Genomic DNA, 274,337 nt, shown 5'->3' on the forward strand with positions numbered 1-274,337 from the left:
GCTGAGGTGGGAGGATCACTTGAGCCCAGGAGGCTAATGCTGCAGTGAGCTGTGATCGCACCACTGCACTCCATCCTGAGCAACACAGTGAGACCTTGTCTCTAATAAAAATTTCTCTTGGCAGGTATGTATGAAGGATAAGGCCATTTTGAGCAATAACAAGTGTTGAACACAATGTAAGACACATAGTAAGAAGTTTGGCCGGACGCAGTGGCTCAATGCCTATAATCCCAGCACTTTGGGAGGCCAAGGCAGGAGGATCACTTGAGCCCAGGAGTTTGAGACCAACCTGGGCAACCCAGGGAGACCCCATGTCTCAAAAAATATAAAAATTAGTCCCAGCGCAGTGGCTCACACCTGTAATCCCAGCACTTTGGGAGGCCGAGGTGGACGTATCACTTGAGGTCAGGAGTTCAAGCCCAGCCTGATCAACATGGTGAAACCCCATCTCTACGAAAAATACAAAAAATTAGCCAGGAGTGCTGGCGCATGTCTATAATCCTAGCTACCTGAGAGGCTGAGGCACAAGAATTGCTTGAACCCGGGAGGTGGAGGTTGCAGTGAGCCGAGATCATACCACTGTGCTCCAGCCTGGGTGACAGAGTGAAACTCGTCTGAAACAAAAAAAAAAAGAAAGAAAAGAAAAAGAGCAATTAGCCAGGCATGGTGATGTGCACCAGTGATCCCAGCTGGGAGGCTGAGGCAAAAAGCTTGCTTGTGCCCAGGAGTTTCAGGTTGCACAGAGCTACGATAATCATGACACTGGATTCCAGGCTGGGCAACAAACTAAGAGATCATGTCTCAAAAAAAAAAAAAAGAAAGAAAGAAAGAAAAATAATAAGTCAGCTGTGGTGGCTCACACCTATAATCCCAGCACTTTGGGAGGCCAAGGCAGGCAGATCACTTGAGGTCAGGAGTTTCAGACCAGCCTGGCCAACATGGCGAAACCAATCTCTACTAAAAATACAAAAAAAAAAAAAAAAAAAAATTAGCTGGGTGTCATGGCACATACCTGTAATCCCAGCTACTCAGGAGGCTGTGTCAGGAGAATCGCTTGAACCCAGGAAGCAGAGATTGCGGTGAGCTGAGATCATGCCACTGCGCTCCAGGCTGGGCAATAGAGTGAGACTCCGTCTCAAAAATAAATAAAGACAATAAAAAATAAGTTAGCTGGACATGGTGGTGCATGCCTGTAGTTCCAGCTACTCAGAAAGCTGAGGCAGGACTGCTTGATCCCATGAGATGGAGGCTACAGTGAGCTATGATCACACCACTATACTCCAGCCTGAGTGATAGAGCAAGACACCATCTGAAATATACATAAGTAGTGATTTTTCACCTACAAGGGTATCCTGTGGGCTATTTGGTGCAGGACTATCCTGCACATTGTAGATTGGTAAGTATCCCTAGTCTTCCCCCAATACCAGCAGCATCCCCGCCCCCACCTAGCATTGTCACAGCCAGAAGAAATAGCCCTCACAAACTTCCATAGGGCCATACCATCCCCACTGAGAAACACTGATCTAAATCAAATTTTGTAAACTTAGGTAAACTTAGTTTTGGGTAAAAACAATCTCTGTAATAAAGCAATCTGATAAGGAAAATCCTTATCTCTTTACAACGAATGGAGAGAAAGGCTAGAGAGAAATTCTGTCATGGAAACTACAGTCCCGTCAAATTTACTTATGAGACCTTTTCCTAAGTTAATTGTATCAATTTACCTGTGGTTTACTAGGTCACTGTAGCAGGTTTATTAATGGCCTCCAAAGATGTTAGGTCCTAATCCCTGGAACTTGTGAATGTTACTTTATGTGGCAAAGTCTCTGAAGATGTGATTAAATCAATGGCCCTTGCTAAGAAGAGATTATCCTGGATTACTCTGGTGGTGTTAAATGCAATCACATATATCCTTGTAAGACGGAGGCAGAAGGAGACTTGACACAAATACACGGAGGAAAAGGCCATGGGAAGACAGAGCAGACTGAGTGGATGGTGCTGGCCTCGAAGATTGGAGTGAGATTCGGCCACAAGCCAAGGAATGCCAGCGGCCACACAAAGCTGGAAGAGGCCAGGAAGGGATGTTTCCCTATAGTTTCTGGAGGAAGCAAGCTCTTGTCCACACCTTGATTTCGGCCCAGTGATACTAAGTTTGTACTTCTGGCCTCCAGAACTGTGAGAATTGTTGTTGTTTTAAGCCACAGTTTGTGGTACTTTGTTACAGCTGCCACTGTTACAAAGGAAACTGATTACAGGAAACTAATATGAGTTAGTAACAACACAGATAAAGACATTTTCACAGCTGACTTTCATTATTCCATTGCATAGGTGTTCTTTTCTGTTAGAAAGGAGCTTTTCCCTTTTTGGTCTCCTTCCTTCCAGCTTTCCACCCTATCATGTGAATGTGTGACAATGGGAGGGTTGGTGCTGTGGTAATCACCCTCGCCACCAAAAGGGGAGAGGGGACATGAAGAGAAACACACACTTCATGATGACAGTATCCTGACGTTCCCACACCACTGGACCAGCTCTGAATCCTCATATCTCCAGACTGTTGATCTGGTGACATAATTAAATGTTTTAATTGCTTTGGCCACTATTAGGACTGTGTTACTTACTGCAGAATTCATCCTAATATAGAATTCCACAGACAATATCAAGACTGAAAATAAGAAACAATGACACAGTCATGTTATTTAAAAATATGGAGGTATAGGCCGGGTGTGGTGGCTCACACCTGTAATCCCAGCACTTTGGGAGGCCGAGGCAGGCGGATCACGAGGTCAGGAGATGGAGACCAACCTGGCTAACATGGTGAAAACCCATCTTTACTAAAAATACAAAAAATTAGCCGGGCGTGGTGGCATGCACCTTTCTTTAGTCCCAGCTACTCGGGATGCTGAAGCAGGAGAATCGCTTGAACCCAGGAGGTGGAGGTTGCAGTGAGCCAAGATCACCCCACTGCACTCCAGCCTGGGCAACAAGAGAGAAACTCCATCTCTGAAAAAAAAAAATTTTTTTTTTCAGAGATGGGGTTCTTGCTATGTTGCCCAAGTTGGTCTCGAACTCCTGGCCTCAAGTAATCTTCCCATCTTGGACTCAAATTTTCCTTTTCGTTTGTTGATTTATTTTTGAGACAGGGTCACACTCTGTCCCCCAGGCTGGAGGGCAGTGGCACAATCACGGCTCACTGCAACCTTGACCTCCTGGGATCAAGCAGTCCTCCCATCTTGGCCCCCTAAACTGCTGGGATTAAAGGCCTCTTTTTTAAAAAATTACTTTTTTTTTTTAGAGACAAGGTCTTACTCTCTCAACCAGGCTGCAGCAGAGTGGCATGACCGTGGCTCACTGCAGCTGCACACTCCTAGGCACAAGCAATCCTCCTGCCTCAGCCTCCTAAGTAGCTGGGACCATAGGCCTGTGCCACCACACTCAGCTGATTTTTAAGTAATTATCATTATTATTATTATTTTGAGACAGTCTTGCTCTCTCACCCAGGCTGGAGTGCAGTGGTGGGATCTCCGCTTACTGCAAGCTCCACCTCCCGGGTTCACACCATTCTCCTGCCTCAGCCTCCTGAGTAGCTGGGACTACAGGCACGTGCTACCACACCCAGCTAATTTTTTGTATTTTTAGTAGAGATGGGTTTTCACTATGTTAGCCAGGATGGTCTTGAGCTCCTGACCTCGTGATCTGCCCACCTCGGCCTCCCAAAGTGCTGGGATTACAGGCGAGAGCCATGGCACCCGGCCTTTTAAATTATTTTTTGTAGAGACAGGGTCTTGCTTTCTTGGCTAGTCTGGTTTCTAACTGGCTTCAAGCAGTCCTCCTGCCCTGGCCTCCCAAAGTGCTGGGATTACAGGCATGAGCCACTGTTCCTGGCCAAAACGGAGCATCTTTGCCTGCAGTTACACTTCTGCTTTGCAGATGAGGCTTCAAGATGTTTGAACAGTGTCCTGTGATTTAAAAATAAACTTTGAAAAACCACAAGCCAGAAGTTCAGAAGAAAAGCTAATGAGGATGTTTATCTTTTTTTTTTTTTTTTGAGACAGAGTCTCGCTCTATCGCCCAGGCTGGAGTGCAGTGGCGCCATCTCGGCTCACTGCAAGCTCCACCTCCCGGGTTCACGCCATTCTCCTGCCTCAGCCTCCCAAGTAACTGGGACTACAGGTGCCCCCCACCACACCCGGCTAAGTTTTTGTATTTTTAGTAGAGACAGCGTTTCACCGTGTTAGCCAGGATGGTCTCCATCTACAGACCTTGTGATCCGCCCGCCTTGCCCTCTCAAAGTGCTGGGATTACAGGTGTGAGCCACCACGCCTGGCCGATCTGCTTTTTTTTTTGAGATAAGAGTCTGGCTCTGTCACCCAGGCTGGAGTGCAGTGGTGTGATCTCGGTTCACTGCAACCTCTGCCTCCTGGGTTCAAGCAATTCTCCTGTCTCAGCCTCATGAGTAGCTGGGATTTCAGGCACTGTAATCCCACTACACCTGGCTAACTTTTGTATTTTTAGTAGAGATGGGGTTTCGCCATGTTGGCCAGGCTGGTCTCGAACTCCTGACCTCAAGTGATCCACCCGCCTCGGCCTCCCAAAGTGCTGGTATTACAGGCGTGAGTCACTGCACCCAGCCTGCAGTGAATCTTGATTGCACCACTGCACTCCAGCCTGGGCAACAGAGTGAAACTCTGTCACAAAAAAAGGAAAAAAAAAAAAAAAAAGAGGCTAATAGAGTCGTGTCATGGTGAACCATTTAGGCTTAAAAAGGTTAAAACCCAGACATCATTCCAGAATGGAGGTGAGAGGATGTCAGGGGTTAGCTGTGGGCAGAATCCAGGATGAGTTTCTGCAATGACCTGGAAGTGGGGAAAGACAGCCTGAGTCTGGGCTTAAAAGGGTTTGGCTCCCAGCAACCACAGGGAGCTGGAAAACAACCAGCATAGGTTTGGCAAGAAAGAGCAGAGTCCAAGGGTTGGGGCTAGAGGTGGAACCCACCCACAGCCTTGAAAGGGAAAACAGACAGGGACTGGGGAATGGGATCCGAGCCAGGGGCTCTGCCTCGAAGCCAAGGACAACTAACTGCGAAACCACCCACCCAGTTCCAAGCAGGCAGTGTAGGGACAATGTCTGTAGTCTGCCAGCTTGGGGCAAAGTTTGTAGTCTGCCAGCTTACCCTATCATAAAAGCAGCTTTGTCAAAGATGAGCAAGGCACCCCATGGGGGTGGGGGTACAGGGAAATAATAGATGAGTAGGGAGGCTCTGAACCTGAGGCCCCACAAACTGTTCCCTGGTTAGCAGCTCATCCAACCATAGGAAAGGGGAGCTTGGCTAGGGCTACCTCCAAGGGTCCCACGCAGCCTCAGAATCATAGCTGCTGCTCCCTTAACTTTATATGACGGGCTCTGTGCCAAGCACTTCACTTATTATGTTAATTAATAATTTTTACTTATGACTAAAAGAAATAAAGTCAGGTGTTTTTTTTTGTTTTTGTTTTTGTTTTTGTTTTGAGATGGAGTCTTGCTCTGTTGCCCAGGCTGGAATGCAGTGGCGTGATCATGGTTCACTGCAGCCTCAACCTCCCAGGCTCAAGCGATCCTCCCACCTCAGCCTCCCAAATAGCTGGGACCACAAGCATGCACCATCGTGCCCAGCTAATTAAATTTTTTTTTTTTGTAGAGACGGGGTCTTACTCTGTTCCCCCGGCTGGTCTCAAACTCCTGGGCTCAAGAGATCCTCCTGCCTTGGCCTTCCGAAGTACTGGGATTACAGGTGTGAGCTACCGTGCCTAGCCTCAAGCCAGATTATCTTAACAGGGGGATGCAATAGATAGATTCAGGAGCATCTCTTCAATCCCAGGCAGGAGGCAGCTGGCCTCCCGAAAGGCTCAGAGAGGGGACTCCAGAGTGACTGGGATTCTCCAGCAACTATTAGATTCTCCCTGCCTCATTCTTCCTCCTTAGCTGACTGGCTTTTTCTGATGCTCAGTCAATAAGGCAGGGAGAAGAGGGCCACCAAAACTTCCCATATTCCCATGTTATGGGTCCAACCACAGGAAAAAACTAAAGCTGGATCTGCTCTGATTTCTCAGGGAAAGCATGGGCCACCATGGGTCAGGTGTCCATTTTGGTTCCAATCAGCCATGGTGAGGGGTGGGGGCAGGCCACAAACAGAAATTTGACTGTACTGGCTCTTCATTATGGCTCCAAGGAGGAAGATGGGGACTTCGGTGTGTGTGTAGGTTTGAATTCAGGTTTGTTTGGCTCCAATGCTAAGGGGTGGCCCTGATACAAAGGGCAGAGGCAGAGCTATGTTCAGCAAGCCCATAAGGGGCATGGAGACAAGCACAAAACACCAAGTCCCAAACGAAAATAAAACTTTCATTTGCCAAGGGAACACCACAGCAGCTCCTGCCCTGTACTGAGCTCTCCAAAGACTGGGCAGGCAAAGTCCCTCTGGCCCCCTCTGGAAGTGGAAAGTGCTCGCCCTGGAGGACAGCAACAGAGTCAAGGTGAGGTCCTGCTCAAAGGTGGGCAGGGGGCTGGGCCGACTCCTTTCGGCCCTTGCCAGCGATGGGCCGGCCTCGCTCTTCCCAGATGGTGAGGCCATCGCAAGAGCAGATCTGCTTGGGGTTCTGGAAGAGGCCAGCGGAGCGTGCGATGATGCCACAGGCCAACCTGCAGAAGAATGTGTGGTCAGGGGTGGGTACTTGTTTGGCCCCCACCCCTGGGTTCTTCATGCACCATCCACAGAGCACAGCCTCCTGCAGGGGCCGACACCACTCACCTCTCCCCGGAGTTCCCTGTGATCTTGGATAAGGGATGGCCTCCCCGGCCCAGGTCATCTTCTCCCTCATCAATAATCAGGCTGCGGCCAATCACATCCCACACCTTTGAGGGGAGACAACAGCCTCAGATGATGGACCCTGTTAGGAAGGGTGCCCACCTTCTTTTCCACCTTACCTTCAGCTGCTCATCCTCCATTCTGAAGATGGCGCGGCCGTCAGCATCAGCACGGACATTGCCCAGGTCTCCACGGTGCTGGAATGAGATCCAGTGTGTGTATAGGAGATGTGTGCCACGTGGTGCCAAGCTGCTATCTTCTGACTTCCTGATTGCGATGCCTCTTCCTGCTTCCCTAAAGTACCCATTTCCTCCTGTGGGTACCAGTCTGGTAGGATCTGAGCTCCCCAAGGACTGGGCAGGCAAGGTCTTCTTGGCCCTGTCTGGAAGTGGAAAGTGGTCCAGGAAGTCCTGGACCATCTGAACACTGCCTCCCTGGAAATGAAATCCTGGGCGGGATCACAGTGGGCTGAAAAGAGCCAGTGGAAGTTTCCCCTGCCTGTGCAGTCATTCCCATTGGACCAGACTGTTTTTCTGGCGAGGCAATTGCCCAGCTCTGCTTCTCAGCCTCCAGTTAGCTCAGTTGTGCAGCCTCCTGATGGCTCTGTGAGCCCTTGGCTGTCTTCAATTCCCATAGGCTTAAGTTGGCCAAGCCTGGCTTCCCTGACCATCATAGGCAGCCAATGTCATTTCCCTGACTCCCAGATTCCAGGAACAGAAGGAAATGCAAGGGGCAAAGGGCCTGTCCTAGCCCCTAGAAGCTGGCTCTGCCCTCCTTCTCCTTTGAAGGTAATAAAAATTGTCATAACACACCTATGAGCACCCCCCAGGTCAGACACACTACCCAACATGGCAGGGAGTATGCAGGTCACCATCCTCAAGGGACTCAGAACATGGTGGGGGCCCAGATACAGAACAGACTAGGGGTGATGACACACAGGGTGAATAAAACAGTTGGTGTGTTTTGGGGTGACAAGGCCTTACTAGTGAGCCACAGAAACCCGCATCTGTGCAAATAAATTGTCCCCAACCTGACATTTTGGGCAGAAACAAGTGCCTGTGCCAGTGCAGGTGGGCTCCCATGACCTTGCTGCTGAGTAACCAGGCATCTCACTGTGCCACCAACTGATAGGCAGGAGGAAGCGCCAGTTCTGCTTTATCTCGTTTTCCAGAGGGATATCTGCTGCCTGCACCTGGTACTTTTTTTTACGCCCTGCGTTGGAGATTTGAACAGTAGAAAGATCAAGAAGGGGGAGGGGATACAGAGCCCTGAAGAGCAGTTTTTTGGCTTGTTTTGTTTTGTTTTGTTTTGATACGAAGTCTCATTGCAATGCCCAGGCTGGAATGCAATGGTGTGATCTCGGCTCACTGCAATCTCTGCTTCCCGGGTTCAAGCAATTCTCCTGCCTCAGCCTCCCGACTAGCTGGGATTACAGGCATGCACCACTACGCCTGGCTAGTTTTTGTATTTCTTTTAATTAATTAATTTATTTATTTATTAATTTATTGAGACAGAGTCTCGCTCTGTTGCCTAGGCTGGAGTGCAGTGGCACAATCTGGGCTCACTGCAACCTCCACCTCCCAGGTTCAAGCAATTCTCTTGTTTCAGCCTCCCGAGTAGCTGTGACTACAGATGCATGCCACCATGCCTGGCTAACTTTTGTTTTGTTTTGTTTTGTTTTTTGAGATGGAGTCTTGCTCTGTCGCCCAGGCTGGAGTGCAGTGGCGCAACCTCGGCTCACTGCAAGCTCCGCCTCCCAGGTTCACGCTATTCTCCTGCCTCAACCTCCTGAGTAGCTGGGACTACAGGCGCCTGCCACCACGCCTGGCTAATTTTTTGTATTTTTAGTAGAGACGGGGTTTCACCATGTTAGCCAGGATGGTCTCAATCTCCTGACCTTGTGATCTGCCCGCCTCGGCCTCCCAAAGTGCTGGGATTACAGGCGTGAGCTACCGCGCCCGGCCCAACTTTTATATTTTTAATAGAGACAGGGTTTCACCATGTTGGTCAGGCTGATCTCAAACTCCTGACGTCAAGTGACCCATCCACCTCAGCCTCCCAAAGTGCTGGGATTACAGGCATGAGCCATTGCACCTGGCCTAATTTTTGTATTTTTAGTAGAGACAGCGTTTCACCATATTGGCCAGCCTGGTCTCGAACTCCTGACCTCAAGTGATCCGTCTGCCTTGGCCTCCCAAAGTGCTGGGATTGCAGGCATGAGCCACCGCGCCCGGCTTGAGGAGCAGCCTCAAGGCAGGCGGCAGCCTGGACAGTGTGGCTGGAGGCATGACCCAGCAGGAGTTCAGGGAAAGGCAGCCTTTCGGGGCTGTTTCCTCAGCACACAGGCAGGGGCAATAGGCCGGGGGAGTGGGGCATTGAATGTCCACACCAAGAAGCTAGGCCCAGCTTGTACTCTCAGGCACTGGGAGCCAAGACAAGTTTCAGGCAGGGGCATGGCCTGGTTACTCCAGGCTTCAGAACAATCCTTCTAGTGCAGTCTATGAAAAGTAAGGACTGGAGCAGGGTGAGGAGAGAACAGAAGGGAGCTTAGAGATCAGTTAGGAGATGTGCAAGGGACAACCAGGCTTGGATGCAAATTCCCACATGGAATTCTCTTCCACCTGAGAAAAGCAGATGCTAAAACCCAACAGCAACTTGCCAGTCACCGTGGCCTTGGCTGGTCAGCTCCTGCTCAGTTCTTCCTTGTCTAAGTTAAGGGACTGGGTGAGGCACAGCTGCTGATGCCAGCCCCTTCTGATTCCCTGACCCACCTGGGGCCCAGGAAGACAACACAGGTCACAAGGCAGTCTCCTGCCCTTCAGAAACACTCCCTGCCATTCCATGCCTCGAGGGCTTTGCCCGGGCAGTTTCTTTTGCTGGGCTTGCCAATCCCACTCTTACCCTCTTCAATGCCTACTTCCTGCCCGTCATCTTTCAAGGCTGCATGAGGCGAATGGCCTCTATGATGCGCCTCCCTTGAGTGTGGTGGGCTGGACCTAGTGTCACTTCTAAGATTAGGTTACAAAAAGAATGTGGCTTGAATCTTGGACACCCTCTCTCAATCTCAATCTCTCTCTCTCTCGCTCATTCACTCTGAAAGAAGCCAACTGCTGTGTTGTGAGCTGCCCTAGGGAGAGATCCACGTGGCAAAGAACTGATGTCTCTGGCCAACAGCCAGGGAGGACCTGGGGCCTGCCAACAGCAACATCAGCAAACCTGGAAGCAGATTCTCCCCACGTGAGGCCCTGAGATGACTGCAGCCCCGAGAGAGACCCTGAGCTGCAAGCACCCAGCTAAGTCACACACAAATTCCTGCCCCAGAGACAGTATATGTTTGTTGTTTTAAACTCCTAACTTTGGAGTCATTTGATTTGCAGCAGCAGATTACTAATCACTAAGCATAAGCATGGCACTGTGCAATGGACTCTATAGAAATGCCTCTCCAATTTCCCAGAACAGGGAGTAAAAACTTTTGATCATTAGAAATGTGACAGAGTGGTCGGGCGCAGTGGCTCACGCCTGTAATCCCAGCACTTTGGGAGGCCAAGGCAGGTGGATCACTTGAGGTTGGGACTTCAAGACCAGCCCGGCCAACATGGCAAAACCTCGTTTCTACTAAAAATACAAAAAAGAAAAAGAAAAAGAAAAAAAGAAATGTGACAGAGGCCAGGCATGCTGGCTTATGCTCATAATCCTAACACTGGGAGGCCGAGGAGGGAGGACTGCTCAAGCCCAGCAGTTTGAGACCAGCCTGAGGAATATAGTGACACCCTATTTCTACCACCAAAAAAAAAAAAAAAAAAAAAAATTAGCTGGGCATAATGGTACACGCTTGTGGTCCCAGCTATCAGGTGAGGTGGGAGGATTGCTTGAGCCCACGAGTTCAAGGCTATAGTGAGCCATGATTGCAGCACTGCACTCCAGCATGGGCAATAGAGTGAGATCCTATCTCGGAAAGGAGAAGGGAGGGGAGGGGAGGGGAGAAAGGAAAAGGAAAAGAAACAGAAGAAAAGAAAAGCATGATAGGTAACAGAGCTGTGAAAAGTCCAAAAAATCAGTAACATGCATTAAGCAACACATACCATGGTTTCATTTGTTTTGTGGCACAAGGTTGCAAACCCATCAAGATAGAAAATAGCACAGTCAGAGCCGGGCATAGTGGCTCACGCCTGTAATCCCAGCACTTTGGGAGGCTGAGGTGGGTGGAGCACTTGAGGTCAGGAGTTCAAGACTGCCTGGCCAACCTGGTGAAACCCTATCTCTACTAAAAATACAAAAATTAGCCGGGTGTGGTGGTGTGCACCTGTAGTCCCAGCTGCTAGGGAGGCTGAGGCAGGAGAATCGTTTGAACTTGGGAGGCGGAGGTTGCAATGAGCTGGGACCGCGCCATTGCACTCTAGCCTGGGCAATAAGAACAAAACTCCATCTCAGAAAATAAAATAAAAAAACCAAATGATTGAGTAACTAACAATACAATTAGTACTCAGATAAGACAAAAATCATTACGGCAACACGCAATTCCCTGAAGACTGGGAAATGATTCTCTGCTGAAAAATGAAACTCCAGGACCGGGGTGTTAGGGAACGCCAGGGACAGCCTTTTCAGTTTAGGTAAAACCCTCAACTTCCGTATTTCACTTCCTCCCACTGCCCCTGCCCCTCAGGCAGATGAACTATTCACCGTGGGCTCCAGGACCTCTTGCAGGCTCCTGCAAGGATTATCTCACTGCCTGGAAACCATGGAATTCAGTAATCTCCCCCAGAGACTGTGTGCTCCTTGGGTCAGGCACTGGGGCTGTAATCTATTGTATCCTCTCAGAAAGTGTCAACAAATGTTTCCAAACTCAGCAAAATAAAATGAGAGGAAAAAACTCCACCAAAAAGGAATCACACTGTTAGGATCCCAAGAGCTGCCTGCCCTGCCTCTGAGACTTTGGGTTCTCTCTCAGCCCAAGCCCAAACCCAGACAGACACTTACCCGGTCGGAGTCCTGGGGGCCCCCATGAGATGCTCCATCAGGGTTAAAGTGGTTCCCACAGCTAAGAAAGAAAGGAAACAGGTGGGCAGGAAAGCAGCTCAAAGGCCAGGTGCTCTACCCTCTCATCTATTTATATTTGCTTCATTCATTCATTCATTCATTCATTCATTCAACAAACAGGCCTACTCTGTGCTGGGCTTTGGGTAGAGGGCACCGAGAAGAATCAGACATGGGTCCTGTCCTCAATAAGCTTCTGGCTCAGGGGATTCACAGATGAGTAAATAACTAGTTATATCACAGCATGACAAACACCATGGCATGGGGACCCTTCCTTTGCTGTGTCCAGAAGTCCCCTTCCATCTCAGAGGTAGTAAGGTGGTTATAAGTAGGACCTTCAAGATCAGATTTTTTTTTTTCTTGAGACAGTTTTGCCCTGTCACCCCTGAGCTGGAGTGCCGTGGTGCAATCTCAGCTAACCACAACCTCCACCTCCTGAGTTCAAGTGATTCTCCTGCCTCAGGAGATTACGGGCCTCCCCAGTAGCTGGGATTACAGGCACGTGCCACTGCACCTGGCTAATTTTTTTTTGTATTGTTAGTAGAGATGGGGTTTCACCATGTTGGCCAGGCTGGTCTTGAACTCCTGACCTCAGGTGATCCGCCCACCTCGGCCTCCCAAAGTGCTAGGATTACAGGTGTGAGCTACTGTGCCCAGCCAAGGTCAGATCTTGACTCAAATCCCAACTCTACCTTTTACCTGCTCTGGACCTTTGGCAAGTCATTTAACCTCTGTGAGCCTCAGTTTCCTCATCTGGAGGTTATGCCTGTGTGTATGTGCCTCACAGAGTATTGGTGAGGGCCAAGTGTGAAAATGTGTAGCTGAGAATGCTACTGGGGAGACTTCAGACAACTCACCTGTTGCAGTTGTTTGTGAGGTCCCCATACTGATGGACGTGGAGTCCATGCAGCCCAGGCTCCAGGCCGTCAATAGTTCCCTCGATGAGGCAGCGCTCAGGGGTCAGCTGTAGGAAGCGCACCACCCCCTGCACGGTGCCAGGCCCCCCCAGGATGGCCACTGCTGCCCCCAGATTCTCTGCAAGGTATTAGACACTTGGGCTGGGTTGCCACCTCACCCAGCACACCTTTTCAGTAGCTCGGGAAGGGCAGGGAGTCTCACATAATTTTCACACCTTCCTCAAAGCCACTCCAACCCAGAGCCCGAGAATCCTATGGTTAGATTTGTACCAGCTCTGAGCCACCTCCCTCCCAGGGGGGCCAAGGCCACCGTGGTCACTCACGCAACTGGCCGCTGCCCATGCCCTTGAGTACCGCCTGCCGCCCCGTGCCTTCCAGGAGAGCTTGCACCTCCTGGCTGGGCAGAGTGGTGTGTACCAAGACCATCTGGTCCTCCAAGTGCACCTCCACATCCTGGACACCTGGCGAGAGAGAGGGAAGAGGGCAACAGAGGCTGGCACCCAGTGCTGGCAGCAGGGAACAGAGAAACAGACAGCAATTCTCCATCCCCATTTCCACCAAACTTCCCATGGTCAGAGGCAAGCTACTTTTTAACTGTGTAACCCTGAGTAAGCCTCTTCACTTCTGAGTCTGTTTCTTTTCATATAAATGGGGATAATGCCACCTTGCCCCCAGGATTTCTGTGAGTTCTAATACACGCCAGGCATTATTTATAACTTTGGAAACATACATAATTCTTTTTAAAGCAGTGTTTTTTTTTTTTTAAGTGGGCTATCCATAGCGGCATTATTCACAATAGCCAAAAGATAAAAATAACCCAAATGCCCATCAACTAATGAACAGATAAAATGTGGTATCCATAAATGAAATACTATTCAGGAACGAAGTGCTGATACGTGCTACAACACGGACGGACCTTGAAACATTATGCTACGAGAAAGCCAGTCACAAAGCCACATATATAATGCCATGTATATTAGATGTCTAGAATAGGCAAATCCACAGACAGAAAATATTCTTCTTGTAGGAGATAGCTTAAAAAAAAATTTTTTTTTTTTTTGAAACAGAGTCTCTCTCTGTTGCTCAGGCTGGAGTGCAGTGGCACGATCTTGGCTCACTGCAACCTCCACCTGCCAGATTCAAGCAATTCTCCTGCCTCAGCCTCCCGAGTAGCTGGGACTACAGGCATGCACCACCATGCCCGGCTAATTTTTTTATTTTTAGTAGAGATGGGGTTTCACCATGTTGGCCAGGCTGGTCTCGAACCCCTGGCCTCAGGTAATCCACCCACCTCGGCCTCCCAAAGTGCTAGGATTACAGGCGTGAGCCACCATGCCAATGCACTCCAGCCTGGGTGACAGAGCAAGACTCCGATACGGAATAAAACAAACAAACAAAAAGAACAAAATAGGCCAGGTGCGGTGGCTCACGCCTGTAATCCCAGCAGTTTGGGAGGGCGAGGTGGGTGGATCACCTGAGGTCAGGAGTTTGAGACCAGCCTGGCCAACATGGTGAAACCCTGTCTCTACCAAAAATATAAAAATTTGCCAGACAAGGGGGTGCGCACCTGTAGTCCCAGCTACTCGGGAGGCTGAGGCACAAGAACTGCTTGAACCCAGGAGGCGGAGGTTGCAGTAAGCCGAGATTTCACCACTGCACTCCAGACTAGGTGAAAAAGTGAGACTCCGTCTCTAAAATAAAATAAAATAAAAGGAAAGGAAATCCTATATCCCTTAGCTATCACCCTCCTATTATCCTACCCCTGCCACCAATCTATTTTCTGTCTCTATTTTTTTAATTTATTTTTTTATTTTTTTGAGATGGAGTGTCGCTCTGTCACCCAGGCTGGAGTGCAGTGGCACAATCTCAGCTCACTGAAACCTCCACCTCCTGGGTTCAAGCGATTCTCCTGCCTTAGCCTCCCGAGTAGCAGGGACTACAGGTACACACCACCACCATGCCCAGCTAATTTTTTTGGATTTTTTTCTTTTAATAGACATGGGGTTTCACTATGTTGGCCAGGCTGCTCTCGAACTCCTGACCTCAGGTCATCTGCCTGCCTCGGTCTCCCAAAGTACTGAGATTACAGGCATGAGCCATCACGCCTGGCTGTGGCCTAGGATTTCTTTATGAAGTGATAAAAATGTAAAACTGACAGTGGAGAGATGGTTGCACAACTCTGAAAATACTACAAACAGATGAACTGTATCCTTTAAATGGGTGATTTTTTTTTTCTTTTTTTTTTGAGACAGAGTCTCGCTCTGTCACCCAGGCTGGAGTGTAATGGCACAATCTCGGCTCACTGCAACCTCAGCCTCCCAAACTGTTGGGACTACAGGCGTGAGCCACTGCGCCTGGCCTAAATGGGTGATTTTTATAGTACATGAATTATATCTTTTTTTATTTTCGAGATGGAGTCTCACTTTGTCACCTAGGCTGGAGAGCAGTGGCATGATCTTGGCTCACTGCAACCTCTGCCTCCTGGGTTCAAGCAAGCCTCCTAAAGTGCTGGAATTACAGGCGTGAGCCACTGTGCCTAGCTGCCCAGACTATGCATTACATCTTTTTTTTTTTTTTGAGACAGAGTCTCGCTCTGTTGCCCAGGCTGGAATGCAGTGGCGCCATCTGGGCTCACTGCAAGCTCCGCTTCCTGGGTTCACGCCATTCTCCTGCCTCAGCCTCCCGAGTAGCTGGGACTACAGGCACCCACCACCAAGCCCGGCTAATTTTTTGTATTTTTAGTAAAGACGGGGTTTCACCGGATTAGCCAGGATGGTCTCAATCTCCTGACCTCGTGATCTGCCCGCCTTGGCCTCCCAAAGTGCTGGGAACACAGGCATGAGCCACCACACCCGGCCTTTTTTTTTTTTTTGAAATGGAGTCTCGCTCTGTCGCCCAGGCTGGAGTGCAGTGGCGCAATCTCGGCTCACTGCAAGCTCCACCTCCTGGGTTCTAGCCATTCTCCTGCCTCAGCCTCCCAAGTAGCTGGGACTACAGGTGCCCGCCATCACTCCCAGCTAATTTTTTGTGTTTTTAGTAGAGACAGGGTTTCACCGTGTTAGCGAGAATGGTCTCGATCTCCTCACCTCGTGATCTGCCTGCCTCAGCCTCCCAAAGTGCTGGAATTACAGGTGTGAGCCACTGCGCCCGGCCGAATTATATCTTAATAAAGCTATTACACACATAAAAGGCAGGGACTATTGCCATCATTAGTAGAGCTAACCCTTACTGGGCATGGACGGTGAGCGAATCCTGTGTCTTACCTGTCTTAACATATTTGGTACTCCTACTAAGCCTCTAAGTTAGGTACAATGATCCCCATTTTACAGATGAGAAAACAGGCACAGAAAGATGAAGAAACTTGCTCAAAGTCGCACTGTAGTAAGTTGTGCAACTGGACCTCTGACCATGCAGCCTAGCTCCAGAGCCCCAACACTTAACCCAGATATTGTACTCACCCTAGGAAGCAGCCCCTAGGCTCCAAGCTGGGTTAGGACCACACCCCTTGTGGTCCTGTAGCAGCTCACACTCCCCCTCCTGTAATTCACATTGCACTGACTACAGTCCTCTGTTTCACTCCTAGGCCGCCAGCTCTGTGAGGGCAGGAGCTCTGTGAGGTCCACAAGGGTCAAGTTCAAAAGTCAGTTGTCGGCCGGGTGCGGTGGCTCACGCCTGTAATCTCAGCACTTTGGGAGGCCGAGGCAGGCGGATCACGAGGTCAGGAGATCAAGACCACAGTGAAACCCCGTCTCTACTAAAAATACAAAAAATTAGCGGGGCGTGATGGTGGGCGCCTGTAGTCCCAGCTACTGGGAAGGCTGAGGCAGGAGAATGGCGTGCACCCGAGAGGAGGAGCATGCAGTGAGCCGAGATCGCGCCACTGCACTCCAGCCTGGGCGACAGAGCGAGACTCCGTCTCAAAAAAAAAAAAAAAAAAGTCAGTTGTCAGCCGGGCATGGTGGCTCATGCCTGTAATCCCAGCACTTTGGAAGGCCGAGGTGGGCGGATCACAAGGTCAGGAGATCGAGACCATCCTGGCTAACACAGTGAAACCCCGTCTCTACTAAAAATACGAAAAAGTTAGCCGGGCGTGGTGGCGGGCGCCTGTAGTCCCAGCTAGTCAGGAGGCTGAAGCAGGAGAATGGTGTGAACCCGGGAGGCCGGAGCTTGCAGTGAGCTGAGATTGCGCCACTGCACTCCAGCCTGGGCAACAGAGCAAGATTCCGTCTCAAAAAAAAAAAAAAAAAAAAAGTCAGTTGTCAGATGGCCAGGCGTGGTGGCACACACCTATAATCCCAGCACTTTGGGAGGTTGAGGCACGTGGATCACGAGGCCAGCAGTTCGATACCAGCCTTGCCAACATGGCAAAACTCCATTTTTAGTAAAAGTAAAAAAATTAGCCAGGCATGGTGGTGCACACCTGTAATCCCAGCTACTCGGGAGGCTGAGGTGGGAGAATCAAATGAACTGGGAGGTGGAGGTTGCAGTGAGCTGAGATGGTGCCACTGCACTCCAGCCTGGGCAACAGAGCAGAACAAGATCCTGGCTTTTATGTGCAAAAGCTATTAGAGGGGGCAACAGAAGCAATGGGGAATCCATCAAAGGATGAGGTTCTTACACAGGCTAGGGAGAGGCAGGGTGGTGGCCTGGAGCAGTGTGGAGGCCTAAGTATGTTTTGGACACATAGCAGATAAGATATCCTGATGACAGGCCTCAGCATAGGAGAGTTCCCAGACCCTCAGGTCTCCAGAGAAGAGCTGATTCTCTGCTCCTGAAGTGGGAAGCTCCTTGTCACTATGCACCTCCTGAATTCTTGACTGAGTCTAAACCAAGAGGGAGGCTGGTACCTTAGCTAAGCAGCCATTCAGTTTGCTCCTTGAGTTAAGACTGGTAGACCTTGGAACGTAGCCAGGCCCACCCTTCGTTGGCTCAGAGCCTAGTGAGAGAGAAAACAGAAGGCCACAGAGAACACCAGGGCAAGTGATAGAGATTCAAGGGGGTGAGCCTTGGGCTGGGGGCTCCTCCTGCTTACCTCCTGAGAAGGCCTTCCCCCAGGCCTCCTGAGATGGCAACTCTCTTTCTCTGTGTGTGTGCATTCTAGAAAACTACAACTTCCCTGCCTGGCCCCATGAGAAAGCCAAGCCAGACCAGAAAACACAGAGTCACCAGAAGTCTTTATCTGGTGCCTAAGAAACCTGCTGAGGGCTGAAAACTGCTCCGGGTCCAAGAGAAAGGCCAGCTGTCTGCTCTCCTGGCAAGCAAGTTGTACAGGAAGTGGAGGGCTCACTCACCACTCAAAACGCATAGTCTAAGCAAACCCAGCTTCAACATTGTCCCCTCCAGCCTCCTTCCAACCAGATCACCACCTGTAAGCCCTTCCTCTCATAATCCCCTAGGATTTACTAGGCTGTTACTACATGCCAAAGACTTTTCTAAATGCTTTTTTTGTATTAACTCGGTTACTCTTCAGGACAATCCTCCAGAGTAGCTTCTATTATCATCCCCCATTTAACACGGAACAAACAGAGACACAAAAAGTAACATGCATGAAGTCTTAGTGCCATTAAGTGGCAAAGAGGGGGTTTGAACTCTAGAGCTCATACCCCTAATCACTTTACAGAGTCCACCACTACCAGGGTCCCAGCTTCAGAAGCCATCTCATCTCATCCCTCTCACCATTGCTCTTTCCACAGAGCATTCTGTGAATGCCATCCAGGCAACGCTTGCATGCTCATTTCCACCTGAGTGCAGGGGATGTGCCTGATACCCATGTGAACTCTTCTCCCTAAAAAGCCCCAGTGTCTGGTCCATACCTGCCGAATGACTGGGTGAACTTTTTTTTTCTTTTTGAGATGGGGTCTCACTCTGTCACCCGGCCTGGAGTGCCGTGGAGCGATCCAACTCACTGCAGCCTCCACCTCCTGGGCTCAAGCAATCCTCCTGCCTCGGCCTCCCCAGTAGCTGGGACTATACAGGCACGCACCATGATGCCCAGCTAATTTCTGTATATTTTATAGAGAAGGGTTTTCGCCATGTTGCTCAGGCTGCTCTCAAACTCCTGGACTTGAGCAATCCACCCACTTCGGTGTCCCAAAGTGCTGGGATTACAGGCGTGAGCCACTGAGCCTGGCCTGGATGAACACTTAACAGAATCAAAGGAAGCCATTTCCCAGAGCCATGCTGGTGGCTCTACCTTTCCAGACCTTTCTCATTGTGCCAGGTCACCTCCAGACCAGCTGGCCTTTTATTTATTATGATTTTTTTTTGAGACGGAGTCTCGCTCTGTTGCCCAGGCTAGAGTGCAGTGGCGTGATCTCGGCTCACTGCAAGCTCCGCCTCCCGGGTTCACGCCATTCTCCTGCCTCGGCCTTCCAAGTAGCTGGGACTACAGGCGCCCACCACCACGCCCGGCTAATTTTTTGTATTTTTTAATAGAGACGGGGTTTCACTGTGTTAGCCAGGATGGTCTCGATCTCCTGACCTCGTGATCCACCCACCTCGGCCTCCCAAAGTGCTGGGATTACAGGCATGAGCCACCGCGCCCGGTGGTATAGGAAGCTACCCAGGATGGTATAGGGCCTGCGCTGCTGTTTTCTTTGTCAAGATTATGTTGTTTCCCAAGCAAAAACTGCCTGTTTTCCAAGGAACTCCCTCAGCCTAGCTCCTCAGTCTCTGGGGCACCTGAGGTTCAGGACAACAAGACAGGCAGTTAGAACCTGTCAGGGCAAGCTGGACAGCTGTACTCTAGGCTCTGCCTCCAGGTCTGTGTGTAACTCTGAGAACATTCCTTTCACTCTCTGGGGTTCAGTTTCTGCATCTGTAAAATGGGAGTAGGGTTCACCTAATAGATTCGCCTGGTCCCTCCCAGAGGCTTCTGGACTGTCTGCAGAAAAGTTTACCCTGTTCTTACCTGCCACCCCTTGCAGGGACTTGCGCACCGCGTCCACACAGCTCTGACAGGTCATCTGCACCGTGAACTCCAACTGCAAGGGCGGCAGGGACCAGCCGATGATCGCTGGGGAAGTGCCTTGGTATGACTTTGTTTCACCACCTACCCTATGACCACCGCAAGGGTCTGGGAACAAGCCCCACGTAACCCCTCTTCAAGCACCTTCTTTATGATCACTCATGACCATTCCAGGACCATGGGAGTCACCCCCCAACACTCACGCAGGGCCCCTGCTACCCTCGCACCCTAGTTTCATTCCGTGGCCCCAGGCCTCAACCCAAGTGCCCACCCCCCTCTTCCCAAGGTAACGATCACCCCAGGGGCTGAGGCTCTCTGCCCGGCGAGGCTCCACACGAAGCCTCGACCCTCACCGTGCAGAGGGTCCCCTGGTTCCCCGAGTCCGAAGCCATTCTGGACCCAGTCACCAGCCCGAGACGCAGAACTCCTCCGGCACAGGAGCGCCAATCAGCACGGCGTCGCGGGGACTGAGCCTCTGAAGCCACCCTTAACTCCGCCTCCTAGTGCGTGCGCACGCAAGGCCCTGCCCCGTCAGCCACCGGGTGGCGGCCGCGCAGGCGCACTCGGGCCGTCGGGCTCCTGGTTGCCTTAGTAACCACCCGGCTTTCTGTTCCCGTGGCGGCCGCCGGCTCTAAGATGGAGCCCCCGAAGCCCGAGCCTGAGCTCCAGAGGTTTTACCACCGGTTGCTGCGTCCGCTGTCGCTCTTCCCCACTAGGACGACGTCCCCAGAGCCTCAGAAGTGCCCCCCGCAGGAGGGCCGGATTCTGCAGTCCTTCTCTCTCGCGAAGCTGACGGTGGCGTCGCTGTGCAGCCAGGTGGCCAACCTGCTGGCCAGCAGCGGCATAGCAGCGCGAGTGCCTCCTGAGGCCCGACTACGTCTCATCAAGGTCATCCTGGACGAGCTGAAGTGCAGCTGGCGGGAGCCGCCCGCCGAACTTAGTCTGAGCCACAAAAACAACCAGAAGCTGCGGAAGCGGCTCGAGGCCTACGTGCTGCTGAGCAGCGAGCAGCTCTTCTTGCGCTACCTGCACCTGCTAGTGACCATGTCGACCCCCAGGGGGGTCTTCACTGAATCAGCCACCCTCACCCGGTTGGCCGCCAGCCTCGCCAGGGACTGCACACTCTTCCTTACTAGTCCCGACGTCTACCGTGGCCTTCTCGCCGACTTCCAGGCCCTGCTGAGGGCAGAGCAGGCCTCTGGAGATGTGGACAAGCTGCGCCCTGTCTGCCCTGCTGGGACGTTCAAGCTGTGCCCTATCCCCTGGCCTCACAGCACTGGCTTCGCCCAAGTGCAGTGCTCTAACCTCAACCTGAACTACCTCATCCAACTCAGCCGTCCACCAGAGTTTCTCAATGAGCCAGGAAGAATGGATCCAGTGAAGGAATTGAAGTCCATCCCTCGGTTGAAGAGGAAAAAGCCTCTCCACTGGCTGCCCTCCATAGGAAAGAAGAGAGAAATCGACATCAGTTCCTCACAGATGGTGTCGCTGCTCAGCTATCCTGTGGCCCCCGCCAGCAGGGCTTCCCCCTCGCCTTTCTACTCTGAGCTCCGGAGAGGCCAATCCATGCCCTCCCTGCGTGAGGGCTGGAGGCTGGCAGATGAGTTGGGTCTTCCTCCACTCCCATCTCGCCCCTTAACCCCGCTGGTCTTGGCTACAGAGAGCAAACCAGAGCTGACTGGGCACATCGTGGCTGAGGATCTGAAGCAGTTGATAAAGAAGATGAAGTTGGAGGGGACTCGCTACCCACCACTGGACTCAGGCCTGCCTCCTCTCCTGGGGGTTGTGACCCGTCACCCAGCTGCAGGGCATCGCCTGGAGGAGCTGGAGAAGATGTTGAGGAACCTCCAGGAGGAAGAAGCCTCTGGGCAGTGGGACCCCCAGCCCCCCAAATCCTTTCCACTTCACCCACAGCCAGTGACCATTACTTTGAAGCTTAGAAATAAGGTCGTGGTCCAGGCGGCTGCCGTACGGGTCTCTGATAGAAACTTCTTAGACTCTTTCCACATTGAGGGGGCTGGAGCCCTGTATAACCATCTGGCTGGTGAACTGGATCCCAAAGCCATTGAAAAAATGGATATTGATAACTTTGTTGGCAGTACTACCAGGGAGGTCTACAAGGAGTTGATGAGCCATATCTCTTCTGACCACTTACATTTTGATCAAGGGCCCCTAGTTGAGCCTGCAGCAGATAAAGACTGGCCCACCTTCCTGTCCTCAGCCTTTCTACGTCAAGAAAAACAGTCTCAAATCATCAACCCTGAGCTGGTTGGACTTTACTCCCAGAAAGCAAACACTTTACAGTCCAATACTGAGAAGATGCCCTCCCTCCCATTACTCCAAGCTACCAAAAGCTGGGAGAAGTGGTCAAACAGGGCCTCCTTGATGAACTCGTGGAAAACCACCTTGTCTGTGGATGGCTACTTCAAGTACCTCACCAACCATGAAACAGATTTCCTTCATGTCATCTTTCAAATGCATGAAGAAGAGGTTCCTGTGGAGATTGTGGCCCCTGTCCGAGAGTCCCTAGAGATTCAGCACCCTCCCCCATTGCTAGAAGATGAAGAACCAGACTTTGTGCCAGGAGAGTGGGATTGGAACACTGTGCTAGAGCACAGGCTAGAAGCTGGGAAGACACCCCACCTAGGAGAACCCCACAAAATTCTGAGCCTGCAGAAGCGTCTGGAACAACTGTGGTCCGTGCTTGAGGTCCCCGACAAGGACCAGGTGGACATGGCCATTAAATATAGCTCCAAAGCCCGCCTGAGGCAGCTGCCTTCATTGGTGAATGCCTGGGAGCGGGCCCTGAAGCCCATTCAGCTGCGGGAGGCGTTGCTGGCGAGACTAGAGTGGTTTGAGGGACAAGCTTCTAACCCCAACCGCTTCTTCAAAAAGACCAACTTGAGCTCCAGTCACTTCCTGGAGGAGAATCAGATCCGAAGCCATCTCCACAGGAAGCTCAACTTAATGGAGTCTTCTTTGGCTTCCCTCCTGGAGGAGATAGAGTTAATCTTTGGCGAGCCAGTGATCTTCAAGGGGCGGCGCTACCTGGACAAGATGAAGAGCGACAAAGTGGAGATGCTCTATTGGCTGCAACAGCAGCGGCGGGTTCGCCACCTGGTCTCGGCCCTGAAGGATCCCCACCAGTCAACCCTGTTCAGGAGCTCAGCAGCCAGCCTTTAGTAGCTCCTGGGAATACCCCTATTATGCCTTGACCAGGTCCAGTGCCCTCAAATGCCTCCGTCACCCCTAAATGGCCAACAGCTCATCTAGACCTCTTTACTGCTTTGGAAGAAGAAATATTTGTCTATATCTGGGAGTGGAGGGTTCAGGAACATTATGCTTCCAACTATGAAGGGATTGAGACTAAAACTATTGTTTTCTTAGTGAAATTCTCATAAAAGAATCTCCAAGCCTAGTAGTCCCATTATGTCAAGCCTTGCACAATACAACCCAAATCTCCTATATCAAAAGAACTGAGACCTTGGAGTTAATTGTAGTGGGAAAGGTCAGAGGCAAAGTTGATCTTTGGAACAACTCACTTTAGCATTCCTATCACACTACATTAAATTGTCACCTCTTTTAGTTCTCAAACACTATTAGGAAGACGAAAATTAATTTTTACCAGTTACGTGCACATGGTACAAAGTATACCAGGATGTGTACTGAAAAGTAAGCCTTCCCATACCCACCTCCAATATCTGTTTTGTGCTGTGGGGATAAGTGTTACAGTTTTTAAATTTAATTTAATTTTTATTTATTTATTTATTTATTTTTTGAGACAGAGTCTCACTCTGTTGCCCAGGCTGGAGTGCAGTGGTGTGATCTCAGCTCACTGCAACATCTGCCTCCCTGGTTCAAGCGATTCTCCTGCCTCAGCCTCCTGAGTAGCTGGGATGACAGGCGCCTGCCACCACGCCTGGCTCATTTTTGTATTTTTAGTAGAGACGGGGTATCACCATGTTGGCCAGGCTGGTCTCAAACTCCTGAGCTCAGGCGATCCACCTGCCTCAGCCTCCAAAAGTGCTGGGATTACAGGTATGAGCCACAGCACCTGGATTTTTTTTTTTTTTTCAATTTTAGAGACGGGGTCTTGCTCTGTTGCCCAAGCTGGAGTGCAGTGGCCTAATCATAGCTCAGTGCAGATTGAACTCTTGGGCTCAAGCAGTCCTCCTGCCTCAGCCTCCTAAGTAGTTGGGACTATAGCTGCTCACCACTGCACCTGGCTAATTTTTTGAGGTTCTTTAAAAAAAATATATATATATATATATGTATATACACATACACATACACACACATATATGTGTGTATATATGTGTATGTGTATATATGTGTGTGTGTGTATATATATATATATTTTTTTTTTCTTTGAGAGGGAGTCTCGCTCTGTTGCCCAGGTGGAGTACAGTGGCGCAATCGGCTCACTGCAAGTTCCGCCTCCCGGGTTCATGCCATTCTCCTGCCTCAGCCCCCTGAATAGCTGGGACTACAGGCACCCACCATCACGGCCAGCTAATTTTTTGTATTTTTAGTAGAGACGGGGGTTTCACTGTGTTAGCCAGGATGGTCTTGATCTCCTGACCTCGTGGTCCGCCCACCTCGGCCTCCCAAAGTGCTGGGATTACACGCGTGAGCCACCGTGCCTGGCCCCAAATATATATATATATATATATTTTTTTTTTTTTTTTGAGCTAGGATCTTGCTCTGTTGCTCAGGCTGGAGTGCAGCCTTGGGTGGGGGATTTCATTTCCTTTTCATTCATTCATTCATCCATCATATATTTGATGTACATTGTCTATGGGTGTGGCACTGTGCTAGGCACTGAAGAAGCAGGAATCAGGAAAGCTGAGAAATCTCTGCCCTCAAGGAGTAGGTTCAGACAGAGCCAATAAACACATACAGTGGAAATAATGGGGGAAAGAGGCATGGGGAGGCCTGTGGATCACCCATGACCTGCAGCCTCAGAGACATTCCCTTCCTCCCACGAGAGTCTCAGCTAAGTATAGATTCTACCTGAGCCTAACCAAGCCCTGTGATCTGGGCTTTGTGTTTCTCACCTCATTATAGTTTTATCCTATACCTAGAAGACATCATCATGCTCACTTCACAGGTGAGAAATGCTCAGAGAAGCAGAGCAATTTGCTCAAAATCTTAGAGACCAGGTCCTTCTCTGTCATCCAGGCTGGAATGCAGTGGTGCAATCATAGCTCTCTGCAGCCTGGAACTCTTGAGCTCAAGCCATCGTCCCACTTTGCCCTCCCAAAGTGCTGGGATTACAGGTGTGAGCCACTGCATCAGGCCTGCTCAGGTCTTATAGTTAATAAGTGATAGATCAAAATGTAAAACTTGTGCTTCCATGGACACCATCAAGAAAGTGAAAGACACAGAATAGGAGAAAATATCTGTGATCATAAACCTGATAAAGGAATCGTATCTAGAATATATAAATCTTAACAATTAAGAAAGGCAAATAACTCAGTTTTTACATTGGTGAAGGATTTGAATAGACGTTTCTCCAAAGAAGATATACAAATGGCCAATAAACACATAAAAAGATGCTCAATATCATATTTACTAAAGACATGCAAATCAAAACCACAATAAGATACCACTGCACACACACTATGATAGCAATAGTCATAATAAAAAGGACAACATGGAGGCCGGGTGCCGTGGCTCACAGCTGTAATCCCAGCACTTTGGGAGGCTGAGGCTGGCGGATCACCTGATGTCAGGAGTTTGAGACCAGCCTGGTCCACATGGTGAAACCCCATCTCTACCAAAAATACAAAAATTATCTGGGTGTGGTGGTGCACGTCTGTCCCAGCTACTTAGAAGGCTAAGGCAGGAGGATCCCTTGAACCTGGAAGGCAGGGGTTGCAGTGAGCAGAGATTGCACCACTGCACTCCAGCCTGGACAACAGAGCAAGACTCCATCTCAAACAAAACAAAACAAAAAAACAAAAAAAATCATGCGGAATGAAAGACACCAGACACAAAAGATCACATACTGGATGATTCCATTTATATGAAATATCCAGAATAGGCAAATTCATATAAATAAAAATTAGATTAATGGTTACCAGGGGCTGGGGGAGGTTGGGGGAAATGAGAGTGACTGCTAACAGGTATGGGGTTTATTTTAGGGGTGATGAAAATATTCTAAAATTGATTGTGGTGGCCGGGCGCAGTGGCTCACACCTATAATCCTAACACTTTGGGAGGCTGAGTTAGGCGGATCACTTGAGCTCAGGAGTTCGAGACCAGCCTGGGCATGAGCTGGTAGATTTCAGGGGTCTTTGTGGGCATTAATGAGAGGAGGTATGGGAAACCCCCTGCTGGGCACAGTGATTGGGCTGCTCAGCACATAGCAGTTGCCCAATTTGTTTTTTCTTTTTCTTTCCTCCCAGGCCAGTGGCCTAGTCTCTTAGCTGAGTTCATGGTTAAAAGCTGACAACAATTAGGAGTCTACAGGACAGAAGACTTTAATGGTTGGGGCAAAGTGGGGCAGTGGGGCTCTATGAATAGGCAGTGAGCACAGGGCCACAGCAGAAGATGAGATAAAACCAATGTCAAAAAGGACCTCCTGGCCGGGCGCGGTGGCTCACACCTGTAATCCCAGCATTTTGTGAGGCCGAGGCGGGTGGATCACCAGAAGTCAGGAATTCAAGACCAGCCTGGGCAACATGGCGAAACCCCATCTCTACTAAAAATACAAAAATTAGCTGGGCGTGGTGGCGCACACCTGTAATCCTAGCTATTCGGGAGGCTGAGGCAGGAGAATTGCTTGAACCTGGGAGGCAGAGGTTGCAGTGAGCCAAGATCGCGCCACTGCACTCTAGCCTGGGCAACAGAGCAAGATTTTGTCTCAAAAAAAGGACCTCCTGGTGCCTTGTTCTCCCTTATCCCCATGGTAGCAGAAAGACACAGGCTTTGGAGTCACCCAATTTCTACTATTTATTTATTTATTTATTTATTTATTTATTTATTTTTGAGATGGAGTTTTGCTCTTGTTGCCCAGGCTGGAGTGCAATGGCACGATCTTGGCTCACTGCAACCTCTGCCTCCTGGGTTCAGGCGATTCTCCTGCCTCCACCTCCCGAGTAGCTGGGATTACAAGCATGCGCCACCACTCCCGGCTAATTTTGTATTTTTTTAGTAAAGACGGGGTTTCTCTATGTTGATCAAGCCGGTCTCCAACTCCTGACCTCAGGCAATCTGCCCACCTCAGCCTCCCAAAGTGCTGGGATTACAAGTGTGAGCCACCGCGCCTGGTGAGATTTCTTTTTAAAAATATTTTTCTTGTTTCTGAGACAGAGTTGCGTACTCTGTCAGCCATGCTGGAGTGCAATGGCATGATCTGGGCGCACTGCAATCTCCACCTCCTGGGTTCAAGTGATTATTGTGCCTCAGACCCTTCAGTAGCTGGGATTACAGGCATGTCCCACCATGCCTGACTAATTTTTGTATTATTAGTAGAGATGGGGTTTCACCATGTTGCCCAGACTGGTCTTGAACTCCTAAGCTCAAGTAATCCACCCGCCTCCCAAAAGTGCTGGGATTACAGGCATGGACCGTTGTGCCCAGCCCTTGAGATTCTTTTAAATTATTATTATTATTATTTTTTTTTAAATGGAGACGGAGGCCGGGCGCAGTGACTCATGCCTGTAATCCCAGCACTTTGGGAGGCCAAGGAGGGTGGATCCCAAGATCGAGACCATCCTGGCTAACATGGTGAAACCCTGTCTCTACTAAAAATACAAAAAATTAGCTGGGCTTGGTGGTGGGCGCCTGTAGTCCCAGCTACTTGGGAGGCTGAGGCAGGAGAATAGCATGAACTCGGGAGGCAGAGCTTGCAGTGAGCCAAGATCATGCCATTGCACTCCAGCCTGGGCAACAGAGCGAGACTCCATCTCAAAAAAAAAAAAAAAAAAAAAAAAGGAGATAGAGTCTCTGTCTCTACGAAAAAAGAAAAAGAGAGGGAGAGACAGAGAGAAATATGTTGCAGGTGCAACTGGCTGGAGCCAGTGTTGTGGGCAGTCAAAGAATTTACAAAGACAATCATGGGGAAAGAAAGGCAGATTTATCAGAGGGAAAGTATGTTGCAAGGAAGCAATGGGCAGCACAGCAGAGAAGGGGCTGTCTGCAAAGAGGCAGGGGCTGGAGGGAAGTTTTACAGGGTCGTCCTGGAGGGGCTACATGCGAAGTGAGGTACTGGGGAACAGAAATTGTGCCAGTGACTTGTCTGTGATTAACTGTCTCTTGGAACAATTGTTCTCCCCCACCTGGGACTCCTCTCTTGTTGCTTACTGATTTTATCAGTGTAAAAAGTAAAGTAGAGATTCCTCTTCAAAGAGATTTTCCTCCTTGTCTAATTAGGAATAAATAGTAACTTCTCTTAGAAGCAAAATGTATTCAAATATCTGTGCTAGCATTCTTAGATATCTGCTAGCTGTAATAAAAAAAAATCAATGTGCTTTGTGTTCTTAGCTCCCACAATTTAGCCTAAATACTTGCCCTGGCATGCTTATACTGGTGCAAGCAAGCATAGGTCATAGCCTGTTCCTCCTCCCTATTTGGAGGTGTTTTTACCTTTCTCAGCATTCCACAACTTACTTCCTCCTTCCTTTGTTCTCTGCCTTTGCCTCTTTTAGAAAGTTCTAAGTTGCTAGCCAATCAGGACAAATACAGAATGTGAGGTCCTCTTCCAGCCAATGGAAACTGGACACAGCAGTAGGGTGGACCCATCAGGTTATAAACAACCCAGTCTCCTTTGTTTGGTGCACTCTCATGGCAAAACTGCTGGCGAGTATACCCTTTCTGCAGGAAGTAAAAATGGCCTTGCTGAGAAAATTAAATTTATGTTCAAGTGCTATCTCTTTGTGGCACTGGGGAAGAAGCATTTCTAACATCAGGACTCCACAGATATGGCAAAAACAGAGAGAGAGAATTTATAATTTTTCCATTTTCTTTAAGAAAATGTTTTTGGGCCAGGTGTGGTGGCTCACACCTGTAATCCCAGCACTTTGAGAGGCCGAGGCAGGTGGATCATAGGTCAGGAGATCAAGACCATCCTGGCTAACACGGTGAAACCCCGTCTCTACTAAAAATACAAAAAATTAGTCGGGTGTGGTGGTGGGCGCCTGTAGTCCCAGCTAATCGGGAGGCTGAGGCAGGAGAATTGCGTGAACCCGGGAGGCAGAGCTTGCAGTGAGCTGAGATCGTGCCACTGCACTCCAGCCTGGGCAACAGAGCGAGACTCCGTCTCAAAAAAAAAAAAAAAATACTTTTTTTGTAGGCTGGGCACAATGTCTCAGGCCCATAATCCCAGCACTTTGCAAGGCTGAGGTGGGGTGGATCACTTGAGGTCAGGAGTTTGAGACCAGCATGGGCAACATGGTGAAACTCCATCTCTGCTAAAAATACAAAAATTAGGGGGGGGGTGCAGTGGTTCACACCTGTAAACCCAGCACTTTGGGAGGCCGAGGCAGGTGGATCACTTGAGGTCAGGAGTTCGAGACCAGCATGGCCAACATGGTGAAACCCTGTCTCTACTAAAAACACAAAAAATTAGCCAGGTGTAGTGATGCGCGCCTATAGTCCCAGCTACTCGGGAGGCTGAGGCAGGACAATTGCTTGAACCCAGGAGGCGGAGGTTGCAGTTAGCCGAGATCGCACCACTGCACTCCAGCCTGGGTGACAGAGTGAGACTCTGTCTAAAAAAAAAAAAAAGAGAAAAATTAGCCAGGCATGGTGGCTCATGCCTATAATCCCAGCTACTCCAGAGGCTGAGGCAGGAGTATCGCTTGAACCTGAGAGGCGGAGGTTGAGTGAGCTGAGATTGCACCACTGCACTCCAGCCTGGGTGACAGAGTGAGACTTTAATCTCAAAAAGAAAAAAAAATTTTTTTGTAGAGACAGAGTCTCACTCTGTTGCCCAGCATGGCCTCAAACCCCTGACCTCAAGCAATCCTCCCACCTTGGCCTTCCAAAGTGCTGGGATTACAGGCATGGGCCCCCCCACACCCAGCCCAAACAGATTTCTTGCAGCTCTTGCATCACAGGCTTCCACACTTGTCCCCCACCCCCATCCCACAGATGGTGGTATTACTCCAGGTGTGTGTCTAGTTTCAGGTTTTAAATCAGTATACGTAAATCTGACCAAACCTCCAAATGATGACTTGCCAGCTGGTTAAGGCAGGGATTTAATTGTTAAGATGTCATGGCCTCCTAGGTCTGCAGGCCTCAGACCACCTAAGATGACCTTTTTAAATTAAAAGATAATTCCTGAGAAGGATTTAGCACTGAGCCCAAAGCAAGCACTAGCTGAGTATTATTATGATTGCTGTTGAATGTCTCCTCTGAGTTATGCAAAGGTGAGGTGAGTTAGAGGTCATTCTGGGATTAGGGTGTAACAGGAAGCTTTTGGAAAGCTCTGTAGTGCTATAGCCTGAGATCTTGGCAAAGAAAGTAGTGAGGAGGATGTGAATCCATTTGTGTATGAAGCCCTGGGGCCTTTAGGGGTGGGAGTGGAGGTGGGGAAAGTCAGTATCCCAATCTAACTCTTGACGTGATTCAGCAGGAAGATCTGGAGGTGGATCAGAGCTGCCCACGCAAGGCTGAGGGACAGTCCCTGAGATGAATTCAGTCCAGGAAAGAAGGCTGGTCTCAAAACACGAGGCCCATGGCCGGGCGCGGTGGCTCACAGCTGTAATCCCAGCACTCTGGGAGGCCGAAGTGGGCGGATCACAAGGTCAGAAGATTGAGACCATCCTGGGTAACACAGTGAAACCCCAACTCTACTAAAAATACAAAAAATTAGCCATGCATGGTGGTGGGCGCCTGTAGTCCCAGCTACTCGGGAGGCTGAGGCAGGAGAATCGCTTGAACCTGGGAGGCAGAGGTTGCAGTGAGCCGAGATCGCGCCACTGCACTCCAGCCTGGGGCCTGGAATGTCTATCCTTCTATCGATCCATCCATCCATTCTATCCATTTATATGCCCATCCATCCATCCATCCATTCATTCTACAAATATTCGGGGAAACCAACTAAGGGCCAAGCCGTGCCATTTTTTCACCCTTGTTGACCTTAGTCCCTCTTGGGAGCCCCAACCTTATCATACTTGATCAAATTCACCTATATCCCATCTTAAGTAATGTGATATTGTAATTTTTTTTTTTTTTTTGAGATAGAGTCTCGCTCTGTCGCCCAGGCTGGAGTGCAGTGGCATGATTTCGGCTCTCTGCAACCTCTCCCTCCCGGCTTCAAGCGATTCTTCTGCCTCAGCCTCCCAAGTAGCCGAGATTACAGGCACCCTCCACCATGCCCAGCTAATTTTTTGTATTTTTAGTAGAGACGGGGTTTCACTATGTTGGCCAGGCTGGTCTCAAACTCCTGACCTCGTGATCCGCCCACCTCAGCCTCCCAAAGTGCTAGGATTTCAGGAGTGAGCCACCGTGCCTGGCAGTTGTTGTTTTTGAGGCAGAGTTTTGCTCTCTTGCGCAGGCTGGAGTGCAGTGGCAGGATCTCCCCTCACTGCAACCTCTGCTTCCCGGGTTCAAGCAATTCTCCTGCCTCAGCCTCCCCAGTAGCTGGGAGTAGAGGTGTGCGCCACCATGCCCAGCTAATTTTTGTATTTTTAGTAGGGATAGGGTTTCACCATGTTGGCCAGGCTGGCCTTGAACTGCTGACCTCAGGTGATCCACCTGCCTTGACCTCCCAAAGCGCTGGGATTACAGGCGTGAGCCACTGTGCCCGGCCAGTTTATGTTTAAGGAGGTCGCTCCAGCTGTGGCCTGCAGAGGAGCTTGTTGGAGGCAGGAGTGGATTCAGTCAGGCAAGCAATAGTGAGGGCTTGGCCATAAGCGGCGGCTGCAGGAATGGGGAGAAGTGGACAGATTGGAGAGATATTGGGGGGAGGGCTGGACTCCAGGGCACTTGGAGATGGGCTAGACGTGCGGCATGAAGGCAAAGGAAGAATCAATGACATTTCCAATTCTCTGGACTGAAGAGCTGGGGGAATAGTGATGCCATATGCTGGAATGGGAGATTCCTGAGGATGAAAACAATACGCAGCTCTGGCTAAGTTTGACATCCAGGCGTTGATGCTATGTAGGTGGTGTGAAGCACAGGGCCCAGATCTCTCCATTTTAACTTTTAGCCGCACGTAGGGGATGTAAATTAAGGCTGATTTTTATCCGGTGATGCCAAACTCCTCTCTGGCCCTGCCTCCCTGCCTCAGTGGTTGCGCTTCGCAGTGCAGTGGCTGCGTGGGAGGTGAGAAGCCTGCAACTTCTTCCAGGGCTCCTGACACTCGGGAATGCGCAGGACCGAGCCTCAACAGCGCCACCGTGTGTCGCTAGTCATGACCGCCGTGGACCCCCGACTCCAGTTGCTCCGCTAGCACCCTCAGAAACCAGTCCTCCCTCACTCCCCTGCTCTTTCGGACGAATAAATCACTGTGGATTCTGGAACGCTTAGAGGTGGGAAGAAGGGGTGGCCTCAAAAGAAAGACGTAGGCCGGGCGCGGTGGCGCACGCCTGTAATCCCAGCACTTTGGGAGGCCGAGGCAGCGGATCGCTTGAGCCCAGGAGTTGGACACCCGCCTTGGCAACATGGCAAAACTCCATCTCTACTAAAATAATAATAATAAATAATAACAATAATAATATAATAGTGAAATATTGGCCGGCCTCAGTGGCACACGCCTGTAATCCCAGCATTTTGGGAAGTTGAAGCACGTGGATCACTTGAGGTGGAGAGTTCCAGACCAGCCTGGCCAATATGGTAAAACACCATCTCTACTAAAAATACAAAAATTAGCCATGTGTGGTGATGCCGCACACCTGTAATCCCAACTACTAGGGAGTCTGAGGCAGAAGAATCACTTGAACCTGGGACGTGGAGGTTGCAGCAAGCAGAGATCGCGCCATTGTACTCCAGCCTGGGTGACAGAACAAGACTCCATCTCAAGAAAAAAAGAAAGAAAGAAATCTACATTTCCATATGCACAGGCTTGGTCAGGATCACACTAGAAGACATCTGAAATGGTCATTGTGAAGTGGGACTGTTCTCTTTTTTGTTTTCTCTTCCTTCCTTCCTTTTTTCTTCTTTCTTTCCTTTTTTCAGATAGAATCTCATTATTCTTCCCAGGCTGGTCTTGAACTCCTGGCCTCAAGTGATCCTCCCTCTTTGGCCTCCCAAGCAGCTGTGATTACAGGTGTGAGCCTGGCCTGGGACCCCTCTTAAATACAGACTGATACGGGCATGTTAACTTCAGAGACATGATCTTGTGAATGGTGAATGACTCCTTGTAAAGATCTGAACTCATGTAAGGAAAATTCTTCCTTTGATTTACATTTAGCTACATTCCTGGAAAATTCAGTATATACTAAAACTGTGTATATAATATAATATGTTTACATAACTAACAGAGTTAGGGTTTTCAGCTCATAACTATAAACAGGTTTTCCACTCATGTAAATAACTTATAGGACATTAGAAAGTTGTGCAGGACATGGAACAATGATCTGTTTTGCAGGACTGTCCCAAACACTGCAGGGTGTCCAGCATGCCTGGCTCATGTCTACTAAAGATCAGAAGAGCCTGATCAGGCCAGGTGCTCTTTCTATTTGTACAAATAGGCTCCAAAAACAAAGTAACTTGCTCATGGTCACATAGTCAATTTGAAGAGGCAGAACCAGAATTAGAACCCAGGTTGGTCAGTCTGACTCCAAAGGCTGTGATTTTACCCTCTTTTTAAATTTTTTATTTAAGAGAGATGCAGGTTTCTCTGTGTTGCCTAGGTTGGACTTGTGGGCTCAAGCAATCCTCCTGCCTCAGCCTCCCAAGTAGCTGGGATTAGAGGCACCCACCACCACACCTGGCAACTTTTTTTTTTTGAGACAAAGTCTTGCTCCATCTCCCAGGCTGGAGTGCAGTGGTGCAATCTCGGCTCACTGCAACCTCTGCTTCCTGGGTTCAAGTGATTCTCCTGCCTCAGCCTTCTGAATAGCTGGGGTTACAGGCGCATGCCACCATCCCTGGCTAATTTTTGTATTTTTAGTAGACACAGGGTTTGCCATCTTGGCCAGGCTGGTCTCGAACTCCTGGTTCCACCTGGTGATCCACCCGCCTCGGCCTCCCAAAGTGCTGGGATTATAAGCATGAGCCACTGTGCTTGGCAAGACCCTTTCTTAAAAAAAAAAAAAAAAAAAAAAAAAAAAAAGGCCGGGTATGGTGGCTCACACCTGTAATCCCTGAACTTTGGGAGGCCGAGGCGAGCGGATCACGAGGTCAGGAGATCGAGACCATTTTGGCTAACACGCTGAAACCCTGTTTCTACTAAAAAAATACAAAAAATTAGCCAGGCGTGGTGGTGGGCGCCTGTAGTCCCAGCTACTCAGGAGGCTGAGGCAGGAGAATGGCGTAAACTAGCGAGACTCCGTCTCAAAAAAAAAAGAGAGAGAGAGAAAGAAAAAGAAAATAAATTAAAAATAAACTTTACTCCCATGTAAGAGTCTCATGTTCTAACGACTGAGCTTGCTGGGCCCTCCACTCTCTTGTAAAAATTGCTGCAAACCCTTTTGTTTTTTTGAGACAGTCTCGCTCTGTCGCCCAGGCTGGAGTGCAGTGGCACGATCTCGGCTCACTGCAACCTCTGATTTCCGGGTTCATGCCATTCTCCTGCCTCAGCCTCCTGAGTAGCTGGGAATACAGGCAACCGCCACCACGCCTGGCTAATTTTTTGTATTTTTAGTAGAGACGGGGTTTCACCGTGTTAGCCAGGATGGTCTCGATTTCCTGACCTCGTGATCTGCCCACTTTGGCCTCCCAAAGTGCTGGGATTACAGGCGTGAGCCACTGCACCCAGCCCATCTGTCGTTCTTCTCTCTAGACTGTGAGCTCAAAGAATGCAGCACTATGCGTGTAATGCATCTGTGCATGCTTTCCCTTGGTAGACCCTGGAACACAGCAGGTGAATGCGTGAAGGGACGGTCTCAACCCTGTGCACCCTGCCTTAGTGGTTACTGAATGCTTGCATGATTGCATTTGAGCCTCACAACAGCCTGAGACGCTGCTGGCACTCAAAAAATTACCTGCCATCTAGCTGTTGAGAAGAGAGGCCTGAAAGAGGCGATCAAGCTGCAAACCCAGGCTCAGAAGCCAACTGCCTGGGTTTAAGTTCAGCTCAATTCCTTATCAGATATTTGGCAAGCCACTTAATCTCTCTCTCTCTCTGAGACGGAGTTTTGCTCTTGTCACCTAGACTGGAGTGCAATGGTGCGATCTCAGCTCACTGCAACCTCTGCCTCCTGGGTTCAAATGATTCTCCTGGCTCAGCCTCCCAAGTAGCTGGGATTACAGGCGCCCACCACCACGCCCAGCTCATTTTTGTATTTTTAGTAGACACAGGGTTTCACCACGTGTGCCAGGCTGGTCTCAAACTCCTGACCTCAGGTGATCCACCCGCCTTGGCCTCCTAAAGTGCTGGGATTACAGGCGTTAGTCACAGAGCCCGGCCACGCCATTTAATCTCTCCAAGCCTCGTTTCCTCCACTGTACGATGGGGATAGCACCTACTTCAGAGACTGCTACGCAGAATAAAAGGAGCTGGCATATCATGCCTAACATACAACAAGCACGTGACAGAGGTTAGTGACTAGCTTTAGCCTCAGGCCAGCAGCCTCCGGCTCTCCCTACCCCGCGCGCCCCACGTGCCTCCTGTAAACAAGAGAGCGCGCAGGCGCCCCAAACCAGCGCCCATTGGTCGGCGCGCGGTCGCCCCGCTGGAGGGAGGACTCAGGCCCTGCTGGCCGCGGGCTCGGTACCCGGTCGGTGGGTGGCGCGTCTGTTGGGTCCGCGCGTCCGGGCCGCCGGCTTCGCCCTCGCCATGGCACCCTGGCTGCAGCTCCTGTCGCTGCTGGGGCTGCTCCCGGGCGCAGTGGCCGCCCCCGCCCAGCCCCGAGCCGCCAGCTTTCAGGCCTGGGGGCCGCCGTCCCCGGAGCTGCTGGCGCCCGCCCGCTTCGCGCTGGAGATGTTCAACCGCGGCCGGGCTGCGGGGACGCGGGCCGTGCTGGGCCTTGTGCGCGGCCGCGTCCGCCGGGTGAGGACGCGCCGGGGGCGGGGGCGCCGGGCCCGGGTCCAAGGGATAGGAGCTTTGACCTAAGATTGGGATGGGGCCTGCCCGCCGGACGAACCGATCTCTGGTGATGGGGAATGGGCAGCGCCGCACGGGCGGGGCCTTGGGCCCCGTCAAGGGCCGACCGTGCCCGCCTCACCTACTCCTCTCTCCAGGCGGGCCAGGGGTCGCTGTACTCCCTGGAGGCCACCCTGGAGGAGCCACCCTGCAACGACCCCACGGTGTGCCGGCTGCCCGTGTCCAAGAAAACCCTGGTGAGTGATGAGGCTCTTGGGGTTCCCCGCCCCCAGGCTGAGTAAGGCGGCAGTTGGATGATGACGGGTCAGGTCAAGACGCAGGGATCTGAGGCAGCTGCTGCCCCACCTTGAGCCACTTCCCAGGCCCCGAGGGCTGGAAACCAAGATGCTATGAAGGGGAGGATGCCCCGGTGCAGGCCGTGCCTCACTGTCCACTGTGATGGGGTGATTGCCTTAGGGGTGGCTCTCATCTCAGGAGCCTCCAGCTCCATCTTGCCCAGATCTTGCTCCCCAGATCGAGATCCAGGCCCCCAGAGCAGCTTCTTCCTCTTCCTCCAGCTCTGCAGCTTCGAAGTCCTGGATGAGCTCGGAAAACACGTGTTGCTGCGGAGGGAGTGTGACCCGGTGGACACCAAGGTTCCAGGTGCTGGGAGAGCCCAAGGCTGCTGGGGAGCCCAAGTCAGCCTTCACTCAGGGCTCAGCCATGATTTCTTCTCTGTCCCAACCCCATCCAGACAACAGAAATGAGACTTTCAGCTCAGTCATTTCCCTGTTGAATGAGGATCCCCTGCCCCAGGTGAGGAGCCCGTAGCTTGGGGAGCCAGCCGCTGCCTCATCGCCCTTCTCCCTTCCCTCTGGAGTGGGTTTCTCTGGTCAGCCTAAAGACTGGTCTGCCTATCCAGGACTTGCCTGTGAAGATGGCTTCAATCTTCAAGAACTTTGTCATTACCTATAACCGGACATATGAGTCAAAGGAAGGTGAGGACCCAGCCTTGGCTGTACCTGTTCCTATCAGAACAGGACTTTCCCCCCAACTTGGTACCTTGGTGTGGGGGAGGAGAAAGACAAGAGGCAGTGCACCTGTTCAAGGACCCTGTAATTCCTGAGCTCTCCCTAAGCCTTCCCAGCCTGGCAGCCACCCTGAGTACCTGGCCCCTTCTCCCACCTTATCTTCCCACTCAGAAGCCATGGGTCTTGGCCGGGCGCAGTGGCTCACGTCTGTAATTGCAGTACTTTGGGAGGCTGAGGTGGGCAGATTACCTGAGGTCAGGAGTTCAAGACCAGCCTGGCCAACATGGTGAAACCCCATCTCTACCAAAAAAAAAAGTACAAAAATTAGCCAGGTGTGGTGGTGCACGCCTGTGTATCAGCTACTCGGGAGGCTGAGGCAGGAAAATCACTTGAACCTGGGAGGCGGAGGTTGCAGTGAGCGAAGATTGCGCCACTACACTCCAGCATGGGTGACAAGCGAAAACTCCGTCTCAAAAAAAAAAAAAAAAAAGGAAGCTATGCGTCTCCATCAGTCTGGCAGGGTGGGATGGGGCAGAGGCTGGATTTTTTTGTGCTGGAGAGTCCTTGACAACATGGCCTTTCCCCACAACCTCTTGTGGGTGGTGTCCTTTAGACCCCATTTACTGCTTTTGCACCTGGGAAGTCATCACTTCAGTTTGGCCCTAAAAGTTGATCAGACCTCCCACTCCATCACTTGCATGTCTGGTCCCCACCCCTACCTGCTTCCCGGGGAAACCCCTGCCTGCTAGCCCCAGTTGCCCTTCCTTTTATCTGCCTGGGGTCAAACCCCTCCTCTTCTGCTCCTTGGTCCTCAGAAGCCCGGTGGCGCCTGTCCATCTTTGTCAATAACATGGTGCGAGCACAGAAGATCCAGGCCCTGGACCGTGGCACAGCTCAGTATGGAGTCACCAAGTTCAGTGATCTCACAGGTAGGGACAGTGGCCAGAGTCCTCATTGGGCCAGGAAGAGATAGGACCTTGCTCGCAAGGCCTCTGGTCAGGTCTGGCTTAGAACACTCTTCCTCCCCATGCCCTGCCCACCTTTGCCCGCAGAGGAGGAGTTCCGCACTATCTACCTGAATCCTCTCCTGAGAGAAGAGCCTAGCAACAAGATGAAGCAAGCCAAGTCTGTGGGTGACCTCGCCCCACCTGAATGGGACTGGAGGAGTAAGGGGGCTGTCACAAAAGTCAAAGACCAGGTTGGACCCCTAGAAGTGAGGGTGGGACATGGGCACTGCACTGGGGCTGACGAAGGGATCCAGCTCTGACTCCACCCGTCTCTTGTAGGGCATGTGTGGCTCCTGCTGGGCCTTCTCAGTCACAGGCAATGTGGAAGGCCAGTGGTTTCTGAACCAGGGGACCCTACTCTCCCTCTCTGAACAGGGTGAGCATCTCGCTCTATCCCTGTGTCCTCAGCCTAGCCCCTCAGGAGGGCTTCTTGGGACCAGCCTTCTGTCTCCTAGAGCTCTTGGACTGTGACAAGATGGACAAGGCCTGCATGGGCGGCTTGCCCTCCAACGCCTACTCGGCCATAAAGAATTTGGGTATGCATTAATGGGGTCAGGAGGGGCAAGCGGAGCCACTTCTCCCTGTGCAAGAAGTTACTTTATAATGGGGGGAGACATGAGCGTGAGAGTCACACAGAACTGGGTTCAAGTCTTAATGCTGACCCAGCCAGGCGTGGTGGCTCATGCATGTAATTCCAACACTTTGGGAGGCCAACTTGGGAAGATCACTTAAGGCCAGAAGTTCAGGACCAGGTTGGGCAACATAGCAAGACCCCATCTCTACAAAACATTAAAAACATTAGCCAGGCATGGTGGCTTGCATCTGTAGTCTCAGCTACTTGGGAGGCTGAGGCAGGAGGATCACTTGAGCCCAGGAGGTTGAGGCTGTAGTGAGGCATGTTTGTGCCACTGTACTCCAGCCTGGGTGAAAGACTGCTTGGATGAGCCCTTGGTGAGGACTCAGAAGTTGGAGTTGAGTTCTGTCTCTGCCACTTTTCTTGCTGGCTACTGGTCCCTCCTCCCCATCTCTCCCAGCCTCAGATGTGTCATTTCTAGAATGAAGACATTCTTCAGAAGGGATGGCCTGTGGCCTGGGGTGGACGAGGAATGTGAAACCTCGTGTAGAGGGCTTAGTCCATTTCTGGCTGTGAATGGCAAATGGGAGCCTGCCCTTCTCTACTCACCCCCACCGTTCCCCAGGAGGGCTGGAGACAGAGGATGACTACAGCTACCAGGGTCACATGCAGTCCTGCAACTTCTCAGCAGAGAAGGCCAAGGTCTACATCAATGACTCCGTGGAGCTGAGCCAGAATGAGCAGAGTGAGTGAGGGGCGGGGTGAGGTGAGGTGAGGTGAGGTGGGGCCGGGGCCTGGGTGCCTACTGATGCCACCCCTTCCCATCTCAGAGCTGGCAGCCTGGCTGGCCAAGAGAGGCCCAATCTCCGTGGCCATCAATGCCTTTGGCATGCAGGTGAGGCCCTAGCCCCACTGCCCCTGCCCCATCTCTTGTTGACCTCCCCGACCTCTTCTTGGAGTCGATCCCCTACTCCTTCTCCACCTCCAGTTTTACCGCCATGGGATCTCCCGCCCTCTCCGGCCCCTCTGCAGCCCTTGGCTCATTGACCACGCGGTGTTGCTTGTGGGCTACGGCAACCGTGAGTTCCGCTGCCTGTCCTGCATCCTGCCAGGCCACAGGCAGGGGTGGGATCACAGCATCTCAGGTCCTCTAGAGGGGAAATAGGGGGAATGCCTAGGAACCCTGTCCTTACCCACTGCCTGGGCCATGACCAGGTGGGCATCATCTGTCCTCTCTATGGAAGGGAAGCTGAGCTGTGGGAGGGTAAATACTGATGGCCCAATAACCTGCAAGAGGCGGGTGGGTGGGTGCTTCCTCCCTCCCCCAGGGCTTCTCCCTGAGGCTGGTAGGCGGGCCCCTCGCTTTCTGCTCTTTTCCTAGTCCCTGTCACACAGTAGGCCCAGTGCAAGTATTTGAAGGGTGCAAAGTGATTAAGGCTCTGCCTGGAGAATTAAGGACCCTCATCCTTGTGCTCTGCACTGCACCCCAGGCTCTGACGTTCCCTTTTGGGCCATCAAGAACAGCTGGGGCACTGACTGGGGCGAGAAGGTGAGTCTTGCCGGCTTGGCCCCTGGCCCTCCAGCCGCCATCCTACACCGGTGCCCTCACCAGCTCCCCCTCTCCCCCAGGGTTACTACTACTTGCATCGCGGGTCCGGGGCCTGTGGTGTGAACACCATGGCCAGCTCAGCGGTGGTGGACTGAAGAGGGGCCCCCAGCTCAGGACCTGGTGCTGATCAGAGTGGCCGCTGCCCCAGCCTGACGTGTCCAGGCCCCTCCCCGGGAGGTACAGCTGGCAGAGGGACAGGCACTGGGTACCTCAGGGTGAGCAGAGGCACTGGGTGGGGCACAGCCCCTGCTTCCCTGCACCCCACTCCCACCCTGAAGTTCTGCACCTGCACCTGCACCTTTGTTGAATTGTGGTAGCTTAGGAGGATGTCAGGGTGAAGGGTGGTATCTTGGCAGTTGAAGCTGGGGCAAGAACTCTGGGCTCGGGTAATGAGCAGGAAGAAAATGTTCTGATCTTAAGCCCCAGCTCTGTTCTGCCCCGCTTTCCTCTGTTTGATACTATAAATTTTCTGGTTCCCTTGGATTTAGGGATAGTATCCCCCTCCATGTCCAGGAAACTTGTAACTACCCTTTTCTAACAGCAATAAAGAGGTGTCCTTGTCTCCAGTGTGGTACAAATGCTCAGTCCCCAGGGGTGAGGAGGGATGGCAGGGACTCCTGGCGGGTCAAGGTGGGATAGCTGGTTCTGCCCAGGAGCCTGAGGGGCCAGCTTCTGCTTCAGGAACCAAAAGGAGATGGGGAGAGACCCACAGAGGGATCTTTATTCAGAAGCACTTGGCTGGCTGTTCTCTCAGGCCCTTGCTCCGAGGGACGGATGGGATCAGCCACAGGGTGCACCCTCTCTCCATCTTGCATACAGAACCTCAGTGGTTGGGGTCAGAGGTCGCTTTCCCCATAGAGGGCACTGGAGAAGGCCACGTAGTCCAGGGCTCCAGCCGGGGCCCCGGATCCCTTGAAGGGCACCATACGGCGGATGCAGTACTCGGCCTGCTCGGCAGGGAGCTCCCGCCGCAGCTCCTCGGGGGTGATGTAGTTCTGGGGAGAAGAGGCGTTGAGGACCCACAGGTCCCGTGCCCTGCCCCAGCCCACCAGCCCCTCCACCACCTGGGACTCACCTTATCTCCTGCCAAGATCTTGAAGGAGGCTACAACTTGCTCAGTCGTGTCAGTCTCGGCTGTCTCTCGGGTCATGAAGTCTATGAAGGCCTGGAAGGTCACCACCCCGGCTGCGTTGGGGTCCACCATGGTCATGATGCGAGCAAACTCCACTTCCCCCTGCAGAGATAGAGGCCAGGCACTATGCCCATGAGCACTAAAGCCAGGAGGGCTCCCGGTGTCCCCTCCTGGGGACTGTCCAGCCTCAGCTAGCAGAGCCCCAGTAACAAGGGTGTTCCCTTCCTCCAGAGACCTTAGCCCTGGCTATAGGAAGTCCTTTATGGTAGGCTGAAATCTGCATCCTACCCACAGCAGGAAGCAGATTTGCTCCCTGGTCCTGACTTTTTTTCCAGGGCCACACCCGTTTCTGTAGTGCTGTTTCCCTACAGGTAAAAATGTTGCAAACTCAGACTTTGGGTCCACACAGAACTGGGTCCAAGTGAGTTTACCTCCCTGAGTCTTGCTAGCCCCTGTGTGGATGTAATGAAGATGCAGGGGATGGTGTATGTGAAGATGGGAGGCGCACAATAGGTGATCAGCACAGAGGAGGGGGTACTTTGGGACTCCTGGGAAGGAGCTGGGGAGCTCTCACCAGGTCATAGCCCATGGAGATGAGGCAAGCTCGGAAGTCATCAGGCTCCATCATCCCGTTCCGCTTCTGTAGGGGGTGAGTGGATATCAGGCTTGGTCTCCAGCCTCTACCAGCCCCCAAGTGTCTTACCCCACAGGGCCAGGCCCCTGCTGACCCGGTCAAAGTGGTTGAAGGATGCTCGGAACTCATTGAGCTGCTCCTGGCTCAGCCCCTTGGCGTCTCGGGTCAGTACCTGGTTCTCCACTTCGTTGATGGTGCGGGCAATGGAGGTGAGCAGCTGCTCCCAGCCCACGCGGATGTGCTGGCGGTCAGGGGACAGGCCACTGTCAGTGGGCAGCCAGTGCCTGGCCACTGGCTCTAGCTCCACATCCAGTCCACTGAATGACCCTGGGCAAGTCCTCCCCCTCACTGGGCCTCCATCCCCATCTGGAGCCTCCACTGAGTAACCCACCCCCACCTCAGCAGTCCTTCCTGTCTTGATAACCAGCTATGACCAATCCTGGCCTGGTTTTGGACTGCTTTGTGACTCTGGAAGGGTCAGTTTCCATCGCTGGGTCTTAAGGGACCTGGCCAAGCTGAAGTGGGGACCCTGCTGGGACACATATGCTCTGTCCAGCTGTGATCTCCCTGGGCCTCCTCAGCCAGTGCTGCCTCCCCTCTCTCCTGAGAGGGTGTGATCCCACCTCCATGCTGTAGACGGTGTGCTTATTGTCGAACACCAGGCTCTCCTGCAGCAGCTGGTGGTCACCCTCCAGCCGGTCAATGTTAGTCTTGTAGTTGATAATGTTCTGCTCCTGCTGCCGTAGCCCAGCCATCTGCTCCTCCAGAGAGCCGGCTAGCCCTGCTGCCAGCCGCCCCACTTCCTGCAGGGGTTCCCAGGCAGCATGAGGGCTCCCAACTCCCTGTGGCCCAGCCCTGGCCCCATCCCCCCAGGTTGGACCCACTATCCCAGCCCTTACCTCCACCTTTGCCTGGATCCAGGGTCCAACGGCATTGGCCTGGGCCGCAAACTGTCGCCGGAGCCTCTCGTTTACCTGCTGCCGTGCCAGCTCCTCCTGCAGTGTCTGGTCACGGCTGGGCACCAGCTTTCGGACCTGGGAGGAGGGCGGTTATGCCAGAGCCAGCTCTGGGGGCTAGGAAATGGCTTTAGGGAAGATGGGCTCCAGCCCCTCAAACCTCAGCCCCTGTTGCTTTGAGCCAACTTGTCTGGGATATATGAGAAAGCTCTTGGGCAAGTCACTAACCCATGTGGGCTACAGTTTTCTCATCTGCAAAATGGGGCTGATGGCATCATTTATAACTAATATGGGTGGATTTATAAAAGATGTCCACACACAAGGCTTAATTCTACTTCACATCAGTCCTGACAGGAGAATGCTGCTGTTACAGCTCATCATATACAGATGAGCCCAAGACAGACAAGGCGATTTATCCAATCCCACGTGGAGTCTGTGGCAGACCCCATATCTGCAGATGGACTTTATTCTCCATATCTTGGGCCACTCGAGGTTTCAGGGTGGTCAGAGTATGCAGGAGGGGGTGGGAGGAAGGCTGCAGGTGGCACTGACCATATCCCACTTGGTGTTGATGTCCTGCGGGCTGAGGGTGATGTAGGGATTGGTGGAGCAGGGCCGCAGCCCATACGTCTGGCAGATCTTCTGGATCTCACCCTGGATGCCCATGATAGCACCTCGCTCTCGGTCAGCCTCGGGCAACGTTGCCTTGAATTGATCGTGTGCTGTCAGCAGGCTCTGGGGATGACAGGAAGTGTCAGCTGGTGTCCCCCACTTACCACAGGCAACAGAAAGGGCAGCAGTGTGCCCCGGGCCACCCACCGGTCCTGGGCAGTCCTGACACAAGAACCCCAGCCTCCTGTCTTCCAGCCCAGCACTCGGGAACTGGGGTTTTCCTCCCATCCCTGTGCCCCAGGAGCCTAAAGTTGTGGGTGGCAGAATTTGGGGTCAGCTTTCCTGTCATCCTATCCATCCCCTGCAACCCTGGCACCCACCTGGGTCTCCTCCACAGAGTGTACCAGCCACACGTCCTGCAGGTCCTCCACGGCACCATCCAGCCAGTTGTTGAAGGGCGCGGCCCGCCGGGCAAACTCCAGTTGCAGCTGGTCGATGGTCTCCAGGAGCTTCTCCATCCGCTGGAGGTGGGGGTCGTAGTGGGTCAGCAGCCTGCCTGGCAGACCTGGCCTCACCCACCTACCCATCCCCCAGCTCCCCTGTCCCCAGCCCCACCTCTAGCGCATCCCGCCTCTTCTGGGTCAGGGTGCCCAGGTTGTCCCACTGATCACAGATGGCCTGGCAGCGGCTGTTCACTGAGGCCGCCTCGTGGTAGTCCAGCTCACTGGGAGCAAGAAGTAGGGCCAGTGTAGGGCCAGCCCCAGCCCAGATGTCCTAACTGCACTCCCGGGTCTGGAACCCGCGCCCCGGGTGGGGGTGAAGGCGTGCGGGAGCCAGGGCAGGTGGTGGGTAAAGCTGGGTGCTTTCCAAGAGGGGGGTCCCGGCGCATCCCTCTGGGCAGGTGGGCGCCTGCAGGTCCTTAGCTGCAGTCCATGGAGGTGCTTGGGTGGAGGGGCGGGGTTACGCGAGAAGGGGCGGGTTCATGGGAGGGGGTGGCCAGGCCAAGGTCGATGGGGAGGGTTTGGGGCAGTAAGCCGGGTGAAGAGAGCGGGCAGATTAGAGGGCAGGTCACGGAGTGGGGCAGGTCAAGCGCCAGTGGGAAAAGTGTGGGCAGCAGAGCGGGGTCCGGAGGTGGGGGTGGGGTTCCAGGAGGGGGCGGAGCGAATGGGACCTGGGTACCACGGCGGGGTTACAGAACCCGGGAGAGCCTAGGGTCTTGAGAAGGGCAATGGGGATCAGGGCGGGGCTCGCCGCCGGGGGCGGGGCCAGGGGGGTGTTGGGGCGGGCCCCGCGAGGCCCCGCCTACTTGAGCTCCTGGGCCAGCGCGGCGATGTGCTCCACGCGGTCCTGGTGCGCTGCCAGGTCGCTCTCAAAGGCCTCGTGGCGCCGCAGCAACGCCCGAACCTCCTGTAGCGAAGCCGAATCGTAGTCGCGCGAGCTCAGCATCTCCTCCTTCCCTGCTCAAAGAGAGGCCGGCTCCGGTCACCCAGTGGCGGCAGGGGCAGGGGTGCGGGCCGGGCTGTGTGACCGTGAAGCCTCATCTGCTAAGGTGGCGATCGCGCCGGCCTAGCCCGTCCTAGGGGTTTGCTCTGCGGCGTCGGTATAATAACGTAGGTGAAACTCCTCTTCCGTGGCGTGATCCGTAAATGACATCAGCGTCCCCTGAGCGAGCTACGTCCAGGGGGCCCTTGGTACAGTTTTAGCATAATTTGACCTTAAAATAGCTCTCAACGATTCTGTAACCCCCATGAGCCCTTGACCCGGCTTCCTTTGTTCACTACTAAAATCCTTGACAGAACACCGAGTGGATGTTTCTATCCAGAGTAATATGTTTGACTCGTGCAATATTTTAGCGTCAGTATACTTTGAGTATGACATAAGTGATGTTAGGGTGAGGAATGGACTCACCTTTGAACACCTGATACATATAAAATAAAATGCTAAATGATGAATTAATCAGAGCAGATCTACAGAAGACCAGAGCAGGGCTGGGGGGTGAGGAGGAAGGCTGAATTTATAGATAAATAGGCAGATGTGCGGTGGCTCGGGCCTGTAATCCCAGCACTTTGGGAGGCTGAGGTGGGTGGATCGCTTGAGTCCAGGAGTTTGAGACCAGCCTGGGCAACAAAGTGAGAACCCATCTCTACAAAAATTCAAAAAGTTACCGGGCGTGGTGATGCACGCTTGTGGTCCCAGCTACTTGGGCAGCTGAGGCAGGAGGATCGCTTGAGCCTGGGAGGCAGAGACTGTAGTGAGCCGAGATTGTAGTAGCCTGGGCAATAGAGCAAGACTCTGTCTCAAAAAACAAAACAAACAAACTGTGGCCCACAGAGGGGCAGTGGCCAAAAGAGAGGCCCAGGTTGCACCACAGCAAGTCAGGGTGGGACTAGAAATCCAGTCTCCGGCTTTCCTGAAAAGCACCTACCCTTGTCCTGTGCATTTTGCCAAGAACCTCCCCTCCTGCCCCTGCACACCAATCTCCACCCCAGGAGACAGTCCAGCCCCGTGAGGTAGGTGTACCTACCCCGGGTCCAGGCTTCGTGCAGGGAGGCCTTCTGCCGGAACTTCTCAGCCAGGTGCTGGAGTCGCTGCAGGCGCCGGATCTCCGAGAGCAGCCAGTCCTCATAGCCCTTTTCCACCTGCTCCAGCCCCCGCCAGGCGTTGGCGATGTCCTGTGGAGCCGGCAGGGGTGCGCTCCATCACGGTTTGCCCATTGTACAGATGGGGATATGGACCCCAAGGTCACCTAGGGAATGTGTGTAGAGCTCACCGAGACCAGCTTGCCCTCGGAGGGCATGAAGGCAGGCCGGTGGCTGAGCCGCAACTTGGTCTGCAGTGTGTTGAAGTTGATCTCCAGCTGGCACTTTTCCTGAACGCGGGGCGGCTTGTGCAGACGCCGATAGTCCCGAAAGTCCTCTAGCTTGCGCTGCATGGCACTCATGCTAGGCTCACCCACACGGTTCTCCAGCCATGGGACAGTGCGGTGGATCCACTCCAGCAGCTGACAGGGCCAGGCAGGGGCAAGGCAGAGAGCTCTGAGCTGACCTGCCCAGTTCACCCACCCCTCTCCACCCACATCCAGGCTGTGGCCAGAGTGTAGGTGGGGGTGACTTTCACAACTACGAAAGCAGAATGGGGTAGTCCCCACGAGTCAGAGAAGAAGTGGGATGGTTAATTTCTGAGTCCAGGGGCTAGTATAGGTTGGCACAGAGCAAAGGGCCATGTGACTACCTAAATACAAGTGAATGGATCAATGCAGGAGTAAACGGATGAATGATGAGTGAATCAATGACTGACCAGGAGCTTGGGTTGGCAGAAGGGCAAGTGATGGTTGGGGATGGACAAGAGGAGGCTGGGAGGAAGCCAGGGCTACTCTGAGCAGAGGGAGGCTCTGTAGGCCCACGCTTGGGGTTAGCAGGGTTGGGAGAGGACGTTGGGAGCCCAGCCTCACCTCACTGGCAAGCTTCTCATACTCCTCCATCAGCTTCTCGTTTTCCTGGTTCACTGCCAGCACCTTGCAGATCCTGTTGGCAGCTGTCTCTGCCTGTGGGGGGAGTGGGCAGAGGGCTGGCATTAAAGCAAGCTGCTTCTGTAAAGCCCTTAAAACCCAGAGCCCTGCCAGGCACGGTGGTTCACGCCTGTAATCCCAGCACTTTGGGGGGCCAAGGCGGACGGATCATGAGGTCAGGAGATCGAAACCATCCTGGCTAACAGGGTGAAACCCCGTCTCTACTAAAAATACAAAAAAATTGGCCAGGCGTGGTGGTGGGCGCCTGTAGTCCCAGCTACCCAGGAGGCTGAGGCAGGAGAATGGCTTGAGCCTGGGAGGCGGAGCTGGCAGTGAGCCGAGATGGCACCACTGCACTCCAGCCTGGGCAACAGAGCGAGACTCTGTCTAAAAAAAAAAACAGCTGGGCGTGGTGGCTCACGCCTGTAATCCCAACACTTTGGGAGGCTGAGGTGGGTGAGTTACTTGAGTCCAGGAGTTCGAGACCAGCCTGGGCAACGTGATGAAACACCATCTCTACAAAAAATACAAAAATGAGTTTGGTGTGGTAGCACGTGCCTGTAGTCCCAGCTACTGGGGAGGCTGAGGCAGGAGGCTGAGGTCAAGGCAGCAATGAGCCGTGGTCACACCACTTCACTCCAGCCTGGGTGACAGAGTGAGACTCTGTCTCAAAAAACAAACAAACAAAGAATGGAGCCCCTGCAAATAGGGAAAGGGATGGGGGAAGCACGGCTCTTAGGTAGGGAGGGAGTTTCCAAACCAGGGTCCTCTGCTCTTGCTGAAGACTGAGTGTGTGCAGCTGGCACAGTGGCACTCCAACCTCCGTGGGCTGGCGCCTCCAATGTTGGACTACAGCCAAGGTTGGGCCCTTGAGTCCACAAGCCCAGGCAGCAGCAGTTGGGCTGCCTTACCTGCTCAGCCCCGGCAAAGGCATGGTAGAAGCAGGATACATAGGTCATGATGGCCTTCTCATCCGGCTTTGGGGTGTTCACAATGTCTAGGGGAGGACAGCACGGTGTCTACTGGCCAAAGCCAGGGGTCCCTCCCCAGGCAGAGAACTCCCTCTGGGTGGGAGGGCTGGAAGCATCCGGTCATGGCCACCAGCAGGCAGCCACCCAAGCCCAGTGTCTTCTCTTCCTTACCCCAGGGCTCAGCAACTTCCCCACCTCCCCACCTTGGGGTGAGCAAAGTGTGAGGGAGTGGGTGGGTGAGTGTGAGTGGGCAGCCACTGTGGCCCTCGTGAGGGACTGGTCCACGCTGCCTCATGCGTTGAACTGTCCTATACCTCGCTCTGTCTGTCTGTCTGTCCCCCAAGTCCACAAGCTCCTCAGGGCAAGAAAAAGTTCTTCTCCAGCGGTGCCCACACAGCCAGGGCATCACGCATAGTAGATGCTCAGAAAGTGTTTGCTGCTTCAGTTGACTATTGCCTTGCCTAGGCATGGGGACCACAGGCACGACGTGCCCCAGGGGAGCTGCCAGTCTTGGGGGACCCACATTATCCCAGGTAACCCAGGTAACTGGGATGTGAGGCAGAAGGTAGGGTCATTACATAGGGGAGAGGTGGGAGAGGCTGTTCCTCTTTGGGGGATGGGGCAGGGGACAAGACAGAGGACTCCTGGAGAAGGGGGACTGTGACCAGGGAGTGGGGTGGGGGCGGTCGGAGCATCTCAGGAGGAGGAAAGGGCCGTGCAAAGGTGTGGAGGTTGTACCAGGCCCAGTGGCGAGAATGTGGGGTCCTCCCCTGGGCTAGCTCACTCTCACCTTCCGCATCCAACATCTTGGGGATGTCCAGGTATTTCTCTGCCACCTCAAAGGCAGTGTTCAGGTTTCCGATGGGGTCATCCTAGATGGGTGTAAGGGAGGAGGGTGAAAGGTCAGCTGCAGGCAGAGGCCTTGGGCTGGGGTGGCGGGGGCCTCTACCTTTCGCAGTTTGGCGTAGTCGATGAGGTCAGGGCGGTGTCGGTGGATGAGGGCACAGAGGGCCAGGCCATCCTTCCAGCTGGACAGAGAGAAGAGGGGGGTCAGGCCTGGGTTCAAGCTGGGGCCCCGTTCTCCCCTCGGCCCAGGAGCACCCCCGAGAAGGACGGCCTCATCTGTAAAATGGAGTAAAGTACAAATCCCTGAGCTTGGCATTTGAGGCTCTTCATGACCAGATCTGGACCATCTCCTGCTAGCTCATCACGATTCCGTCACACACCCACGCTTAGGTCCGACCAGTTTCTAGAAGTTTTTGGCCTCCAGCTTCCCTCTGGCTTGAATGGCCTTCCAGGGAAGTCTCAAACACTCCCTCCTCCAGGAGTTCCTGGAACCCTCCTGGATTCAATTCCATTCCACTCAACAGTTACTGAGCCCTCTTTTCAGACACGGTTCCAGGAACTGTACTGTGACCTTTTTCTTCCCTGTGGCTTGTGACAGGGACCAGCTCAGTGCCCTTCACTGACCAGGGAGGGCTCCTCTCTATGCCCCACAGAGGCCCAGACACATTTGATAACCAGCTGACAGACCTGGTGTGGAAGTTCTGCACGTTGACGTTGCGGTACGGTGCTGTCTTCCTCTGGCACCACAGGAGCAAGCCTTCCTTGGCTGAGGTTTCTGGGTGGGGAGGAGGTGGGATAATTCATTGGGAAGGGGTCCAGGTCAGCCTTCTCACCCTACTTTTTTTTTTTTTTTTTTTTTTGAGACAGGGTCTTGCTATGTCATCCAACTGGAGTGCAGTGACACGATCATGGCTCACCGCAGCCTCAACCTCCCAGGCTCAAGCGATCTTCCTACCTCAGCCTCCCTAGTATCTGAGACTATAGGCACATGCCACCATGGCCAGCTTTTTTTTATTTTTTTTATTTATTTTTTGTAGAGATGGGGTTTCACCATGTTGTCCAGGCTGGTCTTGAACTCCTGGGCGATCCTTCAAGTGGTCTGCCCGCCTCGACCTCCCAAACTGTGGGGATTACAGGCCCCAGCCACTGCACCTGTCCCCGACCTCCTTTCCCATTGCTCACCTTCCACAGAGATGTCCTGGATGGCGAAGCGAAGGATGATGGTCCAGATCATGCCCAGGGTCATCTTCTGGTTCCCGTCGACGATCTCTGCGGGGCAGGGGTCAGGGGACAGATTTGCCTGGCATTCAAGATCTGTGCTATCTGGCCTCAGCCTACCTTCCCCTCTGATCAGCCCTCTGGCCCTTGTCTCCCATTTCAGGGCTGGCACCCAGTAGGTGAGCACCTAGCAGGTGCTCAGTAAGCATCTCTCTTTCTTTTCTTTCTTTTTTTTTTGAGATGGAGTCTCCGCTCACTGCAAGCTCCGCCTCCCAGGTTCATGCCATTCTCCTGCCTCAGCCTCCTGAGTAGCTGGGACTACAGGCGCTCGCCACCACGCCCGGCTAATTTTTTGTATTTTTAGTAGAGAAGGGGTTTCACCGTGTTAGCCAGGATGGTCTCAATCTCCTGACCTCGTGATCCGCCCACCTCGGCCACCCAAAGTGCTGGGATTACAGGCATGAGCCACCATGCCCGACCTCTTTTTCTTTTCTTTTCTTTTTTTTATTATTATTTTTTCTGATGGAGTCTCCCTCTTTGCCCTGGCTGGAGTGCAGTGGTGCGATCTCGGCTCACTGCAACCTCCGCCTCCTGGGTTCAAGTGATTCTCCTTCCTCAGCCTCCCTAGTAGCTGGGACTACAGGCGTGCACCACCAAACCTGGCTAATTTTTTTGTATTTTTAGTAGAGATGGAGTTTCACCATGTTGGCCAGGCTGGTCTTGAATTCCTGACCTCAAATGATCTGCCCACCTCAGCCTCCCAAAGTGCTGGGATTACAGGTGTGAGCCACTGCACCCAGCTGCATCTATTTTTTTTGGGGGGTGACAGAGTCTTGCTCTGTCGCCCAGGCTGCAGTACAGTGGCGTGATCTCAGCTCACTGCAACCTCTGCCTCCCAGGTTCAAGCAATTCTTCTGCCTCAGCTTCCCGAGTAGCTGGGAGTACAGGTGCATGCCACCATGCTCAGCTAATTTTTGTATTTTTAGTAGAGATGGATTTCACTGTATTGGCCAAGCTGGTCTCGAACTCCTGACCTCATGATCTGCTTGCCTTGGCCTCCCAAAGTGCTAGGGTTACAGATGTAAGCCATCACCCCTGGCCCGCATCTATTTTTTTGTTTAGTTGGTTGGTTTTGGGAATTTTTTGAGATGGAGTTTTCTCTGTCTGTGTGTGTGTGTGTGTGTGTGTGTGTGAGACAGAGTCTCTCTTGTCACCCAGGCTGGAGTGCAATGGTGCAGTCTTGGTTCACTGCAACCTCCACCTCCCAGGTTCAAGGGATTCTCCTGCCTCAGCCTCCCAGGTAGCTGGAATTACAGGCGTGCACCACCATGCCCAGCCAATTTTTGTGTTTTCAGTACAGACAGGCTTTCACTATGTTGGCCAGGATGGTCTTGAACTCCTGACCTCAGGGTGATCCATTTGCCTTGGCCTCCCAAAGTGTGAGAATACAGGCATGAGCCACTGTGCCTGGCCAAGATGGAGTTTTGCTATGTTGCCCAGGCTGATCTCCAACTCCCGGGCTCAAACAATCCCTCTGCCTCAGTCTCCCAAGTAGCTGAGACTACAGTGCTACCATGCCTGGCTTGTTATTTAGAAATTATGTCACTGAACTCTTACTAGGGTTCAGGGGCTGCGCTGGCACTTTGGGTATATTGGCTTTTCTTTCTTTTTTTTTGAGATGGAGTCTAGCTCTGTCACCCAGGCTGGAGTACAGTGGCAAGATCTTGGCTCACTGCAACCTCCACCTCCTGGGTTCAAGTGATTCTCTTGCCTTAGCCTCCCAAGTAGCTGGATTACAGCCACACGCCGCCACACCCAGCGTATTTTTAGTAGAGACAGGGTTTTACCATGTTGGCCAGGATGGTCTTGATCTCCTGACCTCGTGAGCCCCACACCTCGGCCTCCCAAAGTGCTGGGATTACAGGTGTGAGCCACCAGGCCTGGCCGGCATTTTTGTTTTCTCTTTCAGACGGAGTCTCTCGCTCTGTCGCTCAGGCTGGAGTGCAGTGGTGTGATCTCGGCTCACTGCAACCTCCACCTCCCAGGTTCATTCGATTCTTGTGCCTCAGCCTCCCAAGTAGCTGGGATTACAGGTGTGCGCCATCACACCCAGCTGATTTTTGTATTTTTAGTAAAAATAGGGTTTTGCCATGTTGGCCAGGCTGGTCTCAAACTCCTAGCCTCAAGCAGTCTACTGGCCTCGGCCTCCCAAAGTGCCGAGATTACAGGCGTAAGCCACCGTGCCTGGCTGGTACATTGGCTCTTTACAGGCTCTCTTGCGAGGCAGGGATTGTTCTCATTGCTGAGATGAGGAAACTGAGGCTCACAGAGGTGATTTGCTGATGTCAAGAGAGGCCCCCGTGCCCTGCCCAAGACCCTTCCTGCCACCTCCTCACCTTCAGCACCAATGGACACCAGCTTAACCCCCTTGCTGGCAATGAAATCCAGGGCCTTGTTAACGTTGGCGATTTTGTGGAAGCGCATCTTGCCTTTATCTGGCCTAGGCAGCCTCTCACCTGGGTATAAGAGGACAGGCCAAGGGCCAAAGGTCATGAGAGGCAGCTGAAGCTATTGCCCGCAAACCCTCCCCTCCCCACCAAGTCCCGTCCAACACTCCGCCACCCTATTCCCCCTGCTGTCCACATGTTCCTGGGTCCTGGGGCCCAGGTGCACTGATTTGCCATCCTCACCTGAAATGACCTCCAGGAGCAGCATGAGTTTGAGGCCATTGCGGAAATCTTCCTCGATGTTCTCGATCTGGGTGCCTGCCTTGCGCAGGTGTGAGTTGCACCAGGCAGTGAAGGTCTGGGGGCAGAGGACAGCACTCAAACCCTACAACTGGCTCTGGGGGATGTGGGGCACAGTCCTGTCTCATCAGTCAGGGTAGGTCTCAGAGCCTTGTATTTCTGGATTCAAGGCTCAGCTCAGCCACTGACTTGCTGTGCATCCTGGGCCAGTCCCTTTCCCTCTCTGAGCTTTAGTTTTCCTGAGAGGGGAGAAATGGGGTCTGCGACCCATGCAAGTCCCAGTTCAGACTTGGGGCACCCGGCCACCAGCACCCCAGCCTTGGGGGTCTTAAACACTGGAGGGCCCTTAACACATTCAAAGTGTGGGGCCTTCTGAGGTTTTGAACCACAGGAGCCAGTGCAGGGTGATATTGCCTTTCTGAAATCTGAACACTCCTGGACTGAAGCACATCTGGCCCTCAGGGTTTTGCCTAAGGGACTGTCTCTGTGTTTCTATTTTTTCAGTTCCACTGACCTTCTAGGATTGTTGTAAATTGGCCTCCAAGTAGACCCTAAGTGTGCAAGGACTCTGTGGGCTGTTGGCCTGTCAGCTGGCACTCAGGCCCAGCCTGATCTCATTTTGTTTTTTTAGAGAGAGATAGGTTCTTACTATGTTGCTCAGGCTTGTCTCAAGCTCCTGGCCTCAAGTGATACTTCTGCCTCGGTCTTATTATGTTGCCCAGACTGGTCTCAAGCTCCTGGGCTCAAGTGACCCTCCTGCCTTGGCTTCCCAAAGTGTTGGGATTACAGGCAAGAGCCGCCATGCCTGGTCTGATCTCATTTCTGGGGGTGACTGCCCACCCCTTCCCCAAGAGTCAGCCTCAGCCTCAGCCTCCTTCTGAGATGGGAGGGATGGTACAGGGCTGTGTGTCTGTTGGGGATAGGGGTGACATGACCCTTGGTACACAAGTTTCTGCCAACCTACCGCCCTTCAGATCCTGAATTCTGCTTTTCCATGGACTACTTGGTAGAGTCAGGGTGGGCTCCAAGGCCAACTGAGTCACTCATGCTCTGTGATCTAGGGTCAGCCCCTTTCCCTCTTCGGGGCTTGGTCTTCCCATTTGTGTAATTAAAGGGTCAGAATCTATGATGTCTCAGGTCTTTCTTCTTCCAACCTGGCAGAATTCTTGGATTCAGAGCATCCCCACACCACAAAGCAGATAGTCCTGGGAGGTCCTGGGAGCTATTTGGAATTCTTCCCCTCAGCCACCTTTCCTTCCTCAGACCAGCTTGCCAGATGCCCTGGGAGCTGGACATGGAAGATGATGTGTTAAATACTTGAGGGGCTCTCATTGCTAAGGGAAGGGAGTGAGCTTCCCATCACTGGAGGTATGTAAGTAGACACTGAGTACAACTTGATGGGAACTCAAGCACTGAATAGGGCAGTTAGATTTCCCGCAGTTCCCTCCAACCCTGGAGTCTAAGATGCTTTGAGTCTGGAAAGGGCAGGGGGACAGGCAGGGCTGGGTGGTGCCAAACATGACTCTTTTTTTTTTTTGAGACAGAGTTTTGCTCTTGTTGCCCAGGCTGGAGTGCAATGGTACGATCTCGGCTCACTGCAACCTCTGCCTCCCTGGTTGAAGCGATTCTCCTGCCTCAGCCTCCCAGGTAGCTGGGATTACATGCATGCGCCGCCACACCCTGCTAATTTTGTATTTTTAGTAGAGATGGGGTTTCTCCATATTGGTCAGGCTGGTCTCGAACTCCCAACCTCAGGTGATCCGCCCGCCTCGGTCTCCCAAAGTGCTGGGATTACAGGCATAAGCCACCACTCCCAGCCCAAACAAGACTCTTAATGAGATGTGGTTCCTGCCCTAAGGGAGCTCACAGTCCATCCAAGAGTCACGTTGGTCTGAGAAGTGCTGTAAGAGGTTGCCGAGGAATTTATGGGAGGGACGCTGCGGATCAGGGCGGGGACCTCTTGGGGAAGGTGAGTATTTGATCAGAGCTGTGATGGGCAGGAATTATTCAGGAAGGGAAGGGTAGGCAAGGGCATTTCAGGCAGGGGCTGCCATGAGGGCAAGTGCTCGGTGGCTGTGAGAAACAGTTGCTATGTTTGTCAGACTACAAGGATCTGGCCACTGCTGGAATGGAGCTGGGGTTGTTGGGGTATAAGTGGTGAGAGGCGGGCCGGAGGGGCAGCAGGGGCCAGGTCATGCTCAATCTTGGGTGCTAAGCTGGGGAGTTAAAATTTGATCCGGAGGGCAACAGGGAGTCAGGGAAGCCTCAGGCAGGAGGGAGGTGGGCAGAACTGTCCATGCTGGTTGCAGAGTGGAGATGAATGGCTTGGCGCGGCAGAAGGCAGAAGTGAGGAGGCAGTCACTGGGATCAGGGCAAGAGAGGAAGGGTGTCAGTGTGGGGGACAAGGCAGGATCGGATGGATGAGACAGAAATGTTGGAATGTAAGCTCCCATGGCAGGGGCTTTATTTTGTCTGCTGCCGAATCCCAGCACCTGAAACAGTGCTGGCACATGGTAAGACATCAGGTGGGAGGAGGCAGCGTGCTGCTCCAAGACTGTGTGAAGAAAGCCCTTGGATGGAGGAGTCACTGGGGAGAAAGGGAGCATAGAGGAACAGGGAGGGGTCAGGGCTAAAGCTGAGCACAAGGATGTTTATTGCCACCTTGCGATAAACAACGCTGGACGAGAAAGAAATGAGCCAAATGTCCAACTACAAGGGATGCTGATTGATTTTCAGAGCCTCTATGCTGTGCAGCCGTTGAATGAGTGGATGAGATGGTGACTGCAAGTTGGGATGAGCAGATGTTCCTGATAATTTGTTAGGTGACAAAGGCAAGTTACAGACTGGCACGTGTCATATGAGGGGCATGCAGACCTGGATCTCGGAGAGGCCCAGGTGGGTGGGGGTAGGGATAGGCGATGTTGCAGAACAGGTGGCAGCTGGAGCCAAGGATAGGGATGACATCACCGGGAAATTACCGAACCTGGGACTGCAGCCGTGCTTGGAGACAGGTGCAGGGGGAGCCTAAGGGGAGGCCTGTCACCCGGGACACCCCAGCCGAGTCAGCGGAGCCTCTTGGCCCTTGGGGTCATCTCCTGTCATCTAACCCAACAGAAGTGCTCTGATTCTAAATTCTAGGACTCTCAGATCCTTCAAATTCCACTGAGTACCCCAGTACCCTGCCCTTTCCTGGAGTCATACAGTGTTGGCACACGCTGAGCAGGGTCCAATGGCTTCATAGTGCCTTCCTGTTACCCCTGGCCTGCCACTCTCCAAAGTATTCTCCCCCTGGCCCGGATCATTTTCCCTTTGGGAACCCAGGTGTCCTGCGCCCTCTACTTGGGAAAGTCTGGGAGTGAAAATAGCTCAGGGAGGGAGGGGCCCTGAGTGCCCAACGGGCTGGGCCTGGGCAGCAGCTGCCCCTGTGCCCCTCTTCAGCACCCCCGAGGTGCTGCCTCAGCACTACGTGTCCATCTGGCTGGAGAGTCAGGTTACTGCGTAAGGGGACCCAGGTCTCCCCTCCTCCCCGACCTATGGCCTTTTCAGCAGACTCAGGGCCCCATGCCTGGGGTATCTTGGGAAAGAATGGGGGTGGGGAAAAGGGTAAAGATCCTCAGGTTGCAGGGATCCTGATGTCTGACAGTCTGTGATTCGGGGCCTGTCTGTGCTCCTTTCTGGGCTTCAGTTTCTTCAATTGTTAAATGAGATACGGCGACTACGGACCCCACCCTGGAGACGAGGTGGGGTGGCGTCTGAGAGGACCCTTCTCACCACCCCCACACTCCCAAGTCCACTAGTTGCCTGGCTGCAAGCCCTCAGGGTGGGGTCTGGGAACATTTAACTAGAAGAAGATTCTTCCTGAACTCCCTAACTTGGATCTCCTGGGGTTTGCCCAGCCTGTTTTCAGCAGAAGTGGGGCAGTGGGCCCAGGGGAATGAACGCTGGGGGAGGTGGGGAGCCCAAAACTCTCTTGACATTTTAAACCCCTCTTGAGGGCTCCCAGCCCTCTCCTCCAGCCCTGGGGACAGCAGGCAGCTGATGGGCAGAGCCTGGGCTGGGGATTAGCACTCTAGGTTAAAGACAAGCTCTGCCCCTGCCCTGCTGAGATGCCCAGGACAAACCGCCCGGCCTCTCAGGCCTCGGTTTTGCTGTCAGGAAATGGGCGAGCACTCACCTTCCGCTGCTGCTTCTCCCAGGCCGGGTCCAGCAGCAGGTCGCGGTCCCAGTCCTCCTCCTGTTCCATGTACTCGCCGCCCCCGCCGCCGCCCGCGAAGCGCCCCTCCCCGGCCCCCAGACCCTCGGGCTGCATAACCATCATCATCTCGATCGGGCTCCTGGCTTCGCTCCGCTCGGCGCTCTCTCGGACACCCGGGCCCGGTTAAGTAGGGCCCAGCCCAGCCCCAGATCGAATTCGCACTAAATATGGGGGAGGAGGGAGGGGCCGGATGGGGGTGAAGGAGCTCGGGTTGGACCTGGCAAGGGGTTATCCTGAAGCCGGGGACTGCGGAACTCGGGGACGCCGGGGTGGATCTCGCGGCGGAGATCCTGGGTTTGCATTCCCGCTCCGCTGCTGGGGCACTGTGTGACCTTGAGAAATCCACGGGACCTCTCTGAGTCTGTTTCCTCCTCTCCACAATAGAAAGGCCGATAATAATAGTGGCCGCGGGCCGCCCTAGAGGCTGCCCTCTGGAGCTCCTCGTGAGCCTCTTCCAGCACCTCGCTGGTGGGACACAGAGCCCTATCCCCATTTCACAGTCAGGAACACAGAGGCGCCGAGCTGTTTTGCATGTTTTCTGGGGTGATGAAGGGAGACACCCGGGCATGGGGAACGGCTCTGAGCCAGCTGGATGGGCTGCGGCAGGGCTATTAATATCGGGGCGTCTGGGGGGAGTAGGGGAGAATGTGCTGAGCCGGGAAACCCCGACACCACTCCGGCTGCAACTCAATCCCCCGGGCACTCCTGGCCCCGGCGCCAGCGGGCGGGGCTCCGGCGGGAGGGGAGGGGCCTCCAGGGTGGGCGGGTCAATCACTCAGCGGCGTCATCCGGGCTCCAGCGCCGTGGGATTCCCAGCGCCTCCACTGCTGGTCCGTCGGCCCGATCAACTCGTCGCGTGGGCCGGCCGTTCCCTGAGAGTCTGAGCGCTCGCCGCATCCCCTTCCGAGCTTCTATTGGCCGTGGCAGACGTCCGTCTACCGCTATCTCCGCCCCAATACGGAAGCGGCCTAGTCCTCCGGCTCCGACAGCTGGGTGTCCAGGCCATGGGGCAGCCCTGGACGGCTGGGAGCGCGGACGGGGCACCCGCGCAGCTGCCTCTCGTGCTCACCGCGCTGTGGGCCGCGGCCGTGGGCCTGGAGCTGGCTTACGTGCTGGTGCTCGGTCCCGGGCCGCCGCCGCTGGGACCCCTGGCCCAGGCCTTGCAGCTGGCGCTGGCCGCCTTCCAGCTGCTCAACCTGCTGGGCAACGTGGGGCTCTTCCTGCGCTCGGATCCCAGCATCCGGGGTGTGATGCTGGCCGGCCGCGGTCTGGGCCAGGGCTGGGCGTGAGTGGGGTGCGGGATCGGGGGGGAGAAGTGGGAGCCTTGGACGGGGGGAGGGGCCTCAAGACCTGAGATGTTAGAACCGGGTTACATTAGGATCCAGACTGTTAGAGCCAGAAATTTTTTTAGAACCTGGGATGGAAGAGCTAGAATCGAGTGTTATTTATTCACTCGCAAATACTTATTGGGCACCTACTAGGTGCAAGGTTTTGTTACAGGGACGAAGGGTACAATAGAACAAATTCCTGATTTGAGGTGGGGGCAGATGAGAAACTAGAGGAATAATAAGCAAATCATATAGAATGCTAGAAGGTGATAGTAGTTTGGAAACAAGAAGTAGAGCAGGGTTAAGGCGTTGCAAGTTTCAATATTAAATAGGTGGTTAGGCCGGGTGCGTTGGCTCACACCTGTAATCCTAGCACTTTGGGAGGCGGAGGCCGGCGGATCACTTAAGGTCGGAAGTTTACCAGCCTAGCCAACGTGGTGAAGCCCCGTCTCTACTAAAAATATAAAAAAAAATTAGTCGGGCATGGCGGCACGTGCCTGTAATCTCAGCTACTGGCGAGGCTGAAGCAAGAGAATTGTTTGAACCTGGGAGGCGGAGGTTGCAGTGAGCCGAGATCAAGCCACGGCACTCCAGCCTGGGTGACAGAGCGAGACTCCGTCTCAAATAAATAAATACATAAATACATAAATAAACAGGTGGTAAATTCTCATCACAAAAATGAGTGCTAGAGGTAATGGCTATCGTAATTAGCTTGATTTATTCCAAGCTGTACTGATAAATCATAACATCACTCGGTATCCCATAAGTATATACAACTGGAATTTGTCAATTTATAATTAGAAAAAAAAATTACACCAGGTACAGGCTCTACACACACATTTTATGCCAGGCACAGGCTTTCGCCTGTAGTCCCAGCTACTCGAGAAACTGAGGCTGTAGTGTTCTATGATCACACCTGTGAACAACCACTACACTCCAGCCTGGGTAACGTAGCGAGACTCTTGTCCCTAAAAAATTTTTTAAATTAATGTTTTTTTATTTTTTTTGAGACGAGTGTCCCTCTGTCCCCCAGGCTGGAGTGCAGTGGCGTGATCTTGGCTCACTGCAAGCTCCGCCTCCTGGGTTCACGCCATTCTCCTGCCTCAGCCTCCCAAGTAGCTGGGACTATAGGCGCCCACCACCACGCCCGGCTATTTTTTTGTATTTTTAGTAGAGACGAGGTTTCACCGTGTTAGCCAGAATGGTCTCGATCTCCTGACCTCGTGATCCACCCGTCTCGGCCTCCCAAAGTGCTAGGATTACAGGTGTGAGCCACCGCGCCCAGTCTTAAATTAATTTTTAAAATAATATACATAAATATGTGGTCAAGGTAGACCTCATAGAGAAGGAGGCATTTGAGCAAAAAACTTGGAGGGGGTGGGGGGCGGTTAGCCATGTGGGAATCTGAGGGAAAGGTGTTCCAGGCAGAGGTAACAAGTGGTGCAAAGGCTCTGAGGCAGTTGTGTACCCAGCATGTATGTTCCCAGAACAGCAAGAAGGCCAGTGTGACTGGAGTGCAGTAAGAGAGGGGAAGAGATGTCACAGATAGAAGGATGTTGTAGGACACTGAAGGCTTTGCTTTTTACTAGAAATAATTTGGAGAACCACAGGAGGGTTTTAAGCAGAGGAGGGTCAGTTTGGTTGCTGGGCTGAGACTGTACGAGGTGGGGCACAGGTGGAATCAGAGATCAGTCAAGAGGTTATTGCAGTAATCCAGAGAGTTCCTAGTGACCTGGACAAAGGGGTGACGGTGGAGGAAGGGAGAGATTTGCTGCTGGATGTCAGTGGCTTGAGAGAGGTCTCAGGACTGGGGATGTTAGGGCTGGAAGAGACCTCAGACCTGTAGTGCTAGAACTAGAAGGGCCTGGGACATCTTGTTTAGCCTGCATTTACTTGTAAAGAAATTGAGGCTTAACCAGGGCAAATGGCTGTTGCCACTTCTGCAGGATGGGCTCTGGGGCAGCCCTGTGCACAATATGGGGCACCTGAGCTGCTGGGGGAACTGACCCTGTGGTTCCTTCCTGCAGTTACTGCTACCAGTGCCAAAGCCAGGTGCCGCCACGCAGCGGACACTGCTCTGCCTGCCGCGTCTGCATCCTGCGTCGGGACCACCACTGCCGCCTGCTGGGCCGCTGCGTGGGCTTCGGCAACTACCGGCCCTTCCTGTGCCTGCTGCTTCATGCCACCGGCGTCCTGCTCCACGTCTCTGTGCTGCTGGGCCCTGCACTGTCGGCCCTGCTGCGAGCCCACACGCCCCTCCACATGGCTGCCCTCCTCCTGCTTCCCTGGCTCATGTTGCTCACAGGTGGGGAGCCTGGGAGGCCTCTGCACGGAGGAAGGGGCCCTGGTATTGGGCTGGGGAGTACAGCCCATTCTGGTGGGAGACGGGCTTTCTGGCCTGGGGGACCCAGCCCCAGTGTCAGTAATGGCCAGTAAGGGCAGCTTGGTATTCACCCAGGGGTGCAGTACGGAAACTGGTGCGTTGAGACAAGTGCAGTGTTCTGGCCGGAGAATCGGGAGATTCCGGGAGTTGTTGAGACAGGAGAAGGACTCGTGGGAGTCTCTGCATGGCACGATGTGGAAGCACATTCTAGGAGCATTTCTAAGTGAGAGAAGCAGTAGGAACAAAGGCTTGGACAGTGGGCAGGGAATTGTGAGAATTAAGGCCAGATTGGTAGGGGAGGCCTGGCTGGTGGGGTCCTGAGAACTGGTGTGAGGAGATGGCTCCTATTTGACCGGACAGCGGGGAGCCAGTGAAAGTGACAGGCAGGGGAAGGCCCAGTTATGGGAAGCTGAGGAGGGCAGACTTGGATCAGCAGGCTGCCTGAGATGCCATGTTCTAGACGACACATATGTTCCTCTTACCCCATCTACAGACAGAAGCCTCGCTGGTCCTTTTTACTCTCTGTTCTCTACCCCCAGAATGCTTTGGCCTTTCTCACCCCCATTCCTTCCTCCTGACCTTTCCGTGGTTCCCTCTGTCACTTTGATCTGTGGTGAGGAACCTCCCCGGCTACTCCGGGTAGTCACTGTGCCTCCTCATCCTATCCAAGCCCAGCTCTGTGCATGGACCCCACCTACAGCCCAGGGGAGGCCTCGGGAAGCGGCCCACTGGGGTTATCAGAGTCTTCATCTGCCCACACCAGCTTCCCAATGGGTCCTCCTCTACCCTCCTCAATGATCCCTCCGTGCATGAGTCCCAGCCCTCCAGACGCACGGCCCTACCACCTTGTAGTCAACACTCACTCCCCTCAGTCACGGAAGACTCTGGCTCCAGTCACAGACTTTCTCAGCCCTGGGCCCTGTGGAAATCAGGGGTGTCTGGAAGTTTGCATGAACAGCCCCCTCAATGCCTGGATGGCTTAGCTCTTGGCCTCCTCCTCCATTTTTCCTTCCTTCCCTCCTCCCATGTCCACACCCCAGTCCTGGTCAGAATCCAAAAATGAGTCACCCCCACAAACCACCCATCTTCCTCGTTCTGCTCCCCACTTCCTCTCCTCTCCGTCTTTTACTCCTCCACGCCCTGGCACCTGCTCCATGAGCCCGCAGGCTCGTGGCCCCCACCACCCGTCTGTGCCTTTCCACCTTTGCCACCGACGTCCAGCTCAGAGCTCATCCTTCCCACCATTCTCCTGCCAGCGTCGCAAACTTCCTCCCTCATCTTCCTTCCACAGTGCCTTCCTGGTTTCTCTGTGTCTGCCTCTGGCTGCTGAGAGCCAGAGGCATTGGCGGTCTGTGGCAGGTTGATGCCATGCCATGTTCACGGCTGCTGACCTCAGCAGGCCCTTGGCTATGCCTGGCCTTCCCGTTTGCTTGTAAGCTTGCTACCCCCAGTGACAGCAGCTCAAACCTTCCCTGCTCTCCCACACTTCAAGCTCCGGCACTGAGAAAGTGAGACATCAGCTGGCACATCCCAAATTGTGCTGTCCTCAACTCCCCGAGCCCAGCTGACTGCCCCCAGCTTCTTGTATTTGGTGCCTACCTCCCTGCTTGGAGGCCTCAGGCTGTGGCGTCTGCCTCTCCTGCAGGCCAGGCCACCTCTACCCTCATGGTTTGCCACCTTGGACAAACCCTCCCTTGCCCTCATATCCTCCTCCAGCGCTTGCCCTGCTCTAAGCTTCCCGAGGGACTTGCCCAGGCTCATGGCTGCTCATTCCCTGCCTGCTCCGGCCTGGCTTCTGCAACCACCACTCACCCAGGGATCTGTCTCCACACACTCCAGGACCCACTTGTGTTCTCGCTTTATGAGACCTTTTAGACTCATGACACTGCTGGCCCCCAGCCCCCATGAAGCATTCTCCGCCTGGCATCACCGATGGCTGAGACCTTGGTGCATTCACCTTCCTTTCTGGTTGCCCTTTCTCATCTTTTATCTGATCCCCAAGAACCGATTTCCCCGTGCTCCTGTCTAGGCACCATTCCCCCCTCACTCTACACACTTTGGCAGGTCTAGCTGCGCCCACAGTCTCAGGGCTGCCTTGCACCCCCTACTCGCAGAATTGTTTGTCCAGCGTGGGCTTCTCCCTGTGCTTGCAGACCTGCAGACTGTCCACCCGCTTGTCTCACAGGTGCCTCTGGCCTGCCTCAGGACCTTCAAACAGAATGGTTTTTTTTTGAGACGGAGTTTCGCTCTTGTTGCCCAGGCTGGAGTGCAATGGCGCAATCTCGGCTCACCGCAACCTCCGCCTCCCAGGTTCAAGTGATTCTCTTGCCTCAGCCTCCCGAGTAGCTGGGATTACAGGCATGCGCCACCACCCCCGACTAATTTTTTGTATTTTTAGTACAGACGGAGTTTCTCCATGTTGGCCAGGCTGGTCTGGAACTCCTGACCTCAGGTGATCCACCTGCCTCGGCCTCATAAAGTGCTGGGATTACAGGCATGAGCCACCGCACCTGGCCCATTTTAACTATTTTAAAATGTACAATTCAGTGGCTTTTAGTACATTCATGATGTAGTGCAACCATCACCACTGTCTAATTCCAGAACATTTTCACCCTAAAAAGAAACCCCGTACCCATTAGTGGTCCCTCCATGTTCCTCCCTAATCCCCTTAGCCCCTGGCAACCGCTAATCTTTGTCTCTGTGGACTTGCCTATTCAGGATGTTTCACATAAGTGGGATGATAAACATGTGACCTTTGGTGCCTGGCTTCTCTCACTTAGCGTAACATTTCATGGGCTCTCGTAGTCCGTTAGTTCAGCAGGTACTTGTTGCTGACTGTGGGCCAGGATGGCACAGGATGGATACTGGCTTTTCTGTGGCTGCACACATTAAGTAACTGAGAATGGCTTTTTTTTTTTTTTTTCCTCACTCTGTCACCCAGGCTGGAGTGCAATGGCGCAATCTCGGCTCACTGCAACCTCCACCTCCCGGGTTCAAGCGATTATCCTGCCTTAGCCTCCTGAGTAGCTGGGATTACAGGCGTGCGCAACCACACCCGGTTAATTTTTGTATTTTTAGTAGACCTCACCATGTTGGTCAGGCTGGTCTGGAACTCCTGACCTCGTGATCCACCCGCCTCGGCCTCCCAAAATACTGGGATTACAGGCGTGAGCCACCGCGCCCGGCCTTTTTTTTTTTTTTTTGAGATGGAGTCTCGCTCTGTCGCCCATGCTGGAGTGCAGTGGCGCAATCTCAGCTCACTGCAATCTCCGCCTCCCAGGTTAAAGCGTTCTCCTGCCTGAGCCCCCCAGCCTCCCGAGGAGGCGGGATTACAGGCGCCTGCCACCAGGTCCGGCTAATTTTTGTATTTTTTAGTAGAGACGGGGTTTTACCGTGTTGTCAAGGCTGGTCTCGAATTCCTGACCTCAGGTGATCTACCTGCTTTGGCCTCCCAAAGTGCTGGGATTACAGGTGTGAGCCACCGCATCCAGCCAAGAATGGCCTCTTTAATGTCTGTGAGCTCCCCAAGGGCAGAGACACCCTCTAGTGCCTGGCACGGCCTCCAGGGCTGAGGAGGTGCTCACCAAGTCTGTGATGCAGGAATGAAGCCGTATCCCAAGCAGGGGGCTGCGTCTGCCCAGTTTACCAGTGCCCAGTTTACCACTTTACCAGTTTACCACTGCCCAGTTTACCAGTGCGTTCTTGTCACCCAGCATGGGCTGGCCAGCGAGTACCGACACAGGGTTTGCTGAGTGGAGGAATGAGCCCTGCTTTGTGGTGGAGGGGAGCGGGTGGAAGGAAAGCTGGGCCCCACTGCCCCTCCCTGACCCTCTCTGCTCTTTTATTGCAGGCAGAGTGTCTCTGGCACAGTTTGCCTTGGCCTTCGTGACGGACACGTGCGTGGCGGGTGCACTGCTGTGCGGGGCTGGGCTGCTCTTCCATGGGATGCTGCTGCTGCGGGGCCAGACCACATGGGAGTGGGCTCGGGGCCAGCACTCCTATGACCTGGGTCCCTGCCACAACCTGCAGGCAGCCCTGGGGCCCCGCTGGGCCCTCATCTGGCTCTGGCCCTTCCTGGCCTCCCCATTGCCTGGGGATGGGATCACCTTCCCGACCACGGCAGATGTGGGACACACAGCCTCCTGACTCCAGGAAGAGCCAGAGCTGTACAAGGAGGAAGTGGTGAGAGGGGGGCCCCCACCCCTAGACTCAGTAAGGAAGTCGGGTTGGACCTTAACATCTGCACTGGACAACTCCACCCCTTCCTTGGCCTTGCCCCTGCCCGCCTACACTCCAGGGCTTGGGCCGTGACTTAGGCAGAGGAGTGCAGAAGAGGGTCTGGCAGGGGCTGCTCAGGCTGCCTAGCTGCCCCTTTGCCAGGTTAATAAAGCACTGACTTGCTTCTCAGCCTCCCTCCATCTTTGCACAGTTTCTGGCCCCTCACTTTGTTGCTGGGGCTGTTTCTGGGACCCTCTGTAGGGCCTGGAAACCGCAGGATGCCTGAGGGTCTCAGGGGCTGGGGCTCTACCTCCCCTGGCCTGGGTGACTTGGGGGTGGGGCACCAGCAGGCCAAGGCAGTGTGGTACTGATCCAGGCTATAAGAATCCAAACATTCTTTCCCAGGTTTGGCATTTTATAGTTAGAAGCATTTCTGCAACCGCAGTTTCATGGAACCTCTCTTAGCTAACCTGGTCCATGGGGCAGCAGTTACGCTCTGAGAATCCATGTGGTAAGATCATGGTGTGGCACATGGAGGCAGGGTTCCAACCCAGGTCTTTGTGCTTTTGCCTTTACCCTTGCACAGCTGGAGGAAATGAGTAGGAAAGAAATCAACGTAAAGAAATGCGCTGGGGCTGTTTGGGCACCTGTGGAGGGTGGTGCTGAGAGGGCTAGGCCTGCACCTCTCTGGACTCCGCAAGAGCTGCTTGTTAAATGTTTCTGTGTAAATAGAGTGAATAGAGACCGCCATTTCCACATGGCAGGCCTAAACACATGTGTTTGTCTCAGTTTTCTCTTAGGATCTCTCTAAGATGATAGTAAAGAAAACCAAAAATATATACAAAGGGAAAGAAAACAGGAGGGAAGACAGTAGAACACAGAGCCTGACCACATTTTTCTTTTTCTCACTCTGTTGCCGGGGCTGGAGTGCAGTGGCAGGATCTTGGTTCACTGCAACCTCCACCTCCCGGGTTCAAGTGATTCAGCCTCCTGAGTTGCTGGGATTACAGACACCCGCCACCATGCCCAGCTATTTTTTTTTTTCTTTTTTGAGACGGAGTTTTGCTCTTGTTGCTCAGGCAGGAGTGCAATGGCACTATCTCGGCTCACTGCAACCTCCGCCTCCTGGGTTCAAGCGATTCTCCTGCCTCAGCCTCCCAAGTAGCTGGGATTACAGGTGCCCGCCACCATGCCTGGCTAATTTTTTGTATTTTTAGTAGAGACGGGGTTTCACCGTGTTGGCCAGGCTGGTCTCAAACTCCTGACCTTGTGATCCACATGCCTCGGCCTCCCAAAGTGCTGGAATTACAGGTGTGAGCCACTGCGCCTGGCCATGCCCAGCTAATTTTTTTGTATTTTTAGTATAGACGGGGTTTCACCATGTTGGCCAGGCTGAACTTGAATTCCTGGCACCTGCCTCCACCTCTGTCTCCCAAAGTGCTAGGATTACAGCGTGAGCTACCGTGCCTGGCTGACATTTTCTTTTCTTTTTTTTTTTTTTTTGAGACAGACTCTTGCTCTGTTGCCAGGCTGGAGTGCAGTGGCACGATCTCGGCTCACTGCAAGCTCCGCCTTCCGGGTTCATGCTATTCTCCTGCCTCAGCCTCTCAAGTAGCTGGGACTACAGGTGCCTGCCACCACGCCCAGCTAATTTTTTGTATTTTTAGTAGAGACGAGGTTTCACCGTGTTAGCCAGGATGGTCTCAATCTCCTGACCTCGTGATTCGCCCGCCTCGGCCTCCCAAAGTGCTGGGATTACAGGTGTGCGCCACTGTGCCCGGCCGCCTGGCTGACATTTTCAAAGATGGAAAGTGGATGGAGAATTAAGAGCTGAAATTATGTGTTCCGAAAAGGTGGGGCCAAGAGGCAAGTGGAATTACCTGCCAGAGCCCTGGAGAGGCTCAGGAACTCCACCAGGACCACGGAGGGTGAGGTGAGGCTTCAGCCAACAATGGGGACCGATGGGAAGTCTATGTAAGGATCAGTGGGGTGCCGCTTCCCCATGTCCCACCCACACCCCACCCACGCCATGTAGCCAGCAGCTACACCTCTGGGTGGGGTGGGGTGGGGTGGGGTGGTGTGACGTGAGGATTATTTGAAGGATAAATGGAACCAGAGAGGCTTCGGGTCTTAGGCGTACTGGGGAGGGGTGGGTGAGGGGCTAGACCAAAAAATGGGGTTAAGTGAAAGTCCATAGATACTGCTGGGGGGTCCTCCCATGAAAGAACATGCTTGACCCCCAAGAACCTTCAGAGAAACCCACCCTCTGACAGGCTTTGCCCATACCCACAAAGATTTGAGCTGCTTGGCTGGTTGTTTTTGTAACAGGCATGCTCTGTTGCTATTTTTTAATGACAGGAGGAACTCGGTGTGCCTGGCACTTTGGGCTGCAGACGCATTAGCAGACTCACCTTGTCCTGTTTCATCCCTCACCCTCCACAATTTCTTATTTTCTTTCTTCCTCTTTTTTTTTTTTTTTTTGAGACGGAGTTTCACTCTTGTTACCCAGGCTGGAGTGCAATGGTGCGATCTCGGTTCACCAAAACCTCCGCCTCCTGGGTTCAAGCGATTCTCCTGCCGCAGCCTCTCGGTAGCTGGGATTACAGGCATGCGCCACCATGCCCGGCTAATTGTTTTTGTATTTTTAGTAGAGACGGGGTTTCTCCATGTTGGTCAGGCTGGTCTGGAACTCCTGACCTCAGGTGATCCACCTGCCTCGGCCTCCCAAAGTGCTGGGATTACAGGCGTGAGCCACTGTGCCCAGCCCACAATATCTTATTTTCATGTTTTTTTGTGTGTTTTATTTTTTGAGATGGAGTCTCTCCGTCACCCAAGCTGGAGTGCAATGGCGTGATCTTGGCTCACCGCAACCTCTGCCTCCTGGGTTCAAGCGATTCTCCTGCCTTAGCCTCCCAAGTAACTGGGATTGCAGGCACCCGCCATCATGCCCTGCTAATTTTTGTATTTTTGTAGAGATGGGGTTTCACCATGTTGGTCAGGCTGGTCTTGAACTGCTGACCTCAGGTGATCTGCCCACCTTGGCCTCCCAAAGTGCTGGGATTACAGGCGTGAGCCACCGTGCCTGGACTCATATTGTTGTTGTTGTTTTCTTTAATTAGTGAGGCGCTACAAGAACACATTTATAAAATTAAGAGGAAACAACAGCCCCCACTGCATTTGAGAAGGTTACCATTTCCTTCGAAGTTTCTGCTGTTGCCCCTCCCTGGTGGGGGAGACACTGTCCTGTTTCAGTCATTCTGCTGCTTTGCTTTATAGTTTTATTAATGTGTTTGTGTTGGCTTTGCATGTTTTCAAATATATGAATGAAATCATGCCGAGTTTATTCTTTTACAGTTTGCCTTTTCACTTGATTATGTTCCTGAGATGTATCCAGATTATTGTGTGTAGCTGTATGGCATTCCTTTTCCCTGCTGCCTAGTGATCCATTGAAAATACCACAATTGATTTTTCTATGTGGTTCCACTGGTCATTTTTTCTGCCCCTGTGCCCTTTGGGAATCATCTCCTAAACTCTAGTCTTGGCCCTTGCTCTTCAATGTAACCTTGAGAATCAGCTTGTCAAATTCCCCCAAAAAACCCCTTGAGATGTAGAATGGAACCCAGCTGAATCCATAGATCAGTCTGGATAAAATCAGCATCTGTGTAAAACTGAATTTTTCCGTTCATGAGCAGGGTTTATTTCTGCACTCAATGTTTTCAATAAAGTTGTATACCTTTTCCCATAAAGATCATGCCTTTTTAAATTGGATTAATTCTTAAGTATCTGACATTTTATGCTATTATACATGCACTATCAAAATACACTGTGAGCCTGGACAACATAGTGAGACCCTGTCTCTACAAAATACAAAATTAGTGGGGGCTGGGCACTGTAATCCCACACTTTGGGAGGCTGAGGCCGGAGGATCACTTGAGGCCTGGAGTTTGAGACAAGCCTGGACAACATAGCGAGACCCTGTGTCTTAAAAAAAAAAAAAAAAAAAAAGCCTTGTGTGGTAGTGCGTCTGTAGTGTGGGGGATGGGGGTGGGCTGAGGTGGGAGGATGGCTTGAGCTCAGCAGGTCAAGGCTGCAGTGAGGTGTGATTGTGCTTCTGCACTCCAGCCTGGGTGACAAGAGCTAGACTCCGTCTCAAAAAAACTAAAACAAAAACAAAGTTGTGTCCAGGCCAGGCGTGGTGGCTCACACCTGTAATCCCAGCACTTTGGGAGGCTGAGGCAGGAGGATCACCTGAGGTCAGGAGTTCAAGGCCAGCTTGGCCAACATGGTGAAACCCTGTCTCTACTAAAAATACAAAAATTAGCCAGGTGCAGTGGTGCATGCCTGTAATCCCAGCTACTCAGGAGTCTGATGGAGGAGAATCACTTGAGCCCGGGAGGCAGAGGTTGCAGTGAGCCAAGATCACGCCAGCACACTCCAGCAGATCATGAGGTGAGGAGATTGAGACCATTCTGGCAAACACAGTAAAACACTGTTTCTACTAAAAATACGAAAAATTAGCCGGGCGTGGTGGCGGGCGCCCGTAGTCCCAGCTACTCGGGAGGCTGAGGCAGGGGAATGGTGTGAACCCGGGAGGTGGAGCTTGCAGTGAGCCGAGATCGTGCCACTGCACTCCAGCCTGGGAGACAGAGCGAGACTCCGTCTCAAAAAATAATAAAATAAAATAAAATAAAATAAAATAAAATAAAATAAATGAAAAAAATCTTTAAAAACTCTAATGATTTTTTTTTTTTTTTTTTTTTTTTGGTAGGGACAGGGTCTCACCATGTTGCACAGGCTGGTCTCCAGCTTATGGGTTCAAGTGATCCTCCTGCCTTGGCCTCTCAAAGGGCTGGGATTACCAGTGTGAAGCACTATACCCGGCCTCTAGTGACTTTTTTTTTTCTTTTCTTTTGAGACAGAGTTTCGCTTTTTTTTTTTTTTTTTTTTTTTTTGAGACAGAGTTTCGCTCTTGCCCAGGCTAGAGTGGTTTAGTGGCGCGATCTTGGCTCACTGCAACCTCCGCCTTCCTGTTTCAAGCAATTCTCCTGCCTCAGCCTTCCAAGTAGCTGGGATTACATGCGCCTGCCACCATGCCTGGCTAGTTTTTGTATTTTTAGTAGAGATGGGGTTTCACCATGTTGGCCAGGCTGGTCTCGAACTCCTGGCCTTGTGATCTGCCTGCCTCGGCCTCCCAAAGTGCTGGGATTACACGTGTGAGCTACCACGCCCAGCCAGTTTTGCTCTTTTTGCCCAGGCTGGAGTGCAATGGCACAATCTCAGCTCAGTGCAACCTCCGCCTCCTGGGTTCAAGCGGTTCTCCTGCCTCAGCCTCCCAAGTAGCTGGAACTACAGGTGTCTGCCACCACGCCTGGCTAATTTTTGTATTTTTAGTAGAGACAGGGTTTCACCATGTTGGCTGGGCTGGTCTCAAACTCCTGACCTCAGGTGGTCCGCCTGCCCCGGCCTCCCAAAATGCTGGGATTACAGGCGTGAGCCACAGCGCCCAGCCTTCTGGCCACGACTTTTTAAAGAAGATATTTGAGGCTATGTTTCACCAAATGAGCGTGAACTGAGAAATAGGAAGCCATCAGGCCCAGGAATCAGGATCTAGCCCAGGAGAGAGGAAAAGGGAATTTACCTGGAGAACAAACAGTCCTCAGTGAAGCAGGGGATGAAGGGAAGTGTCTAGAAAAAAAGAGGAGCTGTCAGATGGTGGGGGAAGAATTAGCAATTGGTCCATCAGAAAACAAAGTAAATGAGAAACTCAGAGCAACTCATTAACTCCATTAAAAAGAAAGTACAAGGAAGGTAATTTAATTATAGTCCAACTCTTGGCTCCGCAGTTAATAACTTTCACATAGTAATAGAAATAGTAATCCGAGTATTTTTTAACCTAATAACTAGGGATGGGGGAGGGGTGCTGACAAAAGAGAGCTAAAGCCTCATGTATGACAATAGGGAGTCAACGGGTAATGTCTAAGATTGATATATCAAGCAAGAGTCATATAAGCACATTTAAAAAAATAGCTGAATGAACTGGAAGTGACTGCTGGGTAGGGGAGCAGTACTAGAGAATGGGAGAGACTGTTTTCTTGTTACAAACTGTGTAATTCCACATTAGTAAGTGGGTACATGTTTTTAAATAAGTATGTTTTAGAAAGACACCAATTCTCCTTGTCCTTAATGTTCACAATTTCTCTCTAGTGTGTGCACTGGGCACCCTGCACTGTTTCTTGCTTCATGTTGCTTTATGAACACTTACTGTCCACATGGTGCGGTTCATGTGTTTCTTAGTGGTAGGTACATAGTATTACATTATATAAATTTACATCAGGTGCTGGGCATATGTCTCCCATTTCATCCTCAGAAATAGCTATGACGAGAAAGGCCCCGCCTTTCCTGCTAATTCTCACGATGTGGCCACTGCCCTGGGAACTTCCCACCCCACATGACTGATTTGGGCTCCAGGACATAGAAGGGCATCTATATGGGCAGTTCTGGACTTCTGCCTCCCGTGGCACTTCCCCGGAGCCCCAGAAACGCCTCTCCTGGTGCGCCTGGCCCTGGCTCTGCTCTGTCGCACTCTGCCTTCCTCTCCTGGGCTTGCTTTCTGGGCATGAGCATCCCTGTCAGGAGCAGCTGCTGTGTGATCTTTAGGAGCTCTAGTGGGGCTGGAGCCACCAGCTCCCTGCGGGGCACCCTCTGCCTCCTGCACCCCCTTCTCCCTGAACAACCTTTGTGTGGCATCGTAGGCCTAAGACTGGCTAAGTCTAAGATTTCAGAGAAGTTTCCTGGGGAGAGGAGGGCTATTCCCTGGGTTTGCTCAGCTGACAAGGAGAGAGGAGAGCACGTATTTTGCCTGCAAGCTGAGTGGGCTGCAGCCCAGCCTCCGGAACTCCAGGAAGCAACAGGAATTCTTCTCACCCAAGAAGAGCTTGTGATTTCCCTGGCCAGGACTAGCCCAATTCTGGCCTTGGCCCGCAGCAGGAGATGAGTGATGCGCATGAGGGACGTGGCAGTGGAGAAAGGCTGGGCCTGTCCTGCTCAGCTCACTTTGACCGCTTCGGAGCTTTGATCCGAGCCTGGTACAGTTTCTGGAAAAGGCTGGGGAGGGGAAGGCGTAGTAGGACTTCAGTGGGACCATGCTTGGTTGGTGCTGTGGGAGGAGGAGTTGAGCCGCTCTAGGTACTCACTAACCTGCTACTATAGGCCCAACAGTGGGGGTGGTGAGGAAGGGGGTGCTTAAGAGAGGGGAGATGAGCTGCCGCCCCAGCACACTGCTGCATGAGTGGGCCTGGGGCCACTGAACCTGCCCAGTTCTCCCTGGCTGATTGCGCAGGGGCTTTCACAGCAGCCCAGGGCTCAGGCGGCCGCCAGCCCCTCGTTCCCAGGCATGTTGACGTGGGCGCTCAGCAGGGGTGCACTTTGGCCTTCTCGAAGCACCAGCACCTATGGAGGAGTGGCCATGGCAGCAGGGGGCATGCACCCCTGACCCCTTGCCTGGTCTGCGCTGACCCTAATGACAGGCCACAGGGCTCCGCTATGCAGATACCCCCACCCCCACCCAGGAGCCCCCCCAAGGTCTTTGTTGGCACTCACCCTTACTGTCCTCCCCAGGGTCCTGCTCACCTTCCATGTGGTACAAGTGTGGGGCCTACCTTGATGATATCTGAGATGCCCTTGTTACTGAGACTCTCCACAAAGGTCTCCAGGGGGTAGTTGAGCCCTGGCACCAGCAAGGGTACCTAAGTTTGGGGACAAAGAAGTAAGGAAACCAGCCCTCGTGCCAGTGTTTGGCATATTCCAGTGCATTCAGGCCTGCAGTCTCTGCTGAGCCTCAGCACCCCTACAGGGTGGGCAGGACAACTGCTGGGTGGAGGAGGATGCAGGTGTGGTGGGGAAGTGAATGGCCCCGGGCCACATGGTGAGTGATGAAACCTAGACCTCTGGACTCCCACCAAGTCTGGGGCTGTTTATTGCATATTCCAGCCTTTCGCAGTTTCTGGTCCTCCCAACTTGGGGTCAGACCTGGGCCCTGGGGGAAAACCAGGCCCTTCACTCTGTGGGCGATGCTCTTTGAGGCACAGAGGCTCCTGTTCCTGTTGCGGGAGTAGCTGGGCAGCAGGGTGGGCTCTGGGGTCCCCCAGACCCCAAAAGGCTTCTGGGAGGTGTAGGTGGGGTTCAGGCTCTAGCAGTTTCCCCAGCACCTTCTGTATGGCTCATGTATGGCAGCCTCACAGGCTGCAAGAAAAGCAGCAGAGGCGGGGCTTGGGGCTCCCTCCAGAGGCCCCTAGTGGGGGCCTTGGCCTGGTCTGTGATGGGAGAGTAGGTCTGCTGGCCACCTGGCAGCCACCGCAGCTCTGACCCTGACCTGGCGGGGTTCTGTGGGCATCTCATCAGGCCCCTGCCCTGGCCTTTTCCACTCCATATCTAACTGAGGAGCATCCAGTACCTTGAAGAAGGCCCGGGGCAGGGAATAGAGCGCCTCGTTGTACAGGAAGCAGACCAGCAGCCCCAGGACAGGACGGGTTGTTGAGGTGTTCTGCAGGTGAAGTGTGAGCTTAAAGGTGGGGCCAAGGCCCTGAACCTATGGAGGGGGTGGGTGGAGAAAGCCCTCAGGACCTGGCGGCCTTGGGCACAGAGTACAGTGTGCTCTGCCTGCCTTCCACCAATGCCCTCATGTTCCCTCCTCCTACTCAATCTGCCTCCCAGCAGACACAGAAGACCAGAAGGGGCAGAGGGATCAGAAGAGGCCAGAGAGGGCAAAAGCCTGAGGGAGGCCAGGCAGCAAGTCAGAGGCAGAGCTGGCCTGGGACTGCAGGCCCCGACTCTCACTTTAGCCCCTCACCCCCACCCCCTGCCTGTTCCACCTCCCACTCTCATCCTAGGGTAGCCTTGATCAGTTCTTTTTCTCTTGCTTCACCGGAGTTGCCTTGTAGCCTCTTCCTCCTCTGCATCTATCCACTCTTTAGGAAAACTCAGAACCTGATTGGGTCAGATACCACACCTCAGGGACGCATTTAGAGCTGGTCGGAGCCCTGCTGACCCTAAGCTCATTTGCGTCTGAGCCTTGCAGGGTTCCTCCTTTTGCCCGTGCTGGTCTCGGTGCTTGCGGGTGAGGCCGGTATGGCCCCTTCCCTGTACCCAGAAGTCCTAACACGTTGGGCTGCCCACGGTTACCAAAGTGACAGCCTTCTTCCCTGTACCATAGCTGTAAGGCTCCCTTCAGGTTCTTGGGAAGAAATGTCCCAATATGACTACTCTGGGGGCCTATCTGAGCTGGAGAGTGTCCCACGGCATGGCCAGCCGAGGGGAGAGGTGGCACAGGAGGGTGGGAAGGTGAGGGCTGCTCTCACAAAGGAGGACATGAGACTTGGTACCCAGGTCTGCGGGAAGGTGATGGGGAGCACAAGCTGAGTTGGCTTGGAATTGGCTCTGGGGCTTAGCTGTGTGGCAGAGGGGTTCCTGCGCATCCTGGCCTCTGCCCCTCTGGCCCTGACTCTGCCCTCACCCAGATGCTCACCACAGCGTGCAGCTTGAGTGGCTCTCGGGCTGTCGCGGACATGGGGCTCAGGCTGGACTCGAGGGCCTGCAGGTAGGTGCGGGCAGCACGTAGGCGCAGCAGGTATAGGTCTGTCTGGAAGGCCCGGTGCATGGCTGTGGAGAAGGGTCCCAGAGGCTGACGGTGGAAGTGGGGGGTGGCAGGGAGGAGGCAGCAATGGGGCACTCCTGCTCAGGTTGGTGTGGGGAGGGTGCAAGAGGAGGGTGCTGCGGGAGGAGTCTGCAGGAGCTGGGGAGGAGGGAAAGAGCCCAGCCTTCTGGCAAAACTCAACGCCGTGGCCTCGCCCTGCCTCTTCTCACTCTCTTACCACCTCCCTGCCCGCACTATCTAGCTCCTTCACTGGCTCCTCTGTCCGGCCCTAGAGGCTGGTGTTCTCCTGAGTCTGGTCCATGGTCCTCTTCTCATCCTCTGTGTGCTCCAAAAGCTCTTTGCAGAAACCCCTTCTACACCTGATCACGAAGTTGGCCCCAGGTAGACTGAGTTCCTAAGGTAGGGACTATTCTTTATTCTTTTTTTTTTTTTTTTTGAGACAGAGTCTCGCTCTGTCACCCAGGCTGGAGTGCAGTGGCACGATCTTGGCTCACTGCAACCTCTGCCTCCTGGGTTTAAGCGATTCTTCTGCCTCAGCCTCCCAAGTAGCTGGGACTACAGGCGCATGCCAACACGCCTGGCTAATTTTTGTATTTTTAGTAGAGACAGGGTTTCACCATATTGGCCAAGCTGGTCTTGAACTCCTGACCTCATGATCTGCCCATCTCGGCCTCCCAAAGTGGCGGGATTACAGGCATCAGCCACCGCACCTGGCCCAAGGTAGGGACTATTCTAATTAAAGGCACCTGGCACAAGGCCTGGTGTAATCATAGGTACTGAATGAATGAATGAATGAACGATGAATGAATGAACAAATAAATAAATGGGCAGGAAAAACTGGACAAGAAGACACTGGTCAAATTCTACTTTTCTCTTTCTCTCTCTCTTTTTTTTGAGAAAGAAGTATCATTATGTTACCCAGGTAGGTCTTGAACTCCTCGGCTCATGCTGTCCTCCCATCTCTGCCTCTCTAAGTGTTGGGATTACAGGCGTGACCCACTATGCCCAGTCAAAATTCTGCTTTCCTCATGAGAATTCCTGCGTTTGGAAGTGACTGCTCCCTTCCCTGAATTCTAAGGGCTCTTGCTGTCACCCAAAGCACCTTCCAGCCTGAGGAACAGTGATTTGCAGGCAACGTGTACCTCCTAGGCTGTCCCTGGATTTGCAGAGGTGAGTGGCCTACCTAGCTGGCCGAGATCTCCTCCCAGTGCATAGGGAGGCTGGGCAGCATTCCCCCAGCTTTGCTGTGTAGGAGCAATGGAGGAGGAAGAAGGGAAAGGACCCAGTCTGAGGCTCACCGGTGCCAGCCTCCCGCTCTCGCAGTGTCTGATCCACGTAAAGCCGGGTCTTTCGGGGCACATTGAGTTTCATGGCCTGGGCTGGTGGGGGACCCACCTCACTTCCTCCCTCTACAAACACTGCTGTACGCTTCAGGATCTTGATGATCAGGCCACCACCTAGGGAAGTGGACAGTGGAAATGGATTTGTCCTCCCCAGTTCTACTCACATTCCCATTCTTTCTTCCCCAAACAATCTGCCTCCTATAGAGTTGCTTCTGTACACATCTGTTTTCCAGACAAGACTGTTTCTGGAAGTAACAAAGTGCATCTTAATAGTCTCCCATCATTAATTCATTAATCCACTTAGCAGTTATTTGTGGAGTACTGTGATGTTGCTGGCATTGTGGCAGGCACTGGGGATGCTGGGTGAACTAGAAAGATCGAATCCAGCCCAGGACCCAGCCCCTGGGCTGTTCCAGTAGAGGCCTAGCTCCAGAAGGACACATCTGTAGGCCTTGCTTTCCACACCCAGGTCCACCCATGCTTCATTCCCACCTCCTCCTCTTTCCCCAGAAGCAGGCCTGTCCCTTCACTCCCGACTTCAAAGCCCTTGCCAGGTCTGACTCCACTCACCTCGAGTGGTCATGATGAGGGTGTTGTCCTCCCGCCCATAGCGGCCAAAGCAAAGGCTGGTCACTGCATCCTATGTGGAGACGTCAGAGTTTAGTTGGGGAAATATCTTGGAGAGGAAAGCAAGACAGGGGATGGGTAGCGGAGGCCCCAGATATAATAGGTGAGAAGTGATACAGACAGGCCTGGGGAATCGCTGCCGCTGAAATATTTCCTATATTTCTCATCTCCCCTCCAATCTCACTACCTCAGTTCCAGACCAAATATCACTGGCCCTAACTTTTGGGGTCAACCTCCTAATAGGTCTCTCAGACTTGTCTTTCAGGTCTTTCTCGCCAGTCTGTCCTTCACAATGCTGCCTTTGCTACCTTTCAAAAACACAAATATGTCTGGTCTCTGATAGAAAACCTCCAATGGCTTTTGTTCTCTTTCTTAGGACACTGAAGGCCTTCCACATTTGACTCCAACCCACCTTTTCTGTCAGTTCTCTCCTCTTTACCCTTCTTTCAACGAGCATACCACCGGCCCTCCCAGCACCTATGGCCCAAGCCAGTTGTTTGCAAATTTTATACTGTGACACAGGACAATTTACACACACATGGGCGCACACATGCACATACACAGTTTCACTTGTGACATACTTTTTTTTTGAGATGGAGTCTCACTTCATCGCCCAGGCTGGAGTGCAGTGGCGCAATCTCCAGCTCACTGCAACCTCCACCTCCTGGGTTCAAGTGATTCTGCCTCAGCCTTCCCAGTAGATGCGATTATAGGCATGCACAGCCATGCTTGGCTAATTTTTCTATTTGTATTTGTAACTATTTATTTATTTTTGTTGTTTTTTTTGTTTTGAGACAGTCTTGCTCTGTGGCCCAGGCTGGAGTGTGGTGGCGCGATCTCAGTTCACTGCAACCTTTGCCTCCCAGGTTCAAGTGATTCTCCTGCCTCAGCCTCCCAAGTAGCTGGGATTACAGGCGTGTGCCATCACACCCGGTTTTTTTTTTTTTTTTTTTTTTTTTTTTTGAGATGGAGTCTCGCTCTGTCACCCAGGCTGGAGTGTAGTGGTGCAATCTCGGCTCACTGCAAGCTCCGCCTCCCGGGTTCACGCCATTCTCCTGCCTCAGTCACCTGAGTAGCTGGGACTACAGGCACCTGCCACCATGCCCGGCTAATTTTTTGTATTTTTAGTAGAGACGGGGTTTCACCGTGTTAGCCAGGACGGTCTCAATCTCCTGACCTTGTGATCCACCTGCCTCGGCCTCCCAAAGTGCTGGGATTACAGGCATGAGCCACCACACCCGGCCCGTACCCGGCTAATTTGTTTATTTTTAGTAGAGATGGGGTTTCACCATGTCGGCCAGGCTGTTCTAGAACTGTGATCGCCTGCCTCGGCCTTCCAAAGTGCTGGGATTACAGGTGTGAGCCAATGTGCCTGGCCCTCACTTGTGACATACTTTGAATTTACTATTCTATTTTTTAAAATGTTGCTGGTTGTGATCTACGAAACTGAATTAATGATTCACAACTTAGAGTCTGAAAACCTCTGGTCCAAACTCATCAAATGACCTGGGTTCCTTAATCAAGAGCCTTCATACTTCTCAGGCTTTGTGCATGCTATTCTCTGTGCAGAATGTTCTTCCTCCATTTGTCCACCTGACAAACTGTTCTGAGGCCCAGGTGAACTGTCACTTGTTCTGTGAAGTGTCCCATGGAGTCCATCCCCATTTATCTCACCCCTCTACCCTTGTCACTCAGCCCCCTCTGCGCTTTTTAGCACTTTGCTCTGCTTCAGTCGGCCCTGCTTTTAAATTTGCTGTGTCTCTGGCTGGCTGTTACCTTAGACTGTAAGCCTCCTGAAAACAAGGACTTAGTCATCATTTTACCCCACCCCCCCACCAGTATGGTGACTTGTACATATGAGGTGTACACCAATGAGGTGACTTGTACGTATGAGGTGTACACCAGTGACGTGACTTGTACATATGAGGTGCTCAACACATTTTTTTTTTTTAAGATGGTATCTCGCTCTGTTGTCCAGGCTGGAGTGCCGTGGTGTGATCTCGGCTCACTGCAACCTCCGCCTCCCAGGTTCAAGCGATTCTCCTACTTCAACCTCCTGAGTAGCTGGGATTACAGGTACGCGCCACCATGCTCGGCTAATTTTTGTATTTTTAGTAGCAAGGGGGTTATGTCATGTTGGCCAGGCTGGTTTTGAACTCCTTACCTCAGGTGATCTGCCCACCTTGGCCTCCCAAAGTGCTGGGATTACAGGCGTGAGCCACTGCGCCTGGCCTCAACAAATGTTTTTGAAATGCATCAACGTGTGGTCGGAAGAGGCAGCTAAGAAGCCCCAGAGGTGAGACCAGGGCGAGGAGGAGTGAGCGGCAGATGCCAGAGATGGGGCTCACCGGGGTGTGGATGATGTTGAGCAGGGCCTTGTCGCGATAAATGCGGACCTCTCCATTGGCCAGTGCAGCCATGACGGCCTGCAGGCCCCGGGAGTGCTGCTCCAGGAGGTTCATGGTCAGGATGGCTGCAGGCATCTGCACTGTCCACAGCTTCTTCCCCTGGCAGGGAACAGCCAGTGTCTGTGGAGGGCTCAGGACTTACAGTGGAAAGAAGGGTTTCTGGGGTGGGGAAGCCAGAGGGCTCTCTTGCCAAGTGGGGGCTAGGGACACAGGCATGGAGGGGCTGCTGCTTGCTGGGGGCCGCACCTTGTGGGTGAAGCCATGCAGGCTGTCTTGGGTGCTGCCCACTACTAGGACCTTGTGTACCCAGATAAGTCCCACAGGCTGGGCGGTCAGCTCGATGCAGTACTTGGGGTGCTTGGAGTCTCTGTGGAATAAATGACACACTGTCTGGCCCCAGAGAAATCCTCTCCACTTCTATGGCTGACCCTCCTCTGTCTAAACCCCATGGACTCACCTGGGAGGAACACTGGCCCCAAAGCAGATGACCCTGGGATTATTTCCACTTCTGCCACCCTAGTAAATGTGTGGCCTTGGAAAACATCAAGTGTGTCTTCCGCCCACCTTCACTATGGTGTCTTGTCTTCCGCCCACCTTCACTATGGTGGCTTGTATGATCATCTGGCATTTAACAGAGTTTTCAGTGAGTTTATCTTTGGCTGGACTAGCCAGGACAAGTGGACTTAGGCACCTTATTATGAGAAAAGGATGAAGAGCTTTGCCCTTTGTCAATGCAGTTTTTAGTTTACTGGCCTCTCAATTTTAGTTTCCCTTTCCAGAAAGTACAGTTAGTTCCTCCCTATTCGAGGAGCACACGCCAATGTCTTTCCCGCTTTGAGTTAGCTTACAACACTCTTCCCCACTTTCTCAACAACTGGTTCCTTCTTAACTTTCAAGCCATCTCCACAGAGAAGTGTTCCTGATCACCATTACCCGTTATTTTTCCCCATTGAGCTTGTATTTTTTCTCCATAGCACTCATCCAATTTGTAGTAATATCTTGGTTTCTTTACTTTAATATATGTCTTCGCCATGAGGACAGGGACCATATTTATCTTGTTCATCAATATATCCCTAATACCACACAATGCATAATGCATAGTAGGTGCTCAATAAATATTTATTGAATTAAAATAATGCATGTTAGGCCGGGTGTGGTGGCTTATGACTGTAATCCCGGCACTTTGGGAGGCCGAGGCGGGTGGATCACAAGGTCAGGCGTTCGAGACCAGCCTGGCCAATATGGTGAAACCCCGTCTCTACTAAAAATACAAAAATTAGCTGGGTGTGGTGACGCACACCTGTAGTCCCAGCTACTTGGGAGGCTGAGGCAGGAGAATCGCTTGAACCCAGGAGGCAGAGGTTGCAGTGAGCCGAGATCATGCCACTGCACTCCAGCCTGGGTGACAGAGTGAGACTGTCTCACAAAAAAAAAAAAAAAAAAAAAAAAAAAAAAAAAAAAAGCATGTTATATGGAATATTAAACTAATGCATAAACAAATGTCATGTCATGTATCCTGGAAAGTAACAAATATGGAAAATTTTTTTTTATTTCTTCCCATCTGTTTTCTTTTCTTTTTTTTTGAGACAGAGTCTCGCTCTGTGCCCAGGCTGGAATGCAGTGGCGCAATCTTGGCTCACTGCAAGCTCCACCTCCTGGGTTCACGCCATTCTCCTGCCTCAGCCTCCCGAGTAGCTGGGACTACAGGCACCTGCCACCATGCCCGGCTAATTTTTTGTATTTTTAGTAGAGACGGAGTTTCATTGTGTTAGCCAGGATGGTCTCGATCTCCTGACCTCATGATCCACCCGCCTCGGCCTCCCAAAGTGTTGGGATTACAGGTGTGAGGCAATGCACCTAGCACCCCCCCGCTTTTTTTTTTTTTTGAGACGGAGTCTTGCTCCGTTACCCAGGCTGGAGTGCAGTGGTGTGATCTTGGCTCACTGCAACCTCCGCCTCCTGGGTTCAAGCGATTCTCCTACCTTAGCCTCCTGAGTAGCTGGGGCTAGAGGCATGCGCCACCACGCCCAGCTAATTTTGTATTTTTAGTAGAGATGGGGTTTCACCATGTTGGCCAGGCTGGTCTTGAACTCCTGACCTCAGGTGATCCACTTGCTTTGGCTTCCCAAAGTGCTGGGATTACAGGCATGAGCCACCGCGCCCAGCCTGTCCTCTCATTTCTGATCACTCCTGTACTATAGCCACCCAGCCTAGTCTCTCACTGTGCCAGCCCCTATCTCACAAGCCTCCAGGTATCCTCCCCTGTGTTTGTGGGCTCAGCTCCTTTATGAAGTTCTCAGCTCTTTGCATTTCCAAATTCCAGCCTTAAAGCCCACTCTCATCTTGCAAGCCTCTGAAGCCACCAGCTTTCTGAGACGTTCCTCCCGGCCCCGGAGACCACAGATGTGGCTACCTTCTCAGAATATAGATGTTTCCATTGCGGCAGGCTGCAGCAAGCCGGAACTCAACATCAAACTGGCCGGAAACCTCTAGGAAGACGGGGACGCTGGGAAGACTCATCTGCAAAGAAGAGGCGCAAACATTCCAATTTCTCTGGAGCCCCTGTTCCTCCCTGCCCTGTCAGTAACTCCTCTGAGTGAGTGCCTGGTCTAAAGTCCCAATCTCCTCACTTACACCCAGTTTAAACTCATACAGTTTTTCAGGAGGGAAACTTGGGGCAACATTTAGCAAAAGCCTTTTAGTCTGTGCCTTTTGACTAAATGATGCCACTTCTAGGACTGCATCCTAAGGATGTACTTAAACAACCATGCAGCTGGGTGTGGTGGCCCACGCCTGTAATCCCAGCACTTTGAGAGGCTGAGGCGGATGGATCGCTTGAGCTCAGGAGTTCGAGACCAGCCTGTCCAACATGGCAAAACTTTGTCTCTACCAAAAGTACAAAACTTAGCTGGGCGTGGTGGTCCCACAGATGAGAAGATGAGGTGAGAGGACTGCTTGAGCCCAGGTGGCATAGGTTGCAGTAAGCTGAGATTGTACCACTGCACTTCAGCCTGGGCGAGAGAGCAAGACTGTCTCAAAAACAAACAAACAAGCATGCAAGGATATTTGGGTAAAAAGGTCTATGGCATTGGTATTAATAGCAAAAAATGAAAAACAGTTTAAATGTACAATAGGTGGCACGGTAAATAAATTATGGTACCTCAATATGATGGATATTGCGTGGTCTTTAAAAAGGCCGATGTGGGGTCAGGCACGGTGGCTCACGCCTGTAATCCCAGCACTTTGGGAGGCTGAGATGCAGAGATCACTTGAAGTAAGGAATTTGAGACCAGCCTGGCCAACATGGTGATACCCCATCTCTATTAAAAATACAAAAATTAGCCGGGCGTGGTGGTACATGCCTGCAAGTCCCAGCTACTCAGGTGGCTGAAGCATGAGAATTGCTTGAATTCGGGAGGTGGAAGCTGCAATGAGCTGAGATAGAGCCACTATACTCCAGCCTGGGTAACACAGCAAGATTCTGCCTCAAAAACAAAAAATAAAACCAAAGAAAACAAAAGGCTGATGTGGTTTTATAGATATAGAAAGACACTGATGATATACTGCTACATGAAAAGAACAGGTTACATGATCCTCCTGCTTTTATTTATTTATTTACTTATTGTTTTTAGAGACAGGGTCTTACTCTGTCACCCAGGCTGGAGTGCAGTGCCACAATCATAGCTCACTGCAGCCTCAAACTCTTGGGCTCAAGCCATCCTCCTGCCTCGGCCTCCCAAAGCACTAGGGTTAGAGGCATGGGCCACCACACCCAGCGAATCCTGTTTTTATAAAGAGAAATATTTACATAAAGTTATATATCTATGTCTAAATATGAAAATGTCTAGAAAGACCTATACCTCAACTTTAACAGTATATATCCATGGGTGGTAGGATTTTTGGATATATATCTTTTTTTATGCTTATCTAGTTTCTAATTTTTCTACAAGGAACATATATATTACCCAGAACTAACTGTGGAGCATGGGGAGAGAATGCAGCCTGGGCCTCCAGTGTGCCCAGGGCCAGACCTGACACTGACCTTGGCTAAAATGGTGAAGGCTTCGGGGTCAAGGACCAGGAGCTCCTTGTTCTCGGTGCCCAGCACCAGGCAAGACACAGCATCCTCGTCAGCCAGGTTCTTCTTCAAGGTGGTCATGGTGGTGATGACTGTCTACAGAAGGACTCCAGGGGTCACCCAGGGAACCTCCACACACCACCCCCAAGATACTCCCAGAATGCCACACGAGGGAAGAAAGAGGGCAAATGAGGATGAGGAGGAAATATCAGAGATGTGACAGAAGATTTAAGTACAAAGGTGTTTATTGCAACAAATCTAACTTTCTAACAAAAGAGGATTGTCTAAGTCAATTATGAGCTATCTATATGATCAAAAACTATGCAGTCTTTTTTTTTTTTTTTTTTTTTCTTGAGACAGGGTCTCACTCTGTTGCCCAGGCAGGAGTGCAGTGGTACAATCTCGGCTCACTGCAACCTCTGCCTCGCAGGTTCAAGCAATTCTCCTGCCTCAGCCTCCCAACAAGCTGGGATTATAGGCACACGCCACCATGCCCAGCTACTTTTTGTATTTTTAGTTTCACCACGTTGCCCAGGTTGGTCTTGAACTCCTGACCTTGTGATCCACCTGCCTCAGCCCCCTAAAGTGCTGGGATTACATGCATGAGCCACCATGCCCAGCTGCAGTCATTTCTTAAAAGTCATATTTTAAAAGAATATTTGGGCCAGGCTCAGCGGATCATGCCTGTAATCCCAGCACTTTTGGGGACCAAGGCAGGTGGACTGCATGAGCCCAGGAGTCCAAGACCAGCTTGGGCAGCAAAGTGAGACCCCATCTCTACAAAAAATAAAAATAAAAAATCAGCCAGGTGCGATGGCGTGCACCTGTAGTCCCAGGTACTCAGGAGGCTGAGGCAGGAGGATCCCTTGAGCCCAGGAGTTTGATGCTCCAGTGAGCTATGATCCTGCCACTGCATTCCAGCCTGACTGACAGAGTAAGACCCTGTCTTAAAAAAAAAAAAGAAAAGGGCTGGGCGTGGTGGCTTACACCTGTAAGCCCAGCACTCTGGGAGGCTGAAGTGGTCAGAAGTTCAAGACCAGCCTGGCCAACATGGTGAAACCCTGTCTCAGCCGGGTGCGGTGGCTCACCCCTGTAATCCCAGCACTTTGGGAAGCCGAGTCTGGTGGACCACCTGAGGTCTGGAGCTCAAGACCAGCCTGGCCAAAATGGTGAAACCCCATCTCTACCAAAAAATATGAAAATTAGCCAGGCATGGTGGCATGCACCTGTAATCCCAGCTACCCAGGAGGCTGAGGCAGGAGAATCGCTGAAACCCGGGAGGCGGAGGCTGCAGTGAGCCAAGATTGCACCACTGCACTCCAGCCTGGGTGACAGAGCAAGACTCCGTCTCAAAGAAAGAAAAGAAAAAAAAAAAGAAACCTCATCTCTACAGAAATACAAACATTAGCCAGGCATGATGGCGGGTGCCTGTAATCCCAGCTACTTGTGAGGCTGAGGCAGGAGAATTGCTTGGACCTGGGAAATGGAGGTTGCAGTGAGCTGAGATCGTGCCATTGCACTCCAGCCTGGGTGACAGAGTGAGACTCCATTTCAAAAATAAAGAAAAGAAAAGGCCGGGTGCGGTGGCTCACGCCTGTAATCCCAGCACTTTGGGAGGCAGAGGTGAGTGGATCACGTGAGGTTGGGAGTTCGAGACCAGCCTGACCAACAGGGAGAAACCCTATCTCTACTAAAAATACAAAATTAGCCAGGTGTGGTGGCGCATCCCTGTAATCCCATCTACTCAGGAGGCTGCGGCAGGAGAATCGCTTGAACCCGGGAGGCGGAGGTTGAGATGAGCTGAGATTGCGCCATTGCACTCCAGCCTGGGGAACAAGAGCAAAACTCCATCTCAAAGAAAAAAAAAAAAAAGAAAAAAAAAGTTACGTTAGTATAATCCTAGTTTTAAAAATATGTGAATATAGGCCAAATAAGGTGGCTTATGCCTGTAATCCCAGCACTTTGGGAGGCCCAGGTGGGAGGATCACTTTAGATCAGGAGTTTGAGACCAGTCTGGGCAACATGGTGAGTTTCCATCTCTTAAAAAAAAAAATAAATAAATAAAATAAGATGGGCGTGGTGGCTCACACCTGTAATCCCAGCATTTTGGGAGGCTGAGGCAGGTGGATCACGAGGTCAAGAGATCGAGACCATCCTGGCCAACATGGTGAAACGCCATCTCTACTAAAAATACAAAAATTAGTTGGGTGTGGTGGCGTGCGCCTGTAGTCTCAGCTACTTGGGAGGCTGAGGCAGGAGAATAGCTTGAACCCAGGTGGAGGTTGCAGTGAGCTGAGATCACACCACTGCACTCCAGCCTGGCGACAGAGCCAGACTCTGTCTCCAAAAAAAAAAAAAAAAGAACAAAAATTTCAAAATAAAAAATACATGAATGCAAAAACATGTGGAAGGCTAAACCCTTAAAGAAACACTAGTTATTGTTAGACAATGATATCACAAGTGATGTTTAATTTCCTCATGATGCCTTTCTATCATTTCTACAGTGGGCACATGTTTCTTTTGTAATTATAATTGGAGGGAAAACAAAAAAGATCCCCTTTGTAAGGAATTTCTCCTACAGAAATTAGCAGAAGCAAAATGTTTTTCTTTTTTTTTGTTGTTTTTTGTTTTTTTTTTTTGAGACAGAGTCTTGCTCTGTCGCCAAGGCTGGAGTGCAGTGGCGCGATCCCGGCTCACTGCAAGCTCCGCCTCCCGGGTTAACGCCATTATCCTGCCTCAGCCTCCTGAGTAGCTGGGACTACAGGCGCCCGCCACCACACCCAGCTAATTTTTTGTATTTTTAGTAGAGACGGAGTTTCACCACGTTAGCCATGATGGTCTCGATCTCCTAACCTCGTGATCTGCCCGCCTCGGCCTCCCAAAATGCTGGGATTACAGGCGTGAGCCACTGCACCCGGCCAAGATGTTTTTCTTTAGATAAAGGTGCTCATTGTGTGACTGTCATCAAGACTGAAAAAGACAGCTGGGCAGAGCAGCTCATTCCTGTAATAGCACCACTTTGGGAGGCTGAGGTGGGAGGACTGCTTGAGCTCAGGAGTTCGAGACTAGCCTGGGAAACATAGTGAGACTCCATCTCTACAAAAAATAAAAATAAAAAAAATTAGCTGGGCATGGTGGCATGCACTTGTAGTCCCAACTACTCAGGAGGTTGAAGGGGGAGGATCACTTGAACCCAGTAGTTTGAGGCTGTAGTGAGCCACAATCACACCACTGCACTCCAGCCTGGGTGACGGAGGAAGACCCAGCTCCCTACCCTTCCCCAAAAACGATTAAAAAAGAGGAATGATTTTCAGTGCCTAATGGAAGGAGAAAGCTTACAAAAATGTGGACAGATCTTAGTGGTAACTATTCCCATCCCAAATGTTAATGATAACTCAAAAATGTGAGTGGTTGGCCTGGCACGTTGGCTCACACCTGTAATCTGAGCACTTTGGGAGGCCAGGGTGAGCGGATCACCTGAGGTCAGGAGTTCGAGACCAGCCTGGCCAACATGGTGAAACCCCGTCTCTACTAAAAATACAAAAATTAGCTGGGCGTGTTGGTGCATGCCTGTAATCCCAGCTACTTGGGAGGCTGAGGCAGGAGAATCGCTTGAACCTGGGAAACAGAGGTTGGAGTGAGCTGAGATTGTGCCACTGTACTCCAGCCTGGGTGACAGAGCAAGACTGTCTCAAAAAAAAAAAAAACCTGTCACTACTAACTGGAATGTGGAAGGCACTGCAGTTTTATGACTACACACACATGGCATGGCTGGAAGGGATATAGCAAAGAGATACTGATTGGGTTTGCTTATAGAATTTACCACTGATGTTAAGTGGTCTTTTAAAAAAATGTAAATTTTTTTACAGGGAAATAAAAAGAGAAGGGGGTATTACCTGCCGCTTGATGGAGTTGGACTTGTGTTGGTTTACAAATGCCTCCATTTCAGTTAGCTCCAGCTGCAGAAACCTAGACACACAGAGAACTGGCATCTACAGGGCCCGGCCTCGCTGCCCTCCTCCATCATTCTGGCACATCCTGGCGGCTGCTTCCTCTCCCTGGAGCCTCCCAAACCCTGGCCCTCCACAGGGCCCTTACCTGAGTGACTGGATGGACAAAGGCTCCTCTGCCGTCTCCCTGCAAGGAAAGGGGCCAGCATGGCAGCCGAGTGGAAGAATGGGGCCCTGGGGCTCAGATGGGATGAAGGAGTGAGAGGGGGGATGAAGGGGAAGGCAGCCTCTCACCGGATGCTCTCCAGCATCTCCTTCAGGGTTAAGGGGTCGATTCGATCCTGTGACAATGTGGGAAGAAGAGAGCCTGTGAGCTCAAGCCAGGCAGGAAACCCAACGCCTACACCCCCAGACAGCTCCACACTTCTAGGGGTACCTCTTGGTCTCTGCCTCCCTGCCAGCCTACCTCTGCACTGAGCGCCAAGCTCACGCCCTTTATCTGAATCCAGTCTCAGGGCCACGTACATCATCCCTCCCCAAATCGATGCCTCCCCAAATTCCCCTCCTCTCTTGGTGTTTCCAGTCCTCCTTCTTCTCTGATAGGCCCCTACCTTCTTTGGTTTAATCTTCCTCAAATTTGGGCAGGGATGTGGCTAGTGCAGAGGAATTTTCTGGGTTCCACTCTCCAAGAGAACTGGCTCAGTGCCTCTCTGGGAGCCATGCTGAGTAGCCAAGCACAGCACCTTGTCCAGAAGTGCCACCACTAGGCTGGGCACAGTGGTTCATGCCTGTAATCCCAGCACTCTGGGAGGCCGAGGCGGGTAGATCATGTGAGGCCAGGAGTTCAAGACCAGCCTGGCCAACATGGCAAAACCTTGTCTCTACTAAAACATACAAAAAATTAGCCAGGCGTGGTTGCTGGTGCCTGCAATCCCAGCTACTCAGGAGGATGAGACAGAAGAATTGCTTTAACCTGGGAGCCAGAGGCTGCAGTGAAGCAAGATCACGTCATTGCACTCCAGTCTGGGCAACGAGAGTGAAACTCCGTCTCAAAAAAAAAAAAGTGCCATCACTGCTGCTGTCAGAGATGGACTATAGCTGACCTCCTGCCACCAGCCCACCTTCTTCCCAGGAGCCCAGCCCTCCTCACCAGTGGCTGCCATCTTTGCCTTCTGATTCCCAACTCCCATGTTATTTATTTACCTCTTTGGCCTGGTTCCAAAGGTCTTGTTCCAGAGGATTTGGAGGCAATTGGGGCAGGCTGAACTTGAAGTAGGGTCTGAGATTCTTATACACATAGACACAGGGGCCTGAAGCAAGTGCCAGAGCTGGGGTCCGGGGCTCATGTTGCTCCATGAGGAAGGTGGCAGCAGCAGCTGGCAGAGCAGGTAGCGGGCTTTCGGTCATCACCAGTGGTCCTTTGAGCACCTTCAGGCGGGGCTGCTGCCCACCAGGGCCAAGGTCCCCTACCACCAGCTGCAGGGAGAGGATGGCTCATTCTAGGCTCAGGGTCTGAAGACCTCTCCACTGACCCTCTTCTTGCCTTATTGCTGGTGCGCATTCATTCATTCCTGCACCAATAAAGGCTTTGCCCTCAGGCTTTCAAGCTGCCTGACCTTGGGAAAGTTGACTAACCTTTCTGAATCTCAGGTTTCCTGCTTGCAGAATGGTAATACTTTCATGGTATGTGGTGAAAATCAAGTGAGATAATGAGTTACAGAACCTGGTAAGTGCTACTGAGGAATAAGTGGCAGTTGATGTTTTTATTATTCATTCAGCAAACATTTCTTCCATGCCAGGCACTTCTAGAGAGACACTGGGACAGTGGTAGAGGTCAGTGCGGGAGGGGATGGGGACACCCATATCTGGGCTGCTGAAGCCTGGTTTCCAAATGCAGGACAGGATGTGCTCTGTGGACACACAGAGGGGAAACAAGCTCCTTGATCTCTCAGCTTTCCACCCTCCAATCCATCTTCCAAGCTGCTGGAGCTACCACACAAGCCCATTTCCCTGAATGAGGCCTGGAAGGCCTCTCTGATCTAGTTCCCAACTTGTTTCCTATCACCCTTCCTATTGCTGTGCTCCAGCCAGAAAGGGGGTACCTAAGAACGCCTGGATACTGAGCATGCAGTATATGCCAGGGACCACATCAGAAACTGCATGCATCCTTTCATTTAACCCTCTCAATAGTCTTATTATTTTTAAGAGACTGGGTCTTGCTCTGTCACCTAGGCTGGAGTGCAGTGGTGCGATCATGGCTCGCTGCAGCCTCAAACTCCTGGGCTTAAGCAGTCTTCCCACCTTAGCCTCCCAAGCAGCTGGGACTACAGGTGTGCGCCACTGCACCTGGTTTTCACCAATCTTATGAAGCAGGCACAATTAGCCTCATTTCTCAAATGAGGAAGCTGTGTCTTAGAGAAGTTAAGTAAAAGTCATGCTATTAAGTGGTAGAGCTAGGTCTGTCTGAATCCAAAGCCATAGTCTTAACTACTATTTTATGTGGTAGTTATTTTATATGGGCCTCAACTTTCTAACTTCACATTTATTCTTTCCAAATATGCTATGAACTTCTAAGCCTCTGTGCCTCTGCTTGTGCTGTTTCTTCTACCTGAAATGCCTTCCCCATCCTCTCATCCCTGACTTCTTGATAGACTTCATTCATCCTTCAATGCCCAGTTCACACATTACTACCTCCTGGTGCCTCCAGACAGAACCCATTGTTCTCATTGGCGCTCCCATAATGCTTTCCACATGTCCAATTTTAGCATCTACTCACTTCCCCACAAATATTTATCAAGTACCTACTTTGTGCCAGGTACTGGACTAGATGCTGGGACTCAATGGTGAATAAACTAGCCATTAAACATTCTATTATGTGAAGATATTTAACATTTCTTTTTTTTTTTTTTTTTGAGATGGAGTCTCGCTCTGTCACCCAGGCTGAAGTGCAGTGGCGTGATTTCGGCTCACTGCAACCTCCGCCTTCCAGTTTCAAGCCATTCTCCTGCCTCAGCCTCCCGAGTAGCTGGGATTACAGGCACCTGCCACCACGCCTGGCTGATTTTTATATTTTTAGTACAGACAGGGTTTCACCATGTTGTCCAGGCTGGTCTCAAACTCCTGACCTCGTGATCCACCCGCCTTGGCCTCCTCCTAAAGTGCTGGGATTACAGGCATGAGCCACTGTGCCTGGCTAACATTTTTTATTAGCTGCTGTGTCTGTGGTTTCTCTTCCCTCACTATTGTAAGCCCAGAGCCAAATACAAACTAGGCGTTCAATCAATATCATGGAATAACTGTTGACAGTGTATCTCCTCCTGACCACATGCTGATGCATTTCTGAGTGTAGTGTCTCCACAATGCCTGACACACAGTAGGGACTCACTATACACTTGCTGAATTACTGAATGCATTATGGATAGGAATTTGGGGGCAAAAACCACTGAGTCCTATTGCACTCTCTGTGTGGGGTGGGATTCCAGGACTATCTTCTAGCCACCCACATGATATATCCATTGTGGTGTCGTTGCCCATGGTGAGGGCTGAGCTATGGTAGAAAAAGCACAAAACTTGGAATCAAACAGACCCAGTTACAAATTCAGTAAACTTCACCTCTTTGAAACTATTTTCCCATTCACAAAATGGGAATAAATAAAATCTATGTTTATGTGCCTCCATGGAAGGTCTGGTCCAGAAATGGACACTGAATCCATGTTAACTTCCTTTCTTTTATCCCAATATATTTCTCTACCTTTAAAAAAACTTATGTCTTTTAAAATTTATTTACATTTTTATTTAAAATTAAACATATATATATATATATATATACACACATATATATATATATATATATTTTTTTTTAAACAAAGTCTCACTCCGTCATCCAGGCTGGAGTGTAGTGGCATGGTCTCGGCTCACTCAACCTCCACCTCCTGGGTTTGACCAATTCTCCTGCCTCAGCCTCCCAAGTAGCTGGGATTACAGGTGCCCACCGCCATGCCCGGCCAATTTTTGTATTTTTAGTAGAGATGGTGTTTCACCATGTTGGACAGGCTGGTCTCGAACGCCTAAGCTCAAGCGATCCACCCACCTCAGCCTCCCAAAGTGCTGGGATTGCTGGCCTTAAAATTAAATTTAAAATTTAACATTTTTACTATGGAACATTTTCATTCACATACAAAAGTAGAGAGACTCATATAATGAGTCCCCATATATCCCATTATCCAGCTTCAAAAATTGACAGCTCATGGCCAATCTTAAAATCTTTTGATAAACATCAAACGTCCAATTCCCTCCTTTTTACTTTCCCTCCAGATTCTAATGCCCACCCCCAACCAAGGGATTTGCCCTTCCAACAAGGAAATCAGGTTAACTAAATTAAGAGGCTTTGTCTTAGTAGAATCCCCAGAAATATTTGATCTGCTTTACTTTCTGCAGTCTATATTATGAAATCAATAAGTTCTCTTCACTTTCCACATAAAAACAAAATTTAACGCTAAATGTGCTTTTTCACAGTATATGTGAATTCCAGAGTATGCTGGGCCTATTTTCAGCCATCAGGAAATCTCATTTCTGGGTACACCCCCCTACCCTCAACTCTCCTGGCTAGGGTGATATGCTTACCTTGTATTCCCCATCCCCATGTAAATCTGCCAGCGCTGGAAAACAAAAGGGCCAAAACCAGGGTCTCAGAATCCCAGAGGCTTCACTACAGGACCATTGTCTGACTCCCCATCCCACTAGAACCCAGGGTTCCTGGTTCCAGAGACTCACCTAGGCAGGCAGAAAAGGTGTGGATATTGGCCATTGGGTCGTAATGTGCATCCAACCACTTCGAATTGGCCTCATTGCTGGAAGTGGGGGAAAGAGAGTTGGGGAGTGAGTCCCATGGGAGGGGAAAAAAAAACTTTGAGGAAGCTGGTACAGGTCACTCTGAACATAAGGTACAGAACGTCTGGGTACAAGTCCAGGCTCCGCCACTGGCTCACCGAGCGACCTCCAGACACACGTATGCACATCTTAGGCCTCGGTTTCCCTATCTGACCTCTAAGAGTCCTTCCAGACTGCCCGAGAACAGCAGGAGCCCAAAGCCCGGGGACCAAGGGACCCTCTTTCCACGGGTGGGAAAAGAGGCCTTGAGGAGCCCCGCCTTCACCTCTCAGCTCCGCAGGCGTCGGAATCCGATGAAGACGCAGCGGCCATCTTCGCAGGCGTCGTCCTGGCAACCGGCCCCGCCCCCGCCGCCGCGTAACGCCCAAAAGTTCCCGAGCACGGGGAAGCGCGAGTACAAAGGTTCCGGGCGCCAAGCTTTCCCACCCAGGCTCAGGAGGACGCGCTGGCCACCTTCCTGGGTTGAGAAATCTGTCTCAGCTTATTTATCTTTGCTCCTTCCCAGTCAGAGCCACCTTTCCAGACGTCTGGGTCCTACAATCTCTGGGTCAGCCACAGAGCCCTCTGGCTTCCAGGGTTGGAAAGGAGCCCCTTCTAGCATTTATGAGCAGCAAAAAGAACTCCTCCTGTCTCCATCTTCATGGTTACCCGGTTGAAAAGGACCATGTCCTGCCTTGCTGCCTTACTGTAGAGGTCCGGGCCCAGAGAAACAAAACACGAGGGTTATGGGGCAAATGCAGAGATTCTGAATGAAGTTGAGTTTGTAGGTTCCCAGAACTTTTTTTTTTTTTTTTTTTTTGAGATGGAGACTCGCTCTGTCGCGTGGGCTGGAGTGCAGTGGCGCGATTTCGGCTCACTGCAACGTCCACCTCCCGGGTTCCAGGGATTCTCCTGCCTCAGCCTCCCGAGTAGCTGGGATTACAGGTACGTGCCACCATGCCCAGCTAATATTTTTTAGTAGAGACGAGGTTTCACCATATTGCCCAGGCTGGTCTCGAACTCCTGACCTCGTGATCCGCTCGCCTCGGCCTCCCAAAGTGCTGGGATTACAGGCGTGAGCCACCGCGCCCGGCCCCAGAACATTTAAAAATGCAAGGAATGCCACAAAGGAGAGCTGCAAAAATTGTGCTATGTTCAGCTCTGTGACTGCGTAACCTCATCTAGAGATAATGTCGACATCCTGTTGTGGAAGGGAGGCTAAAAATGGCCCTCCTTGCCCCCTCCCCAGGCCTTGAGCCCATCACTCTGCTGGGAGCAAATGAGAAGACAGGCAAAGGCAAGGAGGAGCCACACACGCCGCAAAGATGGTGGTTGTCTCTAAATTTATTTGTCTGGTTATAAAATTAATATGTGAGGAGCATTGGATTTGGTGAGAACGTTTTGAACCCTAGCTGTCACGTGCCACCTGTGGGATCTAGACCAGTGACTTCTCAGAACTGCCATTTCCTCATCTGGTAGACAGGATGGTAAGCCCTGTCTTGCTCACTCCACATATGGCAGTGCAGATGAAATGAGATCACAGAGGGGAAGCAATTGGCAGGCTGGAAAGTGCTGACAAATGGAAGGGGTTGTGTCACCACCCTCAGCTGAGGTAGTACCAAGGTCCAAGCTCCTGCCCCTCCCCCTCCCCAGCCCCTAAATACACACACGAATGGAGGGCCACTTGCAGCCTTGGTTTGATGGAGTTGGGGGAGAGGCCACACATCTTCCTCAAGCTTGGCCAGATGGGGCCTCACTGGGGCCCTTCCAGAATCGGGCATCGGCTGTGGCCAGCTGTGTGAGGATCTCCTCCAGCTCGGGTCCATCCTCTGGGAAACGCTCGGAGAAGGATCGGATGAGGCCAGCAGCTGAGGCCTCGTATTCCAGAAGCTGCACATCTGAGCCTGGGGAGGAGATGGAGAGAAAACAGCAGCAGGGAAAGGTCTGAATAGGGAAACTGAATCATCATAATAATCTTAATAATCACAATTACAGCAGCAGCTGTTTCTTACTGAGCTCTGCCAAAAAAACCTGTGCTCTACGTTTTAGGTTAATTACTTAATTTACTCTTTACAGTAACCCTGTGAGGAAGGAAATACTACGGGGGAGTATTAAATGCATTGCTGCTTTCGTTCATTCAGTCAATCAAATAAAGATTTAGGCTGGGCATGGTGGCTCATGCCTGTAATCCCAGCACCTTGGTAGGCTGAGGCGGGAGGATCACCTGAGGTCAGGAGTTTGAGACCAGCTTGGCCAACATGATGAAACACTGTCTATACTAAACATACAAAAAAATTAGCTGGGCGTGGTGGCATGCGCCCGTAGTCCCAGGTACTTGGGAGGCTGAAGCTGGAGAATCACTTGAACCCGAGTGGCAGAGGTTGCAGTGAGCAGAGATTGTGCCACTGCACTCCAGCCTGGGTGACAGAGTGAGATTCCACCTCAAAAAATAAAAATAAAAATAAATAAATAATAAAAGACACCAGGTGCCACACTAGGTGAAACAGATACAGTCCTTGGTGTCCTGAAGCTCACAGTCCAGCAACGACTTCATCTGTCTACTGTGGGACCTGGGGCAAGTTTCCCAACCTCCCAAGCTTCAGTCTCCTCATCTGTAAGGGAGCTGCAGTGATGACATAGTCACACATCGAGGGGGTGCTCAACAAACGCTAGCCACCATGGCATCATTATCTCCGAACCTGTTTACTGATTTGTTAAATGGGCTGTTCTGAGGGTCCCCTGAATACTCCCGGGAAGCACTGCCCTCAAACACACTTCAACTGCTCTACCCTCTCTCTGCACCTTGTCGTGTTCCATGACATCACAAGCTGTACAGCAGCAAAGAGCACAAGCTCTGGAGTTGAAGTTCTGGCTCTGCCACCCAACAGCTGTGTGACCGCAGGCAAATACACAGCCCCTCTGTGCCTCATTTTCCAGATGAAAAATGAGGATAATAACCATTTCTCTCTGGGTTGTTAGGAGTTAAGCCGTAGAAAGCTTTTACAGTGACCTGGCTGCGTGTGGTGGCTCACACCTATAATCCCAGCACTTTGGGAGGCTGAGGCGGGTGGATCACTTGAGGTCAGGAGTTCGAGATTAGCCTGGCCAACATGGTGAAACCCCATCTCTACTAAAAATACAAAATTAGCCGGGCATGGTGGTGGGTGCCTGTAATCCCAGCTTTTCGGGAGGCTGAGGCCGGAGAATTGTTTGACTCGGGAGGTGGAGGTTGCAGTGAGCCGAGATCTCACCACTGCCTGCGGGACAGAGTGAGACTCCGCCTCAAAAAAAAAAAAAAAAGTTTTTACAGTGCACCACCATCACAGCCTTTGAAAATCCAACCTGTTCTTCAGATCTAGTGGGAACCACCACTTCCTCCCCAGAACGTTCCCGTATACTCTTGAAGATGGATGTGATCTTCCCTCCTCTAAGTGTTCAGAGTTCTGTTTATATGTTTTGGCCACTCATTAACACTTCCCTTGTATGATTATTATTATGATTATTATTATTATTATTTTTTGAGACGGAGTCTCACTCTGTCACCCAGGCTGGAGTGCAGTGGCGCGATCTTGGCTCACTGCAAACTCCGCCTCCCGGGTTCAGGCCATTCTCCTGCCTCAGTCTCCTAAGTAGCTGGGATTACAGGCGCCTGCAACCATGCCCGGCTAATTTTTTGTATTTTTAGTAGAGACAGGGTTTCACCGTGTTAGCCAGGACGGTCTCGATCTCCTGACCCTGTGATCTGCCTGCCTGGGCCTCCCAAAGTGCTGGGATTACAGGTGTGAGCCACTGCGCCCGGCCCCTTGTATGATTATTTATCTCCATATCTTATCATCCCCAGTGAGCTGTGATCACCTCCGGATCCCTAGTGGCTCCCCCATGGCTCGCACAGGGCTGGACATATCAAAGCAATTGATAGTACTGTCCATGTGGCTGGCATGATTTATTAATGCACTCATTTGACAGTCACTGAGCAACTCCAGTGTGCCAGGCTGTGCTGAGGCACGGGGGTATGCTGCTCCTCCCATCATGAGATGTGACCACCAAGAAAATGGGCAAGCGTGATGGGCGCTTGAAGAAAATGAAACTGGGTGGCAGAACAGAGAGGGACCGAAGCAGTTACTTTAGGTTGAGGGGTCAGAGACAACCTCTCTCACAGGGTGCCATTTTACAAGGAGCGGAAGGACAAAAAGAACCAGACAGGCAAAGATCTGGAGGAAGATCATCCAAGCAGCAAGAACAGCTTATTCAAAGGCTGTAGGAGTGGACCGAGCTCAGTGGGTAGAAGAAACAGAAAGGTCGGGAGCCTGGAGTACAGTGAGCCAGAGAAGAGGTGGTGAGGCTAACAAGGGTTGGGGCCAAATCCCAGGAAGCCTCTGGAGGGCATGGAAAAGCATCTAGAATGAGTGTCTTATAAATGCCTTTTCCGGCCGGGCACGGTGGCTCATTCCTGTAATCCCAGCACTTTGGGAGGCCGAGGAGGGTGGATCACCTGAGGTCAGGAGTTCGAGACCAGCCTGGCCAACATGGCAAAACCCTGTCTCTACTAAAAATACAAAAATTAGCCGGGCGTGGCGGCACGCACCTGTAATCCCAGCTACTCAGGAAGCTGAGGCAGGAGAATCGCTTGAACCTGGGAGGCAGAGATTGCTGTGGGCCAAGATCACGCCATTGCACTCCAGCCTGGGCAACAAGAGGGAAACTCCGTCTCAGAAATAAATAAATAAAATAAAATAAATGCTTTTTTCCACCAGGCATGGTGGCTTACACTGTAATCCCAGCACTTTGGGAGGCCAAGGAGGGTGGATCACTTTGAGTTCAGGAGTTTGAGAACAGGCAGGCCAATGTGGAGAAACCCCGTCTCTACAAAAAATACAAAACTTAGCCAGGTGTGTAGTCCCAGCTACTCGGGAGGCTGAGGCTGCAGAATTACTCGAGCCCGGGAAGCAGAGGTTGCAGTGAGCCAAGGTCGCGCCACTGTACTCCAGCCTGGGTGACAGAGTGAGACCCTGTCTCAAAAAATGAAAAAAATAAATAAAAGTAAAAATAAACAAATAAGGCTGGGTGTGGTGGTTCACACCTGTAATCCCAGCACTTTGTGAGGCTGACGTGGGAGGATCGCTTGAGGTTAGGAGTTCGAGACCAGCCTAGCCAACATAGTAAAACCCGGTCTCTACTAAAAAAAAATACAAAAATTAGCTGGGTGTGGTGGCAGGCGCCTGTTATCCCAGCTACTTGGGAGGCTGGGGCAGGAGAATCACTTGAACCTGGAGGCGGGGGTTGCAGTGAGCCGAGATTGTGCCACTACATTCCAGCCTGGGCGACAGAGTGAGACTCCATCTCAAAACAAACAAACAAACAAAAAACCCCACCTAAAAACCAAATAAATAAATGCTTTTTCCTCACCAATAATAGGTAATGACTTTTTACAAATATCATTCTATTTAACCCTCACGACTGGCCAGGACAATGCTTTTTTTTTTTTTTTTTTTTTTTTAAAGAGTTGAGGTCTTGCTCTGTAGCCTTGAACTCCTGGGCTCAAGCGATCCTCCTACCTCACTCTTTCAAGTAGCTGGGACTACAGGCAGGGGCCACCATGCCTGACTCAACCACTCTTAATTTGACTCTTGGCTCCTCCACTAAAAAGGCATAAGCCTTGTGCAAATTACTCTCTGTGCCTCAGTTTCCTTACCTGTAAAATGGGGATAACAACAATACCTACCTTATTGGGCTACTGCAAGGATTTAAAAGGTTAATCCCCAGAAAGCACTTAGAAACTCTAAGAAGGAATTCAGGTTCACTATAATATCAGCAAGCAGTCCACACTGGCTTTATGAATGAAGACACCAAAGTCTAGAAGTGTCAGGTGATTAGGCCAAGGTCACAGGGCGGTTCTGAAGCTGGTGCTCTAACCACTCCATAACACCACATTGTCTCAGGTGTCTCAAGTGACAAGTAGCAGGAAAGATGAGTCAAGGGGTGAGAGGAAAGTGAAGGCAGTAAGGGGCTGGAACCCCAGGGGGTTTGAATACGAAAGATACAAGTACCGTGTGGCCAGGGCTAGGCTCTGGAATTGTCGCTTGAGAAGGAAGCAGGATGATGCAACTGTTGATCACCATCCGGGACGTGACCAAGTCACACTGTCCCCTGGGTTTCACTAAGCTTGCTGGGTCCCAGCTCCCTCCTGACCTGACCCCCAGCCTGGGTACCCAACAGGTCTAATTCTTTGGTACGAACGCCTGGCTTCCCCCTAAGTCTGCATGTTCTGCTATCCCCTGCTCTGGTGGTCTTCTTCAAATCTTCTGTCACTGTCTTACAACTTGCATGACTGTGTGTGTGTCGGGGGGGTGGTGGGTGGTGACAGATACCAAGATTAGGGCCTGAGGTTTGGCATGGGAAGGACCCTGGCAGAAAGGGAAGGGCCATCCCAGGCTGCTCTCCCTGAGCCCTGGGATGGGTTCTTATTGCTTCCCAGAGGGCCCTGTGTGGTCCTCATCAAGGGAGCTCAAGAGTCCATTACCTTCAAGGCGAGTGTTGGGCTGAACAATGAGCTTCCGAGATTCCTTACGCAGCAGCACCGTGTCCCTGAGGGTGAGGAAGCACTCGGGGGGCGCATCAGTGACCGCCGCATACGCCTCGTACAGGGCCCGCCCTCCAGCCACATCCCCTGTGGACTTCAGCACCTGTGGGAAGGATGGAGTAAATGTCTAGGATGCGCACTTACTCGGTGTCCACAGGGCTCTGCCACAGGCCACAGCTCATTGTGGTCAGTCCTCGACAGTCTGTGCTATGGTTTGAATGTGTCCCCTCCAAAATTCTGGTGTTGAAACTTATGGTTAAGTTTCAACTTAACCATTAAGGCTCCTGCCTTGTGAATGGGATTAAGGCCCTTATAAAAGAGGCTTCAGGCTGGGTGTGGTGGCTCACACTTATAATCTTAGTACCTTGGGAGGAGGAGGCGGGGGATCACTTGAGCCCAGGAGTTTGAAGCCCAGGAGTTTGAAGCCAGCCTGGGCAATATGGCAAGACCCTATCTCTATGGGGGGGAAAAAAAAAAAAGCCCAGCCATGGTGACTCATGCCTGCAATCCTGGGCACTTGGGGAGGCCGAGGTGAGAGGATTGCTTGAGCTCAGGAGTTTGAGACCAGCCCGGCTAACATAGTGAGACCCCCGTCTCGTCTCTAAAAAAAAGGAAAAGAAAGAAAAAGGAAAACAGGCTTCATGCCTGTTTGGCCCTGTTGCCATTTTGCCTTCCACCATGTGAGGCCACAGCATTCCTCTCCTCCAAATAATTAAACAAGGTATCATCTTGGATGGAAGGGGAGAGCAGCCTTCACCAGAAAATGAACCAGCTGGTGCCTTGATCTTGGACTTCCCCACCTCCAGAACTGTCATAAATAAATTTGTGATCTTTTTTTTTTTTTGAGACAGAGTCTCACTCTGTCACCCAGCCTGGAGTGCAATGGCACGATCTTGGCTCACTGCAACCTCCGCCTCCTGGGTTCAAGCGATTCTCCTACCTCAGCCTCCTGAGTAGCTGGGACTACAGGTGCATGCCACCACGCCCGGCTAAATTTCTGTATTTTTAGTAGAGACGGGGTTTCACCGTGTTAGCCAGGATGGTCTCCATCCCCTGACCTCAAGATCCGCCCTACCCCGGCCTCCCAAAGTGCTGGGATTACAGGCGTGAGCCACCATGCCTGGCCAATTTCTGTTCTTTATAAATCACCCAGCCTCTGGTATTTTGGTGTTTTACAACAGCACGAAACAGACTAAGACACTCTGCAAAATGCTGGGCCCTGTCACTTACCGGCAGTGTAACCTCGGACAAGTTACTAAACCACTCTGAGCTGTTATCTCTAAACAGGAATAGTTCTGCTCTCTCACAGTGTTACTGTGCTGAATGAGTGAGAAACACAGATCAATGATTAGCATAGAGTAAATGCCCACAAAATTAAAGCTAATGTTTCTCGTTTGATTATCTCATTTGACATGTAGACAAGGCAGGTATGACCATTACCCTTTATAAAATAAAACATTTCTGGCTGGGCACGGTGGCTTACACCTGTAATCCCAGCGCTTTGGGAGGCTGAGGCAGGTAGATCACCTGAGGTCAGGAGTTCAAGACCAGCTTGGCCAACATGGTGAAACCCTGTCTCTACAAAAATACAAAAACTAGCCAGGTTTGATGGTAGTGCCTATAGTCCCAGCTATTCAGGAAGCTGAGGTGGGCAGAATCGCTTGAACCCAGGAGGTGAAGGTTGCACTGAGCCAAGTTTGGACCATTGCACTCGAGCCTGGGTGACAAAGTGAGACTCCATCTCAAAAAAATAATAAATAAATAAAATAAAAGTAAAATAAAACATTTCTTACACATACAAGATACAGTATGTATACCGTAAAGAACATTAAAACAGACACTCGGGCCGGGCGCGGTGGCTCACGCCTACAATCCCAGCACTTTGGGAGGACAAGGTGGACAGATCATGAGGTCAGTAGATCAAGACCATCCTGGCTAACACTGTGAAACCCCGTCTCTACTAAAAATACAAAAAATTTGGCTGGGCATGGTGGCTCACGCCTGTAATCCCAGCATTTTGGGAGGCTGAGGCGGGTGGATCACGAGGTCAGGAGATTGAGACCATCCTGGCTAACACAGTGAAACCCCATCTCTACTAAAAATACAAAAAATTAGCTGGGCGTGGTGGTGGGCACCTGTAGTCCCAGCTACTCTGGAGGCTGAGGCAGAAGAATGGAATGAACCTGGAAGGCGGAGCTTGCAGTGAGCCAAGATCATGCCATTGCACTCCAGGCTGGGTGACAGAGCGAGACTCAGTCTCAAAAAAAAAAAAAAAAAAAAAAACAAAAAATTAGCTGGGTCTGGTGGCACACGCCTGTAATCCCCGCTACTTGGGAGGCTGAGGCAGGAGAATCTCTTGAACTTGGGAGGCGGGGGCTGCAATAAGCCAAGAACTTGCCACTGCATTCCAGCCTGGGCAACAGAGAGAGACTCCATCTCAAAAAAAAAAACACACACACACAAAAAACAAAAAAAACCAGACACTCATACAACCCCCACCTCACCTCAGAGTTAGTTCAGCTGCTTCTGCTTGACTGCACTCTGAGGCTGCCCCCATCTAAGGAAACCACTATCCTTGATATGGTACTTTTTTTTTTTTTTGAGATGGAGTCTTGCTGTTGCCAGGCTGGAGTGCAGTGGCGCGATCTCGGCTCCCTGTAAACTCCACCTCCCAGGTTCAAGCAATTCTGCCTCAGCCTCCCAAGTAGCTGGGACTACAGGTGTGCACCACCACGCCCAGCTAATTTTTGTATTTTTAGTAGAGATGGGGTTTCACCATGTTGGCCAGGACGGTCTCAATCGTTTGACCTCATGATCTGCCCATCTTGGCCTCCCAAAGTGCTGGGATTACAGGCATGAGCCACTGTGCCCAGCCGATATTGTACTTTTTAAAAAATTCTCTTGCTTTCCCTGAGTTTTACTCTCAATCATGTATTAAGTTCTTGCCTGTTTTTTTTTTTTTTGAGACAGTGTCTCGGTCTGTTACCCAGGCTGGAGTGCAGTGGCAGAATATCAGCTCACTGAAACCTCCACCTCCCAGGTTCAAGTGATCCTCCTGCCTCAGCCTCCTCTGTAGCTAGGACTACAGGCACCCGCCACCATGCCCACCTAATTTTTGTATTTTTAGTAGATATGGGGTTTCACCATGTTGGACAGGCTGGTCTCGAACTCCTGACCTCAGGTGATCCTCCCGCCTCAGCCTCCGAAAGTGCTGGGATTACAGGGGTGAGCCACCGTGCCCGGCCAGTTTTTGAACTGTATACATTGTGATTTTCTTTTTCTGCTTGGATTATGTTTGAGATTCATTTGTGCTAAAACAAAAAAACAAAAAAAACCATACACTCATACAACCCCCACCTCACCTCAGAGTTAGTTCAGCTGCTTCTGCTTGACTGCACTCTGAGGCTGCCCCCATCTAAGGAAACCACTATCCTTGATATTGTACTTTTTTTTTTTTTTTGAGATGGCATCTCGCTGTTGCCAGGCTAAAACATTCAGCTATACTTCCCCTTCTCACTGCTGTGTATGTAGTCTTTTACTTATAAACACACAACTTCATCTCATCTACGGTTGATGTGTAATTTGGTGCCTTTTTTTTTTGAGACGTAATTTTCACTCTTGTTGCCCAGACTAGAGTGCAGTGGCACGATCTTGGCTCACTGCAATCCCCACCTTCTGGGTTCAAGTGATTCTCTTGTCTCAGCTTCCCGAGTAGCTTGGAGTACAGGATGCGCCACCACGCCTGGCTAATTTTTTTGCACTTTTTTTTTTTTTTTTTGAGACAGAGTCTCACTGTCGCTTGGGCTGGAGTTCAGTGGCATGATCTCGGCTCACTGCAACCTCCATCTCCTGGGTTCAAGCGATTCTCCTGCCTCAGCTTCCTGAGTAGCTGGGACTACAGGCACATGCCACCACACCCGGCTAATTTTTTATTTTTAGTAGAGAAGGGGTTTCACCATGTTGGCCAGGCTGGTCTTGAACTCCTAACCTCAGGTGATCTGCCCGCCTCGGCCTCCCAAAGTGCTGGGATTACAGGTGTGAGCCACCATGCCCAGCCTTTTTGTATTTTAGTAGAGATGGGGTTTCACCATGCTAACCAGGCTGGTCTGAAACTCCTGACCTCAGGTGATCTGCCCGCCTTGGCCTCCCAAAGTGCTGGGATTACAGGCATGAGCCACTGTGCCCGGCCGGTGCTTTTTGCTAATACTGCTGCTGTGAACATCCCTGTATGTCTCCTGATGAACAGATGCAAGTTTTTCTAGAACTGATTCTGCATCGGTGACAGGAGTGCTCAACTTTAAGAGATGACGCTGCTGTTTCTTAAAATTCGTATGTAATTCAGCCTTCCAAAAGCAGTGGATGGCAGTCCTCATTGCTCAGTCTACTAAGTGGATGCTGGCAGTTGTTAATTTCTGCCATGCTGAGGGATATCAATTGTAACTTATGCAGCTTAGGTTGAGGTTGCCTACTTACTAACAAGGTTGAGCATCTTCCCTTAGTTGGTCAAGGGCTATTCATTTTCCTCTTCTGTTCATTTTTGCTTATTTTCTGTTGGGTTATCTTTTCTCCTTCATTCTTTTAAAAAAGTTTTTCTTTCTTTATTTTTTGAAATGGAGTCTTGCTGTATTGCCCGCGATGGACTGCCATGGCATGATCTTGGCTCACTGCAACCTCCACCTTCCAGGTTTGAGCGATTCTCTTGCCTTAGCCTCCTGAGTAGCTGGGATTACAGGCACCTGCCAATACGCATGGCTAATTTTTTATGTTTTTGGTAGAGACGGGTTTCACCATGTTGGCCAGGCTGGTCTCGAACTCCTTACCTCAAATGATCTGTCTGCCTTGGCCTCAGTGCTGGGTTTACAGGTGTGAGCGACTGTGCTCGGCTGAAAAGTTCTTTATTTATTTTAGATACGAACCCTTCGTTAGTACAGTAGTCCCCACATATCCATGGAGTATATGCTCCAAGACCATGGAGTGGAGGCCTGAAGCCATAGACGTACAGGGCCCTATATATACACTGTTTTTTTTCACCATACATACACACCTATGAGAAAGTTTAATTTATAAATTAGGCACAGGAAGAGATTAACAATAACTACTAATAAAATAGAACACCTGTAACAAAATAATGCAATAAAAGTTAGGTGAATATAGCCTCTCTCTCAAAATATCTTTTTTTTTCTTTTTGAGGCAGTGTTTCGCTGTGTCACCCAAGCAGGAGGGCAGTGGCACAATCTTGGCTCACTGCAACCTCCAACTCCCAGATTCAAGCAATTCTCATGCCTCAGCCTCCTGAGTGGCTGGGATTACAGGTGCCTGCCACCATGCCCAGCTAATTTTTGTATTTTTAGTAGAGATACGGCTTCGCCATGTTGGCCAGGTTGTTTTTGAACTCCTGACCTCAGGTGATCAGCCCATCTGGGCCTCCCAAAGTGCTGGGATTACAGGCGTGAACCACCACACCCAGCCTAAAAATATCTTGTTGTATTTTACTGTGGCTAACCGCAGCCGCAGAAAGCAAAACTGTGGATAAGCGGGGCCTAACCATATGTGTTGTAAATATCCTATCCTAGTGTAAGACTTCTTTTTTTTTTTTGAGGCGGAGTTTTACTCTCATTGCCCAGGTTAGAGTGCAGTGGCACAATCTCGGCTCACTGCAACCTCCGCCTTCCGGTTTGAAGAGATTCTCCTGCCTCAGCCTCCCAAGTAGCTGGGATTACAGGCACCAGCCACCACGCCCAGCTAATTTTTTTGTATTTTTAGTAGAGACCAGGTTTCACCATGTTGGTCAGGCTGGTCTTGAACTGCTGACCTCGTGATCCACCCGCCTCGGCCTCCCAAAGTACTGGGATTACAGGCGTGAGCCACCGCACCCGGCGCCTAGTGTAAGACTTGACACCTTCTTTATGGTAACTTTTGATTAATATGTTATCTTTTCTTTTTCTTTTAGAGACAGAATCTAGCTCTGTCACCCAGGCTAGAGTGCAGTGGCGATCAGGGCTCATTGCAGCCTCTACCTCCCATGCTCAAGTGATCCTCCCATCTCAGCCTCCTGTGTGGCTGTGACCACAGGCGTGCATCACCACACTTGGCTATTTTTAAAAATTTTTTGTAGAGATGAGGTCTCACTATGTTGCCCAGGCTGGTCTTGAACTCCTAGACTCAAGGAATCTAGCCTCCCAAAGTTCTGGGATTACAGGCATGAGCCATCACGCCAGGCAAATTGAGCAGTTTTATTGCTGTACAAAGTTCATATTGTATATTTACTCTCAGCATCACTCAGCCATATTTCTTATGGCTTATCAAACCTTCTCTCTGGGGCTGTTTCTTTTTCCTAAATTATATCCTGTAGAAGTGTTGTTACTGAGGGTTTATTAATGGTAAACTGTTTTTGTTTGTCCAAAAATGTCCTTCATTCTTAAAAGATGTCCTGGCTGGGTGCAGTGCCTCACACCTGTAATCCCAGAACTTTGGGAGGTCAAGGCGGGTGGATCACCTGACATCAGGAGTTCGAGACAAGCCTGGCCAACATGGTGAAACCTTGTCTCTACTAAAAATACAAAAATTAGCCAGGCGTGGTGGCGGAAGCCTGTAATCCCAGCTACTCAGGAGGCTGAGGCAGGAGAATTGCTTGAACCCGGGAGAAGGAGGTTACAGTGAGCCGAGATCACGCCATTGCACTCCAGCCTGGGCAACAAGAGCAAAACTCTAATAAATAAATAAACAAACAAATAAATAAATAAAAGATGTCCTTATTCTTTTTTTTTTTTTTTTTTTTTTTTTAGAGATAGGGTCTCACTGTGTCACCCAGGCTGGAGTGTAGTGGTGCAATCATGGCTTACTGCAGCCTCGACCCCTCAGGCTCAAGTGATCCTCCCACTTCCGCCTCCGGAGTAGCTGGAACTACAGGTGCGCACTACCATGCCTGGCTAATTTTTGTATTTTTTGTAGAGACGAGGTTTTGCCATGTTTCCCAGGCTAGTCTCGAACTCCTGAGCTCAAGAGATCTGCCCTCCTCGGCCTCCCACAGTGCTGGGATCACAGGCAACAGTGCCTGTACATGAGGCACTTACAACAGTGCCCAGTACATGAGGCATCCGGTGCGCTTACATGTTTACTGGCTACCTTTCCTCACTGCAGCATAAGAAACTGCTCACAGCTTATTCTCTGTGCCTGGTAACACTCAGTGCCCCTGGAGAGGTTGGCAGGGGCCCATCCAGGCGAGAGGCCTTTGCTTACCTGAAGTCTCCGCAGGAAGCGCTCTAGAGCAGGCTTGCCCACAGACCGGATCTTGCTGCGGTCGAGGCGGACCCGGGCATCTGGGCGCCCATCGGAGCCTGTGATGGGAGTGATGGTAACGAGTCCCTCACCAGCCTCCAGCAAGACTCTCAGGATCACAAACCGGGCCTGCATATGGGCCTGCCAGGGCGAGGAAAAGACAGCATTTGTAGCCCGTATCAAGTGCTTGGTCCTAGGCTTGGTCCTTGGTCCCAGTTGCCCATTAACTGGCAATTGTTACTGTCATTCTCCCCCACCCTGCAGGTCCTTTTCTGCTTATTCTCCTCCCCTCAAATGCTTCCTCCTTCCTCTTCTCACAGAGAGGGCAGGCTGCCCTAGGAGACAGGGAGGCCATTTCCAGGCGGGACCTGGTGCCTATGCTCCCCATGTCACCCACCGTGATCCCTGCTGCTCCAGATCCCCCGCTGAGGACAGCAGCTACCCCCTCCAGGGTCCCCAAACATTTTCTCCTCTACAACCTTGTTTGTGCTCAAAAGGGGAACCAAGTAGGCATCATTATCCCCAGTTTACAGATGATAAAACAGAGGCCCAGAGAGGTAAGAGGGACTTCCTTAGGGGCACACAGCTAATAAAGGAAGAGCCAGGACTCAGACCCACATTTCTGGACCCTGTATGACGTCACATCACCCTCCTCAAACCACACCTATTTGATTTTGTCAAAAAGTTTCTGTTGCTGGTGGGGTGCAGTGGCTCAAGCCTGTAATCCCAGCACTTTGGGAGGCTGAGGTGGGTGGATCACGAGGTCAGGAGATCAAGACCATCCTGGCTAACACGGTGAAACCCTGTCTCTACTAAAAAAGTACAAAAAATCAGCCGGATGTGGTGGTGCGCCTATAGTCCCAGCTACTCGGGAAGCTGAGGCAGGAGAATTGCTTGAACCCTGGAGGCGGAGGTTGCAGTGAGCCGAGATCATGCCACTGCACTCCAGCCTGGTGACAGAGCGAGACTTCGTCTCGAAAAAACAAAAACAAACAAACAAAAAAGTTCCTATTGCTTGCCCCATATCCAAAGGACACATAACTGAGCCGTGGCACCGAATGGCCCTGGAGGCAATGCGAATCCTGGCTCTGCCACTTAGTGGCAAGTTGCTTCATCTCCTTGTGCCTCAACTTCCTCATCTCTAAAATGAGGGTAACAATAGCACCTACCTCCTGGGGTAGTTAATTCATGGAGGGTGCTTAGAATTGTGTGTGGCACAGAGTGCGTCAACTGCGAGGAGTCCTAATAAAGTCACCTCATCTGATTCACGTGAAATGGTGGCCGGGGAGAGTCCTACTCCCATTTCACAGAGAGGAACTCTGGGGCTCACAAGAGTGATGTGACTTACCCCCAAACAGTAGAGTCTGGCATTAAACCCAGTTCATCTGCCTTAAAGGTACAGTGGTCCCATCCTTGCACCCTGATCTTGGCACCTACTGCAGGCTCCCTTCCGCCTCCAGGGAGCGCTACCTAGGCCCTACCTGTCGCCAGTTGGAGGCCTCAGGTGTGTAGAACTCCAGAGCGAGCAGCCCGGCCCGAACCATGTTGAGCCAGTTCACGTAGATCACGTCCTCCGCATCAGCACCCTCAAAGCCAAAGATCCTGTGAGGGGGCAGGCAGGTGGCAGGATGGTCAGAGGCTGCCCTGTCCCCATCCCACCGGCCACCACCACCCACCCTCCATGCCCCCAGGGCTGGCCACTGCACCGGGACAGCCCGCCCCTCAGCCCTGCTGCTCTTACTCCAGCACTTGCGGGTGGAGACAGAGGTAGAGACCCACGCTCTCAGCCCGGCACTCTTCGTAGCTGGAGGCGATGGTGCTGAACTTGCTGTCCCAGGTCTCCCCACTCAGATACCAGCTCTGAATCTGGAAAAGGAGCTCCACTGTCAGGCTTAGGGTGGCCACTGCCCCACCTGTGCCCACCCTCCCAGCACCCTGGGGCCCCGCTGAGGCCTCCCTCACCTGCTCGCCCGTCTCTGGGTTGATCACTGTCTCCTGGTCAAAGTTGAATGATCCTTTTTCATCCTGCAGAACACAGGGTGGGTGAGGGAAAGGCGCCCCCAACTGGATCCAGGCCTCCCGCCCCAGAATGATGGGCCGGAAAGTGGCTCAGGAAGGCAAGCAGGAGCGCAGGAGCGGGCGGCGGGAGCGGTAGGTCCGTCCACACACTGACGCCTGCACAGCCCTGAACCCTGTGACACTGGGCTGCCTCCTCAGAGCCATCAGGAGCGTTCAGAAACAGAGCTGCCTACCCCACCACACAGAGAGGAAAACCAAGGACCAGACAGTGGAGGGACTTGCCCCAAGTCCTTTGAGGACCCAGATCTGGTGTCTCCAGACCCCAGTGGGAGATGCCCCAATGGGTAGGCCAGACAGCCCAGCTGTGCCCACCACGGGCTTCTGGCCCGGCTCCTGGCACTGCCAGAGGAGATCACGGCATCATTCTAACCCTCCCACTGCATGCCATGCGTCTTTCATGCAGCATCCTTTGTGTTTTTTTTTTTTTTTTTTTTTTTTGGGGATGGAGTCTGGCTCTGTTGCCCAGGCTGGAGTGCAGTGGCACAATCTCGGCTCACTGTAAGCTCCGCCTCCCGGGTTCACATCATTCTCCTGCCTCAAGTAGTTAGGACTACAGGCGCCATTCTCCTGCTTCCCAAGTAGTTGGGACTACAGGCACCCGCCACTACGCCCAGCTAATTTTTTGTATTTTTAGTAGAGACGGGGTTTCACCATGTTAGCCAGGATGGTCTCGATCTCCTGACCTCGTGATCCGCCTGCCTTGGCCTCCCAAAGTGCTGGGATTACAGGCATGAGCCACCGTGCCCAGCCTCATGCAGCATCCTTTTAATCCTCACAACCATCTTCCGAGGACAGTGCTACTATCACCCCACTTCACAGATGAGGAAACTGAGGCTCGGAGCCTAAGAGCCCCAAACTGGAGTCAGAGCACACAACCTCCGTGGACACTGTCTCTCAACACTAACACCTGTTTGCTGTCAGGGCTTACTGTGTGTCAGGGCTTACTGTCTTCACCTTTACTCCTCACAACAGCCCACACAGCAGGGGTCAGGAATCTCATTTTACAGATGGGCCAACTGAGGCTCGGTGAAGGTACTGACTTATCCAAGGCCACACACAGCCTGGATAAAGTCTGGACAAGGCATTTCGCCAGACTGCTGCCCCAGCAGCTGTTCTGTGCATCCTCCTGACCCCCGGGCCCAGTTCCAGCCCTTCCCCATCCAGGGAAGCAGCCCCACACCCTGAGAAGCAGGACCCACCCAGAACCCCGCCCTCGGATGGGAGGGGCCACACCTCACCCCACTTCTGGTCATCTTCATGCTGGGGGTCCACATCAGCTTTTCAGCCCCCCATAAAAGGTTGTCTGTGTTTCCATATTCCCTGGGTAGGTGTGGAGGGGGCTCCAGCCACTCTGGCCGGCTGGCAAGAAGGGGCTGCTCTGGGGAGAAGTGGCTCCCTACGATACCCAGAAAAGCCCAGGCTCCACGGAACAGCGGCGCAAACAAAGACAGCACTGCTGCCTCAGATGGGAGCACCCAGAGATGCCCTCTGCCCCAAGTGTCTGTCCTGGGGCTGCTGGAGCCATGCCCTTAGGGTGTGCTTCCTTAGCCTGAGCCAAACAATTCCTCCTTGTGCGGCGAACAGCAGCTGAACTGTCCCGAAGGGCCCTCTACACCCAGGCTCTACACCCAGGCATCTCAGCTCCTGGGACATCTTGAGGGAGGGCAAGACAGGGTCTTCTCTGCCTAAGGGGCCATTTTCCCCACCCAACCCATAGCCCCTGAAGGCAGAGGCTGGAGCAGCTTCACTGCTGGGTAGGGCAGGTTGTGGCGAGTGGAGCTGTAGGCTGGGGTGCCAGGGCTGGCCGCTGCCTTCTCACCTGTACAAAGAGCTTGCCGCTGCCATGGCCGAGCAGCTCGTGCAGACCCACCTGCACATCGAAGGAGGGCCCCTTCCAGAGGATGTACAGGTCCTGCCAAGACAAGCAGAGACCCGCGCTGTCCACTGGCCGGCCCCGGTTATACAGCCTGTCGGCCTCCCGCCCCTGGGCCATGGACCCATCTCAGTGCATGTGCTTGGTAAAGGCCAACTGTGCTCCACCCCACAGCCCATTTCATCCTTGCAACAACCCAGGAGGAAGGGAGGGATGCCTCCCTAGTGTGACCAGAGAGGAAACTGAGGCTCCAAAGTCCACACGGTCACGTGGTTGGGAAGTGGCAGAGCCAGGACTGAAGCTGTGTGCTTTCCTCTCTACTGCTCTGGGCTGTCTGCCTTCCCGAGTCCGCTGAGGAAGGTGAGGCCCAGCCCCGACCCTCTGACTGCTGGCGCCCACCTTGTCATCCTCCTCCAGAAAGGTGAGCTTCTCCCGCTGCGTGGCGTAGGCCACAGCCAGCACGTTCCCCAGCGACACGTTCTTAAAGCCTTCCGTCTGCCTCAGGTCATCATCTGGAGAAGGTGGAGAAGGATCAGAAAGAAGAGGTGAGGGTCAAAGGTAACAGACAAGAGGCACAGGGCAGTTTGTGGAGGGTGTGTGTGTGGAGAGGGAGGGACGACTCTAAAAGGCGGCTTCTGGGGCTTGGGGGCTGGGCCTGCGACACTCACAGTTGGGGATGTTGATGCCGGCAGGGATGCCGGAGCCAGCGAAGGTGAGAACATCCAGGGAGGTGAAGTCAGGGGTAAGGAACTTGTCCTTCTCAAAGGTTGGGGGCCAGGGCAGCTCCTTCAGCAGCTGCTCTGCGCTCGCCACCAGCCGCTCAAACTTGGCACTCATGGCTTTGTTCACCACAGCTACGAAACCTGCAGGGGAGGGAGGGGTTGTGGAACCCTTGGCAGGGTTCCAGGAGGGCTCCCACTTCACCCTACTCCAGCCATCACACATGTACTGAATGTGGGCATGTACTGTATGCAGTCACCCTGGGCTGGTGGCTGGGGATAGCAGTGACCCAGGCCTGGGCCCTACTGGGTCAGGACCTGGACAGGAAAGATGCAGCTGCACAAACCCGTCTCTCCCTCAGGCCCCTGGGCCGCCTGCTCCTTCTCCCTGGGCGTGGGTCTAGGGGCTCACCCCTGAGCCCCAGCAGGCTGTGTGCTCTCCTCCCAGGCTAATCTCTCCAGCTTTAGCAGGCAGATGCTCAGACTCTTCTAAATCCAGGGGCTGGGGAGGATTAGGGCAGTCAGAGAAGTGGCTGAATCCTCAGGCTGGATGCCCTGCCTTGCACAGGTGGGTCCCCTGGGGAAGGGGGTGGGGGCCGCGGCAGCCTGCCACCAGCCTGGGATGACAGCCCCGGGTCAGGTCCACAGTCACAATGTCCATCCTGCTTCCAGCCACTGAGTGCAGCAGTCTGCATCCTAATCGCATTGGTGCTCAGAGGCTGGGATTTGGCCCAAGGTCACACAGCCTGGGAGTGGTAAAGCTGGGCTTGGGAGGCACATGGCTACCTGGAGCCTGTGCCCTGACCAGACACCAGAGGCAGCACAGCAAAATAGCTCAGAGCCAGGGTTCCCGGGCCACCCCCCAACTGTGCCCCAGTGCCCACACCTGTTAAGTGAGGATAAACATCCTCATGGGATGATGGACTCTAAATTAGTTAATATAGCTAAGCTTCTTACAACAGTGCCCAGTACATTGTAAATGGGGTTTATTTACCATGGCTGTTCTTACTGTTACGGTTATGGCTGAGCGGGGGTGGGGAGAACCATCAGGGGACACTGGAAACGTGGACTTGGACGTGGGGGAAGGGACTGTGACTGACCTCCTCCCTGAGGAAGTTACCTTCAAATTCTCCTCGGGAACCAAAGGGGTCGCGGTAGCTCTCGATGAACCCGATGTAACTGGGGGAGAGAAGGGCAGAGGTGGACGAGGGGCAGGCAGGAGGGGGCGGGTGGGGTGGAGCTGGCGCCTCACCTCTCCACGATGGGGCCTTTGTCCTGGATCCAGAAGCGGGAGCCCCTCTTGTGGGCCTCGATGGAGCCCTGGGTGAAGCTCTCTATATACTGGGCCAGCATCTGCCCCTGGTGGCTGTTGGCTGCATACGCCTGAGGTGAGTGGGGCTCGGTCAGCCTCGGGCCACCCACCCACCTCCACACCCGCTCTGCTGCCCAGAGGGGTCCTCAGCCTGCACCCCTCAGCCCCCAGCCAGTCCAACCTTGGCTTTCTCCAGCTGCTCCACCACCTTCTGGAGGATGGGCGCGTAGTCCCCCCGGGTCACCTGGAAAGGGCTTCCCCGGAATTTGTAGCTCTTCAGCTTGGAAGTCACCTCGGAGTCCAGGGAAGGCTCTGGGGAAAGAAGGTGTCACTCAGAGAAAAGACCTGAGTAAGACACCTCAGCCAGCTTTTCCCCATAGCACTCTTTCACTCTAAGATTTTCAATGGCTCCCTGTAGCTAACAGACATGAGCATAAACTCTCATCTTCAAAAATATATATATCAGCCGGGCATGGTGGCTCACACCTGTAATCCCAGCACTTTGGGAGGCCGAGATGGGCGGATCGCCTGAGGTCTGGAGTTCGTGACCAGTCTGGCCAACATGGTGAAACCCCATCTCTACTCAAAATACAAAATTAGCCGGGCATGGTGGTAGATGCCTGTAATCCCAGCTACTCGGGAGGCTGAGGCAGGAGAATCGCTTGAACCCAGGAGACAGTGGTTGCAGTGAGCTGAGATCGTGCTGCTGCACTCCAGCCTGGGTAACAGAGGGAGACTCCATCTTAAAAAAAAAAAAAAAAAAAAAAAAAAACAACTAAAAACAAAAACAAAACCCAAAAACTAAAAAACAAAAATATATGTATCATATAACATGTGCTTTCTGTGTGTTAACTCCTTTAAGCCTCACTCCAACTCTGGGAGGAGGTGGAAATTATCATTTCCATTTCACTGATGGGAAACTAAGGCACCGAGAGCTTAAGTGGATAGCAAGTGGCAGATTGGATTTAAAAAGACAGCCACATCCCAAATGTAATCGACAGTCCCACGGGGAGACAAGAGGGTGACTGGGAGGAGGAGCTGTGACGATAGCAGAAGGGAGCTGGAGTGAAGTTGGGGGGCTGGGCAGCCTTCCAGAAGCTGGAAAAGGCAAGGGGGCAGGTTCTTCCTGAGACTCCAGAACGAATGCGGCCCAGTCTTGCTTTTAGACTCTGGACCTCCACAACTGTAATAGAATAAGTTTGTGTTGTTTTGTGCCACTAAATTTGTGGTAATTTGTTACAGAAGCAATGGGATGCTTACACACTACTGTATTTTCCTTGTTGTCTCTGATCAATAAAATATACTACAAGGCTATGTAAAAACAAACAAACAAGCAAAAATAGCCACAGTATTTCCTGTCTTACTGCTTTTTTTTTTTTTTTAATTTGAGGTAGGATCTCATAAGGTTGCCCAGTTGATCTCAGACTCCTGGGCTCAAGCGATCCTCCTGGCTCATCCTCCTGAGTAGCTGGGATTACAGGTGTGAGCCATCATATCCAGCTCAACTGTGACTTTGCCCATGGAGATGTGGGATCTGTGTTCCCTCCTCCTGAAGCCAGGAAGGCTGTGACTTCAGCAGCAGGGACACCATGCGCTTAGGCCAGGTCACACAAGGTGAGCAGGCTTCTGCCTGGCTCTCCTGGGATGCTCACTCTTGGAGCCCAGCTACCACGAACAATAGGAGGGTGCCACATGAGGTATTTTAGTCAACAGCCCAGCTGGGTTCCAGCCAGCAGCCAGCACCTGCATGTGAGCCAACAAGCCTGGGGATGCTTGCGGCCCCAAGCTGTCGTCTTCCCAGCTGAGGCCCCAGACGTGGTCACCCAGCGACCGGCTGTTCCCACTGTGCTCCTCCTGCATTCCTGACCCAGAGTCTGTGAGCATGAAAAGGCGGTTTTGTACCACTAAATTTGGGGAGCATTTGTTCCACAGCAATAGATAATGACCCACTCAGGCAGCCCGGCTCCAGGGCCACATTCAACCACTGCCCGAAACTGCATCTTGTACTGTAAGTATAGGCCCAGCTTATACTCCAGTGAGATCCACTCCTGTTCCTCTGAACCCACATCTGCCATCATCTCCCCAGTGGATGCTCAGATCCACCAAGCGCTAGGCACCAGGGAGACGACAGTGGATGAAACAAGACAGGCCCTCCTCTCGGGGAGCTTGTAGTCAGGGAAGCTACTGAATGTGCCGATAGGAAGAGAGAAGGGCATGGACTCAGTTATGGGAAGATAAGGAAAGGTCCTGGGGAAGGCAAGTCCATGCATGGCCTAGAGGATGGGGAGGAGGCAGCCAGGGGACAAGGAGAGGCTGGAGGGGGTTCCGCATGAGAAGTGGGGAATGGATTGTGCAAAGACCTGGACAGGGGCCAGGCGCGGTGGCTCACGCCTATAATCCAGAACATTGGGAGGCCGAGAGGCAGGCGGATCACCTGAGGTCAGGAGTTCAGAACCAGCCTGGCCAAATGGCAAAACCTCGTCTCTACTAAAAATACAAAAATTAGCCAGGTATGGTGATGGGCACCTGCAATCCCAGCTACTGGGGAGGCTGAGGCAGGAGAATCACTTGAACCCGGGAGGCAGAGGTTGCGGTGAACCAAGGTCGCACCACTGCACTCTAGCCTGGGCACTCCAGCCTGGGCGATACAGCGAGACTCTGTCTCAAAAAACAAAAACAAAAAGACCTAGAGAGGGTCCGTCAGAACTGGATGCTGTCGAGCATGGTCAGAGCACAGAGTCTGAGTGGGAGGATGTGGAGATGAAGCAGGGGCTGGGGTGCGAGTGGGGAACAAAGAGCCAGGTGGCAAAGGTCTTCATAAAGGCCTGGACACTTCTGTCCACACTATTTCCTCTCTCCTGGGAATGGACCCCAATTTCCCCTTGAGAATATCGCCCCAGGCCCCACTACTACTACGCCAAGTGCAGGTGGTTTGGGAAGGGCCAGCCTTTTTTTTTTTTTTTTTTTTTTTCTTGACCTGGAGCTTCGCTCTGTCACCTGGGCTGGAGTGCAGTGGTAAGATCTCGGCTCACTGCAACCTCTGCCTCCCGGGTTCAAGCGATTCTCCTGCTTCAGTCTCCCAAGTAGCTGGAATTACAGGCACATGCCATCACACCTGGCTAATTTCTGTATTTTTAGTAGAGATGGGGTTTCACCATGTTGGCCAGGCTGGTCTCGAACTCCTGACCTTAGGTGATTTGCCCACCTTGGCCTCCCAAAGTGCTGGGATTACAGGCGTGAGCCGCCATGCCCGGCCTGAAGGGCCAACCTCATCGCCTGACTCCAGGGTAGGCTTGAGACCAGGTTGAGTCAATCAGAGACCTGTCCCTTGCCAGCCCTCAGGGATTGGTTCACAGACAAATAGGGGACTGAGATGGAGAAACTGGAGCCATTCCCAGGCCTTATGTAGAAACTCCTGGGAGAGAAGGATGCTCTTTCTGCAGGAGTGGCAGGGTTGGCAGGACCTGAGCCACCCAGGTCTGGAAATGCCTGAGAGGGAGCAGTAGAGAAGCCTGGGGCTAAGCTCACCTGAACCAAGCACAGAAGCCAGCCGCACCTCGTAGTGGGGCTTCCCTTCTCCATCGACCTCTTTGAAGAGCCGGGTGTTGTAGGCACTGAGGTTCTAGAAGAGACCAGGGCAGGGGTTGAGAGTGAAGTCTGGAGAGGGCAGTGGGGTGGGAGGAAGGAAAATGGGTCACCCCCAGGGGAGAAGGCATGGAGGCAAAGCAGGCTGGGCCTTCTGGGTTGGCTGGGAGCAGGAGTGGGAGAGAGTGGGAGTGGGCAGCCCAGGACCGACCCTCCTGCTCTGCTCAGGACACTGTGCACTTCTACTAAGCACTGACTCCAACGACTGTGCCAGGCACTGCACGGCCTCTGCGAACCCAGGGCTACTGGAGGTGGGTACCACTTCACAGACATGGAAACTGATCACATGGCTGGTGAGTGGCTGAGCTGGCAGTGCCACTGACACATGGACCCCAGAGCCTCACACCCCTGTGACCTGAGGTCCTGGATCCTCGCCCTGCCCTGAGGCTGTCATTAGGCTCTACAGCCTGGGGTGGGCAGGGGTGGCGCCTTCCCTAGTACGCAGGGAGTAGTTAAGCAGAGACCCAGGAGTGGTCACCAGTTGTGAGGGGGCTGGGACTAGGAATCCCACCAAACCTCTGCTACCTTGAGCTCCCCTAACCCCAAACCTGTGAGTCCAGAAAGTCCTGGGCCAATTTGGCATCTTCCATGGTACAATTCCCAGAGAAATAAGTGGTGATTCCCTGTTGGGGAAGAGAGGGGACATGACAAGGAGGAGTTGCCGAGGTCAGGGCTGCAGGGATGTCATCTTCCCAGGCTTCCCGCCCTTCCCTCCTTCCAGCAGGCTCTACCCCTTACCCCTCCATCTACCTCCAGGGGAAAAAGTTATAAAACAAACAAACAGATGCTCATCTCCAGCGTTGCTGCAGCCCTGCCCGGGCCTCTTTCAGGCTGGCCCACCTCTAAGGCTTGCCAAGGTCCTCATCCCATGCAATGGATGCAGCCTCCAGAGGTGGGAAACCTGGGATCCCCCTCCTTCCCTGCCATCCCCTCCTCAGCTCCCTCCACCTCCAGCCTTCCTCTCCTTCCCTCTATCAGCACATGGCATCCTGTGTACAGAATGTCAGATCTGGGAGGGCATTCAGAAAGCATTTGACCCAACCTGCTTACCATTCTACAGATGACAAAACTGAGGCCTGCAGTGGGGAGCAGCATTGCCTCAGGAGTGTGAGGCAAAGCCCACCGCCTCCCCATCCCATGTCCTTCCCTCTTTACCAGGTGGCCTTGAAGGATTCCCTCTGCTCCGTGTCCCCTCGGGGGAGTCAGGGGCCTCACCTCCTTCCCCAGTCCGAGGTGGCGAAGCCTTGGCTCCAGAGAGAACATAAGCTCCCCGCAGGTCTGCCAGAGGCCCCTGACTTCTTCTGGGTGCTGCTGAGCAGCCTCACTCCCTAGGATCACCCGTTCCAACTTTTCCTGCAGGGAAAGGGAAGCCAATGGCCCAGTCACACCACCCAAACCTGCCTTCCAGAGCCTCCTATCCACTCCCAAGCTCTTCTCCTGTGGTCTAAGAGCTCTGGCTCGTTGTGTGGTCCATGGACCAGCAGCACGGGTAGGTCCTGAGAAATGTCAAGCCTCCATGTGTGGTGGCTGATGCCTATAATCCCAGCACTTTGGGAGGCAGAGGAGGGAGAGATGCTTGAGGCCAGAAGTTCAAGACAAGCCTGGGCAACATAGAGAGACTCCATCTCTACAAAGAATAAAAAAAATTAGGCCAGACACAGAGGCTCATGCCTGTAATCCTAGCATCTGGGGAGGCCAAGGTGTGAGGATTGCTTGAGCCCAGGAGTTCAAGACCAGCTTGGGTAACACAGTGGGATTCTGTCTCTACAAAAAATTTTTAAAAATTAGCCAGGCGTCGTGGTGGCAGGCATCTGTGGTACCAGCTACTCTGGAAGCTGAGGGGGATCACCTGAGCCTGGGAAGTTGAGGTTGCAGTGAGCTGTGCCCGTGCCACTACCCTCCAGCCTGAGTGACAGAGTGAGACCCTATCTCAAAAAAAGAAAAGAAAAGAAAATTTAGCTGGTGTGGTGCTGCATACCCACATTCCCAACTACTCGGGAGGCTAAGCCAGGAGGATCACTTGAGTCCAGGAGGTTGACGCTGAAGTGAGTCATAATCACACCACTGCACTTCAGCTTGGGTGACAGAGCAAGACCCTGTCTCAAAGAAAAAATGTCAAATCTTGGGTCCACCTCAGACCTGCTGAATCAGATGCTGCATGTCAGCATGACCGCCAGGTGACTTGTGTGCATATCGAAGTCCTGGCTCTTATACCTGCTGTTAAGAACCACCTCTGCCCTAGATAGGCTCAAGCCTCATAACCCTGGGAGGGATGCCCCCGGCCCAGTACTTCCCGCTGTTCCTGGTGATGACCAACAAGCTCCATTTCTGAGAGCACCTAAAAGTTCACAGAACACTTCCACGTCTCGCCCTTGTTCGGCCTGCAGATCAGCAGTCAGGGCGAGCTGTGCTTTCCCTTTATACACGAAGAGGCCGCAGCACCCAGTGAGGCTGGTGACACCCACAGTCATGCAGGGTGGAAGTGACAGGGTCCATGCTCTGCTCAGGGCTTCTGACACTCCAGCTGGGGCTCCTTCTACTGCATTCTCCACCCCTATCCCACCAGCCCCCATCCCGACCTTCCCCAACCCTCCCTCAGCTCACCTTGGGCAGGCTGGGAACAAACTTGGTGTCACCAAAGGACTTGTAGTTGCCCATGTTGGAGTAGACACCCGCGGCATAGACCAGGAATGCCTGAGGGGGAGGCAGGCATCAGAGACCCAGGAAGCACAGCCTCCCTGACCGCAGCAACACCTCCTCCTGAGATGCGAATGCCCCAGCAGAGCCAGTGTGAGTGAGGCTAGGAAATGTGTGGGCAGGACCCAGGTCCTGGGAAGCCCCAGTCTGTCCCACACTCACTTTCACAGACCCATTTTCACACCCCCGTTGTCTGGCCTAACTGATCTTCTGGGCAGTTCCCAAACACATCCAAGCATTCGTCTGCCTTTCCCTCCCCACCCCAGCACCCTCTCAGCCACCTGAGGCTACTGTGTCCTTTAAGGCCCAGTTCCGGCCAGGCGCGGTGGCTCATGCCTGTAATTTCAGCACTTTGGGAGGCCGAGGCGGACGGATCACAACGTCAGGAGATTGAGACCATCCTGGCTAACACGGTGAAACCCCGTCTCTACTAAAACTACAAAAAATTAGCCAGGCGTGGTGGCGGGCGCCTGGGGTCCCAGCTACTTGGGAGGCTGAGGCAAGAGAATGGTGTGAACCTGGGAGGCGGAGCTTGCAGTGAGCCAAGATCGTGCCACTGCACTCTAGCCTGGGCGACAGAGCAAGACTCCGTCTCAAAAAAAAAAAAAAAAAAAAAAGAAAGGTCCAGTTCCAGCACCACCTCCCTCTTTCTCCAGAGCCTGTCCTCAGCATCTGACCTGTCAGGCAGCTGGCCTCGGACGCATCACATGTTAGAGCCGGAGAGGCCTTAATCATCTATCTATTCTATGGCTTCTGCTGGCCCCAAATCTTCCTCTGACAAGACTTCAATCCTCCTTTTGTGGGTGGGACGGTGGGGGATCTCCCTTCCCCCAGCTCCAGGGGTGGGCATGTAACCTGGCTCAGCCAGTCTGAGAAACCACCATCCTTGGCTACAGGATGGACACAAGGCTCAAGCTGGCATAAGAGAGCTACCCAGGACATTTCCCATTGTCAAAGAGCCTCTGTACACCAGGGATCATCAGGCCTGGACCCCTGGAGCTCCCCTCCAGGAGTGAGAAAAGGAAGCAAGCTGAGAGATGAAAACTGCATCCCAGTGGTAGCACTGAGTCCCTGAGTCCAGCCATGCCTGAAACTTCCTCTAGACCTGGACTTTTCAATCATGTGACCCAACAATTCTCCTTTTCATGTAAGCCAATTTGAGCTGGGTTTCTGCCACTTGCAAACATATGAATTCCCCTGAATGGCCGGGCGTGGTGGCTCACGCCTGTAATCCCAAGCACTCTGGGAGGCCGAGGTGGGCAGATCACGAGGTCAGGAGATCGAGACCATCCTGGCCAACATGGTGAAACCCCATCTCTACTAAAAATACAAAAATTAGCTGGGCGTGGTGGCGCATGCCTGTAATACCAGCTACTCGGGAGGCTGAGCAGGAGAATCGCTGGAACCAGGGAGTCGGAGGTTGCAGTGAGCCGAGATTGTGCCACTGCACTCCAGCCTGGTGACAGAGAGAGACTTCGTCTCACAAAAAAAAAAAAAAAAAAAAAAGAATTTCCCTGAAAATAGTAACGCTTGGGTTGCACCTTTCCGTTTATAAACATTTCCACAGATATTAGCTCTTTTAATGAGTAAGCCAAGGCCTCAAGATGGAAAGTGAATGCCCAAAGTTCAAAAGAGGTAGAATAAACAGTACGTTAGCTCAGAGAGAAACAATCCAATCCCTTTATTTCACATATAGAAAAACAGGCCATATTCTTGTACATTCTTGGTGGGAATATAATGCAGTGAAGCTTTTTTAGAAGATGATTTAACAGAATCAGTCGACTGTAAATGTACAGAGCCTTTGACCCAGCAGTTTTCCTTCTAGAAATAGATCCTCCTCACATGTGTGCACAAGTATGCTCACCATGGCACTCTTTGTAAGAAAAATGGGACAAGCTAAATGTCCAGCAATGAAGATTAAATTGATTATAGTGTACACTGCTGTGGAATGCTTTACAGTCAATAAAAAAGAATGAGGTACATTTAAATGTAACCCATTCTCCAAGTTCTCCAAGACATGGCATTCAATGGAAAAAGCAGGACACAAAGCAGGAAAAGAACATTATCTCATTTCTGTAAAAGAGAAAATTAGGAACTGATTCACCATGCATATACACATAAAGGTATGTAATACACAGATGGGATTGAAAAGGCTGTAACCAAGGCCGGGCACGGTGGCTCACGCCTGTAATCCCAGCACTTTGGGAGGCTAAGGCAAGTGGATCACTTGAGGCCAGGAGTTCAAGACCAGCCTGGGCAACATGGTGAAAACCCAGCTCTACTAAAAATACAAAAATTAGCCCAGCGTGGTGGCACATACCTGTAGTTCCAGCTACTTGGGAGGCTGAGACATGAGAAGTGCTTGAACCTGGGAGGTAGGGGTTTGCAGTGAGCCAAGATTACACCACTGCACTCCAGCCTGGGTGACAGAACGAGACACTGTCACAAAAAAAAAAAAAAAAAAAAAAAAAGAGAAAGAAAAGGCTATACCAGCCTCAGTGGGTTACCTCTGAGGAGGGCACTGAGAATGAGTGATCTTTGTGTTTTCTTTTGTGTCTTTCTGCATTGCTGCAATGCACTAAGAATTTGTGTATTACTTGGTCAATACATCCAAAAACAAAAACCAAGGGACAGGCAGAACATTCTGCCCAGGGCCACACAGTGTGGTAGAGAAGAACTGGTTGTGAACTCAGACCTCCTGATACCTACTCTGGACTCCTTCTTCTGCCTTCCCTGAATCTCCACCACAGTTTCTTTTGTTATAATCACAGCAGCCATCATTTATCTTGGTCAGGCACTGTTCTAAGTGGGTCATCACAACACTAAGAGGTACAGACATCCCACATGCATATTTTACAGATGAGAAGACTGAGGCTCCAGAGAGGGGAAGTGCCTGAATTTGTAACCTTTGGTCTAATCCTCCACCTACCCCTTGAAAGAGACAGACATTTGCATCCTGGTCTTTCACACCCAGAAGCCACTCAGGAAATGCGGGTTGGCCCACCAAGAGAACTGACCTGATACTCCTCCTCGGTAAGGCCCTCAGCCAGGGCATGTTGGCGCAGCTGGTCGGGGTCCTGGGCGCGGAAGAGGTGGCTGAGCAGAGCATAGATGTAGGGGGCCTCGGGGGAGGTCTGAAGCAGCACAGCCAGGCCTCCGTACCAGGCGGCACGGGACAGGTGGTGGGCATAGAGGCGCTCTGTGGGTGACAGCAGGCGGAAGGCCTCCCGGCAGTCCAGGCTAGACACGCCGATGTCATTGGGCAGGATGTACTGGGTGTCCGCCATGGGCCCTGCTGAGAACTGTCACTGTCATCACAACTGTTGTTTACCCCATACCAATTGCATACCTGGCTCTGAACTCTTATCATCTCATTTAATTCTCCCAAAAGCCCATGTGGAAGGGAATACTATTGTACCCATTCACCAGATATGCTAACTGAGGCTTAGAGAAGGTGAGATGACTCACCCAAGGGGTCACAAAATACACTGGTGGACCATATTTGGTCTATAGTCCCTAAATCTTAAAGATTGACTCTAAGGTCAGGCATGGTGGCTCATGCCTGTAATCCCAGCACTTTGGGAGGCCGAGGTGGGTGGATCACCTGAGGTCAAGAGTTCAAGAGCAGCCTGACCAACATGGTGAAACCTCCTCTCTACTAAAAATACAAAAATTAGCCAGGCGTGGTGGCAGGCACCTGTAATCTCAGCTACTAGGAAGGCTGAGGCAGGAGAATCACTTGAACCCAGGAGGCAGAGGCTGCAGTGAGCTGAGATCGCACCATTGCACTCCAGCCTGGGTGACAGAGTAAGACTCCATCTCAAAAAAAAAAAAAAATTGATTGACTCTAACTACCTAGTATTACAGATTACAGATGGGGAAACTGAGGTTCAGAGAGGCTAAGAGCCTTGCCTAATCCCACAATGGAGACATCAGCAGCAGAGATCCTCATCTCTAGGCTCCCAGCCCAGGCCCTTCCCTGCTTCCTTGTTCAGTATTCTTTTTTTGAGACGGAGTCTCACTTCGTTGCCCAGGCTGGAGTACAGTGGCATGATCTTGACTCACTGCAACCTCCACCTCCCAGGTTCAAGCGATTTTCCTGCCTCAACCTCCAAAGTAGTTGGGACTACAGGCGTGCACCACCACACCCAGCTAATTTTTTGTATTTTTGATAGAGACGGGGTCTCACTATTTTGTCCAGGCTGGTCTCGAACTCCTGGCCTCAAGCGATCTGCTTGCCTTGGCCTCCCAAAGTGCTGGGATTACAGGCGTGAGCCACCGCGCCTGGCCTTTGTTCAGAATTCTTGACACTTTCCACTGTGCTCACAAGGATAAAGTGCCAGGCCACCAGCTGGAAGGCTCAGCCTTTAGCCAGGACTCGGCCCTAGACTCCTAAAAGTCAAGTCCATTGCTTCACTTTTCTGCACCTCCGTTTCCTCCTCTATAAAAGAGAGAATAACCCCAATATTACCAGGTGGGTGCGCTAATCAGATGAGGTCGCCCTGGACGGAAAGTATCCACAGCAATAAATGATTTTCCTTGAACCTGTCCCATTCTCATACCTCTAACTGCCTTTTTCTTGGCCCTCCATTCTCCTGCTCTCTCCCTGTGCTCCACTAGGGAAGCCACAGAAGTTCACAACCAGAAGAAAACCCATTTTACAGATAGGGAAACTGAGGCTTGGAAAGGCCAACAATTTACTGAAGGTCTGACAGCCCCGTTGGAACCCGGGGATTCCCCAACCCGGGGCATTCTCCCCGCCACGCCCCGTCCCGGCTGGGACAGAGTTTCCAGCCTCCCCGCCCTGCCCCGGACTCCAGAAGCTCCGCCCCGATAGCACAGCCTCAAGGTTCGGAAAGGGCTGTTAACTCTTTGCTCCCCGGAGCACTCCTTGGCCTCGAGGGCGGGGTGAATTTGGAGGGGGTACTGGAGAGTGGGCAGAAAGGGAATGATTTTGCGCTCGGTACAGATTCGCCTTGGTCCCCCGGGATGACACGCTTTGACCCCAAAAGCCCAGGCGCCGCGCCTCACCTGCAGCAGCTGCTCCGTTCGCAAACTCACTTCCTGCTTCCGGCTCCCCCATTCATTGGGGCTCTGAGAACCCCGCCCCCCTTGGCCAACTGCCTGGCCTCAAGGTCCGGATGGGCGTCAGTACCAGCCAATAGACGCGCCAAGACGAGCTTCTCGGCTCGCTGGCTCCCGCCCCCAGGCGCTACGGGGTGGCGCGCGGATTGGCCCTGCGGGCTCGGCCTTTCGTCCGCAGGCCGCACACGCGCCGGACCGGGTACCTCTGTGCCCGACCTGGCCGCGGCCTAGTCCCGGCAGACGGGACTGACGAGGTCACCAACACCAGGCCGAGACGGCGCGGGTGTCAGGGACTTGGGAATCCCCCTCCCCCAGTCCCGATCCCGCTTTCCTCTGGGGTGAAACCCCAGAGGACCCGACGTCACTCTTGCAGGTGGGAACCTACACAATAGGAGTAATGTGGCTCCACCTTCCTCTCGGGACTCGGGACCTGGAGGTGGAGACTTGGAAGCTGCAAAGCTCTCGGTGCCGGGAATCGGGGCTACGGTCGAGTGGGCTCGGGCCAGGGCTGAGGTGGTCCCACCCGTGTAGGGGCGCGGAGAAACGCCTCGAGTGCTTCACTGTACCACCACCCACCCGCCATGGGCCTGGAAGCAGCCGCTAAACATTCCCGAGCCTCAGTTTCCTTAGCACAAACAGGCTGGCAGTTTCCTGGTGCTTGCCAGATGCCTGATGGATGAGAAAGCCTCCTGCGGCCCCGAAAGGGAGTCCAGAGCAGAGGCGGGCCCGCGGTCCACTTTTTACAGGTCTGGACGGACTCACAAGACCACGGTCTGGGTGGGGCATGCGGAAGGGCCAAGGCCGAGTGGGAAGAAGTGGTGAGGACTCAGGGTCAGACTGGGGGGGTGGAGCGAGGTTGTCTGGGAGTCTTGGCTTTATGAACCGGAAAACCAGGCTAATAATTGAATCCAATCCAAGGGATATTATAAGTTGTGATGTGTTGACTGCAGTGCAGCTCCCTATAGTTGCGCAGGGTGAGGGGCGTTTGGGTACTGAAATCCCACACGGTCTCCTTGCCACGCCCATGTCTCGGCCAGACAGCGTCTGCCTACCATAGACACCAGTTTCTCATCCACAAAGGTGCCCAAGGCCCTGCTTGACACAACAGTGTTACAAGCTGTTAGCTTTGATGATGACTTGTTATATGGGGGAGTTCAACAAGTTGGTCAGTGTCCTTAGGAAAATCACCCCTCTTCTTTCCTGTGCCTCCGTTTTCATTGTCTTTAAAATGGGTATAAAGTTGGCTGACAGGTGAAGTTGAAATGTGCACAGGTAAGGGAGGTAGTGCTGCCCACTGCCAGCAGGGGGCAGCTCAGGCAAGGAAAAGATCCCAGTGCTCTCAGGACCCCTAACCAAGCTACGTGATCACATTTTTATGATCACAGATAACATGAGCATGTACTGAGGTCCCTTGCTAGCAGTTTGGCATGGAGGACCTCATTTAATTCTTGCAAAAATCCTGAGGTATCATCACTTTACCCATTGTACAGATAGGGAAACTGAGGCTAAGAGGTTCACCGACTCCTATAACACCACACAGTTCAGGTGTCCCCGGCCCCAACATACAGATACACACACACAGTCACTCACATGGAGCAGTCTATCACTGGAGTCATAACTCCCCAGCCTTGGCTCTTCCCCATGGGAATGCAAAAGGGGTCGGTGAGGAGCAACACTTACGAATCAACTGTGTTACAGGTGCTCTCCATATATTCACAACCACCTGGCGAGGTAGCGACTGTTATCCCCTTTAGCATTGAGGAAGCTGAGGCTCTAAGAGCTGGCAAAGGCAGAGCTGGGACAGGACCAGGGCTGTCTGACCCCCTCCACCAATACCTCTGAGTCCTCCCCAGCATCTAGTGTGGTGCCCTTTGCTGGTCTTTCCTTGTAGGGTCTGAGGTTCCCCACTGGAAGTGGGATCAGAATGTTCCCCTGCCTGGTTCCCAACAGGGTCAGAAGAGAGAACTTGGAAGAGTTGGATTTTGAGTGCTTTGTGTGTTGTGTGTATGTTGAGGGGAGAGAAGTTGGAATGCTCCCACACCTCCTGCAGCATCCCCACCCTCCCCTTCGCCCCCACTGCAGCAGTGCCATGCTCTGGAAGGAAGAATCTGATCACACCCTCCTCCTTCTCTCATCACATGCGGGTGCCTTCTGTCTTCTCAACAGCCCAGGTCTGATCTCCCTGGCCGCAACCAGCTGTGTGGCCTTGGTCAGGTCCATCTCTCCCCTTGGAATCTGTACTTCCCTAGGCTCTGCCGTCTACTGGGGACGATGGCCAGGTCAGGCCTGTACTCAGAGCCTTCTTCTCTTCGTCTCCAGAACAGCCATCTACCTGTCTTCCTAGCTCGCTCCCCGCAGGAATGGTCTGGGGCAACCCCAGCAACATGCCCACCTGTGGCCAGGATGAATAGGAATCCAGTTCAGGCTTGGCTTCCATGGCAATCAAGGCCCACCAGGCCCCAGCAACCTTCCCTACCCCCCATTCCTTTTTGCTGCCCCCCTCCACACCGGGCATGTTCCCTGCCACACCATGCTGTTCCCCTCACCTGGGCTGCCCTCCCAACTCCTTTCTGCCTCTGGAGATGCTCTGCCATTCAAGACTTGGCTCAGGCTCCAGGTCCTCCCTGGGCCTTCTAGAGCCCCTGGTTCTCACTCCTCTGAACACTTCCAGCCTGGCTAACAGCCCACTGCATCCTGGCCTGGGGTACAGGTGGCCAGCACAGGTGTGGGGGTCAGCTTCCAACACAAGCACGGGTAGGTCCCTCTGCAGACCGTGGGCTGCAAGAGGCCCGGCCTTGCCCACTGCAGGGGCCCTGCGCAGGGCTGGGCATGAAGCAGGTGGGTGTCCACCAATCTAGTATCCAAAACCCTGCTTGGTTCACCCCCACCTCTGTTGAAGGAAAGCAACACTGTGATGGAGAGGAGCAGCTGTGGATTCAAATCCTGGCTTGGCCACTTTCTAGTTGTGTGACTTGGTGCATCTGCCCTCATCTCCTCAGAGACAAAAATGGCAACACCTCCCTTCTTGGGTTACTATGAGGATTAAATAACAAAACCTCCAAGAAGCAGAGCCCGGTGTCTGGAGAGTGCTCAATGGACGTAGTTATTATTATCATCATCAGCACAGTGCGGGGCACGTGGTGGGCATTCAGGGATGATGGCCCTTGTGTCACAACCGACACTCTTGACCAGTTAGTCCTCTCTCCTCCCTTTGTTGACTCCTGACCGTCCACAAATGAGGTTCAGAATCCTCCATCCAGCATCTTCCCTGGTCACATGGTCCCAACCTTTTGCTCCACCCCCTTCTCTGTCCCCTCCCCCCCCGAAGTCCATGCTCCAGCCGTCCTGACTCTGTCCCTGGATTTCTGGCTTACTGACACCTGAGCCTGTGCACAGGCCCTCCCTTCTGTATAGAGCACACTTCCCATCTTGTGGACTCGGAGGGTTCCAAGCAGCCATCAAGGCTGAGCTCCTATGACACCTCCTCCGTGAAGCCTCCCTCACTTTTCCATTACCAGTGAGGCCTGCCACAGCCCGATTTGTACTCTGATCCTGGCACACATGAAGCCGTGTTGCCATTTGGTAATAGTCTGTCCTCCACTAGACTGTGAACTCCGCCAGGCGGGGCACCAGGTCTGATTGCCTCTGTGTCCCCAGATACCACTTAGCACAGAGTCGAGCCCATAGTGGCTATCAGCAAATGCTGGGCCCAGCCTGCCACCCACCCACCACTCACTCAGGGGCTGGAGACATTGCACGCATGCGGGGCACGTGGGACTTGTGGGGGCAGCTGAGCAGCGAGATTTATAGAGGAACCCAGGGCGGCAGCAGGAAGGATGAGTGTCTGAAACTGGGTTGGCAGGCTCAGGGCATAGCCAGCCTAAGCTGGGGGTCAGAGGCCCCTGGCCCCTTCACTCCCCCAGGGGCACACAGTGTCGGCGGCACAATGTGGGATGCCCCAGGAAGGGCAAGGCCATGGGGCTGGGCTTTCCTTCATCGACCCAGGACAGAGCTGGTGCTGAAGGCCCCATCAGCATGACTGGGGTGGAGATCTTGGGGACCTCCTTGGGGGGCCACAGTTGGGGGGAAGGGCACAGCCCATCCAACATGTCCATCTGGTGTGGCTGTGCCAGCAGGGAGTGTCCCACATGCAGAGCTCCCTCTGGGCTGCAGGAGGTGGGGACCTGGGTGGGCAGGTGGGCACAGCAGCAGGGGGCCCCAGGGAGCCTAATCCAGCGGGCCCTGGAAAATGAGGCGGACGCAGCCATGCTCGCCAGTAAGCCAGGCCCCGCAAAAGGGGCAGGCAGCATGGAAAGCGTGGGTGCCGTGGGGCAGTGGTGTCTGGGCCCAGTAGCGGGCAGTCTTCTCAGAGCAGACGTGGCCGCAAGGTGCAAAGGCATGGCTAGGCGGCCCAGGGTCCAGGCAGAGGCCGGCCTCCTGGCCAAGCCATAGAGGCACGTAAGGCCCCACGAGGCGGCAGAGAGGACATTCGCGCTCCTGGGGGCCCCGCTCCCGCCGGCAGCCCCAGCCGTGGTAGCCGTGGACGTGCCCGCAGCGGACGTAGACCCAGGGCTGCTGTTTGTCGGGCGCTGTGCGGCCACGGGCTGGGCTGGGGAAGGCCAGAGTGCTGAGGCCCACGGGGCACTGGGGCCGCGCTGCATTTGCCTCCTGCCGCTGGGCCTCCAGTTGCTTCAGTGTGGGAGCCCGCAGCAGCCCCGCCGGTGTGCGCCACAGCAGTGTGGCCCCACACAGGTCGATGAGAGAGCCGTCCTGCAGCACGTTGGACTCGTTTTCCACCTGCCAGAGGCAGTAGAAGGGCCTTACTGCCCAAGAGGCCCCCGCTGAGCCGCGGGTCCATCCCACGGAGCCTCCCTGGAGAGGACACCCTGGCTGGCAGGGCAGGCAGGGCAGAGGAGCAAGGCAGGCTAGGAGGCCAAGTGGGTGGGCAGGTGCACCCCAGGCACATGCTGATCCCCCCTCCCAGCGGGGCATGGGCCTTGGTTTCCCCATCTGTCTAATCAGGAAGTCTGACCCAGACAGGGTTTTTCTAAAATAAGATGTTTTCTGAAGTGCCGTCCTCGTGACAGAGGCAGGAAAGGCCTCTAACGAGGAATGCTGAGTACTTAGCTCAAAGCTAACGGAGAATGCTGGGTACTTAGCCCAAAGCAGCTGTCCCAGTAGTTACAGTTAAAAGCAAAAACTCAGGAGCTAGGCTGCCCAGGCTGAATTCTGGCTTCACCGTTGACTAACTGTGTCCCTTGTCGAGTAACTTAACCTCTCTCCATCTCAGTTTCCTCATCCTCAAGATGGACTGCACCATCCGGCATCTCAAGTGGTTCTTGTGAAGATTAAATGAATCCATCAGGCCGGGCGCGGTGGCTCACGCCTGTAATCCCAGCACTTTGGGAGGCTGAGGTGAGCAGATCACCTGAGGTCAGGAGTTCCAGACCAGCCTGGCCAACAGGGTGAAACCCCATCTCTACTAAAAATACAAAAAGTTAGCCGGGTGTGGTGGCTCATGCCTGTAGTCCCAGCTACTTGGGAGGCTGAGGCAGGCGAATCACTTGAACCCAGGAGGCGGAGGTTGCGGTGAGCCAAGATTGTGCCATTGCACTCCAGCCTGGGGGATAGAGTAAGACTCCATCTCAAAAAAATAAATAAATAAAAAATAAATGAATCAATCAGTTTAAAAACTTAGAACAGTGTGTGGCAAATAGTGGTCAAGAAGAGTAGGCTTGTGAAACATTCACATGCATCGTTTTAACAAACAATGCTTCCCCAGACCTCCCCACAGAGTTGACGCTCTGGAAAGAAAAGCCATGCTTTTCTCTGAGGTTTTGCATCTCCTTGGCCAACGTGCTCATGCCCAGGAAGAGCAGTGCATGGCCAGTTTGAGGAGCATGGCCATGTGACCTTGGACAGCACCTGCCTCTCTCTAGGACTCACTCCCGGCTCCTAACCTCAGCTCTCTGATCTGCACCACAAGGAGCTGCCACTAACACTTGTGTCAGAACTACTGTAAGGACCCTCTCCTCCTGGGAGAGGAGAACAGTGCTAAACCTGTCTGAACGTGACAGACATGCTACAAACTGCCAACCCTTTAGGCTATAAACTGCTCACACATGGGCCAAGTGTCACTCTCATAAGGTGTGATTTTTTTTAAGCTGCCAGCAGCCTTGAAGCCACCTGGGACTGCACAGTATGTCTGTGTGTGCCTTGATCGCATCACCCCCTGGACCTCCAGTGGTATGCATGCTATGCTTGGGGACCCTGGTCTGTCTGCCTGTCTGTGGGACAAGTGGCTCATGCTAAGAACTCCCCGGGCCTGGGATTCCCCGATATGGAGCCTGTTGGGGCTCCCTGGGGCAGAAGGACTGGAGATCATCTCCTGGCTTGGGCAGGGGGATGGGCAGCTTGTGAGGGCCTGGCAAGGATAGGGTTGGGGAATGGAGCGGGCCACCTACCAGCTTGCCCCGCTGCTGGGCTGAGCGGCTGTCCCGCAATGTGTACACATTCCCACAGACCGAGATCTCCCGCCAGACACCCGGCGCTGAGTCCTCGGAGAAGCCGCCTGCCGGGTGCATCACCAGGACTCCATTGGTGGTCAGTCCATCCATCAGGCCATCTGGGGTCCGCCATTTGGCCGCTCGCTCCTGGGACCACATGAGGGATCAGATCACATCCCCCAGGGGCCCCCCGGCAGGCCATGTGCTAGAGGCACTGCCCCCCTACCCTCAGGTTCAGAGGCGGCCCAGAGAGGACTGGCATTGAAGCTGCATGACTTGAGCGTCTCTCTGGGCCTCACTTTGCTCATCAGTTAGGTGGGGTTGCTAAGCCCTGCCAGGACCATCATTTGGATTACTGTGGGCTGGTTCATCACCTCAAGATGCTGCACCTCCCAAGCCTACCCCTTGCCTCACAGATGAGTTGGTCCCTTCCTGGGGCTCACTCACTCCAAGGAAGATGTTGCTAGAGGCGTCGAAGCCAGCGGCATAGATGCGGGCAGTATAGGGTGGCCGGCGGTCACAGAGGATGCGGCAGGCATAGCGGGAGATGGTGCTCTGGGCAGAAGGGCCCTCGGCAGCCCCTCCTCCAGGGGACGTGTCTGTTACCACGAAGTCAATCATGTTCTCTGTGGAGCGGCCGATCTGTGAGGACAGGGAGAGCAAGCAGGGACTGTATGTACATAAGGGACTCTCATGGGCCTTCCCTCCCAGAGTACCAGCAGCTGCTCTGTATGCAAGGTCACCAAAAAGGAGGCTGCCAGGCCCTGGGGAGGGGGCAGCACCAACTCCTTAGGCCCTCTAGGCTCCCAGGTGGGGTCTCCAAGTCCAAGAAGCCATGGCCTGGAGCAGCTTCTCCTTCTCTGTTGCCCCCACAGCACTAGGGATCGCCCCATTCAATAAATACAAGTTGATTTGCTGATATAATTATGAGAGGGTGCTCAAATGTTAGCAGCAGATAGTGACTTCTAAGTAACTATTTGCTATATGCCAGCCACCATGCTAAACATTTTATATGCAATGCTTAAGTTAATCTTCCCGTGGGGTGGGTGCTATTATGGGCCTCATTTCACAGATGAGTAGACCAAGGCCCAGAGAACTTAAGTGATGCTTCCCCAAAGTCACCCAGTGGTAAGTGCTGGAGCCAAAATCTGAACCCAGGAATTAGGCCTCTCACACCTGAACTCCTGAGCTGTGTGACCTCCCACAGTCTAGGATTCTTGAGTTTGATCCTTGATACAGCCACTGACTTGCTGTGTGACTGCAGTCAACAGCCCACACTGGGACATCCTGCTTCCTCGTCTGGAGAGAAGCAACTTTCCCATGGCCTCCCAACCTGCAGCCTCACCTGAAATGCTTGCAGAGCCTAGAGGCCTGGTGGCCAGGAGGTGTGTGGAGAGGCCTGAGCATACCTGGAACATGTCTGTGTCGCTATCATGTGTATACTCCACTATGACCGAGTGGCTCCGGGACAGTGTGTATGAGATGCTGTGCTGACCACGGTTACTCAGTGCCTGGGGGGAGAAAAAAGTCACTTGCCAGGGTGTGCAGCAATGATAAGTGTACGCCTCGAGCAAGCAGCTGGAGCTCAAGGCCCAGCAGCCACTCCCTGGGAAGGGGGCAGCTCCATCCTTCGCAGAGAGTAGACAGTGCAGCAGATGTTTCACATGATTTAAGCCCTACAGTCACCCTAAGAATGGGGTTATCAGGCCGGGCGTGGTGGCTCACGCCTGTAATCCCAGCACTTTGGGAGGCTGAGGTGGGCGGATCACTTGAGGTCAGGAGTTCAAGACCGGCCTGGCCAACATAGCGAAACCCCATCTCTACTAAAAATACAAAAAAAAAAAAAAAAAATTAGCTGGGCGTGGTGGTGCACGCCTGTAGTCCCACCTACTTGGGAGGCTGAGGCAGGAGAATGGCTTGAACCTGGGAGGCGGAGCTTGCAGTGAGCTGAGATCGCGCCACTGTACTCCAGCCTGGGTGACAGAACGAGATTCCGTTTCAAAAAAAAAAAAAAAGAATGGGGTTATTGTTCCATTTTAGAGTTGAAGAAACTGCAGGTCAGAGAGAAACTGGCCTAAAGGCACACAGCTGGAAATATCAGAGGCTGAATTTTAACCCAAATCCTCTAAAGTCAAAGGTTTTTCCTTTACCATTGCAGTATGACTGTCACCTCCCACTCTCTGAACCTTGGCTGCCTCTAAAATGGTGCAGCTCATTTCCACCCATTTCCATTTCCATTGGATGGAAATAAGCAGCACCATCTTAGAGGCAGCCAAGGTTCAGAGAGGTCCGGTGGTTAAGGAAACATTTTGCAAGCTGTAAAGAACTGCGCACACTGCAAAAGATTTTTCATCACCATTCTCAGATGGCCCAATAAGCAGTGAGTGATGACACAAAGTGGGCTCCCCTGTTAAGGTGGGGGGGCTGTGGGCAGGTAGGACCTGGAAGGCCAAAGACCTGGGCCTTGGGCAGGGAGGGCAGGACTCAGGTCTACAGGTCAGTTGCTTGCCTTGGAGACGAGCGGTGTGGAGATGTGGTGCATGACGTCTGGCTTCACCCCGTTGGCATGTGGCCGGCGGCTCAGTGCCAGGCGGCTTCGCCGGCGGCCCTTGTCCCCACTTGCCAGACACCCATTGTAGCTGTAGATGTTGGGGGTTAAGAAGAAAGGGTTGCAAGAGGAGAGAGAGAAAGAGAGAAAGTGAACCCCTGATGAGACTTGGAGGAAACTGCCAACTTCTGGGCAGATCCTACCTTAATAAACAAGCTCTAGAAGTACCTGAAACTAGAAGACCCTACAATAACAAATTGGTACCTTTCGGAGTGGGAGGGGGGTGTCAGAACAGTTTCAAAAGCACTTTCATTCAGTTAACCAAGTATTTCCTGGACACTTGAGCCATGCCTGGATGGGTGCTGTGCACTGGGGCAGTAGAGGTGACGCACCATGGGTCAGTTGTGGGCCTTCAGTGGAGGGGTTTCTCAGCTTCTCCAGGAACCTAGGTGCCACCTGCCACACCCAGGCACAAGCCAAGGATGCCATAAGCCTAGAGGGAGAAAAGGGAATTCTGGCCCTAGGATCAGGTTTCTGGGAGAGGAAACACCTCTACTGGATTTTGAAGAACTAGAAAGCGTTCACCTGTAGCAAACTGTCACTTATCACACCACTACTCAAAACCAAAATGAAAGGAAAAAACGACCCACAATGCCACTGCCTCCATATGTCCATACATGTCAAATTTCCACCTGCCTTCCCAGCTCTTGTCTGGAGGGGATGGCTGTGAGAGGCACAGAGAGGGTGAGGCATAGCTCTCATCGCTGCCATGGGCTGCTGCCTCTGTGTTCCCGGCCTTCATGTTATCAATCACCTAATGGAATCTGTGCAGTGGCCTGCCAGGCAAGTGGCTTTCTACCCATCTTACAAATGAGAGAAATCAAGGCTCAGGGAGGTAATGTGACTTGCCTCTGGCTAGTAGGTGAAAATGTCCAGATTTGAGCCCAGTCTCTCTGACTCCAGAAGCCCCTCTAGATGGAGGCTAACCCTAAGCAAAGGGCCCAAGGCTGGCAGGGTCTGATGAGATCAGGGAATGGTGGCTTTGGTGGTGAAGTGTGTGGGGGAGATGACGCTGGTGGGAGGGCTCTGAACTCCAGGCTGAGGACATTATTCAGTAACCAGTGGGGTGCCAGGAAGTTCTGGGAACAGGAAGTGACAGGAGGACAAAGAGCTGCCAAATACAGACAAGGCCACTTGAATCAGAATCTTCTAGTGAGTTTGTTAAAATCCAGATGAGGCCGGGCGCAGTGGCTCACACATGTAATCCCAGCAGTTTGGGAGACCGAGGCGGGCAAATCACTTGAGGTCAGGAGTTCAAGACCAGCCTGGCCAACATAATAAAACCCCGTCTCTACTGAAAATACAAAAACTAGCCAGGCATGGTGGTGGGTGCCTGTAATCCCAGCTACTCAGGAGGCTGAGGCAGGAAAATCACTTGAACCCAGGAGCTGAAGGTTGCAGTGAGCTGAGATTGTGCCACTGTACTCCAGCCTGGGCGACAGAGCAAGACTCTGTCTCAAAAAAAAAAAAAAAAAAAAAAAAAAATCCAGATTCCCTGGTCCCACCCATTGCGACTGTGATTCTGTAGGCTTGGAGAGGGCCTGTCAATGTGTATTTTCAGTGCCCTGCAGCCAGCTCTGATATGCAGCCAGCCAGCGTGGACTCTGCTCTGCAAGGGGGCTGACAGGAGGGCCCATACCCATGGGTCTGCAGCCTCCTACCTTAGTGGCCTTGCCTTGGGCTGGAAAGCCAGTCCTGCCTTTGGGATATGAAGCAGCTGCTTTTCCAAGGCAAGTTCTCCCAAGGGAGACATCACTTTTGCCCTTGTGAGCTCTTCCTACACGTGGCGGGGGCAGGTCTTGAGGTGGGACAGTTCAGGACACACGCTTGGGACACAGATGGGCCTGGCTTAAATCTGGCTCCTCCACTTATCACATGACCTCTGTAAAATGGAGCTAATTTTTTAGGACCTACCTCGCAGGTTCATTTTGAGAACTAAATGAGACAAAGCATTCAAAAGTGCTTGGCACAGAGTTTGACATATTTATAGGAAGCCCTTGATAAGTGTTCACTATTACTGCTTTTTTTTTTTTTAAAGCACCTGTCAACAAACAGCCATTTTAAAAAAATAATCTTAATGATAACATAGCTTATCAAATAGTTTCTTTAGGACTGATGGCAAAGAGAGGCCAAAAGGAGAACTGGATGGGGGAGGAGGAAGAGGGTCTGTCCCTGGGGAAAGATCTGAGTGGATGGTGCAGGGATCCTGGTCAGGCGAAGACCAAGAAGGGATGAGGTTGGCCAGGCCGCCAGCTCACGTTGCTTCCTCTCTCCCGGCCTTGGCTTTCTCATCTGTAGTGTGAGGGTCAGCTGTGGCTTAGTGAAAGTGCACTAGACCTAGAGTAAGAAAGACCTGGGTCCAAATCCCAGCCCTGCCACTTACCAGCTGTGTGCCCTTGGGCCAGTCACTTCCCCTCTCTGAGCCTCGGTTTCCTCACCTCCTTCCTCACAGCATCTTTGTGAAGATTGAAATGAAATAATGTCCATGAAAGGGCTTGGCACAGGCCTGCCTCCCAGAACACTCGATATGTGCTAGGCGCTGTTCTATGTACTTTACAGAAATCACCTCATTCATTCCTTCCGACAACCCTCTGAGGAAGGGATTATTATCATACCCATTTGCAAAACAGGGGAAACGGAAGCACAGGGAAGTTCAGCAACTTGCAGAGGCAGGATTTGAACCAAGCAGTTTTGCTGGAGAACCAGAGTTCTTCACCCCACACCACACACACTAGGTGCTTTACGAAAGGCAGCTGGTGTTAACTTTTTTCTCATATGATCAGGAAGTTGGGTGGTTAGAGTTGTCACAGTAATTTGTGAAAAATGGGAAGATAAAATAATAATTATGAATTGAGGTGGGTTTGCTCAATTTTGTCTTTCAGCTAGGAAGGTGAGGAGGGATGAACAGCAGAAGGCCCTATGTGGGGGCAGGAGGGGTCGGGGCCCTTGTTCTGGCTACCTTGGGTGGGTGTCTGGTGCTTCACCCCTCCTAGGCCAGGGATGCTCACCCCAGGACGATGAGTTCACCATACTTGATGGGCTCCTCGCCTGGCTGCGCATCTTCACCGGGAGAGGAGAGAACGCAAGAGCCCTTGTTCCCCCGGTGCTGGAGGTCTGAGGTTCGGGGGGACCCCACTTCAGGGTTTCCTTCCAGCACCATTCTGGGCAGAGTGGGAGAGAAAAGAGCTTTGTAGGTTCCCACCCCAGCCCGGCTCAATCCCAGCTGCAGCCTGCTGCAGAGCCGCCTAGGCTAAGGCAAGGGTGACCTTTCACCACCTCTACTGCTATGGCAACCACTTCCCCTCTGCCTCCTCTAAACTGCCCGAGGTTGCTGGGATACCAGGGAGGGGTGGCACAGTCAAGAGGGTCAGGATATTCAGTGGTGCCAGAGGGATGGACCAACTTGGGGTGGCCAGAGGCTGCTTTTTGGCCAAGATCCCAGTCTGGGATGTGCTTCAAAGAGGGGCACCCCATCAGTTGGGGGCCTTTACCCCTCATCTCAGACTCAGTGCCTAGTTATAGCTCTTAGCCTCTGGACCTCTGATTTAGCCTCTCTGACAGGTTCTTTGAATCTACCTATCCATCTGAATCTTTCTGCCCCTTTGAGGTCTAGGCCTCTGTCTGTCCATCTGCTTTCTCAATGACTCTCTGTCCTCCCAGCCGCTGTCCTTTTCGCCGTCTCTCTCCCCCCATTCCCCGTCTCTGCCTGTCTGCCCGCCTCCGCCTCACCATCTGCCTCAGTCTCCCCATCTCGGCCTCCCCCTGCGGGCAGGCCAATAGACTCCTCCTGGGTGCGCGCTCTTCCCTCCCTCCCTCAGGTGTCTGCGTCCCCAGCCGCCCGGGTCTCAGGAGGCCTGCGGAGGCGGCGCTCCCCCCTCGAGCTCGGGCTGCAGCACAGCCGTCTCCCGCAGGCAGCCCGTTTGGAAAACATCCCCGCGCCAGAGGGACGGCGCCGAGGCAGGCCCGCGCCCCGCGCCCCGGGCGGGCAGAACGAGAACCGCGGCCCAGCACCTACGCAGGTCCACACCCGGCGGCCCCTCCGCACAACACGCGCGCGTGCACGGCCCCGCACGCCCCGGGCCCGGACGGCGCAGAGACCACCCGCACCCGCGACCGCAGGGACGCGCGGGCGCGCAGCAGCCACCGGCGCCCGCCCTCGGACCCACTCCCTCCGCCACCCCCAGACACGCAAACACGCCCCCCGCGCCCGCCGGGGCCCGCCCGGCGCAGCCCCCGCCCCCTCAGCCCCGGCGGCCTCACCTGGCCACGCTCCGGGCCCCGCTGGGCGCCGCTCCCTCCCCGCCTAGCCCCTGCTCGGCCCCGGGCCGCTGCGGCGGGATGGGCCCGGCCCGCGGCGGCTCCGCGCTGCCTCGTCACAGGGACACCCGGGGCCGGGGGAGGGGGATGAGCGCTAACAGCCACGCTCCGCCCCCTGTCCGGAGGCCCCGCCCCATTTCCCCGCCCCTAGGAGAGCCCCGCCTCGCTCCAGACTCCGCCTCTTGCGGCGATGCTCAGCCCTCGTCGGCGGAGCTCCGCCCCTTCGCAGGAGACCACGCCCTTCCCCTGGTACCGCCCTCTGACCGGGGAAGCCCCGCTCTCCACTCCGTCTGAGGGACTCCCTTGCCCCTCCTAGCCGGCTCAGGACTCCCCCGTAGTCTTCGCGACCCCTCCCCCATTTCAGACTCCCCAGACTCCGCCTCCATGTCCGGGGACTCCGGGGTTCTCCCAGAGACACGGGCGCCCCCTCTCCACCGTAGGTCAGGGCCCCCACAAGGCGCTGGAGGCCCCTTCCCCAGCCTTAGGCCCGGGGACTCCCCACCCCCAGCTCCGACACCCTGCCTCCCATCTGGGGACGCCACGCAATTAGAGGAGAGGAGGAAAATGCTAAAGGCAAAGGGGATGTGCGGCAGCGGTGGAGGCCGGGGAAAGCAGCTGCAGTTGACCACAGTAGCAGACCTGTCTTCCAGCCCAGCTCGGGCACCCCACATTCCCCTCCCCTCAGTCCCCTCCCCTCCGCCAGGATGCACACACCACCCGATGCGCTGCAAAGGAAAGAGACTTTTGGGGGAGCACAGCCCCTTCTGGGCCTGGGGCTTGCGAGAGATCTATCAGTCTACGTTAGGCGCTGTGCGCTGTGCTTTGAGCAAATTAAACCCTTTACTTTAATCCTGGGAGGCAGGCACGATAGTTGCCCATTTCACAGATGAGGAAATAGATGTACGAAAGTGACTTGCTTGTTGTAGTTTGCTAGAAACGGGCCAAGAGAGAATCTTAGCTGTATGAGCGGCTTCAGTCTCAACTCCTAACTTCGTACCTTGTCGTTCTGACTAGGGATGGAGCCTCAGAGGTGCAGAAAAGAAACCTTGTCTGCATCAGGTAAGGTCCCTATTGCTCAGTACTCTTGGTCTGGAACTATAACTAAAGGCTGGATTATAGTTCCAGATCAAGTCTTTGGTCTCGTGGGTGGCGGTGGGGGTGTTTAATGAGAAAATCAAGGAAGACTGCCCAGAGGAGGTGGCTTTTGACTTCCATCATGAAGGATGCATGTTTAGTTTGCCTAAACATTCCTGAGAGGGAGCCGCTGCCACTCCCACCCCCACAAACTTGTTGCACCTGAAGCTCCCCATCTACCAGACTCCCCTGGGGCCCTACTACATCCACCCCGCTAACTCCTCCACCTAAAAATAGCCAAAGATACCAACTGCTTTGCCAACTGTTCTGGGGCCCAGCGGCTAGATGAAACAAGAAAGCAGCCGACGGCACATCCTTTAGGGGAAAAGACACTCGTTAGTCACAGAGAATCTCCATGCGAGACTCCCACCAAGCAGGCCACCACCAGACCGCTGGGCTGCTGGCTGCAGGTCACACAAACCCTGTGACACAGGATAGCTGCCCTCACTGATGCCTCCAGAGGCCTCCATTGTGCTGGGTGTGCACGGGGACCCTGGGACAGCCTCACTCCCTTGTGTACCCCCAGCTTTTAATGCATTGCCTGCCAGAGTAGGTCCTCAGTGAATATATACTGAATCCCTGTTATAATCCCCAGTTTACACACCAGGAAGCCGAGGCTCAGGCAGAAGAAGAAACTTGCTCCAGGTCACAAGCCAGGCAGATGCGGAGCTGATGCTTCACAGGAGCCCCAGGGCTTCCACCTGACACTGGACTGCATGGAGGAAGGTCTGAGAGGGATCACCAAGACTCACTGGAGGAGGAGGCAGGGATTTCTCCTGGGGCAGTACTGGGATTGGAGCTGCATGGTGGCTCAGCCAGACCATCAGGCCTCAGGGAGCCTGAGGTGGGCCAGATACCAGGATTGCCCAAGTAAGGGAGAGGAAGGGAGAGTTAGGACACCAGTAGCAGATGCCTAAGTTCCAACCTTGGCTTCTGGCTCTAAATCCAGCGCTCTGCTCTAAGAACTCCAGCTTCTTAATCTCTCTAAGCTTCAGTTTCCTTATGTGTAAAATGGGAATAATAATGATACCTACTTGTGGTGAATAGGATTTTGCAGTATTGCTTTGAAATTCCTTTGTCAACCCTCCCTTTTCTCTCTTCAATCTAGATCTTGTCCCTGTTGGTTCAAAGAAAGGGACAAAGAAAGGAATAAAATAGAAACTTCCTTTTTTAAAATTTTATTATTATTATACTTTAAGTTTTAGGGTACATGTGCACAACGTGCAGGTTTGTTACGTAAGTATATATGTGCCATGTTGGTGTGCTGCACCTATTAACTCATTTAGCATTAGGTATATCTCCTAATGCTATCCCTCCCCCCTCCCCCCTCCCCCCACCCCACAACAGTCCCCGGTGTGTGATGTTCCCCTTCCTGTGTCCATGTGTTCTCATTGTTCAATTCCCACCTATGAGTGAGAACATGCGGTGTTTGGTTTTTTGTCCTTGCGATAGTTTGCTGAGAATGATGGTTTCCAGCTTTATCCATGTCCCTACAAAAGACATGAACTCATCATTTTTTATGGCTGCATAGCATTCCATGGTGTATATGTGCCACATTTTCTTAATCCAGTCTATCATTGTTGGACATTTGGGTTGGTTCCAAGTCTTTGCTATTATGAATATTGCGGCAATAAACATACGTGTGCCTGTGTCTTTATAGCAGCTTGATTTATAATCCTTTGGGTATATACCCAGTAAAGGGATGGCTGGGTCAAATGGTATTTCTAGTTCTAGATCCCTTTTTTTTTTTTTTTTGAGATGGAGTCTCGCTCTGTCGCCCAGGCTGGAGTGCAGTGGCGCAATCTCGGCTCACTGCAAGCTCCACCTCCCAGGTTCATGCCATTCTTCTGCCTCAGCCTCCCGAGTAGCTGGTACTACCGGCACCCACCACCACGCCCGGCTAATTTTTTGTATTTTTAGTAGAGACCGGGGTGTCACTGTGTTAGCCAGGATGGTCTCCATCTCCTGACCTTGTGATCAGCCCGCCTCTGCCTCTCAAAGTGCTGGGATTACAGGTGTGAGCCACCGCGCCTGGCCGAAACTTTATTTCCTTAATTCTTGAGTTCAAATGCCTGAAGGTGAGAGGCTTGGAATAGTTTGGAAAAGTAGTTGTGTATCTAGTTGAGAAAACATGTGGAAAAAACAAAACAGGGCTGTGCGCAGTGGCTCACCCCAGTGCTTTGTGAGGCCAAGGCAGGAGGATGGCTTGAAGCTAGGAGTTTGAGACCAGCCTGGGCAACATAGTGAGACCCTGTCTCTACAAAATTAAAAAAATTAGCTGGGCATGGTGGTGCCTGCCTGTAGTCCCAGCTACGCAAGAGGTTGAGTCAGGAGAATCGTTTGAGCCCAGAAGATCAAGACTGCAGTGAGCTATGATCACATCATTGCACTCCAGACTGGGCAACAGAGGAAAATCCTGTCTCTAAAAAAAATTAAGAAGAAAAGAAAAAAACAACAGCGGCAAATTATTTCTGGGCTGGGAGATCTGGAGAGGAGAAGGAAGAGCTAAGATGCTAGGTTCTGCCCTTGAGGCCATGCCAGACTGGGAAGGTAGGGTTGGGAAAAGACAGATCCCTCACATGGATTTGGGGATACAGAGCAGAGGCGACCTGGGCTTCAGTTCTCAGTCTCTAGCTTTAGAGGAAAGCCCTTGAAGCAAGGCCTGAGAATAATAATCTATGGCTCTTGGGCTCTTAATTCTACTTCCTGAGTCGTCTTTCATTTTCCATAAAAGGTAGTCTGTGTTTGCAGCTGAGTAATTTTCTTGGCCTGCATGCTGTCTATAGAAGTTTGGGGGTTCGAATGCCTCTTTTCCATTTCTGTTGTCTCTGTCCTTTACAGTCCAAGTAGGCAGTGTTTCTGCCAATACAATTCTCTTAAAAACTTTGTAGATTTCTATGGACCTTATTCACTTCATTAGACTATGCCCACAAATCTCTTTGAGATAAGCCCCCTACCTTGGGCTCATGCTGATAGACAAATCCTTTAACGTTTCTAGAAGCCCTTATTGTTTGAATGGTTCTATTGCCTTAGACCTGAAGTCTTAGGGAATTTACAGGCATACTCTTGGCCTCTTGGCTTCAACTTTGTACCATGTTTTTCTCATGTGATCTTTTTCCAGAAGCCATTTCTTAATTTTAGCAGTTTTTGGCTGGAGAGGCTGGGAATTTTCTTCTTGTCTTTTTTTGTTTGTTTGCTTGTTTTTGAGATGAAGTTTCACTCTTGTTGCCCAGGCTGGAGTATAATGGTGTGATGTCGGCTCACTGCAACCTCCACCTCCTGGGTTCAAGAGATTCTCCTGCCTCAGCCTCCCAAGTAGCTGAGATTATAGGCATGCATCACCACTCCTGGCTAATTTTGTATTTTTAGTAGAGATGGGGTTTCACCTCATTGGTCAGGCTGGTCTTGAATCCCTGACCTCAGGTGATCCACCTGCACAGCCTCCCAAAGTGCTGGGATTACAGGCATGAGCCATTGCACCTGGCTGAGGCTGGGAATTTGCAAAATCATCAAATTCTAACTATTTTTGGTTTAACGGAGCTCCTGTCAGTTTATGTCTTGCCTCTCACCTCTCATGTTTTACTCTAAGCAGGAAGAAGAAATAAGGTACTACCTGTAACATTTTGCCTGGAAATCTCCTTAGCTAGATCACATATTTCATTAGGCACATCTTCTACCTTTTTCTTCTTTCTTCCCTTCCCTTCCCTTCCTCTTCCCCTTCCTGTTTCCCTTTCCCTTCCCCTTCCCCTTCCCCTCCCACTCCCCCTTTCCCTCTCCCTTCCCCTTCCCCTTCCCCTCCCCCTCCCCTCCCCCTCCTTTCCCCTTCCCCTCCCCCTCCCCTGTCCCCTCTCCCTCCCCTTCCCCTTTCCCCTCCCCCTCCCCCTCCCCCTTCCCTTCCCCTCCCCCTCCCCTTCCCCTTTCCCCTTCCCCTCCTCCTTCCCTTCCCCCACATTCCCTTCCCTTCCCTTCCTTTTCTTTCCTTACCTTTTGTCAGGGTCTTGTTCTGTTGCCCAGGCTGAAGTGTAATGGTGCATTACTTGCAGCCTTGAGCTCCTGAGCTCAAGCAATCCTCCTGCTTCAGTCTCTGCAGTATCTGGGACTACAGGCACATGCTACCATGCCCAGCTTAGTTTATTTCTATTTAAAAACATTTTTTTAGAGATGGAGTCTAGCTATGTTGCCCAGGCCATTCTGAAACTCCTGGTGATCCTCCAGCCTCAGCCTCCTGAGTTGTTGAGATTGCAGGTAGGAGCTACCATACTAATCTACACATTATGACAGATGACAATATTGCTAAATTACCTGCCACTGTATAACAAGGATCTCCTTCCATTGAGATCCAATAATATTTTTCCACTTTCCTTTCAGCTTTCACTATCAGCCTTCTCTAAGGCCGTCAGTCTTCTTAAAGTAGTCCCATGATCCCTGACTCCTGGTATTCACACCTTTATGTCATCCCCTTCCCTTGAATGTGGGTGGGCAGGACCTATGACTTTCTTCTAACCAATAGTATATGGCAACGGTGATGGGTTGTGCCTGATTGCATGCACATAATGATATTACTATGTTATATAAGTTTGTAGCACCTGTCTTGCTGGGGTCTCTCTCAGTCCTTGCTGGCTTTAAAAAAGCAAGCTGCCATTTTGTGCACTTCCCATATTGGGAGGCCCGTGTATCAGGGACCAAGAGTGATCTCTAAGAGCTGAGGATGGTTTGCAGCCAGCAGCCAGCAGAAGGAAAAAAAAAAAAACAAAACTCAGTCCTGGAGCTGCAATTGAATCTGCCAAGAAAAGTGGATTCTGGGCTGGGCGTGGTGGCTCACACCTGTAATCCCAACACTTTGGGAGGCCGAGGTGTGTGGATCACCTGAGGTCAGGAGTTCAAGACCAACCTGGCCAAAATGGTGAAACCCCATCTCTACTAAAAATACAAAAATTAGCCAGGTGTAGTGGCGCACTCCTGTAATCCCAGCTACTCAGGAGGCTGAGGCAGGCGAATTGCTTGAACCCAGGAGGTGGAGGTTGCAGTGAGCCGAGATCACGCCACTGCCCTCCAGCCTGGGCAACGGAGTGAGACTTTGTCTCAAAAAAAAAAAAAAAAAAAAAAGAGGATTCTTCCCCAGTTGAGTCTCAGATGAGACCACAGCCCTAGCAGACTCCTTGATTGAAGTCAAGTGACATCCTATGCTGAGGACTCTGCTTAGCCATGCTTGGACTCCTGATCCCACAGAAACTGAAGTAATAAATATGTGTTGTTTTAAGCTGCTATGTTTGTGGTATATGGGTATACAGCAGTGGATGACTAATACAAAGGCTTTCAGGCTTTTGCTAACACTATACTTAAAGTCTTTGTAGCCTCTGCTCACTACTCCCACATTTTTTGGTATTTTTGATTGTCCTCACTCCTGGCATTAAATCGTTTTTTGTTTTGTTTTGTTTTGGTTTTTTTTGGCCTGGCACGGTGGCTGACGCCTGTAATCCCAGCACTTTGGGAGGCTGAGGTGGGCGGATCATGAGGTCAGGAGATTGAGACCATCCTGGGTAACACAGTGGAACCTCGTCTCTACTACAAATACAAAAAAATTAGCCAGGTGTGGTGGTGGGTGCCTGTAGTCCCAGCTACTCGGGAGGCTGAGGCAGGAGAATGGCGTGAACCCGCGAGGTGGAGCTTGCAGTGAGCCAGGGTCTGTCACCCAGACCCTCGCTCTGTCACCCAGGCTGGAGTGCAGTGGCATGGTCATGGCTCGCTGCAGCCTCAAACTCTTGCGCTCAAGCAATCATCCTACCTCAGCCTCCTGATTAGCTGGGACCACAGGTGCATGCCACTGTGCCTGGCTAATTTTTATTTTTATTTTTTGTAGAGGCAGAGTTTCACTATGTTGCTCAGGCTGGTCTTGAACTCCTGGGCTCAAGTAATTCTCCTGCCTCGGCCTTCCAAAGGGCTAGGATTACAGGTGTGAGCCACTGTGCCCAGCTGGCACCAAATCTGTCTTAGTTATTGCTGAGTAGCAAATTATCCCAATCTAAGCAGCTTAAAACTGTAAGTGTTTAATCTCACACAGTTTCTAAGAATCAGGAACTTGAAAGCAGTTTAGCTGAGTGTTAGGAGCAGTTCCATGCAAACCTACCCCCAAAGTCCAAGAAAGCTGAGAGGCTGAAGAAAGAGACTGACAAATCCAGGTTCTCAGAAAGAAACATTTAATGACTTAGAAACAGAAGTGATGTCTTAGGTGGCTGCAAGATAATGGATCCCTGCACCCACACTCCAGAAGGTATCCTTTCTCTTTTAGGGTAAAACATGTGCAGCTGGTCATGTCTTCAGACTTCTTTTTGCCAAGATCCATGACCACTGCGGAGGTTTAGATAAGCATCTTTATGAGGGGCTTTCTATGCTACAAGGTGTTGTTTAAAGAGCTTACTGCAGAGCACCTTGGTATGTGGAGGTCAAACATCAGTCACCACAAGAGTTTCACTTCCAGATGGTGTCATATTTGCCATGAAATACACTGTTTTCCTACGCTGGGACCTGGGTTCTGGCTCAAGTCTCTCATGGGGTTGCAGTTAAGGAATCAGTTGGGACTTTAGTCATAAGAAAGCTTGAGGGCCGGGTGATCTGCTTCCCAGAGGCTCACTCATATGCCTGGAAAGTGAGTGCTGGATGTTGGCAGGAAGCCTGGGTTCTTCTCCATGTGGACCTCACTGGAGGACAGCTTGAATGTTCTTACAACACGGCAGCTGGATTCACCCAAACAAGTGACCCAAGAGTCTAAGACAAAAGCCACAGTGAGGCTGAGCAGGGGCTCATGCTTGTAATCCCAGCAGCTTTGGGAGGTTGAGGTGGGAGGATTGCTTGAGTCCAGGAGTTTAAGACCAGCCTGAGCAACATAGTGAGACCTCGTGATATAGTTTGGATATATGTCCCTGTTCAAATTTCATGTTGAAATGTAATCCCCAATGTTGGAGATGGGGCCTGGTGGGAGGTGATTGGTGGGGCAGTTCCTCATGAATGGTTTAGCACCAACCCTTTGATGCTGTGCTTGTGATAGTGAATGAATTCTCATGAGATCTGGGGTTAAGTATGTGGCACTTCACTCTCTCTTGCTCCTGCTGGCCATGTGACATGCCTGCTCCCCCTTTACCTTCCACCATGATTGTAAATTTCCTGAGGCCTCCCCAGAAGCTGAGCAGATACCAGCATCATGCTTCTGGTATAGTTGGCAGAACTGTGAGCCAATTAAACCTCTTTCCTTTATAAATTAACTAGTCTCAGGTATTTCTTTCTTTCTTTTTTTTTTTTTTGAGACAGAGTCTCCTTCTGTCGCTCAGGCTGGAGTGCAGTGGTGTGATCTCAGCTCACTGCAGCCTCCACCTCCCGGTTCAAGCGATTCTCCTGCCTCAGCCTCTCAAGTAGCTGGGATTACAGGTGTCTGCCATCACACCCGGCTAATTTTTGTATTTTTAGTAGAGATGGGATTTCACCACGTTGGCCAAGCCAGTCTTGAACTCCTGACCTCATGTGATCTGCCCATCTCGGCCTCCCAAAGTGCTGGGATTATAGGCATGAGCCACCACGCCCGGCCATCAGGTGTTTCTTTATAGCAATCTGAGATTGGCCTAACGTGCCTCATCTCTATGAAAAATTAAAATATTAGCCAGGTGTGGTTGTGCATACCTGTAATCCCAGCTACACTGGAGGCTGAGGCAAGAGGATTGCTTGAGCCTGGAAGGCAGAGGGTACAGTGAGCTATGATCGCATCAGCCTAGACGGAAGAGTGAGACCATCTCAAAAAACAAAAAAAGCCACAGTGTCACACAGTGTCGCTTCTGCTTTATTCTATCAATCAGAACAATCACATGCCCACCAGATTCAAGGGGAGGAACTTAGACCCCAACCTTGATGAGAGGAATTGTTGCCTGTGGGCTGGTTCAGGTTTTTGACTTCGTGATACAAAAGACTTTGAGAGCGAGTCCAAAGTAGGAGTAAGCAAGAGAGTTTATTGCAAAGCAAAAGTACACTCTGGGTCGGGCACAGCGGCTCACGCCTGTAATCCCACCACTTTGGGAGGCCGAGGCGGGTGGATCACGAGGTCAGGAGTTCGAGACCAGCCTGACCAACATGGTGAGACCCCGTCTCTACTAAAAATATAAAAATTAGCTGGGTGCGGTGGGGCGCACCTGTAATACCAGCTACTCAGTAGGCTGAGGCAGGAGAATTGCTTGAACCCAGGAGGTGGAGGTTGCAGTGAGCCGAGATTGCACCAGTGCACTCCAGCCTAGGTGACAGAGTGAGAGTTCGTCTCAAAATAAATAAATAAATAATAAAGAGAAAGTACACTCTGACAGCTGATCAGAACTGGCTGCTCAAAGGTGAGACAGCACCGATCGACACTGGGGAGACTTTCTTTATGAGAGTCTTACGTGATTATTCATAAAGGGGGGAATCATTATTCATGATTATTCATGTTCTATGTGGTCCCCTGCATGCACATGTGCTATTATTGTGCTAGTACATATGTGGCATATCTCATTAGCATCTTAAATCTCCACCCAAGAGTGTGTTTTTTACTATTATAATGAGCATAGGTCAGCCCAAGGACACTAAACACGGGTTTCTGCGCTTACATGAATTTGGGGATTTTCCCTTCTACTTTTTTTTTTTTTTTTTTTTTTTTGCGACGGAGTCTCACTCTGTCGCCCAGGCTGGAGTGCAGTGCTGTGATCTTGGCTCACTGCAACCTCCATCTCCCAGGTTCCACACCTTCCACACCCAGCTAATTTTTGTATTTTTAGTAGAGACGAGGTTTCACCATATTGGTCAGGCTGGTCTCGAACTCCTGACCTCAGGTGATCCACCTGCCTTGGCCTCCCAAAGTGCTGGGATTACAGGCGTGAGACACCATGCCTGGCCCCCTTCTGCTTTTCTTTTTTTTTGAGATGGAGTCTTGCTCTGTCGCCCAGGCTGGAGTGCAGTGGCGTGATCTCGGCTCACGGCACGCTCCGCCTCCCAGGTTCACGCCATTCTCCTGCCTCAGCCTCCCCAGTAGCTGGGACTACAGGTGCCCTCCACCATGCCTGGCTAATTTTTTTTTTTTTTTTGATTTTTTAGTAGAGATGGGATTTCACCGTGTTAGCCAGGATGGTCTCGATCTCCTGACCTCGTGATCTGCCCGTCTCAGCCTCCCAAAGTGCTGGGATTACAGACCTGAGCCACCGTGCCTGGCCCCACTTCTGCTTTTCTATCTCATTGATGCAGGATGTTCTAGCCATGAGCCCAGGATGCAGTTTGTGCATTGTTGGGTGGTTTGTTTTCTCCATCTATTTAGCAAGTTTTATTGTCCTTTAAGGGAGGCTATTACCACCCTGTCTAATCTACGTCAGAATGGGAAAGAATTCCAGCCAGGGCAACATGGCAAAACCCTGTGTCTACAAAAAAATACAAAAAGTTAGTTGGGCATGGTGATGCGTGCCTATAGTCCCAGTTACTTGGAAAGCTGAGGCAGGAGGATCACTTGAGCCAGGGAGATCGAGGCTGCAGTGATGATTGCACCACTCCACTTCAGCCTGAGCGACAAAGTGAGAGCCTGTCTCACAAAAACAAAAAACCAAAAATACAGGCCTCCCTCCCTCCCCTGCTCCAGGTCAGGGGCTATCTTTTCAGGAGGGACTGGACATCAGCATTTTTCATCCTGCCCCAGCTACCTGTTATTGAGGCTGAGTTCTGGGTGAGTGTATCTGAGATGTGGAGGTGCCCTTCTTCCACCCAGCCCCCACTGGTAAGATGGATACCCAACATTGGTCATGACACTGCTGAGAACACTGGGGCACAATTCACTCTTACTCCACTTACGGAATGGGGGTTCCATTCAGAGGGTGGAGGAGGGGAGCTGAGGAGACCTGGGGCTGCTGCACTTGCCCTCCTCCAAGCACTCAGCTCCTAAAGTGGGGGTGTCACTCAGAGAGTGGCACGCTATTGTTCCTGCCAGCACCAGAGCCCTGGCTCAGAGATTTCTCTTGGGAACAGAAGTGGGTAGTAAGGCTGGGGCATGGTGGCTCACGCCTGTAATCCCAGCACTTTGGGAGGCTGAGGTGGTTGGATCACTTGCGGTCAGCAGTTCGAGACTGGCCTGGCCAACATGGTGAAACCCCGTCTCTACTAAAAGTACAAAAATTAGCAGGGTGTGGTGGTCATGCCTGTAATACAAGCTACTGAGGCAGGAGAATCACTTGAACCCAGGGAGCGGAGGTTGTAGTTACCAAGATTGTGCCACTGTACTCCAGCCGCCTAGGTGACAGAGCAAGATCATATATTGAAAAAAAAAAAAAAAAAAGTAGGTGGTAAGAGAGAGAGCTCCAGATCTTTCCCTAAAGGAACATTTGTAACAGGTTGTAGAGAAGTTTAAGTTCAAGCCCAAGAGCACTCTCAAAATACTGGAGGTTATGGGGAAAAGCAACAGAGGGGAGATTGATGGACTTTGGAGATGCAGGTTAAATTGCAGGCTGGCTAGTTTGCTGCAGAGAAACTGGGGCAAGGGAAACTGGAGAATCCTGCTGGAGTCAGAACAAATCTCAGACACTGACCTCCAGGACTGTTTCTTCAAAGGCATCACCAGGTTTGATTGGATCCATTTGTGGAGGAGTTTATACCCCAGAGCTTTGTTGAAAATACAGTAATAGAGAACTCAGCTGGCAATTACTGGAGCCTAACAGCTGGGTGTGTCAGGGAACGAGTCAGTCAAAGAGAGTCCTGCCAAAACCCTCGTTAACCCATGGTGACTGTGGGTACCCAAGGCTGTACCCCCTGAGGAGTGACATCTGAGGCTTCATACTCTGGCAGCAAGAAGGAGGAAATAGACTTCACTAAAATAATTCCTCCAGTAACCAAACGAGCAAGTAAGGATAACGAGCCGGAGATTTGTAGTTGTCATACACAAGCAATGTCAGCCTCTTGCTTGGTACCTAGGGAGCCCCCAGGAGGACCAGGGAAGAGCAGGCAGAGGAGGGGGAATGCAGAGGAGAGCGAGGAGTCTGGGCTCCCTTTTTCTCCCCCCATCAACCAAAAGAGGAATGTCAACATTTATTTGGCACCACTGAGTTCAGAATATCCTTAGGGCTCTGTATAGGTGACAAAAGGAGTATCAGGCCATGGTCATTTCCTTAGGAAGATGCCATATAGGAAGAGAGGGTGGAAATCATGAGGGCGTTAGTCAGCCTCCGGTACTTTGCTGCTCAAGTTTCAGGAGCTGTTTTTCAAGTTTTGAGGTGTTTTCTCGATGCATCATCAGAAACTGGCCACACAAGTGAAAGACAGGAATGTCAAATTTATACCTTTCATACCAGGCAGAGTTTTCTGGAAGTGTGACGTTCACCTCCTGTAAAATAAACCTGTTTTTATAAGGCTTGAGTACTTCCTTGGCTTTGCCACAGAGGGGACATGGGTCCTTTGTGAATAAGGTCAGCACAGGCAGAGTTGTCTTAGAGGCGGAGCAGTTTATCAAGAAGAGTCCAAGGGAGGATCTGGCAAGTTGCATGCTATTTCCTTGAAACCAGAGCATCTTAATTCTGATCCAGATGACTTCTCGCCTTCGAAATAATTGCAAACAAGATTAAATCTGTATTCAGGAACTATTCCAGCTGGCTTTTGGCTTTCTCTGATGTATACTCCTGAGCTCCACGCCACCAACATCTCCGCTTCTGCCCCACACCCAAGCTGGGCTCCCTTTGACCTTTGATGGGCGACATGGAGAGTTAGGGACCCAGAACTGCCTGCAAGTAGTTCATACCCTACCCCTGTCATTGCCCACATTCAACCTGTCACAAAGTCCTGCCTACTATGTCCCCACAGCTCCCATCAACCTTGCGATCCCCTCTGCAACTGTCCAGAGAGGCAGGGCTGAGATCTAGGTTGTGCCTCTCCTAACACACACACAGACAACTCTCCCTAGTTGTGACCTTGGGCAAGTCTCTTCACCTCTCTAAGCCTTGGTTTTCTCAACTATGAAATAAAAATAAAGATAGGCCGGGCGTGATGGCTCACGCCTGTAATCCCAGCACTTTGGGAGGCTGAGGTGGGTGGATCACGAGATCAGGAGTTTGAGACCAGCCTGGCCAATATGTTAACTCCATCTCTACTAAAAATACAAAAAATTAGCTGGGCGTGGTGGCGGGCACCTGTAATCCCAGCTACTCGGGAGGCTGAGGCAGGAGAATTGCTTGAACCTGGGAGGCGGAGGTTGCAGTGAGCTGAGATCACACTATTGCACTCCAGCCTGGGCGACAGAATCAGACTCCATTTCAAATAAATAAATAAATAAATAAATAAATAAATAGGCCAGGCGCGGTGGCTTATGCCTGTAATCCCAACACTTTGGGAGGCCAAGGCGGGCAGATCACAAGGTCAAGAGATCAAGACCATCGTGATGAAACCCCATCTCTACTAAAAATACAAAAATTAGCTGGGCGTGGTGGCGCACGCATGTACTCGGGAGGCTAAGGCAGGAGAATCGCTTGAACCCGGGAGGCGGAGGTTGCAGTGAGCCAAGATCACGCCACCGCACTCCAGCCTGGTGACAGAGAAAGACTCCGTCTTAAAAAATAATAATAATAATAAATAAATAAATAAATAAATCAAGACACTGGCCGGGTGTGGTGGTTCATGCCTGTAATCCCAGTATTTTGGGAGGCTGAGGCAGGAGCATCACTTGAGCCCAGGAGTTTGAGACCAGCCTGGGCAACATGGCAAAACCATCTCTACAAAAAAGCACAAAATTTAGCCGGGCATGGTGGCATGTGCCTATAGTCCCGGCTATTTGGGGGACTGAGGTGGGAGGATTGCTTGAGCCTGGGAGATCGAGGCTGCATGAACCATGTTTGTGCCACAGCACTCCAGCCTGGGTGACAGAGCGAGACCCTGTCTCAAAATAATACTACTACTAATAATAAAGATACCTACCATACAAGACTGTTGTGAGAAATCAGTAAGATTACCCAGGAAGGGTGCTTAGCTCAGGCCTGGCTCATGGCATATGTTAAACACTCTCTAAAAGTCAACCACTATTACTATCAGTTCAGACTTCATCATTTCTTGGCTGGGCACTCAGGACAGCCCCGTTGATGGCCTCTCTGTCTCCATTCTTGCCCCTCCCATCTATCCTCTCCAACTGAGCCAGTGTCAAGCCCCTGTTTACATCTTGTCAATGGCACCTGCATCTTCTTTGCTGAGGGTGGGTCTTGGTCCATCTGAGACACTGATTAAAGTGCAGCTTTCTGGGATGTTCCCTCCAAGGATCCCTGCACTTGTCACAATGTCCCAGGCAATCTTGCGGTGCACTGACACTTGAGATTCACCCCTCTGCAAGCTAGTCTACATTCATTGGTGCAGGATTCAAGGCCCTTCAGATCTAGCCCCTGCCAACCTTTCCAGCCTGATACTCCCTACCTCACACCATACCCTCCACTGACACCACAGCATGTACACCTCCCTCCTGCCCCACACTATCCTGTACCTCTGCTGTTCCCTCTGCTTCCCTGTCCCCCAGGCTGGGGAACATGCCTATTTTGGGCCAAACTGTGTCTCCCCCACCCCTGCAAATTCATATGTTGAAGCCCTGGCTCCCCAGTACCTCAGAATGTGACTGTATTTGGAGAGAGGGCCTTTAAAGAGGCGATTTAATTAACATGAGGCCAATTAGGGTGGGCTCTGATCCAATCTGATTAATATTCTTTTCAGAAGAGGAAATTTGGACACACAGAGACACCAGAGCAGAGGGAAGACCTTGTGAAGACACAGGGAGAATGTGGCCATCTTCGAGTTAAGGTAAAAGGTCTCAGAAGAAATCAACTCTGCCAACATCTTGCTTTTGGACTTTCAGCCCCCACAACTGTGAGAAAATAAACTTCTGTTGTTTCCGTGCCCAGGCTGTGGTGTTTTGTTACAGCAGCTAGCCAAGCTGATGCACAGAGAGCACCTCCCTGCAGGGCAGCAGCTGTGCCTGCCCCTCATAGAGAACTCACCATGTGGTTCTGCACCTAGTGCTCTACTCATGTATTTACCTCTCCTGTTAGGTCAAGGCTTTTTGCAAGGTAGGGCTGTGAGTTATCAGCGAGTTATGAAATTGACTTCATGAGTTCAACCAGCATTTTTAATGAAAGAATAGAATAGAATAGAATAGAATAGAATAGAATAGAATAGAATAGAAAATAGAGTACACCACATACAGTAAAGATATGAACTGTCTCATGAAACTGGTATTTCCCTGTGTATATGTCACATATGTGCATTGGGCCACAATGTAAAATGCACTTTTTTTTACTAATATTCATGGCCAAGAAAGATAGAAAGCCAGTGCATAGCCCATGTGACCCTCAAAGATGATGTCACACCTTCTCATTTCTGTATGTCCAGTGGCTGACCTGGGACCTGGCATGCAGTAGGTCTTTGGGGAATATTTGTGGAACCAATGCACTGACCCTTGCCTATATGATCTTCTCTACTTGACCGTTCATGACCCTAGTTGCAGCACCAAAATCTCTCACCTGGAGGACAACAGCCTCCTAACAGTTCCCTGCTTCCATCTTGGCCTCTCTGTAGTCTCCCTTCAGCAGCCAAGAGTCATCTTTCTACAGCATAAGTTGCATCCCATCACTTACCTATTTCAGTGACTTCCTACTGGAGCCCAAGTAAAGTCCTAAGTCTTTACCTGCCCTCCAATGCCTGCCATGATCTGCTTTCCCCATCCTCTCCAACTTCCTCTCCTTCCCCTGCCCCCTCCTTCATTCCATCCAGCTGCACTGACCTCCTTGGTGGTCTCCAGAGCCAACCAGCCCACGCCTGCCTCAGGGGTCCACACATACTTACTCCTGCTTGGAAGGCCCTTCCCCGAAACAAGTCCCTTGTCTTCCTTCTCTCAAGTCTAATGTCACTTCCTCAAAGAGGCCATCCCTAACCGTTCTAGTCAGTAAAATCCTATTTAGGAGGGATATTTCATAACATAGAAGACACTTGTTGATATGTTTTGGCTCTGTGTCACCACCCAAATCTCATGTTCAATTGTAATCCCCAGTGTTGGGTATGGGGCCTGGTGGGAGGTGATCAGATCATGGGGGTGGATCCTCCTGAATGGTTTACCACTGTCCTTTTGGTGCTGTTCTCATGATAGAGTTCTCACGAGATCTGGTTGTTTAAAAGTATGTAGCACCTACCTCATTTCTCTTTCTCCTGCTCTGGTTGTATAAGATATGCTGGCTTCCCCTTCACCCTTTCACCATGATTGTAAGTTTCCTGAGGCCTCCCCAGAAACTGAGCAGGTGCTGCCATGCTGCCATGCTTTCTTTCTTTTTCTTTTTTCTTTCTTTCTTTTTTTTTTTTTTTTTTTTTGAGATGGAGTTTTGCTCTTGTTGCTCAGGCTGGAGTTCAATGGCATGATCTCAGCTCGCCGCAACCTCCACCTCCTGGGTTCAAGCAGTTCTCCTGCCTCAGCCTCCCAAGTAGCTGGGAATACAGGCATGCGCCACCACACCTGGCTAATTTTGTGTTTTTAGCAAAGATGGGGTTTCTTCATGTTAGTCAGGCTGGTCTCGAACTCCTGACCTCGTGTGATTTGCCCACCTCGGCCTCCCAAAGTGCTGGGATTACAGGTGTGAGCCACTGCACCAAGCCACTGCCATGCTTTCTGTACAGCCTGTGGAACCATGAGCCAATTAAACTTCTTTTCTTTATAAATTACCCAGTCTCAGGTATTTCTTTATAGCAATGTGAGAATGGACTAATACACTTGTGATATAGCGTTAAATGTTTGCTATGGCTTGGATGTTTGTTTCCTCCAAACCCACATGTTGAAACTTAATCCTGTCAATGGAAAGGGTCAAACTCTGTAACATATTTGAAGAGATTTATTCTGAGCCCAATATGAGTGATCAATGGCCTGTGACACAGCCCCAGGAGATCTTAAGAATACGTGCCCAAGGTGGTTGGGCTACAGCTTGGTTTCATACCTTTTAGGGAGACATAAGACATTGATACATGTTAGACGTACATTCGTTTGGTCCAGAAAGGTGGGACAACTGGAAGCTGGGGGCAGGTGGTGGCAGTCTAGGGAGGGGAGCTTCCAGATCATAAGTGGATTCAAAGATTTTCTGATTGGCAATTGGTGGAAAGAATTTATCTAAGGACCTGGAATTAATAGAAGGGGGTGTCTGGGTTAAGATGAGTGGTTGTGGAGACCAAAGTTTTTTTCATTTGTTTGTTTGTTTGTTTTTTGATACGGAGTCTTGCTCTGTCGCTCAGGCTGGAGTCCAGTGGCGCGATCTCGGCTCACTGCAAGCTCCGCCTCTGGGTTCACACCATTCTCCTGCCTCAGCCTCCCAAGTAGCTGGGACTACAGGCGCCCGCCACCATGCCTGGCTAATTTTTTGTATTTTTGGTAGAGACGGGGTTTCACCATGTTAGCCAGGATGGTCTCGATCTCCTGACCTTGTGATCTGCCAATCTCAGCCTCCCGAAGTGCTGGGATTACAGGTGTGAGCCACCGCACCCAGCAGAGACCAAAGTTTTTATTATGCAGATGAAGCCTCCAGGTAGCAGTCTTCAGAGAACACAGATTGTAAATTTTGCCCGTCAGACTTTTTTCTCCTGGATCAGGAAAAAGACCCGGAAAAGGAAGGGGATTCTCTTTAGAATGTAGATTTCCCCCATGGCAGGACTATTTCAATATATGGCAAAGAAACATAATTTGGAGTAAAATACTTTAATTTCTTTCAGGGCCTGCTATCTGTCATGTGATGCTATACTAGAGTCAGGCTGGAATTTGGTATCCTATTGCTACAAAGATTCTGCTTTACCAGTCTTAAGATCTGTTTTTACTGGTGAGTTGTGCCTGAATTCCAAAAGGGAGAAGGGAATAATGAGGCATATCTGATTCTCACTTCCCATCAAGGTCTGAACTAGTTGTTCAGGCTAACTTTGGAATGCCCTTGGCTGAGAGGAGAGGTCCATTCAGATGGTTGGGAGGCTTAGATTTTTATTTTTGGTTTACATTACTAAATGTGCAAGTGTTGAAATGTGGGGCCATTAAGAGGTGATAGGTTCTGCCCTATAGATGGGTTAATCCACTTATAAATTAATGGATTAATGACTTAATGAACTAGTGGGTTATCACAGAAGTGGGACTGGTGGCTTTATAAGAGTCGGCCGGGCACAGTGGCTCACACCTGTAATTCCAATATTTTGGGAGGCCGAGGCGAGTGGACCACCTGAGATCAGGAGTTTGAGACCAGCCTGGCCAACATGGCAAAACCCAGGCATGGTGGCAGGCGCCTGTAATCCCAGCTACTCAGGAGGCTGAGGCGTGAGAATCGCTTAAACCCGGGAGGCAGAGGTTGCAGTGAGCCAAGATCACACCATTGCACTCCAGCCTGGGGGATACAGTGAGACTCTGTCTCGAAAACAAAAAGAAGAGGCAGAGAGACATGAGCTAGACACTCAGCCCCCTGGCCATGTGATTGCCTGCATTACCTCAGGACTCTGTAGAGAGTCCTCATCAGCAAGAGGGCTCTCACCAGTTGTGCCCTCTCGACTTTGGACTTCCCAGCATCCAGAACTGTAAGAAATAAATTTTATTTATTGTACTCAGTTTCAGGTATTCTGTTATAAGCAACAGAAAACAGATTGTTATAAGCAACCGAAAACAGATTAAGACAGTGCTCAAGGTAAAATACCAATACACAACACACAAATTTTGTATACAGTGTGATTGCAATTGTGTTTCAGTTTCCTCACCTGTAAAGTGGGAATAGAAATAGTAGGCTGGAAGTGGTGGCTCACGTCTGTAATCCTAGTGCTTTGGGAGGCCGAGGCTGGCAGATTGCCTGAGCTCAAGAGTTCAAGACAAGCCTGGGCAACATGGTGAACCCCGTCTCTACTAAAATACAAAAAATTAGCCTGGTGTGATGCCGTGCGCCTGTAGTCCCAGCTACTTGGGAGGCTGAGGCAGGAGAATTGCTTAAACCCAGGAGACAGAGTTTGCAGTGAGCCTAGATCATGCCACTGCACTCCAGCCTGGGTGACAGAGTGAGACTGTCTCCAAAAACACAGAAATAGTACCTACACTTCTTAGAGTAGTGATGAGGTTTAAATGAATTACCGTTCATAATACAAACATTAGCCGGGTGTGATGATGCGTGCCTGTAGTCCCAGCAACTCAGGAGGCTGAGGCAGGAGAACTGCTCGGAGCTGGGAGGTGGAGGTTGCAGTGAGTCAAGATCAAGCCACTGTACTCCAGCCTGGGTGACAGAGTGAGACTCCATCTGAACAAAAGAATTACTGTTCAGAGACACAGTTCATACTGCACAAGCATTGGTTGAATAAAATAAATTCTGTCTTCTAAATAGCTCATGAATGAGTGTCCCTCCTCTTCCCTGGTCCAAGTCACCATTATCTCTCTACTCTATTCCTTCCTTGGCCTAATGGGTTTCTTTGCATCCACCATTATGCTCCTCCAATGCCTCCTACCTACCCAAGCTCAGGTGACCTTTTCAAAATGCAAATATGATGCATATGCTTAACACCCTTCAATGGCTTCCTATTGCACAGTCCACACTCCTTAATAGGGCTGACAAGGCCTGAATGATTTGGCCCCTACCCACCTGTCCAGGCTAATCTTTACTACTGCCACTGAACCTCACACATGACCTCACTTTGACTTCACGTATTACTGAGGTACCCTGGGGAGTTGCTTCCTGGTAGTCTGTAAGAGCCAGAATAATCAAAACTGTGTTTCCATTGACTGGAAGTGGAAATTGCACCCCTAGAGCAGATTGCCCCATATTGCACTCTTGGCTCTCTAGCCACCTGCTATGCCAGTCAACTTCCTGATTCTGTCAGAAGTGTTTGAACCAGAGTGACTCCATCTTGAATAGAGTCTGGGTAAAATGTAGATGAGACCTTCAGAGCTGCATTCCCAGGGGAGCAGGCATTCTTAGTCACAGGATAAGGTAGGAGGTTGGCAGGCCGATGTCACAAGATACAGGTCATAAAGATCCTGCTGATAAAACAAGATGTGGGAAAAAAAAAAGCCCCAAACCCAGTAAAATCAAGCTGGCAATGAAAGCAAACTCTGATTGTTCTCACTGCCGAAAATACGCTAAATATAATGCATTAGAATGCTAAAAGACACCCCCACCCGTGCCGATACAGTTTACAAATGCCATGTCAACGTTTGGAAATTACTCCATGTGGTCTAAAAAGGGGAGGATCCCTCAGTCCTAGAAATATCCACCCCTTTCCCAGTGTGAACTCCAAAGTATCTGAGACAGATCTCAGTCAATTTAGACGGTTTTATTTTGCCAAGGTTAAGGATGCAGCCATGACACAGCCTCAGGAGGTCCTGACAACATGTGCCCAAGGTGATCAGGGTACAGCTTGCTTTTATACCTTTTAGACATAATACATCAATCAATACATGTAAGAGGCCAGGCGCAGTGGCTCATGCCTGTAATCCCAGCACTTTGGGAGGCCAAGGCAGGCAGATCACCTGAGATCGGGAGTTCAAGACCAGGCTGGCCAACACGGTGAAACCCTGTCTCTACTAAAAATACAAAAATTAGCCGGGCATGGTGGTGCATGTTTGTAATCCCAACTGCTTGGGAGGCTGAGGCATGAGGATTGCTTGAACCTGGGTGGCAGTGGTTGCAGTGAGCTGAGATTGTGCCACTGCACTCCAGCCTGGGTGACAGAGAGAGATTCCATCTCAAAAACAAAAACAAAACCAAAAAACATGTAAGATGTATATTCAGGTATTCTGTTATAAGCAACAGAAAGGTGGGAAAACTTGAAGTGGGAGAATTTGAAGTGATTTGGAAAGGTGGGACAACTTGAAGTGAGGGCTTCCAGGTTATAGGTAGATTTAAAAATTTTCTGACTGGCAATTGGTTGAAAGAGTTAAGTTATTATTTAAAGACCTGGCATCAACAGAAAGAAATGTTTGGGTTATCACAATAAGGGGTTGTGGAGACCAAAGTTTTATGACGCAGATGAAGTCTCCAGGTAGCAGGCTTCAGAGAGAATAGACTGCAAATGTTTCTTATCAGACTTAAGGTCTGTGTTGATGTTAATGCTGGTTGGCTTTTCCTGAATTCCAAAAGAGAGAAGGGTATAATGAGGTATGTCCAACCCCCAGTTCTTATCATGGCCTAAACTAGTTTTTCAGGTTAACTTTGGAATGCCCTTGGCTGAGAGGAGGAGTCTATTTAGATGGTTGGGGGGGGGCCTTAGAATTTTATTTTTGGTTTACACCAGAAAACTAATAAATAATCCACCCCTTGTTTAGCCTATAATCAAGAAACCACCATAGGTATACTCAGTCAATCAGCCCATGCCACTGCTCTACCTATGGAGTAGCTACCCTTTTATTCCTTTACTTTCCGAATAAACTTGTTTTTAGGCCAGGTACAGTGGCTCACACCTGTAATCTCATTGGGAGGCCAAGGTGGGTGGATCACCTGAGGTCAGGAGTTTGAGACCAGCCTGGCCAACATGGTGAAACCCCATTTCTACTAAAAATACAAAAATTAGCCAGGTGTGGTGGTAGACACATGTAATCCCAGCTACTCAGGAGGCTGAGGCAGGAGAATTGCTTGAAACTGGGAGGCAGAGCTTGCAGTGAGCTAAGATCGTGCCACTGCACTCCAGCCTAGGTGACAGAGCGAGACCCTATCTCAAAAATAAAATAAAATAAAATAAAATAAAATAAAAATAAAAAAAACAAACTTGCTTTTACTTTCCTCTGTTGGCTTGCTCTTGAATTCCTTCCTGCATGAGGCCAAGAAACCATGTGGCCTCCTAGGCCGAACCCCAATTTTGGGGTTTGCCTTGTGACAATTCCTTCATTCAGGAGGGATTTATTGCACTGTGGGCACACAGAGCTAAATCAGACCCAGCCTTGCTTCCTCTGGGCCAGGATGTCTTCTAAGTGCTTTACGTGAATTAACTAATTTCCTGCCAGATAGGTACAATTTTTTTTTTTTTGAGATGGATTCTTGCTTTATCATCAGGCTGGAGTGCAGTCGCTCGAAACTCAGCTCACTGCAACCTCTGCCTCCCGGGTTCAAGTGATTCTCCTGCCTTAGCCTCCCAAGTAGCTGGGACTACAGGTGCGTGCCACCACGCCCAGCTAATTTTTGTATTTTTTTAGTAGAGACGGGGTTTTGCTATGTTGGCCAGGATGGTCTCAATCTCTTAACCTCGTGATCCACCCACCTTGGCTTCCCAAAGTGCTGGGATTACAGGCATCAGCCACTGTGCCCGGCCCAGATAGGTACTATTATTGGTTCCATTTTACTAGTAGGGAAAGTGAAGCACAGGGAGGTTAATTACCTTGCTCAAGGCTTTGTAGTTTGGCTCCAGAGCTGTGGTAAGGTTAACAAGCCTGAGTGCTATAGAGCCCTTGACAGACTTCAGAGGTAGAGACAATCATATTTAATTAGTGGGAGTCCAACAAGTATTCCTAATAAAAAATTTATATGTGTCCACAATTTCCAGGGTGGTTTTATGTGGATTCTCTCATTCTACTACATGAGGCATGTTAATGGAAAAACCAAACTGTAAAACATTTTAAAGAGGCTTATTCTCTGCCAATATGGTTGACCATAGCCTGGGGAACAGTCTCAAGATGTTCTGAGGAAGTGTGCCCAAGGTGGTTGGGTTACAGTTTAGTTTTACATGTTTTAAGGAGTTAGGAGTTATAAGCAAAGACAATAAATCAATACATGGAAGGGATACATTGGTTTGTGAGAAAACATTTTAAATGGTTCATTTTCAAGGCATGATAAATCTAAGCACTGAGAGCCAGCCTGCGAATGTAACAAACCGCATGGCTCATGTACCCAGAAGGTCATCATAAGTGAACAGAATGTAGAGGATGGGTCAGCCCATAAAAGGGAAGAAAGTTTCATTATTGGGAAATTGAAAAGCAGAGAAGGTCACCAGTGTATAACCTTATAACGGGGATGATGAAACTTAGGCAACGTCTGGGATGATTGTAACACCATAGTACTCAACCAATGAGGAACTGGGGAAGGGAAGTGGGTGCTAGGAGATAAATTACCTGCTGTAGCTGCCCCAGGTATGCATGCCTATCAGACACCCGATCTTGCAAGATGGCTATTAAATGTCTCACTTTCACTGTTCTTCGTGCCTCTGAGTCCGTTCTTTGGGTTTGGACAGGTGAGCTTGTTTCTCACAAATCTGGGGGCTCGTCCAGGATCTATGTGCCTGTGCGGAGTGGGACTCTGGGAGAGAGGGGAGATGCATCCCACCTGATTTAGGTGGCCCACTCTTTCTGGCCATCCCGGCTCCCCACAGAGGCCATAGACAAACCTGAGACTGTTATTCAGGAGGCAGCAGAGGTGACATAGGGAGAAAAGCAGGCACCATGGCAACCAGGCAACCTCGTGGATGACCCAAGATCAGAAAATTGGAGAGCCAAGGACAGAAAATTGGAATATAAGTACTGCCTTGTTGGATGGGCAATTTTGGAGGTCAAGTGTGTGTGACTGAGAAGTATCTTCGATATGAAGTGAGTGTGGAGTCCCAATCCGTGGTCCCCTTCTCCTGCAAGGGAAACAGCTGGAGACAGATGAAGTGATTCTTGTGGTGTGCAAGAAACCTCCAGTGCAGGGGGGTTGGGTACACAGGGAAAAGCTCCAACACAGAGACTGACCGAAAATGGGAAACAAGAATTCTAGGCCTTGGGAAAAAAGGAAAGAGGGAGACAAATAAACTTTCTCTGACATTCCCCCAGATAGTCCTTTGGGGAGAATGTTGCAGGTTTGGAAGAATAACCCTCAAACAAGGGACAAGGAAAAGCAAAAGATGATAAAGTATTGTTCTTTTATCTGGCCCAAAGACCCTATTCGTAAGCCTTTGGTCTTTTGGCCTAAGTTTGTCTCAGATGAGGATTGGATGTGCCAAGCCTTAATTCTCTATGTAAATGATAAAATCCCATCCTCACAAGAAGAGACAGGTTACCTTTCTGTTGGATCAAGGAATTAGCCCCCATGAAGAGGAAAAGGAACCTAGTAAAAAGCCCTTGCCCACCAGAAAGCCCTGGGACCCCATATCATGCTTACCACCTTTGTACATCTCACAAAATAGGGGACAGGAAGATCAAGGGGCAGCAGGGGGGTTAGAGGAAGAAAGACCCAGAGCCAAACCAACTGCTCCTTTAGATCCTTATCCAAATTTACTAAAAGAATTAGAACAGTATTGGGAACAGGCCCCCAAATCTGGCCACAAACTGGCCCCAAAACTGGCCATAAACAAAATCTCTGCAGCACTGTGACATGTTCGTGATGGCCATGACGCCCACACTGAAGGTTGTGGGTTTACCAGAATGAGGGCAAGGAACACCTGGCCCACCCAGGGTGGAAAACCACTTAAAGGTGTTCCTAAGCCACAAACAATAGCACGAGTGATTTGTGCCTTAAGGTCGTGTTCCTGCTGCAGATAACTAGCCGGAGCCCATCCCTTTGTTTCAGCCCATCCCTTTGTTTCAGCCCATCCCTTTGTTTTCCATAAGGAATACTTTTAGTTAATCTATAATCCATAGAAACAATGCTTATCACTGGCTTGCTGTCAATAAATATGTGGGTAAATTTCTGTTCGTGGCTCTCAGCTCTGAAGGTGGTGAAACCCCTGATTTCCCACCCCACACTCTATATTTCTGTGTGTGTCTTTAATTCCTCTAGTGCCACTGGGTTAGGGTATCCAAGACAGAGCTGGTCTTGGCAAACAGTGTAAGAGGGATATTGAGAACTTCCCTATCCCTTCCACACAGCAGGCATCTAGCATGTTCCCTCTTAGGGAAGTTCCCATGGGACAGGGAGAGATTGACTTTTTAAAAATTTTTAAATTATTTATTTATTTATTTATTTTAGACAGAGTCTTGCTCTGTCGCCCAGGCTGGAGTGCCGTGGCACAATCTCGGCTCACTGCAACCTCTGCCTCCTGGATTCAAGCAATTCTCCTGCCTCAGCCTCCTGAGTAGCTGGGATTACAGGCGTGTGCCACCACACCCAGCTAATTTTTGTATTTTCAGTAGAGATGGGGTTTCACCATGTTGGTCAGGCTGGTCTCAAACTCCTGACCTCATGATCCACCCGCTTTGGCCTCTCAATGTGCTGGGATTACACGTGTGAGCCACCGCGCCCGGCTGGAAAGTTTTATTAGAAAGAACGCTGCAGAGGAGTGCAGAGGGACGCCTCAGCAAGAGAGGACGGACCATGCTGGCGGATTTTCCTTAGGGGTATTTATGGACCTTAAAGAGGGAGCTTGAGGGCAATTTGGACCACACTAGCCACGTAGGTCTGATAAATGATTACATTTGTAGTGATTCTGGTGCCTTAATGTCAACAAGGGTTGCAAAGTGAGTTTTGGCATGGCATTCCCGAGATGTTTAGAAATTCTAGTTGCTTATAAATTTTAAGTTGAAAAGAGTCCTGGAACCAGATGCCAACACTGGATACTAGTGAGAGGTGACAGCGTGCTGGCAGCCCTCACAGCCCTCGCTCGCTCTCGGCGCCTCCTCTGCCTGGGCTCCCACTTTGGCGGCACTTGAGGAGCCCTTCAGCCTGCCGCTGCACTGTGGGAGCCCCTTTCTGGGCTGGCCAAGGCCGGAGCTGGCTCCCTCAGCTTGCGGGGACGTGTGGAGGGACAGGTGCGGGCGGGAACCCGGGCTGTGCGCGGTGCTTGCGGGCCAGCGCGAGTTCCGGGTGGGCGTGGGCTCCGCGGACCCCGCACTCAGAGTGGCCGGCTGGCCCCACCGGCCTGGGCAGTGAGGGGCTTAGCACCTGGGCCAGCAGCTGCTGTGCTCAATTTCTCGCCGGGCCTTAGCTGCCTTCCCGCGGGGCAGGGCTTGGGACCTGCAGCCCACCATGCCTGAGCCTCCTGCCCCCCGTGGGCTGCTGTGCGGCCGGAGCCTCCGTGACAAGTGCTGCCCCCCTGCTCCATGGCACCCAGTCCCATCAACCACCCAAGGGCTGAGGAGTGCGGGTGCGCGGCGCGGGACTGGCAGGCAGCTCCACCTGTAGCCCCGGTGCGGGATCCACTGGGTGAAGCCAGCTGGGCTCCTGAGTCTGGTGGGGACGTGAAGAACCTTTATGTCTAGCTAAGGGATTGTAAATGCACCAATCCACACTATGTATCTAGCTACTCTGGTGGGGACTTAGAGAATCTTTATGTCTAGCTAGGGGATTTAAATACACCAATAGGCACTCTGTATCTAGCTTAAGGTTTGTAAACACACCAATCAGCACCCTGTGTCTAGCTCAGGGTTTGCGAATGCACCAATCGACACTCTGTATCTGGCTACTCTGGTGGGGACTTGGAGAACCTTTATGTCTAGCTAAAGGATTGTAAATACACCAATCGGCACTCTGTATCTAGCTCAAGGTTTGTAAACACACCAATCAGCACCCTGTGTCTAGCTCAGGGTTTGTGAATGCACCAATCGACACTCTGTATCTAGCTACTCTGGTGGGGACTTGGAGAACCTTTGTGTGGACACTCTGTATCTAGCTAATCTAGTAGGGACATGGAGAACATTTGTGTCTAGCTCAGCGATTCTAAACGCACCAATCAGCACCCTGTCAAAACAGACCACTGGGCTGTCTGTAAAATGGACCAATCAGCAGGATGTGGGTGGGGCCAGATAAGAGAATAAAAGCAGGCTGCCCGAGCCAGCAGTGGCAACTCGCTCGGGCCCCCTTCCACAGTGTGGAAGTTTTATTCTTTCGCTCTTTGCAATAAATCTTGCTACTGCTCACTCTTTGGGTCCACACTGCCTTTATGAGCTGTAACACTCACCATGAAGGTCTGCAGCTTCACTCCTGAAGCCAGCGAGACCACGAACCCACCAGGAGGAACAACTCCAGACATGCCGACTTAAGAACTGTAACACTCACCACGAAGGTCCGCAGCTTCACTCCTGAGCCAGCCAGACCATGAACCCAACCAGAAGGAAGAAATTCCGAACACATCCAAACATCAGAAGGGACAAACTCCGGACCCGCGGCCTTTAAGAAATGTAACACTCACTGCGAGGGTCTGCGGCTTCATTCTTGAAGTCAGGGAGACCAAGAACCCACCAATTCCGGACACACTAGGGAAGTTTAATTACTTTTCATTTCCTCAGATAAGGAGTTTTCGGTCTCTGGTCGCCAGGTGATTTTTGCTCTCTTCATGATTCAAAGGTCACCAGGTGGTTTTTGCTCTCCTCATGATACAATAAGATGCTGGCTTATTTGGTCACAGATGACGTATCGAATGTTTTGGGTCTGTTAAGCCTCACAACAACTCAGGTTTTATCTTAATTGTACAGATAGTAATAGCACATGCTGACTAGGTGCCAGGCATTTTTTAAGCACTTTGCTAACTTAGTCCTCACAGCAATCCTAAGAGGTAGGTGCTACATATTACAATACCTGCTGTACTGGGGAGGAAACAAAGCATAAGAAACTTGATTAAGTTCACATGCAGTGGCACAATCCTGGCTCACTGCCTCCTCCAACTCCTGGGCTCAAGTGATCCTCCCGCCCAGTAGAGACGGGGTCTTGCTGTGTTGCTCAGGCTGGTCTCAAACTCCTAGGCTCAAGCGATCCTCCTGCCTTGGCCTCCCAAAGTGCTGGGATTACAGGCGTGAGCTACCGCGCCCAGCTCAGGGTCTACACTCTTAACCGTACTGCCTTTCAACAGCGTGTGAGGAACAGAGAGAGGAGAGAGAGACTCCCATTACCAATCAGGAGCTCCAGGTGTATTTCAAACCCTGGGATTATCACCGTGTGCAGCAGATGGCGCCCTGGCGCATAGCAATCGGCCGGACCTGCACACGGAGTCAAAACTACCATACCCACAATGCTATGGGGTATCAAGGTCCCACCCTACTGGTTAGCTGTCCGAGGTAGTGCCTGTGCGCCTTCCTGTGGGAATGTGTGTACCTAGGCCATTCGGGCCCTTCCTTTATCTGCATAAGACAAGTTAAAAAGTGTTTTATCCTCCTCTCATCCTCCTTGTCTTACTAGTTGGCGAGCAATAGGGCTGAAACAAGGCTGCTGTTTGTTGGCCTCACCTGCCCTAGCCTAACGTGAGGACCCTTGACCTCTGGCCCAAGATGGTGGCGCCCAGAGCTTCGCTCTTGCTGCTCTCCTGAGGTGAACTGAAGCCAGCAGCCCCGCATCATGTCGAAGCTCGGCCGGGCCACCCGGGGCCTCAGGAAGCCCGAGGTCGGCGGTGTGATCCGGGCCATCGTGCGGGCAGGCCTGGCCATGCCCGGGCCCCCACTAGGCCCAGCGCTGGGTCAGGTACGGCCGTGGCGGGAACCCGACGTGGGGGTTGTCGAGGATGGTGGAAGCTAGGACGGGATGGAGGGCGCTGGCCCTGGAATCACCCGGGCCTCGGTTCAGAGCTTGGCTCTGCTTCTCACACGCTTTATGTCCTTGTGCTGGTTACAAAGTGTCTTCTACCTGGGCTTCCTCATCCTTTCTTCAGTGTGCTGTGATGAGGATAACGTGGGAAGATGCGTACGATCTTCTGGCTCACGGAGGAGTAGTTGAATCTGGGTAGAGAAGGGAACACAGAGAAGTGAAGACGAAGGAGGGAACGGACGGAGCCTCCTGGGCGGTAGGAAGCCGTCCCCTCCTCTCACCACTAACCCCCTCTGCTTCCCTTACAGAGAGGCGTTTCCATCAACCAGTTTTGCAAGGAGTTCAATGAGAAAACAAAGGACATCAAGGAAGGCATTCCTCTGCCTACCAAGATTTTAGTGAAGGTGGAGTCTGGACTCTGATCCCTGGTTTCCTTCTCCCTCTGTTCTTCCTCGGTCCTGGGACTGGTCATCTGGGGTTGTTTCTCTGCTCCTGACTTGACTTCCTATTACTGGGCTCCACTTTCCCCATTTAGGATTAGATCATATTTTTTCTGAACCAGCCCCATCTTGCCATGTTGCAGTTCCTCCCTTTGCCTCTCCATCTCACTGGGGCTTCCAGAGCAGAATTAGGGCAGGAATAGAGGGGACAGTGATGTTTGCTGCATATTTATTTTTTCTTTCTTTCTTTCTTTCTTTTTTTGAGATGGAGTTTTGCTCTTGTCTCCCAGGCTGGAGTGCAATGGCACGATCTCGGCTCACTGCAATCTCCTCCTCCCGGGTTCAAGCAATTCTCCTGCCTCAGCCTCCTGAGTAGCTAGGATTACAGGCGCCCGCCACCACGCCTGGCTAATTTTTTGTATTTTTAGTAGAGATGGGGTTTCACCATGTTGGTCAGGCTGGTCTTGAACTCGTGACCTCAGGTGATCCACCTGCCTTTTCCTCCCAAAGTCCTGGGATTATAGGCATGAGCCACTGCGCCTGGCCCAGATTTATTTTTTTCTTGTGATTCTGTGGTCTTTTTGAGGGATGCCATAGGAAAGTGAGATGAAGGAAGCAGGGGCAGGACATTAGAAGTTCCCTGGGTTGGGGCAGTGGGAAGAGAGAAACTCATATTTCTTTTTTCTCTTAAGCCTGACAGGACATTTGAAATCAAGATTGGACAGCCCACTGTTTCCTACTTCCTGAAGGCAGCAGCTGGGATTGAAAAGGGGGCCCGGCAAACAGGTGAGGGCCAGGGTAGGCGTCTGAGATTCTGGGGGCTCCAAAAGGAAGCAGTAACACCTGAAGAGCCACTTGTTCCTTCCTTCCAGGGAAAGAGGTGGCAGGCCTGGTGACCTTGAAGCATGTGTATGAGATTGCCTGCATCAAAGCTCAGGATGAGGCATTCACCCTGCAGGATGTACCCCTGTCCTCTGTTGTCCGCTCCATCATCGGGTCTGCCCGTTCTCTGGGCATTCGCGTGGTGAAGGAGTAAGTGTCCTGACAGGTGCAGTGTGACCAGAGGGCCCAGAAAGCTCTGGACTCGGGCAGAGCTGAGAGGGCCCATTGCAGTGGGAAAGTCAGCTTTCAAGTCAATGGACCGTACATTCTAGAGGATGGGGCGGGGGTGGGAGGCCACATTCATTGATCTGGAATACTCTTATTGGGCACCTGTTATGTATTAGATGTTGTTCTACAAATGTTCTAAGAAATGGAAAGAACTCCATGAAGGATCCAAGTGGGAGAATTTCAGTGTGACCTGGGTCTGTCGTCCTAGAGGCAAGTGGAGAATGGTATGAGGGAAGGACCAGTGCGAAGGACTTTTGAGCTGTGTCAGGTTCATGCTTGCTCCTGAGGCAAACAGGGGACCCCTGTCATGGGGCTTCGGATGACTTCAGGAATTGTTTCATTGAAGTAAGATGTTGGGTGGGAGGGTGTCTGGCCTAGACAACGGCTGGGACAGAGATAACATTCAACCCTTTACTGGCCTCTTGCTGCTGTGTCACATCCCACGTCAAGGCTGACAACTGATTATTTCCCAAGAAGAGTGGGGTTAAGCATGGAGCAGACACGGACTTGACTTTTCTCAAATCTTTTTTTTTTTACTGGGAGCGTGGAGATGGGTAAATCTGACCCCTGTCCTGGGAGAGACACACATGCTCAGCCCCATGACGTCATTGTACAGCATATTTTGGGGCACAGAGTACCCTAGTTAATCTGGACTGGGGTCTGGCTGATGCCTCAAAGGATGAGTAGGGATTTAATAAGGGAACAAAAAAGGGGTGTCGGGGGTTGGGAGATGTTGTCCCTGGAGAGGAAACGAGCAAAGGTATGGAGGCTGGGAAGTCCGGGAGGGAGAAGGGGCCAGGCAAGCTGGGCTCTGAGACAGAGGCCCCTTCAAGCCCCTGTAAGACACGGGGGTCCTGTGAGCTCCCACTGGTGACCAATCATGCGCCAACCATTTGTGTTTTTTCACGTGTAGCCTCAGTTCAGAAGAGCTTGCAGCTTTCCAGAAGGAACGAGCCATCTTCCTGGCTGCTCAGAAAGAGGCAGATTTGGCCGCCCAAGAAGAAGCTGCCAAGAAGTGACCCTTGCCCCACCGACTCCCAGATTTCAAAGGAGGCAGTTGCAGAGGCTGTGCCCATGGGAGGAAGCAGGTCACACCAATATGATGATGGTTTTCATGACTTTGAATGATATATTTTTGTACATCTAGCTGTATCGAGGCATCAGGCCTGAATAAACATCCTTTCTTACCCACTGTCATCTTCTATCTTGGGACGTCAGGGAAGGGGACCAGTACTGGTGGTAGCCAACATGGGCAGACGTTAGGAAATTGGGGTCTTCATGCTGCTTCTCAGATGTGCAAACTGAGGTTCAGCCAAGCAAAATAACTTGCCCAGGTCCTTTTTTTTCTTTTTTAAGTTATAATTTTGTTTTATTGCCCAGGTTCTGAATTGGTGCCAGAGGTAGGAATAGAACCTAGGCCTTCTCATTTGAAAGCTTGTGTTCTTCCGCTACCCAGGGTGGGAACTATGGGTGCTAGGGCTGGGGTGTATTGCTTACTTCTTCCATCAAAAATCTCTCTTTTCTCTGAACAACTTGCCACCTCAGCAGAAACAAGTCCCTGTGGAGATCTCAGTTCAGCCCCAGGCAGGGTTACTACATGGAGTACCCAGATCCCAGGGGCTACTTCAGGCCCTTCTACTAGGCTCCTGACCCTGGCTCTGGGTCAGATGTTGGCTGAACATGAACTATTGTAGGGCTGACAGCTACAGACCACAGAAAGAGCAAAGCTTCAGCAGGTTCCTGCCTGATGCAGAAGTCCTCGGGAAGCCCTTGGCCTTTTATTTCCTCATTGTCCTTTCAGAGAAGAGAGCAGGAGTTGGGGGAGAAAGGAGATTCGCATTTACTGAGCATCTGTTATGTGCTAGACACTTCATTTTACACTGAGGAAAATATGGAAAGCATAGACAAACACCTAAAAGAAAATAAAAACCTCATGTTATCCCACCACCCAGATGAGACTTCTGCCAATATTTGGTGTATATCTTTTCTGCTCTTTTTTTTCTTTGTGTGTGTATTTATGTGTAATGCTTTTTGAAAAAACAAACTGAGGTCATACTCTATATAGCTGTACAATGCTGTATACTTTCAAGTTGGCAACTATTTAGAACATTTAAAAATTCTTTCTTTTTTTTTTTTTTTTTTTTTGAGATGGAGTCTCGCTCTGTCTCCCAGGCTGGAGTGCAGTGGCGCCATCTCAGCTCACTGCAAGCTCTGCCTCCCAGGTTCACGCCATTCTCCTGCCTCAGCCTCCTGAGTAGCTGGGACTACGGGCGCCCGCTACCACACCGGCTAATTTTTTTTGTGTTTTTAGTAGAGACAGGGTTTCACCGTGTTAGCCAGGATGGTCTTGATCTCCTGACCTCGTGATCTGCCCTCCTCGGCCTCCCAAAGTGCTGGGATTACAAGCGTGAGCCACTGCGCCTGGCCTAAAAATTATCTAAAACAATTTTAAATGATGGCTTAGTGGCTTAGTTTTGTTTTGTTTTTGTTTTTGTTTTTTTTTGAGATGGAGTCTCACTCTGTCTCCCAGGCTGGAGTGCAGTGGCACAATCTTGGCTCACTGCAACCTCTGCCTCTCAAGTTCAAGTGATTCTCCTGCATCAGCCTCCCAAGCAGCTGGTGTTACAGGCGCATGCCACCACACCTGGCTGATTTTTTTGTATTTTTAGTAGAGACAGGGGTTCACCATGTTGGCCAGGCTGGTCTCGAACTCCTGACCTCAGGTGATCCACCCGCCTTGGCCTCCCAAAGTGCTGGGATTACAGGCGTGAGCCACCGTGCCTGGCCAAGACTTCATTTAAAAAAAAAATTTTTTTTTTAATTAATTTATTTTTTTGAGACAGAGTCTTGCTCTTGTCACCCAGGCTGGAGTGCAGTGGCAGTGGCATGATCTCAGCTTGCTGCAGCCTCCACCTCCCAGGTTCAAGCGATTCTCCTGCCTCAGCCTCCCAAGTAGCCAGGATTACAGGCACGCACCACCACGCCTGGCTAATTTTTGTATTTTTAGTAGAGACAGGTTTTGCCATGTTGGCTAGGCTGGTCTCAAACTCCTGACCTCGTGATCTGCCTGCCTCAGCCTCCCAAAGTGCTGGGATTACAGTTGTGATCCATCGTGTCTGGCTTTTTTATTTTTAAATGTTTTAGAGACAGGGTCTTACTCTGTAACCCAGGCAGTGGTGCAGTAATAGCTCACTGCGCCTCAAACTCCTGGGCTCAAGGGATCCTCCAGCCTCAGCTTCCCAAGTAGCTGGGAATACAGGTGCATGCCACTATGCCTGGTGAATTTTAAATTATGTTTATTTTTTATTTACTTTTATTTTATTTTTATTTTTGTTGTTGTTGTTTTTGGAGATGGAGTTTCATTCTTGTCTCCAAGACAAAAAATGGCACAGTCTCGGCTTACTGCAACCTCTGCCTCCCAAGTTCAAGCGATTCTCCTGCCTCAGCCTCCTGAGTAGCTGGAATTACAGGCATGTGCCACCACACCAGCTAAAGTGTGTGTTTTCAGTATTTTCAGTAAAGATGGGGTTTCACCATGTTGGCCAGGCTGATCTCAAACTCCTGACCTCAAGTTACCTTCCCACCTTGGCCTCCCAAACTGCTGGGATTACAGGCGTGAGCCACCATGTCTGGCCTATTTTATTTTTTTAAAGAGACAGTATCTTGCTATGTTGCCAAGGCTGGTCTCAAGCTCCTGGCCTCAAATCCTCTCGCCTCAGCCTCTCAAAACACTGGGCTTACAGGCATGAGCCACTGTGCCCAATGCAGTCTCGTTCTTTCCTTCTTTCCTTCCTTCTTTCTCTCTCTTTCTTCTTTTTCTTTCTTTCCTTTTTTGAGACAGGGTCTCGCCCTGTTGCCAGGCTGGAGTGCAGTGGTGTAATCATAGCTCACTGTAGCCTCCAACTCCTGGCCTCAAGTGATTCTCTCACATCAGTCTCCCAAGTGGTTGGGACCATAGGTGAACACCACCATGCCTGGCTAATTTTTTTTTGTTTTTTTTTCTGTAGAGATGAGATTTCGCCATGTTCCCCAGGCTGGTCTCAAACTTGTAGGCTCAAGCGATCCTCCCACCTCGGCCTTCCAAACTGCTGCGATAACAGTTATGAGCCACCATGCCTGGAATCTTGTTAAATTTTAATTTTTTCTTTTTTCTAAGAAATGTCAGGCTATAAACCATTCTTAGAGCTCACTGGTTTCTGAACACCAAGTGTAGAAATAGCCACTTCCTCTTTGCCCAATATCACGGGCACAGCAGAGTGCCAGCATCTGCGGTGCTGGCATGTTCTGGATGGCATCTTCAGGGTAGTCACCCACACCTACTCAGCAAGCCAGAGACACCCAGCCTGCGGCCAGGGTGGGCATCCTTTCTTATCTTTTAAAACTTTCTTGGCCAGATGTGGTTTTGCACACCTGTAATCCCAGCACTTTAGGAGGCCGAGGTGGGTAGATCACCTGAGGTCAGGAGTTAGAGACCAGCCTGGCCAACATGGTGAAACCCTGTCTCTACTGAAAAAAAAAAAAAAAATTAGCTGGGTGTGGTGGCGGACACCTATAATCCCAGCTACTCAGGAGGCTGAGGCGGGAAAATCACTTGACCCCGGGAGGCGGAGGTTACAGTGAGCTGAGATCACACCACTGCATTCCAGCCTGGGCAACAAGAGCGAAACTCCATCTCAACAGTGAGCTGAGATCACACCACTGCATTCCAGCCTGGGCAACAAGAGCGAAACTCCATCTCAAAAAAAAGGAAAATGAAAACAAAACTTTCTTATCCGTTTTTCCATCTTTTTCTCTATTTTTTTTTTCTTTCAAGACATTCTGTCACCTAGGCTGGAGTGCAATGGCACAATCTCGGCTCACTGCACCCTCCGCCTCCCAGGTTCAAGCAATTCTCCTGCCTCAGCCTCCAGAGTAGCTGGGACTACAGGTGCACACCACCACACCCAGATAATTTTTGTGTATTTAGTAGAGATGGGGTTTCATCATGTTGGCCAGGCTGGTCTTGAACTCCTGACCTCATGATCTGCCCAGCCTCCCAAAGTGCTGGGATTACAGGCGTGAGCCACCGTGACCAGGCAGTTTTTTCAAAGCAAACAACAACTCTTCACTCACTCACTAAAGTCAGAAACATGAGACTTCTCTTTTCTTCACCCCCATTTGAAATCCATTAGCAAATCCTGTCAGTTCTGCCTCTGAAGCATTCCAAAGCCAGTCACTCACCTCCGCCTGGACTTGCGGGAAGCACTTGGGTGTGAGTTCTTGTCCTATTTGCCTGGATCACTGCAGAAGCCTAAACTGGTCTCTCTGCTTCTCCTCCTACCTCATTCAATCCATTCTCCACACAACTTTCAGTGGGATGGCTTAAAAATGTGAATTATATGTCGTTCTCTCGCTTAAATTTCCCCAGAGGATTCCTATTGCACATGAAATAAAATCTAAGTTTCTTATCCTGGTCCAAAGGCCCTGGGTAATCTTCCTTCTCTCCAGCCACTCTTCCCCTTGCCACACTGACTTCTTTCCTATTCCTTAAACAGGTCAAATCATTTCCCATTTTGATACCCTTAGTTTTGCTGTTCTTTGACCTGGAGCATTCTTCTTCCTCTTTCCTTCCTTCTTTCCTTCCTTCCTTCCTTCCTTTTCTCTCTCTCCTCTCTTTTCTTTCTTTCTTTTCTTTCTTTCTCTCTCTCCTCTCTCTCTCTCTCCCCCCCCCACTCTCTCTTACATTCTGTCACCCAGGCTGGAGTGAAGTGGCACAATCTCAGCTCACTGCAACCTCTGCCTCCTGTGTTCAAGTGATTCTCCTGCCTCAGCCTCCTGAGTAGCTGGGATTACAGGCACCTGCCACCACATCCAGCTAATTTTTGTATTTTTAGTAGAGGATTACAGGCACCTGCCACCACATCCAGCTGATTTTTGTATTTTTAGTAGAGACAGGGGTTTCACCATGTTGGCCAGGCTGGTCTTGAACTCCTGACCTCAGGTGATCCACCCACCTTGGCCTCCCAAAATGCTGGGAATACAGGCATGAGCCACCGTGCCAGGCCTTTTTTTTTTTTTTTTTTTTTTTGAGATGGAGTCTCGCTTGTTGCCTTGGCTGGAGTGCAGTGGTGCAATCTCGGCTCACTGCAAACTCCACCTCCTGGGTTCACACCATTCTCCTACCTCAGCCTCTCGAGTAGCTGGGACTACAGGCGCCCGCCACCACACCCGGCTAATTTTTTATATTTTTAGTAGAGATGGAGTTTCACCATGTTAGCCAGGATGGTCTTGATATCCTGACCTCGTGATCCGCCCTCCTCAGCCTCCCAAAGTGCTGGGATTACAGGGGTGAGCCACAGCGCCCGGCCTTTTTTTTTTTTTTTTTTTTTTTTTTTTTTGAGACAACGTCTCACTCTTGTCACCCAGGCTGGAGTGCAGTGGTGTAAGTGCAATCAAGGCTCACTGCAGCCTTGCCCTTCTGGGCTCAGGTGATCTTCCCACCTCAGCCTTTTGGGTAGCTGGGACTACAGGTACACACCACCACACCTGGCTAACTTTTTGCTTTTTTTTTTTTTTTAATGTAGAGACAGGGTTTTGCCTTGTTGCCCAGGCTGGTTTCAAACTCCTGGACTCAAGCTATCCACCTGCTTCAGCCTCCCAAAGTGCTAGGATTACAGGCACAAGCCACCGTGCCCGGCCTCTTCTTCTTTCTTATCTTTTAGGTCTTAGCTCAATGTCACCTTAGAAGAGCTTTCTGACGCCACACTCTAAATTAGCACCCCCTCCTCAGTTCCTCTCTGCCACAGTACGCAGGTTCTTTCCTTCATTGCACACACTGCATGCTCCTTTTAGAGAGTTATTTTACTTTTTGTTACGTCTCCCCACAACTTCAGTGTAAGGTCTGTGACTCCAGGGACCTTGTCTGTCTTGTTCAGTTTTCCCCAGGACCCAGCAAAGCCCTTGGCGCATGTAGGTGTCATAAGTGTTTATCACATGCAAAATGAAGTGCAAGAGCCAGTATTTGACCTCAGTCTTTGAGACTCCAAAACTTCAGCCCTTTCTCATACCTTTTTGCTCCCAGGTCAGCAATCTGGTGTTGGTGGCAAGGGTGCTTGAGAGTCAGATTTGGCTTCTGTAGCCACTTCGGAAGTGCCATTGGGCAATTCCTTTCTTCTCTCTGGGCCTCAGTTTACCCATCTATTCTAAGATGCAATATTGATGCTCCAAGCCACAGGGACCATGCCAGGGAAGGGAACAGAAGCAGATGGTTCTATGTCCAGCAGGGGGCGCCATGGGCTCTCTCAACTTTCTCCGCATGGGCCGACGGCCTGGCTCTCCAGTTCCGAGTGTCAGAGTGCCTTCTTGTCCACACACACTCTACCATCTCCTGTCACTGCCACCAAATGCCAGGGAGGGGTTTCTTTTTTTCTTCCATAATTTTTACCTTTTAAAGTTGTGGGGCGGCCGGGCGTGGTGGCTCACGCCTGTAATCCCAGCACTTTAGGAGGCTGAAGCTGGTGGATCACGAGGTCAAGAGATTGAGACAAACCTGGCCAACAAGGTGAAACCCCATCTCTACTAAAAATAGAAAAATTAGCCAGGCTTGATGGCATGCGGCTGGAATCCCAGCTACCCAGGAGGCTGAGGCAGGAGAATCGCTGGAACCCGGGAGGCAGAGGCTGTACTGAGCCGAGATCGTGCCACTGCACTCCAGCCTGGGCGACAGAGCAAGACTCCATATCAAAAAAAAAAAAAAAAAAAAAAAGTTGTGGGGCTTTTTTGTTTTGTTTTGTTTTTTGTTTTTTGAGACAGAGTCTCACTCTGTCACCCAGGCTGGGGTGCAACGTCACGATCTCAGCTCGCTGCAACCTCCGCCTAACGGGTTCAAGTGATTCTCCTGCCTCAGCCTCCCGAGTAGCTGGGATTACAAGCTCACGCCACCATGCCCGGCTAATTTTTGTATTTTTAGTGGAGACGGGCTTTCACCATGTTGGCCAGGCTGCTGTCGAACTCCTGACCTCAGGTGATCCACACACCTCGGCCTCCCAAAGTCCTGGGATTACAGGCTTGAGCCACCGTGCCTGGCTTATTATAGATTTAGACTTAGAGAAAAGTTGTGAAGATCCTGCAAAGTTCCCATAAACCCCACAGCCATTTCCCCCTGTTACCAACATCTTACACTTACATGATACATTTGTCACAATTAATGTCAATATTGATACAGTATTATCAACTGAAGTCCATACTTTATTCAGACTTCCTCATTACCTTGCGTCCTTTTTCTGCTCTAGTATACTAAATTCTATTTCATTATTATGTTTCCTTAGGTTTCTCAGATTTTCCTTTTTGTTTTGTTTTGTTTTTGTGGCAGGGTCTTGCTCTGTTTCCCAGGCTGGAGTGCAATTGTGTGACCATAGCTCATTGCAGTCTCTAACTCCTGGGCTTAAGCAATCCTCCAACTTCAACCTCTCAAGTAGATGGAACTACAGGTGCATGTCATCATGCCCAGCTAATTTTTGTTTGTAGAGATTGGGTCTTGCTTTGTTGCCCAGGCTGGTATTGAACTCGTGGGATCAGGCCATCCTCCCACCTTGTCCTCCCAAAGTTCTGGGTATATAGGCGTGAGCTGCCACAATTGCATGGCCAGACTTTCCTTTTTTTTTTTTTTAATGACCCCAGGGAAGTTTTTAGATGGGACTCCAATGCATGTCTTGAGCTCATGGTCACTTAAGATTCCCTCTGGGGAACTTAGGAACACATTTTTATGGTAGAAACTGATGAGTCTAATGAAACCCTTTGACTGAACTTCAGAAGTGTCCTCTCAGCCGGGTGGGGTGCTGTGCATCTGTAATCCCAGTATTTTGGGAGGATGAGGCAGGAGGATCGCTTGAGCCCAGGAGTTTGAGTCCAGCCTGGGCAATATAGTGAACCTTGTCAAGAAAGAAAGAAAGAAAAAGAAAAAGAAAGAAAGAAAGAAAGAAAGAAAGAAAGAAAGAAAGAAAGGAGAGAAAGATTCCTTTCAAGAAGACATTTTGAGTGTGTCTGCTATGCGCCAGTCCTGTGCTCCATGCCAGGGTCCTCCTGGGGCTGACAATCCAGTTATTTTGTCCAAGTTGGAGAACAGATACACAAGGAAGGCAGAAGGCAAAACTCCATCCTCCTTTTCCACCCAAGGACCCATCCAAGTTGGAAAAATAGTGACAGGTCCCTAGGGGGTGTCTTCCTTCCCATGGGACTCTCCGAAGTGCATGGCCCCGGAGCTGGAGGACTTGGAATAAAAGGAGGCTTAGGGGCTTTCTCAGGTTGTGCCCTCTGTTGCTGGAACCTAGCCTCTGTACTTCACTGGGGAAGCCTTTGAGGTCACCATTGTCTTCTAATTCAATTGAATAACTTGTCAATTCTGCGCTTCTCTGCTTATAAATGAACACTATCAAGTTCTAACAGCGTCTTTGGGAGATAAGTACCATGTTTGTCAGCCCCACTTCACTTGTGGAGAAACTGAGCCTCAAGTCCCATTTGGCAAATAATTGGTGGAGGTGAGATTTGAATCCAGGGTTCGCTCTGTCGCCCAGGCTGGAGTACAGTGGTGCAGTCTTGATTCGCTGCAACCTCTGCCTCCCAGGCTCAAGAGATCCTCCAGCCTCAGGCTCTCATGTAGCTGGGACTACAAGTGTGCACCACACCCAGCTAATTTTTGTATTTTTTGTAAAGATGAGATTTCACCATGTTTCCCAGGCTGATCTCAAACTCCTGGGCTCAAGCAATCCTCCTGCCTTGGCCTCCCAAAGTGCTGGGATTACAGGCATGACTCACTGTGCCCAGCCCATCTCCTCATTTTCATTTGCACCTCACCCTACCCTGTGGCTGTTTGGGCTTCAAGCTTGGAGGAAAACAGCATTTTTGGAAACTTTTTTCTCTTGACCTACTGAGTTATATTCTGCTCAGCTCTACTTTACAGACCTGGAGAGCAAAAAGAGGGGGTTTCTCACCCCACACTTGGGAGAGAGGACCCTGCTCCAGCCCACATTTGCCCTTCTTGAGTAATCTGGGATGAGATGATTTGGGATGGGTGGTGATTCACTGGCTCTGCCAGCAGAGAAAACAGCCCAGGGCTGGGATGCAGATGCTCTGGGTATGTTGCCCACCCACCCATGCCTGTCATCAATTGTGGGAGCAAATAACTTTTTACCTGTGGTCCTCAATTTCTTCATCAGTGAGACGGGCTAATATGCCTGCCCAGAGGCATTGTTGCAGGAAATAACAGATGTAAAATTGTGTGTCAGCTGAAAGCCCTGTGCAAGGATAACAGACGTGGTTATAATTTCCAATGAGTCGATCCAGGGCCCCACAAGGAAGTTGCTTCCCTGAAGGACCAGGTGAAGAAAGAACTTGTGAGCAGAAGCTTCAAACCCATGCCCAGAACCAACATCAAATTGAATCCTCTTGTCCACTCCTAGGCCCTCTGTCCCCTCCCACACCACGGGCACTGCAAGCCTGTCGCAGAGAGGAGATGCCAGTATTCTCTAGTACTGGACACCAAGCACCTTGAGGGCAAGACATAACATCTGTTTCAGCCCTAAGCTTTCCAGCTTCTAGCACAGTGTGGGCCACACAATGTATATGTGGATGTTGAGTGAAAGAATGAATGAATGAGTAAATTAATGAATGAATTCACAAGTGGCTGAAGAAGTGCTGGGGCCATAAACAGGTCCAGCTTTTACCTCCTGGCCCCCAGGCTCCCATCCAAGCCTCCCAAACTTATCCTCTACCCTTCCTTTTACACAGCAGTGCATGACACAAGAGGTACCAAAAAGGCAAACTGGACTTTATTATAAAGTTGGCTACAAAGTCACCGCAGCACCACGAGGTGGCCATCTGGGCAGGCCCAGGCAGTCTGGCGGCCGGGTGAGTCCCGCACCAGGTACACGCACTCGTGCAAGCACACGTGTGACGGCAGATCTGCCTTCCTCCATCGGAAAGGAACGTAGCGTCTCTTCGCACCCCCCACCCCAGGCGCGGGGCGCAAAAGTCACAGGAAGGGCCGCCAGGGCGGCAGAGTCCATCGGAATTGAAATCCCGTTACTGGTGTGTAGAGAATTCTACGTGGGTGTCAAGAGCCCCTCAGGGCACGGGCTGGCCCGGGTGGGCCCTGCCTTTCCCCCACCAAGGCCTAGAGGTGGCTTGGCCCCTAGGAGTGGAGAACTGGCCCAGGCCAATGGGGCAAGGCGGCGGGGAAGTCAGACTCCCCCATTCTCCGCTTGAAATCCCATTCAAGGAAACTCACTACGAGTGAATACAGATTGAAATGGAAACTGGGATCGCTCGAAGTCTCTTGATTTTAAAAAGAAGCTCCCCTCCCTTGCCCTCCCACCTCCCCCCCCCAAAATCCTGCAGGGCCTGGGGAATCATATATATCCCCCTCTGGCCCCCAGAATCCCCCCAACAGTCCCGGGGGGGTGGAGAGCGGCTCCACGTCTTGATGACAATATGCCATACTTGACGACGTTAAGTCACAGACTTATTCAAAACGTTGGTTCCCCTCCACTTCCATCTGCAGAGAGACAGAGAGAGAGAACACAATCAGTTAGACCAATTAGCACAGAGGATCCTGGGGCTGAGAATGTGTTGGTATTAGTATGGGCTTCAAAGATGTTGGCTCAATGATGAAATGATGGCCAGAGGCTCAGCAGATTAGGGGGCAATTTGGATGGACGGAGTGAAACTGTGGCTGTAATTGAGGAAGGATGGGGCTGTAACCAGGGAGCTACCTCAATGGAGTCAGGGGCTGAGCCTCGTCTTTCTTTTACCAACTTGTATAAACTCTTGCTCTGTATCCCCTTCAGGGAGCTAGGATACTAGGATAGAGCTCTAGTCCCTCTTCCATCAGTTTGTTGTGCACCCTAAGGAAAGTTTGTTTAACTCTGGGACCTTGATTATTTTCATCTGTAAAATGGGGTGGTGAAGACTGATCTAGGCCCCTCATGGAGTTAAGCACAAGCCCTTACTTAAGAATTCTCTAGCACTCTATCCCACAGCCCTAACCCCTGCCAAGTCTACTTGTTCAAACTTTCATATTAAGTCTTTCATTTTTTTCTCATCCCCACTGCTACTCTCTTCAGCAGGGGATGTCATCCCCTTAATAAAATCAATGTACAGAGAGAGGGAATTGATTTACCTAAATCTACCCAGCATTTCATTGGCAGGACCGGGACTTGAGTTCTTGGACCTTTTGGCTGACTCACCTTCATGGAAGCTGTCTTGAACTTGGCTCTGGAGTTGATGCAACTCATCAGTAAACCCATCATAGGGGAATGCTGAGACACCTGTCTCAAAGGCGGTTTCATATGTGGCCAGGTCCTCCAGGAAGCTGTGGTCTTCTGGGGACAGGTTGTTGCAAGGCGATGGGGCCCCTCCTGGGCCCTCTGCCTCAGGATCCCCTGAGCCCCATTCCTCACTGGGGTCTGGGGTAGAGAGATCCATGAAGATGTCTTCCACGGGCGTCTCTTCCAGGAACATGTTATCAGGGTCAGCCAGGAAGTCCAGCTCCTGGCATTTCCAGGGTTTCAGGTCCAGGCTGAGCACAGGGGGGCCTGCCCCTGACAGGGACAGGTTGGAGTCCAGGGGCTCCAGTCCTCCAAGTGGCTCTAGTCCGCCAGTGCCAGCCTCAGCTGAGAAGGGTCTGTCCATGCCCTGAGCCAATTGGCTAATCTGCTGGATGAGACGGTCTATCTCATTCTGCTCCTTTTCAGAGTAGTGGAAGAAACTCTGCTTGACTGGAGAGGCCTCAGGTGTGAGCAGGCCTTCAGGCACCAGGGGGACATCCACAGAGAGGGGGCCCCGGAGCTGGGCTAGGGCCAAGAGCGTGCAGTCCCCATTACCAGGGCTGCTAGGACTTGGGGGCAACTTCTCATAGAGAAAACTGCATCCCTCCTGGGCAAAGTAAGTCTTGGTAGGGTTGGGGCTCAGTTGCTCTGGGAAGGTTTGGCTGGGGCTGTCCAGGTGTGCTTGGAATGCTGTGCTGGGAGGAGTCAGCTGTTCATGGGCAGGGCTGCCCAGAGGCTCTGGGAAGGTGGCTGTGCTGGGAAGAAGCTGGTCTGGGAAGGTGGAGGTGCAGGGAGTCAACTGGTCTTCGTAGCTTCTGACCGAGGTTTCAGTCAACTGGCCTTGCAGTGGGCTAGTTAGCGGATCTGGGAAGGTTGCACTGCTGGGCGTCAACTGATCAGAGAAGGTCGCAGTGCTTGGAGTCAGCTGTTCTTGAAGAGTGCTGGATGGGGTGGGCAAGTGGGTCTGGAAGGGCTCATGGAGGCTGAAGAGGAAGGCACAGCCTCCTGGCTGATGGGGCGTGTAGGGTGGAGTGCACACAAGATCCTTGCTTAGTTCTGCTTGGAGAGAAGGCTCAGGCCCAGAAGGGAATGTCAGGTAACTGAAGTCCAGTTCTTTGGAGGGTCGGGGAAGCTCTTCTGATGCAGAGACAACACTCAGTTCAGGAGCACTGGGGAAGCTGGTGCTTCTGGGAGCCCCCAGTGCTGCGGTGAAGAGTGGGTTAGTGCTGGAGCACTGTTCCTGGGAAAGAATGTTTTCAGGGAATGAGGGCAGCATGGTCGGAGTGCCTAGGACATAAGCTGCCTGGGTGTCTTCAGAATTCAACTGCTGGCGGAGGCTCCAGGCTTCCATGTCACTGGAGAGGAGAGAAGAGTCAGCTGGTAAGGGTCCGATGTCCATATCCAGAGCAGTTCCCTGATTTGTATCTCCTCCATGCCGACCTCAGCTGCCCCCTAGGCCCCTGGCTTGTGGCTTACCTGATTGGGTAGTTATTGGCAGTAATGGGGCCCTCTGGACCTTCTGAGTATAACAGACAGTAAATCCATGCCCAGCCTCCAGTCTTGGCCTGTAGCCTCACCACCATCTCTGCCTGAATATCTCCACTCTCAGCCACTGAGGAGAAAGAAGATGCAGAGTTAGGATGTCCACCAGGCAACTCTACCTACTCCCCACCCTTGGTCACCTCTCCACTGAGTTGAGATAGCCATGACATCCTCTCCTCTGACTACCCTCACCTGCACCACTCAGCTCTCTACCCTGACCTCACCACTCAGAGTCCCCCAGTTCTGATTTGATTATTGCCTTGAATCCTCACCATCATGTTCACCCTATAGCATCCGAAACTCTTGGCATCTGTTATCTCCCCAGCATCACTCTTGACTACAGCTCATTCTTTATCTGGTCTCCCATGCCCTTTCCCAGCTTGCTATCTTGTCCCCAGCCTCTCTGGACACTCACACAGGCGGTAGTGTTGAGCAGAAGCGTGGGCCAGGTCCTCGGGGTGCAGCAGTCCATACCATGATTTACAAAGCAGTTCACTGCGCTCAAAGCCCAGGTAGATTAGGACACTGGGAAGGTGGAAAGGGTGAGGTCAGCTTTCTGTTTTCCTTGCTTGATACCCATGCATCTCACTCCCTCCCAGATCCTCTGCCCCCCTAAACCCCATCCTCCCTGCCCCTGACTCCAGAATCTAGGGTCCCTTCATCTCTGGCCTGCCTTCCTCTTGGAATCTGAACACTCCAGGCTTACCTCTCAGAGATGTCCAGTAGGGCCAGGTCTTTAGCATGGCGGCTCTGGAACATGGCCAGGAAGAGTGAGGCAGGGCCAGGGCCAGGGCCAGGGCCAGGGCGGGGTCTCGGCTCCAGTGGGGCACAGAAAGCTGTGAACACGGGGTTTCCTGCCCAGTAGGCTCCAGGTGGGTGAGCATGGAATCGGCCTCGAATAAGCACGAGTTTGTTGCCTGCACTCTGGCGCCTGAGGGACTTGGAGGTGTTGAAACGGCAGCGGAAGAGGCGATCTAGATAGGTGAAGAGAAAAACAGATAAGAGGGTGAGTGGCTGAGAGAGAGACCGTGGATGGTGGGGAGAAGGGCAGCAGGTGGGAAATTGGACAGAGGAAGGGAGAAGGGAGTCCTTACCAGTGTCCAGGGCAGAGGGCAGGGTGAGTTGCTGGCGCACGGTGAGATGGTCAGCTGGGTCAATGATGTCGTAGATGCTGTCACCCTGGGCAACCAGGTCCACCTGGAGGGAGGAAAAGAAGAGATGACCATTAGGGAGAACAGCAGGAGCCAATCTTTGATCTATAGTATCTTGTAGGGTATAACCTCTCCCTCCGTAGTAATTCCCATTTCCTCAGGAGTGGAAGGCTCACGGCACCCACTCCATGCCCAGCCTCAGCTGAAAGGACCCTCAGCACTCACCATGGAGTGGCCCAGATGCTCGCTCACACTCTCAGACAGGTAGAGCAATTTCCCCTCGGCTGTGAACACAAGCAGAAAGCCGGGTAGAGCCGCTACGATGTCCTCAAGCTCTTGAGCTGAGAGAAGCCCCGTGGGGCCGGCCAGAGGAGTGCCTGTAGGGCGAGAAGACGTGGTGCGTCAGGAGTAAGACTGGGAGGCAAAGCAGAAGTGAGGAAGGCATGGTCTGAGTTTCAGAGAATTCAGAGGAATTTCTCATAGACCTGCCTCTGCAAACACCTGTTGACCCGCTGCCCGCAGCTCTTGGCCAGAGAACCTGTTGCTGTATCTCCATAGCCCACAAGCCCTCGACTTCTAAAGTGGCGTCGGCGCCTCCTCGGCTCTTAATTTCAGAACCGCGGACACAGCTCCAAAGCGGCTCTGAATTTCAGAACGGCGGACAGAGCTCCGAAGCCGACTGTGGGTTCAGAACCATGGACAGAGCCATACACAGCCGATGCGGCCGTCAGCACCATGGGCAGCGCCCCGAAGGCGACGGGAGATCCCTTTCAGCACCGCGGACAGTAGCTACGTTTCCCCTAGGCTCAGGCAGCTCTATCCCTGCAACTTCCCGGGCTTCCCTCCTCGGCTCCCGGAGCGCCTCTGCACTGGCGGGCACCGAGGCCGCTCTGTCCTGGCTCTTCTCCTCTCATAATCTGGTGTTAGGGACACCGTCCAGGCTCTCTAACTCTCATTCAGAACTAAGGTGAGGTCTGGAGGGAGCTCAGGAGGAAAAGTAGAAAGTCCCGAATCTCCCAAGTCCCCAATCTCCCCAGCTCGCCAGCACGCTGCCCTAGACATGCGGCAGCCCCAGCGGGTTCCCTCTGCTCCAGGGTCTCCGGCGCCTGGCAGCTCGGATCTGTGGTAACCCCAGAATGCTCACCTCCAGCGAAGAAGACGCCCTTGCGAGTGTAGATGCAGGCGAGGCTCATGATGTGCAGGTAGGACAGCCGGACCTTGTCCGCTTCGGCCAGCGGCAGCAGCTCCTTGAGGTTCCGGATCTCGGCGTTGATCTGGTCCCGGCGCGCCTTGGAGGCGCCCTTGGTGGAGCGGTACATGACCGGCGGCTGCGGAGCTCCAGCTCGGGCGCCCGAGCACCTGCGCTCCCGTCCCGACGCACCGGCGGCTTCCTCCTCCGTGCTTCCCCGTCTCTCGCTCAGGCTCGCTCTCTGCTTTCCTGGGCTCCGCTCGGCTGCGCTGCCCCCCTCGCCTGCCTCACGCCGCCTTATATAGCTCCTGCCAGGCGTGGGGGGCTCGTTTTAGAGCCGGGGGGGCGGGAGAGCGGGAGGCTGGGCTAAGCAAGCTGCAGCGGGAGCCGCTGACTGGGGAGGGGGGCTCCTCCTCCCGCCCGGCTTCCGACGTCATCTCATGACGTAGAATGAGAGAGGGAGGGAGGCGGGCGAGGGGGGAGCAGGAGGCTGCGGAGGGGGCCGAGCCTGGCGGGAGCTGAGCGGAGAGAAAGGCGCTGCGTTAAGAAAGCTTGAATGGAGTGTGGGGACCCTGGCGTCTGAATGCGTTCAGTTGAGGGAAGACACAGGGCCAAGGTTAGGGCGGCCTGAAGCCCGCGGCAGGAGCCCGCAGAGGGCAGAGAGGGGCCGGCACTGACACTAATTTTTCTGAGGAGTTGAGGGAATGGGGAAGAACAGGGTTGTCTACAAATCCCCCTCGTTACTTGACAGACAAGGTCACGTTCACTTGCAGGGAAGGAGGACTTTCCTTGGCCTCCGGGGGACAGGTCACTGCTGGGGTTACTCTCTGGGGACTACTTAACCTGGGATTCCCTTGGCCATTTTCAGAGAACAAATCCCCGCCCCCGCTTCCCAAATCGGGCTTTGGCGGCTTATCAGGGGGTGTTCATGGGGGTCTAAGTCCCTAGGATGGGTGGAAAGGGGGTCCGGTGGGAAAGGGACCAGCTGAATTTGGCGTTGATCCTATTTTCCCAGAGCCAAGAATAGAAACCAACACCAGCGCTGTAGTCTGCAGTGATTCGTGGTTTCCCTCTCAGCTAATTAACCTTACTGGAGGGGGAAACTGAGGCAGGGACGTGGGACACGGCGAGGACCTGGGTCTGCACTTAGGCATCCCTTCCCCCCTTTGCCGGCCCCCAAGCGAGCGCTTCCCCCCGCCCTGCTGCCAGCCGCTCTCTCCCCGCGGGCCGGGGGCGGGGGCGGGGCCGGGGGAATCCCAGCTCCATATTAGGACAGGAATCCTCCGGCGGCTGCCGCGGCTGCGGCGGCGGCGGGCGGGGCCTGGCTGCCTCCGCACCGCTCCGGAGGGCTCCCCGCCCTGCCTAGGCGGGCAAGATGGGGGAGCGGCTGAGAAGCGAAGGGGCCGCACCGGACCCTCCATGACCCCTGCACCTACCAGGGACTCTGTATTTTTGCCAGGTTCCCTCCACCCCTCTCCACATTTGCGGCTCCAAGTCTGCTGGCTCTGCCTCTCCACCTTCAACTCTCCACTCTCCACCTTCGTTTCTTTTTCTATCCTTTCATATCCTTTTCTATCCTTTTCATATCCTGTCACCTTTCCCCTATCCCCACCCCCCGCCCCACACCCGCTTTTTTTCTCTTTTCACAACAGATGATTGCTCTCTACAGGGGCGAGGAGGTGCCGTTCTTATCCCGGGATTCAATAATGCAAGAAGCAAGCGGGCTAGGGAATGTTCTTATCTGAAATCTCGTTTGATGGAGTAGCTGTGTGCGCATGGATTCACTTAAGTGGCTGGAAATGAGGCCACTTAAAAATTGGAGGGTGGGACTGGGAAGTTCCAGTCACACAGGAAGCATGGAGATGAACTTTGACATCAAAAAGGACAGTTTGGGGCCAGGGAACTCCCCGCTCCTCATGGAAAGGGGTGGTAGTAACAGAGGTAGAGTGGGAGGAGAGCCAGCTGAGGAGAAGGATGTCTTAGAAGAGGGGTGCAAAGTGTGGAGACCCTATTCTGGTTTCTTATGCATTTTGGCAGAGGTTGGGGCCATCCTGTGGTCAGTGTCACAGCTGAGGTGGAGGGAACGATGTCCGCTTGTCTGTCTGCCACTGTCTCTAACCCTATTGACCTGGATGACAGAGAGATGATTCCTCCTGGACATGGGTCTGTGTTGCTTCTTTCATCTCAATCTGACCTATAATGTACCACCCACCAGTCTCTCAAGCTTCCATTTGAACAATCCCTTGATCTTTGGATCCCCTTCCGTATGAAATTCCACGGGGGTTGTTCCTGTGTTCTTCACTCACTGATGCTAAAGCTGCCTGTGAGGCATTCTGAGTGTCCCCCTCCACAATAAGAGGAGTCTACTGGCTGGGTGTCATGGCCTCCTGCAATCTGAGCGAATCTGCAGTGAAGGAACACGGCGCCGATCGCTGTCCGTGGTGCTGAAAGAGTCACCATGGAAGTCAGGCTACGGTTTGCCAGGGACATCGACTTAGGGCTTGGGTACCCACAGGCCTCAGAGTGAGCCTACCCTTTGACTGTCCCCTTATTCTCTGTGAATGAATATGGAGGGTTTGCATGGGGCCAAGATTTCTGGGCTCTAGGGGTGAAGTAAGCAAGTGAGGAGAACTGGGCTCAAAGGAAGAGCCCCTGGCTTTTTCCAGGAGAATGGAATGGGAAGAAGCACTTTGGAAGGGAAGAAGGGTCTAGAAAGGGACAAGGGAGGGGGTAGAGAAGGGCTCATCCTAGTTCGCCCACTCTGATTCAAGTTGAGAAGCTCTGTATGCCCCGATGTCTCCTCTTCCTAGGCCAGCTCCCACTCCCCCTGCCTCCCACCTCCGTGAAGCTATTTTTAACTGTGCAGAACCAAAAATAGCTTGGCAGCAGCTTCAGGCCGTGGGAGAGGAGCTATTTATATCACCAGTGACGGTTCCGAAATAGCAAGCAGGAGGAGGGGGGCGGCTGGCACACTAGAGAGCTCCTGGCCGCTGCTAAAAATACTGGCAGTGTGAGTCATCCTGGCCTGGCTGAGTCACCCCACTCTCTCCCCCAAGTGGCAGGCAGCAGCAGCAGAACAAGCTAAGAATTAGAAGCCTGAGATGGGGGAGGCATCAGAGCCTGCTGGCTGTGGGAAAGTAGGCAAGGGAATGAATTGGGAGAGGGGCTTTGGTGTGAGTGTGTAGAAGGAATGGGAGAGCAGAACCTCTCAGCCAAACCTACTGGGCAAGCGTGCAGCATCTCCAGCTATGCACTACTGCTCAAGGATGCTTGGGCAATTGAAGGAAAATAGCCAGACTCTGTGTATGTGTGTGTGTGTGTGTGTGTGTTCATTTGACTAAGACTGTGTTTGTGTGTCCTGTATGTCTGCCTCTAAACCTGTCTGGACGTGGTTGTATGTCTATATCTCTATCTGTTTGCATGTGTCTTTGTAGCTCCAAGTCTGTACCCCTGTATATCTCTGTGTTTACCTATGCCTGCATCTATGCTTGTCTTTTTTTTGTCTCCAACTTCCTATGTTGTGTGCAGTCCTATGTTTGTGCCTGTGTGTATTTATGTCTACAATTTTCCATATGCCTTTCTGTCAGTGTCTGTGTTTGTGTCCATATCTGAGTGTGCTCTGGGTCTTTCAGCATCTGATGGCGTGGTGGGATGTACATGTGTCCCCAGACTCAATATAGCTTCTGTTGCCCTCTCTGAGGTCACCCGTTGGGCTCCTGCACCATCTATATCTTGCTCCCTCTTTCCACCTAACATCTTCCGCTCTTTCCAAGGGCCCCCTAACCATTTGCAAAGCTCTCTTGTTGCATGCAATCTCTAGTAAAAACATGGAGGAAAAAAGCCCCACATGACCTCTCCCTTTTCTCTTGAATCATCCTGAATTCTCCCTGGCCTGCAGGAGTAAGTGGTTTTCCATCACTCCATATTTGGAGAGCTGAGAGAAGAGAAGGGCTTTCTTTAGTTCTAAAAAAAAAAATTCCTGGTGTGGGCACAGGCATGCGTAGCGCGCATGCACACACACACAGGCGCACATACACATGCACGCACACACACACACAACTGAGAGAATGAGAGAGAGAAAAAAATATCAAAGTCCCTTCTTTACTGAGAGGAGCTCGCATCTGTTGCCATAGCAACCCACCCACTCCTTCCCCGAAAAATCACCAAGAAGAGGTGATGGCATCGAGGAGGGATTGGCTGATTCCTTTCTTTATTATTTTTTCCGAAAAAGGGTTTTTGTAGCAAAAACAGGCCGTGAGATCCCTTGCCCCTGTCTTGCATAGCTTTATTGGGAACCTGGGGGAGGGGCATCACCCCCCAGCCTTTATCAGAGAAGAGGAGGTGTATCTTTTCCAGAGATTTGGAGGAGGATTACCTCCTGGGAAGGAGTTGAAGGGTGGGTGAGGAATCTGCTTCTTCAGAACAGCATGGAGACTCCTAGCTGCTAGTCTGGATATTTGGAGCAAGGATCTTGACAGACGGCTGTCAAAGTGTGATCTTGTCTTGCTCTGGACAAATGTGTCTATGAGAAAGAGAAAGGGGGAGGAAGGGAAGGGAAGTGGGGAGAGACAGAAAGAATATGAATGAATGAATCACTGAATGGGGCTTCAGAGAAAATGACAATACGCCAAAGGATGCAAGCTTGCAGTAGTGGTCAGACCAGACAGGTGGGCAAGATGGTCCAAGAAAGATGCATTGATGCAATTGGTGGTGCTGCAAGTTAACAATGAGATCACAGCTGCAACTACTTAACTTATGGCCATAGGTTAATGTTCCAGAGGAGCACTAAAGCCCATTTTTCATAGTTCTATTCCCAGCCTGAGTCTCAAAGGCCTCCTCCAAAGCCTGGCCACCAGCCACTGCAGCCACATCACTCTCTCAAGTGAACTGTAGCTTGTTGCCAAATGACTGGATGGTGGAAAGAAAGGGATTCCTTGTTTCCTCCTGTGCTTGGCTTGCTACAGAAATGGGGTCACTTGGGGCTTGAGCTTGGAAAGACAGATGAAGAATCTGACCCTGGAGAGAGATACCTGCCTTTCTGGCAGGCTGCTGCTACCATCAGCAGGCAGGGGCATGGCCAGGTGAGGTTGGCATGGGCAGAGGGTGCAAATCCACTTAACGTTATGAAGCAGAGGGACAAAAAGACTTCAGATTTGCTCTGGCCTGTTAGACACATTCTCACGACAAATCTGACTGATATCATTATTGTTATTTATATACAGTCTTGCTCTGTCATCTAGACTAGAGTGCAGTGGCCTGATCATAGCTCACTGCCACCTCAAACTCCTGGGCTGAAATGATCTTCTGTGTCAGCCTCTCGAGTAGCTGGGACTACAGGCATAAACCACTACACCCAGATAATTTAAAAATTTTTTTTCTGCCCAGGCTGGTCTGGAACTCCTGACCTCAAGCAATCCTCCCACCTTGCCCTCCCAAAGTGCTGGAATTACACGTGTGAGCCACGACACCCAGCCTTAACTGATATTATGATGCTCATTTGATAGATGGTGAAACAAAGGCTCAGAGATGGATAATGACTTAATCAAAGTCACTCAGCAAGTCTCTGGCAATGCTGAGCCTCACCCCTAGTTCCTGTTCCCAACCCAAGCTTTCTCTTTTGCACCACGTGATAGGGCTAGGGCTTACAAACTATGGACTGCAAATCTAGCCACATCTAGCCTGCTGCCTCCTTTTGTATATAAAGTTTTATTGGAATACAGTCACATTCATTCATTTACTCATCGTCTATGGCTGTTTTCACATTACAATGGAAGAGCTGAGTAGTTGCAACAGAGACCATATGGTTCAAAAAGCCTAAAGAACTTTTTGACCCTTTTTTACTAATTGATCCTTTAGAGAAAAAGCGTGCCATCCTTAGACCAGAGAATGAGTTCACACCAGGAATATCTCCACTTGTTTCTCTTTCTCACCCAGAAAGCTCTCTTAACCCAGGATATACCAAGCTATCATTTCAGCCCCCTTTACTGTTCCAAAGGCCATGGAGAAGTAGTGCTCCTGGACAACTTAAAGAAGTAGTGCTCCTGGACAACTTAAAGCCCAATCGGTCAGGCTCCTTATTGGTTTCCAGCCCCTTTTGTGGCTGTGGAGATGTACCCTGCCCATGCAGGATGACGCTCCACTTCCTGCAACAGGAGTTGGAACAGGCAATGAGGAGGCAGGGTACCCCATTCCATCCCTATTCCAACCCTAGTCTTCAGGACTGCGTTTTGGGCAGAGGGGTCTCAGGGCTGGTGATTAACGTATTGTCAGGAAGACAAAATTTATGTATGGGAGGAAAAGGAAGGTATTGTGGGATCTCCGGCCTCCCGAATCCTCCAGTCTGACCCAGGGGGGAAGAATCTCTCTATGCCTTCTCAGACAGGTTGATTAACTTGCCTAGGATCACACAGCTAGAGTGAGATAAATCCACAATTGAACCCAGGTTTTCCTGACTTCTACTTTTTTTTTCTAGGTTGTTCTTTTGAATTGGTGGATTTGAAACCAGGGAAAGGTTTTCTAACAGATTCCTAAGCACCTCCCCATCCTGCGTCCATGGCTCCGCGGTCAGTGCAGTGAGAATAGGAAACCCACGCAGAGCTGGCTTGTGCAGTGACCGTGTTGTCTTCCGCTGCATCTTAGCAGGCTGTTTTCCTTTTCCTGAGGCCTTTTCATTATGCTATCACTCCCTCAATTCTACTTGCACATGAAAGCATTCAGAACATTTTATCTATTTATGGTTATGAAATCAACAAAGCTCATGTAAGAGGGTGCAGGCTGGCACCCACGCATTGAGATGGCCAGAGCTGGGTGAATGAGCTGAGAGCCAGGAAGGTGAGGGACATAGACCCGTGGAGGGGGTGGGAGGGGGAGAGTGGAGCCCAGGTGGGAAAAGATGAAACTTTTGTGGGCAATGTCCTGAAGGCAGGGCTGAGAGAAGAGGACACAAGGAATGCAGTGAGGAGCAAGTCAGAGCAGCCACATTCCAAGAGGGGAAAGAAACCTAATCAACTAAAGCCACTTTTCAAATGCAGAGCAGCAACCAACATTCCTGACGTGCCCTGGGGAGGCTGGAGTAGGCGGACTTTCCTCACATTCATTTTCAGAGTCTTCTCCACCACCACTCCCAGCTGGCAATTTCTGGCCCTTCTGGTCCTCCAGTGAGGTCCGGGGACACCCTCAGTGGCCCCCAGCCCCTGTGCTTCCTCATCACCACACTCTGCACGCTGCATTGTCCCTGCGTGTTTACTTGGCTGTCTCCCCTACCAGCATCTACATCTGGTCTTCATGTTCCCAGCATCCAGCACAAGGCCTGGCACAGGGCAGGGGCTCAGGCGTGTAAGTCATTCATGCAACAAACAGCTGAGGGCAGAGTTTGTGCCAGCCTCTGCAGAGATGTGATGGTGCCCACAGACAGCTGGTCTCAGCCTCATGGAACCTGCAGGCTGGTGAGAGAGCAAGGGGTCCATCCAGCCACTTCGGTGGGATACTGCCATCAAGGAGGCATGCTGGGAGTTTGGGGAGAGCAAAAGAAGGGGTGACCCTGCCTGAGGAGTTGGCACCGGCCTCCCCAAGCAGGTGCATTTGAGTTGAGCTGCTGGTGGCAAGTCAGTGCTGACTGGGCCAGGCTGTGCTGGGTGGGTGGCTGGGTGGACAGAGGAGTGTGGCCTCATAAATGAGATTCAACACAGTGCCAGGTAGCCACAAAAGAAGCCATTGTAGCTGAGGTTGTGTTAACAGGGACATGCAGCAAAAGTGGAGAGAGGGCAGCCTCTGTCAGGGCCAGGAGGTTTGGCTCTAGGACTTATGCTATGGGTCCAAGCCTAGCCTTGAGCACAGCAGCCAGTGAGGAGGGGCCAACCGCACCAAGGACTGTGAGGCAGGGCCCAGGGCATCCGCCAGGCCTGGCTCTGGTAAGCCCTCCAGCCTGTCTGGCCTCATGTACCCCCTTGCCTCTCCTCCAGATGCATGAGCCTTCTTCCAGTCCCTGGCCTGCCACCCTCCCGGCCGCCACAGTGCCTTTGTACATGCTGTTCCCTCTCCTGGGGTGCTGCTGCCTCTCTCCTCTGCCGAGTTCTTCCTATTTTCCCCTGTTAGTTCAGCCTAAATATCATCTCCTCTGGAAAGCCTTCCCTGACCTTCGTGCTGAGGCCAAATCCTCAGTTACAGGTTTGCAGGCACCCCAGGCCTCTGTTGGCCCTTGGTGAAATAGTGATTTAATACTTTATTTTGGTGAGGAATTTATTGTCTCTTCTCCACTAGACTGTGGTCACCATGGCAGGGACTGTGACTGCTTTGCCCACTGTCAACTCCAGCTTAAAGTGCTTCATAAACATTTGTAAGAAATTTTTAAAAGATGGGAGGAATGGAGAGATGTTCCTCAGAGAAGAGGAGGCTTGAGGAGGTGGTGTGGCATTTGCAGATGTTTGAAGGACCATCGAGAGGCAGTGGGAGAGACATGGTCCACGTGGAAAGGCCAGCGGGCGGGGATGTACCTGAGGCAGGAGAGGGTGGCGGGGGAGGAGAATCTGGGCTAAGTCCTGCCTCCTCCACAGACTGCCTTTGTGACATCGGTCAGTTAAGTGACCTAATCTTTTATGCCTCAGTTTATCTATTCGTTAAATACAGAAGTGGGGAGGATGATGGCACCTCTATCAAGGGACTGATGTTAGCATTAAAGGAGTTAATTAGTTAAAACACTCAGAAAATGCCTGATGCATAAAAGGAGCACAAGAAATGCTCAATGGCAGAATGTTGGTCATTATCTTAACTTTATGAAAAATATAATTTTGAACAAGGCTATGCAGAGATGGCAGGGGCTGGTTCAGGTGGCAGCACATGTCCTGGCACTGCAAGTGTAGAAATAGCCTGGGTACCCACTGGCAGCTTTGATCCAGGCCAGGTCTGAGAGCACCAGATGGAGTAAACCAGGCTGGGGCTGCAGCCTGGAGAAGTGGAGGGATGAACACAAAGTGCCCCTCAGGGCTCTGGCTCGGGCCCCAGCAGGCTCCTTCCCCAGGTGGCAGCTGCCCCCTCCACTGCTCACCAAAGCCAGAGATGGAGGGCCCGGCCCGGGCCCAACACACCCTTCTGGTGCTCAGCAGCCCAGCTCCCCTTGCCATTCTTCCGGAAGCCGACCTGATCATGTTCTTCCCAGCTTAAGACCCTTATGGCTCCCATTATCTCTCATTACTAAAAACTCCTCCAGGCTGGCACCTCCTTTTTTCCCCTTCCACCCACAGGTGCCTCAGCCTCCAGAGGCTCCAGCTTCAAGTCTCTCCTTGTTACTATCAGGGCACAGCTCGTAACATGGGAGTTTACAGATGAGGCACCTACCCACACCTTGTGTACCTGATGAGTGTATTAATTCATGAAAACCTCACAGCAGCCCTATGACATGCCAGCCATCATTACTCCCACAGGCCCTGGGCCAACAGAGAGAGAATCTACAGGGAACAGTCCAGGGGGTTCCAGGAAAGACTGATGGGGTTTAAGCCTCCAGTGGTCAGACAGAGTCAGGGACTGGGCCTAGGGGCAACAAAGAAGAGACCCCCACGAGCAAGGAAAATGGTGCTCCCCATGCTGGGGAATGCGGGAACCACAGGGAGTTGGGTGAACCGTGGTGAGCAGGGGCGAGTGACCCTTATGGCTGCTGATGGAGCAGCTTCCGAAGCCAAGAAGGGCTGAGCGCTGGTGGGACGGGAGGAGCACCAGGAAGCTTTGGTGGAAAGGACCATCAGGTTGAAGGGAAAGCCCCTGAACTGCCATCCCTGACAGGCTGTGAGTTGGGAGAGCCTTCTGCCAGGGAGTCCGAGGTCCAGGAAGAAGACGAGGTGAGCTCAGTCTAGATGTCAGCGGATTATGTTTGGTGCAGGGGAATAGTTCTGAATAGGAGCAGCAGAAGATGCAGATTCTGTTCCCAGCTCTGCCACTAGCCTGCTGGGGGTGTTCTGCAAACCTCTCTCCCTCCCTGGGCCTCAGTTTTTGTATTTGCAAAATGGCAGTGGGTCAGACCTCTTAGCCTCAAAGGACCCTCCCAACCTCTGGCACTTGAGCATCTCTGAGCCTGCTGGGCCACCTTTGGAAGTTGAATGCTGCAAACCCAAGCTCCAGTTTCAGGTAGGGGCGAGCCCATTGCCCAATGCTGGGGTCCGAGTGGGCCTGAAGGCTCCCAGAGGACCACGTTCTCAGCCCTGGGTGGGCAGGGACCCTGAAGACCTGGCCTGTGTGGACACAGGGGAGTAAGTACTGGGTCTGAGCCTGTAGTTTTGCTTCTTCCACCCAACCCGTTGGGGGTCTTTCTCACAGCTTGGTGCTGGGTACACCAGGGGACTCACCATTGGAGGGATCCGATGGGTTCCAAGGTGCACAGAACAGACCTCCAGATCATCCTCAGGTGGTCTACACAGCCTGTGGCTAAAGCAACTGCTGTCTCCAGCACTTCTTAGCTTCAGTCTGGTGAGAGGAAGAAAGTCCCCTTGGCAGTGTCTTACAGGCAGCCACAGAGGGCCCCCACAGCCTGGCCAAAATGCTCAGTTTCAGAAAATCCCAGACTCATAATTGGAGTGACGGCCCTTGAAAGATGGTCTCGGATGACTGAAACCTAATGTGACCCAAGTGACACACTGCCAGCACTTGGTGGAGGTGGACCTGGACCACGTCCTTGGTTCATGGTGCAGTGGCCATGTGGGCCTCCCACAGGCTGGCCTCTGGGGCCTAGGTGCTGAGGAGCCTGGGCCAGGAGGCAGAGCCGTAGGTCCTAGTCTTAGCGGCACCCTGACTTGCTGTGTGACCTTGGCGAATTGTGTCTCTCTGAGGGCCGCCTGAGTCTCCCTCTCTGCACTGAGGGCTTGGTGCTGGGAGTGGACACTCTGCTGAAGCACCATTCAAGGTCCCAGGGCTAGCTGTACCAGAGCAGGAGCTTCTCTCCTCGCCACCCTCGGAGCCCTCAAGTGCTGTTTGTGTGTTCGGCTCCACCTCTGGGTCCCCCATCCCGGTCCAGAGACCAGCCCAGAGATGTCTGGAATCCACGCAGCTCCTTGAGAATGGTCAGGCACTTCCCAGCTGCCCTCCCAGGTCCCGGTCAAACGCCTCCAGGAAGTGCTGCAGGGACAGGGCAGAGGTCAACAGGACCCGGCAGGGGGTCCAAAGGGCTGGGTCCACTTGACTCTGGGGAGCCCTGCCAGACCCCTGCAGGCCACACCTACATCCAGAAGCCAATTGGTCCTTGTAGGCAGTCTGGGGAAAGGTTTGGTTCCAGAAAGTTCCAGAGCTGGTGGCTGCAGGAATCCTTCAACAGAGGCGATGTTTGCAAGCAGCAGCAACCTAGTTGGTCGGTCGTGGAGTCCGTGGCATCCAGAAGCTTTTCCAAAAAGTCCGCCCAGGTCCAAACTGTGCTGGAGAAGGAGAGGCAGCTGGTGCCATGACAGAGGTGTCCAGTCCCTCTGCTTGGTGCAGGGCAGGTGCTGGAGACCGGCACACGGGGCTGCCTATGCTCAACCGTAAGGAATGGCTTGACCTCTGGCCAGGAGGTCAGCAGCCGTGGGCTCTGGCCCATGCTCTTCCTCCAGGAACGTGCCCTAGTCAATCACTACTTCTCTCTGGGCCTCAGTTTCCCTTCCAGTTTAAGGAGGGGGTTGGAGCAACTGGTAAGGGGCTTTCCCGGGATCCTAACTCTGCTCCAGGCTGAGCTCAGGGAGAAAAAGGTTAAGGGGTCGGGGGGGCCTGGAGGGAGGCAAAGGTCTCCAGGGTCCCATGGTGGCCCCAAGGGTAGTGAAGTCCTCACCTGGTGTTTTCACCCTGTGGCCTTGTCCAGAGAGGATCCCCGAAGGCGCTAGGCCTGGCATCTCGTTTCCTTCCAAGGTTTGGACAGAAGTCTCCCCTGTTGGAGGAGGGGGGCGGGGGCGAGGGGCAAGGGCAGGACCTCCCTTCTCCCTGGTTGAAATGTCTCCATAGAGGGTGGGGGGCGCTAAGATGGGGGTGGTGGGGGCGTGTGGCGCCGGGGACTCCCCGGCCCGGCGCGGGGCTCGCGGCTCGGGGGCGGGGGCAGCTCCCAGGCTCTGGTGGAGCCGCCACTCCGCCAGTTGCCTTAAAAAGGCGCCAGCGCGCGCGCATCAGCAGAAGGGCTGCGACTCTCTTCCAAATTAGGCAAGAATTGGGAGGCCGCGGGAGACGAGCTGCGAGAAGAGCGCGGACGTCACCCGGGGCCTCCCTCTCCCTCCCGCTCCCCGCGCCTGCATCACGTCCCCATGGCAACGGCGTGCCTCGGCGGCGATGAATGAGCCACTGCGAGGACAGGCGCGCGCCGAGATGCGCGCCCCCTCCGCCAGGCGTCACGGCCCCACAGCTGCCCAGGGGAAGGGGGTGCAGCCCGGCGCCCGGAGGAAGGGATGCCCCATTCAGATTCCCAAAAGCCCAGGACCCATTTATTCCCAGCTGATCTTGTGTCCCGGGAGCCCGGGGAATACTCCGTCCAGGGGTCCTCGACCCTCTGGTTCAGGGCTCCCTGGCTCCCAAGGCCCCCCTTACCCGGTCTCCGCTCTCCCCCGGCCAGCCCTCTGCTCCCCAAAGCCTGCGGAAAACCAGGTATTGTGTGGCTTAGCGCCACCGCGTGGTCGATTATGGGGCTGCGGCGGGAGTGCTTGGCGACTGGCGTCCCGCCGTCTATGTCGCCCTCTGGCGTCTGCAAGCGGGAAGTAGCATAAAAGAACTCAGCAATTTTCACACCAGAACCCTGATTAACGCGGGACTCATTCTTACCACACTTATGATTAACTTGTGATCAATCACACTTGTGATTAACGTTCAGAGAGCGCGCTCCATGTGTTAGGCACTTGCTACGTGCTTTCCTCGTATTACTCCATTCTCACAGCAACTCTGTAATGCAGAATATTATTATTATCATTTTATTTTACTTATTTTTTGAGACAGGGTCTCACTCTGTCATCCAGACTGGAGTGCAGTGGTGCGATCTCAGCTCACTCCAGCCTCCGTCTCCCGGGTTCAAGCAATCCTCTCACTTCAGCCTCCTGAGTAGCTGGGATTACAGGCATGCACCACCACACCCAATTAATTTTTGTATTTTTAGTAGAGATGGGGTTTTGCCATGTTGCCCAGGCTGGTCTTGAACTCCTAGACTCAAGCAATCTGCCTGCCTCGGCCTCCCAAAGTGCTGGGATTACAGACGTGAACCACCGCTCCTGGCCTATTATCATTTTAAAGTGAGAAAAACTGAAGCCGAAAGAAGTTGCGGCTTTGCCTAAGATCCCATAGCAGCACGGGGCAGAACTGACTCCTGCACTCATGACTGTGAAAAGTGCTCTTGGGCCCTTTCACTTCCACACCCCTTGTCTCTTTTGATCAGCTTCACAGTCTCTTGAGATAAGCGGGACAGTGAGCATTAAAATCATTCCCACGTACAGATAAGGAGACTGAGACTGGGAGAAGTGAAATGGTTTTCCGGAGGTTTCAGACAGCCAAGGGTGGAACTCAGGTTTCTGGGCCTCTGATCCAGAGGTTTTTAGGATGAGGTAGCAGGGTGAAAGTGAGTCCAACACATCTCTGTGAGCCCCTGCTCGTTAGGGTGAATGAAGGATCCCATCCTAAGCTACTCCACCATTAACAAACCAAGCAGTCCACAGTCAGGAGAGGGTCAGGGGGTCTCCCCATCTTCCAGCGTTTTGGGTGTTCATAGGAGCTAGATGCTCCAGTCTCTCCCCCTCCTCCCCAAATATCAATATCTCTAATTTTATTTTATTTTATTTTGAGATGGAGTTTTGCTCTTGTTGCCCAGGCTGGAGTGCAATGACACAATCTTGGCTCACTGAAACCTCCACCTCCTGGATTAAAGCAACTCTCCTGGGTCAGCCTCCCGAGTAGCTGGGATTGCAGGTGCAGCTAATTTTTGTATTTTTTAGTAGGAACGGGGTTTCACCATGTTGGCCAGGCTGGTCTCAAACTCCCAATCTCAGGTTATCCGCCTGCCTGGGCCTCCCAAAGAAAGTGCTGGGATTACAGGCGTGAGCCACTGCGCCCAGCAATATCTCTAATTTTATATATACTGTGTTTCGTGTTTGAATGTTGTTGTCTTACGATGTAATCTTCCTGCTGTGGTGAAACCCTTGTACGTATCTACTATTAAGTGAGAAAAATGCCTCCTCTTTGCTTGCTGTTCTTAAGGGGCTGGCGTTGTTTTCCAGTGAATCTTCTCGGGTCTATTGCTTTCTTGATTTTCTTGCAGAAATACTGATCCTATGTAAGTCTTTGGAGGCTGTTGATAGCTTGTTCTTACTGGTTTGTATTTTCTTTCTTTCTTTTTTTTTTTTTTTTTTTTTTTTTTCCAGATGATGTCTCACTCTGTCACCCAGGCTGGAGTGCAGTGGTGGGATCTCAGGTCACTACAACCCCCACCTCCTGAATTCAAGTGATTCTCCTGTCTCAGCCTCCCAAATAGCTGGATTACAGGTGCCTGCCACCACACCTGGCTAATTTTTGTATTTTTAGTAGAGATGGGGTTTCACCATGTTGGCCAGGCTGGTCTCAAACTCCTGACCTCAAGTGATACTCCCACCTCGGCCTCCCAAAGTGCCGGGATTACAGGTGTGAGCCACCGCGCCCAGCCTGGGCTGATAACATTCTATGGCTTTCTCTGTGCACCCTTAGGTGAGAGAGGTTGGGAGGCACTGCTTCAGGACTACTTAGGGGCATCATCAAAACTGTTGATCTGGCGGATGTGAAAATGTATCTCGTTGTGGTTGCCCTTAATACTGATGGGGTTGAACATCTTTTCAAGTTTATAGAACATTCTTATTTTTTCCCTCTGGAATATTCATGTATTTTACTTAATTTTCTCTCTCTTTTTCCTTTTCCTTATTGATAAGTCATTGTGGATACTATTTATCGCTGTATCGATCAGGGTTCTATTGCAGAAACCACTCTTACCATTTTAAGCATTAAGGTTTTCTATATAGGGTTTTAGTGTTTATAAAATAATTAGAAGAGCTGGAGAAATGGGCTATTAATTGGACTTTCAGAAATGACATAAAAACAACCCTACAGAATCAGCCCACCCCGGGGTACTGCGAACTCTGCCGCAATCTGAGGCTGGAGAATCCTCTGTTCTAACCGCTGGCTCTGAGTGACATCACTTTGGCCAAGGATTGGTAAGCTGCTATTGCGAGCGTTGATTCTAGGAACGCACTGCCTTGGTTGGTGTCTGAGGGATAGAAAGTCAATGTCAGGACTGTTGGCTCCAAAACTGGTTGTGCCTGAGCATTGCACAGCAGGATAGATGCCTCCTGCACTGCTGCCCATCTCACGAGAGTGCCTCTGGCTGGCAGGATCTAAGTCACACCCAGATCCCTTGCTGTAAGCAAGTCTGGGAAACAGAGCGTTTCTCTTTGTAGACTCTGAAGAACAGGAAAGCACACTGGAAAGAGATTGGGAGAGATGATGAGTGAACCAATTTACCATGCCTGCCGAATCCCACTCTTTCAGACACTCAACATTCATTTGTGTCCTCATCCTCAAACATCCAAACAATGACATCAACCACCACCTGGCCCCAACACAAAAGCTCTCTCTCTTTCTCATACAAAGATAAAAGTACTAAGTCACTCTGTATTAGTCTGTTCTTGTACTGCTATAAAGGAATAACTGAGACTGGGTAAATGATAAGAAAATAGGTTTAATTGGCTCATGCTTCCGAAGGCTGTATAGGAAGTACGGCAGCATCTGCTTCTGGGGAGGCCTCAGGGAACTTACAATCATGGTGGAAGGCAAAGTGGGATCAGGCATCTTCACAGGACTGGAGCAGGAGGAAGAGAGAGCAGGGAGAGGTGCTACACACTTTTAAACAACCAGATCTCACTCACTTACTACCACAAGAGAACAACATGGAGGGGACGGCGCTAAACCATTCATGAGAACTCCACCCACCTGGTCCAGTCACCTCCACCAGGCCCCACCTCCGACATGAGATTTGGTGGGGACACAGATCCAAGCCATATCACACTCCTTAAAAGAGAACATTAGTAGCTCAGTCATCACACCCATTTCTGGGTATTATTCAACCTTCTTTGGTTCAATCCCAATTCCATCTTGATATCCTGTAACTTGTGGACTTAAAATATGAACCACCATCTGTACTCTCTATCAGTTCTCCACCTTGAGAACACTGACATTTTGGGCCAAATAATCTCTGTTGTGGGGGGCTTTTCTGTGCATTGTAGGATATTTAGCAGCCTCCCTTACTCTACGTGATAGATGCCAGTAGCACTCCCCTTTCCCAAGTCATGGCAATTGAAAATGTCTCTAGACATTGGCAAGGGTCCCTGTATTAGTCCATTTTCACACTGCTATAAGGAACTTCCTGAGACTGGGTACTTTATAAAAGGAAAGAGGTTTAATTGACTCACAGTTCTGCATGTCTGAGGAGGCCTCAGGAAACTTACAATCATGGTGGAAGGTGAAGCAGGCACGTTCTTCACAAGGAGGCAGGAGGGAGAAGTGAGAGCGCAGGAGAAAACTGACACTTTTAAAACCATCAGATATCATGAGAATTCCCTATCACGAGAAGAGCATGCAGGAAGCCATCCCCATGATCCAATCGCCTCCCTCCCTGTAAACATGGGGATTACAATTCTAGATGAGATTTGGGTAGGGACACAGAGCCAAACCATATCAGTCCACCATGGGTCAAAATCACCCCTGGCTGAGAAGGATCACCATATATAAAACAGAAGAGGAAAGGGAAGGGAGAGAGGAAGAAAAGTGAAAATGGTCACATAACAGGACAAGAACAAAGCATTTGATGCCTGTTGGAATCTTTATTTCTGCAACAGACCTAAGGCTGTAGTTGATATTTACAACTACCTTTCTTCATAACCCCCTCCACCTTCTCTTTGCCTTCAGCCTGTACCATGCTGATCAGCATTCTTTCCCTGGTGGGGGAAATTTTCAACCCTATAGGATTTGAACCATTCATGAATTTGCCAGAATTTTTTGTTATGAATCCTTGTTCTGTTCCTTCCAAATCCCTGACTATTGGGCATCATCATCATCACCATCGTCATGCATTGCAGATAAACTTACACGGTGCTTACTGTGTTCCAGGTGCTAAGTACTTTACCTATATTAATTCAGTCCTCACCACAGCAACTCTATGAGGTAGATGGTATTATTACCTTCTTTAAAATGGTAAGAAGAGGTAATAGGGGTACAGAAAGTTTAATCACTTGCTTAAAGTTGCATGGGCAGTAAGTAGCAAAGCCAGGACTTGAACCCAGGCAGTCAGCTCAAATCCAAGCTTTTAAATTCCTAAGGTAATAATATTTCTCACAACAGCTAAACTGTTATTCACAGCCCTTGTGTAGAGCCACAGTTCACAACTACTCTCCTTCAAAACAAAGTGGACAGATGTGCCCCTCAAAACTCTATCTGCTTGGAGATATCTCTTTGCATTGTCTTTCAGTGATGCCCATGTGTGCGCTGTGATGCCGTAGCAGTCCACTACCAGCTGGTGCCTTGTCACACAGAACCCTCTGTGTGCTGGGCTCAGAACTCCCCATCAGGCCATGGGTGTAAGTTGAGGGAGACGTGGCCAGGCAGGGAGAGTTTGGGGACACTGGAAGTGGGAGCCCCCTGCTTGTTAGACCCATTTCAGCTTCCAGGCTATGCTTGGGCTTGAGGTCATATGCACAACTTTCACTTAAGGATGGGGAATGACTTTGCAAGCCCAGCCATGGCTTGGTGGACCAAGCAAAACTCAGTTCTTTATGAGTATCTCAGCTTGTGTTCTGAAGGGGGCATGGTGCCACAAAGTACCACAGACTTGGGGAAAGCACTGTGAGAAATTTACATCTCACAGTTCTAGAGGCTGGAAGTTCAAGATCAAGGTGTCAGCAGGATTGGTTCCTTCTGAGGGCCTTCTTCTCTCTATCTTCACATTATCTTCTGTCTGTGTGTGTCTGTGGCCAAATTTCTTCTCTTTATAAGGACATTGGTCATAACGGATTAGGGACCACTCTAATAATCTCATTTTAATTTTGCTTCTTTAAAGATTGTATCTCCAAATATGGCTATATTCTGAGGTACGGGGGTTAGGACTTCAATACATGAATTTTGGGGCAGAGGAGAAGAGGGACGCATAAGCCCATAACACAGGCTAAAGAAAAAAATAACATGATCACATCAATTGATACAGAAATTGCATTTCAGTCTAGGTACAGTGGCTCCTGCCTGTAATCCCAGCACTTTGGGAATCCAAGGTGGGAGGATCACTTGAGCCTGGGAGTTTGAGACCAGCCTGGGCAACATGGTGAAACCTCGTCTCTACAAAAAATGCAAAAAAATAGGGCCGGGCGCGGTGGCTCACGCCTGTAATCCCAGCACTTTGGGAGGCCGAGGCGGGTGGATCACGAGGTCAGGAGATCGAGACCATCCTGGCTAACACGGTGAAACCCTGTCTCTACTAAAAATACAAAAAATTAGCCGGGCGAGGTGGCGGGCGCCTGTAGTCCCAGCTACGCGGGAGGCTGAGGCAGAAGAATGGCGTGAACCCCAGGGGGCGGAGCCTGCAGTGAGCCGAGATCGCGCCACTGCACTCCAGCCTGGGCGACAGCGAGACTCCGTCTCAAAAAAAAAAAAAAAGAAAGCAAAAAAATTAGCTAGGCACGGCCGGGCGCGGTGGCTCATGCCTGTAATCCCCGTACTTTGGGAGGCTGAGGCGGGTGGATCACTTGAGATCAGGAGTTCGAAACCAGCCTGGCCAACATAGTGAAATCCCGTCTCTACTAAAAATACAAAAATTAGCCGGGCATGGTGGTGCATACCTGTAATAATCCCAGCTGCTTGGGAGGGTGAGGCAGGAGAATCGCTTGAACCCAGGGGCGCAGGTTGCAGTGAGCTGAGATTGTGCCATTGCACTCCTGCCTGGGCGACAGAGCAGGACTCCATCTTTAAATAAATAAATAAATAAATAAATAAATAAATAAATATAGGAATAGGGGAAACTCTCTCAACTTGATAAAAAGCATCTACAAAAACCCGACAGCTAACACTATACTTAATGGCAAAAACTGAAAGGCTTCCAAGATTGGGAACAAGGCAAGGCTGTCAGATCTCACTGCTTTTATTCTTTTTTTTTTTTTTTTTTTTTTTTTTGAGACAGGGTCTTGCTCTGTCCCCCAGGCTGGATTGCAGTGGTGCAATCACAGCTCACTGCAGCCTTGATCTCCTGGACTTAGGCAATTCTCCCACCTCAGCCTCCTAAATAGCTGGGATTACAGGTGTACTCCACCATCTTAATTCAATTTAGTACCAGAAGTTCTAGCCACTGAGATAAGTCAAAAAAAGGAAATAAAAGGCATACAGATTGAAAGAAGGAATGAAACTGTGCCTGTTTGCAAATGACATGGTTATTAACATAGAAAATCCCATGGAAGCGGCCGGGCGCAGTGGCTCACGCCTATAATCTCAGCACTTTGGGAGTCCAAGGCAGGCGGATCATGAGGTCAGGAGATCGAGACCATCCTGGCTAACACGGTGAAACCCTGTCTCTACTGAAAATACAAAAAATTAGCCGGGCGTGGTGGCAGGCGCCTGTAGTCCCAGCTACTCATGAGGCTGAGGCAGGAGAATGGCGTGAACCCTGGAGGCGGAGCTTACAGTGAGCCGAAATTGAGCCACTGAACTCCAGCCTGGGCAACAAAGCGAAACTTTGTCTCAAAAACAAAACAAAACAACAACAAAACCAACAAAAACACTCAACTCTAGAAGTAATAAGTAACAAAATTGCAGGATATACGGCTGGGTGTGGTGGCTCACACCTGTAATCCTAGCACTTTCGGAGGCTGAGGTGGGCGGATGGCTTGAGCTTAGGAGCTCAAGACTAGCCTGGGCAACATAGTGAAACTCTGTCTTTATTAAAAAAAAAAAAAAAAAAAACTTGGCACAGTCGCTCACACCTATAATCCCAGCACTTTGGGAGGCCAAGGCAGGCGGATCATGAGGACAGGAGGTCGAGACCATCCTGGCTAACACGGTGAAACCCCGTCTCTACTAAAAATGCAAAAAAATTAGCCGGGCATGGTGACTGGGGCCTGTAGTCCCAGCTACTCGGGAGGCTGAGGCAGGAGAATGGCATCAATCCGGGAGGTGGAGCTTGCAGTGAGCCGAGATTGCGCCACTGCACTCCAGCCTGGGTGACAGAGCGACACCCTGTCTCAAAAAAAAAAAAGATTGTAGGATATAAGCTCAACATACAAAAATCAATTGTATTTCTATGTACTAGCAATAATCACATGGACACAGACATTAAAAATATGTTATTTGCTTTATTTATTTATTTGGTTTTTGAGATAGAGTCTCGTTCTGCAGCCTAGCATGGAGTGCAGTGGCGCAATTTTGGCTCACTGTAAACTCTGCTTCTTGGATTCAAGTGATTCTCGTGCTTCAGCCTCCCAAGTAGCTGGGATTACAGAGATGGATGCACCACCACACCCAGCTAAGGTTTTTTTGCATTTTTATTAGAGATGGGGTTTCGCTATGTTGGCCAGGTTGGTCTTGAACTCCTGGCCTCAAGTGATCTGCCTACCTCAGCCTCCCAAAGTGCTGGGATTACAGGCTTTAGCCACCATTCCTGGCCATATAATGTCATTTATAATTGCTTAAAATAGAAAGGAAATACTTAGGTGTAAATCTAAGAAAATATGTAAAGGAATTGTAGGCTGAAAATTACAAAATGCTCATGAAAGAAATCAAAGAAAATCTAAATAAATGGAGAGCCATAGTGTGTCCATGGAGTGGAAGATAGCATAATAAAGATGTCAATTCTCTCCAAGTTGATATATAGATTTAATTCAATTCCTATCAAAACCCTGCAGGATTTTTTATAGGTATAGACAACATTATTCTAAAATGTATATGAAAAGGCAAAATAACTAGAATAGCTAAAATAATTTTGAAGAAAAGAATACAGTTATTGGAATTACTTTAAGAATTAAAGACTTATTATATAGCTACAGTCATCAAGACTGTGTGTGGTGTCAGCAAAGGGACGGACACCTAGATCAATCAAATGAAAAGAGAACCCAGAAATACACCTACGCAAATATGCCCAGTGATTTTGGACAAAGGCTCCTCAGTGGAGGAAAGACAGCCTTTTCAGCAAGTAGCATTGCAGCAAGTGTACGTACGTAGGCAAATAAATAAAATCACAATCTAGGTTTCACGATCTAACGCAGGAATTAACTCTAAATGGATCACAGACGACACCAAATGCTAGCAAGGGTACAGAGAAACCGGGTCACTCACACATTGCCGGTGGGAATGTAAAATGGTGCAGCCATTCTGGAAAAGAGTTTGGCCAATTCTTTTTTATTTATTTATTTATTTATTTTTGAGATGGAGTTTCACTCTGTCCTCCAGGCTGGAGTGCAGTGGCACGATCTCGGCTCACTGCAACCTCCGCCTCCTGAGTACAAGCAACTCTTCTGCCTCAGCCTCCTGAGTAGCTGGGATTACAGGTGCCCGCCACCACGTCTGGCGAATTTTTGTATTTTTAATAGAGACGGGGTTTCACCATATTGGCCAGGCTGGTCTCGAACTCCTGACCTCGTGATCCACCCGCCTCAGCCTCCCAAAGTGCTGGATTACAGGCGTGAGGCACCGTGTCTGGCCTGCCAATTCTTGAAAAGTTAAACATGCATCTACCAGACAACCCAGCAACCGCGCTCCTGGGCATTATGAAAACTCATGTCCACATGAAGACCTGTACAGGAATGTTTGCAGCAGATTTATTTGGAATAGCTCAAAACTGGAAACAACCCAAATGAAGTCCAATAGGCAAATGTTATATAGCCTGTTAAACAATCAATACCATGGAACAGTGCTAGCAATAAAAATGAATGAACTTGGCCGGGCATGTTGACTCATGCCTGTAATCCCAGCACTTTGGGAGGCCAAAGCTGGTGGATTACCTGAGGTCAGGATTTCGAGACCAGCCTGGCTAACATGGTGAAACCTCATTTCTACTAAAAATGCAAAACTTAGGTTGGGCGCGGCGGCTCACACATGTAATCCCAGCACTTCGGGAGGCCGAAGCAGGTGGATCACCTGAGGTCAGGAGTTCAAGACCAGCCTGACCAACATGGAGAAACCCTGTTTCTACTAAAAATACAAAATTAGCCGGGCACGGTGGTGCATGCCTGTAATCCCAGCTACTCAGAAGGTTGAGGCAGGAGAATCACTTGAATCCGGGAGGTGGATGTTGCGGTGAGCCGAGATCGCACCATTGCACTCCAGCCTGGGCAACAAGAGTGAAACTCCTTCTCAAAAAATAAAATAAAATAAAAATAAATAAATAAAAAGACAAAACTTAGCCGGGCGTGGTGGTGCCTGCCTGTAATCCCAGCTACTCAGGAGGCTGAGGCAGGAGAATACTTGAATCTGGAAGACAGAGATTGCAGTGAGCCGAGATGGCACCACTGCACTCCAGCCTGGGCGACAGAGCGAGACTCCGTCTCAAAAAAAAAGAAAAAAACCGAATGAATTTCTGACACACAGAACAACTTAAATGAACCTGCAGGAGATGCTGCTGAGTGAAAAAGGCCGATCCCAAAATGTCGTATACTGTACGATTCCTTTTTTTTCTTGAGACAGAGTCTTGCTCTGTTGCTGAGGCTGGAGTGTAGTGGCTCGATCTTGGCTTTGGCTCACTGCAACCTCCACCTCCCAGATTCAAGTGATTCTCCTGCCTTGGCCTCCTTAATAGCTGGGACTACAGGTACATGCCACCACGCCGGGCTAATTTTTGTATTTTTAGTACAGATGGGGTTTCTCCATGTGGGCCAGGCTTGTCTTGAACTCCTGACCTCAGGTGATCCACCCACCTCGGCCTCCCAAAGTGCTGGGATTACAGGCGTGAGCCACCACACCTAGCCTATGATTCCTTTTATATAATATTCTTGAAATGACAAAGTTATAGAAATGGAAAACTGATTAGTGATTGCCAGGGGTTGAGGATGTGGGGAAGGAGAGGGGAATGGGGAAAGAGAGTATGACCATAATGGGGGATCTTGAAGTGATAGTAGTGTTCTGTATCTTGACTGTGTCAATGTCAATATCCTGGTAGTGATATTGTACTATAGATTTTTGTTTTGTTTTGTTTTTGAGACAGCGTCTCGCTCTGTCGCCCAGGCTTGGAGTGCAGTGGTGCGATCTCCTCTCACTGCAGCCTCCGCCTCCTGGGTTCAAGCAATTCTCCTGCCTCAGCCTCATGAGTAGCCGGGACTACAGGCACGCGCCACTACGCCCCGCTAAATTTTGTATTTTTAGTACAGATGGGGTTTCACCATGTTGGCCAGGCTGGTCTCGATCTCTCGACCTCATGATCCACCCACCTTGGCCTCTTAAAGCACTGGGATTACAGGCCTGAGCCACTGCGCCCGGCCTCGGCCTCTCAGAGCGCTGGGATTACAGGCGTGGCACCGCACCCGGCCTCAGCCTCTCAAAGAACTGGATTACAGGCCTGAGCCACCACGCCCGGCCTCAGCCTCTCAAAGGGCTGGATTACAGGCGTGGCCACCGCGCCCAGCCTCGGCCTCTCGAAGCTCTGGGATTACAGTGTGAGCCACCGCGCCCAGCCAATATTGTACTATAGTTTTGCAAGATATTATCAATGGGGAAAACCGGGTAAAGGATCTCTCTGTATTATTTCTTTGAACTGCATGTACATCCACAATTATCCCAAAATAAAAAGTTCAACAGCCAGGTGTGGCGGCTCACGCCTGTAATCCCAGCAGTTTGTGAGGCCGAGGCAGGTGGATCACTTGAGGTCAGGAGTTCAAGACCAGCCTGATCAACATGGTGAAACTGTGTCTGAACTAAAATACAAAAATTAGCCGGGTGTGGTGGTGGGCGCCTGTAATCCCAGCTACTTGGGAGGCTGAGGCAGGAGAATCGCTTGAACCCAGGAAGCAGAGGTTGCAGCAAGCTGAGATTGAGCCACTGAACTCCAGTCTGGTTAACAGAGTGAGACTCTGTCTCAAAAAAAAAAAAAAGGTTAACTAAAAAAAAAAAAGACAGGGAGGCCAGTCACAATGATTCACACCTAGAATCCTAGCACTTTGGAAGGACAAGGTGGGAGGCAGGCATTCAAGACCAGCCTGAGCAACATAGTGAGAACTCATCTCCACAAAAAATTTAAAGATTAACCAGGTATGGCGGCATGTACACGGAGTCCCAGCCACTCAGGAGGTTTGAGCTGGAGGATTGCTGGAGCCCAGGAGGTTGAGGCTACAGTGAACTATGATGTGCCACTGCACTCCAGCCTGGGTGACAGAGTGAAATCTTGTCTCAAAAACAAAAAACAAAACAAACAAACAAACAAACAAAACAGGCCGGGCACGGTTGCTCACACCTGTAATTCCAGCACTTTGGGAGGCTGAGGCAGGAAGATCATTTGAGGTCAGGAGTTCGAAACCAGCCTGACCAACATGGTGAAACCTCGTCTCTACTAAAATACAAAAATTAGCTGGGCATGGTGGCAGGCACCTGTAATCTCAGCTACTCAGGAGGCTGAGGCAGGAGAATCGCTTGAACCCAGGAGGCGGAGGTTGCAGTGAGCCGAGATCATGCCACTGCACTCCAGCCTGGGCAACAGAGCGAGACTCTCTCTCAGAAAAAAAAAAGAAGAAGAAAGAAAAAAAAAAAGAAAACAAAAAAAACCCACCAAAACCAAATAAAACCAACAAAACACAGGGCAGGTGCTCCAATTCTCCGATACACCCTTTCCCTAGGCTCCATACAGTTTCTCCAACTGGTGTCATTGGCTCCACGGAGTAATAAGAGCCAAGAAGAGGATTGCTTAGACTACAGCCTGGTTTGGCTGGAGAATCTTTTCTCAGTCTGGGCCACACTGTAAACCATAAGGTTGGCTGTAACAAATTACCACAAACTTAGTGACTTAACAAACTTTTTTTTTTTTTTTTTTTTGAGATAGGGTCTTACTCTGTTGCCCAAGCTGGAGTGCAGTGGCACAATCTAGGCTCACTGCAGCCTCGACCTCCCAGGCTCAGGCAATCCTCCCACCTCAGCCTCCTAAATAGCAGGGACCACAGGCATCCACCACCACGCCTGGCCTTTAAACTGGTGATTTTAACCTTGAGTGCTTGGTTAAGGCAGTGTTTGCTCTGGGTTCCTCCACTGCAAAATAACTACTTTTCTCTTTGCAATTAATAAATATCTTTTGAGGAGCAGCTGATGCTTTTAACTACCCTGGAGAGTTTAAAGAAAATGAAAAGCTCTGGCCAGGCACGGTGGCTCACACCTGTAATCTCAGTACTTTGGAAGGCCTAGGGGGGCGGATCACAAGATCAAGAGATCAAGACCAGCCTGGCCAACATGGCGAAACCCCGTCTGTACTAAAAATACAAAAATTAGCTGGGCGTGGTGGCGCGTACCTGTAGTCCCAGCTACTTGGGAGGCTGAGGCAGGAGAATCGCTTGAAACCGGGAGGAAGAGGTTGCAGTGAGCCAAGATCACACCACCGCACTCCAGCCTGGCAACAGAGTGAGACTCCATCTCAAAAAAAAAGAAAGAAAAGCTCAGGTCGTTAAATGCTTGGCTCAAGACACAGAGCACCAAGTACTTCGCATGCCTGCTGTATGAGAATTTCTTACCCCTCGAACCACAGGGCTGCTGCAGCTGAAAATCAAAGGCATAATTAACAAATAAGTTAAATTCATACTATTTCCAAGTCTTTTCTGTGAAATCTAGGACATTGATTGGGAAAGTCTGGAAACCTCAAGAATTCAAATGACAACTTAAAAAGGAATCAGATAACTGCAAGTATCCTGCACCTTCAAATTATATGCCAATTGAAGTATATAATGACCTTACAAGGGGATACCAGTTTTCTTCATGCCCAGTCTCTACCTACTGATAGTATTAATTCACAACGTGAATAATAAGCTACACATATTTAAAGTATACAATTTGGCCAGGTGCGGTGGCTCATGCCTGTAATTCCAGCACTTTGGGAGGCCGAGGCGGGCAGATCACCTGTGGTCAGGAGTTCAAGACCAGCCTGGCCAACATGGTGAAATCCCCATCTCTATTAAAAAAAAAAATACAAAAATTAGCTGAGCGTTGTGGTGTGCACCTGTGAACCCAGCTATTCAGGAGGCTGAGGCAGGAGAATCACTTGAACCTGGGAGGCGGAGGTTGCAGTGAGCCAAGATCGTGCCACTGTACTCCAGCATGAACAGAGTCAGACTCTGTCTCAATAAATAAATAAATAAATAAATAAATAAATAGTACAATTTGATAAGTTTTGACGTATGTGTATACCCATGAAACTGTAACCACAATGAAGATAATGAACATATCCATTACCTTCAAAAGTTTCCTCTTGACTTCTTTTTTTTTTTCTTTTTTTGAGACGGTCTTGCTCCCTCTATCGGGCTGGAGTGCAGTGGTGCAATTAAAGCTCATTGAGCCTCAAACTCCCAAGCTCAAGTGATCCTCCAACCACAGCCTCCCAAATAGCTGGGACCACAGGCGTGCACCACCACACCCAGCTAATTGTTCTACTTTTCATAGAGAGGGGTCTCACTATGTTGCTTAGGGTGGTCTCAAACTGCTGGCCTCAAACAAGCCTCCTGCCTCTACCTCCCAAACTGCTGGAATCACAGGCATGAACCACCATGCGCAGCCTCCTCTTGACTGTTTGTAATCCTTCGTCCACCCCCTGCCCAGCCCTATCTCTAAGCAACCACTCACCTGCCTTTTGTCACTGTAGATTATTTTGCATTTTCTAGGATTTTATATGAATTGGATTGTACAATGCATACTATTTTTTTTGAGGGGGGAATCTGCTTCTTTCAGCATCATTATTTCGCGATCCTCCCATGCTGTGTATGTATCAACAGTTCATTACTTTTATTTATTTATGTTTTAGACAGTTTCACTCTGTCACCCAGGGTAGAGTACAGTGGCACAATCTCAGCTCACTGCAACCTCTGCCTCCTGGGCTGAAGCGATTCTTATGCCTCAGCCTCCCGAGTAGCTGAGATTACCAGCACCCACCACCATGCCCAGCTAATTTTTGTATTTTTAGTAGAGATGGGGTTTGCCATATTGCCCAGGCTGGTCTCGAACTCCTGGGCTCAAGTGATCCGCCCGCCTGGGCCTCCCAAAGTGCTAGCATTACAGGCATGAGCCACTGTGCCCGGCATCATTGCTTTTAAATTGTGAAAAGTATTCCTGTGATTTGTTTATCCCTTAACCTATTTATGGACATTGGGTTGTTTCCAGTTTTGTGCCATCACAAATAAAACTACTATGAATATTTTTGTAGAAGTCCTTGTTTGGACCTATGCTTTCATTTCTTTGGAACTATACCTAGAAGTGAAATGCTGAGTCATGGGGTAGTATGTGCTTAATTTTTTCAGAAACTGCCAAAATGTTTTTCTAAAATGTACCACTTTATATTCTCACCAACAGAGTATAAGAGCTCTAGTTTCTCCTTCATAGCCAACACTCAGTATAGTCAGTCTTTTTAATTTTAGTCATTCTAATAGGCAAGTAAGTGGTATTTCATTGTGTTCTTTTTCTTTTTTAAAAAAACAAATTTGACACAGTAAGCCAGGCATGGTGGCTCACGCCTGTAATCCTAGACTTTGGGAGGCTGAGGCAGCTGGATCACGAGGTTGGGAGTTCGAGACCAGCCTGGCCAGTGTGGTGAAACCCCGTCTCTACTAAAGATACAAAAAATTAGCCAGGTGTGGTGGTGTGCACCTGTAATCCCAGCTACTCAGGAGATTGAGGCAGGAGAATCGCTTGAATCTGGGAGGTGGAGGTGGCAGTGAGCCGAGATCGCACCACTGCATTCCACCCTGGGCGACAGGACAAGTCTCCATCTCAAAAAAAAAAAAAAAAAAAAAAAAGAAAAGAAAAGAAAAAAAAGAAAGTTGACACAGGAGAAAGCGCAAATGCTGTCCCCTACTACCACAAACAATGCAGTTGAGTTTTTCCCACGTTTAGGGAAATTGCAAGGGTCAGCACACCTGGAGTGCAAAGGATGCGCCTCACCCTGGGAAAACCACCTACGTGATCATGGTATCTCCCCTGCCAGGTAAGTCATTGTGGTTTAAATTTGCATTTCTCTAATGACCAATGATATTGAGCATATTTTGTTTGCTAACTTATCATTTATATACCTTCCTTGGTATGCTGTCTGTTCACATCATCTCCAGTTTTTTTGTTGTTGTTTTGTTTTGTTTTTTGAGACAGAGTCACTCTGTCACCCAGGCTGGAGTGCAGTGGTGTGATCTTAGCTCACTGAAACCTCTGCCTCCCAGGTTCAAGTGATTCTCCTGCCTCAGCCTCCCAAATAGCTGGGACTACAGGCGCACACCACCACGCCCTGCTAATTTTTTGTATTTTTAGCAGAGACGGGGTTTCACCATGCTGGCCAGGCTGCTCTCGAGCTCCTGACCTCAAGTGTTCCACCAGCCTCAGCCTCCCAAAATGCTGGGATTACAGGCGTGAGCCACCACACCCAGCCAATCATCTCCATTTAAAAATGAAGTTGTTTGAATTATTATTACTGAGTTATATGAGTTATTTTAATATATTCTAGGTCCAAGTCCTTTGTCAGATATATGTTTTGCAAATATTTTCTCCCAGTCTGTGGCTTGTCTTTTTATATTCATAACAGTGTATTTTAAACAGCTACAGTTTTTTTTTGTTTTTGTTTTTTTTTTTGAGACGGAGTCTCGCTCTGTCGCCCAAGCTGAAGTGCAGTGGTGCGATCTCGGCTCGCTGTAACCTCAGCCTTCCAGGTTCAAGCGATTCTCCCGCCTCAGCCTCTTGAGTAGCTGGGAATACAGGCTCATGCCACCACGTGCGGCTAATTTTTTTGTATTTTTAGTAGAGATAGGGTTTCACCGTGTTAGCCAGGATGGTCTCGATCTCCTGACCTTGTGATCTGCCCACCTCGACCTCCCAAAGTGCTGGGATTACAGGTGTGAGCCACCGCGCCCGGCCAAGAGTTAAAGTTTTTAATTTTGGTGAATTCCAATTTATAATGTTTTCTTTTATGGATCATGCTTTTTGGTGTCATAACTAAGAAAATGGTCCCTTAACTAAGATCACAAATATTTTCTCCTATGTTTTCTCTTAGAAGTATCATTTGTAGGCCCGGCACAGTGGCTCACGCCTGTAATCCCAGCACTTTGGGAGGCCGAGGCAGGCAGATCACGAGGTCAGGAGATCGAGACCATCCTGGCTAACATACTGAAACCCCGTCTCTACTAAAAATAAAAAAAATTAGCCAGGCATGGTGGCCAGCTCCTGTAGTCCCAGCTACTCAGGAGGCTGAGGCAGGAGAATGGCGTGAACCCGGCATGTGTAGCTTGCAGTGAGCCGAGATTGAGCCACTGCACTCCAGCCTGGGCGACAGAGTGAGACTCCATCTCAAGAAAGAAAAAGTATCATTTGTATAGTGCTTACAAGTAGATTTGCTGTCTCATACTCCACTGTTTTGATTACAGTTCACTTGTAGTCTAGATTAGGGTTTGTATTAGAAACATGCACTTAGAGGTTTTTTGTTTGTTTTGTTTGTTTGTTTTTAAATGGAGTCTCCCTCTGTCGCCCAGGCTGGAGTATAGTGGCGCGATCTCGGCTCACTGCAGCTTCCGCCTCCTGGGTTCAAGCAATTCTCCTGCCTCAGCCTCCTGAGTAGCTGGGATTACAGGCGCCCAACACCATGCCTGGCTAATTTTTGTGTTTTTAGTAAAGGTGGGATTTCACCATGTTGGCCAGGCTGGTCTTGAACTCTTGACCTCAAGTGATCCACCCACCTTGTCCTCTCAAAGTGCTGGGATTACAGGCATGAGCCACTGCACCTGGCGCACTTAGAGTTTTAATTAGAAATGTAAAAATGTTATTTCTTCCGATTTTAAAAACAGAAAATGTTCTTGATTTGGTTTTTATTCATTTATTTTTAATTACATAAATGACATCAGAGAACAATCTTTTTGTACAAAAAAGAACAAAAGCACATAGAATGGGGAAGTGAAAATCACTGTGACAAGCACTGTTGATTCAAGAAATTGAATTGGCTGGACGTGGTGGCTCACACCTGTAATCCCAGCACTTTAGGAGGCCGAGGCGGGTGGATCACCTGAGGTCAGGAGTTCAAGACCAGTCTGACCAACATGGTGAAACCCCCTCTCTACTAAAACTATAAAAATTAGCTGAGTGTGGTGGCGGGTGCCTGTAATCCCAGCTCCTTGGGAGGGTGAGACAGGAAAATCGCTGCAATCTAGGATGGTCTCAAACTCCTGGGACTCAAGCGATATGCTCACCTTGGCCTTCCAAAGTGCTGGGATTACAGGTATGAGCCACCACACCCGGCCTATGTTTTCATTCTTTAGTGTTCTCTTCAACTCTCATTAGTCAATCCCCCATGATTTCAATCCCCTAATAATTCCTTACGTTGGACTTTTGCTTCAATGATTGTGTGGATTCTGTCTCCTGATTAGCCCTTGACTGATATAATACTGTAGTAGTATTCTTTGATTTTCTGGTTCTTTTTTTTTTTTTTTTTGACAGGCTCTTACTCTGTTGCCCAGGCCAGCAGGCCAGGGTGCAGTGGCATAATCATGGCTCATTGCAACATTGACCTCCTGGGCTCAAGTGATCCTCCCACCTCAGCCTCCCAAGTAGTTGGGACCACAGGCATGTGCCACTATGCCTGGCTAATTTTTTTTATTTTTTTTTGGTAGAGATGGGGTCTTGCCATGTTGCCCAGGCTGCTTACGAACTCTTGGGCTCAAGCAATCCACCTGCCTCAGCCTCTCAAAGTGCTGAGATTACAGGTGTGAGCCACCATACCTAGCCCATGGTTGTTTTTAAATCTGTCATTAGGCTGGGCGCGGTGGCTCATGCCTGTAATCCCAGTACTTTGGGAGGCCAAAGTAGGCAGATCACTTGAGGTAAGGAGTTCAAGACCAGCCTGGCCAACATGGTGAAACCCTGTCTCTGCTAAAAATATAAAAATTAGCCAGACGTGGTGGCAGGCACCTGTAATCCCAGCTACTCGATAGGCTGAGACAGGAAAATCGCTTGAACCCAGGAGGCGGAGGTTGCAGTGAGTCAAGATTGCACCACTGCACTCCAGCCTGGGCAACAGGGTGAGACTCTGTCTCAAAAAAAAAAAATTAAATCTGTCATTAGTTATTCTCTCTCATGTCTTCTCCAAGATGAATTTCAAAAGCAGTTTTCATATGCTATAAAATAACCCTAAGAGTTTAATTATAACATTAAAATAACATGTTAAGTTGTTGAGAAAATAACAAGTTAACTTGTTGAGACTTTTTTTTTTAAAATGGGGTCTCACTCTGTCACCTAGGCTGGAGTGCAGTGGTGAGATCTTGGCCCACTGCAACCTCTGCCTCCCAGGCTCAAAAGCAATCCTCCCACCTCAGCCTCTCAAGTAGCTGGGACTACAGGTGCATACCACCAGGCCAGGCTAATTTTCTGTATTTTTGGTAGAGACAGGGTTTTGCCATGTTGCCCGGGCTAGTCTCGAACTCCTGAGCTGAAGTGATCCTCCCACCTCGGCCTCCCAAAGTGCTGAGATTACAGGCCTGAGCCACTGCGCCCAGCCTGTTGAGACTTATTATAAAGCTTCTACCCAGAAACATGAGTTAGCCCCTAAAGGAGGTAATGCTCTTGATGGCTGTCTGCTCATTCTTGCTCATGGGAAGTTGTTTCTTGATTTGGCTGTGAGCATGTTGAGAAGGGATGTGTTCCACAGAAGTGTTCTCGTAGTTGCTTCTGCTGTTTTAGTCTGTTAGAGCTGCTGCAACAAAATACCATAGACTGAGTGGCTTGTAAACAACAGAAATTTATTTCCCGAAGTTCTGGAGGCTGGGAAGTCTAAGATCAAGGCACTCTCAGGTTCTGTATCTGGTGAAGACCTGTTTCCTGGTTCATAGATTACACATTCTCACGTGTTCTCACATGATGGAAGGTGTGAGGGAACTCCCTGAGGCCTCTTTTATACAGATGCCAATTCCTATAAGGAATCTACCCTCATGATCTAATCACCCCCCTCCATAGTATCACATTGATGATTATGTTTCAACACATTAATTGGAATAGGAGGACAAAAACTCAGACCATGATATAGAAACAGCCGGGGATTAATTTTTATGATAATGTATCAGCTTCAATTTCCCATGGAATAGACTGATTTATGCTCCTTGCCCGCCTGGAGATTAGGAAACCTTGTTATATTCCCAGCCAAGGCAACAGCTGAGATGAGCTTCCCGGTTGCCTCCCTGGCCAGTGGGAAGTTTACTGGTCTTCCTTACAAAGTGATTGCAGCCCTTCAAGCGTCCTGGCTTTGTGCAAGGATCTTATTTCTAATTTATCGCCCGTCAAAGCCCGAGATTCCATCTTCTGTTCCTGAATGAGGTTAAAAACCGATCTTTCGCCCTTGGGGAACTCGTAAGCAAATGTTCGACTGCCCCCTTGTGGACACTCCGGGCAAGGACGAGCTGGTCTTTTTAGCCAATCTGTTTTTGTTTTTCTTTGAGATGCAGTCTCGCTCTGTTGCCGAAGCTGGAGTGTAATGGCGCAATCTTAGCTCACTGCAACCTCCGTCTCCCGGGTTCAAGTGATTCTTTGGTGATTAACAAATTAGAGTGATAGACACCCCCTCCCGGCCATCCATCTATAATCTGAGCTCTGGAGGGTGTGAAATCGTGTGATGTTCCTGGTTCCTGTCCCTCTGCTTATGTGTGTGTGTGTGTGTGTATATATATATATATGTGTGTGTGTGTGTATATATATATATATATTTGTTTTGTTGTTGTTGTTTGCTTGTTTTTTAAGAAACATGGTCTTGGCCAGGAGCGGTGGCTCACGCCTGTAATCCCAGCACTTTGGGAGGCCAAGGCAGGTGGATCACCTGAGGTCAGGAGTTGGTGACCAGCCTGGCCAACATGGTGAAACCCCATCTCTACTAAAAATACAAAAATTAGCCAGGCATGGTGGCTCGTGCCTGTAATCCCAGTTACTCGGGAGGCTGAGGCAGGAGAATAGCTTGAACCTGGGAGGCGGAGGTTGCAGTGAGCTGAGATTGCACCACTGCACTCCACCCTGGGCGACAGCACGAGACTCCATCTCAAAAAAAAAAAAAAAAACATGGTCTCACTCTGTCACCCAGGCTGGAATGCAGTGGCGTTCACTGTACAAACTCCTGGAGTCAAGCTGTGCTCCTGCCTCAGCCTTCTGATTAGCTAGGACTACAGGTGCACACCACCATGCCTGGCTAATTTTTATACATATATATGTATGCATACACACATATATATACATATATATGCATACACATATATATACATATATGCATACACATATATATACATATATATGCATACACATATATATACACATATATATGCATACACATATATACACATATATATGCATACATATATACACATATATATGCATACACATATATATGCATACATATATGCATACACATATATATGCATACATATATGCATACACATATATACATATATATGCATGCACACATATACATATATATGCATACACACATATACATATATGCATACACACATATATACATATACGTATGCATACACACACATATACACATACGTATGCATACACACACATATACACATACGTATGCATACACACATATACACATACGTATGCATACACACATATACACATACGTATGCATACACACATATACACATACGTATGCATACACACATATATACACATACGTATGCATACACACATATATACACATACGTATGCATACACACATATATACACATGTATGCATACACGCATATATACACATATGTATGCATACATGCATATATACACATATATGTATGCATGCATATACGTATATATACATATGTCTACATATACACATATATGTATATATGCACATATATGTATGCATGCATATATGTATATATACATATGTGTATATATACACATATATGTATATATGCACATATATGTATGCATGCATATATGTATATATACATATGTGTATATATACACATATATGTATATACATACACACACATATATACATATGTGTGTGTGTGTGTATATATGTATATTTGGGACAGAGTCCTGGTCTGTCGCCCAGGCTGGAGTGTAGTGGCGTAACCTCCACTTCCCGGGTTCTAAAGGATTCTCCTGCCTCAGCCTCCCAAGTAGCTGGGATTACAGGAGCATGCCACTACGCCTGGCTAATTTTGTATTTTTGGTAGAGACCGCATTTCACCATGTTGGCCAGGCTGGTCTTGAACTCCTGACCTAAGATGATCCACCAGCCTCAGCCTCCCAAAGTGCTGGGATTACAGGCATGAGGCATCATGCCCGGCCCTCCTTACATATATATATACATAAAATAAATCTATATATATGTATATATTTTTTTGCAACCTCCACCTCCCTTGTTCAAGCGATTCTCCTGCCTCCGCCTCCCTAGTAGCTGGGATTACAGGCACGTGCCACCACACCTGGCTAATTTTTGTATTTTTAGTAGAGACAGGGTTTCACCATGTTGGTCAGGCTGGTCTCGAACTCTTGATCTTGTGATCCACCCGCCTTGGCCTCCCAAAGTGCTGGGATTACAGGCATGAGCCACCGTGCCTGGCCTACATATATATTTTTCAATAGAGATGGGGTGATATGGTTTGGCTCTGTGTCCCCACCCAAATCTCAGCTTGAATTGTAATAATCCCCACATGTTGTTGGAGGGAGCTGGTGGGAGGTAATTGAATTGGGGCAGGTTTTTCCTGTGCTGTTCTTGTGATAGTGAATAAGTCTCATGAGATCTGATGCTTTTATAAAGGAGAATTCCCCTGCACATTCTCTCTTGCCTGCTGCCATATAAGACATGACTTTGCTCCTTATTTGCCTCCTGCCATGATTGTGAGGCCTCCCCAGCTGTGTGAAACTGTAAGTCCATTAAACGTCTTTCCTTTGTAAATTACCCAGTCTTGGGTATGTCTTTATTAGCAGTGTGAGAACAAACTAATACAGTAAATTGGTACCAGTAGAGTGGGGTGCTGCTGTAAAGACAACCCAAAAATATGTAAGCGACTTTGGAACTGGATAACAGGCAGGGTTTGGAGGACTCAGAAGAAGACAGGAAGATGTGGGAAAGTTTGGAACTTCCTAGAGACTTGTTGAATGGCTTTGACCAAAGCTTATCTCAGATGGAGATGAGGAACTTGTTGGGAATTATAATGAAGGTGACTCTTGCTATGTAGTAGCAAAGAGACTGGTGGCATTTTTCTCCTGCCCTAGAGATCTGTGGAACTTTGAACTTGAGAGAGATGATTTAGCATATCTGGCAGAATAAATTTCTAAGCAGCAAAGCATTCAAGAGGTGATTTGGGTGCTGTTAAAAGCATTCAGCTTTATGTATTTATGTATTCACAAAGATATGGTTTGGAATTGGGACTTGTGTTTAAAAGAGAAGCAGAGCATAAAAGTTCAGAACATTTGCAGCCTGACAATGCTATAGAAAAGAAAAACCCATTTTCTGAGGAGAAATTAAGCTGGCTGCAGAAATTTGCATAACAAGGAGCCAAAAGTTAATCACCAAGACAATGGGGAAAATGTCTCTAGGGCATGTCAGAGACCCTCTCCACAGGCCCTCTTATCACACACCTGGAGGCCTAGGAGGAAAAAAACGGTTTCATGGGCTGTGCCCAGGGCTCCTGTACTCTGTGCAGCCTAGGGACGTGGTGCCCTGCATCCCAGCTGCTCCAGCCGTGGCCAAAAGGGGCCAAGGTATAGCTCAGGCCACGGCTACAGAGGGGGCAAGCCCCAATCCTTGGCAGCTTCCACATGGTATTGAGCCTGTGGGTGCACAGAAGTCAAGAATTGAGGTTTGGGAACCTCCGCCTAGATTTCAGAGGTTGTATGGAAATGCCTGGATGTCCAGGCAGAGCTGTGCTACAGGGGCAGAGCCCTCATGGAGAACCTCTGCTAGGGCAGCAAGGAAGGGAAACGTGGGATGGGAGCCCATACACAGAGTCTCCAGTGGGGCACTGCCTAGTGGAGCTGTGAGAAAAGGGGCCACCATCCTCCAGACCCCAGAATGGTAGATCCACCCACAGCTTGCACTGTGCACCTGGAAAAGTCACAGACACTCAACACCAGCCCATGAAAGCAGCCAGGAGGGGGACTGTACCCTACAAAGCCACAGGGGTGGAGCTGCCCGAGGATATGGGGGCCCACCTGTTGCATCAGCATGACCTGGGTGTGAGAAATGGAGTCAAAGGAGATCATTTCAGAGCTTTAAGATATGGCTGCCCTGCTGCATTTCAGACTTGCATGGGGCCTGTAGCCCCTTCATTTTGGCCAATTTCTCCCATTTGGAATGAGTGTATTTACCCAATGCCCGTACCCCCATTGTATTTGGTAAATAACAAACTTACTTTTGTTTTTACAGGCTCATAGGCAGAAGGGACTTGCTTTGTCTCAGATGAGACTTTGGACTGTGGACTTTTGATTTAATGTGGAAATGAGTTAAGACTCTGGGGGACTGTTGGGTAGGCGTGATTGGTTTTGAAATGTGAGAACATGAGATTTGGGAGGGGCCAGAGCAGAATGAGATTGTTTGGCTGTGTCCCCACACAAATCTCACCTTGCATTGTAATAATCCCCACATGTCATGGGAGGGACCTAATGGAAGGTAATTAAATCATGGGGGCAGGTTTTTCCTGTGCTGTTCTTGTGACAGTGAATAAGTCTCATGAGATCTGATGGTTTTATTTATTTATTTATTTTGTATTTATTTATTTTTGAGATGGAGTCTCGCTAAGTTGCCCAGGCTGGAGTGCAGTGGTGTGATCTCGGCTCACTGCAAGCTCTGCCTCCCAGGTTCACGCCATTCTCCTGCCTCAGCCTCCCAATCAGCTGGGACTACAGGTGCCCACCACCACACCCAGCTAATTTTTTGGATTTTTAGTAGAGACGGGGTTTCACGGTGTTAGCCAGATGGCTTCGATCTCCTGACCTCGAGATCCGCCCACGTCAGCCTCCCAAAGTCCTGGATATCATCCAATTTTCATTTTTAAATGATCACTCTGGCTCCCAGTGCCCAGATCTTGGCTTCTTTCCCTCCCTCCCTCTCTCTCTCTCTCTTTCTTTCTTCTTTTCTGTCTCTCTCTTTTTTTTTTTTTTTTTTGACAGTCTCACTTTGTCGCCAGGCTGGAGTGCAGTGGCTCGATCTCGGCTCACTGCAACCTTTGCCAACTGGGTTCAAGTGATTCTCATGCTTCAGCCTCCCAAGCATCTGGGACTACAGGCACACGCCACCGCGCCTGGCTAATTTTTTTTTTTTTTTTTTTTTTTTTTTGAGATGGAGTCTTGTTCTGTCGCCCAGGCTGGAGTGCAGTGGTGTGATCTCAGCTCACTGCAAGCTCTGCCTCCCAGGTTCACACCATTCTGCTGCCTCAGCCTCCCCAGTAGCTGGGACTACAGGCGCATGCCACTACGCCTGGCTAATTTTTTGTATTTTTAGTAGAGATGGGGTTTCACTGTGTTAGCCAGGATGGTCTTGATCTCCTGACCTCGTGTTCCGCCCGCCTCGGCTTCCCAAAGTGCTGGGATTACAGGCGTGAGCCACCACGCCCGGCCAATATTTTTGTATTTTTAGTAGAGATGAGATTTCACCATGTTGGCCAAGCTGGTCTTGAACTCCTAAGTCAAGTGATCCACCCACCTCGGCCTCCCATAGTGCTGGGATTACAGGCGTGAGCCACCGTGCCCAGCCCAGATCTTGGTTTCTAAGTACTGTTCTCCAATAAAAGGAACCAAGTTAGGATGGCCGATTCAGGGCTGGAGCAGGGAAACACAAAATGAGCGAGGAGCATTTTGTAGGACCAGAAAGCAAAGAGATACTCTAATAAACAAAAGCAACCTTGGGAGGTGGAGACAAGAGGATCTCTTGAGACTAGGAGTTCGAGACCAGCCTGGGCAACATAGTGAGACCCCTGTCTCTACAGAAAAAAAAAATTGGCTGGGTGTGGTGGCTCACAGCTGTAATCCCAGCACTTTGGGAGGCCGAGTCGGGTGGATCACGAGGTCAGGAGATCGAGACCATCCTGGCTAACATGGTGAAACCCCGTCTCTACTAAAAATACAAAAAAATTAGCTGGGTGTGGTGGCAGATGCCTGTAGTCCCAGCTACTCCAGAGGCTGAGGCAGGAGAATGGCGTGAACCTGGGAGGTGGAGCTTGCAGTGAGCCCAGATGGCACCACTGCACTCCAGCCTGGGCGACAGAGCAAGACTCCATCTCAAAAAAAAAAAAAAAAAAAAATACATTAGCTGGACATGGTGGTACATACCTATAGTCCCAGTTTCTCAGGAGGCTGAGGTGGGAGGATTGCTTGAGCCCAAGAGTTCAAGGCTGCCATGAGGTATAATCACACCACTGCACGCCAGCCTGGCAACAGAATGAGACTCTGATTATTTAAATAAAAAAAAAAAAAAAGGCCAGGTGCGGTGGCTCACACCTGTAATCCCAGCAGTTTGGGAGGCCGAGGCAGGCAGATCGCGAGGTCAGGAGATCGAGACCATCCTGGCTAACACGGTGAAACCCCATCTCTACTGAAAATACAAAAAAAAAAATTAGCCAGGTGTGGTGGCAGGCGCCTGTAGTCCCAGCTACTCGAGAGGCTGAGGCAGGAGAATGGTGTGAACCTGGGAGGCGGAGCTCGCAGTGAGCCGAGATCCACCACTGCACTCCAGCTTGGGCAACAGAGCGAGACTCTGTCTCAAAAAAAAAAAAAAAAAAAGCCTGTCACATGTCACAGGGCCATGGAAGCCAACTTGAAAGAACTTCCAGCAGCCAATGCTGGAACAATTTGAGCTACAAAGTAAATAGCATGGTATTGAATTATAAGTCAAAGTATAAAATATATCCACATGAGTCCATACTGATCATATTGATATAAAATAATTGAATAAATAAGCAAATAGAGGAGAAGAGACAAATCATCCTTATAGAAGAATTTCAAATAATATGTAATATATAGAGATTCTTCTTACTCCAAGAGGTAGAGCTTAATACCATCCTCCTGTAACTGTAGGCTGGACTTAGCAACTAGCCTCCCAAGAATAGGGTATGGAAATGACAATAACTTTTTTTTTTTTTGAGACGGAGTCTTGCTCTGTCTCCCAGGCTGGAGTGCAGTGGCACGATCTCAGCTCTCTGGCTCCCAGTTTCAAGCGATTCTCCTGGCTCAGCCTCCCAAGTAGCTGGGACTACAGGGGTGTGCCACCATGCCCAGCTAAGTTTTGTATTTTTAGTAGAGACGGGGTTTCACCATGTTGGCCAGAATGGTCTCGATCTCTTGACCTCATGATCCGCCCGCCTCTGTCTCCCTCCCAAGCTAGGATTACAGGCATGAGCCACTGTGCCCGGCCGACAAATAGTAATTTTATAGTAGATAAACTTGGCAAACGTGACTTAACCAGGTGACCAAAGTCAACATCAAGAATATCTGCATAGGCCAGGTGCAGTGGCTTATGCCTGCAATCCCAGCACTTTGAGAGGCCAAGGCGGGCAGATTGCTTGAGCTCAGGAGTTTGAGAACAGCCCAGGCAACATGGTGAAACCCTGTCTCTACCAAAAATACAAAAAATTAGCCGGGCATGGTGGCACGTTACCTGTAGTCCCAGCTACTCAGGAGGCTGAGATGGGAAGATGGCTTGAGCCTGGGAGGTGGAGGTTGCAGTGAGCCGAGATCATGCCACTGCACTCCAGCCTGGGTGACAAAGTGAGACCCCACCTCAAAAAAACAAAAACAAAAACAAAAAGAATCTGCAGAGAAAAACCACCATCAGCAAAGTCAAGTGACAAACTAAGAAAAAATTCACAACTCTTATGACACACAAATGTTTAATTTTCCCAAAATAAAGACCTCTTGCTGGCCGGGTGCGGTGGCTCACGCCTGTAATCCCAGCACTTTGGGAGGCCGAGGTGGGTGGATCACAAGGTCAGGAGATCGATACCATCCTGGCTAACACGGTGAAACCCCCGTCTCTACTAAAAATATGAAAAATTAACCGGGCGTGGTGGCGGGTGCCTGTAGTCCCAGCTACTCGGGAGGCTGAGGCAGGAGAACGGCGTGAACCCGGGAGGCGGAGCTTGCAGTGAGCCGAGATTGTGCCACTGCACTCTCCAGCCTGGGCGACAGAGCGGGACTCCGTCTCAAAAAAAAAAAAAAGACCTCTTGCCATTCACTATTAAGAAGCAACAAAAAGAGCAACAACCCAGTAGAAAAATGGACAAATAACATAAACAGTTCTCAGAAAAAGAGGCTTTTAAATAGATTAGCTTGAACCATATAAAGTTGCCAATATCGACTTTTGACTTATAAAACTGACAACTTTGTATGATTTAACTATTAAAAGTTGCTAACCCACAACAAAAAGTTAAATGCCAATTAAAACTATACTGATACCATTTTCCACCTACAGTTTAGTTAAGAACAAAACACTTAGGCTGGGCATAGTGGCTCACGCCTATAATCCCAGCACTTTGGGAGGCTGAGGAGGGCGGATTGCCTGAGGTCAGGAGTTCGAGACCAGCCTGGCCAACTTGGTGAAACCCCGTCTCTACTAAAAATACAAAAAATTAGCCAGGCGTGGTGGCGTGCTGCTGTAATCCCAGCTACTCGAGAGGCTGAGGCAGGAGAATCGCTTGAACCCAGGAGGCAGAAGTTGCAGTGAGCCAAGATTGCCCATTGCATTCCAGCCTGGGCAACAAGAGCGAAACTCTGTCTCAAAAAAAAAAAAAAAAAAAAAAAAGTGCTGGGTGCAGTGGCTCACACCTATAATCTCAGCACTTTGAGAGGCTGAGGTGGGCGGATTACCTGAGGTCAGGAGTTCAAGACCAGCCTGACCAACATTAAGAAACCCTGTCTCTACTAAAAATACCAAAAAAAAAAAAATTAGCCAGGCATGGTGGCGCATGCCTGTAATTCCAGCTATTCAGGAGGCTGAGGCAGAATTGCTTGAACCCGGGAGGCAGAGGTTGTAGTGAGCCAAGATCGCGCCATTGCACTCCAGCCTGGGCAACAAGAGCAAAACTCTGTCTCAAAAAAAAAAAAAAAAAGAACAAAACATTTAACAACATCCTGCTGGCTGGATAACAGGCACCAACATGTATAGCTGGTGGAACTGTGAACTGGTGCAATCTCTGTGGAGAGCAATTTAGCAGCATCTATTAAAATTACAGGTGTAAAAAAATTATAGCTGTATATATCCTCGAAAGCATTTCCACTTCTAGGAATTTCACCTACAGATAAACTCCCAAATTTTATTCATTGCACCATTATTTATAATAACAGATGAATGGAAATAATCTATTTTATTTTTGTGTTTGTTTTGGTTTCTTGTTTATTTTTTGCTTTTTTTTCTTTTTTGTACTTTTTTCTAGATTGGAAACAATCTAACGTAAATGTCCATCAATAGGGAACTACTTTTTTTTTTGAGATGGAGTCTTGCTCTTGTTGCCCAATCTGGAGTGCAGTGGCTCAATCTGAGGTCACTGCAGTCTCCACCTCCCGGGTTCAAGCGATTCTCCTGCCTCAGCCTCTCAGCCTTTTTTTTTTTTTTTTTTTTGAGACGGAGTCTGGCTCTGTCAGCCAGGCTGGAGTGCAGTGGCGTGATCTCGGCTCACTGCAGACTCCGCCTCCTGGGTTCCCGCCATTCTCCTGCCTCAGTCTCCCGAGTAGCTGGGACTACAGGCGCCCGCCACCACGCCTAGCTAATTTTTTTTGTATTTTTAGTAGAGACGGGATTTCACCATGTTAGCCAGGGTGGTCTCGATCTCCTGACCTCGTGATCCGCCTGCCTCAACCTCCCAAAGTGCTAGGATTACAGGCGTGAGCCACCCGCGCCTGGCCCTTTTTTCTTTTTTTTAAGAGATGAGGTCTCGCTATGTTGACCAGGCTGGTCTCGAACTCCTGGTCCCAAGAGATCCTCCCATCTTGGCCTCCCAAAGTACTGAGATTACAGGTATGAACCACTACACCCAGCCAATAGGGGACTACTTTAACACCTTATGGTTTAGCTATACAATGAACAACTATGCAGTTATTAAACCAAAACAAGTTTAAGGAGTCAGGCAATATGATTCAGAGAAACTGCTCCTGGTATAGGGCAACTAAAATGCTGGGGAAGGCCAGGCACGGTGGCTCACGCCTGTAATCCCAGTACTTTGGGAGGTCGAGGCGGGCAGATCACCTGAGGTCGGGATTTTGAGACCAGCCTGACCAACATGGAGAAACCCCGTCTCTACTACAAATACAAAATTAGCCAAGCGTGGTTGGTGCATGCCTGTAATCCCAGCTACTTGGGAGGCTGAGGCAAGAGAATCGCTTGAACCCAAGAGGTGGCGGTTGTGGTGAGCTGAGATCACACCATTGCACTCCAGCCTGGGCAAGAAGAGCAAAACTCCATCCCCCTCCCCAAAAAAAATGCTGGGGAACGTATAAAAACATCTTTTTTCCAGCACTTTGGAAGGCCAAGGCAGGTGAATCACGAGGTCAGGAGATTGAGACCATCCTGGCTAACACGGTGAAACCCCTTCTCTACTAAACAAAATACAAAATATTAGCTGGGCGTGGTGGCGGGCACCTGTAGTCCCAGCTACTCCAGAGGCTGAGGCAGGAGAATGGTGTGAACCCGGGAGGCGGAGCTTGCAGTAAGCCCAGATCGCGCCATTGCACTCCAGCCTGGGAGACAAAGGAGACTCCGTTTCAAAAAAAAAAAAACTTTCTGACGAATGGTTAAATAGGAAAAGTAAGAGAAATTCTTACTTTTTAAACTTTTTTTCATAGAAAGCTTTGAATCTACGGAAAGATAGAATAGCACAATGAACACTCATAAACCCACAACCTAGGTGGCAATTGTTATTTTGCAACATTTTTCCATCTATATGAAAAAACATAATAATACATACTTACATATAAAGTACATATAATATATAAAGTAAAAACCAAGTATCATGATATTTCGACCCTAATTACTTCCCATACATGCTGAATACTTTCCTCTTAAATTACCAATGTTTAGAGTTAAGAGTTGGTGTGATGCAGCCAACCACTTCCAGCAGTGGCAAAGAGGGTTGGTTTTTATTTTGTCTTGTTTTTGCTTGTTTGTTTCTTATTTCTATTATTATTATTATTATTATTATTGAGACAGAGTCTAGCTCTGTAGCCAGGCTGGAGTGCAGTGGTGCAATCTCTGCTCACTGCAACCTCCCCCTCCTAGGTTCAAGCAATTCTCTTTCCTCAGCCTCCTGAGTAGCTGGGATTACAGGCATGTATGTGCTGCCACGCCCGGCTAACTTTTTTATTTTTAGTAGAGACAGGGTTTTACCATGTTGGCCAGGATTGTCTCAATCTCCTGACCTCGCGATCCGCCCACTCAGCAAGTTACTGCATTGTTCATTGACAACACTTGGCCATCAAGAATCTTCAGAAAATACTACAAATCAATTAATGTTGGCCGGGCTTCGTGGCTCATGCCTGTAATCCCAGCACTTTGGGAGGCCGAGATGGGCGGATCACAAAGTCAGGAGATCAAGACCATCCTGGCTAACACGGTGAAACCCCGTCTCTACTAAAAATATAAAAAATTAGCCGGCCTGGTGGCGGGCGCCTGTAGTCCCAGCTACTCGGAAGGCTGAGGCACGAGAATGACGTGAACCCAGGAGGTGGAGCTTGCAGTGAGCCAAGATTGCGCCACTGCACTCCAGCCTGGGCAACAGAGCGAGACTCTGTCTCCAAAAAAATAAATAAATAAATAAAATAAAAAATAAAAAAAATCAGTGAATGTATTCCCACGTTGTTATTGGGTTGAACCATGGGAAACAGACATTTTGTGGGTTAAAAAGCAACTAGATCAAGAGCATCCACAAAAAAACTACAGCTAACAATATACTTTATAGCGACAAACTTGAATCTTTTCCAGTAAGATCAGGGACAAGGCAAGAATGTCCCCTCTCACCACTGCTTTTCAACATCCTACTGGAAGTTTTAGCCAACACAGTAAGTTAATAAAAGGAATACAGATGGGGAAAGAAGAAATAAAACTGTCTTTGTTTGCAAATGACATAATTTTCTAGGTAGAAAAACTGAAAGAATCAAAAAAGCTTCTGGAACTAATAAGCAATTATACCAAGGCTGGAGGATACAGGTTAATATTCAAAAGTCAATCATTTTCTTTCTTTTTTGTTTTTTTGAGACTGAGTTTTGCTCTTGTTGCCCAGGCTGGAGCGCAATGGCGCGATCTTGGCTCACTGCAACCTCTGCCTCCTGCTTTCAAGCGATTCTCCTGCCTCAGACTCCCGAGTAGCTGAGATTACAGGCATGCGCCACCATGCCCAGCTAATTTTTTTGTATTTTTAGTAGAGACGCGGTTTCTCCATGTTGGTCATGGCTGGTCTCGAACTCCCGACCTCAGGTGATCCGTCTGCCTTGGCCTCCCAAAGTGCTGGGATTACAGGCATGAGCCACCAGGCCCGACTCCATTTTCTTATATATAGCAATGAATAAGCAATATTTAAAGCACATCGTAATTTTTTTACCACATTAACAATGTACTCTATAGCTGGGCGTGGTGGCTCACACCTGTAATCCCAGCACTTTGGGAGGCCAAGGCAGGCGGATCACGAGGTCAGGAGATCAAGACAATCCTGGCTAACACTTGAAACCCCGTCTCTACTAAAAATACAAAAAAATTAGTCGGGCGTGGTGGCGGGCGCCTGTAGTCCCAACTACTCGGGAGGCTGAGGCAGGAGAATGGAGTGAACCCGGGAGGCGGAGCTTGCAGTGAGCCGAGATCGCACCACTGCACTCCAGCCTGGGAAACAGAGCGAGACTCCGTCTCAAAAAAAAAGAATGTACTCTATAAAAAGAGGAAAAAATTCAATTTCTTAGCAACTTGTACATTTCAGAAGGTACAAACTGCTTTGTGAAATCAAATATTTTTAGTGGGTGCTCCTCTTCTTTTCTTTTTTTTTATTATTATACTTTAAGTTCTAGGGTACATGTGCACAACGTGCAGATTTGTTCCATAGGTATACATGTGCTATGTTGGTTTGCTGCACCAATTAACTCGTCATTTGCACTAGGTATTTCTCCTAATGCTATGCCTCCCCCTGCCCCTCACCCCACGACAGGCCCCTGGGTGTGATGTTCTCCACCCTGTGTCCAAGTGTTCTCAATGTTCAATTCCCACCTATGAGTGAGAACATGCGGTGTTTGGTTTTCTGTCCTTGTGAGTTTGCTCAGAATGATGGTTTCCAGCTGCATTCATGTCCCTGCAAAGACATGAACTCATCTTTTTTTTTTTTTTTTTTTTTGAGACAGAGTCTCGCTCTGTCCCAAGGCTGGAATGCAGTGGCGCCATCTTGGCTCACTGCAAGGTCCGCCTCCCAGGTTCACACTATTCTCCTGCCTCAGCCTCTGGAGTAGCTGGGACTACGGGCGCCCGTCACCACGCCCGGCTAATTTTTTTGTAATTTTAGTAGAGACGGGGTTTCACTGTGTTAGCCAGGATGGTTTTGATATCCTGACCTTGTGATCCGCCTGCCTTGGCCTCCCAAAATGCTGGGATTATAGGCGTGAGTCACCACGCCCAGCTGAACTCATCCTTTTTTATGGCTGCATATATTCCATGGTGTATATGTGCCATATATTCTTAATCCAGTCTATCATTGATGGACATTCGGGTTGGTTCCAAGTCTTTGCTATTGTGAATAGTGCCGCAATAAACATAAGTGAAAGCACATTATAATTTACATTACCATCCCAGAAGTGAAAATAGTTAGGTGTGATGAATATAACAAAATATGCAAGATCTATAGGAGGAAAACTGTAAGACTCTGATGAAAGATATCAAAGAAGAATTAAATAAATGGAAAGGCCTGGGACTGGTGGCTCATGCCTAGGATTCCAGCATTTTGGGAGGCCAAGGTAGAAGGGTCACTTGAGTCCAAGAGTTTGAGATGAGTCTGGGCAACATAGTGAGACTTATTCTCCACAAAAAATTAAAAAATTAGCTCAGTGGTGGCACATGCCTGTGGTTCCAGCTACTCAGGAGGCTGAGGAGGGAGGATCGACTGAGCCCAGGAGGTTAAGGCTGCAGTCAGCTGTCACTGCACCATTGCACTCTAGCCTGGACATCTAAGTGAGACCTTGTCTCAAAATTAAATAAATAAATAAATAAATAAACAAATAAAATGGAGAGATATTCCCTGTTCATGGATAGGAAAGCTTCATATTGTCAAGATATCTCTCCTTCCCAACTTGATCTATAGATTAAGCATGATTCTAATCAAAATCCCAGAAAATTATTTTGTGGATATTGACAAACTGATTCTAAAGCTTAGGTGAAGTGGCAAAAGACTCAGAATAGCCAACACAATATAGGAAAAGAGCAAACTCAAAGGACTGACACTACCCAAGTTAAGTATTTAATATAATGGCCAGGTGCGGTGGCTCATGTCTGTAATCCCAGCACTTTGGGAGGCCGAGGCAGGCAGATTACGAGGTCAGGAGTTCAAGGCCAGCCTGACCAATATGGTGAAACATCGTCTCTACTAAAAATACAAAAATTAGCGGGGCATGATGGCATGTGCCTGTAGTCCCAGCTACTCAAGAGGCTGAGGCAGGATAATCGCCTGATCTTGGGAGGTGGAGGTTGCAGGGAGCCAAGATCGCACCAATGCACTCCAGCCTGGGCAACTGAGCGAGACTCCATCTCAAAAAAAAAAAATTAATATAGCTACAGTAATCAAGAGAGTGTGCTGTTAGTGAAAGAATAGACAAATAGATCAATGAAACAGAACTCAGAGCCCAGAAATAGAGCCACATAAATACAGTCAAATGATCTTGGTCAAAGGAGCAAAGGAAATACAACAGAATAAAGACAGTCTTTTCAACAAATGGTGCTGGAACGACTGGACATCCACATGGGAAAATTGAATCTAGACACAGACCTTAAATCATTCACAAACATTAGCTTAAAATTGGTCATGTAAAACACAAAGCTATATAAAACACCCAAACTGTACATAACTATATAAAACTCCTAGAAGATAACATACGAGAAAACCTAGATCATCTTGGGTATAGTGATAACTTTTTAGATACAACTCCAAAGGCACAATGCATGAAATAAGTAGTATAGGTTGGACTTCATTAAAATTAAAAACTTCTGCCCTGTGAAAGACACTGTTGAGAGAATGAAGAGAAAAGCCACAGACTGGGATAAAATATTTTCAACACACACATCAGATAACAGACTGTTATCCAAAATATACAAAAAAGGGCCAGGCGTGGTGGCTCACATCTGTAATCCCAGCACTTTGGGAGGCCGAGGCAGGTGGATCACCTGAGGTCAGGAGTTCAAGACCAGCCTGGCCAACATGGTGAAACCCCATCTCTACTGCAAATACACCAAATCAGCTGGGCGTGGTGACGTGCACCTGTAATCCCAGCTACTGGTGAGGCTGAGGCAGAGAATCACTTGAACCCGCGAGGGGGAGGTTGCAGTGGGCCGAGATTGAGCCATTGCACTCTAGCCTGGGTGACAGAGTGAGACTCCGTCTCAAAAAAATAAAAAAATTAACAAATAAATACATAAATAAATAAAACAAGATATCACTGCATACTTATTAGACTGGCTAAACTCTAAAACATTAACACCAAGTGCCCACAAAAATGTGGAGCATCAAGAATTGTTTCATTGTTGCTGGGAACAAAAAATAGTACAGGCACTTTGAAAGATAGTTTGGCAGTTTCTTACCAAACTAAACAGTCTTACCATATGATCTAGCAATGGTGCTCCTCGGTATTTAACCCAAATAAATCGAAAACTTATGTCCACACAAAAACCTCCACACAATTGTGTATAGCATCTTTATTTGTGATCACCAAAACATGGAAGTAACCGAGATGTCTTGAAATAGGTAAACGGATAAACAAACTGTGGCAATTCATACAATGGAGTATTATTTAGCAATAAAAAGAAATGAGTTGGCCGGGCGCGGTGGCTCATGCCTGTAATCCCAGCACTTTGGGAGGTCAAGGCAGGCAGATCACTTGAGGCCAGGAGTTCAAGACCAGCCTGGTCAACATGGGGAAACCCTGTCTTTGCTAAAAATACAAAAATTAGCTGGGCATGGTGGCAGGCACCTGTAATCCCAGCTACTTGGTAGGCTGAGGCAGAAGAATCACTTGAACCTGGGAGGCAGGGGTTGCAGTGAGCTGAGATCATGCCACTGGACTCCAGTCTAGGCGTCAAGAGTGAAACTCCATCTCAAAAATTTAAAAAATTAAAAAAAAAAAAGAAATGAATTATCATGCCAAGAAAAGACATGCAGGAACCTTAAGCACACATACAAATGAAAGAAGCCAGGCTGGGCGCGGTAGCTTATGCCTGTAATCTCAGCACTTTAGGAGGCTGAGGCTGGTGGATCACTTGAGGTCAGGAGTTCAAGACCAGCCTGGCCAACATGGTGAAACCCTGTCTCTACTAAAAATACAAAAATTAGCCAGGTGTGGTGGCTCGCACCTGTAATCCCAGCTACTCGGGAGGCTGAGGCAGGAGAATCGCTTGAACCTGGGAGGTGGAGGTTGCAGTGAGCCGAGATCATGCCATTGCACTCCAGCCCGGGCAACAAAAGCAAAACTCCATCTCTAATAATAAAAATAATAATCAATGTTGAATGAAATTCAGTACACAGGTTTAACATCAGATTAAGTACAACCTAAAAATAAAATCTATTATTTATTTTTTAAAACCATGTTGATAATTTTTCTGAGCCTAGACTCTAAATCCTTTTTACATTTACACAAAATGTATTATTTGCAAGGCTTGAATATACACAGCATTCTTCAGTAACACAGCTACTGTCTGTGTTGACAGACAGCTGCACTTTGACTTCTTTGGAACTTGACCAGGACTTGGTCACATTTCAGAAAATCACATCCTAGCATAAAGAAAAGATAAATATTTAAGGTGATGGACATCTCAGTTGTCCTAGTTTGATCTTTACACATTATATGAACAGATTACATGATCACATACACCCTGAAAATATGTACATCTATTATGTATCAAAAAAATAAATAAATAGGGCCGGGCGCGGTGGCTCATGCCTGTAATCCCAGCACTTTGGGAGGCCGAGGCGGGTGGATCACGAGGTCAGCAGTTCGAGATCAGCCTAACCAACACGGCAAAACCCTGTCTCCACTAAAAATACAAAAAAATTAGCTGGGCGTGGTGGTGGGCGCCTGTAATCTCAGCAACTTGGGAGGCTGAGGCAGGAGAATCGCTTGAAACCGGAAGGTGGAGGTTGCAGTGAGCCAAGATTGCACCACTGCACTCTAGCCTGGGCAATAAGAGCAAAACTCTGTCTTAAAAAATAATAATAAATAAAATAAAATAAATAAAAATAAAATTTAAAACATAAATGAGGAAAAATGTTTTTTTTAGGCCGGGCACTGTGGCTCATGTCTGTAATCCCAGCACTTTAGGAGGCTGAGGTGGGTGGATCACAAGGTCAGGAGTTCAAGACTAGCCTGGCCAAGATGATGAAACCCCATCTTTACTAAAAAATATAAAAATTAGCCAGGCATGGTGGCTTGCGCCTGTAATCCCAGCTACTCGGGGAGGCTGAGGCAGGAGAATCACTTGAACCTGGGAGGCAGAGGTTGCAGTGAGCCGAGATCGCGCCAGTGCACTCTAGCCTAGGTGACAGAGCAAGACTGTGTCTCAAAAAAAAAAAAAAAAAAAAAAGTTTTTTTTGTTTTGTTTTTTTTTTAAAGAAAAGAGGCTGGGTGCGGTGGCTCATGCCTGTAATTCCAGCACTTTAGGAGGCTGAGACGGGCAGATCACCTGAAGTCAGGAGCTGGAGACCAGCCTGGCCAACATGGCGAAATCCCGTCTCTACTAAAAATACAAAAATTAGCCAGGCATCGTGGCACACGCCTGTAATCCCAGCTACTCAGGAGGCTGAGGCAGAAGAATCGTGTGAGCCCAGGAGGCGGAGGTTGCAGTGAGCCGAGATCCTGCCACTGCACTCTGGCCTGGGCAACAGAGAGAGACTCCGTCTGAAAAAAAAAAAAAAAAAAGAAAGAAAAGAAAAAAAAAAGAGAAAAAGAAAAGAAAAAGAAAAGAAAAGAAAAGAAAATCCTGGCAAACGAGTGGGTCTCTGAGTGGCCAGTTTCACTGCATGCCTGTATCACATGTGAGTTTGTAGCCGGGGATTCACTGCAGTTTTATAAAGAGGGGCAAGCATTTGACAGCTTCACGTACCATGAATATTAACACATTCACACACACCATGTTATTACTAAATACTTTCCTTTATGATTCCTCTGCAGTAAAATCAGGATATTATCTCGACGTCAAATGTTATTGTGTATAGGTAGGTTTTGTTTTATATGAATCTCATTTCAGGATAGTTAAAATATTTATTACAAGGATGATGGAATCGGCTCCAGCTGACCGTCTGTGCTTTGAAATGAAATCTGAACTCCTTAATCAGCCCTCAGACTTGCCATAACCAGCCTGGCTGTTGTAGAGGCTCTGTCCCCTCCTCCCACCAATGCCAGCCAAAGGGATCTATTTGTATGTCCCAGAATGTGTCAGCACTCTCTTGTCCCTTGTCTTGGGACAGGCTGTTCTCTCCCTGAAATGCCCTCATCCTCTCCCTTCACTGTCTCAACAAATTCAGTGCTCCCTAGCCTCCATTCTCAAGTCCTTCCTTCACAACCCGTGCCATAGCTGTGCTGCACCAGCGGCCTCACTTGATTTTCTTTAAATAACTCATTTTCCATAAATAAATTGATTTTTCAAAGAAAAGTTGATATCATAATCATAAATAGGAAACCAGTATGAGTAGCCCTGAAAATAAAGTTGCTATAAAGATAAATATAAGAAAAATACAAGTTAATAACTTTTGATAAAATTGTCAGCAGACCCTCTGAGGCTAACTGAGGGGAAGGGATGGGAAGGCAGATTAAGAAGTGTTAGCAACCTGTTAACACCCTTGACATACTCAGAGGCTTGAAAGAAAATGGGAAGAATAACTTTCTCTTTCGGTGTAATTTAATGCTGTCCCTGTTCTCCCTAAAATCACCTGCATTTTACTGCAACCCATTTATCACTCAACGGTGCTAGATGCTGCCAGTAAACCAATGGACCAGACAAGCACAGCCTTTGCCCCTACAGACTCTCAGTCGGCTGGAGGAAAAACATAAGCAACCTGGGAATGGCTATAAAATGTCATCGCTTAAGAAAATAGTTTGTGGCCGGGAGTGGTGGCTCACGCCTGTAATTGCAACATTTTGGGAGGCCGATGCGGGCGGATCACCTGAGGTCAAGAGTTCGAGACCAGCCTGGTCAAAAGACGAGTTCGAGACTAGACTGGTCACCTCTTTAGTAGACATGGTGAAGCCCCGTTTCTACTAAAAATACAAAAATTAGCCGGACGTGGTGGCATGCGCCTGTAGTCCCAGCTACTCCGGAGGCTGAGGCACCAGAATCGCTTGAACCTGCCTGGGAGGGGGAGGTTGCAGTGAGCCAAGATCACGCCACTGCACTTCCGCCTGGGCGACAGAGCGACACTCCGTCTCAAAAAAAAAATAGTTTGTGTTTTGGAGCCTCTCACTTCTCCAGCGTCCCCGATACGCCCGGGGATTGCTGAGAACCCACACCTAGTCGTAGATTATGAGGGTAGGAGCAAATTAATGATTTATAGTCTTTTTTTTTTTTTTTTTTTAACAGAAAAAGAGTAGGGAGTTGAAAGTAACGCTGTTTTTTTCCAGGCACTCCCGGGGACCCAGCGTGGCAAAGCCCGCCAGGATCGCGGGGGACCTGTGGCAGCTCTGGTTCCCCGGCCCGGGCCCGGCTCGGGTTACGCTCTGGGCGGGGACTCCGCAGCTGCTCCCTAGTTAGGGGGCGCCCCGGTGGGTTCCAGCGTTAGGGGTCGCAGGAGCGGCTCTGGCATCACCTCGGAGCTGACGAAGCGGAAAGAGCCCCGCATCAGTGCTGCCCCTACAGAGCTCTCGGCGGGGGGTGGAGGTGAGGTTACACCTCGCCCCTACCCCCGCCTTCCCCTCCGCGGCCCGCATCCGGGACTCGCGCCCGCGGAGAGGACGGGGGGCTGCGGGGAGGGGCTGTGCGGGGAGCGGGCGGGTTCCGGAGGCCCCGAGGTGGGGCGGGGCCCGAGCCGGAGTCGAGTCCCTGAGGCGGGTGGGGGAAGGAGAGACGGGTGGCGCGACCCTCTGTCCCCGCCTCGGGGGCGGAGCCCAGGTCCCAGCCTGCGGAGCGCGAGACACGCCGAAATCCGCCCGAGGCTACCTGTGCGGCTCCAGCCGCCCTGCACCCGAATCTGCGGAGACCCGCCCCACGCCCCACCGGTTTGCGGCCCTCTGCCCCAGCGCAGGTGCAGGTGCGGCTTCTCTGTCCCTTTCACCCCAGGCACATCCGCCGCGGCGGCCATGGCGCGAGGAGACGCCCCGCGGGACAGGTGAGTGGGCCCGGGTGCGTTGCAAGTGGCCGGGGGCGTTGCAGACCCGCTCCCTGAAGGCGCTCCGAGGCTCAGAGAAGACCGGATCGAACTACAATTCCCATCAGCCGACTCCCTCGGCCTCCGGAACCGGGGTGATGGGGATTGTAGTCCGCTCTGGAGGGGGTGGCCTGGGAGGCGAGAGGGCCCGCGGAGGCGGGTCCGTCCTCGGGGTGACCTTCCCACCGATCCCCACAGCTACCACCTGGTCGGGATCAGCTTCTTCATCCTGGGGCTGGGCACTCTCCTTCCCTGGAACTTCTTCATCACCGCCATCCCGGTGAGACTCCCGGCGGCGTGGCAGCCCCGTGGCCACAGCCAGCACCCCTCCCTCCAGCCCTTTGGGATGAGGCTTACCGGGCGCCTCCTCACCGCGCACCTGTGACCCCTCGTTGAGCTCATTATGGGCTGAAGCTCGGAGAGGGGAATGCTTCCCCCACGGCTAGGAAAGCAGAACTTCAGGAATGCCCACATCTCAGAGGGGCAAGGCCACCAGCCCACAGGGTCTGGAATGAGCAAAGGCGCTGCCCACCCACCTCTGTGTGTCGTTATTCCTGAGTCAGTCACCCCAAAAGTCGGTTATCGAACGTTTGACTTTCTTTGAAATACCATGAATTTCATTCATTCACTCATTCATTCAACAAACTTTTTTTTTTTTTTTTTTTTTGAGACAGTCTCTTTCTGCTCTTTCGCCCAGGCTGGAGTGCAGTGGCGCGATCTCAGCTCACTGCAAGCTCCGCCTCCCGGGTTCCCGCCATTCTTCTGCCTCACGCTCCCGAGTAGCTGGGACTACAGGCGCCCGCCACCACGCCCGGCTAATTTTTTTTGTATTTTTAGTAGAGACGGGGTTTCACCGTCTTAGCCAGGGTGGTCTCGATCTCCTGACCTCGTGATCCGCCCGCCTCGGCCTCCCAAAGTGCTGGGATTACAGGAGTGAGCCACCGCGCCCGGCCTCATTCAACAAACTTTTAATGTGCACCTACTGTGGAGCAGGCACTGGGGACACAGGAGGAAACAGCAGGGAGGCTCTTCAGGGAAGGCAGAAATGTGGGGTTTGCGTTGTCTTTGGGACCGGGTTATTCATCTGTATTCACTGCAACAACTTTGCAAATGCTTCTTGGGTACTGGCTCTGTGCTGGGCCCTGGAAACCCAGAGATGAATCAGCCCCTGGTCTTGAGAGCAAGAGGGTGCCAAAGAGCTATAATAATGTAACATGATGCGTGACATTCCAGGCTTGCAGCAGAGTGCAGTGGGTCCCCAGGGGAGGGAGAAAGTTCCTTCTGCTTCATGGAAGAGATTTGTAAATTGGGAGTAGGGTAGGCAGAGTGCATATGGAGGCGTGTGGTCAGTAGGGCATTCCAGGCGAGGCGACAGCCATGCCAAAGGACATGCAAGAAAGGCATGACAGGCAGACAGGCAAGAAAGGATCAGCCTGTTTAGAGAGAGATCCACAGCCAGGGCTGCCTGGAGCTTAGCAGGATGGAGCAGAAGATAGGGCACAAAGGGAGACTGGGATCTGATTCTGAAGGGCTCTTCCATTTGGGGCTTTGCCCTGCAGGCAATAGGGAGGCATGAAGCGGGGTGTTGAGGAGTGAGGAGGTTAAGCAGAGGAGTGGCAGGCTATGTGCTCTAGAGAGAATGCAGTTGTTCAGCACCTAGGCCAAAGCCTGGCTGACAGTAGGCGCTCAATAAATACCCGTGGAATGAATGAATCTAGCAGCGGCTGCAGGAGTAGGGATGGGGGCTGGAACCAGGGCACTGAAGAGGAAGGGCCGTCCAATGCTGGATCGAGGCTCTTGCTGGGGGATCTTAATGCTTGGGCTGTGTCCCAGACTTCAGCCATTTAACAGTGCACATTCATGGAGCTCTGACTGTGTGCCGGGTGCTGGGAACAGAACAAGGACAAGGCAGACAAGTCCCCACAGACATTAGAAAGCAATCACAAGTGAGGGGGAAGGCAGCGGGGGAAGGCTGAGGGGTACTGACCCTCCACCACCTCCCCACCTGGCAGTACTTCCAGGCGCGACTGGCTGGGGCCAGCAACAGCACAGCCAGGATCCTGAGCACCAACCACACGGGCCCCGAGGATGCCTTCAACTTCAACAATTGGGTGACGCTGCTGTCCCAGCTGCCCCTGCTGCTCTTCACCTTCCTCAACTCCTTCCTGTACCAGTGGTGAGAGGCCTACCCTGGCTCCTGCGCCCCCTGCCGAGGCAGCTTCATTGAGGCCCTCCCCTGCGCCCCCTGCCCCCAAGCCCTACTGCCCAGCCCCAGGTGTCGAGCCTCCTTCCCCAGCCCCCTCTGGCCTGGGCCCCACTGATCCACTCTGCCTGCTTCTGAGCAGCGTCCCGGAGACGGTGCGCATTCTGGGCAGCCTGCTGGCCATACTGCTGCTCTTTGCCCTGACGGCAGCGCTGGTCAAGGTGGACATGAGCCCCGGACCCTTCTTCTCCATCACCATGGCCTCCGTCTGCTTCATCAACTGTGAGCACCTCCACCCCCTCCCCAGCCAGCCCATGCAGGGCTTCAACCTGGCCTCATCACTGAAAGGGCCCAGCATATCTGAGAAGGGCAGACAGCATCATGGTTGCTCATATCCCTGGTGAAGAAACTGAGGCCCACAGGGAGGGGAAGAGTCACTTGTCCGGTGACCTAGGAGCAGGCCTCCTGGTCAGCAGCCCCACAGACCAATGGCTGCACCTCAGAAGAGGGCTGAATGGCGGGTGTTGCCCCCGAGTGCCCAGAGTCCCCTGTGTATCCTGCCGGCACCTCCTCCAGGGAGCCTCTGAGTCTTGCCTAGTTGAGCAGCAGCCCCCATCCCTGTCCTCCACAGCCTTCAGTGCAGTCCTACAGGGCAGCCTCTTCGGGCAGCTGGGCACCATGCCCTCCACCTACAGCACCCTCTTCCTCAGCGGCCAGGGCCTGGCTGGGATCTTTGCTGCCCTTGCCATGCTCCTGTCCATGGCCAGTGAGTGCACTTGGGTAGCTAGAGGGCTGGGGTGGCCTCTGAGGTTTGGGGAACAGAGAGGGCATGTGAGAGCAAGACACATGGGTTCTGGGTGAAGATGGAGGCAAGCGGGTGATATGGAAATGGGGATTGGGTCTGGGGCTAGGGAGTGGGGCTCATGGGCCCTGCAGTGAGGAGTAGTAACCAAGTGAGGACTGGGTTAACTCAGGGACAGGGGCAGGATTCCTGGGGCTAATACTGGCATGTGGCAGCAGGTTGAAGTTGAAGGATGAAGGGATGGGTTTGGGATTCAGATAGTTTTGGGTTTGAATCTGCTTCACCGCTTACCAGCTAGGGGCGTTAGACAGGGCTTGTCACCTCTCTGTGCTGGTTTCCCCACCGACGTGATTGGTATAGCTCCCTGCTCAGATTGTAATGAGCATGCAATAAGAGAAGGCTCCTGGCACATAGTATGTGCTCAACAAAAATGACACATAGGGGAAAGTGAGAGAAGTGCAGGGCTGCTCTGGGGGCCCTGCACAAGATTCCCATTTGTCAGTGAAAGGAGAAGCGGAAGAGGCTGGGAGTGGGTCTAAGAAGTGCACAATGGGAAGTGGGACGAGTTGGAAGCCCTGTGGGAGCTGGCGGGACCAAGTGCCTCTCTTCTGCAGCTGAAGTTTCTCCGCAGGTGGTGTGGATGCCGAGACCTCTGCCCTGGGGTACTTTATCACGCCCTGTGTGGGCATCCTCATGTCCATCATGTGTTACCTGAGCCTGCCTCACCTGGTGAGCCTGCTGTTGGGCTCGAGGCCCCACCTCAAAGCATCTTGGATAGAGTCCTGAGTCTGAGGCCCTGAGAGAGGCCAGGGGAGGTGGAGGAGACCTGGTCTCAGCCCTGACCCCCAGAGAAGACACTGAGGGGCCCCAGCCTCCAGGCCGATGGTATGGGGAGGGATCCAGACACCTCAGGCAAGCCAGGCAGGCCCAACACTTTCCTGTCCTTCTGCAGAAGTTTGCCCGCTACTACCTCGCCAATAAACCATCCCAGGCCCAAGCTCAGGAGCTGGAGACCAAAGCTGAGCTCCTCCAGTCTGGTAAGCCCTGAGACCCTCCTGGGGAGGTGGGAGATGCAGAGGAAGCTACAGTCACCTCCCCTGGGAAGCTGTTCCCTCTGTTCCCAGCCAGAGCCCACCCCTAGTAGCCTTGTGCCAACAGGAAGAACATGAAGGGAAGTTGGTAGGATTAAAGTCATCCCTGCTGTTGTTTGGGCCTCAGTTTCCACCTCTATAAAATGGGGAGGCAATAGAGCTTCCATACATGCAAACTTTGGATCTGAAGACCTCTGAATTTGAATACTGGTTTCACAACATCCCAGCGGTGTGGCCTGAAACAAACCACTTAGCCACTGCACCTCTCTGAACCTCAATGTGTCATTTGTAAAGCAATGGTAATGAAATAATCCATCTAAGGTGCTTCACTCATCACCCGATCCATGCATGTGCTTCCTGGTAGCTATGCATATTTCCATCATTAATTCCCTTCGCCTGCAGCCTGGGCTGGAGGAAGATCACTTTTTTTTTTTTTTTTGGAGGGGGAGGTTGTTGTTATTTTGAGGCAGGATCTCACTCTGTCACCTGGGCTGCACTGCAGCGCAATCACAACTCAACTGCAGCCTCGACCTCCTGGGCTCAAGTGATCCGCCTCAATCTCCTGAGCAGCTGGGACTATAGGTGCAGGCTGCCATGCCTGGCTAATTTTTGTATTTTTGTAGAGATGGGGATTCACCATGTTGCCCAGGCTGGTCTCGAACTCCTGGGCTCAAGCAATATGGCCGCCTTGGTCTCCCAAAGTGTTGGGATTACAGGCGTGAGCCACCATGCCCGGCTGAGGATCGCTTGTTTTAACTGCTGGGAATCTCCTTCGTTGGGCCTGGCTGTCAGGAAACCTGGGTCACAAGCATGACCCTTCCCCGTCCCCCCTCACCCCAGATGAGAACGGGATTCCCAGTAGTCCCCAGAAGGTAGCTCTGACCCTGGATCTTGACCTGGAGAAGGAGCCGGAATCAGAGCCAGATGAGCCCCAGAAGCCAGGAAAACCTTCAGTCTTCACTGTCTTCCAGAAGGTTTGGCTTGGATATAGCCCCCAACCACCATCTCTGGGGAAGAATGGGGCTCACATTGACTCCCCCAAGGTCATAGGGTCATAGTGGGTCAGGGACACAGCTGGGCCAGGCCCCAGGTGTCCTGCTCCCAGATGGGGCTTGGGCAAGAGGGTAGGGCCCTGGGCCTGCCCTGCCTGCTCACACCCCTGCCTCTGGCTCCCAGATCTGGCTGACAGCGCTGTGCCTTGTGTTGGTCTTCACAGTCACCCTGTCTGTCTTCCCCGCCATCACAGCCATGGTGACCAGCTCCACCAGTCCCGGGAAGTGGAGTGAGTGTCGGGGTGGACAACACGGCAGGGCAGGGGGCACAAAGGGGAGAGGACGGGAGAGGGGAGTTGGGGACCAGTATGAGCTGCAGCCGTTTCCCTCCCAGGTCAGTTCTTCAACCCCATCTGCTGCTTCCTCCTCTTCAACATCATGGACTGGCTGGGACGGAGCCTGACCTCTTACTTCCTGTGGGTAAGCACACCAGGGCTGGGTGATCCGATGTTTTAGGAAGCAGTTTGGGATCCAAGGGCTTGAAAGAGCATGGAGGTGATTTTCCGGTAGTCCAAGTGGCCTGGCAATGGAACCACTGGCCAAGCGGCAGGGAGCACTTGGGCCCTGGAGGCGTGCAGGCCAGGGCTTGCACTGTGAGCTCCTTGAAAGCAAAAGTCATGTCCAGTTGACCTCTGTGTCCCCAGCATCCAGCCTTCGCTGCTCAGAGAATGTTACATGGAGGTTCCTGCACCAGGTGAGGGACTGAGCAAGAGTCTTAGTTTTGGGGTTGGTTTTAGCCATGGTGCTGTATTTTAAATGAAATCTTCCAAAGAGACAATATATAAAGCAGGTGAAAGAGGAGCTGGTCTCGTCCAAGTCAGGACAGGAGCTGATCTACAGCTTCCAATCCCACTCAGAAACCCCATCTGCCCCCAGGAGGGTGTGTGGAACCACCAGTGGGTGCTATGAGGAACCAAGTATGTAAACTGTAGATGCTGTGGAGAGCACAAGCTGGAGCCTGGGAGAGGCAGAGGTGAGCCCCAGGTCAGTCCCTGATTGCTGGGTGGACTTGGCCCAGGCCCCAGCGCTGGGTCCTCCCTCACTGGCTCACCGGGTAAGTCAGGTCAGAGGAGCTCAGGGGGTGACAGATGGTTCTATCCTATGGGTGGGCCAGGCGTGGTGGCTCACACCTGTAATCCCAGCACTTTGGGAGGCCGAGGCAGGTGGATCGCGAGGTCAGGAGTTCGAGACCAGCCTGGCCAACATGGTGAAACCCCGTCTCTACTAAAAAGATAACAATAAGCCAGGTGTGGTGGTGCATGCCTGTAATCCCAGGGAGGCAGAGGCTGCAGTGAGCCGAGATTGCACCACTGCTCTCCAGCCTGGGAGACAGAGCGAGACTCTGTCTCAAAAAAAACAAAAAAAAAACCTCTAAAATCTGAGCACTTTGGGAGGCCAAGGCAAGAGGATCACTTGAGCTCAGGAGTTCAAAACCAGCCTGGGCAACACAGTGAGACCTTGTCTGTACACAGACACACACACACACACACATACATTTTTAATGAAATAAATAGAGGCCAGGTGTGGTGGCTCATGCCTGTAATCCCAGCACTTTGGGAGGCTGAGGCAGGTGGATCACTTGAGGTCAGAAGTTCAAGACCAGCCTGGCCAACATGATGAAACCCGGCTCTACTAAAAATACAAAAATTATCTGGGCATGGTGGTGGCGGGCGCCTATAGTCCCAGCTACTCAGGAGGCTAAAGCAGGAGGATTTCTTGAACCCAGGAGGTGGAGGTTGCAGTGAGCTGAGATCAGGGCCACTGCACTCCAGCCTGGGCAACAGAGCGAGACTCATCTAAAAAAAAAAAAAAAAAAGTACTCTATGGGTGTCCTGAGATGCCCTGGAGCAGAGACCTGGCTCCAGGGACCATGCTGACCCCAGCCTCTACCACAGCCAGACGAGGACAGCCGGCTGCTGCCCCTGCTGGTCTGCCTGCGGTTCCTGTTTGTGCCCCTCTTCATGCTGTGCCACGTGCCCCAGAGGTCCCGGCTGCCCATCCTCTTCCCGCAGGATGCCTACTTCATCACCTTCATGCTGCTCTTTGCCGTTTCTAATGGCTACCTGGTGTCCCTCACCATGTGCCTGGCGCCCAGGTCCGGGGGAATGGGGTGGGGTGGGGGACTGGGAGTGGGGAGGTGGGTTCAGTCTTTGGGAAGGGACTGTCTGCAAGGGAGGGACGACCCATCCTGCTTCCCGCCAGCCCAACCCTAGCTGTCTGCAGGCCTTGCTGGCGCCCCCTGCTGGGCCAAGCCTTAACTGTAGGGGAGAGGAGAACTGGGCTAGGGAGGCACCTGCCCAACCAAGTAGCCCGGGCACTGGTTCTGGGGCCGCCTCAATGTGCCTCAGTTTCCCCATCTGTAAAAAATGGGTTGAACTGTCATCCCTCAGGGCCCATCTAGCTGTAAAATTCTCAGTTGAAGGAGAGCTAAGGTTTTGACCAAAAACAAGGTCATGGGCTATTTCCTCAAGGGGCAATGGAGTGGAGAATCCAGAGAGAATGAAGCTGGCAGGGCAGACAGGCTGAGAGCACTGTGGAAAGGGCAGGCTGTGGAATCTGGAATCCCATCATGTTAGACCCAGAGGCCCTGACAGACATCCTTATCCAGCAGCCTCATTTACAGACCAGGAAACTGAGGCCCGGAAAGAAAGGGGCCAGTTATGGTGACAGAGGGGTTGAGTCAGAGCCCAGACTGGATGGGGAGAGGGCAGTGGAGCTGGGTCCAGATTTAGACCCAGCATTTTCTAAGAGCTCCTGTTCCCGGGTGTTCTAGGCAGGTGCTGCCACACGAGAGGGAGGTGGCTGGCGCCCTCATGACCTTCTTTCTGGCCCTGGGACTTTCCTGTGGAGCCTCCCTCTCCTTCCTCTTCAAGGCGCTGCTCTGAAGCGGCCCCTCCAGGCTCTTTGGCAGCCTCTTCTCGACGTCTCCTTCCGGAGCTGAGATCCAGCCCAGGGCGAATGGCGAGCTTGGCTCAGGCCTCTGCGGGGTGGAGGCCCCTGGGCCTGGGGCTGCCAGCAGGGGGCAGGAGCTGCTCTTCATCCACTTGGAGTGCTGCGGGGAAGAAATCACCACCGGTCATTCTAACCCTCACCCAGGAATGGGGGTGACTTGCACAAGACCTCATGGAAAGGGTGATGACTAAGGAAAACAGGGTGCAGGGCACGGCCGCTCCCCACCACCAGGTCTGCATTTATTCACCATCACCAGGAGCAGAGGCGACCAGAGGGTTCAGAGTGGGAGGCGGGGCCAGCCCAGGCCAGGAGCGCTTCATCTTCGCAGGCCTCAGCCACCCCGAGTAAAAGGTGCCAGGGAAGTTGTGCACCTGGGAGGAGGAACAGGTGTGGAGGACCTGAGGGTGCTCAAAGGGCTAGGCTCAGCCTCAAGCAGTGTTTTCATTGCCAACACTTACTGTACCCACTCTGCAGAGCCCAGCTGGGCCCGGGCCCCAGAGCCGAGCTAGCCTGCATGTGTGCACTGCACTTTACAGTTTGCAAAGCTCTTCCATACCCACTCTCTCACCGAAGCCTAATTGAGGCCCTTGGAAGGAGCCAGGCAACGATTGTGCTTCCCCCATTATACAGGTGACGAAACTGAGTCCTGAGGAAAGTGACTGGTCCGTGGTAGAGCCAGGACCCAACCCCCTCTCCCTCCTCCCTGTAGGTGCTGTTCTTCCTGCCCAACACCTGTTTCTCTTTTCCTCAAGGGGTTCGGGGCAGGAGCCCTGGGCACTTACTCCCCATTTTTGCTGTTTCTCCTTCTGACCCTGCTCTTGGGTCTAATAACAACCCCATTTATTTGTATGATGCGTTCACCAAGTCTTTATTTCTGAAGTGCTGTTGGCTCTATTGGCCTCAGTGAACTGGGTGGGGTCAGAAGGATTGTACCCCCTTGACAGGTGGGATGACTGAGGCCCCGAGAGGGGTAGGGATTGGTGGGCATCTCTGTGCTGGGTCCTCTGGACCATATAATAGCTGGGGGGTACTGACCTGCAAGGAATCCTGAGCTCCCGGGCAGAGCACCTAGTTGGATGGACAACTATTGCTCTCCCACTCCATGAGCCCCTGGGCTCTCACCAGCATCCTCTGCCTCCCCAGGATAGCTCCTCCTTGGAAATCTGGCCTTAGAGAGGCAGTCAGTGTGGGCAGGGCTTTGGCGACCCCACCGATTCTATAGACCGATGGAGGAAAGGCCTGCTTCACCACACACCTATACTACCCTGCCTGTCCCAGAGAAAAGCAAGGGTTTCTGCCCACCTGCCTTTGTGAACATTCGCTGAGCACCTATTAGATATCAGGCGCTCAGCCAGCACACGCCACCTGCTCAGAAGCCACAGGGGCTTTTTGGCATCACGGAGGAAGATAGGCAAGATATGACCTTGGTTGCTGAAATAAGCCACAGGGCAGACCCCAAGGAGGGATTCATTCCTTTGAGCACTGTTCACAGACAGCTGCCCCGAGCCAGGCCCTGCCTGGTCTGGAGACTTTGAAACAAAGGAGACACAGTCCCCGCTCCCAAGGCCACAGGAAGCCAAATGTAACTTGTGATACGTCTTGTGACGGCCCTGCAGAAGCATGTCGAGGGAGCCACTGATTCCACCTGAGAAGTCAGGGCAGCCATTCCGGAGGAGGTATTTCCCCAGCTGGGCCCTGAGGGATGAATATGAGTTTGCTAGTCTGAGGTGGAGGAGGAGCAGAAGCAGAGAAGCCACAGAGGAGTTGACCCCAGCAGTCCAGTGGGGAGGTGATGGGGCCTAGACAGTGGCTTAGAGAGGATGACTGATACAGGAGATATGAGGGAGGCTGCCTCTATGGAGGCCAGCTAACCTCGTGGATAAGTGCATGCATGCTCACCCAGAGTGCTGGGTCAAATCCAGGCCCTTTTCTTTATGACCTGCCTGAGGTGGAGTCCTGGAGTGAGGTTGGAACTAGAGTACCACCTCTGATGATATTAGGGAAACAGTTGTTGGAGTCTTAGGAGTCTCTTGCAAGACCAATAGGCCTACCTGTGCTCTTTGACTGGGACCGTTGGGGGCAGGACCCCAACACTTGCTGGGTCTCCTTCTCCTCTACCTTCAGAGGAGAGTACAACTGTTGTCCGTTGTACCTAAAAGCTCCCTAGAAGCCAGGCGCGGTGGCTCACGTAATCCCAGCACTTTGGGAGGCTGAGGCGGGTGGATCACCTGAGGTCGGGAGTTTGAGACCAGCCTGACCAACATGGAGAAACCCCACCTCTACTAAAAATACAAAATTAGCCAGGCGTGGTGGCGCATGCCTGTAATCCCAGTACTTGGGAGACTGAGGCAGGAGAATCGCTCGGATCCGGGAGGCGGAGGTTGCAGTGAGCCGAGATCGTGCCACTGCACTCCAGCCTGGGCAATAGGAGCGAAACTCTGCCTCAAAAAAAAAAAAAAAAAAAAAAAGCTCCCTAGACCTGCCAGATCCACCTGGGACCAGGAAGGCAGACACCCACCTGCTTACCTCCCAGGACAAACAGTCCCAGGAAACCCACTGGGGCTACCCGTCACCCACAGCAAGCCCAGGTTCGGGCTGGGCAATGGAGGATGGGGCCCAAAAAGAGGACACTTAGCCCTCAGTTATCCTTATGATGTCACAACCTGGGATTCCGTCTTCCCATCCTCCTTCCCGGTAGACTCAGCACAACTTCATCAGCTCAGGGTGCAGGGGCTTTGATGTTGGAAACAAATTCTTGGACTGGTTGGCTACACCTGCCTGCCCCTCACCTGATGCCTAGTCCCCAGCTACCACTGCCTCCCCACCCTGTTACAGCTCTGCCAACAGGCCTGGATTCCCGCAGAAGCAGCCAGTTTCCATCAGCAAACACTCGCACTGCACAGGGCGCTGAGCTGGGCTCAGTGGAGAGAGACATCCTCACCCTCAAGTTGCTGACCCTTTTATGGAAGAGGAGACTGGTAGTTAGAATTCTACTACATGAGGCCAGGCATGGTGGCTCACGCCTGTAATCCCAGCACCTTGAGAGGCCAAGGTGGGCAGATCACTTGAGGTCAGGAGTTTGAGACCAGCCTGGCCAACATGGTGAAACCTGGTCTATACTAAAAAAATACAGAAATTAGCCGGGAGTGGTGGCAGGCACCTGTAATCCCAGCTACCCGGGAGGCTGAGGCAGGAGAATCACTGGAACCCGGAAGGTGGAGGCTGCAGTCAGCCGACATTGCGCCACTGCACTCCAGCCTGGGTGACAGAGTAAGACCATCTCAAAAAAAAAAAAAAAAAAAAGAATTCTACTACATGAAAAGCATTTGACATTTGTGATCTGCTTTTCCACCTGCCTCAACATGCCACATGTTGTCAGAGTTCGGCCCCTTTTGAGTGGCCCCAGAGGCCCCCCCTACCTAACCCTCATGCCCTGCTTTGTATGGGAATGGCATCTCTAGCCAGGGCTGACTGGACCAGGGCTGGGGTCTGAGCCATGGCAGCCACCCACTGACTAGCCAGCAGCCTATCAGGTGGCCCGGTCCAGCTTCCCTGATGAGAGGAACCAATCAGATCATCTCTCCTGGGAGAATGAAGCCACAACATGAGTGGGGGTTGTCTCGAGGTTACTGGCACATTAGAAGGAATAGGTCATAGGCAGGGTCAAGGTCACACGCAGGGTCATCAGCAGAATGGGGAATCACTAGAGTCATCATGATATCCTAGATGGAGCCAGGTGGCATCCTTGTTCTTCTTGCTCTCTTTCTTCTCAAGGTTTCTTGAACAAACTACTGTTGACTGAGGTCACCTGGCTAGACTCCCCCTTATTTTTTTTTATTTTTTTATTTTTTGGAGATAAGAGTCTTGCTCCATCACCCAGGCTTGAGTGCAGAGGCACGATCTTGGCTCACTGCCACCTCCACCTCCTGGGTTCAAGTTATTCTCCTGTCTCAGCCTCCTGAGTAACTGGGATTACAGATATGTGCCATGACGCCCGGCTAATTTTTTTTGTATTTTTATAGAGACGGGGTTTCACCATCTTGGCCAGGCTGGTCTTGAACTCCTGACCTCAAGTGATCTGCCCGCCTTGGCCTCCCAAAGTGTTGGGATTACAGGCGTGAGCCACCGCACCCGGCCTGGACTCCCTTTTCATTGCAGCCCCAGAGTTTGTGAAGCAGAAGCCCTGCGCACTACCACATTTTACAGATGAACAAACTGAGGTTCCATGGTGCTCAATATTAATAGAATGGAAGCAAAAGTAGTAAAACAGACAGCTCCAAAGACCTGGGCCTTTAAAAAAAAAAAAAACTGAAAAAATGAGCAACGACTGTTGCAACCACCTTTGTTGGAACTCTGGAAAATAATGAAAGATTTGCAACAACCAAGCAAGTGCTGAATCAAGAAAGTGGCAACTTAAAAATAATGAGAGTTTTGCAGTATTTTACCTGCCCTTGCCCCATTTCCCTTCTCGGTTAGTGGTGGTGTGGAGATGGCATTCCCATTGTGGGACCCTAGCCTTTGGTTCTCAAGGGAGCAAAGCAGACTTTGTTCTCAAAGGATGGTATCTATTAGTTCCGACCTGTCTGGGGACTACCTAAAGAACTGATGCCAGACGTTCGCTTTTGTTTTGCCTAACTCAGAAATCTCTCAGGATGGAAAAGCTTCTACTTAGAGGACAGTTCTCTAAAACACTGAAAGGCAAATTAACAAACCTCTGCTGTCCAGAGCAAAGATTACAGTTTACATGAACAACAGACAAGCTGAAAGGTTGTAAGGAAAAGCTGGGGAGAGATTCTTTGGGGAACTGAAAAGCTCCCTCAAATATCAGGGAATTTAGAAAGTCATATACGTGCAGGGCAAGATGCATGCTCAGAAAAGACTCAATAAGTCCAGGCGTGGTGGCTCACACCTGTAATCCCAGCACTTTGGGAGGCCAAGGCAGGAGGATCCCTTGAGGCCAGGAGTTCGAGACCAGCCTGGGCAACATAGCAAGACTCCGTCTCTACAAAAATAAAAATAAAATAAAATAAAATAGCAGGGCACATGGTGGTACATGCCTGTAGTCTTATGTACTTGGAAGGCTGAGGCAGGAAAATCATTTGAGGCCAGGAGTTCAAGCCTATAGCAAGTTGTGACTGTACTGCTGCACTTCAGTCTGGGCAACAGAACAAGACCCTATCTTTTAAAAAAGGAAGGCATTAATGGAGGAAATGAGGAGCGAAAAGATACAAGACGTAGAAAACAAATAGCAAAATGGCACAAGTAAGTCTTTCCTTATCAGTAATTACTTTTTTTTTTTTTTTTAAACAGAGTCTCACTCTGTCACTCAGGCTGGAGTACAGGGATGCGATCTCGGCTCACTGCAACCTCCGCTTTCTAGGTTCAAGCAATTTCCTTGCCTCAGCTTCCCGAGTAGCAGGGACTACAAGTGTGCACCACCATACCCGGCTACTTTTTGTATTTTTATTAGAGATGGGGTTTCACCATGTTGGTCAGGCTGGTCTTGAACTCCTGACCTCAAGTAATCTGTCCAAAGTGCTGGGATTACAGGCGTGAGCCACTGCACCCAGCCTCAGTAATTACTTGAAATGGAATTGACTCAACTCTCCAATTAAAAGGCAAGATTGTCAGAATGGATTAAAAAAAAATTTTTTTTAGAGGCAGGATCTCACTATGTTGCCCAGGCTGGTCTCAAACTCCTAGAGCTCAAGCAATCCTCCTGCCTCAGCTTCCCAAAGTGCTGGGATTATAGGTATAAACCACCGTGCCTGGCCCAAGAATGGATTTTAAAAATGATTTGACTGGGGCCGGGCACAGTGGCTCACGCCTGTAATCCCAACACTTAATTTTTTTGTTTGTTTTTTTGTTTATGAGACGGAGTCTCGCTCTGTTGTCCAGGCTGGAGTGCAGTGGCGCGATCTCAGCTCACTGCAAGCTCCACCTCCCGGGTTCACGCCATTCTCCTGCCTCAGCCTCCCGAGTAGCTGGGACTACAGGCTCCCGTTACCACACCCAGCTAATTTTTTGTATTTTTTTTAGTAGAGATGGGGTTTCACCATGTTGGCCAGGATGGTCTCGATCTCCCGACCTCATGATCCACCCGTCTCAGCCTCCCAAAGTGCTGGGATTACAGGCATAAGCCACTGCGCCCCGCCAATCCCAGCACTTTAGAAGGCTGAGGCGGGCGGATCACCTGAGGTTGAGAGTTCAAGACCAGCCTAACCAACATGGAGAAACCCCATCTCCACTAAAAATACAAAATTAGCCAGGCATGGTGGCGCATACCTGTAATCCCAGCTACTTGGGAGGCTGAGGTAAGAGAATCGCTTGAACCCAGTGGGTGGAGGTTTCAGTGAGCCAAGATGGCACCATTGCACTCCAGCCTGGGCAACAAGAGTGAAACTCCGTCTCAAAAAAAAAAAAAAAAAAAATTATTCAACTGGGATTACAGTGGCTCACACCTGTAATCCAAGCACTTCGTGAGGTCAAGGAGGGCAGATTACTTTAGCCCAGGAGCTTGAGATCAGCCTAGGTAACATGGCGAGACCTCATGTCTACACAAAAAATTTAAAAGTTAGGCACACATGGTGGAGTGCGCCTGTAGTCCCAGCTACTCAGGAGGCTGAAGTGGGAAGATTGATTGAGCCCAGGCAGTAGAGGCTGCAGTGAGCCGTGATTGTGCCACTGCACTCCAGCCTAGGTGACAGAGCAAGACCCTGTCTCAAAATTAATTAATTAAATAAATAAAAAGTGATTCAACTATAAACTGTCTGTAAGAGACTCCCTTTAGATCCAAAACCACAACAGACATATATAGAATACTCTACCTATAAACAGAAGCATATATAACCTCAAGTGCTTGTGAAACATTCTCCAGGACAGATCCTATGTTAGGTCACGAAACAGTCTCAGTAAATTTTAAAAGACTGAAATCACATAAAGGGTCTTTTCTGATCACAATGGAATGAAACTGGAAATCAACAACAGAAGAAAAGCTGGAAAATTCACAGACATGTAAAAGTTAAACAACGTATTCTTAAAAATTAATGAGTCAAAGACATCAAAAGGGAAATTAGGAAATACTTTGAGATAAATACAAATGAAAATACAACATAGCAAAACTTGCAGGATGCAGTAAGAGCAGTGCTTAGAGGGAAATTGATAGCTGTAAATGCCTACGTTAAAAAAGATCTCAGAACAATAACCTGACTTTAGAACTTAAGGAACTAGGGGCCAGGCGCAGTGGCTCATGCCTGTAATCCCAGCACTTTGGGAGGCCGAGGTGGACAGATCACGAGGTCAAGAGATTGAGACCATTCTGGCCAACATGGTGAAATCCTGTCTCTTCTAAAAATACAAAAATTAGCTGGGCGTGGTGGCACACCCCTGCAGTCCCAGCTACTTGGGAGGCTGAGGCAAGAGAATCACTTGAACGTGGGAGGCGGAGGTGGCAGTGCAGTGAGCCGAGATCGCACCACTGCACTCCAGCCTGGAAACACAGCAAGACTCCGTCCAAAAATAAATAAATAAATAAATAAATAAATAAATAAATAACTTAAGGAACTAGTAAAAGAAGAGCAAACTACGCTCAAAGGTAGCAGAAGGAAAGAATAAAGATTAGAGACAAACAAAATGGAGGGAGCAAAGCAATAGAGAAAATTAATGAAACCAAAAGTTGGTTATTTGAAAGGATCAACAAAACTGACACACCTTTAACTAGATTGACTAAGAAAAATAGAGAGAAGCCTTTAAGGTACTAAAATCTAATACTAAGAAATGCAAGTGGTAACATTAGTACCAACAGGCATACCTAAGACATATTGCAGGTTTGGTTTCAGACCACTGCAATAAAGCAAATATTGCAATAATTTGGGGTTTCCCGGTGCATATAAAAGTTATGCTTGGCCAGGCGCAGTGGCTCATGCCTGTAATCCCAGCACTTTGGGAGGCCGAGGTGGGTAGATCACCTGAGGTCAGGAGTTTGATACCAGCCTGACCAACATGGCGAAACCCTGTCTCTTCTAAAAATACAAAAATTAGATGGGCGTGGTGGCAGGTGCCTGTAATCCCAGCTACTCGGGAGGCTGAGGCAGGAGAATCGCTTGAATCAGGGAGGCGGAGGTTGCAGTGAGCTGAGATCGCATGATTGCACTCCAGCAAGACTCTGTCTCAAAAAAAAAAAAAAAGTTATGCTTATGCTACATTGTAGTCTATTAAGTATGTAATAGCATTGTGTCTAAAAAACAATGTATATACCTTAATTAAAAATATTTATTGTGGCTGGGTGCGGTGTCTCACACCTGTAATCTCAGCACTTTGGGAGGCCACGGTGGGCTAGGGCAGATCACTTGAGGTCAGGAGTTTGAGACCAGCCTGGCCAACATGGAGAAACCCCGTCTCTACTAAAAATACAAAAATTAGCTGGGCATGGTGAAGCATGCCTGTAATCTCAGCTACTCGGGAGGCTGAGGCAGGAGAATCGCTTGAATCAGGGAGGCGGAGGTTGCAGTGAGCTGAGATCGCATGATTGCACTCCAGCAAGACTCTGTCTCAAAAAAAAAAAAAAAGTTATGCTTATGCTACATTGTAGTCTATTAAGTATGTAATAGCATTGTGTCTAAAAAACAATGTATATACCTTAATTAAAAATATTTATTGTGGCTGGGTGCGGTGTCTCACACCTGTAATCTCAGCACTTTGGGAGGCCACGGTGGGCTAGGGCAGATCACTTGAGGTCAGGAGTTTGAGACCAGCCTGGCCAACATGGAGAAACCCCGTCTCTACTAAAAATACAAAAATTAGCTGGGCATGGTGAAGCATGCCTGTAATCTCAGCTACTCGGGAGGCTGAGGCAGGAGAATCACTTGAACCTGGGAGGTGGAGGTTGCAGTGAGCTGAGATCTTGCCACTGCACTCCAGCCTGGGCAACAGAGCAAGACTGCATCTCAAAAGAAAAAAGAAAAAAAAATACCTTATTGCTTAAAAATGCTAGTGATCACCGGAACCTTCAGTAAGTCATAATCCTGAAACCTTTAGCAAGTTTTAATCTCCTTTTGCTGGTGGAGGGTCTTGCCTCGATGTTGATAGCTGCTGACTGATCAGGATGGTAGTTGCTGAAGATGGGGGTGGCTGTGCCAATTTCTTAAAATAAGGCAACGATGAAATTTGCTGCACTGATTGATCCTTTCCCACAAGATTTCTCTCTAACATGCAATGCTGTTTGATAACATTTTACCCACAGTAGAAGTTCTTTCAAAATTGAAGTCAATCCTCTCAAATCCTACAGCTGCTTTATCAATTAAGTTTACATAATATTCTAAATCCTTGTTGTCATTTATCAATGTTCACTGCATCCTTGCCAGGAGTAGATTCTATCTGAAGAAACCACTTTGATCATCCATAAGAAGCAACTCCTCATCCATTCAAGTTTTCTCATGATATTGCAGCAATTCAGTTACATCTTCAGACTCAACTTCTAATTCTAGTTCTCTTGCTATTTCCATCATATTTGCAGTTACTTCCTCCACTGAAGTCTCGAACCCTTCAAAGTCATCAACGTATTCCAAGGTCTCCAATGCAGTGGCACAATCATGGCTCACTGCAGCCTAGACCTCTGGGTTCAGGTGATTCTCCCACCTCAGCCTCCTGAGTAGCTGGGACTACAGGTATGCGCCACCATGGCTGGCGATTTTTTTGTATTTTTAGTAGAGACGGGGTTTCGCCATGTTGCTCAGGCTGTTCTCAAACTCCTGGGCTCAAGGGGATCTGCCTGCCTTGGCCTCTTGAAGTGCTGGGATTACAAGCGTGAGTCACGACGCTCGGCCTCACTTTTTTATCTTTTGTGTGTTTACTGGGGTAGCACTTTTAATTCCTTCAAGAACTTTTCCTTTGCATTCACAACTTGGCTGACCATTTGGCACAAGAGGCCTAGCTTTCAGCCTATCACAGTGTTCACCATGCCTTCCTCACTATGTGTAATCATTTCTAGTTTTGATTTAAAGTGAGAGAAGTGCAACTCTTCCTTTCACTTGAACACTTAGAGGCCAACATAAGAGTTATCAGTTAGCCTAATTTCAATATTGTTGTGTTTCAGGAAATAGGGAGGTATGAGGAAGGGGAGAACAGTCAGTCGGTGCAGCAGTCAGCACACACACAACACTTACTGATTTTTTGATTTTTTTTTTTTTTTTTTTTTTTTTTTGAGACGGAGTCTCGCTCTGTCACCCAGGCTGGAGTGCAGTGGCGCGATCTCGGCTCACTGCAAGCTCCGCCTCCTGGGTTCATGCCATTCTCCTGCCTCAGCCTCCTAAGTAGCTGGGACTACAGGCACCCGCCACCTTCAATCTATTAAAAAAAAAAAAAAAAAAAAAATGCAATTATCTGTGACGTGCAATAAACCAAAGTGCAATAGAGTGAGGTATGCCTGGCCAGGCACGGTGGCTCACGCCTGTAATCCCAGCACTTTGGGAGGCGGAGGGGGCGGATCACAAGGTTAGGAGATTGCAACCATCCTGGCTAACATGGTGAAACCCCATTTCTACTAAAAATACAAAAAAATTAGCCGGGCGCGGTGGCGGGCGCCTGTAGTCCCAGCTACATGGGAGGCTGAGGCAAGAGAATGGCGTGAACCTGGGAGGTGGAGCTTGCAGTGAGCGGAGATCGCGCCACTGCACTACAGCCTGGGCAACAGAGCGAGACTCCGTCTTAAAAAAAAAAAAAAAAAAGTGAGGTATGCCTTTACCCAGAAGTAAAAAGGTCTATAAGAGAATACTATGAATAACTGTATGCTAACAGATCAGATGAAATGGACAAATTCCTGAAAACACACACACTACCAAAACTGATGCAAGAAGAAACAGGAAATATGAACAGACCTATAACAAGTAACCAGATTTAATCTGCAATCAAAAACCTCCCAACAAAGAAAATCCCAGGACCAGATGGCTTCACAAGTGAATTCTACCAATCACTTAAAGAATTAACATCAATCCGGCCGGGCGCGGTGGCTCATGTCCGTAATCCCAGCACTTTGGGAGGCCGACGAGGGCAGATCACCCGAGGTCAGGAGTTTGAGACCAGCCTGGCCAACATGGTGAAACCTCGTCTCTTGTAAAAATACAAAAATTAGCCGGGCATGGTGGTGCACACCTGTAATCCCAGCTACTCTGGAGGCTGAGACAGGAGAATCGCTGGAACCCAGGAGGCAGAGGTTGCAGTAAGCCAAGATCATGCCACTGCACTCCAGCCTGGGTGACAGAGCGAGACTCTGTCACAAACAAAACAAAACAAAAAGAATGAACAACAATCCTACAACAGTGTAGTGTGCAAAGTAAAAAGAAATTTACAACAATCCTTCTCAAACTCTTCCAAAAAATAGAAAACACTTTACAACTCATTCTATGTGACCTGAGGCCAAAGTAATATACAGACCATCCCAAGAAAACTACAGACCATGTCTCATATGAACATAGATGCAAAAATCCTCCACAAAATACTAGCAAACCTAACCCAGCAACATATTAACAGAATTATACACCATCACCAAGTAGGAATTATTCCAGAAATGCAAGATTGTTTAACATACGAAAATCAATCAGTGTGGCCGGGCACGGTGGCTCACCCTGTAATCCCAGCACTTTGGGAGGCTGAAGCAGGTGGATCACTTGAGGTCAGGAGTTTGAGACCAGCCTAGACAACATGGTGAAATCCTTCTCTACTAAAAATACAAAAAATATTAACTGGTTGTGGTGGTGCACACCTGTAATCCCAGCTAGTCAGGAAGCTGAGGCAGGAGAATCACTTGAACCTGGGAGGCAGAGGTTGCCGTAAGCCAAGATCGCGCCACTCACTCCAACCTGGGTGACAGAGCGAGACTCCATCTCAAAAAAAAAAAAAAGAAAGGCTGGGTGTGGTGGCTCATGCCTGTAATACCAGCACTTTGGGAGACCGAGGCGGGCAGATCACTTGAGGTCAGGATTTCAAGACCAGTCTGGCGAACACGGTGAAACGGCATCTCTACTAAAAATACAAAAATTAGCCAGGCATGATGGCACATGCCTGTAATCCCAGCTACTCTGGAGGCTGAGGCACGAGAATTACTTGAACCCAGGACGCAGAGGTTGCCGTGAGCCAAGATCGCTCCACTGCACTCCAGCCTGGGAAACAGAGCAAGAACGTCTCAAAAAAAGAAAAAGAAAATCAATCAATGTAATACACCACATTAATAGAATGAAGAGGAAACACCAAGTGATCACCTCAATTTATGAACAAAAAGTAAGTGACAAAATCCAACATGCTTTCAAGATAAAAAGCATGTGACAAAGTCCAACACTCATTCAAGATAAAAATGCTGAATAAACAGGGAATAGGTGGAAACTTCCTTCACCTGATAAAGGGCATTTATGAAAAATCCACAAATAACATCATACTTAATGGCGAAAGACCTAAAGCCTTCTCCCGAAGATCAGGAACAAGAGAAGGATACGTGGTTTCACCGTTTCATCTACTCAACATTGTATTAGAAGTTCTAGCTAGAGCAATTTGGCAAGAAATGAGCTTCCACATTGGGGTGGGAAAAAAATGGCAAGAAAAAGAAACAAAAGTTAACCAAATTGAAAAACAGGTAAAACTATTCATAGTCACAGATGACATAATATATACATATATAGAAAATCCTAAGGAATATATGCATACACACAGACACATACACACACACAGACACGTACACACATACACAAACTTTTAGAGCTAATAAAGTCAGCAAAGTTGCAGAATTCAAGATTAACACACAATAGCCTGGCTCAGTGGCACGTGCCTGTAATCCAAGCACTTTGGGAGGCTGAGGTGGGTGGATCACTTGAGGTCAAGAGTTCAAGACCAGCTTGGCCAACATGGTGAAACCCTGTCTCTACTAAAAATATAAAAATTAACTGGGTGTGGTGGCACATGCCTGTGGTCCCAGCTACTCGAGAGGCTGAGGCAGGAGAATCACTTGAACCTAAGAGGAGGAGGTTGCAATGAGGTGAGATCACGCCACTGCACTCCAGCCTGGGTGACAGAGTAAGACTTTGCCTCAAAAAAAAAAAAAAAAAAAAAAATTAACACACAAAATTCAGGTTGGGCACAGTGGCTCATGCCTGTAATCCTAGCACTTTGTGACACTGAGGCAGGTGGATCACCTGAGGTCAGGAGTTTGAAACCAGCCTAGCCAACATGGCAAAACCCCGTCTCTACTAAAAATACAAAGTTAGCCGGGTATAGTGGCATGCGCCTGTAGTCCCGCCTACTCGGGAGGCTGAAGCTGCAGAATTGCTTGAACCCGAGGGGCAGACATTGCAGTGAGCTGAGATCGCGCCACTTCACTCCAGCCTGGGTGAAAGGGCAAAACTCCATCTCAGAAAAACAACAACAACAACAACAACAAAAATTCAGTTGTATTTCTATACACTAACAATGAACAACGTCAAAAGGAAACTAAGAAAACAACTCCATTTACAATAGGATACAAAAGAATAAAATACCTAGGAAAAAATTAACCCAGGAAGTAAAAAACTTGTCCACTGAAAATACAAAACACTGGCTGGGCTTGGTAGCTCACTCCTGTAATCCCAGCACTTTGGGAGGCCGAGGTGGGCAGATCACCTGAGGTCAGGAGTTCGAGACCAGCCTGACCAACATAGAGAAACCCTAGTCTACTAAAAATACAAAATTAGCTGGGCATGGTGGTACATGCCTGTGATCCCAGCTACTCCGGAGGCTGAGGCAGGAGAATCGCTTGAACCCAGGAGGCAGAGGTTGCAGTGAGCCGAGATCGAGCCAGTGCACTCCAGCCTGGGCAACAAGAGCAAAACTCTGTCTCAAAATAATAATAATAATAGGTCTGGGCGCAGTGGCTCACACCTGTAATCCCACCACTTTGGGAGGCCAAGGTGAGTGGATCACCTGAAGTTAGGAGTTTGAGACCAGCCTGGCAAACATGATGAAACCCCATCTCTACTAAAAAATAATACAAAAAATTAGCCAGGCATGGTGGTGCACTCCTGTAATCCCAGCTACTCAGGAGGCTGAGGCAGCAGAATCACTTGAACCTAGGAGGCGGAGGTTGCAGTGAGCCAAGATCGCTTCATTGCACTCCAGCCTGAGCAAGAAGAACAAAATTCTGTCTCAAATAATAATAATAATAAATAAAAAATAAAACACTGAGGAGGTCAAAGAAAATCCACATGGCAGCATGTCTGGCTTCTGAGCCTCCAGTCTGCAAGGCCTGTGCTGAAAGGATCTGCACTTGCTTTTCTCCTCTTTACAGCCAAGGTCACCAGTGGAAACCCCCAAGGACAATACCTGTGTCTCCTCCAAGGCCCATCCCTCGTGCCTAACACAGTTCCTGGCAGAAAGCAGGTACACAGTGTGTGTTTTTGCACTGGGCTGCAAAATAAAGGTTTTCTGATCACTCTTCAACTCAACAACCTTGGCACCCTACTGCCTGTGGAATAGCGGGACAAACACTTTATCCTTATCTGAAGCCCTGCCCAGTCTGTCCTGACATCCCAAGATTCAGAGCACTCTGCCCTATAGGGGCCTCCCTGGCTCAGCCTAAGAAGTTGAGTAATGTACGGTAATTGATTTAGCAGTGGCAGTGTCTGCCCTTCCCACGGCCTCTCCTGTTCTAAAGAGTCCACAGATGAATTAATCTACAAATACTTATTAAGAGTATAGTGGCCTGATATTGGAATGTTCAAAGCCTTCTGCTTAAGAGTTTGTGTGTGGCCGGGCGCGGTGGCTCACACCTGTAATCCCAGCACTTTGGGAGGCCGAGGTGGGCGGATTAGGAGGTCAGGAGATCTGAGACCATCCTGGCTAACACGGTGAAACTCCGTCTCTGCTAAAAATATAAAAAATTAGCCGGGCGTGCTGCACGCGCTAGTAGTCCCAGCTACTCAGGGGGCTGAGGCAGGAGAATCACTTGAACCTGGAAGGCAGAGGTTGCAGTGAGCCGAGATCGCGCCACTGCGCTCCAGCCTGGGCGACAGAGCGAGAATCCGCCTCAAAAAAAAAAAAAAGAGATTGTGTGTGGTGGGGAGCACGGCGTGTGGACACAAGGTCTCCGCCCTGGGAGAAGTGCTGGAGAGTAGTGGAGAGTAGGACAAGTACCACTACTCCGGACGGGGAGGGCGATGCCTCCAATGGGGGCTTCCCTGATTCCTGCAGATCATACACTGGCCCCCAACTTCACACTGGCCAGAATCCCGGTTCTAGTCTTTTCCGTGCCACCAACCCCTGGGCCCTCTTTCTAGAAGGAAAGAAAACACCTTTGGCCTCTGCCCAGAGCTACAGACACCTGAAGTAGGAGCAGGCAAGGAGATGCGTGGTGGATAAAGACCAGAGAGACTTGGGATCGAATTCCACTCTCACCCCCAGTTCAGTTTTCTTCAGCTTGCTGCTCCAAACAGGCAGGATGTGAAAATTAAGATACCTCACCCCTCCCACCTCCAGCTGAGTTTTCTCCAGCTTGCTGCTCTAAACAGGCAGGATGTGAAAATTAGATGCTTGCCCCCCCAACCCCTATAAAATAGGGCCGACGAGGATGGGATTCGAACCCACGCGTGCAAAGCACAATGGATTAGCAGTCCATCGCCTTAACCACTCGGCCACCTCGTCCTACGTAAAAGAAGTCTGTCCACATTCACTTATCTCTCATCTACTCCGCACCTTCCAAGCACTACCACCTACCTCGCAACGCAGACCTCTTCCGACACAGTGAAAGGAGAAGCCACGGAAGGAAGGGAGCGTTTTGATTTCCTTTCTGCTGAGCCCGCGCCATCCTTTACCACGCTGCAGCCGAGCTCTGCCGCGGTTTCCCTCCGAGTCCGACCGAGCGCGCCGCGCATTCAGGGCGCGCTCGGTCCAGGGTGCGCGCGCCGGCGGGGAGGGAGGAGAGTGCGTCCCGGGAAGCCGGCGGGGCCCGGGCGGGCGGGGCGTCTGCACGGCGCCTGCACGGCGCGCGGCCGAGCGGCGGGGCCGTGGCTCCTCCTCCCTCGCAGGGGGCGAGCCGGCGCGCTGGGGGCTGGGGGCGGCGGCGGGCGGCGGGCGGCGGGCGGCGGGCGGGGCGGGGCGGCGCGCGGGGCTCGGCTGGCCTCGGCTCGCCTCGGCTGCGCTCGGCAGGCTGCGGTAAATCCGGGCTTGCGGCCGCTGGCGTAGTCTGTGGCCGGGTGGTCGTTGCTGCGCGCCCCGAGCCCGGAGAGCCATGCAGATGTCCTACGCCATCCGGTGCGCTTTCTACCAGCTGCTGCTGGCCGCACTCATGCTGGTGGCGATGCTGCAGCTGCTCTACCTGTCGCTGCTGTCCGGACTGCACGGGCAGGAGGAGCAAGACCAATATTTTGAGTTCTTTCCCCCGTCCCCACGGTCCGTGGACCAGGTCAAGACGCAGCTCCGCACCGCGCTGGCCTCTGGAGGCGTACTGGACGCTAGCGGCGATTACCGCGTCTACAGGGGCCTGCTGAAGACCACCATGGACCCCAACGATGTGATCCTGGCCACGCACGCCAGCGTGGACAACCTGCTGCACCTGTCGGGTCTGCTGGAGCGCTGGGAGGGCCCGCTGTCCGTGTCGGTGTTCGCGGCCACCAAGGAGGAGGCGCAGCTGGCCACGGTGCTGGCCTACGCGCTGAGCAGCCACTGCCCCGACATGCGCGCCAGGGTCGCCATGCACCTCGTGTGCCCCTCGCGTTACGAGGCAGCCGTGCCCGACCCCCGGGAGCCGGGGGAGTTTGCCCTGCTGCGGTCCTGCCAGGAGGTCTTTGACAAGCTAGCCAGGGTGGCCCAGCCCGGGATTAATTATGCGCTGGGCACCAACGTCTCCTACCCCAATAACCTGCTGAGGAATCTGGCTCGTGAGGGGGCCAACTATGCCCTGGTGATCGATGTGGACATGGTGCCCAGCGAGGGGCTGTGGAGAGGCCTGCGGGAAATGCTGGATCAGAGCAACCAGTGGGGAGGCACCGCGCTGGTGGTGCCTGCCTTCGAGATCCGACGAGCCCGCCGCATGCCCATGAACAAAAACGAGCTGGTGCAGCTCTACCAGGTTGGCGAGGTGCGGCCCTTCTATTATGGGTTGTGCACCCCCTGCCAGGCACCCACCAACTATTCCCGCTGGGTCAACCTGCCGGAAGAGAGCTTGCTGCGGCCCGCCTACGTGGTACCTTGGCAGGACCCCTGGGAGCCATTCTACGTGGCAGGAGGCAAGGTGCCCACCTTCGACGAGCGTTTTCGGCAGTACGGCTTCAACCGAATCAGCCAGGTGCTCATAAGGGAGAGGGCAGGGGTAATGGGGCAGGAGGGGTGGTGGGATCAGGGAGTTATGAGGAGTGGCCCTGGATGGAAAGGAGGCAATGAAGCAGGAAGGATCATAGTTCAGGAGGTGGGTGGATGGTGTGGAAGATCCAGGATACTTCCAGAGGGGTGAGGACGCCGGACTGTGGCTTCAGGGGAATCAGTCTCAGCCCTGTCAATGTCATCAAACTTTGCTAACCTGTCTTTCCTCCTACAGGCCTGCGAGCTGCATGTGGCGGGGTTTGATTTTGAGGTCCTGAACGAAGGTTTCTTGGTTCATAAGGGCTTCAAAGAAGCGTTGAAGTTCCATCCCCAAAAGGAGGCTGAAAATCAGCACAATAAGATCCTTTATCGCCAGTTCAAACAGGAGTTGAAGGCCAAGTACCCCAACTCTCCCCGACGCTGCTGAGCCCTTCCCTCCCCTAATCTGAGAAGTCAGCCTCTTGGCTCCTCAGGCCACCATTTAGGCCTGACTGGGGTAAGAAATGTCGCTCCACTTTACAGCGGTAGCTGTGGTGTTGAAACACTGGACTTGAATATGGGGTGCTGGGATCGAGTCCTAGCTTTACCACTAACTAGCTGTGTGGCCTTGAGTAAATCCCGTTACCTCTCTGAGCCTCGGTTACCCTGTACGTAAAAAGGGAGGTGAGAATACCTACCTCACGGAACTGTTGGGAGGCTCAGATGAGATGCTATATGTGAAAACATTCTGTAAGCTTCGTACAAATGTGAAGTATTAATATTATCGCAGTATTATTATTGTTATTATTAACAATCTTGGGTGGGTAGTAGGAGAGCAAAGAGTATGAATGGGATGGAGCTAAGAAGTCTGAATACTTAATGAAATGGACTTTTTGTAAAGTAATCAGATGAAGGCATAAAATTTAGTTCTTAGCTCTTGAACAGAAGCCTAAAATTCCTGGTTCTCTCAGGCCTTCGCCCTCAAGGGTTCTGGAGGAGGGAAGGGTCTGCAGGCTCCATGGGTGACAGCCTGAGATCTGTCCCTTCAACAGGCTGGGCTGGGTATGTGCCTACCGATGACAATGTGTAAATAAATGCGTGTTCACACCCACAGCTGGCTCCGTTACTCTCCTGAGCTGGGGGTGGGGGGATCGGGGCCGGCTTCTCCCCTTGCACGCCGTGGGGAGACGGCCGCGGACGAAGGGCACCGTCTGCAAAGCACTGAAACATCAGGGCCTTCCCTGCAGGCCGAAGGCCTGCGCGAATGTCGGCCAGTTACTATGGAGACCGGCCCGCGGTATCCCAGCATGCCTCGGGACCAAACTGTCCAACTGTGAGCATCCCCCGACCGTCGTCTCCTGATGACGCACACGGAAGCAGCGGTAGGCTCTGCCTCCCAGAGAAAAGGGAGCCGCGCAGCGCCTACGGGAGTCCGGCGGCAGCAGCCGGTACCGGAAACCACGGGAATCTCTCAGGGAATCTCCGTCGTCAGGCCAGAGGCCCCAGTCCCCGCGGTGCGTATCGTCATGCATGGCTTTTGGTTCGGCCTCTCCGGTTAGTCGAGCAGGGCCGGCACAATCTCCTCCTCCGAGGCCGAAACAGAGATTTAACCGGCCTGACGCGTGCTGGGCTGCGGGCGAGCCAGTGATATTCCGGCCCGCTCCGGCGCATCTAGAAGGGAGCGGGAGGCCCCCTGGGCGCTGCGGAGAACCTAGGTTGACCTCTGCGAGAGTGAGGAGGGTCTGCCTTCCCTAGGGGCCTGCCCCGGAGGAGCTGCCATTCTGAAAAGATAAATTGCCTGTGTACAGCGCTTTACAGTGTGCTTTTCCATCCCTTACCACCTGCGAGCTCCTCAACACTCAGCAGGAATGGTTATCCGCTTTTTGTACCCGGGGTAAGGTGGGAAGGTTGTGACTTAACTCACTCAAAATCAGAACCAGGGTGAGGAAAGAAAGGCTTCTGGAAGAGATAGACTTAAGCTGCGTCTTACAAAGTGAATATACTAACAGTGAAGAGGCATTGCAAATGTTGGGAACTGAGGCTTGATAACGGGAAAGATGAAGCTGGTTTAGAGAACCGAGTCTTTCAATCAGGTGCAGGTCATTAGTGAAATTGTTGAGGAATATGACTAAACGCTCACCTAGGCCAGGCTTACTATACATAACTTGAATTGGTGTCAAGGAAAGTTTGCTACCATTACAGGGACCTGGGACTACCGAAAAGTAAAAGCTAATGTCTGCCTCACAAAAAATTTCTTTGTTAAATTTGTATTTGCAGATCCTCCAGTCATCAAGTGAACCAGCACTGTGCTAGGTAAATAAGGTACATGTGCAGCCCCTGCCCTAGTGAGGCTCACAGACTGATTGGGGGAACAGACATGAGAACAGGCAAATAGATATAAACAAAGCTTCCTAGAGGGAGTGGTGTCTGTACTGTTCTAAAGGACTACAAAGCAGTGTCCAGAGAAGTTGGAAGAACACAATAAAATAGAAGCCTGCAGGGGATTGAGAGATTATCTGCTGAGAGGACTGTTTTCTTCTTAGGTGATCTCTTGGCAGTACTTGGCACTATCAGTACAATTACTACTTGGCAGTACTTGGCTTTCTTCTAAAACTCTCTTTCTCCACGACTTCGGGTTTTGCCTCCTCCTTTGTAGGGGTCCCCTCATCTGCCCCTTTGGTGACCCTGGGCGTCTTCTGATCGCACACATTGTGCCTTGCTAGTCGCACCTTCTCCTGCGACATGAAGAACTTGCTGTATGCTGACGACCAAGTCTCTGCAGCTCAGATTTCTCACTGAGACTTAGACCCATGTTCCCCCAGCTGCTTTCCTTCTCTTATTTCTGGGTCTTTGCTACTGACTCTACCTGGAATGTTCCCTCAATAAGTGCAGCTCACCCAGCTGGTCCATCTTTGTCTGGAAGCCTCCCTGCTGCATCGGGCTCCAGGTCCTGGTTATATACCCCTCCATTATGCCCCTGGTCTTAACTCTCCTCCTGCCATGGTTATAGTGTGCTCCTTTGCCCCTCTCTCCCAGGAACTTGTAAACTCCGTGAGGTCAAAGACAGTCACACTTGGGCGCCTGCATACCACAGTGTCTGACGGTACCTAGCATATGTTAGATGTTCAATACATGTTAGATGAGTCAGTAGAAGAAGGAATGCTTACCAGTGTTCAATGTTGCCGAGCAGACGATTAAAATAAGCACTGAAAAATATTGGCATTAGCCACAAGGAAGTCATTGGTTAATGCTACGGGATCAGTTTCAGCTGAGATTGATGACATCGAACAAGTGGGAGGTGAAAGTAGGAACAGCCAGTGTTCATGAGACCTTGAAAAGTGTAACTGTGAAGTGGCAAACGGAGCAGTTAGGTGGGATGGGTGAGGTTTTGTGTTTCTGTGTTTTGTTAATGCTGGGAAATACCCAAGCACATCTAAAGTTTCATGGGAAGGAGGTTGCTAAGAGTTAGAAGCTGAAGACACAGAAAAGAGAGGGGAGCACTGACGACCTGCGGTCCAAGAGGAAGCAGGAGGAGATGGGATTTGACCCAGAGCACAATGAAAGACAAGGAGAGTGTAACGTTATCTGGAAGAGAAGCCGAAGGCATTGTAGGCAGAAGGAACAGCTGAGGCAGAGGGCGGATGGTGGAAGTGCGAGCACTAGCCGTTGCATGCTGGGAGGAAGGAGCTGGACCGGTAGGTCAAGTCCAGTCTGGGAAAGACCTTGAAAGCCCCAGTTAGAAATTTAGGTCCAGTTCGGGTGTGGTGGCGGGCGCCTGTAATCTCACTACTTGGGAGGCTGGGGCACGAGAATCGCTTGAACCCGGGAGGAGGTTGCAGTGAGCTGAGATTGTGCCACTGCACTCCAGCCTGGCAACAGAGCGAGACTCTGTCTCAGAAAATAAGAAGAAGAAGAAAAGAAATTTAGGTCCAGTTGCAAAGGCAGTGGAGAGTGCCCCCTGGGCCTTTCCTCTCTGTGGATCACAGCCTTGGCCAGTATTCCTAGGATTAGGATCACCAGTGACATCCAAGAGCAGGAGCAGTTCCACAGCTCCCAGGCTTCTGTGAGAGGTGCAGATGGCCATTTGCACCCTTGTCACCCAGTTTGTGCTCAACGTGTGGCCAGGCCAGTCACTTCCCTGGCTTTCCCCATCTGGGATCAGGTTGGGTTCATCTCCCTGCTGCCTCTTTCCCCCTCTGAGCTGTGGGCAGCCATAAGTGATAGCTCCATTCCTTCTCCCAGAGTCCAGATGCCTGTCCAGCCTCCAAGCAAAGACACAGAAGAGATGGAAGCAGAGGGTGATTCTGCCGCTGAGATGAATGGGGAGGAGGAAGAGAGTGAGGAGGAGCGGAGCGGCAGCCAGACAGAGTCAGAAGAGGAGAGCTCTGGTGAGCCCCTACACACACACACACACACACACACACACACACACACAGAGCCCCTACACACACACATGCACACACACACACAGCGCCTACACACACGCATGCACATACAGTGCCTACACACAAGCACACGCACACACAGCCCCTGCACACAAGCGCACACATGCACACACAGCCCCTTCACACAAGCACACACACACAGCCCCTATACACAAGTACGCACGCGCACACACACAGCCCCTGCACACAAGCACGCACACACAGCCCCTACACACAAGCACGCACGCACATGCACACACAGCCCCTACACACAAGCATGCATGCACAGACACACAGCCCCTTCACAGAAGTACACGTGCACACAGCCCCTTCACACAAGCATGCATGCACATGCACACACAGCCCCTACACACAAGCACACAAGCACACACATAGCCCCTTCACACAAGCACGCACACACACAGCCCCTTCACACAAGCATGCACGCACGCACACACACACACAGGCCCTACACACAGGCATGCATGCACACACACACATGCAGGTACCCACCACTCCTCCCCAGAGCTAGCCCTTACTGGCCTCTTGTCCCAGAGATGGATGATGAGGACTATGAGCGACGCCGCAGCGAGTGTGTCAGTGAGATGCTGGACCTAGAGAAGCAGTTCTCAGAGCTAAAGGAGAAGTGAGCATGGGGACACCTTGGGCTGGGTCTGCGAAGATCTGGGATGAGGAGGTGGCGGGCCTGGTACTGGGCAGGCGTGGTTGGTGCCCAGGAAGTGCACGCCTAACACTGGGCTTGCTGTGGAATGGGTGCTGAGTACGTGTTTGCCCAAGAGCGATGGGTGAGCAAATGGGTGCACGGCTGCCTCTTTACCACCCAGGTTGTTCAGGGAACGACTGAGTCAGCTGCGGTTGCGGCTGGAGGAAGTGGGGGCTGAGAGAGCCCCTGAATACACGGAGCCCCTTGGGGGGCTGCAGCGGAGCCTCAAGATTCGCATTCAGGTGGCAGGTCTGTGGGTGGTTCTGCACCCTCTTCGCCTCCCAGAACCCATGGCACCCTGTCCCCTTCCTCTCTCGTTCCTGCCCGGCCTTGCCCTTTGCTCTCAGCCCTCCTATGTGGGCACCGGGCTCCCCAGCCAAGCAGGGACCCTCCTCCCTTTCTCTGCAGGGATCTACAAGGGCTTCTGTCTGGATGTGATCAGGAATAAGTACGAATGTGAGCTACAGGGAGCCAAACAGCACCTGGAGGTGAGCCTGATTGGGCACACTGGGGGCAAGGCGGGGCTCAAGGCCTGAAGTGGCCTCACCCCATCCGTCCTGCTGAGCTGTTGCCCCCTCTTCCAGAGTGAGAAGCTGCTGCTCTATGACACGCTGCAGGGGGAGCTGCAGGAGCGGATCCAGAGGCTGGAGGAGGACCGCCAGAGCCTGGACCTCAGCTCTGGTGAGCGCGAGAGCCTGGACACCCCAGAACTGGGCCCGGCTCTGTCCATGCCCACCCCTCTTTGGACTTCAGATGTCCTGAAGTCAAGGGGACAGTCAGAGGACCTGCCTCTTGGGGTCAGTGTGAGGGCTGAAGGAGACCAGGCCTGGAAAGGGCCTGGCACACAATGGGGGCTCAGGAAGAGTGGCTCTCCCTGCCCTCTTCTGCCCCTGCTCTTTCCAAAACAGGTATCAGTGTGACATGCAGTCCCATGCAATAGCTGTAGTCCGCTCCATGTTCCTAGTACCTGTGTTCATGTGGAGTCCTGGGGTGGCAGGGATTGTCGTCATCCCACTGTCCACTAAACAGATGAGGCTCACAGAAGTGCAGCGGCCTCTTGCAGGATTGTGCAGCTGTGCAGGACCTGAACAGCCCTAAGGGGCTTCTACCCCAAGCCCAGGGTGGTGATGGCGCAGGGGAAATGAGGCCAGGCTGGCCCATTGTGGGGGCAGAGGCTACAGAAAAGGGAGTATCCTGTGGGCCAGCACCCCAATTCTAACTCTGGGTCTGGGGGCAGAATGGTGGGACGACAAACTGCACGCCAGAGGCAGCTCCAGGTCTTGGGACTCCCTGCCGCCCAGCAAGAGGAAGAAGGCACCTCTGGTTTCTGGTATCCTTTCACCCAAGGTGGCCTAAAAGTGGGCAGGATGTTAGGGTCACCTCCAGACCTGGGGGAGGGGGTTGGAGGGGACATGGAGGACAGTTACACTAGATGCACTCGTGGTTGCTTGGTGTCATGTGAACGTGTCCAGGCAAATCCAGCTGTCAGCACTTTCTTACGGGGTCCTGGGTCTCTCTGGGCTATGTGGACCCTAGGAAAACAGAAACAGGCTGGGCTCCGTGGCTCACATCTATAGTCCCAGCACTTTGGGAGGCCAAGGCAGGCAGATTGCTTGGGCCCAGGAATTCATTTCGAGACCAGCTTGGGCAACATGGTGAAACCCATCTCTAGAAAAAATAACAAAAATTAGCCAGGCGTGGTGGTGTGCACCTATAGTCCCAGCTACTCTGAAGGCTGAGGCAAGAGGATTGCTTGAGCCTGAGAGATCAAGGCTGCAGTGAGCCGAGATGGTGCCACTGCACTTGAGCCTGAGTGAGGTTTGGCCTTTGAGACCTTTCCATCGCCCGGGATTGTCCGAGCGGGTCCCCAGCTTTCCCTGGGGAGGCTTTGCTCACATCCCACCCTCCTCTTGGAAGTCCTGCCTGTCCCGACTGTCCAGGGCTTATCTCAAACGTTACCTCCTCTGTGAGGCCTCTTCTGGTCTTGCCCTAGTGCCTATGGCTTCACTCTCCTGTGCGCTTTTGTGCCCTGCCATGGGGTACCCACATCCCAGAGGGCACCGGCTGCCTCCGCCCCTCCCTAGGCAGGGCTAGCTTAAGCTTAGTCCAGAGCCTGCTGTGCTTTCATCTGTCCTGGCAGAGCTGAGTCCTCCTACACCCCTGAGGGCATTCCTGCAGCAGCCAGTCTTAGTCATTATGGCTACCTGGTGCTGGAGAGCAGGCCCAGGCAGGGAGGGAGGAATCTGGAAGGCCATGACTTGAGCAAATGGAAGGTGAAGGCATGGAGACATCAGGTAGGGAGCACTGGGGGAGGGGGAGTTGTCTCTGAAGGGATAAGCCCTGCATCTGTCTTTGGATCAGGGAAGGGGCCAGGTCAGGGCCAGTGCTGCAGAGTGAGATGGGATGGGCCTCAGCCAGCTGACCTAAGACGAGGTGAGGGTGAGCAAGGGATGGGGAACAACACTTGGTGTCCTCTATAGACTTGGTTCCAGGAGGACCCCCGGAACCAGGGGACTAAGAGGTAGGAGGTGGAACCTGAGCTCGGACCCAGGTCCTCAGCTCCCACTCCATGCTGTCCGCTGTACCCCCACTCCTGAATGTCAGGTGGGTGGCCCTGCCCTCATCACCTGCCACCTCCACTGGGCTTCCTTGACCCCCACCACAGGCCCATACATCGTGTACATGCTTCAAGAGATCGACATCCTGGAGGACTGGACGGCCATCAAAAAGGTGGGGGCCGCTGCTGCCCACGTGACCTGCCCCACCTCAGGGCCCCCCACCCTGGCAGCAGCTCTGCCATCTGCAGGCCTGGGAGTTCTCTGCTCACCAAGGCTCCCCCATCTTCAGCCCAGGGTCCCTGGATCGCAGTTGGCTCACAAGTCCTCTTGCTCAAGGCGGCCCTGGGAAAAGGGATTTCTAGTCTGTGTCAGCCCCTTCCTGTTCCAGGACAGGTTTTGATGGGGTGGGAAGGTGGCGGGGAGGCGGGAGAGCCGCTGAGCTGGCCAGCGGTCAGGAGCATGGGAGCTCTGCCTGGGTGGGGCCTGAGGCAGCAGCCCACAGGCCACGGAGGTGGGGGGTGGGGCAGGGATTGCCAAGCTGGAGGTGGGCTCTCAGGGGAGCTTTTCTTCTCACCCACCCAGGCTAGGGCAGCTGTGTCCCCTCAGAAGAGAAAATCAGATGGTAAGAACCATGGCTGTTGCACGGCCTCCCCTGCTCCCTTGCCATCACCTTTGCTCAGCTCAGCCTCCAGGAAGGAGCCCAGAGAGGCTATGACTGCGTCAGAATCAGTGGCCCAAGAAAGTTAGGATGGTCTAGATTTGAGGGGCTTGTGGGCGTTTGAGGAGCAGGAACCAGGATGGGGCTGGGGAAGCTCTGGGTTGATGGAGCTCCCACTCAGGAGGGGTCAGGGAGGGCTGTGGAGCTGCCCAGGAGGCCTGTCCTGGGCCAGCCCAAAGCCACTCAGTAAGTGGCTGCCTCCCTCCTTTCAGCTTCCTCACTGGTGACAGTTTTCTCCTTCCCACATACGCACAGGACCTTGACCCTGCTGTTCGCAGCCAGGGGGACCCTCAGAGCAGCTGGCACCGCACCCAGGATTCTCGTCTTCCTCCTGCAGACAGGCGGACCCACAGGCCCCTCAGGGTCTGCCCAGCCAGGCTCCTGTGGTGCTGCTGGGCCCTCTCACTCCAGCTGGCACTGGCCTGGACTCCTCTGCCCTCCTCGAGGCCTGCACAGCTGTGGCCGTGGAGCTGACCTGGCCAGGCAAGGCTGCTGTCTCCATCCCTGAGCCGCCTGCCACCTCCCACTCCTGAAGATCCACCTCTTGGGGCTCCCCTGACAGAGAAGACAGCCGAAGTCGAAGCCACATCCTCTTGCTGACCTTGGATGCAGGCTCTCCGGCCTCAGGGCCAGGGAGCCAGTTTCCACTGTGCGGGAACTCTGAGTCAGACGTGATTATCTGGGGGTCTGTCCACCCTGGCTGGAGCTGGAGGCAAAATGCCAGGCCCCCCAGGTTTTCTCAGGGCAGTTCTTGGTGTCTGCCTCTCAGATTCCAAGGACTGGAATTAAAACCTTTCCTGGGACTCTGGCGTGCCCCGTGTGTGTGTGATTTACCTTGCAAGAGAATCAGGGCTTCCGTGGGGAGCACCTGAACCAGGCCGACTCGCACTACCCAGCAGAGGCTGGAGCACTGTGCGTGGGGCCAGGCTGGGGAGGGGGAGGTGGGCGCTGGGCTGCCTGGCTCTGGGCAGAGTCAACATATGGCAGCGGGAGAGTGCCTCGGTAGGGAGGGTGGGTGTGTGTGCTTGAAGCCTGGGTCATGTCTGCACCTGTCCCAGTTGCCTGGCAGATTGGCAAGGCAGGCTGGCAGAGCCTGCGTGCGTGGGAGGCAGCCGGCAGCACCGCCATGTGCTGACGACCTCACAGCCAGACTCCCCCTGGTTAGCGCTGAGTGTCAGAACCACCCCCAGAACCTCAGTTAAGCAAATAGGTTGGTTTCCATGGAGACATGGCATATTTTCTCCATGGCAACCTAAAATCCTAAAACCCAGGTTCAGGAATGAGTCATCTATGGAAAGTAGAGGGTGCTCTCCCACAAGGCTGACCTGAGGCCAGGGGCAGATGAGCGACTGACCACAGACCCAGAGGTGCCCCCAGAGCATGGCTGGGGCCTGTGGGGACTGAGGCCGCTTAACCACTTCCTGCCCGCCTTTGCAATATGAGGAGCTGGTGAGGCTGCAGGAGGCCGTGTGTGGAGGTGGCATTCCCCCAGCTGGGGCCCTCAGAGCAGGGCTAGCATGGAGGGGACCCCTGACCCCCAAAGCAGGGTCCAGAACAGAGGAGGCGGGCACTGGCCAGGCAGGGTGGACACACAAGAGTTAACTGGCGGGTGTGACAGGCGGACCGCCCTCAGGAAGTGTTACTCACTGGGGATGTGCGTGCCTTGCCTTGGGACTGGATTCTCTTCCTGAAGCGAAGGAGCTCCCAGCCATGGAAAGCCCTGGAGAGTCAGGCGCGGGCTCTCCTGGAGCCCCCAGCCCATCCAGCTTCACTACTGGGCACCTGGCGAGAGAAAAGTTAGTGAAGTTGGCAGGGCAGCCAGGTGGGGCAGGGAGGGGCTGTGAGAGGAGGGCCTACCCGGGGATAGAGAAGGTGGGAAACCCGGGAGCGGGGAAGAGGAGAGCAAGGGTCCCAGCCCCTGGCTCCCTGCTCAGATCTGGGTGCCCGCCCCCAGGCCAGCCCAGGACCCACTGTATGACGTGCCCAACGCCAGCGGCGGGCAGGCAGGCGGGCCGCAGCGGCCGGGGCGCGTTGTGAGCCTGCGGGAGCGCCTGCTGCTCACCCGGCCCGTGTGGCTGCAGCTGCAAGCCAACGCAGCAGCCGCACTGCACATGCTGAGGACCGAGCCCCCGGGGGTGAGTCTTGCCCCAAACTCCAGGGACTGGCCAGCCAGGGGTGGGAGAGAGAGGGGTGGGACGCCAAGGTCCTGAGCTGCCTGAGCCCTATCCACTTGCAGACGTTCCTCGTGCGGAAATCTAGCACCCGCCAGTGCCAGGCGCTGTGCTTGCGTTTGCCTGAAGCCAGCGGCCCCTCCTTCGTCTCCAGCCACTACATCCTGGAGAGCCCTGGCGGTGAGGGGCTGGCCTGGCGGGAAGGGGCTGGAAGCAGGGAGGTTCCCCAGAGAAGCACCTCACTTCCCTCCTCTCTCAGGCGTCTTCTTGGAGGGCTCGGAGCTCGTGTTCCCGGACCTAGTCCAGCTCATCTGTGCCTACTGCCACAGCCGGTGAGTCTGCCCACAGGGTGCCTGGTGTCCACGGGCCCTGCTCCTTGGGACAGCCCATCCTCCCCATCCCCTTTGGCCCTCACTCCCTTCTGCTCCCCTCTCTGGCCTCAGGGACATCCTTCTCCTCCCGCTGCAGCTCCCCAGAGCCATCCACCGCGCAGCCACCCACAAAGAGCTGGAGGCCATCTCCCATCTGGGCATTGGTAAGGGCTCCCTGCCACCCATTGCACAGATGAACAAGCTGAGGCTGAGGGCAAGGGAAGGCTCGCGCACACCTCCCGAAGCCCATGCCTTGCCTTGGTTGGGAGACTTCCCCTAACCAATCCTGGAGGCCCCAGTCAGTTTCTTGTTCCCTAGAGTTCTGGAGCTCCTCCCTCAACATCAAGGCTCAGCGGGGCCCGGCTGGAGGCCCAGTGTTGCCCCAGCTGAAGGCCCGGTCCCCTCAAGAGCTGGACCAGGGCACCGGAGCCGCCTTGTGCTTCTTCAACCCCCTGTTCCCGGGGGACCTAGGGCCCACCAAGCGGGAGAAATTCAAGAGAAGCTTCAAAGTGCGCGTGTCCACAGAGACCTCCAGCCCCCTGTCTCCACCTGCCGTGCCGCCTCCCCCCGTCCCCGTGCTGCCAGGGACAGTCCCCAGCCAGACAGAGCGGCTGCCCCCTTGCCAGCTGCTACGGAGAGAGAGCTCAGTGGGGTACCGCGTGCCAGCAGGCGGTGGCCCTAGCCTTCCGCCTATGCCCTCCCTCCAGGAGGTGGACTGTGGCTCCCCCAGCAGCTCCGAGGAAGAGGGGGTGCCAGGGTCCCAGGGGAGCCCAGCGACCTCACCCCACCTGGGCCGCCGGCGGCCTCTGCTTCGGTCCATGAGCGCCGCCTTCTGCTCCCTACTGGCGCCGGAGCGGCAGGTGGGCCGGGCCGCAGCAGCACTGATGCAGGACCGACACACAGCCGCGGGCCAGCTGGTGCAGGACCTACTGACCCAGGTGCGGGCCAGGCCCGAGCCCCAGGAGCTGCAGGGCATCCGTCAGGCGCTGAGCCGGGCCCGGGCCATGCTGAGCGCGGAGCTGGGCCCTGAGAAGCTGCTGTCGCCTAAGAGGCTGGGTGAGGCTCCGTCTCTCCATAGCTCCAGCACTGCCCCATCCGACCCTCTGCTCCCCTCCACAGCACCAGTCTGTCTGATTCTGTTCTGCTGCTTTACACATCCACCTTGTCTTACCACTGTTCGAGAGAGTTCCATCCCCTCTCTCCCCCAACTCTTCCGTCTCACCCAGGCTACCTCCTCCTGCTTTCCTTGCCTCTCCTCCCTGATTCTGCCCCTTTTCCCTTCTCCCCTGGCCTCTGCCCTCCATACCCCCAGTCTTCCCCTGACCCCTCCGTGTCGCTCCTCTGGCAGAACATGTCCTGGAGAAGTCATTGCATCGCTCTGTGCTCAAGCCTCTCCGACCCATCCTGGCAGCCCGCCTGCGGCGCCGGCTTGCAGCAGACGGCTCCCTGGGCCGCCTAGCTGAGGGCTTCCGCCTGGCCCGGGCCCAGGGCCCTGGAGCCTTCGGGTCCCACCTGAGCCTGCCCTCCCCAGTAGAAATGGAGCAGGTGCGCCAGAAGCTGCTGCAGCTGCTCCGCACCTACTCACCCAGCGCCCAGGTCAAGCGGCTCCTGCAGGCCTGCAAGCTGCTCTACATGGCCCTGAGGACCCAGGAAGGTATGTCCCTGCCACCACCTCACCCTGCGCCGCCCCTTTGAGTCAGAGGCGGGCCCCCAGTGGCAGGTCCCCAGGACCCTGGAACAGCCCTGCAGGAGAGAATGAGCCCACCCTCCCCTCTTGCAGATGGCGAAACTGAGGCCTAGAGAGGAGCGCATCCTCTCCGAAGCCCCTAGGGCGTGGGGAGGGGTCACTGCCTAAAGCAAGGACTGCACCTGAAGCTTCTTCCTCTCACCATGTCCGCACAGGGGAGGGCGCGGGTGCCGACGAGTTCCTGCCTCTGCTGAGCCTCGTCTTGGCCCACTGTGACCTTCCTGAGCTGCTGCTGGAGGCCGAGTACATGTCGGAGCTGCTGGAGCCCAGCCTGCTCACCGGAGAGGGTGAGGGACCCCCAACCCACTTCCCTGTCTGGGTGGGCCCTGAATAAGCAGGGGAGAGGGGATGGGGTGCCCCACACCCAGCCTGAGCCATGTTCTTCCACCCTGTGTCCCAGGTGGCTACTACCTGACCAGCCTCTCTGCCAGCCTGGCCCTGCTGAGTGGCCTGGGTCAGGCCCACACACTCCCACTGAGCCCTGCGCAGGAGCTACGGCGCTCCCTCAGCCTCTGGGAGCAGCGCCGCCTGCCTGCCACCCGGTGCTTTCAGGTAATAGGCCCTCCACCGTGTCCTCAGAGCCAGACACCATCCCCGCCTTTCACCTTCCTGTCCCTGGTGAAGAGTCCAGACTCTGTAGCCAGATCCTGGGTTCTAATCCTGGCTCTGCCACTGGGTTATGGTGACTTGGGCAAGTTACTTGACTACTTTGTACCT

General features: G+C 51.3%; 16 protein-coding genes, 4 long non-coding RNA genes, 3 other non-coding genes and 1 pseudogene across 49 annotated transcripts in view; 11 read left to right on the forward strand and 13 right to left on the reverse strand.

Moving 5' to 3' along the window:
- Positions 1 to 6,351: 6,351 nt before the first annotated feature.
- On the reverse strand, positions 6,352 to 20,239 carry CCS (copper chaperone for superoxide dismutase). 3 transcript variants are annotated; one of them, XM_054440552.2, is made up of 8 exons: positions 20,107 to 20,239; positions 19,697 to 19,769; positions 13,110 to 13,247; positions 12,727 to 12,904; positions 11,813 to 11,873; positions 6,955 to 7,032; positions 6,779 to 6,882; positions 6,352 to 6,669 (listed from the first exon to the last, which is right to left on the reverse strand). In XM_054440552.2, exons 1-8 carry the CDS (start codon positions 20,143 to 20,145, stop codon positions 6,516 to 6,518), a joined length of 825 nt encoding a protein of 274 aa, XP_054296527.1. In that variant the 5' UTR covers positions 20,146 to 20,239; the 3' UTR covers positions 6,352 to 6,515. The 3 variants fall into 3 exon arrangements, with proteins under 3 accessions (XP_054296527.1, XP_054296528.1, XP_063527757.1); XM_054440553.2 differs by lacking the exons at positions 19,697 to 19,769; positions 20,107 to 20,239 and adding an exon at positions 16,245 to 16,401; XM_063671687.1 differs by lacking the exon at positions 6,352 to 6,669 and having other exon boundaries at positions 6,776 to 6,882; positions 6,955 to 7,217.
- A 150-nt stretch (positions 20,240 to 20,389) lies between these two features.
- Positions 20,390 to 23,351, forward strand: CCDC87 (coiled-coil domain containing 87). The gene has a single exon (XM_054440551.2). The coding sequence runs from the start codon at positions 20,390 to 20,392 to the stop codon at positions 22,934 to 22,936; it is 2,547 nt and encodes an 848-aa protein (XP_054296526.1). The 3' UTR covers positions 22,937 to 23,351.
- Positions 23,352 to 35,531: 12,180 nt separating this feature from the next.
- Positions 35,532 to 40,678, forward strand: CTSF (cathepsin F). Its single transcript, XM_054440554.2, is given in 14 exon segments — positions 35,532 to 35,858; positions 36,050 to 36,148; positions 36,470 to 36,556; positions 36,558 to 36,707; positions 36,814 to 36,889; positions 37,738 to 37,851; positions 37,975 to 38,120; positions 38,209 to 38,305; positions 38,385 to 38,465; positions 39,129 to 39,248; positions 39,334 to 39,398; positions 39,492 to 39,582; positions 39,994 to 40,052; positions 40,133 to 40,678. Coding segments are annotated over 14 exon segments (1,473 nt in total). The 5' UTR covers positions 35,532 to 35,645; the 3' UTR covers positions 40,208 to 40,678.
- A 129-nt stretch (positions 40,679 to 40,807) lies between these two features.
- On the reverse strand, positions 40,808 to 57,880 carry ACTN3 (actinin alpha 3). 3 transcript variants are annotated; one of them, XM_054440555.2, is made up of 21 exons: positions 56,911 to 57,880; positions 52,680 to 52,794; positions 52,386 to 52,505; positions 49,954 to 50,040; positions 49,459 to 49,546; positions 48,875 to 48,953; positions 48,716 to 48,797; positions 47,866 to 47,951; positions 46,898 to 46,990; positions 46,217 to 46,447; positions 45,971 to 46,118; positions 44,753 to 44,903; positions 44,062 to 44,170; positions 43,827 to 43,967; positions 43,387 to 43,569; positions 42,778 to 42,912; positions 42,502 to 42,681; positions 41,973 to 42,119; positions 41,819 to 41,884; positions 41,188 to 41,346; positions 40,808 to 41,107 (listed from the first exon to the last, which is right to left on the reverse strand). In XM_054440555.2, exons 1-21 carry the CDS (start codon positions 57,055 to 57,057, stop codon positions 40,949 to 40,951), a joined length of 2,706 nt encoding a protein of 901 aa, XP_054296530.2. In that variant the 5' UTR covers positions 57,058 to 57,880; the 3' UTR covers positions 40,808 to 40,948. The 3 variants fall into 3 exon arrangements, with proteins under 3 accessions (XP_054296530.2, XP_063527758.1, XP_054296531.2); XM_054440556.2 differs by having other exon boundaries at positions 40,815 to 41,107; positions 57,209 to 57,658; XM_063671688.1 differs by lacking the exons at positions 52,386 to 52,505; positions 52,680 to 52,794; positions 56,911 to 57,880 and having other exon boundaries at positions 48,875 to 49,047; positions 49,954 to 49,974.
- On the forward strand, positions 57,761 to 65,695 carry ZDHHC24 (zinc finger DHHC-type containing 24). The gene is made up of 3 exons (XM_054440557.2): positions 57,761 to 58,276; positions 60,347 to 60,624; positions 64,553 to 65,695. Exons 1-3 carry the CDS (start codon positions 57,996 to 57,998, stop codon positions 64,846 to 64,848), a joined length of 855 nt encoding a protein of 284 aa, XP_054296532.2. The 5' UTR covers positions 57,761 to 57,995; the 3' UTR covers positions 64,849 to 65,695.
- A 5,023-nt stretch (positions 65,696 to 70,718) lies between these two features.
- Positions 70,719 to 72,064, reverse strand: LOC129008373 (uncharacterized; annotated as a pseudogene).
- BBS1 (Bardet-Biedl syndrome 1) lies at positions 70,719 to 92,379 on the reverse strand. Of its 2 annotated transcripts, XM_054440564.2 has the most exons (17): positions 92,134 to 92,379; positions 91,752 to 91,828; positions 91,602 to 91,636; positions 88,182 to 88,454; positions 87,273 to 87,319; positions 87,127 to 87,165; positions 86,925 to 86,997; positions 82,993 to 83,124; positions 81,364 to 81,470; positions 79,197 to 79,317; positions 78,891 to 79,049; positions 76,486 to 76,555; positions 75,871 to 76,029; positions 74,444 to 74,577; positions 73,373 to 73,507; positions 72,579 to 72,665; positions 70,719 to 72,369 (listed from the first exon to the last, which is right to left on the reverse strand). In XM_054440564.2, the coding sequence occupies exons 1-17, from the start codon at positions 92,178 to 92,180 to the stop codon at positions 72,283 to 72,285; spliced, it is 1,782 nt and encodes a 593-aa protein (XP_054296539.2). In that variant the 5' UTR covers positions 92,181 to 92,379; the 3' UTR covers positions 70,719 to 72,282. The 2 variants fall into 2 exon arrangements, with proteins under 2 accessions (XP_054296539.2, XP_054296540.2); XM_054440565.2 differs by lacking the exons at positions 91,602 to 91,636; positions 92,134 to 92,379 and having other exon boundaries at positions 91,752 to 92,123.
- On the forward strand, positions 78,264 to 82,065 carry LOC134740308 (uncharacterized). The gene is made up of 2 exons (XR_010127681.1): positions 78,264 to 78,618; positions 81,274 to 82,065. It is a non-coding gene; the product is annotated as an uncharacterized LOC134740308 (long non-coding RNA).
- Positions 92,380 to 93,173: 794 nt separating the features above from the next.
- Positions 93,174 to 123,272, reverse strand: DPP3 (dipeptidyl peptidase 3). 6 transcript variants are annotated; one of them, XM_054440561.2, is made up of 18 exons: positions 123,062 to 123,272; positions 121,048 to 121,322; positions 117,938 to 118,027; positions 116,549 to 116,686; positions 115,882 to 115,956; positions 115,217 to 115,310; positions 111,870 to 112,000; positions 111,629 to 111,759; positions 111,497 to 111,555; positions 110,326 to 110,520; positions 110,057 to 110,169; positions 109,604 to 109,696; positions 107,668 to 107,730; positions 107,447 to 107,571; positions 107,187 to 107,307; positions 105,667 to 105,846; positions 98,368 to 98,530; positions 93,174 to 93,751 (listed from the first exon to the last, which is right to left on the reverse strand). In XM_054440561.2, the coding sequence occupies exons 1-18, from the start codon at positions 123,111 to 123,113 to the stop codon at positions 93,579 to 93,581; spliced, it is 2,271 nt and encodes a 756-aa protein (XP_054296536.1). In that variant the 5' UTR covers positions 123,114 to 123,272; the 3' UTR covers positions 93,174 to 93,578. The 6 variants fall into 6 exon arrangements, with proteins under 6 accessions (XP_054296536.1, XP_054296537.1, XP_054296538.2 ...); XM_054440562.2 differs by having other exon boundaries at positions 121,048 to 121,332; positions 123,062 to 123,164; XM_054440563.2 differs by having other exon boundaries at positions 121,048 to 121,325; positions 123,062 to 123,124.
- A 91-nt stretch (positions 123,273 to 123,363) lies between these two features.
- LOC134740309 (uncharacterized) lies at positions 123,364 to 130,017 on the forward strand. Its single transcript, XR_010127682.1, has 4 exons — positions 123,364 to 123,488; positions 128,406 to 128,580; positions 129,280 to 129,361; positions 129,638 to 130,017. It is a non-coding gene; the product is annotated as an uncharacterized LOC134740309 (long non-coding RNA).
- On the reverse strand, positions 124,511 to 136,626 carry PELI3 (pellino E3 ubiquitin protein ligase family member 3). 4 transcript variants are annotated; one of them, XM_054440566.2, is made up of 8 exons: positions 136,490 to 136,626; positions 135,238 to 135,390; positions 134,613 to 134,684; positions 132,131 to 132,260; positions 131,031 to 131,132; positions 130,069 to 130,263; positions 129,580 to 129,768; positions 124,511 to 127,912 (listed from the first exon to the last, which is right to left on the reverse strand). In XM_054440566.2, exons 2-8 carry the CDS (start codon positions 135,387 to 135,389, stop codon positions 127,343 to 127,345), a joined length of 1,410 nt encoding a protein of 469 aa, XP_054296541.1. In that variant the 5' UTR covers position 135,390; positions 136,490 to 136,626; the 3' UTR covers positions 124,511 to 127,342. The 4 variants fall into 4 exon arrangements, with proteins under 4 accessions (XP_054296541.1, XP_054296542.1, XP_063527761.1 ...); XM_054440567.2 differs by lacking the exon at positions 134,613 to 134,684; XM_063671691.1 differs by lacking the exon at positions 134,613 to 134,684 and having other exon boundaries at positions 135,189 to 135,390.
- A 227-nt stretch (positions 136,627 to 136,853) lies between these two features.
- LOC134740310 (uncharacterized) lies at positions 136,854 to 138,625 on the forward strand. Its single transcript, XR_010127683.1, has 3 exons — positions 136,854 to 136,986; positions 137,561 to 137,605; positions 138,276 to 138,625. It is a non-coding gene; the product is annotated as an uncharacterized LOC134740310 (long non-coding RNA).
- Positions 138,626 to 148,746: 10,121 nt separating this feature from the next.
- Positions 148,747 to 149,304, reverse strand: LOC129008375 (glutaredoxin-like protein C5orf63 homolog). Its single transcript, XM_054440570.2, has one exon. It carries the CDS (start codon positions 149,229 to 149,231, stop codon positions 148,884 to 148,886), a length of 348 nt encoding a protein of 115 aa, XP_054296545.1. The 5' UTR covers positions 149,232 to 149,304; the 3' UTR covers positions 148,747 to 148,883.
- Positions 149,305 to 163,463: 14,159 nt separating this feature from the next.
- On the forward strand, positions 163,464 to 167,827 carry MRPL11 (mitochondrial ribosomal protein L11). Of its 2 annotated transcripts, none has more exons than XM_063671692.1 (5): positions 163,464 to 165,027; positions 165,399 to 165,494; positions 166,223 to 166,316; positions 166,403 to 166,562; positions 167,554 to 167,827. In XM_063671692.1, the coding sequence occupies exons 1-5, from the start codon at positions 164,905 to 164,907 to the stop codon at positions 167,657 to 167,659; spliced, it is 579 nt and encodes a 192-aa protein (XP_063527762.1). In that variant the 5' UTR covers positions 163,464 to 164,904; the 3' UTR covers positions 167,660 to 167,827. The 2 variants fall into 2 exon arrangements, with proteins under 2 accessions (XP_063527762.1, XP_054296547.1); XM_054440572.2 differs by lacking the exon at positions 167,554 to 167,827 and adding an exon at positions 166,757 to 167,547 and having other exon boundaries at positions 164,595 to 165,027.
- Positions 167,828 to 170,796: 2,969 nt separating this feature from the next.
- Positions 170,797 to 170,933, reverse strand: LOC129009150 (small nucleolar RNA SNORA43). Its single transcript, XR_008492686.1, has one exon. It is a non-coding gene; the product is annotated as a small nucleolar RNA SNORA43 (small nucleolar RNA).
- A 6,490-nt stretch (positions 170,934 to 177,423) lies between these two features.
- Positions 177,424 to 183,501, reverse strand: NPAS4 (neuronal PAS domain protein 4). Of its 2 annotated transcripts, XM_054440573.2 has the most exons (8): positions 182,780 to 183,501; positions 181,861 to 182,012; positions 181,579 to 181,681; positions 181,191 to 181,458; positions 180,900 to 181,009; positions 180,419 to 180,554; positions 178,862 to 180,297; positions 177,424 to 178,170 (listed from the first exon to the last, which is right to left on the reverse strand). In XM_054440573.2, the coding sequence occupies exons 1-8, from the start codon at positions 182,952 to 182,954 to the stop codon at positions 178,142 to 178,144; spliced, it is 2,409 nt and encodes an 802-aa protein (XP_054296548.2). In that variant the 5' UTR covers positions 182,955 to 183,501; the 3' UTR covers positions 177,424 to 178,141. The 2 variants fall into 2 exon arrangements, with proteins under 2 accessions (XP_054296548.2, XP_063526896.1); XM_063670826.1 differs by lacking the exons at positions 180,900 to 181,009; positions 181,861 to 182,012; positions 182,780 to 183,501 and having other exon boundaries at positions 178,042 to 178,170; positions 181,579 to 181,660.
- A 3,591-nt stretch (positions 183,502 to 187,092) lies between these two features.
- Positions 187,093 to 195,063, reverse strand: LOC134740232 (uncharacterized). The gene is made up of 4 exons (XM_063670827.1): positions 194,607 to 195,063; positions 194,029 to 194,217; positions 193,159 to 193,924; positions 187,093 to 187,346 (listed from the first exon to the last, which is right to left on the reverse strand). The coding sequence occupies exons 1-3, from the start codon at positions 194,933 to 194,935 to the stop codon at positions 193,708 to 193,710; spliced, it is 735 nt and encodes a 244-aa protein (XP_063526897.1). The 5' UTR covers positions 194,936 to 195,063; the 3' UTR covers positions 187,093 to 187,346; positions 193,159 to 193,707.
- A 15,735-nt stretch (positions 195,064 to 210,798) lies between these two features.
- LOC129009199 (U1 spliceosomal RNA) lies at positions 210,799 to 210,964 on the reverse strand. The gene has a single exon (XR_008492721.1). It is a non-coding gene; the product is annotated as a U1 spliceosomal RNA (small nuclear RNA).
- Positions 210,965 to 235,160: 24,196 nt separating this feature from the next.
- Positions 235,161 to 244,464, forward strand: SLC29A2 (solute carrier family 29 member 2). Of its 7 annotated transcripts, none has more exons than XM_063670828.1 (12): positions 235,167 to 235,476; positions 235,714 to 235,795; positions 237,528 to 237,691; positions 237,861 to 238,000; positions 238,350 to 238,484; positions 239,152 to 239,249; positions 239,473 to 239,557; positions 240,452 to 240,585; positions 240,788 to 240,893; positions 240,998 to 241,083; positions 242,559 to 242,758; positions 243,537 to 244,464. In XM_063670828.1, the coding sequence occupies exons 1-12, from the start codon at positions 235,448 to 235,450 to the stop codon at positions 243,769 to 243,771; spliced, it is 1,494 nt and encodes a 497-aa protein (XP_063526898.1). In that variant the 5' UTR covers positions 235,167 to 235,447; the 3' UTR covers positions 243,772 to 244,464. The 7 variants fall into 7 exon arrangements, with proteins under 7 accessions (XP_063526899.1, XP_054296551.1, XP_063526900.1 ...); XM_054440575.2 differs by having other exon boundaries at positions 235,169 to 235,476; positions 243,437 to 244,464; XM_063670829.1 differs by lacking the exon at positions 238,350 to 238,484 and having other exon boundaries at positions 235,161 to 235,476.
- LOC129008379 (uncharacterized) lies at positions 236,468 to 259,651 on the reverse strand. The gene is made up of 3 exons (XR_010127536.1): positions 259,345 to 259,651; positions 237,213 to 243,715; positions 236,468 to 236,657 (listed from the first exon to the last, which is right to left on the reverse strand). It is a non-coding gene; the product is annotated as an uncharacterized LOC129008379 (long non-coding RNA).
- On the reverse strand, positions 259,191 to 259,272 carry TRNAS-GCU (transfer RNA serine (anticodon GCU)). Its single transcript has one exon. It is a non-coding gene; the product is annotated as a tRNA-Ser (tRNA).
- Positions 259,652 to 259,689: 38 nt separating the features above from the next.
- B4GAT1 (beta-1,4-glucuronyltransferase 1) lies at positions 259,690 to 262,018 on the forward strand. Its single transcript, XM_054440578.2, has 2 exons — positions 259,690 to 260,914; positions 261,164 to 262,018. Exons 1-2 carry the CDS (start codon positions 259,859 to 259,861, stop codon positions 261,353 to 261,355), a joined length of 1,248 nt encoding a protein of 415 aa, XP_054296553.1. The 5' UTR covers positions 259,690 to 259,858; the 3' UTR covers positions 261,356 to 262,018.
- A 203-nt stretch (positions 262,019 to 262,221) lies between these two features.
- Positions 262,222 to 270,134, forward strand: BRMS1 (BRMS1 transcriptional repressor and anoikis regulator). 6 transcript variants are annotated; one of them, XM_054440581.2, is made up of 11 exons: positions 262,270 to 262,421; positions 263,185 to 263,229; positions 265,150 to 265,295; positions 265,887 to 265,977; positions 266,177 to 266,304; positions 266,464 to 266,543; positions 266,640 to 266,736; positions 267,293 to 267,385; positions 268,721 to 268,785; positions 269,196 to 269,235; positions 269,669 to 270,134. In XM_054440581.2, exons 3-11 carry the CDS (start codon positions 265,157 to 265,159, stop codon positions 269,803 to 269,805), a joined length of 870 nt encoding a protein of 289 aa, XP_054296556.1. In that variant the 5' UTR covers positions 262,270 to 262,421; positions 263,185 to 263,229; positions 265,150 to 265,156; the 3' UTR covers positions 269,806 to 270,134. The 6 variants fall into 6 exon arrangements, with proteins under 6 accessions (XP_054296558.1, XP_054296554.1, XP_054296556.1 ...); XM_054440582.2 differs by having other exon boundaries at positions 263,185 to 263,220; XM_054440584.2 differs by having other exon boundaries at positions 262,271 to 262,421; positions 263,185 to 263,220; positions 269,587 to 270,134.
- Positions 270,135 to 270,345: 211 nt separating this feature from the next.
- RIN1 (Ras and Rab interactor 1) overlaps positions 270,346 to 274,337 on the forward strand; it is a 5,020-nt gene continuing 1,028 nt past the window's right edge. The window contains exons 1-9 of the mRNA XM_054440587.2: positions 270,346 to 271,127; positions 271,286 to 271,466; positions 271,568 to 271,682; positions 271,762 to 271,834; positions 271,946 to 272,037; positions 272,192 to 272,929; positions 273,222 to 273,527; positions 273,776 to 273,907; positions 274,021 to 274,172. Of these exons, the coding sequence (XP_054296562.2) occupies positions 271,042 to 271,127; positions 271,286 to 271,466; positions 271,568 to 271,682; positions 271,762 to 271,834; positions 271,946 to 272,037; positions 272,192 to 272,929; positions 273,222 to 273,527; positions 273,776 to 273,907; positions 274,021 to 274,172 (1,875 nt within the window). The 5' untranslated portion in view covers positions 270,346 to 271,041. The remainder of the gene's footprint in view (positions 271,128 to 271,285; positions 271,467 to 271,567; positions 271,683 to 271,761; positions 271,835 to 271,945; positions 272,038 to 272,191; positions 272,930 to 273,221; positions 273,528 to 273,775; positions 273,908 to 274,020; positions 274,173 to 274,337) is intronic.

Source organism: Pongo pygmaeus, chromosome 9, assembly GCF_028885625.2.
Source record: "Pongo pygmaeus isolate AG05252 chromosome 9, NHGRI_mPonPyg2-v2.0_pri, whole genome shotgun sequence".
Taxonomy (NCBI): Eukaryota; Metazoa; Chordata; class Mammalia; order Primates; family Hominidae; genus Pongo; species Pongo pygmaeus.

Coding starts and splice junctions, on each gene's coding strand:
- MRPL11 (XM_063671692.1), top strand. CDS start 164,905: ATGTCGAAGCTCGGCCGGGCCACCCGGGGCCTCAGGAAGCCCGAGGTC. Junction 165,028..165,398: donor TAGGCCCAGCGCTGGGTCAG/GTACGGCCGTGG, acceptor CTTCCCTTACAG/AGAGGCGTTTCCATCAACCA. Junction 165,495..166,222: donor CTACCAAGATTTTAGTGAAG/GTGGAGTCTGGA, acceptor TTTTCTCTTAAG/CCTGACAGGACATTTGAAAT.
- PELI3 (XM_054440566.2), bottom strand. CDS start 135,389: ATGGTGCTGGAAGGAAACCCTGAAGTGGGGTCCCCCCGAACCTCAGAC. Junction 129,769..130,068: donor CTAGCAACATCTTCCTTGGA/GTGAGTGAGCCC, acceptor ATGTGGTCCCAG/GAGCGAGCGGCCAAATGGCG. Junction 127,913..129,579: donor CCCAGCAGCGGGGCAAGCTG/GTAGGTGGCCCG, acceptor TGCCTCTGGCAG/GTGGAAAACGAGTCCAACGT.
- B4GAT1 (XM_054440578.2), top strand. CDS start 259,859: ATGCAGATGTCCTACGCCATCCGGTGCGCTTTCTACCAGCTGCTGCTG. Junction 260,915..261,163: donor GCTTCAACCGAATCAGCCAG/GTGCTCATAAGG, acceptor TTCCTCCTACAG/GCCTGCGAGCTGCATGTGGC.
- LOC129008375 (XM_054440570.2), bottom strand. CDS start 149,231: ATGCTCTGGTTTCAAGGAAATAGCATGCAACTTGCCAGATCCTCCCTT.
- ZDHHC24 (XM_054440557.2), top strand. CDS start 57,996: ATGGGGCAGCCCTGGACGGCTGGGAGCGCGGACGGGGCACCCGCGCAG. Junction 58,277..60,346: donor GGTCTGGGCCAGGGCTGGGC/GTGAGTGGGGTG, acceptor TCCTTCCTGCAG/TTACTGCTACCAGTGCCAAA. Junction 60,625..64,552: donor CTGGCTCATGTTGCTCACAG/GTGGGGAGCCTG, acceptor CTTTTATTGCAG/GCAGAGTGTCTCTGGCACAG.
- DPP3 (XM_054440559.2), bottom strand. CDS start 123,113: ATGGGGGAGCCGGAAGCAGGAAGTGAGTTTGCGAACGGAGCAGCTGCT. Junction 111,760..111,869: donor AGCAGCTGGAGAAAGCCAAG/GTTGGACTGGCT, acceptor CACTCACCTCAG/GCGTATGCAGCCAACAGCCA. Junction 107,572..107,667: donor ACCCAGAGACGGGCGAGCAG/GTGAGGGAGGCC, acceptor CTCCTTTTCCAG/ATTCAGAGCTGGTATCTGAG.
- ACTN3 (XM_054440556.2), bottom strand. CDS start 57,559: ATGCCCGGGTGTCTCCCTTCATCACCCCAGAAAACATGCAAAACAGCT. Junction 47,952..48,715: donor CAAGATGTTGGATGCGGAAG/GTGAGAGTGAGC, acceptor GTCCTCCCCTAG/ACATTGTGAACACCCCAAAG. Junction 44,904..45,970: donor GCACGAAGCCTGGACCCGGG/GTAGGTACACCT, acceptor CTCTTTGAGCAG/GGAAGGAGGAGATGCTGAGC.
- CCDC87 (XM_054440551.2), top strand. CDS start 20,390: ATGGAGCCCCCGAAGCCCGAGCCTGAGCTCCAGAGGTTTTACCACCGG.
- NPAS4 (XM_054440573.2), bottom strand. CDS start 182,954: ATGTACCGCTCCACCAAGGGCGCCTCCAAGGCGCGCCGGGACCAGATC. Junction 181,010..181,190: donor CTACTGGACATCTCTGAGAG/GTAAGCCTGGAG, acceptor CCACCTTCCCAG/TGTCCTAATCTACCTGGGCT. Junction 180,555..180,899: donor TGCTCAACACTACCGCCTGT/GTGAGTGTCCAG, acceptor CTTTCTCCTCAG/TGGCTGAGAGTGGAGATATT.
- BRMS1 (XM_054440579.2), top strand. CDS start 265,157: ATGCCTGTCCAGCCTCCAAGCAAAGACACAGAAGAGATGGAAGCAGAG. Junction 265,296..265,886: donor GTCAGAAGAGGAGAGCTCTG/GTGAGCCCCTAC, acceptor CTCTTGTCCCAG/AGATGGATGATGAGGACTAT. Junction 268,786..269,195: donor ACTGGACGGCCATCAAAAAG/GTGGGGGCCGCT, acceptor TCACCCACCCAG/GCTAGGGCAGCTGTGTCCCC.
- CCS (XM_054440552.2), bottom strand. CDS start 20,145: ATGGCTTCGGACTCGGGGAACCAGGGGACCCTCTGCACG. Junction 12,905..13,109: donor CATGGGCAGCGGCCAGTTGC/GTGAGTGACCAC, acceptor AATACCTTGCAG/AGAATCTGGGGGCAGCAGTG. Junction 6,670..6,778: donor ACAGGGAACTCCGGGGAGAG/GTGAGTGGTGTC, acceptor ATTCTTCTGCAG/GTTGGCCTGTGGCATCATCG.
- SLC29A2 (XM_063670828.1), top strand. CDS start 235,448: ATGGCGCGAGGAGACGCCCCGCGGGACAG. Junction 238,485..239,151: donor CATGCTCCTGTCCATGGCCA/GTGAGTGCACTT, acceptor GTTTCTCCGCAG/GTGGTGTGGATGCCGAGACC. Junction 239,558..240,451: donor AGCTGAGCTCCTCCAGTCTG/GTAAGCCCTGAG, acceptor CCCTCACCCCAG/ATGAGAACGGGATTCCCAGT.
- LOC134740232 (XM_063670827.1), bottom strand. CDS start 194,935: ATGCGCGCGCGCTGGCGCCTTTTTAAGGCAACTGGCGGAGTGGCGGCT. Junction 194,218..194,606: donor CCACAGGGTGAAAACACCAG/GTGAGGACTTCA, acceptor CTCCTTCTCCAG/CACAGTTTGGACCTGGGCGG. Junction 193,925..194,028: donor GGACCAATTGGCTTCTGGAT/GTAGGTGTGGCC, acceptor CTGTCCCTGCAG/CACTTCCTGGAGGCGTTTGA.
- BBS1 (XM_054440564.2), bottom strand. CDS start 92,180: ATGGCCGCTGCGTCTTCATCGGATTCCGACGCCTGCGGAGCTGAGAG. Junction 73,508..74,443: donor CACTCAAGCTGCACGCTGTG/GTGAGCATCTGG, acceptor CCCCCTCCATAG/GTTCAGGGCCTTGGCCCCAC. Junction 72,370..72,578: donor GCATCTCAGATATCATCAAG/GTAGGCCCCACA, acceptor ACTCCTCCATAG/GTGCTGGTGCTTCGAGAAGG.